Source organism: Oncorhynchus mykiss, chromosome 20 (genome assembly GCF_013265735.2).
Source record: "Oncorhynchus mykiss isolate Arlee chromosome 20, USDA_OmykA_1.1, whole genome shotgun sequence".
NCBI lineage: Eukaryota > Metazoa > Chordata > Actinopteri > Salmoniformes > Salmonidae > Oncorhynchus > Oncorhynchus mykiss.
In genome coordinates this window covers 16,612,201-16,871,198 of record NC_048584.1, presented here as the reverse complement: position 1 = coordinate 16,871,198, position 258,998 = coordinate 16,612,201, and the positions used below count along the sequence as shown (strand labels likewise).

At 43.3% G+C, this 258,998-nt stretch overlaps 10 protein-coding genes and 1 long non-coding RNA gene across 19 annotated transcripts; 5 read left to right on the top strand and 6 right to left on the bottom strand.

Moving 5' to 3' along the window:
• Positions 1-21,302: 21,302 nt before the first annotated feature.
• LOC110499071 (ADP-ribosylation factor-like protein 4D) lies at positions 21,303-23,749 on the bottom strand. Its single transcript, XM_021575947.2, has 2 exons — positions 23,600-23,749; positions 21,303-22,585 (listed from the first exon to the last, which is right to left on the bottom strand). The coding sequence occupies exon 2, from the start codon at positions 22,466-22,468 to the stop codon at positions 21,863-21,865; it is 606 nt and encodes a 201-aa protein (XP_021431622.1). The 5' UTR covers positions 22,469-22,585; positions 23,600-23,749; the 3' UTR covers positions 21,303-21,862.
• Positions 23,750-30,863: 7,114 nt separating this feature from the next.
• On the bottom strand, positions 30,864-46,713 carry LOC110499069 (transmembrane protein 106B). The gene is made up of 8 exons (XM_021575946.2): positions 46,548-46,713; positions 40,895-41,100; positions 39,847-39,907; positions 34,838-34,991; positions 32,974-33,114; positions 32,790-32,833; positions 32,512-32,565; positions 30,864-31,899 (listed from the first exon to the last, which is right to left on the bottom strand). Exons 2-8 carry the CDS (start codon positions 41,079-41,081, stop codon positions 31,773-31,775), a joined length of 768 nt encoding a protein of 255 aa, XP_021431621.1. The 5' UTR covers positions 41,082-41,100; positions 46,548-46,713; the 3' UTR covers positions 30,864-31,772.
• A 1,815-nt stretch (positions 46,714-48,528) lies between these two features.
• LOC110499066 (next to BRCA1 gene 1 protein) lies at positions 48,529-58,085 on the bottom strand. Of its 6 annotated transcripts, none has more exons than XM_036955903.1 (21): positions 57,849-58,085; positions 57,586-57,648; positions 56,941-56,959; positions 56,801-56,823; positions 56,489-56,671; positions 56,179-56,256; positions 55,814-56,058; positions 55,498-55,617; positions 55,108-55,365; positions 54,643-54,802; positions 54,138-54,386; positions 53,751-53,882; positions 53,541-53,616; positions 53,283-53,393; positions 52,894-53,052; positions 52,409-52,573; positions 51,652-52,234; positions 51,342-51,427; positions 50,930-51,011; positions 49,974-50,073; positions 48,529-49,667 (listed from the first exon to the last, which is right to left on the bottom strand). In XM_036955903.1, the coding sequence occupies exons 1-21, from the start codon at positions 57,948-57,950 to the stop codon at positions 49,452-49,454; spliced, it is 3,210 nt and encodes a 1,069-aa protein (XP_036811798.1). In that variant the 5' UTR covers positions 57,951-58,085; the 3' UTR covers positions 48,529-49,451. The 6 variants fall into 6 exon arrangements, 4 of the variants coding, with proteins under 4 accessions (XP_036811798.1, XP_036811799.1, XP_036811800.1 ...); XM_036955904.1 differs by having other exon boundaries at positions 56,510-56,671; XR_005037937.1 differs by lacking the exon at positions 48,529-49,667 and adding an exon at positions 50,299-50,835.
• A 30-nt stretch (positions 58,086-58,115) lies between these two features.
• psme3 (proteasome activator subunit 3) lies at positions 58,116-65,311 on the top strand. The gene is made up of 11 exons (XM_021575945.2): positions 58,116-58,286; positions 58,734-58,766; positions 58,878-58,940; positions 59,038-59,142; positions 59,238-59,286; positions 63,924-64,042; positions 64,153-64,221; positions 64,344-64,411; positions 64,508-64,562; positions 64,737-64,823; positions 64,929-65,311. The coding sequence occupies exons 1-11, from the start codon at positions 58,245-58,247 to the stop codon at positions 65,007-65,009; spliced, it is 771 nt and encodes a 256-aa protein (XP_021431620.1). The 5' UTR covers positions 58,116-58,244; the 3' UTR covers positions 65,010-65,311.
• A 10,833-nt stretch (positions 65,312-76,144) lies between these two features.
• On the bottom strand, positions 76,145-81,386 carry LOC100135885 (glucose-6-phosphatase). Its single transcript, XM_021575943.2, has 5 exons — positions 81,019-81,386; positions 80,727-80,836; positions 79,258-79,363; positions 78,818-78,933; positions 76,145-78,302 (listed from the first exon to the last, which is right to left on the bottom strand). The coding sequence occupies exons 1-5, from the start codon at positions 81,234-81,236 to the stop codon at positions 77,794-77,796; spliced, it is 1,059 nt and encodes a 352-aa protein (XP_021431618.1). The 5' UTR covers positions 81,237-81,386; the 3' UTR covers positions 76,145-77,793.
• A 592-nt stretch (positions 81,387-81,978) lies between these two features.
• Positions 81,979-86,374, top strand: LOC110499065 (glucose-6-phosphatase). Its single transcript, XM_021575942.2, has 5 exons — positions 81,979-83,189; positions 83,450-83,559; positions 84,550-84,661; positions 85,087-85,202; positions 85,317-86,374. The coding sequence occupies exons 1-5, from the start codon at positions 82,960-82,962 to the stop codon at positions 85,823-85,825; spliced, it is 1,077 nt and encodes a 358-aa protein (XP_021431617.1). The 5' UTR covers positions 81,979-82,959; the 3' UTR covers positions 85,826-86,374.
• A 6,551-nt stretch (positions 86,375-92,925) lies between these two features.
• On the top strand, positions 92,926-95,048 carry LOC110499587 (putative protein PTGES3L). 2 transcript variants are annotated; one of them, XM_021576718.2, is made up of 7 exons: positions 92,926-93,075; positions 93,180-93,293; positions 93,639-93,705; positions 93,910-94,011; positions 94,337-94,426; positions 94,519-94,581; positions 94,712-95,048. In XM_021576718.2, the coding sequence occupies exons 1-7, from the start codon at positions 93,035-93,037 to the stop codon at positions 94,718-94,720; spliced, it is 486 nt and encodes a 161-aa protein (XP_021432393.1). In that variant the 5' UTR covers positions 92,926-93,034; the 3' UTR covers positions 94,721-95,048. The 2 variants fall into 2 exon arrangements, with proteins under 2 accessions (XP_021432393.1, XP_021432394.1); XM_021576719.2 differs by lacking the exon at positions 94,337-94,426.
• Positions 95,049-97,509: 2,461 nt separating this feature from the next.
• LOC110498757 (formin-like protein 1) lies at positions 97,510-166,426 on the top strand. 2 transcript variants are annotated; one of them, XM_036955901.1, is made up of 25 exons: positions 97,510-98,333; positions 124,819-124,902; positions 125,948-126,031; positions 126,243-126,316; positions 131,502-131,585; positions 135,214-135,339; positions 137,619-137,727; positions 138,048-138,124; positions 138,566-138,659; positions 140,338-140,412; positions 140,621-140,731; positions 142,356-142,505; positions 142,674-142,775; positions 142,898-143,150; positions 157,248-157,490; positions 157,640-157,764; positions 158,084-158,286; positions 158,694-158,928; positions 159,054-159,122; positions 159,243-159,323; positions 160,509-160,802; positions 161,317-161,418; positions 161,643-161,747; positions 161,888-161,996; positions 163,563-166,426. In XM_036955901.1, the coding sequence occupies exons 1-25, from the start codon at positions 98,175-98,177 to the stop codon at positions 163,661-163,663; spliced, it is 3,249 nt and encodes a 1,082-aa protein (XP_036811796.1). In that variant the 5' UTR covers positions 97,510-98,174; the 3' UTR covers positions 163,664-166,426. The 2 variants fall into 2 exon arrangements, with proteins under 2 accessions (XP_036811796.1, XP_036811797.1); XM_036955902.1 differs by having other exon boundaries at positions 163,254-163,694.
• On the top strand, positions 102,345-116,966 carry LOC118942039. The gene is made up of 3 exons (XR_005037936.1): positions 102,345-102,377; positions 115,217-115,360; positions 115,716-116,966. It is a non-coding gene; the product is annotated as an uncharacterized LOC118942039 (long non-coding RNA).
• On the bottom strand, positions 164,958-213,708 carry LOC110498756 (SRC kinase signaling inhibitor 1). Of its 2 annotated transcripts, XM_036955900.1 has the most exons (20): positions 213,499-213,708; positions 201,761-201,787; positions 192,111-192,312; positions 188,982-189,111; positions 188,569-188,740; positions 184,362-185,320; positions 184,150-184,239; positions 183,517-183,557; positions 182,410-182,433; positions 181,055-181,215; positions 180,522-180,697; positions 180,215-180,345; positions 177,913-178,060; positions 177,309-177,606; positions 175,127-175,454; positions 174,902-175,038; positions 174,582-174,737; positions 174,241-174,357; positions 173,252-173,395; positions 164,958-166,695 (listed from the first exon to the last, which is right to left on the bottom strand). In XM_036955900.1, the coding sequence occupies exons 1-20, from the start codon at positions 213,583-213,585 to the stop codon at positions 166,651-166,653; spliced, it is 3,573 nt and encodes a 1,190-aa protein (XP_036811795.1). In that variant the 5' UTR covers positions 213,586-213,708; the 3' UTR covers positions 164,958-166,650. The 2 variants fall into 2 exon arrangements, with proteins under 2 accessions (XP_036811795.1, XP_036811794.1); XM_036955899.1 differs by lacking the exon at positions 182,410-182,433 and having other exon boundaries at positions 177,309-177,633.
• Positions 213,709-234,028: 20,320 nt separating this feature from the next.
• On the bottom strand, positions 234,029-249,428 carry grb7 (growth factor receptor bound protein 7). Its single transcript, XM_021575941.2, has 14 exons — positions 249,228-249,428; positions 243,199-243,381; positions 242,749-242,869; positions 239,988-240,144; positions 239,573-239,694; positions 238,930-239,004; positions 238,448-238,585; positions 237,838-237,948; positions 237,647-237,745; positions 237,252-237,443; positions 237,039-237,096; positions 236,822-236,909; positions 236,581-236,674; positions 234,029-235,950 (listed from the first exon to the last, which is right to left on the bottom strand). The coding sequence occupies exons 2-14, from the start codon at positions 243,369-243,371 to the stop codon at positions 235,804-235,806; spliced, it is 1,575 nt and encodes a 524-aa protein (XP_021431616.2). The 5' UTR covers positions 243,372-243,381; positions 249,228-249,428; the 3' UTR covers positions 234,029-235,803.
• Positions 249,429-258,998: the final 9,570 nt, after the last annotated feature.

The window sequence follows — 258,998 nt, the reverse complement described above, 5'->3', positions numbered from 1 at the left end:
CATCAATTCACTTATTCAGCACCCTCTTACACAATGGTCTCAAATTTGGACTCATCAGACCAAAGAACAGAATTCCACCAAATGAATGTCCATTGCTTGTGCTTCTTGGCCCAATCAAGTCTCTTCTTATTATTGGTGTCCTTTAGTAGTGGTTTCTTTTGAGATCTGTCTGTTACTTGAACTCTGTGAAGCATTTATTTGGGCTGTAATCTGAGGTTCAGTTGACTCTAATGAATTTATCCTCAACCGTCCATTGATTGAGAGGGGTTGGGTTAAATGTGAAAGACACATTTCAATTGAAGGCATTCAGTTGTACAACTGACTAGGTATCCCCTTTTTCCTTTCCCTTTCCATTAACATTTTTCTTTGCTTTTCTAAGAGCCTAATGCTTGTTGTCTACTTGTGCAACAGAGTGGTGTAAAAGGCATTGCATGGTGTCCTCCTAGCTTTTCTAACTCCCATAGCAAAGTGATTGTCACATCCAAAATAATTCATAGGATGTAATGACGTTTTCACTCTTTCCATGTAAGTTTCATTGTGATTGTCAGTCATTCTGAAAATAAGACGGCCATGTTGCAAAGTTCTATGATCCACTGGAATAACATTTGAACACTGGACCGACTAGGAACAAAGCTGCAATACGTTGTTTTGTTTCCCTTTTTCATTCGTGATCTCCATCTGTGACCTCTCTAGGCATTCATTTCACAGTACCTCTGGTCTATGCAGTAGGATTGGGTGTGTTAAATATAGTCCATCACACCATCGCTGTGACTAAGAATAAGACTAGAGTGGGTCAAAGGGAAAGAGAGAGACAGCTAGACAGCTAGCTCAGACAAGGGTTCTGAGTGCGTGTGGCTTAATGGTTTTAAAGAAAGATTAGGCTACCTGGCCAAAACACCACACCACCACACACCTCAGAAGCACCCACATCATCAACAGCAGCCCCAGGGCCAGGCAGGCGTCTCAGACCGACTCAAGGAGGTTTACTAACATAGCCCTATTTTGGAATGGTTCAGTGCCAGTTCTATCTATAGCTCAGCAAGTTAATCACAAGCAGGATTGGCAAGATGTATCAAAACGGGAGCCTGAACAGAAAGTGGATCACTGAGCCTGGTGTGATTTTCTGCTAATTCCGTCCATAACACTGTTCGATGGGATCTGATGTGCCAAGTCTGACCATAACTATCAGTAGGTCTATCTGAAGCAGGGCTCTGGTGTGGTGACACATATTCAATGCTAACAGCCGCTCTTGGGCCAGAAGCGACATGAATGGGTCACACTTTTGGCGGATTGGCGAAAATATTCATATAAACCCTGTCATCCTAGGCAATTGGAAGAAAATACGCAAAAAAAAAATTGTGAGGATTTGGTGTCTTGAGATTACGGCTCAGTTCAGATTCAATTCTGTTTACCAGGGAAAGATCAGGAGACGAAGTCTCAGGGCCTGTCATTTCCTGGAGGGTTGTAGCCACTGCAAAGTAGTACAAAGTAAATTACTACAAGACGTGCAATGTAGTCTATTCTTAGTTGAGAGAAAATAACCAATTAACCAAAGAAGCTGTCCTTCACTGCATAGAACAAATGATGAATGCATACTTCTATACTCGATTATGTAATATTCCTCATAGCCAATATCAGTCAACCATGTACATTCATTATGTGAAGCCTACTCTCAGCCCAGCAGTGGTTCTACACCAGCCATTCAATGAGGGGCCTTGTTCTGTAGAAACCCTGTTCTGTTTGCTCAGGTACCTGCTCCTCTCCCTCTGTGCCTTTGTGCCTCTGTGCCTGTGTGTACGTGTGTGTGTGTGTGTGCATGTGTGTGCGTGCATGTATGTGTGTGTGTGCGTGTGCATGTGTGTGTGCATGTGTGTGCGTGCATGTGTGTGCATGTGTGTGCGTGTGTGCATACTGTAACCTTGAGAGAACACATGCTCGGAGTGTCCGGGAGCGCATGTGCTATCTTTAGCTTTTGTAGATGGTTTTCTACTGGCCTCTTCCTCCTTTACTCCTCCTGCTCCATCTCTTCTCCCTTTAGCCCACATCACTCACTCACTGCAAACAAGATTGAACTGTTACCGGGCAGATTAGCAGAAAAAAAAACACTTATGTGGGAAAACACGTGCCACATGTTTGTTTTTGATGCAGAGTGAAATAAACGTCAATCGCGCTTGCTGGCCTTGATTCCTGCCAGCCGGCATCTGTCAGGCCTGGGCAGAGGATATACTGTACACTGAAGTATCCACTGGCTCTGCACATGCTGAATAAATTAGTTTCACACGAGCAGTGGTGAGGGTGTGGAATGCAGAATGCTGGGACCTCTATATCTTCTGGCTGATAGTATGCTGTGTGATGCCAAAGGGATTGCCTGCAAGAGCTTTATCCTACAGCCTGAATATATTTGCTGTAACTATACATAGACTAGAATAATGCCTGTGATTTAGCTTACTGGCTCACTGTGGGCGACATGGTTACTTTGCCCTTTTGTGACTATTCCATTGGTTCTTGTATGCAAGACAAGTTGAATCAAGGTCTTTGAAGAACAATTTTGACCCTTGTCTAGTTCATGAATAGCTTGCTCACTCATATTGATCTGTGTAATACGTCTGTGCGGGTGTACCAACGGGGGATTGAGGGTATAACCGGGTCAGGCACTCCAGCCACGTTTTAGAGAGAGGTGTAACAGAGCCAGGGTTACACTGTTAGGTCAGATGCCATGAAGCCTTATCATTGGTAGGCTGCACCTAAGTGGCTTCCTTTCAGGCATCTATTGAGGTCTCTGGGGCACGTGATGCAAGAAGAATCTGAGGTGCAGATGTACAATCTTAATTTGATCACTCCTGCACGGCATGAAATCCAAACATGTAGTGTGTTCAACGTTTTTTTTAAAGCTTCTAAAGTTGGTCATTTTAACTTTAAAATGTCCGTCTTGATTTGCCCTAACTAAAACAAAATGTTCATGAATTATAATCCACATAACAATTCATATTTCCTGTTGCTGCAGGATTATGTTCCTGCTGTAGCAAACTGGTTCAAATTACGATGCAGCATCTGTATATGGGTAAGCTGATTCATTTCCCATGTCCCCCTTTCTCGTTTCAGACCTGATTTTATGATATACAGTAAGTACAGTATTTCAGATGGTTATCAGAATGTGTGTTACGAGAGTTACAAGAGTTTACGAGAGTTTACCCAAGGGGCACACTCTATTTTTTATTTACATTCTGTTGAATTGTCAACTAATGTAAATTCAACATGAAATCAACTAAAACTTTCACCATGTCATTGGATTTAGGTTATAAATTCCCCTACGTTGATGACATTTTGCAAATTCAATCAGTTTCCCACGTTGATTCAACATAGATAGATAGATACATAGATTTTTTTTTTTGTTGAAATTATGTGGAAGCAATGTTGATTCAACCATTTTTTCCCCCGCGGGTAGCATGACATTCCCCTGAGCTACATAACTTTTTTTTCATGTAATATATAGACTTTTGACATCCATTTGGATATACAGTGCCTTGCGAAAGTATTCGGCCCCCTTGAACTTTGCGACCTTTTGCCACATTTCAGGCTTCAAACATAAAGATATAAAACTGTATTTTTTTGTGAAGAATCAACAACAAGTGGGACACAATCATGAAGTGGAACGACATTTATTGGATATTTCAAACTTTTTTAACAAATCAAAAACTGAAAAATTGGGCGTGCAAAATTATTCAGCCCCTTTACTTTCAGTGCAGCAAACTCTCTCCAGAAGTTCAGTGAGGATCTCTGAATGATCCAATGTTGACCTAAATGACTAATGATGATAAATACAATCCACCTGTGTGTAATCAAGTCTCCGTATAAATGCACCTGCACTGTGATAGTCTCAGAGGTCCGTTAAAAGCGCAGAGAGCATCATGAAGAACAAGGAACACACCAGGCAGGTCCGAGATACTGTTGTGAAGAAGTTTAAAGCCGGATTTGGATACAAAAATATTTCCCAAGCTTTAAACATCCCAAGGAGCACTGTGCAAGCGATAATATTGAAATGGAAGGAGTATCAGACCACTGCAAATCTACCAAGACCTGGCCGTCCCTCTAAACTTTCAGCTCATACAAGGAGAAGACTGATCAGAGATGCAGCCAAGAGGCCCATGATCACTCTGGATGAACTGCAGAGATCTACAGCTGAGGTGGGAGACTCTGTCCATAGGACAACAATCAGTCGTATATTGCACAAATCTGGCCTTTATGGAAGAGTGGCAAGAAGAAAGCCATTTCTTAAAGATATCCATAAAAAGTGTTGTTTAAAGTTTGCCACAAGCCACCTGGGAGACACACCAAACATGTGGAAGAAGGTGCTCTGGTCAGATGAAACCAAAATTGAACTTTTTGGCAACAATGCAAAACGTTATGTTTGGCGTAAAAGCAACACAGCTGAACACACCATCCCCACTGTCAAACATGGTGGTGGTATCATCATGGTTTGGGCATGCTTTTCTTCAGCAGGGACAGGGAAGATGGTTAAAATTGATGGGAAGATGGATGGAGCCAAATACAGGACCATTCTGGAAGAAAACCTGATGGAGTCTGCAAAAGACCTGAGACTGGGACGGAGATTTGTCTTCCAACAAGACAATGATCCAAAACATAAAGCAAAATCTACAATGGAATGGTTCAAAAATAAACATATCCAGGTGTTAGAATGGCCAAGTCAAAGTCCAGACCTGAATCCAATCGAGAATCTGTGGAAAGATCTGAAAAATGCTGTTCACAAATGCTCTCCATCCAACCTCACTGAGCTCGAGCTGTTTTGCAAGGAGGAATGGGAAAAAATGTCAGTCTCTCGATGTGCAAAACTGATAGACATACCCCAAGCGACTTACAGCTGTAATCGCAGCAAAAGGTGGCGCTACAAAGTATTAACTTAAGGGGGCTGAATAATTTTGCACGCCCAATTTTTCAGTTTTTGATTTGTTAAAAAAGTTTGAAATATCCAATAAATGTCGTTCCACTTCATGATTGTGTCCCACTTGTTGTTGATTCTTCACAAAAAAATACAGTTTTATATCTTTATGTTTGAAGCCTGAAATGTGGCAAAAGGTCGCAAAGTTCAAGGGGGCCGAATACTTTCGCAAGGCACTGTAACTAGTCACAAAGAGCACAATATCCTTTCCTGATGTGAGAATGACCCAATAACTATTTAGTCCCTTGTTTAAAGGACCTGCACAGTCACCCTATTTCCCAAGTAAAAATAGCCACTGAATGACCAAAACATCCCTTGTGGTATTTTTACGCTATTAAAATGCTTAGACTTGAAGAAATGTTCCCTTTTCTCTAATCTCTAACTATCAGGAAGCCTAAAAGAACAGGCTAAGTGGGCGGGGAGCTTATATTCATGAGCTCGCCTTGACTGACAGCTCTTTGAAACGCCCTTGTGGTCATTGCCAGGTAACAAGGTAAACAATGGGCCATGTCATTCCAATCCTAAATAGTATGCCTCAACCCATTTTGTCAGCAAAATGCTCTCATGGTCAACAGAGCTGATCATGGACTGTTGGAACAGCAGCAATACACAATTGAATATCTATTGTTTTGTAACTAATTACAGAATACAGTTCACTGACACACTTCTTCACACTAATTAGTAGCCTGAGTTACCTTGGAAGCTTAGACATTTATTTTATTGAACCTTTATTTAACTAGGCAAGTCAGTTAAGAACAAATTCCTATTTACAATGAAGGCCTAACCCGGCCAAACCCTAACCCGGACGTCACTGGGCCAATTGTATGCCGCCCTATGGGACTCCCAATCACAGCCGGTTGTAATACAGCCTGGAATTGAACCAGGGTCTGTAGTGACACCTCTAGCACTGAGATGCAGTGCCTTAGACCCGCTGTGCCACTCGGGAGCCCACAAAATATATATAGCTTCCCCACATAAGGGAATGTACATGAAAACAGCATGCAATAAGTGTACTGGACAATGTATTGGTGCCTCTGCATTAGCATTGTAAATGACAGTATGATCTGAATTTGATGTATCGATCAACATGAACATTCATGTTAAATAGAATAAATAATGGGGAGAAATAATGGGGAGACATCATTTGACATAATAATTAGATCCATAAGCCTAATCTAGGCCGGACCCACTGATTCGTACAATTTGTAGCACTCATCTCCCATCCGAATGCTTGAATAAAACGATACAAAGTAACAACATGTGATATCATATCACGTAAAAGTGAATTGCTTAGGCTTTAGGAAATGCAACCAACTACAAAGATTGATGTGGAGGGGAGCGAGAGAGGAGCGGGACCCGTGTAACCCGGTTCAATCAAGTAGGCTTCAGTCACCCACTTGGCTTCAGTCATCTCCAAGATTGAAGTGGGAGACAAATCCAGCTATGGCCTCCTCCTTGTCAGGCCTCTCACACCGGGCAGACAGGGGTCCTGGGAAGGACCGTGCACACAGCTTCCCCACATACAGCCGTGGCTCAAGGGGGACCTCGTTGAAGAGGAGATCCAGGACCCTGTCTACGTAGCATGTAATGTTTTTGAAAAGGGAAATGTTTGTTAAAGGGGTGGAACATTTTATTTCATTTTATTTACTGTTCTGAGTTATGATGCTATCAATTCGTAGTGATCTACAATGTGTTTTTCTGGTGTTTCATAAGTACTCAATTTGAAATATGCAATATTTGGTTATGTACTTGTTTGTATGTGAAACTCCTCAATGTTTGTACTTGACATTTTTGTGTACTTGAAATGCTCACTTGATGCATATTTGAAATGAATAACTATGACTTCCATTATGTTGGTTCTGGCTTCACAACCTTGGGTAAGCTAATTTTGTATCGCCGCATTCCTGCTGTGGTGGTTGCTTGCCTGCGGATGGTGTTCTCATTGAAACGCATAGATGCTAGGTGTAGCCTAAAATTATAAGAGTTTGTTTAAGGAAAATTATACTACTGTAGTCACTGCGCATTACAGATCATGAAAAACACGTTTTTGCGACGTAATATACCTGCACAGCATTCCAACGCTGGGCGTAAACCTAAGAATAAGGCTGTGGAAGCTTTCCAGGGCAGAAGTCTGGTGTACAGGGCTCAGTTTGGCAACATCCTTCAGTAAATGCTTGTTGAGCAGCTGCTTCTCCAGCTTGTACACTGGTTTGGTTGCTAGAATAGAAGTGAGTAGTATTAAATATCTGAAAAAGTCACGCAGAGTTGATGATCATTTCTTGTATTACGGTACATACTGTATCAGCCATTTGTTGGTGCTTTTGGAGCATGGAGGCACTCCGGGAAGAGAGGATTGTCACGTGTGTGGACATTCTGCAGGTGACTGAAAAGCGATGTCCACCTGGCCAACCTCTCTTCCTCACTTGCTCCAGGACTCGCCGACCAGTAGAGGTGGTTGGTGATGCTCTGCACCCATTTTTTCCACCTTCAGACATTCCTTGTCCTTGGCTACGACCTCCACTTTCCCTGAGTTACCTGATAATGTAGAATTCACAATAAAAATACAAAAGGAAGCATTGGTTTGATCAAACATAAAATCATGTTTCTTTTATGTTTTTGGGGTAGGCTTGCTTGAGTTCGATGGGTGAGCAGACTTGGCACTTTTGGAATGATTGCCATTGTACCAGTCTAGCTAAATCAATATTTTATATGACTTCTTACCTTTTGTTGCATACAAGGGATCATACAAGTGGATGATCCCAGGGTACACCTCTCTGAGGAATTTCTGGATCTGGGGATACCGATCCGTGATCATAGATGAGATCCTCCCATTGGACAATCTTATTGCTCTTTTTAAAAGGGAAATTCAAGTGAGTGTTTGTGATAAAGAACACCTGGTCAGATAACAAATACCTGTGACAGGGGTGGGCAACTTCACTATATTAGGATGGGTGTTGTCAACGCAAGGCATTTGTTCCAGACCATCAGCCACCAGACAAATTATCAAACCGATCATCAACACATGATACTATGGAATAAAGATTAACTTGTACAAGCTGGACATCCACAATCTTGGAAGTTTCAACAGAGTTATACAGAGTATAACCCAAACTTTGGTCATGTTTTCACATCCACCAGACACACCTACTTGTTGAAACATTGCGAGCCACAGTAAATCACCATAAGACGAAGAGCAATCTTGGGGTTATGCATACCCTACCCAAGCGGACTGGGGATTCCGCCCTCATGTCTACTTCAGTGGCAACTCCTCCCTCCCTCTGTGGCATGGACCGAATCAGCTATGCCTGCTCTGTGTGATAAATACAAATGATGGTAGCTGCAAATCATCCTCACGCCCACAGCTGTCAGCATCTGTAAAGACATTATGGTTGAGTACATGGTTTTGAACCGGAATGGCAATTGAACAGCAGAATATATCCCAGTATGTGCCTTTAACTTGCCTTCTTTGTCTGGATAAAAGATGACCCAGTGAGGTATATGGCAGCAGAGAGGTGGAAGTTTCCTGCTGGGATGCTACCAATGAGAGGCTGGCTCTTCCACTCTTCCACAGAATGTCGTCCTCATGAATCATGTGACACTGTACACCCTTCTGCAGATGGGGCAGTCCTGGAAAAGTTCCAACCGGCAATCCTCATACACAATGTATTTTGGAATGTCCTCCATGGAATATCCACACACACACACACACACACACACACACACACACACACACACACACACACACACACACACACACACACACACACACACGACTCAATAAATCTCATTTGTTGGTACTGACTGGTAAGCAGCATCATTTGTTGGTAATACTGACTGGTAAGCAACATCATTTGTTGGTAATGGGAGCTTACATTGACACCCAATCTACCTTGTTGGTGTGCTGCCACCCAATGTAGGGGGCTTGGATGGAAAATCAAAAACCATATAGTGACTATCAGGTGTGTTACAGAAAATAAACTGTTCACAAGTCAAAGCAGCCACAGGTGCATTATCTAACATTAGCCCCCCCCGATCCTTACATTAAGGTCATCGCTTGCAAGAGCCATTGTCAATGTTGGTACAGCATCCATATTCAGGATTAGCATCCTGACAAGACCCATCGCATGCTCTCCTCAGTTGATAGAGCTACTTTGCTCGAAATGTGATACTGATCATTATTTTCGGTGCAGCCTGTCCACACAAAATGAAAAGCAGCCACTGCTGTCAAGCTTTTCATTCTACGTAAAATAGTGTACCGTTAAATTTACTTGATGGCATCTCGTCACAACACAATGTGCTTTAGCCGGCATGCTGCTAAGTCGCTTGTTAGCCAACAGTCACACCACTGATGAAAGGTTACCAGTATCTTTGGTCGTATGTTCTGCTTGAGCTAGCTAGTTTACGGTTTATAAACATGTGATGATAGTTTTAGGCGGTACATATTTAAATTAGTTCAGCTGATAAGACAACACTAAAGGCAGAAGTAAATCCTTGGTAATGCCTGCTCCCTGAATCCAAGTGTTTTACACAGGGGGAGAGGACCAGTAACTTTGTGATCAAACTTTATCAATGTACCAGCTACAGTTATTTGTCATAATTGGATCACTCTACATTGAAATGGTTTCATGCAAATATCATCCAATTTGAAGGAAAACATGATTTTCACTGTTGGGACCTTTTAAGTTTCAGTCATGTAAGTGTAGAATTGTCTATCAGAGCTCACAGGAAAGAGTGCGATACAGATGTAGGATCTTCATTTATTGTTGAGAATTCTTCCTGCACCTCGAAATGCTGCTGAGCATGGTGACTGACATAAATTCACTGAAAACCCACACTGACACATGGTTATATAACAGTGTTGCACTTTTCATGTAGCCTACATTTGGCCAGCTAATAGCTTAACCACCGATCAAGCGATATGGACAACATTTTCAAATGCTGTCGCTGCAGGGTTATTTTTGTTTTGACGATGAGCTCCAAAAGTATTGGGACAGGGACACATTCTTGTTGTTTTGGCTCTGTAATCCAGCACTTTGGATTTTGAAATGACGCAATGACTATGAGTTTTTAAAGTGCAGACTGTCAGCTTTAATATGAGGGTATTTCTATCAATAGCACTTTTTGTACATAACCCCCCCCCCATTTTAAGGGGACCAAAGGTATGGGGACAAATGGTACTTTACAGTGGTGTAAAGTACTTTAGTAAAAATACTTTAAAGTACTACTTAAGTAATTTTTTGAGGTATCTCGTTTTTGAGGTATCTCTGTCTCACGACGGACGTAACACAAGATCCCACCAAAAACGGACCAAGTAGCGTGGCCAGGAGGAGTGGGCATGGGAGGACATCCTGGATGGAGAAGGACCCTGGACGCAAGCCGGAGAGTATCACCGTTCAAGGGAGCAGATGGAGACAACGAGAGAGGAACTGCGACTATACGAGGAGTTAAGTCAACAACGCAAGCACGAGAGGCAGCCCCAAAAAACATTTTTTGGGGGTGGGCACACGGAGTGGGCGGCAGAGCCGAGGGGTGAACCAGAGCCAGTGAGGAGCTCTACGCAAGATTCCGGAGAGAGGCGTGCTGAGGAGCGTGACACCAGTCTGGCCTCCCCAGTCCAGTGTCTCCTCCACGCACTCATGGGGTATGTGTCACCGTTCAGGCACCATATTATGCGGTTCTACGCACAGTGTATCCAGTGAGCCTTCACATCCCAGTGCGTCCTGTGCCAGCGCCCCACACTTGCCGGGCTAAAGTGAGCATCCTGCAAGGACGGGTTGTGCCAGCTCTACGCTCCAGGCCTCCAGTGCGCCTCCACAGTCCAGTACGTCCTGTTCCTCCTCCCCGCACTCGCCCTGAGGTGCATGTCATCAGCCAGGTGCCACCTGTACAAGGTCTCACGCATCAGGCCTCCAGTGCGCCTCCACAGTCCAGAGCTTCCAGCAACAGTACCCAGTCCGGAGTTGCTCGTCTGCAGTCCGGTCCAATTCAAGCACTTGTCAATAGGACATCACTTGTTATCTCTACTGTCTCTGATCTGGAGGACTCACTAAACACACATGCTTCGTATGTAATGACGTCTGAGTGTTGGAGTGTGCCCCTGGCTATCCAGAAATAAATCAAATATATATATATAAGAAAATGGTGCTACCTGGTTTGTTTAATATAAGGAATTTGAAATGATGTATACTTTTAATTTCACTTTTGATACTTAAGTATATTTAAAACCAAATACTCAAGTAGTATTTTACTGGGTGACTTTCACTTTTACTTGAGTCATTTTCTATTAAGGTATCTTTACTTTTACTCAAGTATGAAAATGTAGTACTTTTTCTACCACTGATTAAAGTTTAATATTTGGTCCCATATTCCTAGCACACAATTATTACATCAAGCTTGTGACTCTGCAAACGTGTTGGATGCATTTGCTGTTTGTTTTAGTTGTGTTTCAGATTATGTTGTGCTCAATAGAAATGAATGGTAAATAATGTATTGTGTCATTTTGGATTCACTTATTCTAAAAAGGTTTGAATGTGTTTCTAAACACTTCTACGTTAATGTGGATGCTACCATGATTACGGATAGTCCTGAATGAATCGTGGAATAATGATGAGTGAGACAGAGGCATACATCTCATACCCCACCCCCACCCCCCCAAAAAAACTCCCCTGTTATTGTAATGGTAAGAGGTTAGAATGTCCTGGGGGTGTAATATTTGTGCTTCGGAGTACAGAGCCAAAACAACAAATGTGTCACTGTCCCAATTCTTTCGGAGCTCACTGTAGGCTACATTAAGATGCTCCAACAGTAGGGATTCTGTATCAATTCGTTACCTGTGATAGCGTGGTCCACTTCCTCTGCGTTGCAGTGTGGAGTATGGAGCTGTCAAGAGTGCGTAAGTGCCACCGGTATCTGTGGCCTCTGCCTGTCAGCTCTGCCCTAGCCACAGACAGCACATCAGTAATATCATACACTCTTTCCTTTGTCCTTTGACTTCACATTTTGAGCAGTGCTCCCCTGGCACGTACTGAACTGAATTGTGAGCAGTACTGGCCACAGTCGAGAAGAGAAAAGAGAGTCTTGCTTTGTGTTTTGTTGTTCAGCCATCCAGCTGCTGCGTATGATTGTAGTATAGGCAATTTTCGGGTGATTTCAATGTTTTTTCAAGTCATGTTTTTCCTCTGTTATCATGGTGAAAGGTACAGTGTAGACCCGATTTAAGCTATTGCCACAGTGCTATTATTCCTGCTACGTTGAATGTAGCAAAAATGTGTTCTTGTCATGGCAAAGCAGGCCATGTATTTCAGAACACTCCACACCAGTGATTTACACAGCTGCGGTCTGCCCTTGACAGTGTGTCTGGGTACTAACTGACTTTCAATGGTTGCGATTGGGGACTATTTGATTTATTTGATATATTCCACCCAGGTCTGTAATGAGCTCCTAATGAGAAAGAGAAAGGAAAAGTTCAGACTGACCTTGTCATTAACGGTGACAGATCATTGGGCCTTTACACGTGAGGTAATTTAGAAGTGTGCAGAAGGACATGTTCGGATCATTTACTCAGAATGTCCAGATGGTTTCTGGTCATTTTTCTTTCCTATCCTGTAATAGGGAAATGGCTGCAGTAGACAATATGATGGTGCATTTCTTCTCAGGAAATTGCATAATTGTAGTGATCTTAACCCGACACCTAGCAACACTGTTGACAATTGCTGGATTGGGCTTCAAGTCCCAGTTGGGTCTACCATTTGAATTTACTACAATATGATTAATGTCTACAAATGGCTGTTCCTGCATCATTCAATACCAACAACAAATACACCCATGAAATTGGATCCCATTTGTCTTGTACTACAGTGTCTTTCTGATCTTGGCCAGAGCTTTGGACTGCCTGGCACAGTCTTAGAGAGGTCACAATCCATTGGCGCCCATGTCTGATTCATGATAATTTTTGACCCCTGACTCTCTGCTCTTACATCAGTGATGCCTGGCAACACTCCTCTGTGTAGTATAACAGGGATAAAGGCGGATGAGAGTGCTTTGGACATGTCACACATGGACACAGAGGTCAAATGCCAATCATACTCAGAATGCTTAATGTGTAGTGTAACCATGTAACCACAAGACAAAGGAGACCATAGTAATAGCCTAATGGGAGATTTTTATAATACATTTGGCCCATCATACATTTACCGAGTCCATGTCTCCTTTGGGCTATCTTTATACTGTATGTATGATACCTTTGGCCCATGTTTATGTGTTTGTATAATACCTTTGGCCTGTGTTCTTATGGGCTTACATTATATTAGAATTTTAGCCTGTATACTTATGTTCTTACATGTAGATGTACACAGTCTACGTGTTCATTATCAAGTGTCCCAGCCAGACGATTAGGTCGTGGGATCTGCCTCCACTATTTTATTTGTGCCTGAGTTTGGTTGATCATCGTTTGTGTTATATCCATACTGATGGTTTGGTTTGTTCTGTAGTTCGTGTTCACCGAAGCGGCAGTGTCTAGGAATACCTGTGCTAAGCTAACTCCGTGGTCCAACCATTGAACTCCATTGGCATGGGTCACAGGCAACAGGAGCCTGAAAAACAGAAGAGTTTGGTCCTTCTCCGGTCTAGGGGTAAAATGTGATGTCCAGTCTCTGAACCGAACCAGCTCGCCTGACAGACCTGGCAGTCTGATCCAAAAGCCAACTATTGATTGAACAATCAAAAAGAGGGACAAAACAGAGTGTAAAGACTTTAACTTAAGTGTGATGAACCAAATAAGCACCGTAGATGTCTCTTCAAGGGCCTAGATAGCAGATCTTCTCCATGTGGATTCCCCTTTACAGTCTGGGCCAGGAACCCTGGCTCTTTCTCCCAAAGTCAAATCCAGTCCTGACACGCTACACTCCCACGATGTAGATCTACTGTACCTGAACGGTTGGTTCGTCACCTGACTCAAACACTCAAGAGTTACTCGAGGAAGTTGATGAGCAGTGTTGGTGTCAAATTATGAAAAGCTCATTTCAAAGAGGATAAAAAAAAGGATGTTTAAAAAAAGTGTTAATAATTCTAACATGCTTCTACCAAAAGTTCTGCACCATGTCCTGTTTGGACTTGGATCTACTTGAGTAAATGGCAACATATGCGTAAGGCTAGTATCCCCCATGTCACTGCCCAATGATTTCCCATAGTGCATGTAACAGCTACTAGTTTCAGTAAGTGTAAAAACAAAAAAGCACTACGTACCATAAAACTTTTTGACAAATTTAAAATGTATCTCGATATGTAATACCCCTCCCTGTCTGTTAGGTTTATGTACTCTTGTTTGCATATTTCTGTTTTTGTATTTGATTTGTTCATAACAAGAGCAAAAAAAACAACACGCCCCCAAGCTCTACAAGCTAGTACTGCATTTAGCACAGCTGGAGGAGAGTGAAGGTCAGAAATATATCTTGCCCTGGGCAGTAAGAGATTTGAGTATGTCTTTACTCTACCCAGGGAAAAGTTGCTGACAGCCAGAGTTGCCCCGCAAGCTCCTCGGCTCACGTGGTCGCTCCTTCACATGTGCGCTCCCTATCTCAACGAGGTCTCGCACACCTACCGGTTTTCACAGCTGGTGGAGCATGCAGAGGCGGCGTGTGCGCTAGTACTACAGTCTGCATAGCTAGCAAGGCTATAGCACTACTTGGAGTGACAGGCTCCCAGGGGAGAGGAACGGTCACATATTCCTTTAGTCTGGAACGGTAGACACAATACAGTCGGAGGAAGGGAGGGATCTAACACGTGATGCTGTGGTGAGCCTGAACTCTCGTACAGAGAGCAGTGAAATCAAACACCACATGGACAGACACTGGGCAGTCCAAGGCAGGTGCAGTCTGCAGTGGATTACAGTACATTAATTTGTCTCGGTGCAATGTCATCATGTGACTGACTTAATTCAGCAGTTTAATGCTCATACAGTACACTGAAACATAATATTACATGAGTATAATATAGTATATGTACAGTATGTATACTACATGTGAACTACATTCTACATTAATCTATGATGTGATTTACCACATTTATAATTTATATCATATTGTAGGTGTATATCATGCAACTACATACATTATGTAAGATATGACATGGGCTGCATTAAATGCATTAAATAATCTGTTTCTCTCATATTCAGCACACTTCCAAACCTTTCCATGCCAACAACACAGCAACAACAACAAGCTAAAAATAGCAACAGATCACATGCATTCCAGAGCAATCAGCTTGTGGATCAGAACATACAGCTCTTCGAGGCAGGGCAGACGGGCACGCTCCAGATGGGTTTGTGGGTAATACAGCCGTGGGGAGATAAGGAGACCTCTGGTGGGTCTCAGCTGGATATGGATGAATTGCAATCAAAGCTGAAAAACATCATAAGCCCCCAAAACCTCCCAAAAACCTTAATCTGGGCAGCCTCACCCAGACAAAAATAAGACCCACGTTAACATTGTCTGAGTAAGAAAGCTAAATGAGAAGGGCTCATTATTACAGTGAAGCGGAACGTTCCACTATGATTCAAATCATATACTGTATTTCTAGAATGTAGGCTATATATATTTTTACTCCTAAATGGTCTTGTTAGTGATCTAATGCATTTGCATTGATCACAAAGTCTACCCTGCTTGTTTTAGAGAAGTGAAGTGGAGCCTCGTCTCAGCGGCATGCTGATTGAATCCTTCCACTGGACTCCATTGGCAGGGTTCTGCATGTAAACATTATTAATTAAATAATGTTAAGTCCCTCTGTAGCTGAAATATGAAATATGGGAAAACTTTGGGCATGAATGTTTAAATGTCTGTAAATATGCCAGCAATTATCCCTCAAACCTCCCCTGAGCGATGCATCACACCCAGCCAACAGTCTGCAGAGAAGCACGTTGTATTTATGAATATGAATATCTGTGCTTTGACTCCCAGTAATAATATCAGTTATTCATCTGAAAATAATTAGTGTCTGTAGCCTGTGGCCAAGGACATGGAGAAAGAGACAATTTAATCCATATGTTGTGGCTCTGGGTCACCTATTTTCTTCTGCCGCAGGCAAAGGCAATGGTTCGATGCAAACACATCAAATCTCTCGTGGAACATTGAAATTCCAGTCCCGTGTTAAAGCTCCCTTTTCAAGACCAAGAAATATGGGCTTGGTTGCTTTCTCTTGCCTTCCTCTATAGACACTGAGGCAAAACAAGCCACACAGAACGTATAGTGAATACACTCAAAGTGAATTTATGACCCAAGATCCTATTCGCCTTTGTGACTTTATTTTGTTTTATTATCACTCCTTCCAAACTCACAATAGTCTACTGGCTTTAGTCTCTACTTTCATTGAGCCCATGGTGGCACTTTTATAGGTCTTTGGGGGGGGGGGGGGGGGGGGGGGGTAGATGGACTAATTCAGCTTTCTAACGTCAGCCATAAGTGAGAGCGTCCCCCTCTCAACCCTGAAAATACCTTCACTACACACAAGCAAGACCCCCGTCTTACCACCAGTTCTCGATAGCTTGACCCTGGACACATTGCAAAGTCAGCATGCTTTCTCCAAATCACAACATCAGTGAAATCTGAGGTATTTAGGCCAATGTTATCCCAAGCTGGAGGAGTATGGGTCTAAAGTATTGATTGGAGCTTCTTTGAAATCCTGTTGGCCCCTTGGTAACCACAACCGAAATTGACAATTTGGACTTCCAACCACAAAAGCAATTTAAACCCCCGCCTCTGCCCTCTCAGGTCACCGATCAATTGGTAAGTACCTCACGGTTGCCGTGGTGATAAATACTTATGTCTGGGCCAGTTGGAGTTTCTTGCCATTCCAAAGAGGGGCTCCTCTGCACTTCAGCAGTCTTTGTCTGATACAACACCCTGGATAATATATTGCATACCATTGAGGTGCTCAAGCTTACGTGATATTGTCTCCAAACACATACTGCTGTCTGGAAACTGCTGTCTGCACTTAGAAGCAGGACTTGTTGCGCTGAGTAACTCTGCATATCCTTACAGAGCTTTTGTGCCTGAAAATATGTTTGTTTATTCGTTATTTACCCAGGGGAGTCCCATTGAGATACTGATACTTCTACAACCCTGTCCATATGCAGTATCAAAATACAATACAATGACGAGGGAACCCGAGGGGAGACTACAGTAAGGCCGAGGTGGGCGATAAAAGGGGAATACCACGGGGAACCCTCTGGTTATTGGATAAGCCGGTCTTCGAAGCGCGTGACATGATTTCAGGGATGCACCTGTCAGTTTAGGATGCCCCTGCTTAATCTCCCATAATCCCGCAAGCTCCCGCTCTTGTGTTTCTCCTGTCAACGAACCAGCATTGGCGAACGAAGGTAGAAGGATAGAAAACATATTTATATCCAGCGCAGGATCCCTTTCTCATTATAGGCACCATGACTGTCGTTAACTAAGCCAACCAAGCGTATAATATTGAAATTATACTACTTTATGAATACAGTACCAGTCAACTAAAAAAGTGTTAAACAAATCAAAATATATTTGAGATTCTTCAAAGTAGCCACCCTTTGCATTGATGACAGCTTTGTACACTCTTGGCATTCTCTCAACCGGCTTCATGAGGTAGTCACCTAGAAAGCATTTCAATTAACAGGTGTGCCTTGTTAATTTGTGGAACTTCTTTCCTTTTTAATGTGTTTGAGTTAATCAGTTGTGTTGTGACAAGAAAGGGGTAGAATACAGAAGATAGCCCTATTTTGGTAAAAGAACAGCTCAAATAAGCAAAGAGAAATGACATTAAGACATGATGGTCAGTTAATCTGGAAAATTTCAAAAAGTTTCTTCAAGAGTGCAGTCACAAAAACTATTAAGTGCTATGAGGAAACTGGCTCTCATGAGGACCGCCACAGGAAAGGAAGGCCCAGAGTTACCTCTGTTGCAGAGGATAAGTTCATTAGAGTTTCCAGCCCAAATAAATGCTTCACAGTGTTCAAGTAACAGACACATCTCAACATCAACTGCGTGAATCAGGCCTTCATAGTTGAATTGCTGCAAAGAAACCACTACCAAAGGACATCAGTAAGAAGAAGAGACTTGCTTGGGCCAAGAAACATGCGCAATGGACATTAGACCAGTGGAAATCTGTCCTTTGGTCTGATGAGTCCAAATGTGAGATCTTTGGTTCCAACCATTATGTCTTTGTGAGACGCAGAGTAGAAGAATGGATCATCTCTGCATGTGTGGTTCCCACCTTGAAGCATGGAGGAGGATGTGTGATGGTGTGGAGGTACTTTGCTGGTGACACTGTCTGTGATTTATTTGGAAATCAAGGCACACTTAACCAGCATGGCTACCACAGCATTCTGCAGCGATATGCCAGCCCATCTGGTTTGCACTTAGTGGTACTATCATTTTTTTTTTCAACAGGACAATGACACAACACACCTCCAGGCTGTGTAAGGGCTATTTGATCAAGAAGGAGAGTGATGGAGTGCTGCATCAGATGATCTGGCCTCCACAATCACCCGACCTCAACCCAATTGAGTTGGACCGCAGAGTGAAGGTAAAATCAGCCAACAAGTGTTCAGCATATGTGGGAACACCTTCAAGACTGTTGGAAAAGCATTCCAGGTGAAGCTGGTTGAAAGAATGCCAAGAGTGTGCAAAGCTGTCACCAAGGCAAAGGGTGGCTACTTTGAAGAATCTAACATCTAAATTACATTTTGACTTGTTTAACACTTTTTTGGTTACTACATGATTCCATATGTGTTATTTCATAGTCTTGATATCTTCACTATTATCTACAAATAGTAAAAATAAATAAAAACCCTTGAATGAGTTGATGTGTCCAAACTTTTGACTGGTACTATATATATATATGTGTATATATAGAAAAAATATCCTAATTTTTTACAGTTCTAAATCAAATTTATACATACAAACAACAACTTACAGACACATGCAAACAATGACGACATCATCTCCAGATGCTACCTTTTTGAAGAGGCATGCATTTCTCCTATTTCTCTATTTCTCCTGTTCATGTCTATGCATTCAACGTTAAAATATTTGCCATTTGAAGTCATCGAAGTTCCCATAGACAAGGAATATACTGTTATGTCAGTTTAGCAACTTCCTTTCCGAGGATAGGCTAATGAATTCCAGTTACCAGCTGCTGTGTCAGGAATCCACAAATACCTCTCAGAATGTTTCATGAACAGATTGTAGGGAATAACTTGGTGTGTAAGATCATGCCGGTTACAGTTATGGTTTGTGTCAACGTGAAGAGGACCGGACTGTTTGGCAGACAAATGGTGTGTCCCTCTGCGTCGCAAAACATGATCAGCTAAGGTTGTTACAAGGTTGTTGTATCCTACTGTATATCATGGTTCATAATGGAACACCTTATCAGTCATCTCATTAGAGATTAATGTACAGTGTTCTATAGAAGCTGGAACACATAACTGGCGCAATGGGACGCTCTAGTCACTGCATCACTTAGTATCTGAATTTTAAAAACACACACAAATGGATAAAAAAAAAAAAAAAGTAAGTGTAAATTTAGGAGAGGACGGTGATAGAAAAGTCCCAAAATAGCAGAAGTTTTCAAATGGGAGTATCGTTGAGTTTGCTGGATTTCCCTCTATTGATCTCTATCTTGAGAATACCGGTACCTTCTGTGAAATCAACAGCTTCAACCAAAGTCCCATCTGACATAAACATTTCTCTGTAGTCGACCGCACTCAAACAAAACAACTTCACAACAGCGAGGACTGAATAATATGAAACGTTGTAGTTGTTTTTTTATCAAGGACTAATTCCAAAATTGTAGTTGGATTAAAAATAAAGCATATTTATTTGGCAGTCAGTATGTATGAAACTGAATAGTAGGGGAAAGAGTGTTTATGTTTGTTTGCTCTAGGTCTTAGGGACAGTAGTTTAGTAATAATTCAGTTTCACTATTCTGTTTATAATTGAGAAAACACTAAATCCAAATGTTTCACAATAGTGTACACTTTAGCACTAGTAATATCATTTATATTCCTGGTGCTAAAGTGAACACCTTATGTCTGATCAAATCCTTGAATATTCGGTACTTGAAGTATGCAATCTTTCCTACTATGCATATTGGTGAGCCAGATCTATAGAATGACCAATCACATTCATTACTGACTCAAGAGGTGTCCTAAAGTAGCTCTGCCATTGTCACCAAAGCCCACGGCTATCCCATCTTTATTATTCCCTGAAGCTGTTTGTTTCTGCCCACAACCACACTACTAATTGATTGACTTACCATTGCAAGCAAGCTGGCAGCCTAGCTGAGGTGGAAATCAAAGTACATGGATTTGGTGGCTGGGGGTCGAGGCTGCTCTCCATAGCCAATGTGCTGACTCAGCCATGAATAGAGTGGAAGAGGTACTATGAATATAACGCAAAATGTGACGAACGTACTGGAGAGCGCTGCCATTCCACATGAATGTATCACATCCAGACCTGCTCTGTACAGCTAGCACATGTAGGTTGTTTCATCACTCAAACACTGGGCTAATATTCAGTACTATCTGTACGTGTTGTTTGTAATTGTCTTCTTTGAAAGCATAGGTCAACTTAAACAACGGTAACTCTTGTTCTCTTATGTAATACTAGGTCATCTTTCTATGGGATTATGGTGAACGTTGCTCTTTCAGTGGTGGCTGATTTGCAGTAGGACATTATTTTTGCCCAGGCACTGGCAGTGAGACTCTCATTAGCAGAAGCTGTATTGTGTCTATCTATAGTACAGAAGGGAAAGCTAGTCAAGTTCAGTACATCACCTCAGGGCAGGATTTGCGTTTTGAATAACCTATCCATCATACACTGTAGCTCTCTGCCTTGTGCATAAATCAAATTAGATTCATGGCTGAAAGGGTATCTTTGCCGCAGCGTACGACACTCATTCAAATGTCTAGGGCCTACAGATCTGCTGTCTTCATTTGACCAGTTTGACCACAACAGGAAAATAATCCTGGAGTAACAGGACATGTGAATTAGTATGTGGATTTTAATTCATGGACATTTTGTGTGGGTTGGTCAATTTTTTTGTTAGGATAAATGAAGTCTTACATTTTAAAGTGGAAAGTGCAAACTTTAGAAGCCTTTTAAAACCTTGAATACACTACAATTTTCATTTCCTGCTGAGGGATCAAATGAGGATACTTTATGCTGTTAAAGGATGGCAAAAGAAAGCCAAATAATAAAAATAAAAAAACATCTTCTTTAAACTCTTTCTATGTCTAAGACCCCTTTAAAATGCACAATGTGTTACCTTTACACTTTGATATTGTCTCAAAAGAAAGCAACATATTTAATACAGTGGGTTGATTTATTCATTCTTCAGTGTTACAAAAATTGTACAACTTGTAAAAACAGTCTGCGAATCCAGCTGAAACTCTGTGGCATAAGGGGAATGCACTTGGAATTGTTCTTTCAAAAGTGACCAAAATAATACTGTAATCGCCATGGTATTCCATTTGATATCAATACGATTTAGCTTCATATCATATCAAATGTGTGTCTCTGTTCATATCCAACAGGAGTTCAGAGTTCAAAGTTTGGTATCACATTTCTACTGTGTTGTAGGGTAAAACAAGTGAGTCCAACTTTGTGGGACAAAATATGTCATAGGCAGCTACAGCCTCTCGTGGCTATCACATATTCATTGCATACAAAGGGCAGCTGTGTGGCTAATACAAGGTATAAAAGACGGTGTATCAATACTGCATGTCACATAAAGGCCAAATCCATTTCTCCTGACCCCTGTGCCATCTGGAATTGGTCCTTTGTTGGCAAAAAACCTTCCCTTTTATTTAAAGGGACAGGACCGCCGCTCAAAGAGTCACAAATGGCCCTTTAAATCAGGACAATCCCAGGCTCATCTCTTTCTATGTTTGTTGTGTTTCACCATCTTCTTCCTCTTCAGGATCATCTCGTAGAGTTTCTCTAGGCCTGGTTGTAGGCCTTGTCCATCCACGGCGCTGCAGCTCTGTACGTGGTGCAAGGTGGAGGCATTCAGTTCATGGACGGCCAGGACCTTCTCCACCTCGCTCACAGACAGAGCTGAGGCCAGGTCCTGCTTGTTGGCCAGCACCAGGACGGGCACCCCCTGGTTCTCCGAGGTACGGGTGATCTTGTGAAGCTCCACCTTGGCCTCCTCCATACGTTCGATTTCGGTGGAGTCCACCACGAACACCATGCCATCGGTCCGCCTCGTGTACGACTTCCACAGGGGCCGCAGCTTCTCCTGGCCCCCTACATCCCACACCTGGAAAGTGATGGCCCGCGAACTGCCCACCGCTACCTTGATCTTCTCCGTGTTAAAGCCCTTGGTCGGGATGGTCTTGACAAACTCCTTGAGCTTCAATCTGTAGAGCAGAGAGGTTTTGCCAGCCGCGTCCAGGCCAATCACTACCACGTGCAAGGACTGGAAGTTTTGCAGGAACGGGGTGTTGGGGGCTATCTCGGTCAGCTGGTTCCCCATGGTGATGGGATGTTCTCACCTCCTTGGGTGAGGTGGCAGATGCTCAGTAATCCTTTCTAATAGGTGTGCATTGGCACCCTCTTCAAAGGAGGACTGGACGGTTGCAGGACTGGGGACCTTATCAAAAAGCAAACACAATGAGGTACTATTTAAAGACTAGACAATGAGATTGTGAGGTATCACTACAACTTGAGCTGCTTTTACACAATAATAAACAAATGACAAAGATAAGAAATGTGATCAGACACTTTGATACAACACATTAATGATTGCTACTACGGTTAGTACACTGACACGATTGCTTTACTAATCAGACTGATCAATAAATTACTGCAATTTCTAATGAACTTGCATTGCAAATAGTAAAGCCACAATTGAGACCAATTGGTTGTTCCTTGTTGGAATAAATCCACAACCATAACAGTCATAGCCTAAGGCGAGGCAATTTAATTGTCAGTCATAGAAAATGTCCAGACAGCACAATTCAATTTTGAATTTAATAAGATCAGTTATGGTTTGGGTTTAAATCTTTATGAAGCGGTATGCCTGACAACATGTAATTAATTGGTGGTTGGTTGTTCTCGTTGTCTTATGCCAAGTCTTTTCTAATCCTCTTAGGACAGTTATACCCCAATGGCTGTCTTGGGGCACATTGATCCAAGTTTAATATAAATGACAGAATATCTATTCATTTGCGCATTGAATGCAGTTTAAACCCGGGATAGGATTGCGATTAATTATAATCCAATTGTTTTAGTGAGGCTTTTGTAAAAAAAAAAAAAAGAAAATGTTAAAGACAACTATAAACACAACCCATATTTTCCCCATGGGCTGTTAAAAAACGATGAGTGTCACCCCAACTATGTAATTATGAGAACACCCGATATAACAATATAGCCTATGTAGTGTAGTTCTGGCATCCATCTGAGGAATTAAATATGTGATCAAACTGCAGATTTGCACAAAAATAAAATGCATAACCATCTATGAGTGAGACATCTTACTGGAATGACACTGCTATAATAACCAGCCTTGTGCATAGCATTACAACGCAGATTTCATTGCAGTAAAATACCATATTTCTATCTGTGCAAAATCTTAAACCTGAAAAAGCTATTGTGATATATTTACCTTCTAGACCACTTGAATGAACATAAATGGCATCATCCTAGCGCAGCAAATACATCCATATATCCATACATCCAAATATTGCTTCTCTGCGTGCTAATATCTGTCTGTCTGCTCCGTGCACCGATGGAGCAATGAGCAGCAGTGTGGAATGGAATAGCATGCACAAGACCTCCTCTCTATGAGACAACCCGAGGTGACGTCACTCAATAATATACTCCCCCTGCTGGTCTAGTTGGTCAATGGTTCCGTGTGCAGAAAGTGAGATGCTGGCATGCATGCAGCTTCAATGTAGCAGGAGTCAGGATACGCAGCCTTATTGTCGCAGGATAGATCAAATGTGAACTACAGTATTTCTAAAATCGTGCTCTCCCTCCCATAGTAGTACAGTACACAACTGCTTGGAAAGACAAATAGTGATCCCTAAACCGTGTTGAATTGTATGCCTGCATATTAGATTGCATGAGAAAGTTCAAGTATGTTCTTTAGACATTCCCACTGAGAGGGGCTCCAACAATTCGTGACTGAGGTATAGACAGTTTTCGGTTGGATGTTCGAAGGATATTCAGCTTTCAAACCACTTGAGCCACAGACTCCAAATAAGTGTTATGATGTTGGAAACATTGCACACAACATTTGCACAATCATTTGCTTTGCAAAGCTAATAAACGTGGAGATGTGAGCAGCATTTTGTATTCCTAGTTGAATTAGTTAGGGAGAATAAACAAAGTACAAACTTGTTTTACATTCGAATTTCAATAGCTCCTTGGTCATGTGACCTACTGCCTTCAAACAAGGTTCAGAATGTACACTCAGTGGGCCTACACATCGCACATCGCACATAGTTTGTCCATTTTCATCTCATACACCTCTCACTCACACACCTACATGTATTCACTTGGGCCTTATCCCTGGGGCATTCCTGACCTCCAGGCAGGCCCCCATTGACCTGGTGACCTCTGACTCCTGGCATCTAGGCCTACACTCCCTGCCCACCCTCTCCCTGGGCCTGAGAGTTTATAGCTTACTCCCTGGAACTACAGACCTCCAGGCCTCCACACCTACTCTCCCTACCCAGTCAACACCCCTCTCCCTTGGCCTTAGAGTATAGCTTACTCCCTGGAATTACTAAGACTATCAAGGCACAAGGCGAGACACAGACGCAGACACAGGAGGCAGATGGTTGCAGTCTTACAATGTTGAATAATCCAAAGGGGTAGACAAGAGAATGGTTGTGGACAGGCAAAAAGGTCAAAACCAGATCAGTCCAGGAGCTACAGAGTGGCAGACAGGCTCGTGGTCAAGGCAGGCAGGTACAAAGTCCAGAAACAGGCAAGGGTCAAAACCGGGAGGACTAGAAAAAGGAGAATAGCAAAACGGAGTACAGGAAAAACACGCTGGTTGACTTGACTAAACATACAAGACGAACTGGCACAGAGAGACAGGAAACACAGGGATAAATACACTGGGAATATAAGCGACACTTGGAGGGGGTGGAGACAATCACAGAAATAGGTAAAACAGATCAGAGCGTGACAAAGATGCCTATAGTCCCGCTGTCAGGAACCACATGCACCTGGTAACCCGAAACAAGCTCTGTGCCCCAAGTAATTCGAAACCGACTCTGTGCACCTGGTAACCCGAAACAGGCTCTGTGCTCCTGGTGGCCCACCTGTTTTTTTTCTGCTCACAGACTGAATCCCCACTCCAACCTCCATGGCCTGAGTGCTGGCCCCAGCCCTCGAGTCCGGCCGCCCCTGCTCAAACTCTGAGTGCCCCCCGCCTTGGGGGAGGCCTCCTCGTGCACCTGGTGACCTTTTTACTTCCACAGCAAGTCCCAACCTGGCTCACAGTCCCACCAGAGTACGGCCCGGGCGGATGGGCGACTGAGTGCCCCCCACCTAGCCCCCTACCTATCCAGAGCCCAATGTCAATGTCTTATATCTTCTACCCGCCTGCCTGGGCTCTCTCACACTCCGTGTCTGGCCTCTGGCCCTTCTGCGTGCACCTGGTAACCCGTAAGTAAAGAAGGAGGATGGTGGAGGAAGACGCCTTATGTCCCCAACAAAAGCTTGGATCGAGGGTTGACTTTCAATAGACCGCAGTGAGTAAGCTGCTCTGCTACGTACGAAACCCTGACCCAGAATCAGGTCGTCTACGAGGGATATAGCACCTGGTTCCCCACCAACATGCAGTGCGCATCAGGAGAGGGGCGGCAACTCATCTGGCCACACCCCAACCCAGTCACGAAACGGCTCTACTCAGCTGCCAGAAGAGGCAGGCTATCCCAGGTCAACCTGAAGATCCTCAGCGCTACAGTATCCTTACGTTTAGGGGAGATTCTGACTTAGAGGCATTCAGTCATAATACCACAGATGGTGGCTCCTCAGCCAATCAAATACACCAAATGTTTGAACCTGCGGTTCCTTTCGTTCTGAGCAGGATTACTATTGCAACAACACATCATCAGTAGGGTAAAACTAACCTGTCTCACGATGGTCTAAACCCAGCTCACTATTAGTGTGTGAACAATCCAACGCTTGGTGAATTCTGCTTCGCAATGATAGGAAGAGCCGACGTCGCTAGGAACGCGTGGCAGCCACAAGCCAGTTATCCCTGTGGTAACTTTTGACACCTCCTGCTTAAAAGCCCAAAATTCAGAAGGATCATGAGGCCCTGCTTTCACGGGTCTGTATTCATACGGAAAATCAAGATCAAGCGAGCCTTTGCCCTTCTGCTCCACGGGAGGTTTCTGTCCTTCCTAAGCATGCCTTAGGACACCTGCGTTACCGTTTGACAGATGAACTGCCCCAGTCAAACTCCCCACCTGCCACGGTCCCCTGAGCACCTCCCCGACCTCACTGGGTAAGTAAAAAAACAATAAGATGAGTATTATTTCACCGTTGGCCGAGGTCTCCCACTTATTCTACACCTCTCATGTCTCTTCACAGTGCCAGACTAGAGTCAAGCTCAAGAGGGTCTTCTTTCCCCGCTGATTCCGTCAAGCCCGTTCCCTTGGCTGTGGTTTCGCTAGATAATAGGTAGGGATAGTGGGAATCTCGTTCATCCATTCATGCGTGTCACTAATTAGATGATGAGGCATTGGGCTACCTGAAGAGACTCTTAATTATGTCCCGCCGTTTACCCCCGCTTCATCGAATTTCCTCACTTTGACATGAATGGGTTCACAGCCACCCCGAAGGTGGTTTGAGTGCGACCGTGAAGGGTAGCATGCGACGGTCAGATATCAAATTGGCATCCATTAGAGTATCATCAGAGGCTTTTCTGTCTTACAAACTGGACATCAGTTTCCGCTACAAAACTTCAGCGGGCTTTAACTGGGTTTTTACACCCAATCGACATCAAGCGCCAGCGCAATACGTATATGCTTGAGAACCAAATACCTATTGCAGTATCTAGCAGCAACATCGACCGGGTGTCGGGAAGAAGTAACAGAACATAATCATTCCATTTCAATAATTTCTCCAGACAGGCTGGAGATGCCTCTCCCCACTTTGTAGGGCATGAGCCAGATCCATGCCATGCCCAATCACTGCGGGGCCAATGGGTTTAGTCTCCACCTGAAGTCTAGCGAGAATAGAGGAGACCTCCCCACCTACAACGTGTGGGGCCAGCGAGAGCCGTAGCTGGGGAGTTCTGCGAGAAGGTCACATGACCAAGGAGCTATTGAAATTACAATGTTTGAAAAATTAATGTAAAATCGTGTGAGATGAAAATGGACAAACTAAAGGGTGTGCAATATAGAAGGGTAGTCAGTGGAAATTCTGAACCTTGTTTGAGTCCAGTAGGTCACATGACAAAGCAGCTATTGAAATGAGAATTTTTGAAAAATTAATGTAAATACATGTGAGATGAAAATGGACAAACTAAAGGGTGTACAATGTGTAGGCCCACTGAGTGTACAGTCTGAACCTTGTTTGAGGTCAGTAGATCACATGACCAAGGAGCTGTTGAAATTAGAAACCTTGAAATAAATAATTGAAAATAGTGTGAGATGTAAATCGACAAAAAAAAATGTGTGCAATACGTGTCTATGCCATCAGCTTAGCTAGAACCAGTTTTGAAAGTTTTAGGAGTAATGGTTAATAAGCTATTGAAATTAGATTATTTTTTTTGTCACTATGTTGACGGTCCCTAACTGCTGTTGGTGGACGTAAGGAAAACTACAGGAGAAAATCTGCCGAATTTCCAACCTGAATCTGTCTTTACCTCGGTCAATTACGAGACATGTACTTATAAAAATGAAATAAATCGCACTTTTTGTGCTAGAGTAACATGACAGCCAGTGAAAGGAAACCTCTAGGTATACACGGCGTGTGGACAGACTTTGGCGCCACCCTGTGTCAAAACCAACCACGACCGACACGCTGCAATGGAATGGAATTCTTTGAACAAGATAGTTTTGTTTCATCATTGCGTTGTCATTATCATCATATGATGTCACAATCAAAGTTGCCAAGCAACATATCATCTGCCCAGATGTGGTTGTGGTTGCAGTCAGAGCTGTATTCAGTAAGGGCTGTTGCTGCTGTCCTGTTGTTGCTGTCTGCAGAGCTCATTGGCAAGTGCATAATCTTTTACTTAGGAAAGTCAATATTACAGTTGTGTCTCTGTTTTGAAAGGTTAAAAATGTTACTACAAACATCAGTGCAGATGACTTTATGTGTTATTACACAAAAAGTTAATCGATTCAACTCGTTCTTATTTTTGGATGAGATGCAGATGTGTTTTTTTGCCTCTGCAAGGGATTGCATTATAGGGTAATGAGTAGTCATACAGTAGGTCAGGGTAATGGGCCTACCCAGATCAGACCGACTCCTTCCCCACAGGGTAGTGTACTGTAACATGGCAGCTATGCACTGGGAAGCGCGGCGCAGGCAGAACGTGGCTGATCACCGCTTGACTATCACTCATAAGGTAGGGCCATGGTTCTTTTAATCATTAGCCATGACAGCATAGTAGGACATTCATGTTGATACAGTGGCTATTTCTGTCAAGGTCACAATGTTACTGCAGTGGTAGACTAAATCCCAGAGCCCTGACTTGCTTGACATGGGGATGATTTCTGGCCAAACAAGCAAACAAATTAAACATGACAGAGCGATGCGATGCGTATGAAGAGATGCTAATTTCTCTCTTGGACATACAGAATGTGAAGGGACCAGCTCCTACGGTAGAGAGCCAACCTGAGGCGCCAACCATGCCAGTCCTTCCCCCTGAGCCCAAGGTGCTGGACGTGCCACTGGGTAGGGTATCTCATCCCTTGGTAGAGGTTATGAATGTCCATGCAATTAGCTGAATCTAACTTCTTTATAACCCTCTGCATTATGTTATCTTCACAGCAGGTACAAGTGTGCACTGCAAGTGTGTGCGCACAAACAAAGACAACTACAGTGGCAAGATTGACAACAGATACTCAGTGAGTTCAGTTCTTGCATTGCACACTGTTGAGCTATGCGGACAACCTTAGCCTAACATGTCCATTGTACTGCTATAGGACCTCATGACCTCAGCTTTCAATCTAAGAAACTGAGAGTAGAGCACGGCTCATTTATTTGACTTATCCTGTTATGATGGCTGACAGTGAAATTGGACAACATCACGTAACCTCCAGTGAAAATGGATTTATTCCAAAAGGACAAAGCCAAAACTTTACGTCAATGACTTCGGATTAATGAAGATGGCTGTTTGATGTGTTTCAGTCCGTACAGTACTCCCAGCAGTGGTAGCTGCAACCACTCCTAGATTACATCTAGATTAGTAGCTGTAACCATCATGCACTGGAGCAGAGAGAACAGCCCTCACATTGGAACGCAATTAACAGCAACAAGGGCAATAAACCCCTAACAAAACAAACATCACACGTCAGTGTCTTCAAAGATACTTTTTTTAAAAAGCTGGTAATGATCTAGGTATTTCAGCCATGTCGCTATTAACTCTAAAGTTCTAAGTGTGCAAATAGTCATCAGTCCACACCCAGTCCAGGAAAGATGTCACTTCACTGCAAAATTACTCACAGTCAAATCATGGCAACTCTTAGGAAATGTTATTTACCCTCTTATATAAGGTTAATGGAGGTTAATGGATTTACAAGGCAATTGCATATTTAACATCAATGGAGGAAACCTTCAAATACACATAACATACATGGCATACATAGTACATGGCCAAAGGTATGTGGACACGTTCGACGAGCAGATTCCAAATCATGGACATTAATATGGAGTTGTTACATTCAGCCACAAGAGCTTTGGTGAGGTCGGGCACTGATGTTGGGCGATTAGGCCTGGCTCGCAGTCTGCATTCCAATTCATCCCAAAGGTGTTCGATGTGGTTGAGGTCAGGGCTCTGTGCAGGCCAGTCAAGTTATTCCACACCGATCTCAACAAACCATTTCTGTATGGACCTCACTTTTCATGCTGAATCAGGAATGGGCCTTCCACAAAATGTTACCACAAAGTTGGAAGCACAGAATAGTCTAGAATGTCATTATATGCTGTAGCGTTAAGATTTCCCTTCGCTAGAACTAAGGGGCCTAGTCCGAACCATGAAAAACAGCCTCAGAACATTATTCCTCCTCCACCAAACTTTACAGTTGGCATTATGCATTCGGGCAGGTGTGCTGAAATCCGCCAAACCCAGATTTGTCCGTCGGACTGGCAGGTGGTGAAATGTGATTCATCACTCCAGAGAACACATTTCCACTGCTCTAGAGTCCAATGGCAGCTAGCTTTACACCACTGGTGATCTTAGGCTTGTGTTCGGCTGCTCGGCCATGGATATCCACTTTATGAAGTTCCCAACAAACAGTTATTTTGTTGACGTTGCTTCCAGAGTCAGTTTTGAACCCGGTAGTGAGTATTGCAACTGAGGACAGACGATTCTTACGTACCACGCGCTTCAGCACTTGCCGGTCCCGTTCTGTGAGCTTGTGCGGCCTACCACTTCGCAGCTGAGCCGTTGTTGCATCGAGACATTTCCACTTCACAATAACAACACTTACAGTTGACCGGGGCAACTCTAGCAGGGCAGAAATTTGACAAACTGGCTTGTTGGAAAGGTGGCATCCTATGACAGTGCCACGTTGAAAGTTACTGAGCCATATGGGCCATTCTACTGCCAATGTTTGTCTATGAAGATTGCATGGCTGTGTGTTCAATTTTATACACCTGTCAGCAACGGTGTGGCTGAAATATCATAATCCACTCATTTGTAGGGTTGTCCACATACTTATGGCAATGTAACGTAGCTTAATTAACGGATTTAATTTGTATTATAAATCATGATCATATATCTCATATACACTGATTGACTTTTAATGATGAAATCTACACTGAGTGTAAAAAACATTAGTAACACCCGCTCTTTTCTTGACATATTCTGACCAGGTGAATCCAGGTGAAAGCTCTGATCTGTTATTGATGTCACTTGTTCAACCCACTTCAATCAGTGTAGATGAAGGGGAGGAGACCGGTTAAAGAAGGATTATTAAGCTTTGAGACAATTGAGACATGGATTGAGTATGTATGCCTTTCAGAGTGTGAATGGGAAAGACACATTTCAGTGCCTTTGAATGGGGTATGGTAGTAGGGGCCAGGAGCATCAGTTTGAGTGTGTCAAGAACTGTAACGCTGCTGTGTTTTTCACACGCAACAATTTCCCGTGTGTATCAAGAATGGTCCACCACCCAAAGCACATCCAGCCAACTTGACACAACTGTGGGAAGCACTGGAGTCAACATGGGCCGACACCTTGTAGAGTCTATGCCCCGACAAGTTGAGGCTGTTCTGAGGGAAAAGGGGGGTGCAAGTCAATATTAGGAAGGGGTTCCTAATGGCTTGTACACTCAGTGTATGTTTTAAATCCCTACAATTATGTTACAATTACACCAACATGTACTTTCACAGTTCATAAATCATTAAAAAAACGACCTCAGAAGAATATTGCAAAGAAAATAACGTGAACAGAGCATAGGACAATACTATAGTCTACTACAATACTATATGTATACATTTCCCTTTGACAACGAAACATTTAGCAATATATTTTTTATGACCGCTGGACATAAGATAGAATGGAAGAGGCCCCTATTCCTTAGAGTCTATCTTGTTCATAATAAACCTTTTCACTTTGGGGATTCCTCATTGACAGGCTTTCATCTTTCAAAAATAATTTGCCCGATAGGGTGGGGAGTGGTGGTGTTGGCTCCACAGTCAATGTACTCAAAGGTGTCTTCGGACAGCTGCTCCGAGTGAGCCAAGTAGGAAATGTTCATTGTCATTCTGTGGAAGACAAAAAGGGATATTAAGGCAGACATTTTGAAATCTTCCTCCGGAAGTGCACAGTCTTGTTTCAAAATGTCACTATTACGGAATGGCTAAGTTCAAACGTTTGTTTTTCTGTTCGTTCCTGACTACCTTTTTCCCATGATAAAAAAAAGTGTCAACTTGAAATTGGGTTGGTTTATGAACTAAAAGCAAATACTATAGTTACACTGTTACTAGTGTTAAGGCATGATTCATCTCAAATGGACATGAAACAAAATATGTGAGATTTTTGAACATGTGGCTTGAAAGGGGCAATTCGGCCACGTTTTGAAAAGGCTAAAAACGTTCCTATTTTGGCTTCAGTAATCATAGTGCTTGGTCTTGAAAAGCAAAATTCAGATTTGGTCTAGATTTTGTCTTGGCAAAACTACCATGTACATCATTCTTAGAAGCATAAGATCTGTGCGTTTGAGTGGTTCCAAACAAGAGATGTTACAATGGGAAGTCAATGGGCATACTACAGCCTGGCGGTCAGAGAGGCTTAAGTGCCTTGAAGTGTTTGTGGTGCGACAGATGTGTTTGTGGTTGGACTCTTTAACATATCTTGGAATAGAGTGCGAAACTCACTGCAAATGCAAGAACAAGGTGTGAATCCTTATGGTGTTTGACTTGCAGTAATTACTGAAACAGAGGAGTTATAAAGACATTTATCAGCCTACACATTTATCACATAAGGAAAATAATATATTTTGAAAGCAAAACTAAGAGCGTACTGTAACTTTAATTCATTCTCTAGGTCCTACCCAAGAGTTCATACTGTAATGTACACATATGCAGATAACACTGTATTTCCTTACTATTTTAGAAGCAGTGATGATGGTAATGATAATAAATGTCATGCTTACTTCAGGCCTGGGTCCTCAATTGTTATGGGTATGACAACAGTATACTGTAGGAGATTGGAAAACTTCATTTGACTGGGAATTAAGGTCCAATTGTTTCATACGGAACCATAAACAAAGTCTCTTTGCATTACACAGTATTACAATTGTGTAATTGATTTAGATGAAACAACAAAATCAAACCCACCGCTTTCTCTGAACGTGATTTGACCGCCGTCATATTAGATATCTTGATCCTGCCAACCACTGTTTCAGCAATCAGCACTTGTATATCAAATTCCAAGAATTGAATGTCCGCAAAGTTCTCATTGGTGACGTTAAAGACATTCTGGAAGAGGAAAAACAAAGTTTGGTCACACTGACCTCATACAATAAACCAAACAATAAGTGATCACATATTGTCTTTGAAATATATATATATATATATATACACACACACACACACACAGTATATAGTCGGAAGTTTACATACACCTTAGCCAAATACATTTAAACTCAGTTTTTCACAATTCCTGACATTTAATCATAGTAAATCCCCGTCTTAGGTCAGTTAGGATCGCCACTTTATTTTAAGAATGTGAAATGTTAGAATAATAGTAGAGAGAAGGTCAAGGCTTTGTGATGGACACTCCAATACCTTGACTTTGTTGTCCTTAAGCCATTTTGCCACAACTTTGGAAGTATGCTTGGGGTCATTGTCCATTTGGAAGATCCATTTGCGATCAAGCTTTAATCTTCCTGGCTGATGTCTTGAGATGTTGCTTCAATATATCCACATAATTTTCCTTCCTCATGAAGCCATCTATTTTGTGAAGTGCACCAGTCCCTCCTGCAGCAAAGCACTCCCACAAAATGATGCTGCCACCCCCGTACTTCAAGATTGGAATGGTGTTCATCAGGCTTGCAAGCATCCCCCTTTTTCCTCCAAACATAATGGTCGTTATGGCCAAACAGTTCTGTTTTTGTTTCATCAGACCAGAGGATATTTCGCCAAAAAGTCAGATCTTTGTCCCCATGTGCAGTTGCAAACCGTAGTCTGGCATTTTTATGGCAGTTTTGGAGCAGTGGCTTCTTCCTTGCTGAGCAGCCTTTCAGGTTATGTCGATATAGGACTCGTTTCACTGTGGATATAGATACTTTTGTACCCGTTTCCTCCAACATCTTCACAAGGTCCTTTGCTGTTGTTCCGGGATTTATTTGCACTTTTCGCACCAAAGTACGTTCATCTCGAGGAGACAGAACCAGTCTCCTTCCAGAGCGGTATGACGGCTGCATGGTCCCATGGTGTTTATACTTGCGTACTATTGTTTGTACAGATGAACGTGGTACCTTCAGGCGTTTGGAAATTGCTTCCAAGGATGAACCAGACTTGTGGTGGTTTACAATTTGTTTTCTGAGGTCTTGGCTGATTTCTCGCATCATGAGGAAGGAAAATTATGTGGGTATATTGAATCTCAAGACATCAGTCTAAGTTAAAGCTTGGTCGCAAATGGTTCTTCCAAATGGACAATGACCCCAAGCATACTTCCATAGTTGTGGCAAAATGGCTTATGGACAACAAAGTCAAGGTATTGGAGTGGCCATGACAAAGCCCTGACCTCAATCCTATAGAAAATCTGTTGGCAGAACTGAAAAAGTGTGTGCTAGCAAGGAGGCTACAAACCTGACTCAGTTACACCAGCTCTGTCAGTAGTAATGGGCCAAAATTCACCCAACTTATTGTGGGAAGCTCGATGAAGGCTACCCGAAACATTTGACCCAAGTTAAACAATTTAAAAGCAATGCTCCCAAATACTAGTTGAATGTATGTAAACTTCTGACCCACTGGGAATGTGATGAAAGAAGTAAAAGCTGAAATAAATAATTCTCTCCTATTATTCTGACATTTCACATTCTTAAAATAAAGTGGTGATCCTAACAGACCGAAGACAGGGAATTTTTACTATGATTAATTGTGAAAAACTGAGTTTAAATGTATTTGGATAAAGTGTATGTAAACTTCTGACTTCATCTGTATATGGGAGTGCGGCACGCATATATCTCGTATTTACCATGATTTGCATTTCAACTGTTTGTGGGGTGAAGAAGACCATCACTGATTTGACGGTGACAAGGGACAGTGAGATACTCCGTGGGAAGAGGAAGAAGAGGATCAGACAGCAGATCAGGAGACACACCACCACTGAAATACACACATAGAGTTTTCTGGAAAAGAAGAATGCAGTTAAAGGTTAAAGGTCCCAAAAAATCTTTATGATTCCCATGTAAAATAGCCTTTTGAATGACTAAAATATAACGTTAATATTTGTTTTGGATAGAAATGCTAAACATTTTACAAAAAGTAATTGTTCTCTAATGGCTAACTACCAGGAAGTTTGAAAAGGCAGGGTAAGTGGGCGGGAAGCTTATATTCATGAACTCGCCTTGACTGACAGCTCTTTGAAACATCTATGTTGAGCAACTTGGATGCAGTGAGCAGTGTGCAGTCAAATTATCTCAAGAAAATATGGTGATACACAAAGCAACTCGAGCAAAATTGCACCAATGATGTAAAAAAAATGTTTGCTACATCTCCCGTTTGGCGTGTCTCTTATGATGCTTTCTGAATCAAAGTGTTTGACACAGGGGGAGAGGACCAGTAACTTTATGATCAAACTTTATCAATGTAAAGCAACAGTCATTTTTCATACTTTTGTAATCATACTGTACTTTGATCTGGTTTCATCCAAATATCATCCAATTTCATGAGAAACGTGATTGACTGTTTGTGACTAGGGTTGCACATTTTGGGGAATATTCAGAGGTGGAAACTTTCCATGTGAATTAACAGGAATATATGGGAATTAACAAATATATGCAAATTAATATTAATATCGTTTAAATATAGATGTTTTTTTGTATTGGATATATCTACCATATCATATGGAGACAGAAACATAAACCTTTTACCTTATCATAGGTAGACATAATTGCAAATTATTAAATCACTCCAATAGAAATCGTTTAAATATAGATGTTTTTTTGTATTGGATATATCTACCATATCATATGGAGACAGAAACATAAACCTTTTACCTTATCATAGGTAGACATAATTGCAAATAATTAAATCACTCCAATAGAAATTTTAAAAAACGATTTAATTACGAATTGAACTTTAATTAAATGAATTGACTCTTCACATGGGATGATTTCACTGAACAACAAAAGAGAATATTGAATGATCCCCAATGATCCATCGCATCACCCAAAAATGTTTTCAACATACATCTGTAAAATGATAGTCTAGAAACTAAAGCTTGGTTGTCTTCCTCTCAGGCTTCCATGTCTTCTCCACCTCTTGAACATCAGACTCTGAGGCCTCATCTTCACTGTCACTTTCCAATCTTGAGGATAGCTCGTTGTCAGGCTCAAAAAGCCTAACATTTGCCCAGATGGCCACCAATTTTCCAACCCTTGTATTGGTCAGCCTGTTGCGTGCTTTGGTGTGTGTGTGTTCCCAAACAAGGACCAGTTGTGCTCTGAGGTGGCTGATGTTGGTGGGATTTGGAGGATGATGGAGGCAACAGGGGAAAGAACCTCAGATCCACAAAGTCCCTTCCACCAGGTGGCTGATGAGATATGTTGGCACGAGTGCCATATTGCATCTCCATCCCAAAGCCCTTGCTTTGAAGTGTACTTCGCCAGACTGCCAATAACCTTGCCCTCATCCAAGTCAAGGTGGCGTGACACGGTAGTGATGACACCATAGGCCTTGTTGATCTCTACACCAGACAGGATGCTCTTGCAGCATACTTGGGGTCCAACATGTACGCTGTGGCGTGTAAGGGCTTCAGGCAGAAGTCTTTACACTTTTTGATGTATTTCAGAACTGCAGTTCCCTCTGCTTGGAGCAACAGTGAAGTGGGCAGGGCAGTACGGATTTCTTCTCTTACATCTGCAAGCAGAGTCTGAACATCAGACAGGATGGCATTGTCTCCCTCAATCCGTGCAAAGGCTACTGCTATAGGTTTCAGGAGTTTCAGGATGCTTACCACTCTCTCCCAAAATATGTCATCCATGAGGATCCTCTTGATGGGGTTGTCCATATTGGAAGACTGTGATATGGCCATTTCTTGGAGAGAGTCCTTCCCCTCCAGGAGACTGTCAAACATGATGACATCACCACCCCAACCGGTGTTGCTGGGCAGCTTCAATGTGGTGCTCTTATTCTTCTCACTTTGCTTGGTGAGGTAGATTGCTGCTATAACTTGATGACCCTTCACATACCTAACCATTTCCTTTGCTCTCTTGTAGAGTGCATCCATTGTTTTCAGTGCCATGATGTCCTTGATGAGCAGATTCAATGCATGAGCAGCACAGCCAATGGGTGTGATGTGAGGGTAGGACTCCTCCACTTTAGACCAAGCAGCCTTCATGTTCGCAGCATTGTCTGTCACCAGTACAAATACCTTCAGATCATCTGCAATGTAGAGACTGGTGTGTCCATTTTCCCTTGTGTCTGTGCTCTTGTAGAATACTGGTTGAGGGGTGGAGATGATGTAGTTAATTATTCCTTGCCCACGAACATTCAACCACCCATCAGAGATGATTGCAATACAGTCTTCTTTCTCTATTATTTGCTTGACCTTCACTTGAATTCTGTTGAACTCTGCATCCAGCAAATGAGTAGATAAAGCATGTCTGGTTGGAGGGGTGTATGCTGGGCTAAGAACACTCAGAAATATCTTCCAATACACATTGCCTGTGAGGGACTTTTGTCAGAGGTTGCTTGTTGTGAGCGCTGAGGGAACGTGATGCATTTGGCCAGATAATTCTGCATCTTTGTTGTATTCTTCACATATGATTTTGGCACAGTATCTGCAAAATGTACACAGCTTTTCCTTCTACATTAGCTGCAGTGAAATGTCTCCACACATCAGATAGTGCCGGTGGCATTTTCCTGTAAAGATTAGAAAAAAATGAGTTTTTTTTTAATACAATTCCATGTCCAGATAAATAGTTAAGCATTTAGATATAACAACTCCTTTGTAAGATAAATGTTTTAAAATGTGAAACATGTGTGGGAACTGGTGAATTAACACTCCTCAGTTAGCAGGCTCAAGCAAGCTAAAACCCACATGGTAGCAAAAACTAACTAACAGAAATTGTTAACAAGTTAGAAATGACTTAAACACTTTGCTGTAGGCTACTATTACTAGTTAACAAAAGATCATGTATGTCATATAAAATATATTCACCCCCACCCAGTATTGTAATCAAAACTTACCATAAAGCATGTAGTCCTGGGCTCAGACAGTGAAGTAGTGTAGGCTCAATATCATCTCATTAGTGTGCAAGATCTTGAGAATCCGCTGTACATGTGATGGAAGAATGCACTGTGCATGTAGAGGGTTGCAATTCCATTGGAATTGGGGATAGTTTAACCAAAATATGCCACAAGACCTAGAATTGCCTTTTGTGTATCCCACAAAAAAAGGTTCACTGTTCACAAAATTCCCCAATTTCCAGGGCTTAACTTCCCATGGACAATTTCCGGAAACATTCCTGAAATTTACCGGAAAGTTTCCAACCCTTTGCAACCCTATTTGTGACCTTTAATAACCATGAAGCGTAACACAATATGTCGATTAAACACACCAAGAATCTTACTGTATACTGTTTCGTATGGGTAAAGCTCAAAAATCATATCAAATCAAATTTTATTCAGAATAAAATGCTTACTTACGAGCCCGTTAGTAACAATGCAGAGTTAAGCGATTATAAAAAGAATAACATGAGGAAAAATGGTTTATATACAGGGAGTAACACTACCATATCAATTTGCAGGGGTGCGAGGTAATTGAGATAGATATGTACATAAAGGCAGAAGATCTAATAATAAGATTAAAAAGGAACAGAGTAGCAGTGGCGTATGATGATTGTGAAAGTATGGGTGTCTCAGAGGAGGCTAGTGGGAAGAGCTACAGATGGTCGGGCTCATTGTAATGGCTGGAATGGAATATAATGGAATGGTATCAAACACATCAAACATATGGAAAACAACATGTTTGACTCCGTTCCATTGGTGTGTATGTGTGTGTGGCGTCAGTATGCGTTGTGTGTGTGTGTGTGTGTGTGTGTATGTGTGTGTGCTTTTTGTTGTTGTTGTGAGAGTGTCAAGTGTAGTGTGAGGGTAGAGACTTGTGAGTGTACATAGGGTCAGTGGAAAATAAGGTCAAACTCAATACAGATAGTCTAGGTAACCATTTGATTAACTATTTAGCAGTCTTATGGCTTGGGGATAGAAGCTGTCTTCGGAGCCTGATGCTCCAGTACCATTTGCCGGACGCTACATCACTGGGGCCGAGCTCCCTGCCATCCAGGACCTCTATATCAAGCCGTGTCAGAGGAAGGCCCAAAATATTGCCAGGCTTCAGCCACCCAAGTCATCGACTGTTCTTTCTCTGACACTTTTTTGGGCCTTCCTCTGAGCTACCTGCCATCCAGGACCTATACATCAGGCAGTGTCAGAGGAAGGCCTGAAAAATCTATATCAGGCAGTGTCAGAGGAAGGACCGTCATGCATTCTTCACGACTGTGCGGTTGTGTGTGGACATTGTTAAGTCCTTAATCATGTCGACCCACTCCACTACAGCCCTGTCGATGTGGATGTGGGAGTGCTCACCCCCCTGTTTACTGTAGTTCACGATCAGCTCTATGGTCTTACTGAGAAGTTGTTGTCCTGGCACCACACTGCCAGGTCTCTGACCTCATCCCTGTAGGCTTTCTCATCGCCGTCGGTGATCAGGCCTACCAACGTTGCGTCTTCAGCAAACTTGATGATGGTGTCGTGCATGGCCACGCAGTCGTGGTTTAACAGAGAGTACAGAAGGGGACTAAGCACTCACCCATGAGGGGCCCCCGTGTTGAGGGTCAGCGTGGTGTGTTGCCTACCCTCACCACCTAGGGGAGGCCCGTCAGGAACTCCAGGATCCAGTTGCAGAGGGAGGTGTTCAACACAGTTATGCACGCACACACAAACACAATTAGACACTCAAAAACAGACACACACACTTACGTCCGGCTGGGCCTCAGTCTAATGTCTGAACATGGGATGACTGCCACTAGCTGATCATGTCCTATACAGAGAAGAACACGTTATTATTTCACAGTTAGAGATACTGCTGTATCGGCATGTCAGCCTTGCTGCACAGAACACAACAGCAATTGATTTCATTTCACAGAGAACTGAAAGGGACTCTCCCTTCTTCTGAAACAAATGTGGGTTATGACTGCCACAAGCTGATCACGTCCTATACAGAGAACACTAAGGTGAGTTATTACTTCACAGTTAGACATACTGCTGCATTCAAATCCAATCCAAATTTATTGGTCGCGTACACAGTTTAGCAGATGTTATAGCGGGTGCTGCGAAATGCCTAAGTTACTAGCTCCTAACAATGCAGTAAAATATCAAACGTGCACAAATAACACAACATTTAAATAAAGAACTGTCAACATCCCAAATAGCACTGTAACAGTAATCCAAATGCAATCTGTGTATATACAGTACACCAGATTCATTGACACAAGATATACTAATAATTATATGTACAGCAGTAGATACTGTATATTAGAGTGAGCTATGTCAAGAATCCAGTATATAAATAAATATGTGGTGTGTATAAACAGTGTAACTAAAATGCAATGTACAGTAGTAGAAATATTAGAATGAGCTACTGTATGTCGAAAATACAGTATTTAAATACACAGTACAAAGCCCCATGGCAAAATTGAAAGAACTGCAGGAAATGAGCTAACAGACCAGTCCGCAATATAAATATATAGTATATGTATGTGAATTAAGTGCAAAGACAGTTGGAAAGTATGTGAATAGAAAAGTATGTTTACAGAAGTAGCTGGGAGTGGCATGTCAGCCTTGCTACACAGAACACAACAGTATTTTGAGAACTGAAAGTGACTCACTTCTCTTAAAACAAATGTAGGCTATTAAATACAAATCTTAACAAGCCTTGAATAACAACATGGAAATAATCACAACATCAACATGTAAGTACATCACAGGCACAACTAAGTAGTTAGTCTGGCTGAAGTGGACCACCTACCTCTTGGAATACGCCCTACTCCCCAACAAGTCGGGCAGGTATCTCCTAGGTTGCCTGTACTGTTCCCGGTGATGGCTCCATATAGTTGGGAGTGGGACTGAAGTCTTCTCTTCTCCGGTTCTTGTTCCTGAGGCAGGATGGCCTCTGTATCATCCTTGGAGCCACTGGAGTGTTCTAAAGTAACCATAGTCGAAACACCATCCGATCTAATGGGAGAAATGCAAACACAACCCCCACCCCACTCTGCTCTTACAAGGTGGAATTTCCCTCTTGAAGATCAGCCATGCATTCCCTCACTTTTCTCACACAAACAAGTACGATTGATATTGTCTAGTTCGGTATTACTCCATCTATAAGCACCTTGGTGACTCCGTTGGTCCTCTTTGTGAAACCTGATATAATGTTGAGTTGCACTTTACGGTGTGAGGGCACCATAAACCTTCAACCTGCCTCTATAAAATAATTGTCTTGAATTAAATCTAGAGACATAGGAGGAGACAAAGACATAGGATGCCCAAGTCCTCAACATTGCTGTGAAGAAAAGACGGTTAGCATCACTGTATAGTATCTCTGACTGATTGCAGATCTATAATCGACTGCTACTGGGTTAGAGAAGTTTTGTCAAGGTGAGATGTTGAAAATAATCTTTTTTGGGGGCCACAATATTGCTACGATGTAGGCCCCGGCTATTCAACTGGTGGCCCTTGGGTCAGATTTGTCCAATTTATGAATTTAGAATGGCCCTTTGATAGTGGCGTGTATTCATGGATGCCAAGGGATGCCAGGCTTCCCCCAAAAAATGTATCTTTCGTCTTTCGGTGTGTCATAATTTTCCTTTATTTCGCAAGAAGCTGAATGTACAGTGCCTTGCGAAAATATTCGGCCCCCTTGAACTTTGCGACCTTTTGCCACATTTCAGGCCTCAAACATAAAGATATAAAACTGTATTTTTTTGTGAAGAATCAACAACAAGTGGGACACAATCATGAAGTGGAACGACATTTATTGTATATTTCAAACTTTTTTAACAAATCAAAAACTGAAAAATTGGGCGTGCAAAATTATTCAGCCCCTTTACTTTCAGTGCAGCAAACTCTCTCCAGAAGTTCAGTGAGGATCTCTGAATGATCCAATGTTGACCTAAATGACTAATGATGAAAAATACAATCCACCTGTGTGTAATCAAGTCTCCGTATAAATGCACCTGCACTGTGATAGTCTCAGAGGTCCGTTAAAAGCGCAGAGAGCATCATGAAGAACAAGGAACACACCAAGCAGGTCCGAGATACTGTTGTGAAGAAGTTTAAAGCCGGATTTGGATACAAAAAGATTTCCCAAGCTTTAAACATCCCAAGGAGCACTGTGCAAGCGATAATATTGAAATGGAAGGAGTATCAGACCACTGCAAATCTACCAAGACCTGGCCGTCCCTCTAAACTTTCAGCTCATACAAGGAGAAGACTGATCAGAGATGCAGCCAAGAGGCCCATGATCACTCTGGATGAACTGCAGAGATCTACAGCTGAGGTGGGAGACTCTGTCCATAGGACAACAATCAGTTGTATATTGCACAAATCTGGCCTTTATGGAAGAGTGGCAAGAAGAAAGCCATTTCTTAAAGATATCCATAAAAAGTGTCGGTTAAAGTTTGCCACAAGCCACCTGGGAGACACACCAAACATGTGGAAGAAGGTGCTCTGGTCAGATGAAACCAAAATTGAACTTTTTGGCAACAATGCAAAACATTATGTTTGGTGTAAAAGCAACACAGCTGAACACACCATCCCCACTGTCAAACATGGTGGTGGCAGCATCATGGTTTGGGCCTGCTTTTCTTCAGCAGGGACAGTGAAGATGGTTAAAATTGATGGGAAGATGGATGGAGCCAAATACAGGACCATTCTGGAAGAAAACCTGATGGAGTCTGCAAAAGACCTGAGACTGGGACGGAGATTTGTCTTCCAACAAGACAATGATCCAAAACATAAAGCAAAATCTACAATGGAATGGTTCAAAAATAAACATATCCAGGTGTTAGAATGGCCAAGTCAAAGTCCAGACCTGAATCCAATCGAGAATCTGTGGAAAGAACTGAAAAATGCTGTTCACAAATGCTCTCCATCCAACCTCACTGAGCTCGAGCTGTTTTGCAAGGAGGAATGGGAAAAAATGTCAGTCTCTCGTTGTGCAAAACTGATAGAGACATACCCCAAGCGACTTACAGCTGTAATCGCAGCAAAAGGTGGCGCTACAAAGTATTAACTTAAGGGGGCTGAATAATTTTGCACGCCCAATTTTTCAGTTTTTGATTTGTTAAAAAAGTTTGAAATATCCAATAAATGTCGTTCCACTTCATGATTGTGTCCCATTTGTTGTTGATTCTTCACAAAAAAATACAGTTTTATATCTTTATGTTTGAAGCCTGAAATGTGGCAAAAGGTCGCAAAGTTCAAGGGGGCCGAATACTTTCGCAAGGCACTGTATATCACAAGAGAAAGCATCTGACCGAGTAAAACAGCGCCCCTCTGTTTCTCCTCATGTAGACAATCTATCTGATGCTGTCTGGTCCAAACAAGTATGACATTGTTGCAGCCCGTAGCATTGAGTGCAAGGGAAGCCAGCAAGCATCTGGCCTCCCTTGATAAAAAAAGTATACAAAATTAGCCAACCAGCTTTAAGCTAAACTGAGCGAGCTCAACTGTGAATGGTCCTGGTGCACAAAAAAGTGCCAAAGGAAGCCAGCTTGGATTTGGCATCACTTGTATCAAATCCCATTGAGAGCATACGTCATTGACAGAAAAACTTGAATTGTTGCATCTCGTGGCATTGTTTCCCTCCGGTGGCTAGCTAGCCAGCTAGCTAAAATTGGCCCTTTCCTAAATCAGCCTTGGTTGGATTTAGGAATTTGGACTTGTGGTTTTACTTAATTCTCCATACTGGCCAATGATTATAAAGGTGATTCTTATCCAACCATTACCATTAATTCGTACATTGTTGTGCCCCTGGTCTGAGAGGATGGAAGTTCAATATGTAGAAGGCTAATGTTAACTAGCTAATGTTGCCCATGAATGGGTTAGGCTAGAGAGCAAGCATTTTAGCCAGGTAGCCTAGGACAACAAAAAATACAAGTGTGTACTGTATGACAGGGGGATAGACTGTTTCGTCAACGTGAAAGAGAGGAGGATGACATTGGCGCTTCTCGACAAGTAGTGAGTCAACATGTTTTTCTACTTGCACGAACACACACACGCACACATAAATCAGAACCTTGGACAGCCATCATATTTAGTTTATGGTGATTGGACTAAATTGTTTGGTATCTTTTAGTTGTCACTGTATTAGACTAAGCAGAGGTGATTTGATGGTGTTCAAATGTTGAAGTTGAAATGGTGCTGGAATAGTAGAGGCAGCTACTGTTTTCTTTGCGACCTGCGGTCACCCTCTGTGGTTCTAAATCCATAGTTGTTTAGTGGTCCGAAAATGTCTGAAACTGGAACTTGCTTGACCATGCTGTAGGTCATGTAACTTTCTGTTACTATAAATGGAATATGCTTTGTGGACTTCACTGGATAGAGGTTGCTATCCTTGCCTTCCCCAGGGATTTGACCCATGCACCACTACTGCCCTTTGATCAATTCTGAAAATAACTTCTTTTTTTTAAAGCAAAAAAGGTGCCCTCTTCAACATTTTCCAATGGGAGAACCTGCTTTCCTGTAGTCTCGCCCATTAGCTGCTGTCACTCAATATCACTAAACATACCAGTTACAGTATCACCATCTACTTTTATATAATGTTGTTCGTTTGCTAAGCAAGGGTAATAATTCTCTCAAGAGAGCAACCTATGTGAGCTTAGTTGTTTTTCTCAAGAGAGCCAACAGATATCTAGCGAAAATGCTTGATAAGAAGTTCGTATTAGATGCAGTTTTTTTTTGTGACATCTTCAATCAATTGAATTTACTATATTGATATGATTTGAAAAACACTGCTTTTCAAAAAAAAAAAAAAAAAATTATCCTCTGATATGAGCCCAAACAAAACGCTATGCTGTGCAACGAGATTTGATTAGTTTTGCGCCTGGATCACATCGACAGGGCCATTGCATTTTGGTACACCAGAATTAGAGAGAAAAACTTATCTGCGAAAGCTAGTCAACTGAAACATGCCATTCACACAGTGGCAGTCGGTGCCGAGGGAGGACGATGTTTATTTTATTTATTTTTTTGACCAATGCCTTATTTCTATTACAGGGTATTGGATGACTGTCATTCATATTCCATTCACCCAGCTCAATGTAACATCGATAGGTTTAGGCTACTACATGATACTCTAAAGTTTTCCTATACCCAGCATGAGGTTGCTACAACCCAGCCTATGAATGAAAGTTTCCAACATAGGTTGAGAGACATTTGAGTAATCAAGGTGACAGACATTGACACGTTCAATAGCACCTTGCGTACTCTTGCCCGCATCTAGCTGATCTAGTGTGTAATTATTAGTCTAACAGCTACAAACGAGAGTTTCAGTTGAACAAATTCAAGTGGCACAGTGTTCTAAGACACTGCATCTCTGTGCTGGAGGCGTCACTACAGACAACCTGGTTCGAATTGGGAGTCCCATAGGGCAGATCACAATTGGCCCAGCGTTGGCTGTCATTGTAAATAAGAATTTGTTCTTAACGGACTTGCCTAGTTAAATGTTTATCCCTGTTCTGTTTGCTTCCATTTAAGAAAAAAAAAATCAACAGAATCGGCAGAATTAATACACCCCTGATCACTCGCAAACACAGTTCACTTTCATGGCAGCCACAAACAAACAGCATGATCACTTTGATCCTTGTATAATTACTTTTAGCATCTAGGTGCTCTCCTTTCTCTCACCTTTTCCCTTTGCTTGTGGACTTCAGCCCACAAAACATCAACTGTCTGTGATCTGGCAAAAAATATCTTACCAAGCCAAACATTCATATCATAACCGCTACACACAGCCTACATCATTGTTACCATATTAATGTCATAAAAACTGATTTTATATCAGAGCTGTGCATGTTGTTCACAAGCGTACCTGCCCTCATTGGCTAGAATGGTTCCACCTGATCTCACCTCTACTTTAGGCTGAATGGTAGAACAGCTATTGCCATGTTAAAATGTTATGGAATGCATTTTTGCAATTTTTTTATGGTAGGCCACTCTGGTAGACCTAAATTATGATCAAATAGCCACAGTAGCCTACTTGACCACTCTAGAAACTGTAACTTGAATCTGGTACAGCTGCAGTGTTCACAGTAAACTTGGGGCTCCTGAGTGGCGCAGAGGTGGAAGGCACTGCATCTCAGCACAAGATACCCTGGTTCAAATCCAGGTTTTTAACGGACTTGCCTAGTTAAATAAAGATAAAATATATATATATAACTCTCGTATATATATATATATTTTAATGCGCTGGAAGTTCACCAGAATTTTTACAAGATTCAAGCAATGCGCCGCAGACCTGAAATGTGCTCAGAGAACATTGCTGGTGGTATGTCTGCCCTATACATTATTTACGCTTTAAAAACATTGATTTTAGTTTTCAATTTGAATCTAGGGAAAATTACAATGCATTAGTTCAGCTGACAGTGTAGAAAGTTGATATGGTTTTGCCTCTAAGCACTTACCGTATAAAATTATGTCCTGCAGGTTTGCAGTGCTGCTAATTGTTGATTAGGTAAATACTCTCAGCCTAGCATGTTTTATATCAGTCAAGGAGTAACGAATGTTGGACACATCTCCTACATCGTTTATATAAACTTGCGAAGTGAAGTAATCACTTCCTACTTGAGGCATTTGGCAGGAGGGATGTCGTTTCTGAATGTTGTATGTTGCCACTTGGTGGTAAATTACAAGCATTAACCACGACAATGTTTATCATATGCGCCTACAATTTGATTAAGACTTGGCCGAAGAAATATATGGAAAGCAATGTATGGAAGTCGGTAGGCCAATGTCCAATTTAAAAAAAAAACACTGAGTATAACTTATTTTAAGTTGCAAACAAGTTTGTAATACCTTAATGGCAATGTAATGCCCAGCAATTCAATGCACATCCCGTTCTTAGAAGGTAGAACATACGTTGTAAAAGCCATTTTCAATATCATCTTTATGTATTACACTAACCACAGCTACAGACACCTATAGAAAGGAACTTTAAAAGAAAAGGCCTTGGCCAATTGCAACCGAGGGATAGTTAACCCATAAAAAAAACGCCATATTGCTTTCCTTGCCCTGCAAGCAGTCTATGGACAAGGTATGGCAGCAATCCATGCTTTGGTTTTGTTAACCTGGACACTTTCAAATGCTAACTTTATTTGCATTTGTGGCAGAAATCCATTGCAGTCAATGGTACCCATATTTGCATTTTCATACTTCATGGCCAAGTCTTTTTGTATCTAAAATTGATTATTTAGCTCAACGAAGTCATATAAATGATGTGGACATGAAAGCGCACAAATGCTAATATAGGTACCATTGGAGTGTTTGTAATCATGTAGACAAGTTATTCATGGATTACATAAAATTGTAAGTAGCCAACACGAGTAAATTGCCACAGTGGATTTGCTGTGGTAAACAAGGGAATACTTAATTTCAGTTGTAGGGAATACTTAATTTCAGTTGTAGGGAATTGTCATATTTCAATCTGTGCATAGTCTTCTCAATGAGTAGGTTTAATTATTACAAATATAATAGCCCGTAGTGAACAGGAAAAACATGTCTTGAAAAACTTTGAGAAAGCAGAACTAAAAGTTAACACCGACAGCTTAATGCTTCTTGATGGTTTAGCTGAAAAATTGTGCTTACATAATAAAATACCATCAAGCATGACAATTACCCTCTGATCTTTACATTTCAACTATTTTGTGCCGTGCACATTACTTAAAGTTAACCTATAAGTTCAACAAGTTATCAGACACAAAATGTACAGAAACCCATACAATAAATCAGTGCCATTCAAGCAGTGCCATTCAACAGGTGTAAAGTTCTTAAGTAAAAATCATTTAAAGTAGTATTTAAGTCATTTTTTTGGTATCTACTTTACTATTTATATTTTTGACAACTTTTACTTCACTACATTTCTAAAGAAAATAATGTACTTTTTACTCCATACAGTTTGCCTGTCACCCTAAAGTACTCATTACATTTAGAATGCTTAGCAGGACAGGAACATTGTCAAATTCACACACTTATCAAGAGAACATCCCTAGTGAATCTGGCAGATTCACTAAACACAAATGCTTTGTTTGAAAAGTGTCTGAGTGTTGGCGTGTGCCCCTGGCTATCTGTAAATAAATGTTTAAAAAAATAAACAAGAAAATAGTGCTGGCTGGTTTGCTTAATATAAGGAATTTGAAATGATTTATATTTTTTACTTTTGATACTTAAGTACATTTTAGCAATTCAATTTACTTTTGGTACTTAAGTATATTTAAAAACAAGTACTTTAAACTTTTACTCAAGTAGTATTTTACTGGGTGACTTTCACTTTTACTTGAGTCATTTTCTAAAAGGTATCTTTACTTTGACTCAAGTATGACAATTGGGTACTTTTGCCATCACTGCCATTCAAACAACCATGTTGAAAATACATTTCAGCCCCTAAAATAGAATTGTGCAATTTGTTTATTGGCTGATTGACAATTGCAGTGTACTTACTTACGTGCTGATTGAAAGGAGACCCCTTTAGCAAGCACAGTTAATATTTTCAGCATTTCTTTCGAAAACATGATCTTTAAACTGTTAGTATTTGAACATATCACAACCACAAACATGTGTCCAGTTACAAACCTATTTTTTTCTGAAAGGAAAGGTACACACAGAGATAGGCCGAACTGTCAAACACAGTATAGGCCTACAACGTTTGAAACCTATGCACTCAAATCACCATGACTCGGTCACTGATTACCATTCATAAAAACAACCTATGAGAAACTTGGTTCCATGAACAAACTTAGGAATGTTATGGTTGGATATACGTAGTGTTGTATGATAGAAATATAAGAAAGGGGATGATTCTTACAATGTGAAAGAGGAAAATTAGTACAAGTGTGATGCAGACAACATTTATAGATGCGAGTCCTATAGTACCACAAGTATGACTCGTGTGCTTAAAACTGACATGCAGGTGTCTCCTAAAAAGAAACAGCTTATTTCCTTAGTCTGCAGTGTCTGTTCCTTATACAATCCACAGGTCAAATGTTGCTTGTAGCCAGACATCTAGGATAACAGTACTTTTGATACATACATACAATATTGCATTGTTTAGGCCAATTCACTACTATATCTAAAATAAATCTGACATCTCAGTTCTTTAGCATTCCTATGTAATTGAATCCCCCTGTGACTCAACCATGTAAGTCCTTCAAAACAACAAGAATAGTCTCAATACCCAACACAATGGAGAAGATTGGAATTCTGATTACATTCACAACCTCCATTCTCTTTGGGACAGAGAACCTACCCTGGCCCTGTCAATAGGTAAAGCACATGACCTGACATCAGTGGCAAAATGACCCCCCCCCCCCCTCTCATTGGGTGTCAGGGGTCGTGTAGCGGCCTGGCTGATTGGCCGACCGGCCCGTCAGTAGCGTGTTGTCGGCCATGGCGACCAGCTCGTTGACAGTGTGCAGAAGGTTGTGCCTGTGCTTCATCAGCAGCCACTGGTTGAGCCGCTGGTCCCTGAAGCCCATCTCCAGCAGCACGGCCATCATGGAGGCGTCCTGGCTGGCCGGGTCCACACCACGCTGCAGTGAAGGGGTGGGGGAGCCAGGTCAAAAGGTTAGTTCTCGTTTGTCATGTTAAAGTGCACCGGGGTTATACAATAATACTGTACATTCAACACTGTAAAAAAAAGACATGCATCACCTTGGTCTTTTGAGCCAAAAACACTTTAAAATAGATAAGCAACTTTTTTCACAGTTGTATGAAATAATCACTCATCTTTATGACGTTATAACCATTCATCATAGAGCATATTAAAAAGTTACGTCAAGTTTTATCTCATGGCAGTGTGTGACGAGGTGACGTAGTGTGCTGTACGTGGGACCTACCTGTGTGGAGCAGCTCTGTCCATTGAAGAGAGCCTTATAGGCGGACGCTGCCACTGACAGAACCCCCTTTACTAGTCCCTCCGTGATACCGCCTTGGCCCCTACAGAACAGGAAGGATGTTGTCAGCCACTATGGGGAACAATTTGTTCCAGGGCCAGTGGTTTGGAGCTAGCAATGCTTTCACAATACCCAAAATGCCACAAAGCGTGTAAAAAAAAAAGCTGTGTCACAGTTATATCACCAATGACATCACACCATGAAGGTCTTTAAATATCTTCTCTTTATTGCAGTTTTATCATTTACAGTTGTATCTTCTGATATCTACCTGTAGGCGGGTAGTGTAGTGGTTAAGGGCATTGGGCCAGTAACGGAAAGGTTGCTGGTTCGAATCCCAAGCCGATGAGGTGAAATGGGTTGACGTGCCCTTGAGCAAGGCACTTAACCCTAATCTGGATGAGATCTTCTGCTAAATGACTAAGATGTAAATGTAATGTATTGTCATGTGTCAAAAATACTGTGCCTATCAACAATGAATGATTAGTAGACATTGAAACGTTTCATATTCAAATATTAATTTGTTGGCAGAAACCAAGTGTTTCAACCAAGACAAATGAGGACAAACATTTTTGGGGGAACTTTTACCATTGAAAGGCGATATTACAAGTATAAATACAGTAAAGTACAAACACTAAAATGTTTGAAGCAAAAATAACATTGTTTTTTTAATGACAATTGCTAAATTCAAGGAGTTGGTCTGATGGGTGCAGTCTCATGACCCCCTTGCTTGCGGGAACAATGGAGAAGCAATAGTGGACCAAAGAGGAAAGGCCCACCTGCCATATCATGAGGAGACCCGGACCACCTATTGAGATGCGACTTTTGTTAAGTAAATCAGGTGATAAATGACGTACTAGGGAGGCTGGAGTCGGTCTTTTAATATTGTGTAGGTGTTTCACCTTGGGCGCAGGGAGCTGCAGGGGCTGGAGTTGTACGTCTCCAAGGCACTGGCTAAGCCCGATGGTCTGGTTGTACTAGATACTGAAATATAGATGGGGGGGGGGGGGCGCGACACATGCTGGATGAGAGAGCTATTACAGAACAGTTGAGACGTTTTCCTGTTCCCGTCTCTTCGAAAGACACATATGTTTCCTTTCTAGTCAGTGGCTGCAGATGGCGAAGTGAACACATCCTCAAAAAGACATGACGGGACAAACACAAGACAAGCTAGTCACATTAGTTAAATTACATATTTTTTTGGACTGTGTGATCAGAGCTTCCAAAAAAAACACGTTGCGTCTGCTTCATGCAGTGAAAAGGCTGTATTTTGTAGACACTTTCCCGACCGGCTGTGTGTGTCTTAACACTCACCATTTAAATGGACCACTGGTTGGCATGGTTCTACTGGTCCAGACGCTCGTTGACTTGTTGGCTCTGCAACGTGGACTGCTTCAGACCTGGAAAACACACCAAAAATAATGATATACTGATTGGAGAGAGAACGGACAGTGGGGCAAGAGTATAATATCAGTCTGATAGTCCTCCCGCAGAAGATACTGAACAATTTGCACACTTTACTTCAATAAAACACACTGTGATTGAACAGTAACATATTGTGATATCATTGTCCCCTGTAATAGCTGAGCTGATAGCCTACTATTGCCTCAGAGAGCCCTCTCACCTGTGTGTGTACAGGGCCTGTGGGGGCAGGAGAGAGACCGGCGGCGGCACCACCTCAGGGGCAAGGGGGACAGCATCCAGCGTCTGGGAGGCACACAGCATCTGGTTGACACTGCTGTGGATGGTGGTCTCCGTGACTGTGGCTGCAGCCTCGCCCCTCTCTTGCCTCTCCCCCTCTGGGGTGGCTCTGTCCAGCTCTTCAGGCTCAGAGTCTGGCGCCACCTCCTGCTCCACGGCTGCGGTAGTGACAGGCTCCGAGAGGGTGGAGCTGTACGTGGACTCGTCCAGCGGCCGACTGGTGTCGAAGCAGTCCGGCAGGACTATGACGTAGTCCTCGCAGGAGGACGAGGACAAGGTGGAGATTTGGCTGCTCACCTCGTCCCCGTCCGCTCGTTCTTCTTCTTCTTCCTCCTCATGTTCTTTCTCCTCTTCAATCTCCACGTAGTTGTCATCCTTTTCATCTTCTTTATCCTCGGCTTTCTGGTCCTTCACATCCTTTCTGCCTTTGTTGTCTTCCTCGTCCTCCTCCTTCATTGCATACAGCTCCATGTACACATTCTCAACCTCTGGGGCCAGAAGCACCTCTGAGGACAATGCATTGAGAACAAACCAACCGTTTTATGATTATGTCTCGTAATCATGTCTTCTGCTAATTTACAATTGCCAATGTGTAAAAAGGTGAGAGCATTACTTGGTGCATTTTGACTTAAGTTACTAGAGTCTGTAAACAGAAGCAGACAGTGAGAGCGGTTCCTTACCTGTGACAGTCTCCTCTGAAAGTGTGATCTGGGGAAGGCCTGGAGGTGAACCTTGATCTCTCATAACACCCATCATCAGCAAATCTGGACCTGTCACTCTTAATGCGGTGTCCAATACGTTCCTCTCATAGCCGAAGACAGGGCCCGAGGCTACAGCTCCAAAAACTGAAACAACTTTAGTTTTTAACTTCAATTTAGACTATTTTGTTATTTAGCAGACGCGCTTATACAGAGCGACTTACAGTAATGAGTGCATACATTTTCATACTGGTCCACCGTGGGAATCGAACCCACAACCCTGGCATTACAGGGTTGTGGGTTCAATACTGTCATACAGTATTGCATGACAGTCATAACAAATACCACAGATAGTGAGTGGACAGAACAACCATACTCAGTTGAATGATAAAGTCTCATATCATTTTCACTTAGTGATGTTTACATGTTTTCACATTTTGTTGGGAAATTCAACCAAACAAGATCACCTTTGGGCTTGCAGTAGCTGGGCTGATGTCTGTGAGGGGGATTGTGGTCGGGAGCCTCCTCGAGGGTGAGGGAGCGGATCACCGTCTCACACACAAACTGAGTCCCGCTGATGTCTTCCTCCTCGTGGCCAGGTGGGTCAGAGTTCTCCCCGTTCACTCCTGACCACAACACCCAATACAAAGATTAGGGTCGTGCCCGATTCAGGGTCCTCACTGGGATCAAAACTTCTTTCACTCAAGCCGACACGTCCCCCTAGTTAACATAACGCCTCAATTCTAGCCTACATTCATAAGCAACACAACATCTCACAATTTGATATGTATTGTTTTCACTTATTTACTGTACAACTCAGTATGGTGAAAGTCCACGACATTCACCTCTGCCTTACCTAGCAGGTTGTTGACCCGGTTCATCTCCGTGTTGTTTTCGACCTGGTCGGTGCCTGGGCGCTCCAGTAGAGGGCCATTGTGGGGCAGAGGGGACACACAGGGGGTCAGATCTACCAATGGAACAAAAACAAACTCATCTCAGTCATCACAAGTCTGACAAGCATTAGGTCTTGAAACTCTCTGAATATCAGGGAAGAAAATGCCCCACCCCAAAAAAAACTGGACATGCATTGTGGTGGCGTCGTATTATTTCTTACCGACTGGGGTGTTGTTTGGAACTTTCTCCAACTCTTGCACAACGTTAATATCCAGCAATTCAAAGGACAAAAGAGCCTACATTTTTTTTACAAAAAATACAAAGCACAAATATTGCTGAGTCATTGAATAAAGCATGACGTTGCCCCGTGGTGTACTCTACCTTTATGGCAAAGCCAACGCCCTCTGCCTTGACCTAAGCCTTTCCTCACCTGTGCAGTGAGCAGGTCTACAGAGGGGAAGTGGTAGTCTCTGTGGCAGTAGTCTACAGACACGGCCAGACCACTGTCCCTGGAGCTGTTACTCGACATCCCCTCCACCTTCACAGGCCCGGGCTCCACCTCCTGAAGCAGTGTGGGAGAATGTCTGAACATGAGCAAGGCTTGGAATGATATAACGATACTAATAGTGGTGGAAATAGGCTGGATTTTGAGGTTTTATTACTGAATCTAAGTCCAGCCCTATAGAAGTGTCTGCATTAGCTAAGTAAATATTATTTCTTTGTACCTGGTGTCAAATTTGCTTAGTAAATCCGTCCCTGCACTAGTGTATGTACTAGGTAAAGAAATGTGAATGGGACACAGAGGTGGTTGACTTGCCAGGCATTTGTTCTGTGGACAGTTGGCGTGTGGGCTGGTGCTGGGGGCCACCACAATGCTGCACCACACGCGAGGGCCAAACTGCTCTCCGCAGTGTGCAAGGCGCCAGTGGGAGGTGTAGGTGCCCTCCATCACCGGGGCGATGAAGGCCACACTGACCACGCCCACCTGGCCCGGCTGCAGGAGGGGCACGGCCACCTCACGCTTCTCCTCCAATGCCAGTGCCAGGTTACCCCACATGCACATCAGCTAAAGACACAGGCATGCAAAGAAGACACAGACATTTACACAAACCCAAGGAACCAGACACAAACACTTAAACAGAGAGCTTACACTGAATCCACAAAAGGCTGTAGCACTGGTCTGGTTAATCAGACAGAGTAAGTACTAATTACAAATAATCAATAGTTACAATTAGGTGGGGTTAGTTCTAGTAGTCGGGTTAGAGATTGAGATCGTTTTAGTATGCAGGTTAGAGACTTAGATCGTTCCTCTTGGGTGGTACCTTGGTCTCGGAGGTCCAGTTGATGATGCCTGAGTTCTTCATCTTCCAATACTTGATGAACTTGGTGCCGGGCTCTCGGCGGGTCCCGTCAGGCAGATTTTCATCCAGAAACAAGGCAGCCATAGTGGGCACCAAGGTGGTGTAGGAGACCTCGGGACCCCTAGTATTTCAAGTGTACAGAGCATTGTTGAAAACAGCCCCGGCTTCAGACCCATCCCTGTTTTTTTTATGAATCATCGAAAAAAGCAGGATCCTTTTTTGCAGCTCAAAGCAATTTTTTTGTTTAGAAATACATGAAGCAGCAGCAGCAGATTCACACGTGAGGTAGTTCCATCATCCACCAGCGATAAACTCTATTACAACTATTACAAAGATGGCCTATTTCTTGGGAAAATATTTGATTTTTGCTCCATGCTGGGCCTAGAGACAACCAGCACTCTGACGCCCTCCCGGGGTGGCGCTTACTCTGGACTGGAAGCCTGGGGGTCTGGGGCAGGGCCTGGTGCTGGGGCAGGGCCTGGTGCTGGGGCAGCAGCAGGGGCCTGGGTGGTGGCCACGTTGGATCTGGCGGAGGTAGAAGCAGGGCTGCTCCATTGCAGGCCCCTCTTCTCCAGCCTCAGCTTCTTCTTAATCTCCTTCACCTCGGCCTTCAGCTGCCTCCGCTCGGCTTTGAGGCGCTGACGCTCAGCCTTGCGCACGGTCCGGTCTCCTCGCCTTGGAAACCTGGGCACAAACAAAATGTAGAGAGAGGTGTGAAGGCTAAGCATCTTCTGACAATGCAAGAAAGTAAGATAGGTAAAGTAATGCATAGACAACATCACAGTAAAGGCAGGCTTCTACATCCAGCGAACTAACCTTAATTCTCCTGACATCCCATGCTCAGGGATGGAGAGGGGAGTCTTGGTTCTCACTAGGTTGTGACTGGGGTCGTGGCTGTGTCGACACAGCTCACATAAGATACAGGACGGACACACTCTGTCGAAAAACAGGACACCAAAAAGAATGCACGGGCAAGGTTATATACTTATATTACTCAATGGAAGTAATATAAGTAAGTAATACATATTTCATGAGGAATAAGTCAAATAAAAATGTTATACTATTTCAACTACTGAGTTAATCATTAACAACATAATAGCACTTGATCTGTTATTGTTGCGATGCGGTTTACCTGCACTGATAAGCTCCATCGGTGGCTGGTCTCTTGCATTTGCTGCATTCCGGAGTGTAGCCCAATGAGGAGTAGGCGGGGGGGCCGGTGGAGGAGTTCACCTTTGGGCCTTTGATATTGACTCCGCCCACTGCTCCAAGGGCCTCGAGAGGCCCATCACAGTTGGGGGTCTTGTGGGTGCAACACTGGCCAGAGAAGTCACTGCACATCCTCTCCACTACCTCCTTCACCACCTCATCCTTGAACTGACAGGAGAGGGATCCCGTTAAAAGAGGTTCCCACATTTTTTTTTAAAGTTGATTTTTAGGGACGTTTTCCTTTATTTTTCTGAAATAGTAAAGAATATAATTTCCATATGGACCTACTTTTTCCATGTAAGATCTAAACCAAGCTGGGGGAAGTTTATCCTCTGGCTTAGTTACTTTGTTGTCCTTCACAACCACCTAAAAAAAATCAAATGATCGACATTAAACTCATTATGATTGGTCAAATTCATACTATGACACCAAAGTGTGTGTTCATCAAATCTTAGCTCTACTTTTATTATTACATTGGCCCAACATTACATGAAGACGATTATATCGCTCATGCCAAAATATACCACACTGACACGACACTTTTCTTACATTCAGACAACATTACATCAACATTGAAAGCCGTGAGTGGTGCTCTTACAGCATCTCTCTCGGGAGTGACCTGTGTGCCTTTGTCCACAGTTTTGACCCTGGAGGGGTACGGCGGGGCTGGCCGGAGTTCCCCCTTCAGCTCCTTCACTTCTTGGGTCTTGCCCGGCCCAGCCTGCCCCTGCTTCGCCTTGTAAACGTTCATGTGCAACTGGTTCCCCTGCTTCTCTGCACTCTGGAGGAAATACATACAACACATGCCACGTTCAGTAATTACATACAGCATTCTACACACTGGAAGAAAAAGTTAACATATTTTTTTTTAGCTATTGAAAGCCATGAAAGAACATGTAAGTTTGAATACCTTCACACCCTCCTCATATTCCTCTGCAACACAATAAAAAGAGATCAGAGAATACATTTGTATTGGTGAAGATTATGAACGGTAAAGCTTTAATAACAGCCACAAAAAAAAAGCCTATTAAATTAAAACTATTTAAATACCTTGACTGTTGATGGAAACCTGGATCAAAGAAAAAGGAGATGCAGAAACAGAAAGTGTTACACAATATCTTCAGTTTACTGTATTCAGTATACTGAATAATCAACCATTATTAATATTGGGGCGGCAGGTTGTCTGGTTCGAATACCGGAGCCGAGTTAATAGTGGACAAAACCTCAATTGCCTCGACTAACATTGACTCTGTACCGGTACCCCCCTTTATATAGTCTCGCTATTGTTAACTTACTGCTGCTCTTTAATTATTTGTTACTTTTATTTCTTAATCTTTTTTTGAACTGCATTGTTGGTTAGGGTCCTGTAAGTAAGCATTTCACTGTAAGGTCTACCTGTTGTATTCGGCGCATGTGACTAATAAAATGCGATTTGATTTGACAAGGTGAAAAAAAATCCGTTCGCTGTGCACTTGGCAAGGCTCTTAACCCTAATTGCTCCATCGGCGCTGTACAACGTCGTGACCTTACTCTCTGGGGGAGTTACACGTGTGTGTAAGAGGATGAATATAAGAACACCCCCCCTGCTAATGTATCTCTTGTGTTTTATTATTACTACTGTTGTAGTACATCAGAAATGTTGGCACTGCATTCGTTGAAATAATACACAGTAGCACAAAATACATTTGAACTCACCTCCTCGTTGTCCTCATCAAAATATTTCACTTGAAAATGGCTTATTCCAAATGATGCTTTTATCTGCAGATTCAATTTAAAAAGCATGATGATTTGAGGATCAGCTTAACAAGATAACATCCCATATAATCATCATTTGTGTTGTTAGAAAAATAATTTGCAGACAATATAATTCGTGTGGTGTAATGTTGTGCTAGCTAGGCCTGCTTAGGCAAGGGGCCTCGAAGAATCCAGGCTAGCTAAACTGCGCCAGCGCTACTTACCCAGGCTTCCACCGACTCCCATTCCGATTTGTCCAAATCTGGAGCAACAAATCTCTTTACATTTCCCCTGAAATTCACTTTAATAGTAACAGGGAGACCCATTGCTGATTTGTGCGATTAAATAAGGACAATCATGAAAGGTAATAGTGGACAAAACGAGCTTTCGCACTCGCCAATCCTCTTGTTTACATCTTCAGCTGCGTTCAGGAAAACACGATGACGCGTTCAGCACATACCTAATACGCATGCGTATTCGTTTGTAGTGTTGTCGCATGTTGAATACGTCATTTTTAAGCTCACAAGTGTGGCTGACGGGAGTGGGAAAACCACACGTTTAGCCCCGAATTGAATGAATTGAGGACAATCGTACTTTTACCCGGTTTGTGGTTAAAGAAGATGAATTCTCTCCTCAAGGTGGACAATGAACTCAAAACTAAGGTAAAACGTGATTTATCAACGCCACATGTCACGAGACATCATGGGGGAAAGTTGCTAGCTAGCTAATGTAATGCTAACGTGACTTAGCTTGCAATTATATGAATCAGAATGAGGCCAAGTGTTTAAGGTAATTTGCTTTATCTTCTGCGCCCGTCATAACGGACAAGGTAAACTGTCTAACAGGGTGCACCTCCCTGAACAAAAGGGTTGCTGTGCCGCATATTTCGGTGCGAGCTAACGGTGTCGAGGTACCGTTAACTCAATTCGGCACAATTTTTTTTAGGCCTAGTCAGTAGAGTAAGCATGTTGAAATGACGTTGATGAACTGATGACTGGTATCATATTGCATACAGTAGTCTAGTCTACTCACTTGTTGTATTTAAACAGACTTGCTGATTTATTGAATTGTTTGCCTGTGATATGACAGTTGTTTGGTTATTTGTTCAGGTCGATGCTTTCAGAGAACGAATTACTGGGGAGGTGAGTTTCCTTTCAGTGGTTTATTCATTGAGGGACAAAAGCAAATATTTTAGCCTGCTACCTGTATCTAGATATGGATGTAATTTTCCAACTCAACTCTTTGTTTCACAGGCGGAGGAGTTAGTTGCAAGTTTTTTCCCTAATAAGTTATTGGAACTCGACCATTTCCTCAAGGTAAACATATTTATGTCATCAAAATGAAATGATTAGTCAAATGTCCTCTTGACTTCCCTTTAAAGTGTGTGTATGTGTTGTTGGTCATCCTTTGCAGGATCCTGGCTTAAACATCTGTGAACTGAAGGAAATACACTCAGAAATCAACTTGACTGTGCCAGACCCCATTATACTCTCGAACCTCCACGATGGACTTGAAGCGGTGAGACTTGGAATGGAATTTAACACCCTGTAATTTCCAAATGCCATCTGTGATTGCATGTGTTCATTGTAAACAACTTGATATCCTCTTCAAAGCAAAATGCCAAAAAGAGGAAGATGGAAGATGGCTCTGGGGAGGACAAGGGTGAGTAATTCACACACATTTTTACCTCTTGAGTTTTCTGGTGTTTAGTTTTTTTTTACCACGGGCCTAGTATGGGTGCCTGGCTTTGTCTGAAAGTGGGGGGTGGAAAGCTTTGGTATAATGGCTGCTCCTGAGTGGCCCATCAGTCTAAAACACTATCTCTGTGCTAGAGGTGGCACTACAGACCCTGGTTCAATCCTGGGCTGTGTCACAACCGGCTGTGATCGGGGGTCCTATAGGGCGGCGCACAATTGGCCCAGTGTTGTCCGGGTTAGGGGAGTGTTTGGCCGGGGGAGGGCCGTCATTGTAAAATAAGAATTTGTTCTCAACTGACTTGTCTAGTCAATTAAAATACTTATCAAGTAATGCAAACAGACCCTGCGCAAGGATAAAGTGACTAAGGGGGCAATTGAAATCGGTGGGGGGGGGGTTCTTGGAATTTATATTGAATTCTGCTTATATCACGCTATACCACAAACATAAAGTTCAAATGCAGAGACTCAGACTATTGAGTGCTTTTGGTTGGCAGGAAATATGTAGTCCTCACATTTTATTGGTCACATACATGTTTAGCAGATGTTATTGCGGGTTTAGCGAAATGCTTGTGTTTCAAGTTCCAACAGTGCAGTAATATCTAACAAGGAGTATCGAACAATTTCACAACAATACACACACACACATCTAAAGGAATGGAATTAAGAATAGATAACTATTTGGACAAGCAATGTCGGAGCGGCATAGACAAATACAGTAGAATAGAATACAGTATACATGAGTTGAGTAATGCAAATTATGTCAACATTATTAACATGACTAGTGTTCCATTATTAAAGTGGCCAGGGATTTCAAGTCTATGTATATAGGGCAGCAGCCTCTAATGTGCTAGTGATGGCTATTTAACAGTATGATGGCCTTGAGATTGAAAAAACAGCTTCTATCTCTCTGTCCCAGCTTTGATGCACCTGTACTGACCTCGCTTTCTGGATGATAGCGGGGTGAACAGGCAGTGGCTCGGCTGGTTGTTGTCCTTGATGATATTTTTGGCCTTCCTGTGACATCGGGTGCTGTAGGTGTCCTGGAGGGCAGGTAGTTTGCCCCTGGTGATGCGTTGAGTAGACTGCACCACCCCCTGAAGAGCCCTGCGGTTGTGTGCGGTGCAGTTGCTGTACCAGGTGGTGATATAGCCCAACAGGATGCATCTGTAGAAGCTGTTGCGCCGCCTTCACCACACTGTCTGTGGGTGGACCATTTCAGTTTGCCAGTGATGTGTACGCCGAGGAACTTGAAGCTTTCCACCTTCTCCACTCTGATCCTGTCGATGTGGACAGGTGGGTGCTGCCTCTGCTGTATCCTGACGTCCACGATCAGCTTCTGTGTTTTGTTGACGTTGAGTGAGAGGTTGTTTTCCAGGCACCACACTCCCAGGGCCTTCACCTCCTCCCTGTAGGCTCATCATTGTTGGTAATCAGGCATACTGTTGTGTCGTCTGCAAACTTGATGATTGAGTTGGAGGTGTGTGTAGCCACGCAGTCGTGGGCACAGGAGGTGGCTGAGCACGTACCATTGTGGGGCCCCTGTGTTGAGGATCAGCGAAGTGGAGGTGTTTCCTACCTTCCCCATCTGGGGGCGGACGGTCAGGAAGTCCAGGACTCAGTTGCACAGGGCGGGGTTCAGACCCAGGGTCCCAAACTTAATGATGAGAATGGAGGGTACTATGTGGTTGAACGCTGAGCTGTAGTCAATGAACAGCGTTCTTGCATAGGTATTCTTCTTGTTCAGGTGGGATAGGGCAGTGTGATGGCGACTGCATCGTCTGTGGATCTATTGGGGAAGTAAGCAAATTTGAAGTGGGTCTCGGGTGTCAGCTAAGGTAGAGGTGATATGATCCTTGACTAGTCTCAAAGCACTTCATAATGACAGAAGTGAGTGCTATGGGGTGATAGGCTGTTTAACTGAACAAAATGACTATGTGAATGCAACCATACAACCATGTCTTAACAAAATAATGCGAACTAAATGCCGAAAGTAGTACCCTAGTTATTCATGCAAACTAAGATACTAAATAGCAGTTTGTCTTAGATTACCGACACAACTGCGAATATGAACGAACACAATGCCGGCATACATTAAAAACAGTTTCAATACTTGCAGTTCCATTTAAACGCATTAAAAGCAATAGGCTACCAATATAACCATAGCAATAATATGTAGGCTATCCATTTCTATGATGAAACATACCAATATGTAGCTATACCCAGGAGAGTAATTTGGTTTCTTGCATCGGAATGATATTGATTTCTGCTTATATCACACCAAAACACAAACCTAAAACTTAAAATGCAGAGACCATTGAGTGTTTTTGACCAAAAAGTGACAGGTTGGCGTGAAATCTGTTTCGCTCTATCGGCACCATGGACAGCACCCTACACACTTAGCAAGGCTGTTTTGGCAATGGAAATATAGGCTAGCTAAAGAAGTCATTTTGCCATTGCATAGCCTAGGTGTTTGCTGAAAATGAAGCCATTGGCTATACTACCAAGATTTTGATGTAAAACCAACCAATTAAACTGAACAACATTATAAACGCATCATGCAACAATTAACGATTTTACTGAGTTACAGTTCATATAAGGAAATCAGTCAATTGAAGTAAATTTATTAATCTCTAATCTATGGATTTCACAACTGGACAGGGGCACCATGGTTAGCCCCCCCCCCCCCCCAGGCAGAAATACTCCTCAGTTTCATTAGCTGTCAGGATGGCTGGTCTCAGACAATCCCCCAGGTGAAGAAGCCGGATGTGGAGGTCCTGGGCTGGTGTAGTTACACGGGGTCATGCTCCTTCAACTTTAGACATCTGTGGCATTGTGTTGTGACAAAACGGTACATTTAAGAGTGGTCTTTTATTGTCCCCTGCACAAGATGCACTTGTGTAATGATCATGCTGTTTAATCATTCTTGATACACCATACCTGTCAGGTGGATGGGTTATCTTGGCAAATGAGAAATTCTCACCAACAGATGTAAAGACATTTGTGCACAACATTTGAGAGAAATAAGCTTTTTGTGCATTTGAAACATTTCAGGGATTTTTTTATTTTTACTTCAGCTAATGAAACATGGGACCAACATTTTACATGTATGCTCAACTAAAATATAAAACGCAACGTTTGTTTCTTACCTTTCCAGAAGAGTTGCAGTCTTCTTGATGCTCTGTTGAACTTCCTGAGTAATTGATTATTTCATTCTTCCCAAAATCATCTTGTAAGATCCCCCTCAAGTGCCAGTTGGATTAGTTGAGCTTTCGTTGGATGTAGCATGCTTCATCTGTGCTGACTTAACACATTTGTCAGTGGAAAATAAGTTATTGCCAGCTGCCTATCATTTAACAAGTGTTGACACCTCAGTTCCCATTGCACACCAAACTTGTTTTTCTTTCTGCAGTGCATTTCAAATGCTCCCTGTTTGATGCGTGCCTAGTGAATCCTTTGGTTCTATCAATAGCATGCTTCCAGTTAGATTACCCGCCTTGGACGAAAGCCATGGACCCAATACAGAACTTTGTGTCGCTTTGGTTCCCCTGTCAATCTGCAGAAACTCAGTATTCCAGCCACTATTTTCCTATGAACCGGTTGCTATTAAATGGACGTTTTTCAACAGAAACCCTGCGGCTAGGTTAAGATTCTAACCTGGTCCGCCTCTGTTCCAAGATTTGTCAGGAACAGTCGGAACTGTGGAGCCATTATCCCGGCGGCAGTTGTTGAAGGGTGCGTCTGCTCTTCACACGGAACTAGTTGAAGCTCGGCAGCAGCATCTTCTGCAGGGCTTGCCGGGGGTCTCAGTGGTTTGACTTCTGGTATCCATTATGGCTGGTTAGAGCTAAATAAGCTAATAACACTAATGACTTTTTACAGCTAGCATGGAAGCTAACTGAACTCTAGTGGTGGAGCGGGAAGCAGCTTAAACTGTAAACTTGACCCTGTCCTTAAATCGTGCAGTTCTCTACTAAGGTGTAACCTTTTGTAGGCTGATGGAAGGCTACTCAGTCCTACTGCGCTCCAGCGAAATCGGGACATGCCTGTGCTCGTCATGGTTCTAACAGGCAAAGTGAAACCCTACAATCAATTTGTTTGTGGTGAATGGAGCTCAAATGATATGTGACAATACCATTGGACCAACGGCATCGGAAATGAAACAACAAAACAGATGTAAGAGCACAACAAAATGGATAAAGTATAGTATTATTGCAGGTGCCTTTTCATTGTAAGCATCAGTGGTACAACTAGTGCTTTCTAACTGCACTGAACCAACAGTGTGCGTGGGAGCGACGCAAAACTTTAGAGTGGTCAAAACCATTCATCTTGAGGCGATGGGGGGTGGGTGCAAAATGCAATCTGTTTTATTATATCATATATACAATGGCCATATCTATTTTAATACCTAGCTTTAATTATTATGAATAATTATTGAAAATGATAGATTACCCAATGTATCATGATATTGTTCTAGTAAAGTGGGGATGCAAAAACATGTTTGCACCCCTATTTTGAAAGTGGGGTTGCAGCTGCTCCGTTTGCTCCTATGGTCAAGTCCAGTTGTAAAACCTCTCTTGTTCATCTTCTCTTCCCCTTCTACAGTGGCTGGCACCAAGGTTTTTGTCATGCCCGGTGGGATGATGAAGAGCAATGCCAAACTGGTGGACCTGATCGAGAAGGTCAAGCCAGAGATCAGGACACTGATAGAGAAATGTAACACGGTACGTAGCTTTATCCCACACAGTTTCTTCCTTAATCTATTTGGACGGGTGCTCATATCACTCATTACTTATCAACCATGATCTAATATTCAGTCTTTCTTGTTCTTCAGGTCAAAATGTGGGTTCAGTTGCTTATCCCAAGAATAGAAGATGGCAACAACTTTGGAGTTTCAATTCAGGTGCCATGTTTACTTTAAATGTATTAAAAGGGCAAATGTTATTGCAGTCTGTACCTACGGTCTCATTTAAGTGTATTGAACCACATTGAACCATTACTCAATTACTGATTGGGCATCTGCAGGAGGAGACAGTTGCTGAACTCCGAACAGTGGAGGGAGAGGCAGCATCTTACCTCGACCAGATATCCAGGTACTAACTAAAGTCAACCCAGTCTTTACTTTGTTTACGCTGAGCACTCTTACTGCAGTAGACTATGTAATCATCTTATTTCCCATCTGCCCATAGATACTACATCACAAGAGCAAAGCTGGTGTCCAAAATAGCAAAATACCCACATGTGGTAAGTGTGATTTGCTAACTGCAGGTCTGGTTGGCAAGCTTCTTCCTATCTAGTGTGTGCATTTACTGAGGGCAAAACGATGGTATGGACATTTGGATATCGTTCCAACCCTAATATGCATATTTTACCTGCATCTACATTACTATTTACTATTGTCGCTCTGTCGCTAAATAGGAGGACTACCGGCGCACAGTGACGGAGATTGATGAGAAAGAATACATCAGCCTCAAGATCATAGTTTCAGAGCTGAGAAATCAATACGTGAGTCAAATGTCCTGTTATACACAGGAATAGTTTTCCTCACCATCCATTTCTACCCGCAAGTTAACATGTTACGTTCTAATCCTGAACTCTGCTCTGCTACAGGTAACGTTACACGACATGATCTTGAAGAACATTGACAAGATAAAGAAGCCTAGGAGCAGTAATGCCGAGGCGTTGTACTAAGACTGACCCAACCACCCTTCCCCTGCCATGTTGTCAAGTTTTACAGTACCCCCAAGCCTGGGTTTGGGTCGTCTGACCGTCTAGAGCTAGACCATCACACCCAGATCAGTACAATCCAGAAACCATAGCCCCAGTAGAGACAACCACACGCGTATTTTCGTTTTTGATTTGTAAAATATCGTCATTGTTTTAAAACCCTTTCAAGAATACGTTATGAGATTGCTCGACGAACAGAGAGAGGTCTAGAAAAAGTGCTATGTATTTTTAAAAATGTAATTAAAAAACATTTTGTCCATGCATCTCCCACTGTCTTTTGTTGAACTTATTTACACCCAGCTCTGTTTTGGATTGGTCCAAGATAGCGTTGACCATTTTGATATCTGTCTACTGCTTTACTGAATGTGTTCTATGGCTGCGATAGGAGACCCATGTAAGGTCACTGAAGAAGTGCTTTTAGAAGCTGTGTGTTCAATTACCCTGGTGGTATTGGCTGACTGCCTCTATGCTGGATATTATGGACTCAAAGCAGAACAATTATTTCAGAATGTAAGATTGTTTTGATTTTTTTTTTTGTTGTATTTCTTAATGTATTTAAAGACATGTTCCGGAACTTTGGCGACTACGAAGCGGGCGTTTTCCCCACATGGGCCAGCCACCTAGCAATATGAGTTCAAGCCAATGAGCTTTAGCTCCTCGCCATTTGAGTGACGGCTAGCAAGAGGCGCAAACACAGCAGAGTAAGTGAGAGCAATGACGTGGTGGATATGTGATGTAGAATGCAATTTTCTGGGACTAATTTCGGTTCATGAGTGTTCCGTTCAGAACTACTGGTTAAGTATACAGAAGTATATCTTTAAACAGGGAAATCCCATTGAGACCAACGCCTCTTTATTATTTTTACAAGGGTATCCCGCACACAATCATACAAATTTACAATTCCAACACAATAAAAAAATACTATTTACAAGCAATTGAAGATAAGTAACTTACAAAACATGATCATAAAACAACAAACCTGTTCCTAAGTGAAAGTCAGACATTGGAAGGGCCCTTGTTAGATGAACTACAATGCTTTTAACTCCAGAAAGGTGTTTAACTAATTTTACTGAATAGAATATTGTAAGAAGGCATTTGGAATAGTTTCATTTTTAAACAGTATGTTTCATCATGCTTGATGTTCTTCAGGGGTGAAAAGGATCATGCAATATTAGACATCGTTACACTCACTTCTGCTCACATATACCATTGACGTAAACCATGTTTTAGCAATGCACCTGTCACCCAGTAGATGGCGCTAAATAGTACATGTAAGGCTGGTGTTAAATGAACATCCCCAGCAGTGCAAAAGTCAATCATGATTTACATTTATAATAACACACATCTGATTCGACCGAACTGCATCTTGATCACTTACGTAACGGACTTTATGTTTTGATTATTTTATTGGGAAAAGGTCCCTTTACCGTACATCACATCAAAGAACAAATGTGCCTGGCATTAGTTCACATGGGTTTTACAGACAATGTTTTCTTCAGGTATTCAGAGGAAATTAAATCCACCTTTCAAACAATGTATATTAATGAGGCCATCTGCGCTCTTTTAAGGTCCTTACTACTGAATAGTGTCTGTTCCAGGTGCATAGGAGTCAAAATAAGAATACTGGAAAAGATCGAGACTGCACACTGTCGGAAAAAGGAATACATTCAAAACGGAAGCTTAAATACAAAATATAAATGTTTATAAAAAAAAAACTGGTGCAAAAATCGAAGTTGAAAACAAAGTTTCAGCCTCATGCCATCATCATTGTAAATTCGCACACACACCTGGCTTCTATTTCAAGAATAATATGTCACATGATCAGGTGTCCTTAATGTTTTGAATACTCAGTGTTTATGTTTTACATACTTTTTATTTATTTTTGCATGTCAAAATGTCAATGTTTTCGCGCCACATTGGTGGCAGTTGTGAAAAAAGTAAATAATTGGAAGTGTTGCAAAGTTAATTGAAGTTAATGCCACTGTTGATTTATATAATTATTTCGTTGGAACCCATAGCGGCCATCAACGGCCTTTCTTTAAATTGCTATTGCGGCCGCGAACGGCCACGTTTTTCTAAAATGATCAGTGTCGCAAAATGTACTTTCTAACAAACTGTTGTCGTATTCGCGTGGCTGTTGTCATCAACCAGAAAGGTATGCTGTCATTTTACTTTTTAAAATTAATAAAAATCACTTAGTCAGGTCCATAAGTATTTGGACAGGGACACAGTTTGCATCATTTTGGCTCTGTACGCCACCACAATGGAAACAATCCAGATGTGCTTTACTTTTAGACTTTCATCTTTACTTTAAGGGTTTTGTGAAAATAAAATTATTGTATGAACCGTATAGGAATTACAACAATTTTTATACATAGCTCCCCAATTTTAGGGGCTAAAAGTAAATTGGACAAATGGATTAAATAGATGTTTTCCTATTCAATGTACGTACACACAATACCCCATAATGACAAAGCAGAGACAGGTTTTTAGACATTTTTGCAAATGTATAAAAATAAATAAACTGATATGTAAATGTTATAAGTAAGACCCTTTACTGAAGCACCTTTGGCAGTGATTACAGCCTCGAGTCTTAGGTAAGACAGTATAAGCTTGGCACACCTGCATTTGGGGAGTTTCTCCCATTCTCCACAGATCCTCTCAAGCTCTATCAGGTTAGCTGCGCAGCTATTTTTAGGTCTCTTAAGAGTTGTTAGATCGGGTTCAAGTCCGGGCTCTGGCTAGGCCACTCAAAGACATTCAGAGACTTGTTCCCAAAGACACTCCTACGTTGTCTTCTCTGCGGGCTTAGGGCCGTTGTGAACCTTCGCCCCCAGTCTGAGGTCCTGAGTGCTCTGGAGCAGGTTTTCATCAAGGACCTCTCTGTACTTTGCTACGTTCATCTTTCCCTCCACCCTGACTAATCTCCCAGTCCCTGACGCTGAAAAACACCCCCACAGCATGGTGCTGCCACCATATTTCACCATAGGGATGGTGCCAGGTTTCCTCCAGATGTGACACTTGGCATTCAGGCCAAGAGTTCAATCTTGGTTTCATCAGACCAAAGAATCTTGTTTCTCATGGTCTGAGAGTCCTTTAGGTGCCTTTTGGCAAACTCCAAACGGGCTGTCATGTGCCTTTTACTGAGGAGTGGCTTTCCGTCTGGCCACTACCATAAAGGCCTGATTGGTGGAGTGCTGCAGAGATAGTTGTCCTTCTGGAATGTTCTCCCATCTCCATAGAGGAACTCTGGAGCTCTGTCAGAGTGACCATCAGGTTCTTGGTCACATATCTGATCAAGGCCCTTCTCCCCCGATTTCTCAGTTTGGCCGGGCTCTAGGAAAAGTCTTGGTGGTTCCAAACATCTTCCATTTAATAATGATGGAGGCCACTGTGTTCTTGGAACTTCAATGCTCCAGAAGTATTTTGGTACCCTTCCCCAGATCTGTGCCTCGACACAATCCTGTCTCGGAGCTCTACGGACAATTCCACAAAAGTATGTGGACACCCTTCAAATTAGTGGATTTGGCTATTTCATGCCACACCCGTTGGGGACAGGTGTATAAAATTGAGCACACAAAACCGAGCACACAGGCAAACATTTGCAGTAGAATGACCTTACTGAAGAGCTCAGTGACTTTCAACGTGCCACCTTTGCAACAAGTCAGTTCATCAAATTTCTGCCCTGCTAGAGCTGCCCCGGTCAACTGTAAGTACTGGTATTGTTAAGTGGAAACGTCTAGGAGCAACAACGGCTTAGCCGCGAAGTGGTAGGCCACACAAGCTTCCAGAACGGGACCTCTGAGTGCTGAAGAGCATAGCAAGTAAAAATCATATTTAACACTTACTACCAAGGTCCAAACTGCCTTTAGATGCAACGTACAAGAACTGTTCGTCGAAAGCTTCATTAAATTGTTTTCCATGGCTGAGCAGTCGCACGCAAGACTAAGATCACCATGTGCAATGCCTATAATCGTCTGGAGTGGTGTAAAACTCGCAGCCATTGGACTGGAGCAGTAGAAACACGTTCTCTGGAGTGATGAATCACACTTCACCATCTGGATGTCTGACAGATGAATCTGGGCTTGGCGGATGCCAGCAGAACGCTACCTGGCCCAATGCACTGTGCCAACTGTAAAGTTTGGCGGAGGAGGAATAATGGTCTGGGTCAGTTTTTCATGGTTCGGGCTAGGCACCTTAGGTCCAGTGAAGGTAAATCTTAATGCTACAGCATACAATGACATTCTAGATGATGTGACAACAGTTATTGGAAGGCCCTTACCTGTTTCAGCATGCCAATGCCACTTGCACAAAGTGAGAAATGGTTTGTCAAGATCGGTGTGGAAGAACTTGTCTGGCCTGCACAGAGCCCTGACCTAAACCCCATTGAATACCTTTGGGATGAATTGGAATGCTGACTGCAAGCCACACCTAATCACCCAACATCGGTGCTCTAATGCTTTTGTGGCTGAATGGAAGCAAGTTCCCGCAGCAATGTTCCAACATCTAGTTGAAAGCCTTCCCATAAGAGTGGAGGCTGTTATAGAGGGGGGACCAACTCTGTATTAATGCCCATGAATTTACACCACATTACTTTTGATAATGAAGTGTATTTTGGTTTATGATACGGATTCAGACACGTTTTCCTTGCACTTTTTAAACAGCGTTGTTGAAGTTTGATGATGTGAAGTTCTGGGAATAGCTCCCAGATTAGAAAATCCTGTCATAATCACTTGGTTGCTCACAGGCGAGCTCATCAGCAGTGGAGCAGGATTGCTCTCTGTCTCTTGGAAATAGTTGCAGTGTTTAGCTGTATATCGTCAGCTAACTCATTGGTTATGTTGTCTTGTTTCTACTTATGTCATTCATATGGTAATGGATGCTTGCTATAGCTAGCTAGCTCTGCCAAACAGGAAAAGTGTGTGTCGGTATATTTGGGCTGCGTTTGCGAAGCGTAGACCTCAAATGTCACGTTCACAAGCTAGGCTCACAGAAAATCAGCTAACTAGCCACCGGAATGGAGATTAGAGTAATTTATCTGTTGTGTTTAGGTCATAGTTTGTAATGTTTGCTAGGGAAAGATATTCATAGGCTATACATTGCTTTGTTTTCTATTATTTGACAGTTTAGCTGTAGTGTTAGGGTAGATGCCTGTGCAGTGGAGCTCATATGATATTGAGTTGTAGTGATATTTATTTACATAACCAGCGACAAGCTGCTTGTTTTGTCCTGTTTCTACCGATGGAAACTGCCCCAGCTTCGTGACTAATTAGCTAACATTGGCAGACTGTAACGTAAACTCACCCCATTCCGTACAAATGTGCGCAACCGCAACATTCAAACGAGGCTGCAAAGAAAACTAATGGGACTGTAGCGACCAGTGTTACCAATACATTTTCAGGGTATGTTGCTGGAGGCAGGTTGATTTGTTGCTAAATTACGTTGTGATGTCATTGCGTGATAGCGTAAAACTGCGTCATTACGTAGAATACACAACAACGTTACTCAAATTGACTGGCCATCTCAGCGAAAAATATGATTTGACATTTGTTCAGGTACAGACGCCCACTCTTTTCTGTTCTTCTGGCTGTATAATTTTTATTGAAACATGTTGATTGTGTTATATAAATAATCAAATATCAAGCATTACTAGCAGGCCAACGCTCTGGTTAAACCGGATGTCCTCAGATAACTCTGGGCCCAGTGTCCTCAGTCAAGTTTAGAGCCTACATGCAATAACATGATTATCCGAAGGACACGTAGCTGCCATCACTCAAATACACTCCCCTGTAAACTACAAAGAACATCCTGCAACACTAACGAGCTTAGAGTGCCAAACTATTTCACTGACATTGACCCTTGCATGCACTCCTGCAAAGACAGGAAACACCTGAGCCTAAAGCAGACACTGCCAGTCCCCCTATCTCACGCTTCCTTGACACACAAACATTTCATGAGCACTGCACACTCACACTACACCCCCCTCTACTGGTCGGGTGCCAAGAGCAGAGGACTCTGCTGTGCACCAATGGGGCTCCTGCTCTGGCTAGAGCAGGCCCGCCTCCAACTCTTCAGGACCAGTCAGAAGACCAACACGACGAGACTACACCTACATTATTCTGTGTATACATTCTGCTGTAAACTCTGGCTAAGCAGCCTTTTCAGCTAACTCCTTCTGAGCTATATGAATAGGTCCGTGCACGCTTAACTGCAAGGACAAGATATCTTTGACTTTAAGAAACTGCCTTTTTGCTATACTTGATTCCACTCTGTCCAGCGTCTTGATTTGGTCTCTTTCTCTCGTAGTTAAACATCAACAATTGATGTTGTAAGTTTTGTTCAAGATCAAACATTCGCGACCAACTGTATTCATTGGGTTTGGCTTGTCAAACCCCTACTACTGCAGCTGCAGTCAACCAACAATGATTTGCAATTTGTTGCTGCTGCACTTTTGCAGCCAGGCAGGTGTGTTGTGACTGAGTGTGTGACAGAGAAAAACGTTTTTGTGTAATTTAGAGGGGAAATGCGTGCATTTTAGCATTTGAGTCACTTTTCAAAAGTTGCTAAAAGTAATTTAAAAAAAAAATTAAGTAACTAATTGTGTTGCTAGGAGCTGTTTGAAAAATAAGTTGCCAGAGTAGTCTGAAAAGTTGCTAAATCTAGCAACAAAATTGCTAAATTGGCATCACTGGTAGCGACTGTGTTGACTTCAAAATCTGGGGTGTGAACTACATTTCTATTCAAGCGTTGATCGACATGGTAATGGCTCTATAGTATTGGAGAAAAAACGGACCCTCGGTTACATTGTGACGTGTCATGCCGTAATGTACACCACGCATAAAGCAACTATTTCTGTTTTACAATCTCTCTCCACCAGATGTAGCACTTATCTCATTGTTTAAAAACAAGAAATGGACAGTGACGGGGTTAAGGGGGGATGCCTAGTCATTTTTTTCATCATCACAGCCAGCGATCATCATTCTCAAAGCCAATGTTTACTTCTGAAGATCACTTTAGCACCGCCCTAAAAACCCGATTCAAATTCGACACAAACCTTCAAATAGGTATGTATTGACACATTATATAAACTCTTTATAGTGTTTTATTTTCATTTTAGAGGCGATAAGTTGGACAGATCGAGTGAAAAAAAAAGCAATTTTCCCCCACAACATCTCTCCTTCTCACTATCACGCATTAGTTTCGCTTCCCCACCCACCATTTTTAAAAAGACTGGACGGGGCTCATTGCCTTCTTGAATTATGCACGGGAAGCGTTTAGGTCATGTAATTGATTCTGTGGGAAAGGGTAGAAATTGTGCTTTACAATTTTATTGACATTACAGTTGATCTGGAAGTATTATGTTTTTGGGGCGCTAAAATAAGGTCAATTGTACGGACCAAGGCGATGTACAAAAGTGAGTGAGTTTACGTTAGTAGTCTGTCAGGCAACAAAACGAGAGTTGGAAGCAACATTGTACTGTCGTGACGTTTGTACCAAAATAACTCAAATATCGATCAGAATATCTAAATATCATAGCCGTCATCCATCAATCATTTGCTAATTGTTACCTTATAAATCTCATTCTGAATGTCGCAAAATTCATGAATAGCCGTCATCGCATTAAGGATAGTTACGACATGACAGTGCTTCGTTCGCGATGCTGTCACTTGATCGTCTCCCTCCCTACAAAGACAATCAGCTAACTATGCCCATCGAAGTAGATGAAGATTTATTCTAAACATGTTTGGCTAAATTGCACAGTGTCATCTTTTACTTTCAACATCCTAAATAAATAAACAATGGTTGATGTGTTGAATCTGTAAACCGTTGTGCCACATATTTTGACTTCTTACAATCTATGAAAAGTAATCTGACCATGGGGTTTGAAGTGTGTACCCTGTATAGCCTTTATGGTTATAATCTGACCTGTCTATGAACATATTCATGAGCGTATTTTTGTGTACTCTATCATGTGGGATTATCCATCAATCTGACATACATATGCACACCTTGATCTGAGAAATAATCTGTCCACTAAGTACTTCATAAAATTATTTTGATTGATTGAAAGTGCTGTGTAGCATCATGATGATACTGTTTAAGGTTTACTCTGTGTGTGTGTGTGTGGATTAGGAGACATGTTACTGTATACCACAATTTATTATAGAAACCCCTAATAGGTGATTATTAGGAAGAGAGTATGTGTATGGTTGAGAAAAAGAGATGAAGGAAGAGAGAGAGAGATTATGTTCCTATCCACAATTGTATCCTATTTGTTACTCTGCCCCCACTCCCCTCCCTTTCTCTCCTTCTACCTCTGTCAGTGATAGTGAGGGAAGTGATGTGGAGAGTCAGGGGTCAGCAGCAGAAGGCAAGGAGGAAGAGATGATAGGAAGGATAGAGACGAGGAGTGGAGGGAGAGCGGAAAAGTAGGGGGAGAGGAACATGTACAGGAGGAAGCAGAGGGGGAGGCGGAGGAAGAGCACACCTGAGAGAGGACCCTACGTTTCCATGGACTGCGTCTGCCCGAAGTCCCATCGGTCACCTTTGTACTACACAGACTGGGCCTAAAGTGACAGTAGCAGGTGTTTTGGAGTTGTTTTTAAACGTGGTAGGAGTCATTTTTCTTCTGGTGTTTAATACCAACCTGTCTGCCACCACATCCAATTCACTGAGTTGTTGTCAAAGTAGGCTGTTATTTCTACATTTTGTGTCAGGCTGTAATAAATCTTATTGAGGGAGGCTATCAACATTTTGAAATAGTCTCTGAATAGTTGTTTGCATTTTTTATTTGTTACAGAAGTAATAATCTTTATCAATCAAATAGCCTACTTTGTGGTAATACAATATATATAATATTTAGAAGTATAATATATTATACTTGGTACATTTTGAGTAATTTATTCAAATGTACTAACATGTAAAAGATGGTGCCGAAGAACACGTTTTACATTCTCCCAACCAATTGTGCAATTTTGTTATTTTTTTGGCATTTTGTGTAACTTATTTTTTAAACTTATTAACTTATTATCCTACCAAGGGGACATTAAAAACTGTAACATCTTATGTTTCACCGAGACGTGGCTGAACGAAGATACGGACAACATAGAGCTAGAGGGATTTTCCATGCACCAGCAAAACAGAGACGCTACCTCTGGTAATAACAGCTGGTGCGCAATGTCTAATATTAAAGAAGTCTCGAGGTATTGCTCGCCTGAGCTAGAGTACCTTATGATAAGATACAGACCACATTATCTACCAAGAGATTTCTCATCTGTATTACTCGTAGCCGTCTATTTACCACCACAAAATGAAGCTGGCACGAAGACCGCTTCTGACCAAATTTTTACCAGCATATCACATGTGCAACCAGGGGGGGAAAAAATCATAGACCACCTTTACTCCACACAGAGAGATGCATACACCGCTCTCCCCCGTCTTCCATTTGGCAAATCTGACCATAACTATATCCTCCTGATTCCTGCTTACAAGCAAAAACTAAAGCAGGAAGTACCAGTGACTCGCTCAAAACGGAAGTGGTCAGATGACGCGGATGCTACACTACAGGACTGTTTTGCTAGCAAAGACTGGAATATGTTCCGGGATTCATCCAATGGCACCGAGAAATACACGTCGATGACATCATCCCCACAGTGACTGTACATGCATATCCCAACCAGAAGCCATGGATTACAGGCAACATCCGCATCAAGCTAAAGGCTAGAGCTGCCACTTTCAAGGAACGGGAAACTAATCCGGACGCTTATAAGAAATCCCGCTATGCCCTCAGACGAATCATCAAACAACCAAAGCGTCAATACAGAATTAAGATTGAATCCTACTACACCGGCTCTGATGCTCGTCATATGTGGCAGGGCTTGAAAACTATTACGGACTACAAAGGGAAACCCAGACGTGAGCCTACCAGATGAGCTAAATGCCTTTTATGCTCGCTTCGAGACAAGCAACACTGAAGCATGCACGAGAGCATGGTAAGCGGTACCGGAGCGCCAAGTCTAGGACCAAAAGGCTCCTCAACAGCTTCTGCTTCTCGCTGTTTATTTGTTACCTATGTATAGTGACTTCGCCCCCACCTACGTGTATAGATTACCTCAACTAGCCTGTATATAGCCTTGTTATTCTTATTGTGTTACTTTTTACTATTACTTTTTATTTTAGCCTACTTGGTAAATATTTTCTTCTTGAACTGCACTGTTGGTTAAGGGCTTGTAAGTAAGCATTTCACGGTCTATACCGTGTATTCGGAGCATGTGGCAAATAAAGTTTGATTTGATTTACATACTTTAGAGTTGTGTGTTAATAGTTTTTTGAAAGTGAGTGTCTACACAAATGAAGACAACATGTGTGTTATTCCTATTGACATGAATGTGGTGTCATGTCAAAGAAGATGTTGTGCAATTTAAAACTAACTTAACTTGTAATTGTCATTTGTTCTTTGTTTTTGAGCTATATCTGTCTGTTTGAAATGTGTAAGAAAATGAGCTTTAAAATTCTAATTAATCTACTTCAGCATTCTAGAATTCTGTTCGGGTCTAAAGGGTTAATTAGGCAATTTTCTCTTGAACCATATGGTGTATCCACTATAACTCATGGATACTATGGACACAGATATAAACAATAAGGTATGAATAATAAAATAAAAAAAGTTATTAATGTATAAATGACCAGTTACCATAGATGACCTATTAATTACCGAATATTCCAGTAACTTTGGTAGCTTTGCAACCCTAGGATGGATGGATGTACAGTATTATGTCACCATAGGAAATATGCATGTCCGTCACAATACTAGTCTCTGATAGGCTGGATTGTCACCGACTTGATACTGGGGTCAAGTTAAGGTGATTTTGTACGATAGTGTTGACATGTGACAATGCATATTAAAGTCCTGTCTTTATTGATTATTGCTGGTATGTTTGTTTGAAACAGTATAATGGGTATGTATCACTAATATACAGATGCACACAAAAAAGTACTGCTCTTTGAACCGCCATGCCCAAAACACAAAACATCAGTGGCCATGAGGTACAGAGAACGAGTGTTGCTTTGCATTGAGCTGAGGAATGATGGCCTAGTAGTTAATGTTTAATGCCTGGCTCTGGTGAAAATTTAATCAGCATTGGCATTTTGGAAAAACAAGACACAGAGAAGAAAAGCTGGACCGAAGCTTTCTCGGAAGAACAATCAAACTCAAAAGTATAAACACCTCTGTCTGATTTTACTCACTAATTCATCTCTGCAAACTTGTTCACAATATCTAGTAAATACAAAACACAAAAATTGTCAAACACTTTAACTTCTTCAAATCAACCAGGTTACCTGCCATATTACAAACTTTTTAGATGCTTGATCATATTCACCACCTGTGCATAACCATATCCATCTATAAGTCTTGAATGTATAGGATTCCATCAGAAGCTACACTGCAGCATCTACAGGGATAGGCAACTGGTGGCCCGCGGGATGCATACGGCCCGTGGACCAATTTAAAATCAGGGTGGGGGGGGGGGACTCGGTCAGGGTCTCAACTAAGAGTTAGAATAATACAATACAAGGTTCAATTTTGGAATTTAGTTGTGCATCAGCAGTCTCTTAATTAGCTCATGTCATTGGTAAATTAGTCTAGCTAAATTAGTCTAGCTATCTGAACTTGTAGTAAGCAATTACCGACCAGGGTGAGGCCCATTGATCATAAGTCATCAAATTAAAAACTGCAAACATTTGCCTCCACCCTATGGCAAAATGTTTAGAATTGCTTGAAATGCGCTCTACAACTGCAAAATCTTCTCTCCGCCACAGTGTGGATGTGTGGGTACGCAGACCCACGAGCCACTGCAGCCCCTCATAATGACTCCAGACCCCCATCATAGTTGCACATCCCTGACATGCAGTGCCTTCGGGAAGTACTCACACCCCTTGACATTTTTCCCAAAACATTTTGTCAAAGACTGAATTTAAAATTGATTAAATTGAGATTTTTGGTCACTAGCCTACACAATACCACATGGTCTTGAGTTCAACCCCTTTGTTATGGCAAGCCTAAATATACATTGGCAAACATTTACAAAAAATATGTTTTCACTTTGTCATTATGAGGTATTGTGTGAGATAAAAATAAATACATGTAATCCATTTTCAATTTAAGCTGTAACACAACAATATGTGGAAGAAATCAAGGTGTATGAATACTGTCTGAAAGCACTGTACCTCTGTACTATCTACCTCTGTACTAAATGTGGTGCTGTTATCTCAAAACAGTCCTTCTGCATTGTAAAACAATTTTACAATATGTTGTGATTTTTGTAAAATGACTGACATGGCCCCGTAGAGGCCCCCAGGGGCCAAATCTGTGGTGTTTCCATTTCTTAATCCTTTCGGGGGACATCAATGTACCTATGTAGCATATTTGGTGCTGTTATCACAAAACAGTCATTCCGAATTGTTAAACAGTATTACAATATGTTGGCATTTTGTAAAATGTCTGCTGTGGCCCCAGGGGCCAAATCTGTGGGGGCTCCATATATACTGTAAATATTTTCAGGGTACATACCTCTGTAACACATTTGGTGCAGTTATATCAAAACACTACTTCTGAATTGTAAAATGTTGTGTTACTTTCAGTGGCCATTTTGTAAGATGGCTGCCATGGCCTGATATGTAAATAATTTCAGGGTACATAAATCTACCTCTGCAAAATTTGGTGCTTTTATCATAAAGTGAACTGTTGTTATGAAAATTTCAGCTTAGCCGCCCCACTACCTGGGAAGATCCAGGAGAGTCCTCCGGGAACCAGAGCTGTGGGAATGAAGAGAGCAGCAGCACTCTTACTAAATGACAACACATAGAACATTGCCTGGTCTCTCGAGGAGAACGTCAAGCCATCCAAAATCTGTAGCAACAATAAAGAGACAGTGATACACCCCACCCTGAAGGGGATGCTGCTGTTCTTGTTCTCGGTGTAGAGGGGTGAGTGCAGGCCCAGGCCCAGGCCAAACAGGGTGCCCATGTTGCGCAGGAGGCTGGCGAAAGGAGTGGAGTCCATGTAGACCCACTCGGCTCTCACACACCACTTCTGGGCTTTCTCCAGGGACCACAGCAGGTCCACGCCTATAGCTTTCAGTAGCTCGTAGAAGCCCACAGCAAAGGAGAGCAGAAAGAGGGTGGTGTAGAAGTACTTCTTCAGACTGGCTCCATAGATCCACTGCACTCTGGAGAAGGCCTCAGCCACCATGATACCTGCCATGGATATAGACAAGAACATTTTAGAACAAAATCAAAACCCGATACCCCTCTTACACTGTAAAGAACAATCTAGTTGTTTTACAGTAACTTACTGGCAGCCAGTAACTGTAAAATGCAAGTTTTAGTATTTTACCATGAATTCGAAAGAAGATTTGGTTTAATAGCACATTGCTGTAAAGGTTTTGTAAAATATTTACTGTAAAAGGTACAGTATGTTACTGTAAATTCCAAAGAAACTTGGGTTTAACAGTACATTACTGTAAAGTTTAATGTCTGTCAGTATGTTACTGTAAAAACAACAGGATTATTTTACAGTGTACTTGCTGATCCAAACCAAGCCCATCCGAGCTGTACTGTGCCGGCCTGGCTGCGCATTCACCACAGTTCCTGGAAAGGACGACAACTTGAAAGGAAAATAACCAAGCCTGCACAGTATGATTCAGGTTAGCACAACCTGCTAGGGGTACAAGCTGCATCTTGAAATCTCAGTCAAGCCCTGGTTCTCTGACCTGTGATGACCCCACTGATGACCTGGTGTGGGAAGTGGGCAGCCATGTAGACTCTGGACATGCACACCAACAGCTCTACTGTACACAGCAGCATCCAGAGCCCCACCTGCAAGAACCTGGGGAAGAACAAGACACTAAGGCCCTGCTCCAAAACAACAATATATCTTACCCCCTAACCAAGTTTTTGTTTACAGATTTGTCCTCCAAAAAATATATTTGAGGTCCAGAAAAAGGGCAGTTAATTGAAAATATATAAGTCCAACATTTCTACATACTTTCTATCTACAGTAGTTTCAGATGTTCGACGCATAACATCGGCTGGCAGGCCATAGTTTTCCCACCCCCTGTCCTAACCTCTAGGCACTTTGTGTGGATCTGAAAGCACTGAATTGGGTATAAGCAGTAACAACACTATTGACTCCACTTCTCTTTTGACCCACCTGTACAGGAGAGGGGGGAACCGCCTTTCTGTCGCCACTGAGAAGACAGCTGTTATCATCACGTACCACACCCCAGACGAGCCCATGGCATGACCCGAAGGGCTTCCTATTAAAAACAGCACACTTTGGCTTCATGAACCATTTTGGATATAAGCGTTGGCTAATGCACACACATATCTGGCTACCAGGGATATGATGAACATCTGGGCAAAGTCCCTTTGTTCAGCAGCTATTGTCTGCATTATTTTCCCATCATCACATTACACCTCTTTCCCATCCCTGTTTGGTTGTCTTATTTAGACAGTGGACACACACCCTGAAGATGCAATTAGCTAAACAACAATTACACACTACACTACCCACTGAATTCCTTTCCAGATAAGATTATTCTCTTATGTATTTACCCTGCGGAATGGGAATCGATAAGTGCAAAGGTGTTATGGCCCTATAGTACTGGTATCAGTCATTTATGACATACAGGCCAAGCAAATAATGCCTTGTAAGAATTCACAGATGAGTAGGTAAACCACCACTTTCCTCCGAATTATTGGCCAACGTGAAATCATTGATAAACAAACTGGACGATCTACGATTGAGACCATCCTACCAATGGGACATTAAAAACTGTAATATCTAATGTTTCACAGAGACGTAGCTGAACAACAATACGGGTAATATAGAGCTGGCTGGCTTCTCTGTGCATTGGCAGGACAGAGCAGCTACGTTTGGTAAGACGAGGGGCAGGGGTGTGACTCTATTTGTCAATAACTGCTGGTGCGCGATGTCTAATATTGAAGAAGTCTCGAGGTATTGATCGCCGAAGGTAGAAACCTCATGATAAGCACTAGACCACCCACAACTATGTGGACAAACACAACTCCAAAACCATCATTAAGTTTGCTGACGACACAACAGTGTTAGGCTTGATCAACAACAATGATGAGACAGCCTAAAGGGAGGAGGTTAGAGACCTGTAAGTGTGATGCCAGGACAACAACCTCTCTCTCCCTCAATGTGAGCAAGACAATGGAGCTGATTGTGGACTATAGGAAAAGCAGGGCCGAACAGGCCCTCATTAACATCGACGAGGCTGAAGTGGAGAGGGTCGAGAGTTTCAAGTTCCTTGGTGTCCACATCAATAACGAACTCTCACGGTCCAAACACACCAAGACTGTTGTGAAGAGGGCACAAAAACACCTTTTCCCCCTCAGGAGACTGAAAAGATTCGACATTGGTCCCCAGATCCTCAAAAAGTTCTACATCTGCACCATCGAGAGCATCCTGACCGGTTGCATCACCGCCTGGTATGGCAACTGCTCGGAGTCTGACCATAAGGGTAGTACGTAAGCCCCCCCCCCCCCCCCCCCCCATTTGAATTGAATAATGCTTCCACTTGCCAAGACTGCTAATATCTTGAGGTGTATTGAGTGATAATCATGCTAGACTCTGGCACACATGGCATTGCCTACCTGGTCCAGTTTCACAGGTGATAGGGAATTGTTTTAAGGCAGGGGCTGGATCTGTCCCATAGAAGCGGGTATCATGGACCCACCAATAGGGTCTCTCTCCAAATAGAACCCTGCCATGGAGAGGGAACATCACTCAACTCTTTGAAAGTCCCGACTTTAATATATAATGACAATTTCAGTTTTAAATTATGTTCAAGTCACCGTACGTTTTTGTTAATGTGTACTAAATCGCAATGTGTACCAAAATCCATGAAAAACAAATGACAGAAAACCAATTTAATCCGTTCCTTACCACTTCATGACCAGGTTGAGCCAGTCCCCGATGACAGCCACCCAGATGAGCTTTACACCCACGTCCCTGCGCAGATGAAACCAGACTGGGAAGAAACAAAAGAAGGTGGTATGCAGGTCAGCCACTGTAGAGGCTAGGCTAAACCAGCCCTCATAATGCCCATACTGGGTCTGCAGATGGATGGCCACTTCCACCCCCCAGCTGTGGAAAAGATCCATGACTGTGGTGTGGATCCAGATCAGTCCCCAGGGAAGATACACCAAAGCTGGGCGAGGATTGGAGAATGGTCAGAAGCGGTCCTCTTGAGCTCCAGGACTGTCATGCAGTCTGTTGTTCCCACTGGACTTTATTCAAGGTTAGGGCATTTGTTTGCTTCCAGGAGGTTGTTGCAGACACACTCTGTAACCTTTAGCCTGCACATGGGCAGACTTGGTGATTTGGAGGCCAGTCTGAGGCCCCTGGCCTAAGTGATATTTGGTTAACCCTACCCCACCTTGTGGGCAAAACATTTGACTGGCGGTGGAGATTAAAAATATATATATATAATTTTAAAGTACTTTTCCAGCAATTCTACACATTTTGCTATGAGTAGAGAAAATGTTGCAGTTTTAAAGCTAATTTCCCAGAAATTCTACATATTTTGCCTTGACTTATGCCATGTTCATACTATATATGGTTGCCTAATGGTAAGTCCGCCACTGAGCCTACACCCCTCCTCCTGCTCCCAAAAGTAGTAAACAGAGGTGGTCTGCTCTGGAGTGATACGCTAGCCCCTGAAACAGGATGACTGTGCAATGGTGAGTGAATGTTTTTCCACTTCAGGACTATACGTCTCTTGGTGAAGATTGTAGCAAGGACACTTCAAGTAGTCCAATGAAAATTGATTGACCTATCTATGTCTCACTACTTCAACCACATCCATCATTGGCATGTGAAACGAATGGAACTCAATCCATTGAAAATTCACTATTGACTTTGTGACCTGCTATAATGATGTCAGTTCATTTGCTATTTCCTTCCCAGATAAAACCCTGGCTTGGGGGTTGCCTTATCTGACTTATTTACAGTACAGTGAGTACCATATCTAGGACCTAGTGTTATTGGTAAGTTATCTTCTCAGCATCTCCTGAGTAAGTCCAAAACCATTTAATGATTGATTCCTTTATGTAACCGACCAGGTGGGCTAGCTGCAGGATTCTGGCCAGACTCAATTTTTACAAAGTTGTCAGAAATGTATTATATAACTGACAGATTATGGTCTGCAAGTTGTCGAAGGATGGACGTATTTAGCGTATTGTATATATATTTGCCTTTTTGTAATTCAAATGTTTTTTTATTTCTTATTTTTTTAAATGTGTTGTTTAAAACTGGCCAAAAAGTGGGCTTAGGGAAGTCTGTGCATTTGTGTGACTCTTTTAGTCCCTATCTTATCCATTACATGGTCTTACAAGGACATCTTACTGTATTACACATAAAGCAGACTGTAGTGTAGTAAAACATTGGGTTTTCATTTCAATAGAGAAAAGCGAATGCAATGCATGTTTTCCACGCATCCCCTTGCTTGGCTTGTTTTGCCACAAATTGTATTGTGGAGGCTATTTGTTGGGTTTTTAATTTGAATTCCACCAGTCAATCATAAATTAAGTATTTTTGGCTCCATTTCAGGGTGAGAGACACAGAGACACTGATTGACAATTGTTTTTACCTGTCCTTTGTACTTATTTGTATGGCCTCTATCCTTAGTACAACCCTCCCAAACACCCCTGCCCCGCTGTGTTTTATTACACGTGCAAGGTCCAAAGATCAGGCTGTACATGCCTGTGGGTGGTGGGACCCTCGGGTATAAAAACAACAGGCAGACTCATGCATACAGTGCTCTCATACCCCATCACATCTCACATTGGCTTTCTAGACTGACAATTCCCTAGGGACAGTTCGAAAATGGAGGCAGTCATGGATGCCATGCAGGGCTATGGGGTGAGCACCACTAATTACCTTCAGACCAACTATAAGGACGCCCAGGGTTTGTTCCTGTGGGTGTCCTGGGCTGCTGACCTCAGGAACACCTTCTTCATCTTCTTCCCTCTCTGGTTCCACCTGCGGGAGTCAGTGGGCATCAAGCTCATCTGGGTGGCAGTGATCGGCGACTGGCTCAACCTGGTCTTCAAGTGGTGAGTCGTACTGCCTATGAATGTGTTCTGTGGGGTTTATGCATGTGTTATGAAGTCATTTATATTGGTACCCTTCAAATAAACGGTTACTGGGATACCAATTCAGAACTTGATCAAATGTGTCCCTTCGGCTACATCTGGCACATTGACATGTCGATAAATGTGCACAGTCCCTGTCAATTTAATTGAAATAAAATGCAACCGACTGAAATTCCCCACATTCATCTTAATTCTAAGTGGCTTGTGCTTTCCTTCTTAAGGATTCTGTTTGGCGAGAGGCCGTATTGGTGGGTCCATGAAACACCTTACTACAGCAATACCACTGCACCTCACATTGAACAGTACCCAATGACCTGTGAAACTGGCCCAGGTAAGAAGCATCACTTTACTTCCATATACTTCTACCGTAGTGCTTTTATGACATGAAATATACACTCCCCTATGCATTTATTTGGAAAGTGAAGCAACTTTTCATTTGGCTTTATACTCCAGCATTTTGGATTTGAGATCAGATTTTTCATATGAGGTGACAGTACAGAATGTCACCTTTTATTTGAGGGTATTTTCATACATATCTGTTTTACCATTTAGAAATGAAAGCACTTTATGTATCTAACCCCCCCCCCCCCAATTTGAAAGTGTCATAAGTATTTGGACAAATTCACTGTGAGAGTATGTTCATACATAGCTGTTTTAGCATTTGGAAATGAAACCACTTTATTGAAAGCACTTCACAAACATTTTTACGCAAAATGACACAATACATTATTTACCATTCATTTCTATTGGGCACAACATAATCCGAAATGCAACCAAAACAAACTGCAAATCCTTCCAACAAGTATCTAATCAAAAGTTTTGTATTTGGTCCCGTATTACATCAAGCTTGTGACTGCAATTTCTTTGGATGCATTTGCAGTTTTTGGTTGTGTTTTAGATTATGTTGTGCCCAATAGAAATGAATGGTAATTAATGTATTGCGTCATTTAGGAGTCACTCAACAAAACACTTTCATTTCTAAACGGTAAAACAAATATGTATGAAAATACCCTCATATTAAAGTTCACATTCTGTGCTGTTGCCTCATATGACGCCTCATTTTCCTCAAAACATTTGATCTAAAATCCAAAATGCTGGAGTATAGAGCCAAATTAAAAGTTTTCGCTTCACTGTCGAAAGAAAAGTTTATGGGAGTGATATGCTATGATTCAGTGAAAACAGCCAACGTTTTATAAGTAATGATGTTGAGAATATTCATGGTTTACGATATTGTACAGTATTGTGTTGGATTTTCATTTTACCTGAATAAAGTGCTATGGCCATTGACTGAAGTATGCCTTTCTGTCTGCATGCCTGGTAGGCAGTCCCTCTGGCCACGCTATGGGAGCTGCAGGCGTCTACTACACACTGGTTACTTCCATTCTAGCCATCATGCTGACCAAGAATAAGACGGGATCTTCCTCCAAGGGCCTGTAAGTTCCAGAACATTCAACCCCTCTTGTCCTCAATGATCTTGTTCTTGTTTGCCATTTTTCGTTCAGTGCTTGTCAGTTTTATGCTACTTGTCTGTGCAGCACTGTAGTTGATGATTTACCCTGAAAACTAACTGAAGTTAGTTAGTCGAAGGGAAGGGGATGTGCAAAAGATTCCATTCGAGTGGTTTTGTTGTAAAATCAAAGGAAGCAACAGTCGATTAAAATGATTACATGTATCAGTAGAAGCCTATTCACCTCTAGTGACACAGGAAAAACAAATTCCCCTGCTGTGAATAATATTTATTTGCACATTTACTGGTATTCACGATTTCTTATACAGTCTCTTAACAGCCAGACAGATTTCAAAATGCCTAAAGATGCATTTGCTGATGGTTCCTCTCCCTCTCCCCTTGTCTGGGCAGGTATCTACGGGGCACTCTGTGGGCGTTCTTCTGGGCGGTCCAGGTCTGTGTGTGTCTCTCCAGAGTCTTCATTGCTGCCCACTTCCCCCACCAAGTCATCTGTGGAGTAATCACAGGTCAGTATGAAGCCCTTATACCAGCCCTTATAACAACCCTCACAAATATGGCACAAAATGTGCAGATTGTTCAACTACATGATGTTAATATTACGTTTTCTATGTGATTTCCAGGTATGGTTGTGGCCGAGGCGTTCAACAGAACCCAGTGGATCTACGGAGCCAGTCTGAAGAAGTACTTCTACACCACCCTCTTTCTGCTCTCCATCGCTGTGGGCTTCTACGTGCTGCTGAAGGCTCTAGGCGTGGACCTGCTATGGACCCTGGAGAAAGCCCAGAAGTGGTGTGTGAGAGCCGAGTGGGTCCACATGGACTCCACTCCCTTCGCCAGCCTCCTGCGTAACATGGGCACCCTGTTTGGCCTGGGCCTGGGCCTGCACTCGCCCCTCTACACCGAGAGCAAGAACATCAGCGGCACGACCCTCTTTAGGACGGGATGTATCGTCACCTCGCTGCTCCTGCTGCACCTCTTTGACTCCTTCAAGCCCCCCACGCACACTGCCGCTGTCTTCTACCTGCTGTCTTTTTGTAAGAGCGCCACTGTCCCCCTGGCAACCGTCAGCATCATCCCCTACTGCGTGTCTGGAGCTCTGAGCAGCGTACAGAGCAAGAAGTATTTGTGAGGTCGTTGGCGGCCGACATGCACATAGTCTCGTGTATTCGGATATGACTCCAGAATTGAACCGTGCTGTAATCCTTAATCATTCCATGCATTGACTTTCTTCCCAAACTGCCCAAGCGATCAACAAGCCATTGTGGTCTTTGTCTACCCTACTTTCATCCAGTCACCCACCGTAAAGGTCTTATTTTCTTATCTACACACAGTGTGAACACTATGATGAAAGGATTATCCAGTGAATTACTCAGTGGCACTTTAGACACTGTGGTTTGATTGTATCAAAACTGATAATTTATAAGTAGTTCAGTGCAAACTCAGGAGTCCAGAAAGTTAATGTTCCTGTTTTGAAACGAGATAAAGCCAAATTAAATCCAGGAGAAAATGAGCCCAAAAGCTCTCTCAGGGACTTTAGTGGCCTGCTTTACAGTGCGTTCTAAGAATATGTTATACATTAATAACTTTGTTAATATTTGTTTTGTAACTGTATTTTTCCTGTTTTAATATATTTTTAGAAATTCTGTCAGATATTTATAATAAAAATCTTTCAAATATATCACTGACTATGTGCTAACACTAGTATGCATGGTTCTACATTCAGTTTTTAAATGTTTCCTATCATTAATGACACGTTACTGATAAACTATCAGCAAGTCCACAACACTTTGAAACTGCAGCAGTGGTAAAACTAAAATCATCACACTATCAGTGACATGCGTCTACAAAACAAGTACACATTGTAAAAAAATATACTATTTGTACAGTACATATAAACAGAGCCAAACCAGTGGTCATCAACCCTATATGGAGCCCTGGACTTTAGCCTCATGCTCACTGATAATCACTGATGACATAGGTCCACACGTCACACAGCCGTCACTCCCTGCAAGTACTTAGAACTGACAGCCATGGCTGAACCATCAATATTTGACTGCCGGGTTTTTAATCGATAGAGTCTGGCCTGCTTTTTGTTATGCATTTGGTTATGTATTTGCTAGCCTCAAAGCAGACACAATAAAAACGAATGTCCAAACGTATTTCATTAAATACACTGGCTCGCAGTTGGCATTTAATTTCTGTAAGGACCTCGCTTTGTGCACGGGGGACTTGTCATGCTGAATTAAGAAAGGGCCTTTCCCAAACTGTTGCCACAAAGTTGGAAGCACAGAATCACATAGAATGTTACTGTATGCTGTGGCATTAAGATTTCCCTTCACTGTAACTAAAGGGACTAAACCAAACCATCATCATCCACCAAACTTTACAGTTGGCAAAAAACTGGGGGGGACAAAAACACAATTTCAAAATGTGGTGGAACATGTCCCCCCGTCCCCAGGGAAAGTTGCGCCCCTGCCAACATGCAATGGTTTCTGAGAAGCTGAATTATATGGTTTTGCACTACACATAAGGTAAGCCTGTCCCTGCTCATACCTAAGTGTTGCTGCATGTGGTCAAACCTCCGCTCCCAGTCCATCTTCAGTTGCACCTCCTGGCCCACCTATAGGACTGAACCCACAAAGCGCAAAGCCTCAGCCCCCTGCCATGTCACCTGCAGCACCGGCACATCCCCAATCAGCCCGCGGTCATCTGGCTGGAGATGGAAGATACTAGGTGTTAGCCTGTGTCCGACCACTTCCAGCCCACCTCAACAATGGTCCCATCCTTATCTCACCAGAAAGAGAGGGGTAGTTCAGTGACTTCAAAGATGATAGAGTTGATGCATTCTGGCCTTCCTGTATTTACCTGACCACCTCCCTCTGGAAACAATATGGTGTGTTGGAGCTCGACATTGAAGCCTTGAACTGTTTCTTTCTTCCTACTGATTTCTTCTTTCAGTTCACCAGGTGAGCAGGGGGACAAACTGATGTGACAAACTGCAGAGAGAAAGACAATTTGCCAACATCAAAATTATGATGACGGTCAGTTGAAAACACCTCATTTATGCCAAGGACTCTCGCCTTTGTAAACATTTAGCAGTGGTAGCCACAGAACCGACAATACGTTCAGATTCTTCAGCTACCAGTAGTAGCTACAGATGTAGGATATTAATTTGACCACTCTGTGGCAGGATAACTTTACTGCAATGAAGGAAATGTCAAACTTGTAGTGTATTTGAGGTCTAAAAAGGTTTCTGAAGCTTGTAATTTCCACTTAGAAATTTCTGACTTGATTTTCCTTATGAAAAATATGTCAACACTTACAAAAATGTCCATTAATTATAATTCACATATTAATGAACATTTCTTGTTGCTGCAGGATTACTTTCCTGCTGTAGCAAACTGTCTCAAATTAAGATCCTACATCTGTTTCATACATCAAAAAGACGGATATGAATTAACCAGCGCCCACTTGTGGCTGTTCGGCTACAAAACAATACCAGGACTAGGCTACATTACATTTCTTGACGCAGAAAAACATAGCAAATGCACACATCTAACTGCGATTAGGCTACTGCATGTATAAAGTTGTCAATGAAAAATCAGACATATTCTTAATTTCAATGTGCAGTCACTACTCACAAAAAGTCATTGGAATGAGCATGTGCGTTGGGACGTTAAACACAACTTAGACCCATGTCTGTTAGGTCTGGCTGGCTGGCTTGATTTATTGTGTGGCTAACATGCTTTTTGATTGACGTTTCTTCATGGCATTGGAAGACTAGACATTGTGTAAGAAATGTCTCTCTGCCTCTCAACAACTAGCTAGCTAACTAAAGTAGGCCACACACAAAAAGAGGACTGTAAGTTACTGTAAGTTACTGTAAGAATGTTAGCTAGCTAGCTAGCTCATGCTAACTGTAGTCTAATGTTGGCTTGTTACTTTTCAGCTAGCACCTTTTCAGCTAAAAAGCTCCTGACTGTGCCAATTCTTAAAAAAAGCACAAGGCAAACAAATATTATGTTACTCTCTCTCAAACCTCGTACATGTAAAAGTCCTTTTGACACTGAAATGCCATATTTAAAGCTGCAATATGTAACTTTTTGGGCGACCCGAATAAATTGGCATAGAAGTGTCAGTTATAGATCTGCCATCCTCATTGAAAGCAAGTCTAAGAAGTGGTAGATCTGTGCTATGTGCACTATTTCTATTCTTCCTGCGCTTAAGTAGATTTTCAGCATTTTTACTTTCGGTTTGGTACACAAGCTTCAAACAGCTGAAAATACAATATTTTTTGTTATGGAAAATATATTTCACCGCAGTTTAGACGGTAAAATGATTCTCTACACTATACTTGATTGTTTTGTCACAAACTGAAATTAGGCGAACTATTAGAAATTTAGCAACATGGAAATGGCAGAGCGATTTTAAAGAAACATAATGTCATAAATCCAAGGTACACTCAGTAGCTCTATTTTAGATCCCTGTAATATGGATGTGTTTATTAAATTAAATGGTCTATGCAGTAGCTCAATAGCCAGAACTGTCTGCGTTCTTTCGGCAGCAAAGAAACAAAAGCAACAGTAGCTAGTATTTCCGATTTCAGGTTCTGCCTTCTAAATAAAAGCCTTTGAAAATACTTTTCAAACAAGAATGGGTTATAGCAGGAATATGAGATCTTACTTTTGAAGATAGCCGACACCTACAGGTTAAACTCAAATAAAGCATACTACCTATACGATCTAATGTTTTCTGCAAGCGGTTCAATTGCCATTGCAAACAGGAGGGGGGAGAGAGGACATCCCTGTCTTGTGTCCCGTACTAAAGTAATTTAATTCAATAGTGTATTATATGTGTATATTTTTGCTTTAAGATATTTTATAATATTTTTATTAGATGTATTATTTCAGCTGGAAAGTTTTGAATAGAAAAGGCCATTTATGACAACGTATTTTCAGCAACAACAGCCATTCAATCTATATCTTGTTTTTTAGAATTCAACTGAATCATGTTCTTGTATTCGTTTGTAAGTTTATATTTGTAATACACCCTGTTTGATTGATATGTATCAAGTCTGGTAAAACTTTTGCCATTTTGTTGCTTAGGAGCTTTGTTATTTTATTGTCACAATTTATTAAACGTATGGGTCTGTAATACGTAGGGGACTCTACAGCTTTTACTTGTTTTATTATAACTGAAATAGCTGTCTGATACATGGACCTAGGAACCACTGAATTGAGTGTGTGTTGTCATTTGTCATTTGTGTAAATAGGTGTGCTACTTTTTCCCAAAATATGAAATAGAATTCTATAAGAAAGCTGTCCAGTCCTGGTGCCTTTCTAATATTTAGTATTAGTGCCTGATATTTATTTTGGGGCAGTCTCTGTTTTTAGTGATACTTTTCTGTCTGCTGATAATTGCTGCATGGTTGTTGAGTCTAAGAAGACTATAGGATCAGTCCCACTGTTTAATTCTGATTGATATACAGTGCCTTGCGAAAGTATTCGGCCCCCTTGAACTTTGCGACCTTTTGCCACATTTCAGGCTTCAAACATAAAGATATAAAACTGTATTTTTTTTGTGAAGAATCAACAACAAGTGGGACACAATCATGAAGTGGAACGACATTTATTGGATATTTCAAACTTTTTTAACAAATCATAAACTGAAAAATTGGGCGTACAAAATTATTCAGCCCCCTTAAGTTAATACTTTGTAGCGCCACCTTTTGCTGCGATTACAGCTGTAAGTCGCTTGGGGTATGTCTCTATCAGTTTTGCACATCGAGAGACTGACATTTTTTCCCATTCCTCCTTGCAAAACAGCTCGAGCTCAGTGAGGTTGGATGGAGAGCATTTGTGAACAGCAGTTTTCAGTTCTTTCCACAGATTCTCGATTGGATTCAGGTCTGGACTTTGACTTGGCCATTCTAACACCTGGATATGTTTATTTTTGAACCATTCCATTGTAGATTTTGCTTTATGTTTTGGATCATTGTCTTGTTGGAAGACAAATCTCCGTCCCAGTCTCAGGTCTTTTGCAGACTCCATCAGGTTTTCTTCCAGAATGGTCCTGTATTTGGCTCCATCCATCTTCCCTTCAATTTTAACCATCTTCCCTGTCCCTGCTGAAGAAAAGCAGGCCCAAACCATGATGCTGCCACCACCATGTTTGACAGTGCGGATGGTGTGTTCAGGGTGATGAGCTGTGTTGCTTTTACGCCAAACATAACGTTTTGCATCGTTGCCAAAAAGTTCAATTTTGGTTTCATCTGACCAGAGCACCTTCTTCCACATGTTTGGTGTGTCTCCCAGGTGGCTTGTGGCAAACTTTAAACGACACTTTTTATGGATATCTTTAAGAAATGGCTTTCTTCTTGCCACTCTTCCATAAAAGGCCAGATTTGTGCAATATACGACTGATTGTTGTCCTATGGACAGAGTCTCCCACCTCAGCTGTAGATCTCTGCAGTTCATCCAGAGTGATCATGGGCCTCTTGGCTGCATCTCTGATCAGTCTTCTCCTTGTATGAGCTGAAAGTTTACAGGGACGGCCAGGTCTTGGTAGATTTGCAGTGGTCTGATACTCCTTCCATTTCAATATTATCGCTTGCACAGTGCTCCTTGGGATGTTTAAAGCTTGGGAAATCTTTTTGTATCCAAATCCGGCTTTAAACTTCTTCACAACAGTATCTCGGACCTGCCTGGTGTGTTCCTTGTTCTTCATGATGCTCTCTGCGCTTTTAACGGACCTCTGAGACTATCACAATGCAGGTGCATTTATACGGAGACTTGATTACACACAGGTGGATTGTATTTATCATCATTAGTCATTTAGGTCAACATTGTATCATTCAGAGATCCTCACTGAACTTCTGGAGAGAGTTTGCTGCACTGAAAGTAAAGGGGCTGAATAATTTTGCACGCCCAATTTTTCAGTTTTTGATTTGTTAAAAAAGTTTGAAATATCCAATAAATGTCGTTCCACTTCATGATTGTGTCCCACTTGTTGTTGATTCTTCACAAAAAAATACAGTTTTATATCTTTATGTTTGAAGCCTGAAATGTGGCAAAAGGTCGCAAAGGTCACAATACTTTCGCAAGGCACTGTAGATTTTCAAAGAAGCTTTAAACATTTCCATGAATCACATTGTTCCTAATGAACACATCTGTACCCTTATCTTTTAAGATTCTAACTGGTTTGGCATGTTTTGTGAGCGCTGTGAGATGTTTACCAGGTTTATTTGCCATTAGAATGTAACAGGTATTGGTATACATGAATACAAAACTAAACTTATTTGCAGATGATCTCCTGATACACCTGACCAATTTTGAAAACTCAATGCCCCCGCTCGCTAAAGTATAGTTTCAGAATACTCTACAATCTCAGGATGTAAAATTAACGTTGAAAAAGAACAACTCATGATCTACAGCAATCCTTTAAGTGGACCACAAAAAAATACCAAATACTTAGGATGCTTGATAAGTGACAACAAACAAATATATAAAGATAACTTTAGCCCATTACTCAACATTATGAAAGCAGACCTAATTAAATGGAACAATCGTACCATACATTTGACAGGTAGAGTAGACCTCTTCAGAATGGCATGGCTCCGAAGGTTGTTATGCTTATTCTCAGTCATACCAACTACTCCACCAAATAAATCATTTAAAAAAGTAGACTCACTCATAAGACTTTATATTGGCAAATGAAACTCACAGGAAGGTTTTACATCTTCCTAAGTCTGAGGGTGGTTTTAACCTTCCAGACTTGGAGTTGTATCAACTCTCCACCCAGGGCTTTTACTTTCTACATGTAGTTAAATACACTGAAGAGGAACAACGGGTACATATTGAAGATGCATGTGCATGTTCATCCCCAATCTTTTCACGTGTCTATTTTCAAAGGATAAAACTACGAACAGCTTTCAGTTTCTGTCTTTTTTAATAGCAAGCTTTTCATCTCCCTCCCCCATCAATCAATCACATGTATTTATAAAGCCCTTTTTTTTTACATCAGCAGATGTCACAAAGTGCTATACAGAAACCCAGTCTAAAACCCCAAACAGCAAGCAATGCAGATGAGTTCACAGAAGGTGGGATGGTCCTGGAGTGAAAACTGAAAATGCCCCTTCTTTCCAGAGAGTTCCATTACAGCCTATAGGGAAAGGGGGGAGAGATATGTAGCCCGAGCAGCTGATAACAACTGATCTAAAAATAGTGCAGGGCCTAACAGATGGGCTGCTAACTATTCTGAGTAGGCTACTTGTTCTGTCAGTCAACCACAAAAGAACTATAAATGTCCAAGAGCATATTATCTCCCTAGAATCAACAAGATGGCTATGCTACCGAAAAACCTTCCCAGGCCAGAGGACTGGTATGTACTGTATTGCTGTGAAGCTTTTTTCTCATTTGACAGATTACATCTACAAATGCAATATAACAAAATGTTCATTATGTTTTCTCTGCTTCTAACAATAGTCAAGGAGCACAGGCTCTATGGTATGACCGGAAAAAATATGTCATCATTAATTTCATGGTGCAAAACCCCAAGGATGTTGAGGTTGATATTCAGGATACCTTTATAGTTTTAAGGTGAGTTTGATTCATTTGTAACCCTGAAGTGTGCATGATCTAGAAAATTCTTAGTCTAAATAAATAGTGTACAAATAGTGTGTGTGCGAGAGAGAGAGAGAGAGAGAGAGAGAGAGAGAGAGAGAGAGAGAGAGAGAGAGAGAGAGAGTGCATTTGTGTATGTGAGGTTGGGGGGGAGGGGGAGGGTTGGGCAACTATTCTAATGTGCATTGATTTATTAAGCAGACCTGTATTACGACTCTATAATGACTGCTCTGACGCATAGGATATGTTGTTATTGCCAAATGTTTCATTATAACCTACGTTTTATAACGTTGTTTGTCTCTGGATTTGTGTCCATGACAGTTGTAAAGATGTCGATGACAACAGCGTCTACAATCACATTTATTTCTATGACAAAGTCATCAAATTTGCAAGTATTCACATTTCTCCGTCATATCAAAGTTAATTTGATTCTCACAATTAACATAGATAACAGCTGTAAAGATGTATAAATATGCAGCATGCTTGAATGTTCAGCACGGTAATGTATTAAAAAAATGGATCCACGTTACAGAGCATTATGGATACTGCAGTACATCCTGCTAAAAGTAAGCTTTGTATATTTATCTAACAGGACTCCCAAGTGAAGGTCCATGACCGCAGCATCCACATCTTGATTAGGAAGGCTAAAGAAAATGTAGCATGGCCTCGTCTTCAGAAAGATGCCGATCTCAAGGTACTGGAGCATTTGATCTTCCACTTAGAAGAAGTGAAGAGCAGTGTAAGGGTAGACTAATGCTTCATGTGTTAAAGGTAGACTCAGCAATATGACGTCATCAAGAACAGTGGGGCGACGAAGGCAATTTGTGCCCTCCCCTAGGGCCATGCTCACACTGGAAAGAGCCAATAGACTTGGTTGATTCGAAGGTTGTTATTGTTGACTACTGAAAGCAGAAAGTCACCATGCTACACTGTGGTAGTCATATAGCAGGGTCTACCTTCTAACTGACAATATGCGCATCAACATGCTCTCTCTCCCAACATTATTCTGTCCCTTGTAGCCAAATTGGATGGCTGTAGACTTTGATAACTGGAGAGACTGGGAGAATGAAGAGGATGAGGGAATGGCGGAGTATGAGCAATATTTTGACGTACGTGTAACTGCGAAATGGGCTTATCCAATGTCTATGTTTGAAGGTTGGCACATCAGTGTGGCATTTAATGAATGGTTTTCCATTTTTAGATGATTCAGGATATGGGGAACAAGAAAGAAGGGCCACCTGCGATGGATGATCTGGATGATCTGGTTAGTACAGCAAGAATCCACCTCCAATTCGCATTTCACAACAATCATTAGAGACATATTACCCCTGACTTGTCAGCATGTAAAGCAAGTGGAGGAAGTTTATCGAATGAGTTGTTTTCTCTCTCCACAGAGTGATTGAATACTTTTCTGAAGAGAGCTTTCCTCTGCATTGGAAAGCTTGATGTGCATTGAAAATCGCTGATGAAGACTCATCAAAGATCATGCCATGTTGATGGATTTGTGTATTTGTTGATGATTGCTGTGAATGCGATGTGGTACTGGTACTGTTGTCTGTGTAATTTGTATTACTATCTATTGAATGTTATTTATTAAATCAACTGAAATCTTGTTTCTACTTTTCTGATACGTAACCTCTTAAATATACTGAATAAAAATATAAACTCAACATGTAAAATGTTGGGACCATGTTTCATGAGCTGAAATAAAAGATCCCAGAAATGTTCCATAAACACAAAAAGCGAATTTCTCTCAAATGTGCAAAAATTTGTTTAAATCCCTGTTAGTGAGCATTTCTCCTTTACCAAGATAATCCAGCCACCTCACAGGTATGGCATATCAAGAAGCTGATTAAACAGCATGATCACTACACAGGTGCACCTTGTGCCGGGGACAATAAAAGGCAACTCTAAAATGTGCAGTTGTGTCACACAACACAATACCATAGATTTCTCAAGTTTTGAGGGAGCTTGCAATTGACATGCTGACTACAGGAATATCCACCAGAGCTGTTTCCAGAGAATTTCATGTTAATTTCTCAACCATAAGCCAATGTCGTTTTAGAGAATTTGGCAGTACATTCAACCGGCCTCACAACTGCAGACCATGTGTAACCACGCCATCCCACACATGCAAGATGGTCTGTGACAACCCATCCGGACAGCTGATGAAACTGTGGGTCAGCACAACAGAAGAATTTCGGCACCAACTGTCAGAAACCGTCTCAGGGAAGCTCATCTGCGTGCTCGTTGTCCTCACCAGGGTCGTAATCGACTTCAGTGTGCAAATGTTCACCATTTGATGGCCACTGGCACGCTAAAGAAGTGTGCTCTTCACAGATGAATCCTGGTTTCAACTGCGTCGTGTGGTTGAGCGGTTTGCTGATGTCAACGTTGTGAACAGAGTGCCCCATGGTGGCGGTGGGGTTATGGTATGAACACAATTGCATTTTATCGATGGCAATTTGAATGCACAGATATACTGTGATGAGATCCTGAGGCCCATTGTCGTGCCATTCTTCTACGGCCATCACCTCATGTTTCAGCATGATAATGCATGGCCCCATGTTGCAAGGAACTGTACACAATTCCTGGAAGCTCAAAATGACCCAATTCTTCCATGGCCTACATACTCACCAGACCTGTCACCCATTGAGCATGTTTGGGATACTCTTTTTTTCTGTTTGCATCCTCGTATTGAGGTTCAAATCATACAGATATCTACACATTTACAGTAAAAACAGAAACTCAGTCACATTTTCAGACCCAGATGTCAGTGTAATTGCAAGAAAATATAGGACCGTTAAGTAGCAGCGTGATGTAAACGGTTTAAATGATCTACTTGAAAATGTTTAGAAAGTACGAGTGCAAATTAGAACACTTGTCTTTGACATCACCATTCTATGGTTGGTTTGATCATGTGACGATGTATCCCATTACAATGTAGTGTCTTGCCAATACCAGTAGGTGGCACCCTTACGGTGTGAATGCTAAAGTGTTTTTGTTTTTTTTATGGCCCTTTTCATATACAAGCACAACCCATCAACGGCTTATAACACCACCATGGCTTATTGGTATTAGCCAGACATGGTTGTATTGTTCATAAGTAAGTAACAATACATGGGCAACCAGCGGTTTTGCACTTTAAAGCAGTCTGAAAACTCTTAACAAGGAATTATTTTTTATAATTCATCCTGTTGCCCAAAATTATTCTATAACTTACTATTCATAATATAATTGTTTCCTTATGTACTAGGGTGCAATACTACATTATATGGCCTTGGTTTTATGTAGATCTCCTGTGCTGATCCGGTGTGGTAAGGCCTACAGGTATCAACATTACCCTCATTACTTATTAAAGCCTTGCTTCCAGGTAATGCACCTTTCAGGAAAACACCATTCGCTATATTGGTAAGTCAGGTCCAAATGCCTGGATGATTAACTGCCCTATGCCCTACTCTGAGCAGTGCCTAGTACAGTTATGTCACTGCTATAGAACTTTTGAGTCTGATTAAATCCCTGATCCTGTTTTGCAGCCCGCTTTAGTTCACCTCTCAACGTGGGGTTGTTTTTGTAGACTTTGGGCATTATGAGATTTCCAATGATGTAATGAGCTAGTTTGAATAAGACTTTGATCCACGTTAGATGTGGTTCAACAAGCTGTAGAAGTTATGCCGTACCTCCACTCTACCTCTGGCAAGGGAAGGCTTCAATTTATTACTGCGACAGAACATTCCCATATTGCCATGTTATTCAGCTCGCACGTAAACAAACATTTCATGTGCAATTTAATAGAAGTTTATACAGGACTGTAACCGTTTGGTAATGTTAAACAATCAATGATGGACTTGTGGCACCCACTGTTAGACATCTGCATTGAAGACAACTGTTTGTCATCCAATTGAACAATGGTTTTTCTCCATCTCTTCCTCATTCTGGCCTCCTTCCCTCTGTCTTTGTCATAAAACACACTACCCACTGGGCACAGATGTCCATTCAATGTTGATTCAACATAATTTCATTGAAATGACGTGGAAACAACATTGATTCAACCAGTGTGTGCCCAGTGGGTAGTCTGGTTTTGAGAAGTTGACTGTACCTGAACAGAAAGGCACTAGGACCCAGGAAACCCCATCACTTCTCCACTCCTTCCCTCTCTCTGGAGAGCTGCATATGCTGATGTTGCCTCCCCTCTCTGTCTGTCCCTGTTTCAGATTATAGAGAAGTTGGCTGTGGACCTATGCCTCCTCTCTCCTCGTCCGATATGGCTGCCAGGAGACCGGTTAGCCCCAGCATTGTGTGTGGACACCAGTCAGAAGAGAGTGGCCCCCACCTCCTATCTTTAAGTCCCCCATCTCTCTTGGCCAGCTACTGCTGTCACTAAGGAACTAGGCTACTCTCTGCATAGTAGGAGTTTTTGCACCTCTCCTTCACAGGACGACACAGGAGCTCTACCTTTTGAATTTGAGTCTTCTCTGTCTCACGCTCATACTCTCCTGTCGCCTCCCTATTTCTCTCTCCATCTCTCGGGGGTTGTTCATGTCGCACAGGGACCTTGCTTACAGGTCTGACACTTTTTCGTTGTTGCTTTAGAGTCATTTTGTATCATCACTTCCCCTGTCTGAGAGGATGAAGGAGCAGGAACATTGGAGAAGATGATTCTTTGGGCTGGCCTGCTCCCCTGGGGTTAAGGAAATTGTCAATGGTCGCCACTCAATGCCACATAGAGCCTCAACTCAACGGGAGAAGTAGTGGAAGAATACGTTTGGTTCACCACAACATTTGAGTTCCAGTGCTGTCTTAGCCCGTGGAAGTAGCTGTGGAGTACCTGGGTCTGTGCATCTGGGACAGATAATCATGGGCAATGCCGCTGGGAGCATGGATGTGCCACCGGGGAAGGAGGTGAAGACGGTGTCGGCCCCCCCAGGCTCAGGGCCCCCCCAGAAAAAGGCGGCAAGCCCCAAACTCCCCATGCCTGCCGAGGAGGAGTTAGAGGAGCACTTCAATGCAGTGCTGGTGAGTCTGATTGCTGATGACACACACAGGGCCCAGAATAAGGAGCCTGTGATGGCACACGTACACTCCCATACAGAAGCAAGCAAAACAATACAAAGAAACAAAGAACACTAAACATTTTGAAAAAGTGCACATCCCCAGGACAGGCGTATCAAAGAGCAGGGTACATAATGTGACTGTGGAAGGACAATAAGTCCTTAATACTACTGTAAACCAGATAATAGAGTTCAGGTTATGGTCATTTGGGGATGGAAAAGGGGAAGTGCTGATCCATATTTGCAGTGGGTAAGGCATAATAAAAGTTAAACATGAAACAAATATAACCCCACCTGGACTGTGAGCCTGTGACACACGGTTCATTTTTTTTTTGTTCAAGTTTGTAGATCAAAGATATTCATGATTCCCCTAATCCCAATGACTTGTACAATTTCACTTTTATAACTTCAGTTGTTTGATCTACAGTAGTGTTAAAACATTAGGCACATTTTAACAGACGGCATTCACTGTAGTAACATTAACAGAAAACCCATCCATTCACTTCCTAAACACAAATATTTCCTTGTACTCGATGACAAATCCTCAACAGAACCGATCGCAAGTTGGGAATTCCTCGACTCCATAACTTAATGTTCCTGTGACTCCCTTTACTGGGCCCATTTGTCCTCGGTCTGCGAAAACCTATTATAGGCTAAACAACTCGTGGTCATGTTGACAGCCAAAAACCAATTGAGAAACAGTGGCTCAGCTACATTTGATGTTGCTCAGGGGTATCAGTGCCATGGTATACCATTAAATGCATTCTTGTTTTTAGTCTCACACATCTCTCTTTATCTCCTTGGTCCATACCTATTTGTTTTGCCCTGTAGAGTTGCATCATAGATATAGAAACAAATAGATGGTGAAAGAGAAGAGAGCTACCTGACTATGTGTCCTTCGAGAAGCTTTCTATGTCACTTTAAAACACTTATAGGCTAACTTGACTTTTTCCATAGAAATTACATTAGTGAGATGTGCACAAACAAACTACTCTGCTGTGTTAATGTGCAATTGCAGCTGCCAGATGACACTTATATGCATACTATGATGTTAATTAATGTCAGTCTCATGGCTCATTTTACTCAGTCAAAATCAATGTGTACTCCTGTAACTGAAAGGAATGTAGAATGTGGACTTGAACAAAAATGATATCTGAAAATGGTGTTATTGTGAGGAAGGTGTTACATACACACAGGAAGTCAGGAATCAGGTGCAGATTAATAAAGAACAGATACAGATGAACAAACATGAGCGTACAGAACCTGAGAGAAAAACAGTAACACCTAGTGACTGAAAACTGAGGGCTAAATAAAGGGGGAGTAATCAAAGAGGGAATGACAACCAGGTATGCGTAATGATGGGGAACAGGTGTGCGTAATAATGAAGCCAGGACCACTGTTTAGTAGATTGGTGACTAAGAGCACCGGAAGGAGGGAGCAGGAGTTTGAGACGATAGGTTACCTCATTGACCCTGTGGAGGACCTTGAAGGGCCCCACAAACCGGGGGCTCAGCTTCCGGCAGGACAGGCGGAGCGGGAGGTTCCTGGTGGGGAGCCATACGCGATCACCAGGATGGAACACTGGGGCCTCACTGCGGTGGCAGTCCGCCAGATCCTTCTGACGGTGGACGACACACTGGAGCCTCACGTGGACGGTGTGCCACACCGCCACTGCGCACTGGAACCACTCATCCACTGCAGGGGCCTCGGTCTGGCTCGGAGTCCATGGAGCCAGGGCCGGTTGATATCCCAGGACGCACTGGGAGTCAGCCTGGTGGAGTGTCGAAGTGAGTTCTGGTCATATTCCACCCAGGGAAGAACAAGGCCCACTCACCTTTCCGGTCCTGGCAGTGACTTCTTAGGAACCTCCCCAGCTCCTGGTTGGTCCGAGGCTGGTACCCGAAGGTGAGGCTGACCGTGACCCCTAGCTTTTCCATAAAGGCTTTCCAGATCCTCGGAAGGCCATAGTCCCGGAAGACCTGCTGGTATAGTGCCTCAGCGACCTGGAGAGCTGTGGGGAGACCAGAGAGGAATAAACCAGCATGATTTAGAAAATCTGTCCACAACCAATAGTGGTGAAACTGTCAGAGGGGAGATCGGTAGGGATGCTGAGGCACGGGAAGGGGAAGGAGCTTCCCTGCTGGAGCGTGAAGGGGGACTTAGTTTAAGCACACACAGAACAGTTGATGTAACGAATAACATCCTGCGCCAAGGTGGGCCACCAATAATTCTCAGAGGGATTGAATGGTACGGGTGATCCCAGGATGTCCAGTGACAACAGCTGTGTGTGCACAGGTCAACAGCCGCTCCCTTATCCCTGTGGGAACGTAGATCCGTTCAGGAGGAGAGGTAGTGGGTAACGGTCTGGTCATCCTGCTGTAATTGGAATAAATCAAATTAAAGTTTGTCACGTGAGCCAAATACAACAGGTGTAGTAAAGTGAAATGCTTACCTACAGGCTCTAACCTATATTGCAAAAAATGATGTTAGGTGAACAATAGGCAAGTAAAGAAATAAAACCGTAAAAAGACAGGCGATATACAGTAGCGAGGCCACATACAGGCACTGGTTAGTCCAGCTGATTGAGGTAGTATGTACATATGGTTAAAGTAGCGCAAAAGAGGGGTTGGCGGGACACAATGCAGATAGCCCGGTCAGCCAATGTGCAAGAGAACTGGTTGGTCGTATGTACATGAATGTATAGTTAAAGTGACTATGCATATATGATAAACAGAGTAGCAGCAGCATAAGAGGGTTTTGGGGGGGAGGCACAGAATGCAAATAGTCCGGGAAGCCATTTGATTACCTGTTCAGGAGTCTTATGGCTTGGGAATAAAAACTGTTGAGAACCCTTTTTGTCCTAGACTTGGCACTCCGGTACCACTTGCCATGCGGTAGTAGAGAGAACAGTCTATGACTGGGGTGGCTGGGGTCTTTGTCAACTTTTAGGGCCTTCCGACACTGCCTGGTGTAGAGGTCCTGGATGGAAGGCAGCTTAACCCCAGTGATGTACTGGGCCGTACGCACTACCCTCTGTAGTGCCTTGCAGTCAGAGGCCGAGCAATTGCCATATCAGGCAGTGACGCAACCAGTGCTCTGGTTGCAGCTTTAGAACTTTTGAGGATTTCAGGACCCATGCCAAATCTTTTTAGTTTCCTGAGGGGGAAATAGGCTTTGTCGTGCCCTCAATATGCGCTATAACCTCCCCCTCTGCCCTCCAGTGGATGATCGAAAATGGCTCTGATCAGAGCCATGAACCCCTCATTCACATACAGCTCCTCCTCTTTCCCAGATGGCCGTAGCCCACTCCAATCCTGCCCAGTCAGCAGAGAAATAAGCGTGGCAACCTTGGACCTCTCAGTGGTGGGAGCACCGATCTGGTGCACAAAAGAGGGACCACTGGATTAGGAAACCACAGAATTTAGATGGGGTTGCATCATATTTATCCAGGAGGGACAGGCAACACTGACCTGGATGGACTGCTGAGTAGACTGGTGGCAGGGTATCCTCCGCTAGATCAAGGCAACGCCTCTTGGGCATGTTCAAGACGTTGAAGACTGCGAAGAACCTCTTCCATTGCCTTTCCCAGTTGCGCCAGCTGGTCATGGTATTGACAAAGTAGCTATCCCTGGTCATCACCCATCTGGGGCCCGATTACCTGCTGCTTCCATTTGTTGAGGCTGAATTCTGTAACGTACACACTGGGAGTCAGAAAGCAAGTGGTGAGTTTAATAAGAAACAGACCAAAGCCCACTATACCAACCACACGTAGCACATATACATGAAACACATAGTCAATTCTGCCTGGGGAATGGAACTAAGGGAGTGACATAAATAGGGGAGGTAATCAGTGAAGTGATGGAGTCCAGGTGTGCCTAATGATGAAGCTCAGGTGCGCGTGATGATGAATGCCAGGTGCGCGTAATGATGAATGCCAGGACCGGTGGTTAGTAAACCAGCATGTTGAACGCAGGAGGGGAGGAGCTGGAGTAGATGTGACAATAGCTCGGTATGTTTCATCATTACATTTACATTTAGACTGACTGTAGATACATTCTATTATGGTTCTGTTGGAAGCCTATTGGTTTTCGTGGTTGTAAATGGAACTCTATGTATTGGAAATCTGTTAATGCTAGGCTGGCATTGCTTAAATGATTACGTGGGTCGACTTTTATTCCCAGAAGTAGATTGTGCCATATAACAACGTGTTGTGGAACTCATGATTTGGCAAGACAGCTGTATCTAACTGTAGTAGGCTGTAGGCTATGCTGTGGTTGTTTGGATATCCATTCCCCTTTTCTTCACTGCGTTGGTTTACTGTTAATGGAACTAGCTTACATGTAAGTAACCTAGTGGTTAGAGTGTTGGACTTGTAACCGAACGGTTGCAAGATCGAATCCCCGAGCTGACAAGGTAAAAATCTGTAGTTCTGCCCCTGAACAAGGCAGTTAACCCACTGTTCCCAGGCCGTCATTGAAAATAAGAATTTGTTCTTAACTGACTTTCCTAGTTAAATAAAGGTGTATATATACAAATATTTAGATTATGTCTTTATTGATCTGATATTTTGTTTACTAGGCCGTCTACTTGATACCTCTATTTTGTTCTGTTTGCATTCACTTGTTCGCATTTGAGGTTTTGTCGGTATTCTAAGACAAATTGCTATTCAGTATTTTTGTCTGCATGCATGAATAACTAGGCTAATATTTTCAGCATTTAGTTTGCATTATTTTGGTGTTGACATCTGTGTGTACGGCTGCATTCACATAGGGTAATTCATCAATTAAACAGCCTATCATTCTTGTAGCCTATATTCATTACCAAAACTTGCTTTAGTGTAAGGCGCTGTCCATTGTGCTGATGCAGTGGAGATGGGCTACAGACTTTTCACCAACCGGACTGTCACTTCAAATGTACTCAGTGATCTCGGAGTCTCAGAATTTGAACTATAAGGGGGTATAGTGTGATATAAGCAGAATTCAATATAATTCCAAAACAAGAAACCGCCAAAATTGGGCCCCCTCCCCGATTTCAACTGCCCCCGTAGTCACTTTATCCTTGTGTCAGGTCTGATTAGTTGGGAATAGCAGCCAGTATGCTCGCTATCTTATTTGTGCTTATTAGACACAAGTGTCAAGGCCAACAGTTTCCACATGACCTATACTATAGCTATACTATAGGGTCGTCAGACACTACGCCGTCATGGATTAAAATCCTGCAGCGCACGCAAGGTCCCACTGCTCAAGCCAGCACATGTCCAGGCCCGTCTGAAGTTTGCCAATGACCATCTGGATGATCCAGAGGAGGAATGGGAGAAGGTCATGTGGTCTGATGAGACAAACATAGAGCTTTTTGGTCTAAACTCCACTGGCCGTGTTTGGAGGAAGAAGAAGGATGAGTACAATCCCAAGAACACCATCCCAACCGTGAAGCACGGAGGTGGAAACATCACTCTTTGGGGATACTTTTCTGCAAAGGGGACAGGACGACTGCACCGTATTGAGGGGAGGATGGATGGGGCCATGTATCGCAAGATCTTGGCCAACAACCTCCTTCCCTCAGTAAGAGCATTGAAGATGGGTCGTGGCTGGGTCTTCCAGCATGACAACGACCCAAAACACACAGCCAGGGCAACTAAGGAGTGGCTCTGTAAGAAGCATCTCAAGGTCCTGGAGTGGCCTAGCCAGTCTCCAGACCTGAACCCAATAGAAAATCTTTGGAGGGAGCTGAAAGTCCGTATTGCCCAGCGACAGCCCCAAAACCTGAAGGATCTGGAGAAGGTCTGTATGGAGGAGTGAGCTAAAATCCCTGCTGCAGTGTGTGTAAACCTGGTCAAGAACTACAGGAAACGTATGATCTCTGTAATTGCAAACAAAGGTTTCTGTACCAAATATTAAGTTCTGCTTTTCTGATATATCAAATACTTATGTCATGCAATAAAATGCTAATTAATTACTTACAAATCATACAATGTGATTTTCTGGATTTTTGTTTTTGTTTTTAGATTCCGTCTCTCACAGTTGAAGTGTACATATGATAAACATTACAGACCTCTACATGCTTTGTAAGTAGGAAAACCTGCAAAATCGGCAGTGTATCAAATACTTGTTCACCCCACTGTAGACACCTTGACAGAAGATCAGAACTATGTAGGTGGAACTAGACTATACTCTTAACTACAGATGTAGAATCTTACTTTGAGCCAGTTTGCTACAGCATGAAATAATCCTGCAGCAACAGGAAATGTGAATTATGTGGATTATAATTAATGAACATTTTTGTAAGGATTTATACATTTTTACAAAGAGAAAATCAAGTCAAATTTCACAGTGGAAATTAAATTTCAGAAGCCTTTTTAACCTCAAATACACATGTTTCCATTGCAGGAAAGTTCTCCTTAAAACAGGGTGATCAAATGAAAATCAAATGCAGTGGTGTAAAGTGTCATGTACTGTCATGTTGTGTCTTGTCTCTGTCCTTTCCCTTCACCCTGTCTCCCTCTGCTGGTCGTTGTTAGGTTACCTTTTCTCCCCCGCTTTCCCCCAGCTGTTCCTTGTCTCCTCTGACTACCCATTCACCCCGTTTCCCACCTGTTCCCTTTTTCCCTCTGATTAGGTCCCTATATCTCTCTCTGTTTCTGTTCCTGTCCTTGTCGGATTCTTGTTTGTTGTGTTTCATGCCTGAGCCAGACTATCGTCATGTTTGCTGTAACCTTGTCCTGTCCTGTCGGAATCTGCCGGTCTATCTGAGCCTACCTATGTTTGGTTATTAAAGAAGCTCTGTTTAAGTTAGTTCGCTTTTGGGTCCTCATTCACTCACCATAACAGAAGAATCCGACCAAGAATGGACCCAGCGACTTCGGATCCTCTCCACTCAGCCGTCGGGATCCAGGGAGCGATGCTAGGCAGACACGAGCAGGAAGTGTCTGCTGCTCGACATGCCGTTGAGACCCTGGCCACCCAAGTCTCCAACCTCACAGAACAGGTTCACCATCTCCGCCTCGATCCACCGGCCACTTCCAGGGCTTTCGAATCTCCGGAGCCCAGAATCAATAACCCGCCGTGTTACTCTGGGGAGCCCACTGAATGCCGCTCGTTCCTCACCCAGTGTGATATTGTGTTTTCTCTCCAGCCCAACACTTACTCCAGGAGCACTGCTCGTGTCGCCTACGTCATATCTCTCCTTATTGGACGGGCTCGTGAGTGGGGCACGGCAATCTGGGAGGCAAGGGCTGAGTGTACTAACCAGTATCAGGACTTTAAGGAGGAGATGATACGGGTTTTTGATCGATCTGTTTTTGGGGAGGAGGCTTCCAGGGCCCTGTCTTCCCTATGTCAAGGCAATCGATCCATAACAGACTACTCTATTGAGTTTCGCACTCTTGCTGTCTCCAGTGGCTGGAACGAGCCGGCCTTGCTCGCTCGTCTTCTGGAGGGGTTCCGCGCAGAGGTAAAGGATGAGATTCTCTCCCGGGAGGTTCCTTCCAGCGTGGATTCCTTGATTGAACTCGCTATTCGCATTGAGCGACGGGTTGATCTTCGTCACCGAGCTCGTGGAAAGGAGCTCGCGCTCTCCGTCGCCTCCCTCTCCGCATCACTACCATCTTCCTCTGCCGGCTCGGGTGCTGAGCCCATGCAGCTGGGAGGTATCCGCATCTCGACTAAGGAGAGGGAACGGAGAATCACCAACCGCCTCTGTCTCTATTGCGGTTCCGCTGGTCATTTTGTCACTTCATGTCCAGTAAAAGGCCAGAGCTCGTCAGTAAGCGGAGGGCTACTGGTGAGCGCTACTACTCCTGTCTCTCCTTCAAGATCCTGCACTACCTTGTCGGTCCATCTACGCTGGACCGGTTCGTCAGCTTCCTGCAGTGCCTTAATAGACTCTGGGGCGGAGGGCTGTTTTATGGACGAGACCTGGGCTCGGGAACATGACATTCCTCTCAGACAGTTAAAAGAGCCCACGGCCTTGTTCGCCCTGGATGGTAGTCCTCTCCCCAGGATTCAGCGTGAGACGCTACCTTTAACCCTCACTGTTTCTGGTAATCATAGTGAAACCATTTCTTTTTTAATTTTTCGTTCACCTTTTACACCTGTTGTTTTGGGCCATCCCTGGCTAGTTTGTCATAATCCTTCCATTAATTGGTCTAGTAATTCTATCCTCTCCTGGAACGTCTCTTGTCATGTGAAATGTTTAATGTCTGCTATCCCTCCTGTTTCCTCTGTCTCTTCTTCACAGGAGGAGCCTGGTGATTTGACAGGGGTGCCGGAGGAATATCACGATCTGCGCACGGTGTTCAGTCGGTCCAGGGCCACCTCTCTTCCTCCACACCGGTCGTATGATTGTAGTATTGATCTCCTTCCGGGAACCACCCCCCCCCGGGGTAGACTATACTCTCTGTCGGCTCCCGAACGTAAGGCTCTCGAAGATTATTTGTCTGTAGCTCTTGACGCCGGTACCATAGTCCCCTCCTCCTCTCCCGCCGGAGCGGGGTTTTTTTTTGTCAAGAAGAAGGACGGGTCTCTGCGCCCCTGCATAGATTATCGAGGGCTGAATGACATAACAGTGAAGAATCATTATCCGCTTCCTCTTATGTCTTCAGCCTTCGAGATCCTGCAGGGAGCCAGGTTTTTCACTAAGTTGGACCTTCGTAACGCTTACCATCTCGTGCGCATCAGGGAGGGGGACGAGTGGAAGACGGCGTTTAACACTCCGTTAGGGCACTTTGAATACCGGGTTCTTCCTTTCGGCCTCGCTAACGCTCCAGCTGTCTTTCAGGCATTAGTCAATGATGTCCTGAGAGACATGCTGAACATCTTTGTTTTCGTTTACCTTGACGATATCCTGATTTTTTTCACCGTCACTCCAGATTCATGTTCAGCACGTTCGACGTGTCCTCCAGCGCCTTTTAGAGAATTGTCTTTTTGTGAAGGCTGAGAAGTGCACTTTTCATGCCTCCTCCGTCACATTTCTCGGTTCTGTTATTTCCGCTGAAGGCATTAAGATGGATCCCGCTAAGGTCCAAGCTGTCATTGATTGGCCCGTCCCTAAGTCACGCGTCGGTCAGGTGGCAGCTCCTCTCACAGCCCTTACTTCTGTCAAGACGTGCTTTAAGTGGCCCGTTTCCGCCCAGGGAGCTTTTGATCTCCTCAAGAATCGTTTTACATCCGCTCCTATCCTTGTTACACCTGACGTCTCTAGACAGTTCGTTGTCGAGGTTGACGCGTCAGAGGTGGGCGTGGGAGCCATCCTTTCTCAGCGCTCCCTCTCTGACGACAAGGTCCACCCATGCGCGTATTTTTCTCATCGCCTGTCGCCGTCGGAACGTAACTATGATGTGGGTAACCGCGAACTGCTCGCCATCCGGTTAGCCCTAGGCGAATGGCGACAGTGGTTGGAGGGGGCGACCGTTCCTTTTGTCGTTTGGACTGACCATAGGAACCTTGAGTACATCCGTTCTGCCAAACGACTTAATGCGCGTCAGGCGCGTTGGGCGCTGTTTTTCGCTCGTTTCGAGTTCGTGATTTCTTATCGTCCGGGCTCTAAGAACACCAAGCCTGATGCTTTGTCTCGTCTCTTCAGTTCTTCAGTAGCCTCCACTGACCCCGAGGGGATTCTCCCTGAGGGGCGTGTTGTCGGGTTGACTGTCTGGGGAATTGAGAGGCAGGTAAAACAAGCGCTCACTCACACTCCGTCGCCGCGCGCTTGTCCTAGGAACCTTCTTTTCGTTCCCGTTCCTACTCGTCTGGCCGTTCTTCAGTGGGCTCACTCTGCCAAGTTAGCCGGCCACCCTGGCGTTCGGGGTACGCTTGCTTCCATTCGCCAGCGTTTTTGGTGGCCCACCCGGGAGCATGACACGCGTCGTTTCGTGGCTGCTTGTTCGGTCTGCGCGCAGACTAAGTCCGGTAACTCTCCTCCTGCCGGCCGTCTCAGGCCGCTTCCTATTCCCTCTCGACCGTGGTCTCACATCGCCTTAGATTTTGTCACCGGACTGCCTTCGTCAGCGGGGAAGACTGTTATTCTTACGGTTGTCGATAGGTTCTCTAAGGCGGCTCATTTCATTCCCCTTGCTAAGTTTCCTTCTGCTAAAGAGACGGCACAAATCATCATCGAGAATGTTTTCAGAATTCATGGCCTTCCGTCAGACGTCGTTTCGGACAGAGGTCCGCAATTCACGTCTCAATTTTGGAGGGAGTTTTGCCGTTTGATTGGGGCTTCCGTCAGTCTCTCTTCCGGCTTTCACCCCCAGTCTAACGGTCAAGCAGAACGGGCCAATCAGACTATTGGTCGCATCTTACGCAGTCTTTCTTTTCGTAACCCTGCGTCTTGGTCAGAACAGCTCCCCTGGGCAGAATACGCCCACAACTCACTTCCTTCGTCTGCGACCGGGCTATCTCCTTTTCAGAGTAGCCTCGGGTACCAGCCTCCGCTGTTCTCATCTCAGTTCGCCGAGTCCAGCATCCCCTCCGCTCAGGCTTTTGTCCAACGTTGCGAGCGCACCTGGAAGAGGGTCAGGTCTGCACTTTGCCGTTATAGGACGCAGACTGTGAGGGCTGCTAATAAGCGTAGAACTAAGAGTCCTAGATATTGTCGCGGTCAGAGAGTTTGGCTCTCCACTCAGAACCTTCCCCTTAAGACGGCTTCTCGCAAGTTGACCCCGCGGTTCATTGGTCCGTTCCGTATTTCTCGGGTCATTAATCCTGTCGCAGTTCGACTTCTTCTTCCGCGATACCTTCGTCGCGTCCACCCGGTCTTCCATGTCTCCTGCATCAAGCCCGTCCTTCGCGCCCCCGCTCGTCTTTCCCCCCCCCCCCCATCCTTGTCGAGGGCGCACCCATCTACAGGGTCCGTAGAATTTTGGACATGCGTCCTCGGGGCCGTGGTCACCAGTACCTCGTAGATTGGGAGGGGTACGGTCCTGAGGAGAGGAGTTGGGTTCCCTCTCGGGACGTGCTGGACCGTGCGCTGATCGAGGATTTCCTCCGTTGCCGCCAGGTTTCCTCCTCGAGTGCGCCAGGAGGCGCTCGGTGAGTGGGGGGGTACTGTCATGTACTGTCATGTTGTGTCTTGTCTCTGTCCTTTCCCTTCACCCTGTCTCCCTCTGCTGGTCGTTGTTAGGTTACCTTTTCTCCCCCGCTTTCCCCCAGCTGTTCCTTGTCTCCTCTGACTACCCATTCACCCCGTTTCCCACCTGTTCCCTTTTTCCCTCTGATTAGGTCCCTATATCTCTCTCTGTTTCTGTTCCTGTCCTTGTCGGATTCTTGTTTGTTGTGTTTCATGCCTGAGCCAGACTATCGTCATGTTTGCTGTAACCTTGTCCTGTCCTGTCGGAATCTGCCGGTCTATCTGAGCCTACCTATGTTTGGTTATTAAAGAAGCTCTGTTTAAGTTAGTTCGCTTTTGGGTCCTCATTCACTCACCATAACAGTAAAGTACTTAAAATAAGGAATTAAAAATTATTTATACTTTAACTTTTGATACCTAAGTATATTTTAGCAATTACATTTACTTTTGATACTTAAGTATATTTAAAACCAAATACTTTTAGACTTTTACTCAGTAGTATTTTACTAGGTGACTTTTATTTTTACTTGAGTAACTTTCTATTAAGGTATCTACTGTATACATTTACTCAAGTATGACAATTTGGTACTTTTTCCACCACTGATCGTATGTGGTTCTTGCCCATTGGTCTCTGTCAACCTTGTTTGATTTGCTAGGGTAAAGCTATTTGAGCGCTCATTTGGATTCATTTACATGCATGCCTAACACTAATCTTCTATACTCAGTTCCAATGAAGACTATTTGTAGGCTACACTGAGAACTCATCCATAAACCTAGCTCGTGCACAGACAACTCCCAACCCCACTTTGCTCTGTAATTGAATATGACTCCAATCAAATGAAAGAGTCAAGGTTATAGAACACCGTTGTCTGGTCATTAATAAAAGTCCATCATTTACATAAGTTGCTACATAGGCAGTTGAATAAATGCATTGTATTGCTCCATAACTCATACCTTAGATATAAACAGATTTCTACTAAAGTTTGAATCATGTGGTGAGTATAGTCAATGTTATCGCTCCATACATGATTGAATTGCTACTGTATATGATTTTTGGACAGTGTACTCTATCCCTACACTTCATGTCTAATGAATGTGTTTCCATGGTTCAGGAACAGGGAGGAATAGGGGGGCCAGCTACTGTAGGGCAATAGCAGGACGCGTGCGTGTTCTTGAGAAATCAAACACGGGTCTGGAGTGAGATCTGGAGATCAGACTTGTTGTTGTAATGAATCAATTTGGCAGTGGTCAAGGCTTAAGGGCTTGGGCATACATCCGGTGCCAGCTGTGGTGCTGTCAAATCACGCTGGACCTCCCTGTGTCTCTGTCTTTGTATGTGTCTGTGTTTGTGTGTGTACAGAAAATGTGAGTACTAAGTATACGGTATGTTTTGCATCTAACATACAGTGCCTTGCGAAAGTATTCGGCCCCCTTGAACTTTGCGACCTTTTGCCACATTTCAGGCTTCAAACATAAAGATATAAAACTGTATTTTTTTGTAAAGAATCAACAACAAGTGGGACACAATCATGAAGTGGAACGACATTTATTGAGTATTTCAAACTTTTTTAACAAATCAAAAACTGAAAAATTGGGCGTGCAAAATTATTCAGCCCACTTAAGTTAATACTTTGTAGCGCCACCTTTTGCTGCGATTACAGCTGTAAGTCGCTTGGGGTATGTCTCTCAGTTTTGCACATCGAGAGACTGACATTTTTTCTCATTCCTCCTTGCAAAACAGCTCGAGCTCAGTGAGGTTGGATGGAGAGCATTTGTGAACAGCAGTTTTCAGTTCTTTCCACAGATTCTCGATTGGATTCAGGTCTGGACTTTGACTTGGCCATTCTAACACCTGGATATGTTTATTTTTGAACCATTTCATTGTAGATTTTGCTTTATGTTTTGGATCATTGTCTTGTTGGAAGACAAATCTCCGTCCCAGTCTCAGGTCTTTTGCAGACTTCATCAGGTTTTCTTCCAGAATGGTCATGTATTTGGCTCCATCCATCTTCCCATCAATTTTAACCATCTTCCCTGTCCCTGCTGAAGAAAAGCAGGCCCAAACCATGATACTGCCACCACCATGTTTGACAGTGGGGATGGTGTGTTCAGCTGTGTTGCTTTTATGCCAAACATAACGTTTTGCATTGTTGCCAAAAAGTTCAATTTTGGTTTCATCTGACCAGAGCACCTTCTTCCACATGTTTGGTGTGTCTCCCAGGTGGCTTGTGGCAAACTTTAAACGACACTTTTTATGGATATCTTTAAGAAATGGCTTTCTTCTAGCCACTCTTCCATAAAGGCCAGATTTGTGCAATATACGACTGATTGTTGTCCTATGGACAGAGTCTCCCACCTCAGCTGTAGATCTCTGCAGTTCATCCAGAGTGATCATGGGCCTCTTGGCTGCATCTCTGATCAGTCTTCTCCTTGTATGAGCTGAAAGTTTAGAGGGACGGCCAGGTCTTGGTAGATTTGCAGTGGTCTGATACTCCTTCCATTTCAATATTATCGCTTGCACAGTGCTCCTTGGGATGTTTAAAGCTTGGGAAATCTTTTTGTATCCAAATCCGGCTTTAAACTTCTTCACAACAGTATCTCGGACCTGCCTGGTGTGTTCCTTGTTCTTCATGATGCTCTCTGCGCTTTTAACGGACCTCTGAGACTATCACAGTGCAGGTGCATTTATACGGAGACTTGATTACACACAGGTGGATTGTATTTATCATCATTAGTCATTTAGGTCAACATTGGATCATTCAGAGATCCTCACTGAACTTCTGGAGAGAGTTTGCTGCACTGAAAGTAAAGGGGCTGAATAATTTTGCACGCCCAATTTTTCAGTTTTTGATTTGTTAAAAAAGTTTGAAATATCCAATAAATGTCGTTCCACTTCATGATTGTGTCCCACTTGTTGTTGATTCTTTACAAACAAATACAGTTTTATATCTTTATGTTTGAAGCCTGAAATGTGGCAAAAGGTCGCAAAGTTCAAGGGGGCCGAATACTTTCGCAAGGCACTGTACATGTATCAACATGCCTGCTTGTGTTTGTAAATTCATGTTTGTACATAAGGTGCACATGAGCACATTCTGCTGTGGTATGGGACTGTTCCTTTTTTTGCTACATCACTCTATCGTAGGGAGCAGTAAAGATAGATCATCCCTGCCACACACACCCTTACCAAACGCCCCCGGACCCACCCCCATCTTCAATCTAATGCTCAGTGTGCATAGCAAATCTCAGATGGGCCAGACGTCCTACTCCGACTGTCTAGCGAGCAGGCTGGTTGGTGTGCAGGGATCCCTCTACAGTGGGCGATCTCTGCTACAGAGAAAAACATTAAAGGGAAATGCCACCGCCGCTCGATTTCACTGCATATGCCCATTAATATGTTATTAATTTATCATACACTACTGTTCAAAAGTTTGGGGTCACTTAGAAATGTCCTTGTTTTTGAAAGAAAAACACTTTTTGTCCATTAAAATAACATCAAATTGATCAGAAATATAGTGTAGACATTTTTTATGTTGTAAATGACCATTGTAGCTGGAAATGGCTGATTCTTAATGGAATATCTACAGAGGCCCATTATCAGCAACCATCACTCCTGTGTTCTAATGGCACGTTAGCTAATCCAAGTTTATAATTTTAAAAGGCTAATTGATCATTAGAAAACCCTTTTGCAATTATCTTAGCACAGCTGGAAACTGTTTTTCTGATTAAAGAAGCAATTAAACTGGCCTTAAGACTAGTTGTGTATCTGGAGCATCAGCAGTTGTGGGTTCGATTACAGGCTCAAAATGTCCAGAAACAAATACTTTCTTTTGACACTCGTCAGTCTATTATTGTTCTGAGAAATAAAGGCTATTCCATGTGAGAAATTGCCAAGAAACTAAAGATCTCGTACAAAGCTGTGTACTACTTCCTTCACAGAACAGCGCAAACTGGCTCTAACCAGCCTTCTAAGCAGAGTTCCTCTGCCCAGTGTCTGTGTTCTTTTGCCCATCTTAATATTTTATTTGTATTGGCCAGTTTGAGATATGGCTTTTTCTTTGCAACTCTGCCTAGAAGGCCAACATCCTGGAGTCGCCTCTTCACTGTTGACGTTGAGACTGGTGTTTCGCGGGTACTATTTAATGAAGTTGCCAGTTGAGGACTTGTGATGTGTCTGTTTCTCAAACTAGACACTCTAACGTACTTGTTCTCTTGCTCAGTTGTGCACCTGGGCCTCCCACTCCTCTTTCTATTCTGGTTAGAGCCAGTTTGTGCTGTGCTGTGAAGGGAGTAGTACACAGCTTTGTACCAGATCTTCAGTTTCTTGGCAGTTGCTCTCATGGAATAGCCTTCATTTCTCAGAACAAGAATAGACTGATGAGTTTCAGAAGAAAGGTCTTTGTGATGCTCCAGATACTCAACTAGTCTAAAGAAGGCCAGTTTTATTGCTTCTTTAATCAGAAAAAGGTTTCAGCTCTACTAACATAATTGCAAAAGGGTTTTCTAATGATCAATTAGCCAATTAAAATGATAAACTTGGATTAGCTAACACATCGTGCCATTGGAACACGGGTGTGATGGTTGCTGATAATGGGCCTCTTTACGCCTATGTAGATATTCCATTAAAAATCTGCTGTTTCCAGCTACAATAGTAATTTACAACATTAATGTCTACACTGTATTTTATGTTATTTTAATGGACAATAAAAAAAAAAAAAGAAGTTCTTTCAAAAACAAGGACATTTCAAAGTGACCCCAAACTTTTGAACAGTAGTAGTGTATGTGTCATAAAAATACAGAATTTTCTCACCACATGCAAATACAAGTGTTTCTGCATCTCGCCTTTAGAAACGGGCCATCTACATTTCCACGGGACATCTACATTTACCACGATATCCAGAATTCATAACGATTTCAGGACGTAGTACCGCATCAGTTGATGTGGGGAAATATCAAAATGTCTGTGTTTGTAGCCAGCACTTCCAGCCAGAGGATTTTGAAACTGGTTGCCAGGTCAACGAATGTTAAAGTGATGCTATTCCATACATTTTCCACTTCACTTCCAAGAGGAAGGCATCCAATCAGCCAATCAAGCTGAGGTAACGTGGCTAAGGTTACCTAGCTAACTAGGTAGAGAACTACATTTGTTTATCTAAATCAAAATCTAGCTAGCTAGCTTTCATAATACGCTGTCTAGACATTCGAAAGCAAATCAATGCAATTAGCCAGCTGCTATGTGATTTGATTTGCAACTTTGCAAGCTAATGTTAGCTTCATTAGGTTTTGTTATCTACAGCCTACAGCCTGTATCTAAACGCTAGCTAGCTAACCAACTACCACAGAGGCTAACGTGCTCTATTTAGAGTCCAATCCCATCAACATCTGCAGCGGCATCGGCATCAGGCTCAGCACCAGGAACTCACCTTTGCTAAATATTTCCATAACTCCATGATGCGCAAATAAATATACTGGAGCTAGGCATACATATGGTCTGTGTCTTGTTGTCATAGTTGGTGTGTTTACAAGTAACGTTATGCTTCAACTTGTACTGTAGTTTTCGCTGTATTGTGGAGGCTTAGTTGAAGTGTAAATTGGAGAAAAGGGGCTGTTAGGTATGGGTGGCTGACTGGTGTCTGTTAGGGATGGGTATTGTGTGTGTGTGTATGAAGATTAGTATGCATGATCTATTGACATGAGGAGGCTGGGTGGATGTCGTACCTCGTTGAGTGTGTATTAATGGTGACAAAGCAGTCAAATTTGGCCAATCATGGACTACCGTGTGTCCTACAGACTAATCTTGCTGCTGATAACAAGGACACCATGACACCAGCTTTGGTAGTACAGAGCCTGCACTATTTGGATGAAAGCTTTCAGCCGGGAACAAGCTCAAGCTCAACGTCATCTGACTCTGAAACAAGCCAGGACAGCCAAAAGGTATTTCTAAAAGCACAATACCCTCTTGATAAAACAGAATCACAAACACACTAAACTGTCTACAAGTCAAGTGATCCTTGCAGACAGTTCTTTAGCATGGGGAATAAGGGCTGTTTGTATACTTTTCTAGCCTATTCACTCTATTGTTGGCAGTGCTTGTCTACTCAACAGCACAACTGTAGGTGCTCATACACAACAATACATGACTAGAAGTCTACAAGTCAAGCCCTCTCGAACTTTTCACATCTTTGTTAACTGTCCATCTCAATGACCCAAATTGACTCTGAGTGTAGTAACAAAACACATACCAGTACACAGGACCTTTTTTTTGTTTAACGTCTTTATGTCTTTCCAGGAGACTTGCAGTACAAACAAATATTCTGCAAGAGGTCAAAACAGTGGGTGGTGAAGAAGGTGTACAAGCCTAGAACCCACCTCTTCATTCAGGGAGAGGCTTGTCCACCTGGCTGTGGCGTGCAGAAAGGACCAGACAGTTGTCTTACAAGGAGCCAGAGTCACAGCGCCCTAAACCTAACATTTCTGCCAACATCACCACAGCACCAAAGCCTGCTAAACCAGCTGCCATTATCCAACACAAGAAGAGGTGCACCAGCTGAAGAGCATTCTGGAACCTGCCTGGAATATTCAGTCTGAGTTGTTGTAGAATAATATAGAATACCTAGTATGCTCACAACTGCATTGTGGTATAGATATGGCTAGTTCCAATGGTGTTTTATATAATATGTTTTACAAGTGACCAAATGATTCCAGCTGCATCAGAAACCAATACAGTGTCGACTTCAACCTCTGGATCATTTCATTGTGATATTCATGCCTTTGCATGTTGATAAACTAGCTACAATCCTACTGCCAAAACAATACAGGGAGTTGGGTGTATCATTTAAACTTGAATTTGTTGGCAAGTAGACATGTTTCAATAAAAACAGTAGATTAGTCTGTCACTATAGCAACTAAGTAGACATGGCTTGTGTTCAAAACAACTTTTATTTGCTCTGGAGACCAAGGTGAGTTTACACAGCAGTATGCAGGAACAGTCATGGCAATGTATGACATATATACATACTACTACCGCCGATGATAAATACTACAGTTTTTTTTTTAAGGAAATACTTGCATGTGGTGTGTTTGGGTGGTGCAGTGACGTGTTCGCAGTCACGTTAATATAAGTGGAGGTTGTTGTTATGGGACCCTTCATATCTATTTTTTTTGTTTGTATCCAAGTAGTTTTGTCTGTGAGAGAAAGATACAAAATGCTATTAGACATTCATGGACAATCGTGATGATGTATAATATGAGACATTAACAGTCACATGTTAGCTAGCTACAACACATGGGTATAGTTACTCCAAGACTAATATGAGTCATAAAGCCAAAGTCCTTCCTTTACTCTTTATCATCATCTAAACATTTCAACAGTTTTGCTCCTGATGACATGGACTGAGGTTAGCTAGGCTAGTTAGCTAAAATGTTAAGACTACAGTACATTTTAGGTATTGCAAACACAGCTAGGTTAACAAAATTGTACTGTACTAAACAGCACCGCCTTGTGTTAAAAGATAGCTTATTTTACTCGTTTGTCATTTGCCTTCCCGAGTCCTGGTCTTCCTGGTCTAGGATGCCACCACAGCTTGCTGGTCCCGCAATTATTTTCCTCTAGGCATGCGTCCTCCGAAACATGACCCTCCAGACCACACTTCTTAACACCTGCCTGCCCGCTTAACCCGGAAGCCAGCCGTACCAATGGGTCAGAGGAAACACTGTTCAACTGATGACCGAGGTCAGCCTGCAGGTGCCCGGCTTGCAACAAGAAGTCGCTAGAGCACAATAAGCCAAGTAAAGCCCCCCTCTGCCAAACCCTCCCCTAACCATGACGATGTTGGGCCAATTGTGCGCCGCCCTATGGGACTCCCAGTCACTGCCAGTTGTGACACAGCCCGGGATCGAACTCGGGTCTGTAGAATTGTATCTAGCACTGCGATGCAGTACCTTAGACTGCTGCGACACTCGGGAGGCCCACGCTGCAGCTATTCTACAATTACTGCATCCAAAATACCACAGTCCACTGTAGTCACTGCACTTTTACAGTAGTTTTAAAACTGAAATATTTTTTTGTAAGGGTACAGAGGGAGACTGGAAAAACACCCCAAATAGTGTCTAGCGCTGAAGTTTCCCTTTAAGTACAGCTGTAAAAACCCTGCACCAGGGGCCAGACTGCCCCAATGTTAATAGACTAGAGACTCATACTACTAAATTATACCAGAGTGTCAGATGTCAATCCCCCACAAGGGTGGCACTGTGGATATGTGTGTGTGTGTGTGTGTGTGTGTATGCACGCCGTGTCTGACCCGCTATGCTTCTTCTGGGTTCATATTCCATGAACAATCCGTTTGTCACATAATGACGGGCTGATGGTGTTAAGTGCTGAATCAGATTAGCATCTATACCGCAGACATGATGTAGGTGGTGATAATAACAAGGTGCTCAAAGAGAGGCCTTGGCTCAACCCTCCTCCCTCTCCCTATTCACATTTACATTGAGCGTCTTTCCTCTGTACTTTGCATACCACTATGCATATTTCCCACTGTGCAATGCGGTTGGCTGTGTAAATGTGCATCTGGGGATTTATTATTATTATTATTATTATTGACTTCCGGCGCCGACAGAGATGGCCGCCTCGCTTCGCGTTCCTAGGATTTGCGTACTGTTGATACGCGTGTCTACGTGTGCTCCTGTATATGCATGCCAGTCTTTGTATGAGAGCATAAAAACATTAGGATGCAGCTTACATGTGGGTTTGGATTTGATCAAAAGGGTGTGAGTTTACTTTGAACATGTTTGTGTACACATGCTTGCATGAAATTATAGAGTACCTCTGTGAAACTGACGGCCATGTTGTTTTCTGCTCCACTGAGGCCGGAGAGCCAAGGTGGCTCCACAGACCCCACATTGGTGGGAGCCAACCCAGGTATCAATTACAGAACCTCATACAAAGGACCTTTGTCACTAAAGCCCTTAAAGGTTGTTTGGTAGCCAGGTACAGCACAACAAGACTGAGTAGAGACCGTAATGATGACAATGTCTCAACTCCACCCGAATTAACCCTCTGAAATATTTTGACAGCTTATTCATTTCCATGCCCTAAAGACTGTACATACTGTATGTCAAAATAATTTTCTATTAGTTTAGCAAATAGCACGCAATGCAGGTATTCTCACTGTCACCTTTTCCACCCTCTTTGTGGTACTGTTTACCCATTTGGCGGAATTTAGCCTCTCACATACTGACTGTTAGCCTTTCCCCAACTCACAAAATGAATTTCCCCAACTCCCAAAGTTAATCAGAGACGGATAGGAGCTAACTGCCCTACCTCCTGAGTGGGCCTCTGTTAAACATGGCAGCTTAATTAAAACAGAAGGAAGCGACATGCTCCCAGGCTACTTGACATGGCAGCCTCAACCACACTTCTTGAGGCCTCCTGGTAGCCGAGACAGACATTGTCCCTGGAGAGTTACGGATCTAGAGCTGAGAAGCCTTTTTAAAGTGAATGACGGGATTGGAAGTGAAGCCTAATGTCGGAGTGCCACATTTACTTTGTTATGACAATGAGAGCAGTTTGATACTATGCTGTATGCTGTCCCACAAGTCTGCATGAATGCAGGCTGCGCTTGTTCCCCTGTAACATTCAATCTGCTTTATCACACAGCAAAGAGGGTGTGTCACTGGCGGTGGTACCTTATGAGGCATGGCTGTGTATGTTTCTGTGTATCCTTGTGTAGGAGTATGTGTCCTGTATATGTGAGGGAAGAGAGCAAGGGGGAGGTCTAATCAATAGACCTCAAGGGGGAGGGCTAATCTGAAATGGGATGTGCAGTTTGTCTCGTCGCCACTGTCTTTGAAAATAGAGCTCCTAAAGAGACAGGTGGCCCAATTTAACGGTAACAAATGGACCTTCAGTATTAAGTACCGGTATGCACCATTTAAAACTTTGTAATTTTTTTTTACAGAGAATTAACAGGGTATTTTCCAGATTTTGAAATGCACATCTCTCATATGTAACTCTAGCTTCATGATATCAATGAGAAGAAAACAGGTGACTTTGACGCCATATTTCCCCTACTGTGCGAATACATGACCGTACAACTCCAGTAGGTTTCTCCTCTGTGAATGTACACTACTGCAAAACTCCAGTAGGTTTCTCCTCTGTGCATATACACTACCGTAAAACTCCAGTAGGTTTCTCCTCTGTGCATGTACACTACCGTACAACTCCAATAGGTTTCTCCTCTATTCATGTACACTGCTGTAAAACTGCAGTAGGTTTCTCCTCTGTGCATGTACACTACCGTACAACTCCAATAGGTTTCTCCTCTATTCATGTACACTAGCATAAAACTCCAATAGGTTTCTCCTCTATTCATGTACACTAGCATAAAACTCAAGTAGGTTTCTCCTCTGTGCATGTACACTACCGTACAACTCCAATAGGTTTCTCCTCTATTCATGTACACTAGCATAAAACTCCAGTAGGTTTCTCCTCTATTCATGTACACTAGCATAAAACTCCAGTAGGTTTCTCCTCTGTGCATGTACACTAGCATAAAACTCCAGTAGGTTTCTCCTCTATTCATGTACACTAGCATAAAACTCCAGTAGGTTTCTCCTCTATTCATGTACACTAGCATAAAACTCAAGTAGGTTTCTCCTCTGTGCATGTACACTACCGTACAACTCCAATAGGTTTCTCCTCTATTCATGTACACTAGCATAAAACTCCAGTAGGTTTCTTCTCTGTGCATGTACACTACCGTACAACTCCAATAGGTTTCTCCTCTATTCATGTACACTAGCATAAAACTCCAGTAGGTTTCTTCTCTGTGCATGTACACTACCGTACAACTCCAATAGGTTTCTCCTCTATTCATGTACACTAGCATAAAACTCCAGTAGGTTTCTTCTCTGTGCATGTACACTAGCATAAAACTCCAGTAGGGTTTCTCCTCTGTGCATGTACACTACCATTAAACTCCAGTAGGTTTCTTCTCTGTGCATGTACACTAGCATAAAACTCCAGTAGGGTTTCTCCTCTGTGCATGTACACTACCATTAAACTCCAGTAGGTTTCTTCTCTGTGCATGTACACTAGCATAAAACTCCAGTAGGGTTTCTCCTCTGTGCATGTACACTACCATTAAACTCCAGTAGATTTCTTCTCTGTGCATGTACACTACCATTAAACTCCAGGAGGTTTCTCCTCTGTGCATGTACACTACCATTAAACTCCAGTAGGTTTCTCCTCTGTGCATGTACACTACCATTAAACTCCAGGAGGTTTCTCCTCTGTGCATGTACACTACCATTAAACTCCAGTAGGTTTCTTCTCTGTGCATGTACACTACCGTAAAACTTCAACAGGTTTCTCCTCTGTGCATGTACACTACCATTAAACTCCAGTAGGTTTCTCCTCTGTGCATGTACACTACCATCAAACTCTAATAGGTTTCTCCTACCATTAAACTCCAGTAGATTTCTCCTCTGTGCATGTACACTACCATTAAACTCCAGCAGGTTTCTCCTCTGTGCATGTACACTACCATTAAACTCCAATAGGTTTCTCCTCTGTGCATGTACACTACCATCAAACTCCAATAGGTTTCTCCTCTGTGCATGTACACTAGCCTAAAACTCCAGGAGGTTTCTCATCTGCGTGTATCTGTACAGGACTAGCCACCAACCAACTCTAATCCCAGTTTATTGATCCAACATAATTTATCAAGTCTGATATATCAGAGCACTGGCTGTACCATTGATTTAGGATGCTGTTCGCTATTAGTTGTGCATCAGTTTTCACACCCCTGTGTGTGACACAAGTAACTTTTAACTGACTGACCTGACGTGGTTACAAAAAATATTTGTTGGGATGCATCAAAACCAAAAGGCCATTAGCCTCCTTCAGCATTAACTTATGTCTGACTGGTCATGTGAGTTTTTCCACTAAGATTGCATTTACAAAGTATCCACAGATCATAGACTATCCTGAGAAGCCCTTGTCTGGGCGTATCTAGCAATTCGCTGTATCTAAACAAAACAAGTAGCAATTCTGAGAGAGAAAAATGTGTTGCTTTGGAGGCTTACCCAAAAAGTTAACTGTGAGTGACCTTGTGAAGAACAATACCTCTCTACTGGTGGGCCAACGTTTGTACAGAGTTACAGAAACGTACAGAGACAACAGGAGGAGGAGAAGAGGGGGAGGAAGAAGAGGGGAAGGAGGAGGAGTGGGGGAGGAAGAGGAGGGGAAGGAGGAGGAGTGGTGGAGGAAGAAGAGGGGAAGGAGGAGAAGAGGGGGAGGAAGAGGAGGGGAAGGAGGAGGAGTGGGTTGGCGAGGTAAAAAGATAAATATGTTTTGTCCTTGAGTGGGAGTCTCCTGTTGTCTAGCCCAGTTTCACCGGGTGGCAGGGCTGTGTTGGGCTATAATTAGTACAGAAGGATGTCCTGCATGTGTACAGAAGGATGTCCTGCACCAAATTTCTATCAAGATGTTAAATGTGCAACCAGAGGGAAAAGAAACTCAAGACCACCTTTAATCCACACACAGAGACGCGTACAAAGCTCTCCCTCGCCCTCCATTTGATAAATCTGACCATAACCTGATTCCTGCTTACAAGCAAAAACTAAAGCAGGAAGCACCAGTGACTTGGTCTATAAAAAAGTGGTCAGATGAAGCAGATGCTAAACTACAGGCCCATTTTGCTAGCACAGACTGGAATATGTTCCGCGATTCTTCCGATGGCATTGAAGAGTACAGTACACCACATCAGTCACTGGCTATATCAATAACTGCATCGAGGACGTCGTCACCACAGTGACTGTACGTACATACCCCAACCAGAAGCCACGGATTACAGGCAACATTCACACTGAGCTAAAGGGTAGAGCTGCCGCTTTCAAGGAGCGGGACTCTAACCCGGAAGCTTTTAAGAAATCCCGCTATGCCCCCCGACGAACCATCAAACAGGCAAAGCTTCAATACAGACTAAGATCGAATTGTACTACACCGGCTCCGACGCTCGTCAGATGTGGCAGGGCTTGCAAACTATTACAGACTACAAAGGGAAGCACAGCCGAGAGCTGCCCAGAGTGACACGAGCCTACCAGACGACATAAATAACTTCTATGCTCGCTTCAAGGCAAGTAACACTGAAACATGCATGAGAGCACCAACTGTTCTGGATGACTGTGTGATCACGCTCTCCGCAGCCGATGTGAGTAAGACCTTTCAACAGGTCAACATTCACAAGGCCGCAGGGCCAGACGGATTACCAGGACGTGTACTCCGAGCATGCGTTGACCAACTGGCAAGTGTCTTCACTGACATTTTCAATTTCTCCCTGTCTGAGTCTGTCATACCAACATGTTTCAAGCAGACCACCATAGTCCCTGTGCCCAAGAACACTAAGGTAACCTACCTAAATGACTACCGACCCATAGCACTTAGTACGTCTGTAGCCATGAAATGCATTGAAAGGCTGGTCATGACTCACATCAACACCATTATCCCAGAAACCCTGGATACACTCCAATTTGCATACTGCAAATGATCCACAGATGATGCAACCTCTATTGCACTCCACACTGCCCTTTCCTACCTGGACAAAAGGGACACTCAAAACTGCATCGTTGGTTAAGTTAGCATTTCACTGTTGTATTCGGCACATGTGACAAATACAATTGGATTTGATTTGATTTGTAGCCCTCTACCAATCTTTCCAGCAACTTTTTTGAGAGTGTGTGAGTGAAAGAATTTACGAGATTATGTCAGAATGATGTAAACTATTGTATCAGGGTAAAACTGTGGAACTGTCTCGAACGCACCTGTTAGTTTCCAGGTGTGCCTTATTGTAATTAAGGGCGTGGCACAATGTATTTCCTTTTCATTCATTTAGGGGATCCTCTTACTCAGTGCCAATACCAAACGTACAATGTGCAGGGATACTGGAGTATTTGAGGTAGATATGTACATATAGGTGGGGATTAGGAGTGGAATATTACATGAAGATGAACACTTTAAATCTGTATTGAAATAACCATATTTTTCTGAGAGCGCTTGATGTTGCTGAAACAAAGACGTGTCCAAGGACGAGTTGCTGAGTAAATACCAAAACAAATCACATCATTTCTGGCCCGATCATTCCATTGATCCACTCCTTGATGCAAAGAACCAGAGTATTTCAGATTAGTCCCCCTACGTTACACTATACTCTGTCTCTCTCTTCCTGTTCTCTCTTTCTTTCCCCTTCCACTGTCTCTCCATTACCTTCCTCTTGAAACATGGAGTCAGACCAATAACAAAGTCTCTTTAGCAATACACTCTCTGGTGTTGTGGCAACAGCCCAAGGCGCCCAGCTGTTACAGGAATACTGTCTGTCAGCCTGTCGGTAGTGAAATTGACCTCTGAGTCATGGGGGCCATGAAGAAGGCGACTGTATAGGGACAGGATTGCTGTCGCTGAGTGACGCTTAATGAAATCATTGAGGTACTGATGCATTATTGACGAGTTTGTCATAGCAACTGGCTGCACTGTGCATTCAAGGGACATTGTGTGCCTGTCTGTTCACATGGCCTATTCACGTGGTCTATTCACGTGGCCTATTCATATAGTTAGGAGTTTCACTGAGTGTACAAAACATTAGGAACACCTGCTCTTTTCATGACATAGACTGACCAGGTGAATCCCAGTGAAAGCTCTGATCCCTTGTTGATGTTCAATCCACTTCAATCAGTGTAGAGGAAGGGGAGGAGACAGGTTAAAGAAGGATTTTTAAGTCTTGAGACAATTGAGACATGGAATGTGTGTGTGTGTGTGCGATTCAAAGGTTGACAAAAGATTGAAGTGCCTTTGAACCGGCTATGGTAGTAGGTGCCAGTAGGTCCACTACCCAAAGGACATCCAGCAAACTTGGCAAAACTGTGGGAAGCATTGGAGTCAACATGGGCCAGCATGCTTGTGGAATGCTTTCGACACCTTATAGAGTCAATGCTCGGACAAATTGAGGCTGTTCTGAGGGAAAAAGGGGGTGCAACTCAATATTAGGAAGGTAATGTTTTGTACACACAGTGTACAGTATATCTGCAGGCTAAATGTCACCCAGCAATTTGTGTTTATAGTTTTCAGTTGCAGTAAGAAAAGGTTTTAAGATAAACTCATACATTATGTTTTGAAGTGGATCTAAAGTTTGCACATCAAGTCAACTCATTGCAACATAACATAATTTGCCAACATAGCTTATCAAACTCCAGTCAAAATCATGACGGCCTAATGTTCTCATCAGCACCACATGGAATCGAACTGTTTTCAGACATATTGATAATGTTTCTCTATTTGTACATCTCTTCCATCTCGCTCTCGCTCTCTCTCTCTCTCTCTCTCTCTCTGTGATTAGAACTCCATGAATCTGCCTCCAGACAAGGTGAAGATCCTGTGTCAGTATGACAACGAGAAGAAGTGGGAACTGGTCTGTGATCAGGTGGGACTCCAACTCCTCTGCACAAAACAACAGTCTACTGTACCGTTAACGTTTCAATAACACCTAGTGGATAACGTTACAGTAACAGGATGTAATCATAGTTCTTAGGGGAACTTCAGGCAACATGATAACCATGTGAAACTTCTTTAGAGAATTCTACGTTGTGATGAATCAAGCCCTGGTGATATGCACTGCATCCTTTAAGCTTGGCGGAACTTCGTATAGAGGCGTTGAGGTGTCAATTTTGTTGTTGTTGTGGTGTCCTGGTTTCTAGGAAAGCACCCCATTGACACACCATTGCAGTGAGAGTGGTTGTTCATACACACACTTGCGCACGCAAGAAACAACCACCCGCCACCACACATGTGCACACACGCACACACTTTGCATCCTGCTGGGAACCTCATCAAAATTGTACGTTGCTGTGGCAACATTGACGAGGCAGATAACTTCCTGTGGCTCAGGGGGGAGTGACACACAGGACACCTGTCACTGTCACTGTCGCACAGACCTGCAGTGATTCAATGTTGTCCCTTCCATTATCTAGCACAGCTAAAGCCATTGTTAACAAAGGCTGTCTATCTCTACTCTGACCTGGCATTGAATGATAGATTGATATTCTGACATGCAAAGCTCTGCCTCACCAACAGATATATAATTGGTTATACTTGTATAAATAAGCAGCGTAATCACCCCAATTGACTCATACACCTTCCCCCCCTCCCTCCTCCTCTCCCCTGTATCTCCTCTCCCCTGTAGCTATCGTTGCTGTAAATGAGAATGTGTTCTCAGTCAACTTACCTGGTAAAATAAGGGTTAAAATAAAAATCATCAAGGCCGTGAAGTCCCTGCTGTGTTCTGCCCTCTGGTCCCCTTCTCCCACAGTGCACCCATGTAATCAACATACTTAGATACGCTCTAACATCTCTCTCTGTCTCTCTGTCTCTCTGTTTCTCTGTCTCTCTGTCTCTCTGTCTGTCTGTCTGTCTGTCTGTCTGTCTGTCTGTCTGTCTGTCTGTCTGTCTGTCCGTCCTCCTTCCTACAGGAACGATTCCAAGTGAAGAATCCTCCCTCTGCTTACTTGCTGAAGCTCAAAAGTTATCTTGACCAGGGAGGGGTCAGTCGCAAGGTACTGTACCAATACAGTCCTGTAAGATATTTTCAGATACTTTCAAAAACATAATTTCTTGAAGTAATCACTTATATAACAGAATTTGCAAAAGCTATGTTTAAAAAAACACTGGTTTGGTCCATAGCTAAGTTACCACTTGTTTTGTTTGCTATACACCATCAAACATTTCTCCACAACGATAATGACCTTGTTATGCGTGTTATGACAGTTCAAGAGGCGTGTCCAGGAGTCCACACAGGTCTTAAGAGAGCTGGAGATTTCCCTGAGGACCAATCATATCGGGTGAGACCCGCCCCTTACCCAACTTTTCTGCTTTCATCAGCACTCCATCTATTGATCCTTACACAAGCTACATTTATTTGATTTATTTATACAGGTAGGTCAATTAAATGGCACTTCCGCCACTTTTCAACCTCATATTCATTATCTCTAGCACCATACCATTGTCTACATTCTATGATCTGTGTTTGAAAAGATAACACGAAAGGTCCTAAAAAAAAATGCATAATTTAGAATTAAAAGCAAGAAAAAACATTTTTCAAAACCTGCAACAAAATTCTTGCCAAAGGGAGGATATTTTCTTGTTCCCCACATGTCATCGGGTAGAACTTTTTAACATAATTTTTTTTCTTCTACAAAACATAGAAATGCACAGTTTTCACACTGGTATTGTGCTGTAGATAATGAAAATGAGGTTGAAAAGGGATGGAATTGCCCTTTAAGAACAAATTCTTATTTACAATAACTTGACAGGGTGCAGCAAGTATAACACAGGTTAAAAAATATAATACAAAAAACAATAAAAAATACACAGGCAGTAAAACCGTCACTAAAGCGTTCAGTAATAGACAGCATAAATAACTTATGATGATAAAACAGCTATGAACTCGACCAACAAAATACTAATACTGTAAAATGGCTTTTAAAAAAAAAATATATATATATATATATATATATATACATATATATATTTAACATTTATTTTGACAGGGTCTCTTTTACAGATAAATCCAATCAAACACTATACAGAATTACTAAACATTAAGAAAAAATTACTTTAATCATCATAGAGGTCTCTGATCATTACACTGAACTGACATAGGGGGACCAGAACATATATTTTCAGAAAGCTCTGTAAGTTGTTCCGCAAAAAATAACCAAAAAACATCTTTCCCCAACTCTGTGGAGACCCTAGGGTCCCTCCAGTGTTATCCAAGCCTAATACCGGGTTTGGTCATTTGTAAGACTAAATTGAATTAATGATGATAGGAAGTTTGCATGAGTGCTTTGTTAGATAAACACAAGAAAATGCTGCTCTCTCTTTACATACAAAGAGGCCCAACCCACTTTTTGATTCACAATGATGAATGTCATGACAATGGGCCTCAGGATCTCGTCACGGTATCTCTGTGCATTCAAATTGCCATTGATAAAATGCAATTGTGGTCATTAGCTTATGCCTGCCCATACCATAACCCCACCATCACCATGGGGCTCTCTGTTCACAACATTGACATCAGCAAACTGCTTGCTCACACGACGCCATACATGGTCTGCGGTTGTGAGGCCAGTTGGATGCACTGACAAATTCTCTAAAACGACGTTGGAGATGGCTTATGGTAGAGAAATTAACATTCAATTCTCTGGCAACAGCTCTGGTGGACATTCCTGCATTCACCATGCCAATTGCACGCTCCCTCCAAACTTGAGCCATCTATGACAAAACTGCACATTTTAGAGTGGCCTTTTATTGTCCCCAGTACAAGGTGCACCCATGTAATGATCATGTTGTTTCATCAGCTTTTTGATATGCCACACCTGTCAGGTAGATAGATTATTTTGGCAAAGAGGAAATGCTCACTAACAGGGACGTAAACAAATTTGTGCATAACATTTGAGCTAAAAAATGTTTTGTGAAAATCTCATCGCATGAAACCAACACTTTACACGTTGCTTTTATATTTTTGTTGAGTGTATGTACAACATACAACATTACAAAACATATTAAGAAAAACAGACACATTTATCAACATATTGGTCTCTGATCATTTCACTGAACTGACATAGGGGGACCAGAACATCTAATTTCAGAGATCTCGGTGAGTTGTTCCACATGAAGGGCTCAAAAAAACTCAAATCAGCTTCACCCAACCCACTTTTTGATACAAAACACAATGATGAGTTCTATAACCATCACCAGTAATAAACCTAAGTGCACAATGGAAAACAGCATCTAGGTGTTTAATTGTAGATTCTGCTGCATGCACATAGATAATATCCCCATAATCTAAAATCGACATAAGTGGCCTGGACAATTTCCTTCCTATTAACAAAAGTCAGACATGCTTTGTTTCTGTAAAATAAGCAAACTTTGAACTTGAACTTGTTTTTTAAATAACAGTTTGTCATCAAGACAGATACCAACATATTTGTAGGAAGGAACTCACGCAATTTCTGTACCGTTCAAACTAGTCATTACAAATTCATGCAAATCTAGGTTTATGGGACCTAGAAAAAAAACATGCCTTTTGTTTTGTTTGCATTTAGCACTACTTTTAGATCCAACAGTGACCTCTGCAATGCTTGAAAATCAGGCTGTATGTGGAAAGAACAATCAACTGACAGGCCAGGACCAGTATGACCACCAAGCTGAGATAAAATGCTCATTAAAGCATCATTAAAGCAAATCTGAACCTTTTCAGTAATGATGCAGCGGTCTAAAACTGCTTGCTTAGGCAGGGAAATAGAGGAAAGGGAATTGCCCTGCTTCAGCGAATTATTGTTTTTCCAGAATTTAGAGGGATCGCTAACAGAGTCTGTCATATTGCTAAAGGAAGTAGTTTGATGTGGCCTGTTTATCGGAGGCAGTGCACTCATTTCTTAATTCCCTAAATAGCTGCTAATCAGCTAACAAGCCAGTGTGTCTAGCCTTGGCCCAGGCTTGATTTCATATCAAGAGGAGGATTGAGAGTACGGTCGTGGCCAAAAGTTTTGAGAATGACACAATTGTGAATTTTCAAAGTCTGCTGCCTCAGAATGTATGATGGCAATTTGCATATACTCCAGAATGTTATGAAGAGTGATCAGATGAATTGCAATTAATTGCAAAGTCCCTCTTTGCCATGCACATGAACTGAATCCCCCAAAAACATTTCCACTGCATTTCAGCCCTGCCACAAAAGGACCAGCTGACATCATGTCAGTAATTCTCTCGTTAACACAGGTGTGAGTGTTGATGAGGACATGGCTGGAGATCACTCTGTCATGCTGATTGAGTTCGAATAACAGACTGGAAGATTCAAAAGGAAGGTTGTGCTTGGAATCACTGTTCTTCCTCTGTCATCTATGGTTATCTGCAAGGAAACACGTCATTGCTTTGCCCAAAAAGGGCTTCACAGGCAAGGATATTGTTGCCAGTAATAAAATCAAATCAAATCAAATTTATTTATATAGCCCTTCGTACATCAGCTGATATCTCAAAGTGCTGTACAGAAACCCATTCTAAAACACCAAACAGCAAGCAATGCAGGTGTAGAAGCACGGTGGCTAGGAAAAACTCCCTAGAAAGGCTAAAACCTAGGAAGAAACCTAGAGAGGAACCAGGCTATGTGGGGTGGCCAGTCCTCTTCTGGCTGTGCCGGGTGGAGATTATAACAGAACATGGCCAAGATGTTCAAATGTTCATAAATGACCAGCATGGTCAAATAATAATAATCACAGGCAGAACAGTTGAAACTGGAGCAGCAGCACGGCCAGGTGGACTGGGGACAGCAAGGAGTCATCATGTCAGGTAGTCCTGAGGCATGGTCCTTGGGCTCAGGTCCTCCGAGAGAGAGAAAGAAAGAGAGAAAGAAAGAGAGAATTAGAGAGAGCATACTTAAATGCACACAGGACACCGGATAGGACAGGAGAAGTACTCCAGATATAACAAACTGACGCAGCCCCCCGACACATAAACTACTGCAGCATAAATACTGGAGGCTGAGACAGGAGGGGTAAGATTGCGCCTAAATCAACCATTTATCGGATCATCAAGAACTTCAAGGTGAGCGGTTCAGTTGTTGTGAAGAAGGCTTCAGGGCGCCCAAGAAAGTCCAGCAAGCGCCAGGACCGTCTCCTAAAGTTGATTCAGCTGCGGGATCAGGAAACCACCAGTACAGAGCTTGCTCAGGAATGGCAGCAGGCAGGTGTGAGTGCATCTGCATGCATAGTGAGGTGAAGACTTTTGGAGGATGACCTGGTGTCAAGAAGGGCAGCAAAGAAGCCACTTCTCTCCAGGAAAAACATCAGGGACAGACTGATATTCTGCAAAGGGTACAGGGATTGGACTGCTGAGGACTGGGGTAAAGTCATTTTCTCTGATGAATCCCCTTTCCGATTGTTTGGGGCATCCGGAAAAACCTTGTCTGGAGAAGACAAGGTGAGTGCTACCATCAGTCCTGTGTCACACAAACAGTAAAGCATCCTGAGACCTTTTATATGTGGGGTTGCTTCTCAGCCAAGGGAGTGGGTTCACTCACAATTTTGTCAAAGAACACAGCCATGAATAAATAATGGTACCAACACATCCTCCGAGAGCAACATCTCCCAACCATCCAGGAACAGTTTGGTGATGAACAATGCCTTTTCCAACATGATGGAGCACCTTGTCATGAGTAAAAAGTGATAACTCATTGGCTCGGGGAACAAAAAAAATCTATATTTTGGGTCTATGGCCAGGAAACTCCCCAGACCTTAATCCCATTGAGAACTTGTAACTCCCCAGACCTTAATCCCATTGAGAACTTGTGGTCAATCCTCAAAAGGCAGGTGAACAAACAAAACCCCAGAAAATCTGACAAACTCGAAGCATTGATTATGCAATAATGGGCTGCCATCAGTCAGGATGTGGCCCAGAAGTTAATTGACAGCATGCCAGGGCGGATTGCAGAGGTCTTGAAAAAGAAGGGTCACCACTGCAAATATTGACTCTTTGCATCAACTTCATGTAATTGTCAATAAAAGCCTTTGACACTTATGCAATGCTTGTAATTATACTTCAGTATTCCATAGTAACATCTGACAAAAATATCTAAAGACACTGAAGCATTGTGTAGCTACAGTCAGATGTAAGTATTTTTGTTGTTGTCGCGCTTGTGAGCGTCGTGCTTGTGAGATTCTTTCACCGTTCGGTTGAGTGAGATTGTTATTTTACTTGCGGTTACAAAATCTTAGACCAACAATCCAGTTGTAACCTTATTAATACTGTTATGTTTGATTGTTGTAAATGTATGTTGCTTTAAAGTGTCACCGTATGTGCAGCTATTGTAACGTCTAGTCGTTGTCCAATCTGAGTATTATTATGTCTGGATGTCTGTAATGTGTGTCTGATTGGGGTTGTAGTTACGTCTGACCGTTGAAAAATCCGATTCTTGTAGGGTGTGCCCGTTGTGTCTTATTATAATATCCTGTTTCCCCTCCTCTCCAGCTGGGCTCAGGAGTTTCTCGGTGAGGAGAACAGAGGTCTGGACGTCCTGGTTGACTACCTGTCCTTCGCCCAATGTGCCGTCACGTAAGTACCAGTCCTTCACATCTACAGTGCCTTCAGAAAGTATTCCTACCCCTTGACTTATTCCACATTTTGTTGTGTTACAGCCTGAATTCAACATGGATTAATCATTGTTTTTTTTTCACTCACCTGCACACAATACCCCATAGTGACAAAGTTAAATCATGTTTTTAGATTTTTTGTTGTTGTATTAATTGAAAATAAAATACAGAAATCTCTAACTTACATAGGTATTCACACCCCTGAGTCAATACTTTGTAGAATCAAATTACATTTTCTTTGTCACATGTGCGGAATACAACATGTGTAGACCTTATCGTGAAATGCTTACTTACAAGCCCTTAACCAACAATGCAGATTTGTTTTTAAAGTAAGTAACAAAATATTTTAAAAAAAAATATATATACTATCAAAATGTCAAATGAAAAAAAGTGACACAAAATAACAATAACGAGGCTATATGCATGGGGTACCGGTACCTAGTTAATGTTCGGGGTTCAGGTTAGTCGAGGTAGTTGAGGTAAAATGTACATGTAGGGATAAAGTGACTGTGCATAGATAATAAACCGAGAGTAAAAGCAGAGTAAAAAAGAGATTCAATGAAAATAGTCCGGTTAGCCATTTGATTAAATGTTTAGCAGTCTTATGGCTTGGGGGTAGAACTTGTTAAGGAGCCTTTTTTAGGACCTTCCTCTAAAACCGCCTGGAGACTGTTGTCCTTCATGCAGGTTCTCCCATTTCAGCCAAGGAACTAGTTCTGTCAGAGTGGTCATTGGGTGCTTTGTCACCCTCAGCAAGGTCCTTATTCTCCGGTTGTTCAGTTTCAATATACAGTGCCTTGCGAAAGTATTCGGCCCCCTTGAACTTTGCGACCTTTTGCCACATTTCAGGCTTCAAACATAAAGATATAAAACTGTATTTTTTTGTGAAGAATCAACAACAAGTGGGACACAATCATGAAGTGGAACGATATTTCAAACTTTTTTAACAAATCAAAAACTGAAAAATTGGGCGTGCAAAATTATTCAGCCCCCTTAAGTTAATACTTTGTAGCGCCACCTTTTGCTGCGATTACAGCTGTAAGTCGCTTGGGGTATGTCTCTATCAGTTTTGCACATCGAGAGACTGACATTTTTTCCCATTCCTCCTTGCAAAACAGCTCGAGCTCAGTGAGGTTGGATGGAGAGCATTTGTGAACAGCAGTTTTCAGTTCTTTCCACAGATTCTTGATTGGATTCAGGTCTGGACTTTGACTTGGCCATTCTAACACCTGGATATGTTTATTTTTGAACCATTCCATTGTAGATTTTGCTTTATGTTTTGGATCATTGTCTTGTTGGAAGACAAATCTCCGTCCCAGTCTCAGGTCTTTTGCAGACTCCATCAGGTTTTCTTCCAGAATGGTCCTGTATTTGGCTCCATCCATCTTCCCATCAATTTTAACCATCTTCCCTGTCCCTGCTGAAGAAAAGCAGGGCCAAACCATGATGCTGCCACCACCATGTTTGACAGTGGGGATGGTGTGTTCAGCTGTGTTGCTTTTACGCCAAACATAACGTTTTGCATTGTTACCAAAAAGTTCAATTTTGGTTTCATCTGACCAGAGCACCTTCTTCCACATGTTTGGTGTGTCTCCCAGGTGGCTTGTGGCAAACTTTAAACGACACTTTTTATGGATATCTTTAAGAAATGGCTTTCTTCTTGCCACTCTTCCATAAAGGCCAGATTTGTGCAATATACGACTGATTGTTGTCCTATGGACAGAGTCTCCCACCTCAGCTGTAGATCTCTGCAGTTCATCCAGAGTGATCATGGGCCTCTTGGCTGCATCTCTGATCAGTCTTCTCCTTGTATGAGCTGAAAGTTTAGAGGGACGGCCCCCTTGGTAGATTTGCAGTGGTCCGATACTCCTTCCATTTCAATATTATCGCTTACACAGTGCTCCTTGGGATGTTTAAAGCTTGGGAAATCTTTTTGTATCCAAATCCGGCTTTAAACTTCTTCACAACAGTATCTCGGACCTGCCTGGTGTGTTCCTTGTTCTTCATGATGCTCTCTGCGCTTTTAACGGACCTCTGAGACTATCACAATGCAGGTGCATTTATACGGAGACTTGATTACACACAGGTGGATTGTATTTATCATCATTAGTCATTTAGGTCAACATTGGATCATTCAGAGATCCTCACTGAACTTCTGGAGAGAGTTTGCTGCACTGAAAGTAAAGGGGCTGAATAATTTTGCACGCCCAATTTTTCAGTTTTTGATTTGTTAAAAAAGTTTGAAATATCCAATAAATGTCGTTCCACTTCATGATTGTGTCCCACTTGTTGTTGATTCTTCACAAAAAATACAGTTTTATATCTTTATGTTTGAAGCCTGAAATGTGGCAAAAGGTCGCAAAGTTCAAGGGGGCCGAATACTTTCGCAAGGCACTGTACGTACCAACGATGGAGACCACGTTGCGCTTGGAAACTTTCAACACTCTAGAAAATGATTCATTATAAGGGCACAAGGCGAGACCCAGATGCAGACACGGGAGGCAGATGGTTTGAGTCTCTGACATTTATTATATTCCTAAAGGGTAGGCAAGAGAATGGTCGTGGACAGGCAAAAGATCAAAACCAGGTCAGAGTCCAGGAGGTACAAAGTTGCAGGCAGGCTCAAGGTCAAGGCAGGCAGAATGGTCAGGTAGGCGGGTTCAGAGTCCAGACAGGCAAGGGTCACAACCGGCAGGACTAGCAAAAACAGAGTGATGGAAACAGCAGGAGAACGGGAAAAACAAGCTAGTTGACTTGACAAAAAAAAAAGACAAACTGGCAACAGACAAGCAGGGAACACAGGAATAAGTATCCAGGGACTAATGAGGAAAACAGGTGACACCTGGAGGTGGGTGGAGACAATCACAAAGACAGGTGAAACAGATCAGGGCGTGACATTCATACCCTTCCCCAGATATATGCCTCATCATAATCTCTGAGATTTACAGACAGTTCTTTGGACTTCAGGTTATAGTTTCTGCTCTGACATGCACTGTCAACTGTGGGACCTTATACAGACAAGTGTGTTTCTTTCTAAAAACATGTCCAAACAATTGAATTAGCCACAGATGGACTCCAATGAAATTGTAATGACATGTCAAGGAGGATCAAAGGAAATTGGATGCACCTGAGCTCAATTTGGAGTGCCATAGCAAAGGGGTTTGAATACTTATGTAAATGAGATATTGCTGTATTTTATTTCCAATAAATGTGCAAACATGTCCAAAAAATAAATAACCTTGTCATTATGGGGTATTGTGTGTAGATTGGAGAGACAAAAACATATATTTAATCAATTTTGAATTGAGGCTGTAACACAACAAAATGTGGAATAAGTCAAGGGCTATAAATACTTTCTGAAGGCACTTGTACGTGAATGGGACAATCTGAGAGGAAAATGTTTAGATTTTTAGGCTTCAACATGACATAGGTATTTATGGTAGTTCTGGGTCTTTCCTTCTTTTTGGGACACTTTAGTAATGAAACATATCTGAGGGCTTTAGATTTAACATAACTTTAATATTCCAAATTGATAATATTGGGTCGACTCTCCCATTCATGTCCAAATTCCTGCTACTTTGGACTCTCAGCTATGACATGGAAAGTTTGGACAATGGGACTTCCACACCAGAAAAATCGGTGGAGGACTTGACGAGGAGTGCCAGTAACTCTCCAACCCATGGCGGTTCTAAAGCTGCTCGTGCCCTTACTGTGAGGTGAGTGTTACCAGGAATTGGTGAGAAGAATGGACATGAGCTTCTGTCTGTTAGATGGGACAGAGGTTGGACTACACTTGTAGTTCTTGCATCCTAGATTAATGGCCATTAATTGTGAGGAAAGAACAATGACTCCCACTCATCCCACACACATTGTGACATACACACACACCATTTCCCCTGCCATCAAACTAGAGTTGAAAAACAAATGGCCTAACAAATGTCAAAATTCTAATAAGGCCTACCAAATGTTGGAAATTATAAGCAGAAACTTAATTTAAATTATAGTATATTAATTAAAGTAAGCTAAATTATTCTGGAATTATTATGGTGGGTTGAATTTTGCAAGTAGCCTACTTTTTGAAGTGATTCTTTTGACAATCGGATAACATCACACAAGACCCATGGTATGCGAAACTGACCCTGCGCAGACCGCAAAAACAATGCTAAACGGGATAAGATGTTTACATGCCACAGTATACCATCTTAGCTCAGCATATCCCAGGCATCTTATCCAGGTTTCTCCTAACCGGCATACAAGCTTTTTCGGGTTATTGTAAACGGGATGTGATGTTTATATGTGTCAGCTCAAAAACAGAATACTTGAGTATCCGAATAATAACGCGATATTGGTGTGCAAGTAAACGTGGTCAGTGTAACATTTCTTGCCATGGAACAAAGCTTATTCCATAAGCAAACCTTCCACAATGTTTCTTCTTATGTAACATAAATCCTTTGCACTGTGTTTCGAATTCCTGGAACAGTGTGATCTCAGTTTTTTCAAAATGTCTTAGAACGTTTTTGATTGGTCATAACATTATGAGAACCTTGGGTGCAACTGGTACAGCTGAGACACAGTGAGCACATACTGTAGAGTAACCTGTGGCGTCAAGCCATCCCAATCTGTCCCAAGCTGTCTCCACACACACACACACACACACACCTCTATAATCCTTTTCATCTGGAGGAACCACATTGCTGTCACACTAACTGTTTTGTAGGGTAAATGTTGGATGCAGCATGCCTCCCTCTCAACAATGTAGTCTGTCTAAATGTAAATGTGAGCAATATCTGACTTGCAATATCTGACTAGGGGCAAACCATCAGACATTCCACCCATCAACAGACATCTTGAAGTCAATTTTGGGGCACTGTCTGTCATTGATACTTCCAAGAGGAGTGTGCGTGAGCGTCGCAAAATAAATTTAGAAATCCATGTTATTCAATTATTGCACCCACACTGCACGCGCCCGCCAACGAGCGTCTGCGACGCCAAGGGCTAAAACAGAACTCATTCCTATTTCTGACGCAGATCGCGCTGCAAGTCCTGCCTCTCCCATCTCCTGATTGGTTTATAGAAGCAGGTACCCACGCGCCATCTCCTCATTGGTTATACCCACGTGGGTGAATGAAAAACTGTTTTGCCTGTAGTCGTGGTAATACAATGAAAGTTGCGATCACCATATAAATTAAATGATGAAAAAGCCTGGAAGGAGGAGAGATCACTAGAAACGATTCGGTTGGCCGTTTTATGTGTGGATTAATTGTCGGAGGTCCTTGTGCATTTCAGGTTAAATAACAACTCAATGTTTATATCCCTGGACAAATTAGCTCGCAACAGCAAGCTAGCTAAATAGGACAAATTAACATTAGCTATCAGGTGCAAGCTAACTAGCTACATTGCCTTACACGTTTAATGCTTTTCGACCTGTCCCCAAATTAATGTCATTGGTTCAGAGTTTGTTTTCATATTTTAACCTGCAAGTCGTGATCGCGTTTGGTGTGGGGGGGCAAAATACATTTATGCACGATGGCGCATGCGCGCAGCCGGTTTGGGTTCTGTGTAAGAACCATCGCTTCCTCTCTCTCATTTTGGATTGTCTTTGTTTCTCTAATATTTCTCTGTCCCTCTCTCACTTTTGACTAACTCAGATGTCATTTTGAAGGGTCTATTAACATGCACACCACCATTCTGCCTCTCGTTGTGGTGTTGAGAATGTGAATAAAGGCACATTTCTTAGTTCATCCTTAACAAGAATGACTAGCACTGAACATGTAGGCTAGGTTAGTAATTCTTAATCTATGAACAATTTTGAAGTATGTAATCATTCTAAACACAGAGAGTTTACATTGTGTAGCAATTTAAACATACCAAGGGCTTTGAATGAAAATGTGTTACTGCGGCTTTGGTGTTATGTAATAACCCCACATTTGCGCAATGCATAGCGCTATGCATGAGTAATAACATGTTAATAACAGCTACGTTTCTCACCTGGCAGATTCAACTCTCTCCACAACAGGAAAGCACTGAGGAAGTCCCGCCTTGTCAGTCAGAAAGACGACGTTCACCTCTGCATCATGTGTCTACGTGCCATCATGAACTACCAGGTACATACCTCCCCATGGAAACCTTATTTAACCTTTATTCAACCTATAATATTTTGCCAAGTAGGCCTATTAACCTCTATGTCTACTGTTAGAACAGAGTGACTCAATAGAGTTAGCTAGGAATAACATTTATTTTAGCCTCACGGTTTGTGGTTTTTCACACCGTAACTTGATGCCTCCCTCCTGTGCTGGGAGACGATTTCCATTGAAAAAAAGACAGTTGACGAGGCTTTGTGTCAGTAGGAATCAAGTCTACCCTGCATTATATGTCATATGACTGACAATGGTGATGACGGACAACTGTGTGTATGTGTGTTTAGTCTGGGTTTAACCTGGTGATGACCCACCCATGCTGTGTGAACGAGATCACGCTCAGCCTCAACAACAGGAACCCCAGGTGAAGACCTGTATTATTAGTGTGTGTGTGTGGAGTTTGTATTTCTGTCTGTTGTGTAAAATAACATTGTTGTTGAGTGTGTGTGTGTGTGGGTGTGGGTGTGGGTGTGGGTGTGTGCGTGCGTGCGTGTGTTTTTAGTTTTACTATCTTTGTGGGGACCAGAAGTGGGGACATTTCGCCAGTCCACAGAAGGAAAAAGGCTATGTTAGGCTTAGCGGTTAGGTTTAGTGTCAGGGTTACAATAGGGTTCGGGTTTAGAGTAAGGAGTTAGGCTTATGGGTTTGGGGTTAAGGTTAGGTTAAGGTTAAGGGCTATGTAAAATAGGATTTTGAATGGGAACCAATTGTTTGGCCCCCACAAGGATAGTAAAACAAACGTGTGTGCGTGCGTATGTGTTTGTGTGTGTATGAGGGTATTATAATGTACACTTCTACCCATCAGGACCAAGGCCCTGGTGCTGGAGCTGCTGGCTGCCGTGTGTCTAGTGAGGGGGGGTCATGACATCATCCTCTCCGCCTTCGACAACTTCAAAGAGGTTCGAGGGTTATCCAAGACGACAGTCTCTTCGCCAACAAGCCCTACACCCCTCTCTCAATATCATATTACATGTCATAGAGGCTCCCAGTTTCCCAAATCTCCCATTGACGTCAGTGCACAATTTTACGCAACGCTTACATTAGTTACATGCAGAGATCTCTCCAAAAATTAGGACGTGGCCATCAGTCGCCTGCGTGCTTTCCTTGACTCACACTAGCAGTGTGAACACGGCTCACTCCAAGTCAAACTCTCAACCCCCATCCAAAGTTTGAAACCCCACCACCCCCTTCACACATCGAACCCCATGGCAGCTGTCGGGGCAGTTGTCCCCTATAAGCAGACACAAAGTAAAGAAAGGGCGGGAGGGGGTGGGAGCACAAACATTCGTAACATTTGTTGGCAACATGACAGTTGAACTTTTCTGTGGACCTTTCATCAGTGTCTGTCAAGGGAGCAACTGTTGCCAACAGAAAAAGACCTCCATGAATAGGGTTACCCAGACATTGTGATGTAGACCTGGGTATTATTAGCAGTGGGCAGATCTTCGTACTTGAGGCCCCACTGCAACCTAGGGATAGTTGCCCCTAAGCACTGATCTGTGGTCAGTTTTGTATTTTAAGTCCTGATTGGCATAAGTAGGAATGGGGTGAGTGAAGCTGATCCTAGACCAATAGTTATGTGAAACCTCTCCCTAGTGCGGATAATTACATGGACATTGACCAGAGCAGACAACTCTCTATCAAAAGGTCTCACATTCGCTCGTTTCCTATGACGTATGTCTGGTGGCTTGAGGAAGTATCAGAACACATGATATATCAGTGTTGGTTACTTACAGTCCGCATTTTTAAAGACCTATAATATGACACTCAGAGATAGGCATCGGTTAAACAACACACACAAAGTTGTGAAATATTTAAAGAGGGATTGAGTTTTTCTACCCTCTTTCAAATCAGCTCGATAAAAGTCATCAATAATTGCGGTATCCAGAGCTCTCGCCTTCTTATATCCAATCGCACACGTTGTTTAAGCAATACCTTAGAGTAGTATCCTAGCATCTGTTACAGCGCAGAGAGACTGTGTGGGTGAGAGACTAATGGAGGGAGAGAGCGAGAGATGACAGATAGCACATTGTAGAGGAGTGAAGTAGCGGAGGCGGAAGTGCTTGCGGGCCAGGCTGGCTCCTGTTGCCCACAATGGCAGAGCGTGGGCATTGTTGGGGTACAGGCTGGCAGGTTGAAGTGCAGGCCTGCATTATTTAGTGGACATGAGCGGGTAGAGGGGAAGGCGGCGTTAGTCCTTAAAGACATATCACACATGTGATAATGGATATCACACAATAAGAGTTGTCCAACCGATATATTTCAGTTTCAAACACACTACTTACTCCTAGAGTGCAGAGTGTTCTGAACCCACTTCTGTATGTAGGAGTAATGCTGATGTTTTATCTTCCATTATTACAGTCAGTTTACTTCTATTATTGAAGTAATTTGTGATGGCCTAGGGGTGGAGAGAGAGTGGGAGAGAGGAGAGGCATAACAAGTGAAAGATAGACCGCGTGGGGTACAGCTGGCTGTATTTAAGGATACCCCTCCCCCCGTGCATATTTGTAGTGTTGCAGTGCAGAATTATGTGCCCAATCGAAAAACTTTTCGCCTTCCATCTATGTCGTTCGTAAGGTATGTGGAGAGAAGAGCCGCTTTGAGAAGCTCATGGAGTATTTCTGCAATGAAGAAAGCAACATTGACTTTATGGTGAGTCTGGCTCCAAAGTGCGCAATTCGTGTTCATTAGGTGTTCCTTATGTCCATCTCCATCTGTACACAGAAGAGATATTGCTCAGACTTGAGAATCAAGTTTTCGTAGATGTCAACTTGTCTCCATTGATGTAAACCATTGAAATTACGCGAGCATAGTCTTCCCACAGTGTACCATGCCATCTCCTACTGTTTATGTCCACCAGGTGGCGTGCATGCAGTTCATCAACATTGTGGTCCACTCAGTGGAGAACATGAACTGTAGGGTCCATCTGCAGTATGAGTTTACCCACCATGGCCTGGATGACTATCTAGAGGTGAGTGATACAGAATCACAGAGAGGAGTTGCCCCTTAACCACTGACACGTGGTCTGATATTTTCAGAAAATATCCAAATATACCCCCAGTTTCTTTTTTTAATAATATGACTTATAATACCTTATGAGATTACATTAGTACAGCTGTCTTTCCTTAACATTACCAAAAAACCCAAGGACGCATAATTCCAATGAGTATGTTTTTGTTGTCATAGGAGACTTAATTTGAAGGTAAACCAATTATGCATTTGTGGGCACATCATTAAATATAACAATAGTAATGTATCTCTATGTTTGTCTATATATACAGTGCATTCGGAAAGTATTCAGACCCCTTCACTTCTTCCACATTTTGTTACGTTACAGCCTTATTCTAAAATGGATTAAACAAATAACAATCCTCATCAATCTACACACAATACCCCATAACGACAAAGCGGTAACAGGTTTTAAGAAATGTTTGCATATGTATAAAAACATTTTTTTAAATGAAATACCTTATTTACATAAATATTCAGACCATTCAGACCCTATGAGACTCGAAATTGAGCTCAGGTGCATCCTGTTTCCACCTGTGGTAAATTCAATTGATTGGAAATTATTTGGAAAAGCACACACCTGTCTATATAAGGTCCCACAGTTGACAGTGCATGTCAGATCAAAAACCAAGCCATGAGGTTGAAGGAATTGTCCGTAGAGCTCCAAGACAGGATTGTGTCGAGGCACAGGTCTAGGGAAGTGTACCCCAAAATGTCTGCAGCACTGAAGGTCCCCAAGTACACAGTGATCTCCACCATTCTTAAATGGAAGACGTTTGGAACCACCAAGGCTCTTCCTAGAGCTGGCCGCCAGGCTAAACTGAGCATTCGGGGGAGAAGGGCATTGGTCAGGGAGGTAACCAATAACCCAATGGTCACTCTGACAGAGCTCCAGATTTCTTCTGTGAAGATGGGAGAACTTTCCAGAAGGACAACCCTCTCTGCTACACCACCAATCAGGCATTTATGGTAGAGTGGCCAAATGGAAGCCACTCCTCAGTAAGGCACATGACAGCCCACTTGGAGTTTGCCAAAAGGCACCTTATGGACTCAGACCATGAGAAACACGATTATCTGGTATTATTAGCAAAGTACAGAGCGATCCTTAATGAAAACCTGCTCCAGAGTGCTCAGGACCTCAGACTGGGGAAAAGATTCACCTTCCAACAGGACAACAACCCTAAGCACACAGCCAAGACAATGCAGGAGTGGCTTCGGGACAAGTCTCTGAATGTTCTTGAGTGGCCCAGGCAGAGCCTTGATTTCAACCCGATCGTACATCTTTGGAGAGAACTGAAAATAGCTGTGCAGTAACGCTCCCCAAATGGGAGAAACTCCCCAAATACAGGTGTGCCAAGCTTGTAGCGTCATATCCAAGAAGACTCGAGGCTGTAATCGCTGCCAAAGGTGCTTCAACAAAGTGCCAGGTAAAGGGTCTGAATACTTATGCAAATGTGATATTTCCTTTTTTTATTTAATCAAATTGAGAACAAGGCTGTAACGTGACAACGTTTTGAAAAAGTGAAGGAGTCTCAATACTTTCCGAATGCACTGTATGTGTGTATGTGTCCCTCTGTCATGCACAGAGGTTAAAGTTCACGGAGAGTGACCGGCTGCTGGTGCAGATCCAGGCCTACCTGGACAACGTGTTTGATGTGGGGGCTCTGCTGGAGGATGCAGAGACCAAGAACGCCCTGTTGGAACACATGGAGGAGCTGCAGGAGCACAATGCACAGGTGACCATACCATAAAAGGACACACATCCTTATTCTGATGTGTTGCACCCGGGTGAACTTGACGCTTTGCTTGTACACACGTTGAAGGTTTAGAGTAAGCAGATGTGCTGTGCGTTTCTACATGTGTCTGTGCGGCTATATAAGTGTATGTACATGTGTGTGTTTTAGATAAGCAGCAGACTGGAAGAGAGCGAGAGGGAGGCGTTGGAGAAAGTGTCTGAGCTGGAGAAGCAACTCATCCAGACCACCAAAGAGGTGGAGCTCCTAAAGGTAGACCTATCATCTAACCACAGTCCATTACATTCACGAAGAAGACTTGCGTTAGATCCCGAGCTAATGCCTAGGCTATAGCTCAGAGGGCTAACACACTGACATTTTTGTCTGTGTAACAGGAGAGTCTGCGTGAGTCCTGTGCCCAGGGGACCATTCTACAACAGCGGGAGATAGAGCGAGAGATAGAACGAGAGAGGGAAAAAGAGCGGGCGAGGGATAGAGATCGTTCGGCCCAGGCCTTAGCGGAGCTGGAGGAGAAAGTTCAGGGGCTTGTGTGCCAGGGGCTAATTCGAATGGAGCGCACGTCCTCGGGACACCTGGACCTCCATGTGGTCCCTGTCATCCCTCCTGTTTCCATCCCTGCAAAAACAGGTGAGCTACAAGCCACACACATGGGCTCAGAAACCATGTCAGAAATCAAGAGTTTCATTGCAAAACGCTAGATATCCATTTTCTGAAATGTTGGAAAAATGTGCTTTTATTGTTTAAAGTAATGATGAAAGAGATTGGTGTGTTTTTTTTTTCACTATCTAGTCATGGCATGGGATTGTTTAATGAAAGACAGCTATTACTGGTTTATTTTCAGAGAGACAAATTATCATATTATCAATGCTATGTACCAGACTCACAATCAGAAAAATAAATAGTATTGCTAGGTTTTTCACAATAAAATGTAGCATATAAGTACATTTATATATATATCTGATCCAAGGCGACTTAAAGGTCCAATGCAGCCGTTTTTATCTCAATGTCAAATCATTTCTTGGTAACAATTAAGTACCTCACTGTGATTGATTTAAATTAAAATGGTCAAAAAATAAAGAAAAAGAGCAATTTCTCAAGCCATAATTTAGCTAGGACTGTCTGGGAGTAGAGTGGGGAGGGGAAAACAGAAAACTATAGCTATTATTGACAGAGAGGTTTGGGAAGAAAAAAAAAATGAAATCTACACACACAACCTCATAATGACAAAGTGAAAATGTTTGCACATTTATTGAAACTGAAATACATAAATATCTCATTTACATAAGTATTCACACACCTGAGTCAATACTTTGTAGATGCACAGCTGTGAGTCTTTCTGGGTCTCTAAGTCTCAAATAGCTTTCCTCACCTGGATTGTGCAACATTTGCCCATTTATTCTTTAAAAAATGATTCAAGCTCTGTCAAATTGGTTGTTGATCATTGCTAGACAACAATTTTCAGGTCTTGCCATAGATTAAATTCAAATTCAAATAAATTTCAAGTAAATTTAAGTCAAAACTGTAACTCAACCACTCAGGAACATTCACTATCTTCTTGGTAAGCAACTTCAGTGTAGCTATGGCCTTGTGTTTAATGTTATTTTCCTTCTGAAAGGTTAATTAATTTCCCAGTGTCTGGTGGAAAGCAGAATGAACCAAGTTTTCCTCTAGGATTTTGCCTGTGCTTAGCTCCATTCCATTTCTTTTTTTATCCTGAAAAACTCCCCAGTCCTTAACAATTACAAACATACACATAATACATAATGCAGCCACCACTATGCTTGAAAATCTGGAGAGTGGTACTCGGTAATGTGTTGTTTTGGATTTGCCCCAAACATACTGTAACACATACTGTATTCAGGACAACAAGTTAGTTTCTTAGCCACATTTTTTGCAGTACTACTTTAGTGCCTTGTTGCAAACAGGATGCATGTTTTGGAATATTTGTATTCTGTGCAGGCTTCCTTCATTTCACTCTGCCAATTAGGTTAGTATTGTGGAGTCACTACAATGTTGTTGCTCCATCCTCAGTTTTTCACTATCACAGCCATTAAACACTGTAACTGTTTTAAAGTCACACACCATTGGCCTCATGGTGAAATCGCTGAGAGATTTCCTTCGTCTCCGGCAACTGAGTTAATTTCAGTGGTCTTTTCAAACAACTCTTACATTATTATAATTTTCACAATTTCACAGTATTATTCCGACCTCATAGTATGGAATATACAGGTAACTGACAAAATAAAGGAAACACCAACATAAAGTTTCTTAATAGGGTGTTGGCCAGAACAGCATCAATGCACCTTGGCATAGTCTACAAGTGTCTGGAACTCTATTGGAGGGATGTGACACCATTCTTCCATGAGACATTCTGTCATTTGGCGTTTTGTTGATGGTGGTGGAAAATGCCATCTCAGGCGTTGGTCCAGAATACCCATATGTGTTCTCTTTGGTTGAGATCTGGTGACTGTGTAATATATGGAGCTATACACCTTTAATGATGAGTTACTCCACCTCAAGAATTCAATTTGGAGAAAAGCTCAGCACACGCATACTCAGGCTGACTGGCTCTCATTCTCATGAGAAATAACTGCACTCAGGCTATCCGGAGGGCCAAAGTTAGTTATTTTAAGGAGCAGTTCTCTCTAAGTGGGTCTAACTCCAAGAAGTTCTGGAAAATGATTAAAGACCTGGAGAATAAGCCCTTCTCCTCACAGCTGCCCATGTCCCTTAATGTTGATGATGTGGCTGTTAATGACTAGGAGCACACATCTAAGCTCTTTAATCACCACTTCATTAAGTCAGGATTCCTATTCGACTCAGCCATGCCTCATTGCCCGTCCAACATTTCCTCATCCCCCACCCCTTCTAATACCACTAGCCCCGATGCTCCTCCCTCTTTTCCCCCTGCCCCTTCTAATAAGTTTCTCCCTATAGGCAGTCACTGATTCTGAGGTGCTGAAGGAGCTCCTTACACTTTACCCCCCCCCCCAAAAAAAAACATCTGGGTCAGATGGTTTAGATCCTTTCTGCTTTAAAGTTGCAGCCCCTATCATCGCCAAGCCTATCTCTGACCTTTTTAACCTGTGTCTTCTCTCTGGGGAACTTCCCATTGCTTGGAAGGCAGCCACTGTGCGTCCTTCATTTAAACAGGGAGATCAAGCTGATCCTAACTGTTATAGGCCTATTTCGATTTTGCCTCGTTTATCAAAAGTGTTGGAAAAACTTCTCAATAATCAACTGACTGGCTTTCTTGATGTCAATAGTATTCTCTCTGGTATGCATTCTGGTTTCTGCTCAAGTTATGAATGTGTCACTGTAACCTTAAAGGTCCTAAATGATGTCACAATTGCCCTTGATTCTAAGCAATTTTGTGCTGCTATTTTTATTGACTTGGCCAAAGCTTTTGATAGGGTAGACCATACCATTCTTGTGGGTCGGCTAAGGAGCATTGGTGTCTCTGAAGGGTATTTGGCCTGGTTTGCTAACTACCTCTCTCAAAGAGTACAGTGTATGAAGTGCAGTGTGCCTGTCACAAGGGAGTACCCCAAGGCTCGATCCTAGGCCCCACGCTCTTCTCAATTTACATCAACAACATAGCTCAGGCAGTAGGAAGCTCTTTTATCCATGTACATGCAGCTGATACAGTTTTATACTCAGCTGGCCCCTCCCTGGATTTTGTGTTAAACGCTCTACAATAAAGCTTTCTTGGTGTCCAACCAGCTTTCTCTGCCCTTAACCTTGTTCGGAACACCTCCAAAACAAAGGTAAAGTGGTTTGGTAAGAAGAATGGTTTAGAGCTAGAGCTACTACTGCATTACTCCTCTGTAAACTGGTCATCTCTGTATACCTGTCTCAAGACCCACAGGTTGATGCCTATTTATAAAACCCTCTTAGGCCTCACTCCCCCTATCTGAGATACCTACTGCAGCCCTTATCCTCCGCATACAACACCCGTTCTGCCAGTCACATTCTGTTAAAGGTCCCCAAAGCACACAGTCGCTCCTCTTTTCAGTTCGCTGAAGCTAGAGACTGGAACGAGCTGCAACAAACACTCAAACTGGACAGTTTTATCTCCATCTCTTCATTCAAAGACTCCATCATGGACATTCCTACTGACAGTTGTGGCTGCTTTGCATGATGTATTGTTGTCTCTACCTTCTTGCCCTTTGTGCTGTTGTCTGTGCCCAATAATGTTTGTTACATGTTTTGTGCTGCTACCATGTTGTGCTGCTGCCATGTTGTTGCTATCATGTTGTTGTCATGTTGTGTTGCTGCCATGCTATGTTGTTGTCTTAGGTCTCTCTTTATGTAGTGTTGTGGTGTGTCTCTGGCCGTGATGTGTGTTTTGTCCTATATTTCTGTATTTTTAATCCCAGCCCCTGTCCCCGCAGGAGGCCTTTTGCGTTTTGGTAGACAGTCATTGTAAATAAGAATTTGTTCTTAACTAGTTAGTTAAGAACAAATTCTTATTTACAATGACTGTCTACCAAAACGCAAAAGGCCTCCTGCGGGGACAGGGGCCTAGTTAAATAAAGGTTAAATACATTTTTTTTCAATGATAGGCCATAACTAACTTGTGTTTAACAGCCAATCAGTATCACTCATGAGGTTGAAGGTCAAAGGGGATATGTAAATGGTCTGTCTTGCAGTTTGATGTGTGCCTGCATGCACAGAGTTAGTTCTTACCATGCTTCAGATATAAAGGTAAAGGTTATAGGACTTCAGTCGCCATTGTCAATGTAATTATATCGTGCCATCTAGAGAACGATGTGGTGTCAGAAGTGGCAGAAGATTGAACTGCATGAGTGAGAATGATGACTTCACCAGCAGACTACTAGAATGAGTGGCTAGTTAGCAGGCTAATGCTAACTTGAGTGAAACAACATACTTTGCTATTGTTAGCTATCAAGTTTGAGATTAGCAGCAATGCAGTCAATTACACCACCATATCCGCTGTTGCTGACTGGAAACCTTGCAGAAAACTGGCAGAAATGGGAACAAATACTGAACTTGTACTACTTAGCCAGTGGTCTAAATGACAAGCCAGAGGCTAGGACAAGTGTATAACCGAGCGTATATCTCCAGCGCGTCTTCGCCGATGCAGTGCAGCAAAATTGCCATAGCAATTCAAAGTGAAAGAGGCTGAGACTGTACTCATAGCCTATGGAGGCACCCGCATTAAACCAAAGGGCATAATGACATAGCAAGTGCACAAACAAGCCCATCTACAGTTCTGTGTTACAGATGCATCTGACACACCACTGCAAGGCAGAGAGGCCTGCGTACAGCTGACACACCACTACTAGACAGAGAGGCCTGTGTGCATCTGACACACCACTTTGAGGCAGAGAGGCCTGTGTGTATCTGACACACCACTTTGAGGCAGAGAGGCCTGAGTGCATCTGACACACCACTACTAGACAGAGAGGCCTGAGTACATCTGACACACCACTACTAGACAGAGAGGCCTGAGTGCATCTGACACACCACTACTAGACAGAGAGGCCTGTGTGCATCTGACACACCACTACTAGACAGAGAGGCCTGTGTGCATCTGACACACCACTACTAGACAGAGAGGCCTGTGTGCATCTGACACACCACTACTAGACAGAGAGGCCTGTGTGCATCTGACACACCACTACTAGGCAGAGAGGCATTAGTGCATCTGACACACCACTACTAGGCAGAGAGGCATTAGTGCATCTGACACACCACTACTAGGCAGAGAGGCCTGTGTGCATCTGACACACCACTACTAGACAGAGAGGCCTGTGTGCATCTGACACACCACTACTAGACAGAGAGGCCTGTGTGCATCTGACACACCACTACTAGACAGAGAGGCCTGTGTGCATCTGACACACCACTACTAGACAGAGAGGCCTGTGTGCATCTGACACACCACTACTAGGCAAAGAGGCCTGTGTGTATTTGACACACCACTACGAGGCAAAGTAGCCTGTGTGCATCTGACACACCCCTACTAGGCAAAGAGGCCTGTGTGTATCTGACACACCACTACGAGGCAGAGAGGCCTGTGTGCATCTTACATACCACTACTAGTCAAAGAGGCCTGTGTGTATCTGACACACCACTACGAGGCAGAGAGGCCTGTGTGTATCTGACACACCACTACGAGGCAGAGAGGCCTGTGTGCATCTGACACACCCCTACTAGGCAAAGAGGCCTGTGTGTATCTGACACACCACTACGAGGCAGAGAGGCCTGTGTGCACCTGACACACTACTACTAGGCAAAGTAACCTGTGTGTATCTGACACACCACTACGAGGCAGAAAGGCCTGTATGCATTTGACACACCACTACTAGGCAGAAAGGCCTGTGTGCATCTGACACACCACTACTAGGCAGAAAGGCCTGTGTGCATCTGACACACCACTACTAGACAGAGAGGCATTAGTGCATCTGACACACCACCACTAGACAGAGAGGCATTAGTGCATCTGACACACCACTACTAGGCAGAGAGGCATTAGTGCATCTGACACACCACTACTAGGCAGAGAGGCCTGTGTGCATCTGACACACCACTACTAGGCAGAGAGGCATTAGTGCATCTGACGCACCACTACTAGGCAGAGAGGCCTGAGTGCATCTGACACACCACTACTAGGCAGAAAGGCCTGTGTGCATCTGACACACCACTACTAGACAGAGAGCCATTAGTGCATCTGACACACCACCACTAGACAGAGAGGCATTAGTGCATCTGACACACCACTACTAGGCAGAGAGGCATTAGTGCATCTGACACACCACTACTAGGCAGAGAGGCCTGTGTGCATCTGACACACCACTACTAGACAGAGAGGCCTGTGTGCATCTGACACACCACTACTAGACAGAGAGGCCTGTGTGCATCTGACACACCACTACTAGACAGAGAGGCCTGTGTGCATCTGACACACCACTACTAGACAGAGAGGCCTGTGTGCATCTGACACACCACTACTAGGCAAAGAGGCCTGTGTGTATTTGACACACCACTACGAGGCAAAGTAGCCTGTGTGCATCTGACACACCCCTACTAGGCAAAGAGGCCTGTGTGTATCTGACACACCACTACGAGGCAGAGAGGCCTGTGTGCATCTGACATACCACTACTAGGCAAAGAGGCCTGTGTGTATCTGACACACCACTACGAGGCAGAGAGGCCTGTGTGTATCTGACACACCACTACGAGGCAGAGAGGCCTGTGTGCATCTGACACACCCCTACTAGGCAAAGAGGCCTGTGTGTATCTGACACACCACTACGAGGCAGAGAGGCCTGTGTGCATCTGACACACTACTACTAGGCAAAGTAGCCTGTGTGTATCTGACACACCACTACGAGGCAGAAAGGCCTGTGTGCATTTGACACACCACTACTAGGCAGAAAGGCCTGTGTGCATCTGACACACCACTACTAGGCAGAGAGGCATTAGTGCATCTGACACACCACTACTAGGCAGAAAGGCCTGTGTGCATCTGACACACCACTACTAGGCAGAAAGGCCTGTTTGCATCTGACACACCACTACTAGACAGAGAGGCATTAGTGCATCTGACACACCACCACTAGACAGAGAGGCATTAGTGCATCTGACACACCACTACTAGGCAGAGAGGCATTAGTGCATCTGACACACCACTACTAGGCAGAGAGGCCTGTGTGCATCTGACACACCACTACTAGACAGAGAGGCATTAGTGCATCTGACACACCACCACTAGACAGAGAGGCATTAGTGCATCTGACACACCACTACTAGGCAGAGAGGCATTAGTGCATCTGACACACCACTACTAGGCAGAGAGGCCTGTGTGCATCTGACACACCACTACTAGGCAGAGAGGCCTGTGTGCATCTGACACACCACTACTAGGCAGAGAGGCATTAGTGCATCTGACGCACCACTACTAGGCAGAGAGGCCTGAGTGCATCTGACACACCACTACTAGGCAGAAAGGCCTGTGTGCATCTGACACACCACTACTAGACAGAGAGCCATTAGTGCATCTGACACACCACCACTAGACAGAGAGGCATTAGTGCATCTGACACACCACTACTAGGCAGAGAGGCATTAGTGCATCTGACACACCACTACTAGGCAGAGAGGCCTGTGTGCATCTGACACACCACTACTAGACAGAGAGGCCTGTGTGCATCTGACACACCACTACTAGACAGAGAGGCCTGTGTGCATCTGACACACCACTACTAGACAGAGAGGCCTGTGTGCATCTGACACACCACTACTAGACAGAGAGGCCTGTGTGCATCTGACACACCACTACTAGACAGAGAGGCCTGTGTGCATCTGACACACCACTACTAGGCAAAGAGGCCTGTGTGTATTTGACACACCACTACGAGGCAAAGTAGCCTGTGTGCATCTGACACACCCCTACTAGGCAAAGAGGCCTGTGTGTATCTGACACACCACTACGAGGCAGAGAGGCCTGTGTGCATCTGACATACCACTACTAGGCAAAGAGGCCTGTGTGTATCTGACACACCACTACGAGGCAGAGAGGCCTGTGTGTATCTGACACACCACTACGAGGCAGAGAGGCCTGTGTGCATCTGACACTCCCCTACTAGGCAAAGAGGCCTTTGTGTATCTGACACACCACTACGAGGCAGAGAGGCCTGTGTGCATCTGACACACTACTGCTAGGCAAAGTAGCCTGTGTGTATCTGACACACCACTACGAGGCAGAAAGGCCTGTGTGCATTTGACACACCACTACTAGGCAGAAAGGCCTGTGTGCATCTGACACACCACTACTAGGCAGAGAGGCATTAGTGCATCTGACACACCACTACTAGGCAGAAAGGCCTGTGTGCATCTGACACACCACTACTAGGCAGAAAGGCCTGTTTGCATCTGACACACCACTACTAGACAGAGAGGCATTAGTGCATCTGACACACCACCACTAGACAGAGAGGCATTAGTGCATCTGACACACCACTACTAGGCAGAGAGGCATTAGTGCATCTGACACACCACTACTAGGCAGAGAGGCCTGTGTGCATCTGACACACCACTACTAGACAGAGAGGCATTAGTGCATCTGACACACCACCACTAGACAGAGAGGCATTAGTGCATCTGACACACCACTACTAGGCAGAGAGGCATTAGTGCATCTGACACACCACTACTAGGCAGAGAGGCCTGTGTGCATCTGACACACCACTACTAGGCAGAGAGGCCTGTGTGCATCTGACACACCACTACTAGGCAGAGAGGCATTAGTGCATCTGACACACCACTACTAGGCAGAGAGGCCTGAGTGCATCTGACACACCACTACTAGGCAGAAAGGCCTGTGTGCATCTGACACACCACTACTAGACAGAGAGCCATTAGTGCATCTGACACACCACCACTAGACAGAGAGGCATTAGTGCATCTGACACACCACTACTAGGCAGAGAGGCATTAGTGCATCTGACACACCACTACTAGGCAGAGAGGCCTGTGTGCATCTGACACACCACTACTAGACAGAGAGGCCTGTGTGCATCTGACACACCACTACTAGACAGAGAGGCCTGTGTGCATCTGACACACCACTACTAGACAGAGAGGCCTGTGTGCATCTGACACACCACTACTAGACAGAGAGGCCTGTGTGCATCTGACACACCACTACTAGACAGAGAGGCCTGTGTGCATCTGACACACCACTACTAGGCAAAGAGGCCTGTGTGTATTTGACACACCACTACGAGGCAAAGTAGCCTGTGTGCATCTGACACACCCCTACTAGGCAAAGAGGCCTGTGTGTATCTGACACACCACTACGAGGCAGAGAGGCCTGTGTGCATCTGACATACCACTACTAGGCAAAGAGGCCTGTGTGTATCTGACACACCACTACGAGGCAGAGAGGCCCGTGTGTATCTGACACACCACTACGAGGCAGAGAGGCCTGTGTGCATCTGACACTCCCCTACTAGGCAAAGAGGCCTGTGTGTATCTGACACACCACTACGAGGCAGAGAGGCCTGTGTGCATCTGACACACTACTACTAGGCAAAGTAGCCTGTGTGTATCTGACACACCACTACGAGGCAGAAAGGCCTGTGTGCATTTGACACACCACTACTAGGCAGAAAGGCCTGTGTGCATCTGACACACCACTACTAGGCAGAGAGGCATTAGTGCATCTGACACACCACTACTAGGCAGAAAGGCCTGTGTGCATCTGACACACCACTACTAGGCAGAAAGGCCTGTGTGCATCTGACACACCACTACTAGACAGAGAGGCATTAGTGCATCTGACACACCACCACTAGACAGAGAGGCATTAGTGCATCTGACACACCACTACTAGGCAGAGAGGCATTAGTGCATCTGACACACCACTACTAGGCAGAGAGGCCTGTGTGCATCTGACACACCACTACTAGGCAGAGAGGCCTGTGTGCATCTGACACACCACTACTAGGCAGAGAGGCATTAGTGCATCTGACGCACCACTACTAGGCAGAGAGGCATTAGTGCATCTGACACACCACTATGAGGCAGAGAGGCCTGTGTGCATCTGACACACCACTACTAGGCAGAGAGGCATTAGTGCATCTGACACACCACTACTAGGCAGAGAGGCATTAGTGCATCTGACACACCACTACTAGGCAGAGAGGCATTAGTGCATCTGACACACCACTACCGCCATGCTCCAAGGAAGAGCTACTCAAGCGCTATGCATCTGGGTTTGAAGAACTCGGTGAGTTTCCAGGCCAGCACCACATCTACATTGATCCAAAAGTCCCTCCTGTTCAGTCCCATATGCTGTGCTCGACTGGCTGAAAGAGACATTGGACATTCAAGAACAGAGGGGTGTGGTCAGCAAAGTAACAAAACCATCAGCGTGGGCGAACAGCCAGGTCATAACACAAAATAAAAATGTCTCTCTGTGTGTGTTTTGGATCCTAAGGACCTGAACAAGGCCATACAGCGCCAACACTTCTCCTTTCCTACCTCATAGGATGTGCAATGCCAACTAGCGGGCAAGAAGAGATTCACTATCCTAGATGAGAAGGAGGTGTATTGGCAAGAATCAGCTGATCTTTGGACATTCAATACGCCATGGAGGAGGTGCCGGTTTAATCGCTTACCTTTTGGTGTAAAAAGTGCCAGCGAAGGTATTTCAGCAGATCCACTCGGAGAGTTTTGGTGACACTGATGGTGTCTGTGTAATTGGAGATGACCTGACAATTGCAGCAGCCACCAAAGAAGAGCATGACCGCATTCTACAGCAGGTGATGGACAGAGCCATCCGTCTGAATGTGAGGTTCAATGCTGACAAGATACATGACATGGTGAGTGAAGGGAAGTACATGGGGCCCGCCATCAAGGTGACAGCAGTCACACAGACGCCCCAACCAGAAGACAGAAAAGGTCGACAGTACATCCAAGATGAAGCCACGCTCACTGCACCACTCAGAATGTTTCTCGGGAAGGACATGGCATGGCAGTGGCACCCAGAACAACAAGCAGCACTGGAGAGACTGAAGAAAGCCCTTACGCCGCTGCTGAAACTCTTCAATCCACAGGAAGAGATTGAAATACAAGCTGATGCATCCAAAGAGGGACTTGGAGCTGTTCTGATGCCAGGTGAACAGCCTATAGCCTTTGCATCCAGAGCTCTGTCTGGGGCAGAACAAAATTATGCCCAGATAGGAAAAGAACTCCCGGTAATCTTGTTTGCACTGACGACGTTTCACCAGTATGTCTATGGTGTCCCGGTCAGAGTTCAATCTGACCACAAACCACTTGAGGCTATAACCACCAAGTCCATTGGAAAGGCGCCTGCCAATCCGTTCTCTGAAGGATGCTCCGAAATATGACATTCACATCGTCTACACCCCAGGTAAAGACATGTTAAAAGCAGACACCCTATCCAGGGCTGTACCCCAGACTGCCACACATGAAGATTGTGACCTCAGTGACGAGAAAGTCATTTAAGCGGTCTCCACACATCAGCCACTGGAGGGTGCTGTTATGCAGCAGCTGAGAGCAGTCACAGAGGCACACAGTGAGATGTAGCTGCTGAGGAACCTGCACAGAGATGGGTGAAGAAAAGTGCACCACTGAAAGCGCAAACCTACTGGCACATCAGAGACTCTCTTTACATTGAAGATGGACTACTCCCGGTAAACAAACGTATTATCATTCCCAAAGACTTTTAGACCTGAGGTACTTAAGAGGCTCCCCATTGCGAATCAGGGCATTCAACGCTCCTTAGCGCATGCCAGAGCTCGCATGTATTGGCCAGGCTTCGCTGATGAATGACGGTCGAATCGTGCACTTCCTGTCAAGAAAAACCGCCCAGCAACCAAAGGGAACCACTCCTACCACACACAGTGCCTGACACTCCATGGCAAAACAACGCCGTTGATATGTTTAAGTTCCAAGGACGCTCATTGCTTCTGATAGTGGACTACTACTCCAAATATCCAGAGGTGCTGAGGCTGTCGGACAAGACATCAGGTACTGTCGTAGCAAAGTTCAAAGCTGTGTTTGCTAGACATGGTGTTGCAGCTGAACTGATTGCAGATCATGTACCCTTTTCAAGTGCTGAGATGGCTCAGTTGGTGCAAAAGAGTGGGGTTTCAAAATCACTCATTCCAGTCCAGGGTTTTCCCCAGTCAAACGGAATGGCTGAGAGGGCCATTCAGTCAGTGAAAAACGTGCTGAAGTCGGCATCATAGACAGGTGTTGACCCTCACGCAGCTCTCCCGAACCTGAGAAACACACCTGCCCCGGGGTCTGCAGTACTCCCCTGCTCAGCTACTCATGGGACGTGTCCTATGCTCCAACCTACCTGGAAGTAAAGCCGCCCTTCAGCCAGTATCTCCCAAAAATGGCCAGCATGGCTTGAAATGCAGACAGCTGCAGCAGAAGACGAGCTATGACAAAATGGCGTCACCGCTTCCTTCGTTTCGGGACGGAGAGAGAGAGTGCATGGAGACGGCAAAAGGATGGCAGCCAGCAACAGTGGTGAGAATCAGAGATGAACCGAGATCATGTGATATCGTCACACCCGGAGGAGGTCGCTACCGCAGAAACAGAAAGCATCTCAGACCTGACAGAACAGCCAGGTACAGAGATGGCAGCTCTGATTCAGACCAGGAGGTCGTAGAGGCGACACAAAGAGACACAAATGAACACAGACTGAACATGACAAATGACAGAGAACCAAAACCCTCTGTCATAGAGATTCACACCAGTCAGTGCACCGGAACCCTCTGTCATAGAGACTCACACCAGTCAGTGCACCGGAACTCTCTGTCATAGAGACTCACACCAGTTAGTGCACCGGAACCCTCTGTCATAGAGACTCACACCAGTTAGTGCACCGGAACCCTCTGTCATAGAGACTCACACCAGTCAGTGCACCGGAACCCTCTGTCATAGAGACTCACACCAGTCAGTGCACTGGAACCCTCTGTCATAGAGACTCACACCAGTCAGTGCACTGGAACCCTCTGTCATAGAGACTCACACCAGTCAGTGCACTGGAACCCTCTGTCATAGAGACTCACACCAGTCAGTGCATCGGAACCCTCTGTCATAGAGACTCACACCAGTCAATGCACCGGAACCCTCTGTCATAGAGACTCACACCAGTTAGTGCACCAGAGCAGCCAGGTGTACTAAACTACCAGCGAGGCTACAGGACTATGTGCTTGAGTGAGTCAGATGGAAAACCTGGTAATGCAAGTGGAACTAGACCACCATCTACCATTGACTCTACAGCAGTATTAACATTACTATATTCTTGTTTAAAAAAAGTTTTGTTAAAAGGTTACCACCTCTAACTACGAGGGGGGGGGGGGGGGGATGTAATATATGGAGTTATACACCTTTTAATGATAGTCCATAACTCTCTTGTGCGTAACAGCCAATCAGTATCACTCTTGAGGTTGAAGGTCAAGGGAATATGTAAATGAGCTGTCTTGCAGTTTGACGAGTGCCTGCATGCACAGAGTTAGTTCTTACCATGCTTCAGATATAAAGGTAAAAGTTATAGTGTACTTCAGTCCCCATTGCCAATTGAATTATACCGTGCCATCTAGAGCACGACAGACTGAGACGGCCATGGCATATGGTTTACATCGTTTTCATGCTTATCAAACCATTCAGTGACCACTCTTGCCCTGTGTATGGGGGCATTGTTGTCCTATGGGGGCAGAGCCATGGTAGCCAAAATAATAGCCTGCCCAGTATTTTTTATACATGACCCTAAGTATGATGGGATGTCAATTGCTTAATTAAATCATGAACCGCACCGTGGTGGAAGCACCTACTTTCAATATACTTTATCTCTTTTACTCAAGTGTTTCCATTATTTTGTATATAAAACACAGGAAATCATGTTTTTGACTGCACTCGGCCTATAAGATGGATAGGTTAGACAACCACATATTGGATACGAACATTCCATTCCAGCTAAACAATGAATATATAGCGTTCTCAAATCTATGAATAAAAAATCTGAGAACAGTCATATTTACACACAAATGAAAGATACCCATCAGCAATCATTTCTGATGAAAAACACAAATGTGAAAAATTGGTAGATATTGTGCTTTGGAAATAAATTCTTCAAATATTAATTTAGTTTGGTTTATGGAATCAAATTCATCATAACAAAATGACATTGTTTCATTTTCCCTGCATCCACAGATGTCGAGGGCCCTCCCACATCAGTAGTCCCTCCCCCTCCTCCACAATTACCTGGTACAACAGAGGCCACAGCACAAGCCCCTCCTCCTCCCCCCCCTCCTCCTCCTCCTCCTCCTCCTCCCCCTACATGCTCGACTGCACCACCTCCTCCGCCCCCACCTCCTCCAGGGGGTGGTATGCCCCCACCACCTCCGGGCGGTGGAATGCCCCCACCATTTGGGGGTATGCCTGATGGACACACTGGTAAGCTAACACGCGATAGGTCAAGATAGTTCTGTTAGTCGTGTTTCTAATGACAAAACGTTCAGTTAAGTGGATCCCACTAAACAAGGACTGGCCGTTTTAGAAATGGTTTTACACAATGAAACACAACGTGTTCCTCTTCTGGACAGGTAACAGAAACAAGAAGCCCATTCAGACTAAGTACCGTATGCCTTCACTCAACTGGCAGGCCCTTAAACCCAACCAGGTGTCTGGAACCGTCTTCAATGAGCTGGATGATGAGCTCGTGCTGGGGGTGAGACCACAGTAGTCTACTAGCTATCTGCTTACAATCTGAATTCTTGTCCATCTCAATCTGTCCTCGTCTGTATGTGATTCTCTTTCTTCTCCTTCCAGTCTTTCCATCCCTCTTTCTCTGTCTCAGCCGCTCTCTCATTTCTCTTTCTTCTGTCATCCTGAAATCCTTTTGTATTTCTCCCTCTATCTGATCTGTCTCCCGTCATATGACAACATTTCCTGCCGAATCAACGACTTGTTTAAACTGTAAATCGCACAGTTTGGACATTACCAACAGCTCCTGCATTAGTCATCCACCTCTCCACTCCATGTCCTAGGTGCTAAACATGGACGCCTTTGAGGAGCAGTTTAAGACCAAGGCCCAGACTGCCCCGGCTGACGTGGGGCCCCTGAGAGCGAAGGTGGCCCAGAAGACCCCCAGCAAAGTGTCCCTACTGGAGCCCAACAGAGCCAAGAACCTCGCCATCACCCTGCGCAAGGGAGGCATGGCCGCCTCAGACATCTGTACTTCCATAGAGACGTATGTGTCTGTTATCAAGTAATAAGAAAATGATACTACATGTAAATTGTGTGTAAGACTAGAAGTAGTACTACTATATATAGTTGAATGCATTGACTGTAAGTCGCTCTGGATAAGAGCGGTTGGATGACCGAAATGTTAAATGTATACCTTTTTGTAGTGTGTCTATGCACAGCCAGAGAGAGGAATATATAGTTAGCTATGGTTTTACTAAGCATGTGATAGTAACTGATTAAGCTTGTAACCGATGTGAAGTGTGTGAAGGATCACGACACTCATAACCCACTTCTATTGTCAGTTTACAATAATCGGAGTGTATGAACAGCGTAGTAGTTGTACAAGTAGTATGAAGTAGTAGTTGTACATAACCCTGGCTCTCTCCACTTTCTCTTTCCCCTCCCCTAAAGGTATAACCAGGAAGCTCTGAGCCTGGACTTCCTGGAGCTGCTGGAGCGTTTCATCCCCTCAGAGTACGAAGTCAAGCTCATCCAGAACTACGAGCGAGACGGGAGGCCCCTGGACGAGCTCCCCGAGGAGGACCGCTTTATGGTACGCTTTGGCAAGATCCCCCGCCTGCCCCAGCGAATCAGTACACTCACCTTCATGGGCAACTTCCCAGAGAGCATCCAGCTCATCCAGCCGGTCAGTAGAAATACTGAAAACAATGTTATTTCGAGATTGTTTCAATGCTTTATCATCTAGTCGGATGCGCAAAGCTTCCCCAAAATACCAGAAATCACCATAATATGTTCCCATCTCTCCAACAGCAACTCAATGCAATCATCGCTGCCTCAATGTCAATCAAGTCCTCTAGCAAGCTGAAGAAGATCCTTGAGGTACCGTTAGGAGACTGCTCTTTTGATACGCTGCATGGATGGTACGCGGCTAAATTGTTTCGGTTTGTATGATGGCACAACGTTGGTGTCTAACTTTGGTATGCCTCTTCTGTTCCTAAGATCATCCTAGCCTTTGGAAACTACATGAACAGCAGCAAGAGAGGAGCAGCCTATGGGTTCCGCCTGCAGAGTCTCGACTTGGTGGGAAATACTTCGAACATAAAGCGTACTCTACTTATCAGCCAAATGTTAGAGGCTCATTTTGTGTTCCTTTTCCTACCATGAGGCACGTCGGTTTTGTACTCCAACCTTAGTCCGGAAGATTCACTTGGGTTAGCAGAATGTCATTTTAGCACAGCATCTAATTGATTATCTACGGTAATAGACTCAAATGGGGCTCCACCTCAGTGAGAGATCCAGAGATAACCGATTGTGACAGGCCTGCTCTGAATTAGCCACAGTGACTGAATGAATAGGACACTAAGTTGGAGCTGTGGAGGATGTCTCAACTAACAATGATTGCTGATGATAATCAATGACAGGCAGAGTTACACAAACCATCAATTAACGTCAAAATGGATTTAATTGGAGACGAGTAACAACTTGATCATCAGGATTGGACACATTTGCTCTTGATCACACTGTATTTCTCATTTTGATGGGGTGCTGTATCCCTTGATTATCTGATCTCAGTTTTGTATGTGCTATCACTGACCCCTCTGACTACCACTGTCCTAAAGCGAATACAGATCTGGGATCAGGCTAACCTTTTGACTTTGTATCCTTTTTTTAACCTTTATTTAACTAGGCAAGAACAAATTATTTTCAATTGACGGCCTAGGAACAGTGGGTTAACTGCCTTGTTCAGGGGCAGAAAACAGTGGCTCAAAAACGTGATTTTCCTGTGTTTTATATATATTTCTACTAAGAGGTTGGAATAATACTGTGAAGTTGTGGAAATGATTATAATACCCTTTAAGTTTAAGAGCTGTTTGAAAAGAGCACCTGAAATTTCAGCCTGTTTTGGTGGGATGGAGATTTGGCCTGCCTGGTGATGTCACTCTCTGCCAATAACAGCTAGTTTTCAGTTTTCCCCCTCCCCACTCAGACCACTCCCAGGCAGTCCTAACTAAATTCTTGCTTGAGAAATTGCTCTTTGCTAAGAAGCCATTTTTGTTTCTTTTTGACCATTTTAATTGAAGACAAGCACAGTAAGGTACTTAAGTGTTACCCAGAAATGATTTGATATTCATATAAAAACAGCTGCATTTGACCTTCAAAGTTTTGGCAATGTGGTACCTTCTTGGTTATTAGGTTTATCCATGAAATAGTTTGGAGCATATACTGTATAGCGTGTGCAACTTTCTTTCTTTTTATTCAATCTAGCTATTAGACACCAAGTCCACAGACCGGAGACAGACTCTGCTTCACTTCATAGTGAACATCATCCAGGAGAAATACCCCGAGCTCCAAACCTTCCACAGTGAGCTGTACTTCTTGGACAAGGCTGCTCTGGTGTCCCTGGACAGCATTCTGCAGGACGTGCGTGCCTTGGAGAGGGGCATGGAGGTGACCCGGAAGGAGTTTGCCATACACGAAGACAACTCTGTGTTGCAGGAGTTCCTCACCAGCAACAATGACATGCTGGACTCTGTAGTAGGAGATGGCAAGACAGCCCAGGTCAAATCTCCCTACTAAATGTATATATATATATATATATAAAATTGACAATCAGTGTGGCAAAATGTGCAGCCTAATATATCAATCAAATGTATTTATAAAGTCCTTTTTTACATCAGCCGATGTCACAAAGTGCTATACAGAAACCCAGTCTAAAATCCCAGACAGCAAGCCATGCAGATGTAGAAGCACAGTGGCTAGGAAAAACTCTTGAGAGAGGCAGGAACTTAGGAAGAAACCTATGGGGGGAACCAGGCTCTGAGGGATGGCCAGTCCTCTTCTGGCTGTGCTGGGTGGAGATTATAACAGAACATGGCCAAGATGTTCAAACGTTCATAGATGACCAGCAGGGTCAAATAATAATAATCACAGTGGCTAACCTAGTAACAGTTTTATTGCACTATACTAAATCAATTTAGGAGAGGCTAATAATATTTGTAAAACAGTACTGCTACAGAAAGCAATGAGGTACAGTGTAATGGAGGTATGATCATTTTTCCCCCTCTCATTTTAGGATGTGTATGAATCAGCGGTGGAGTACTTTGGAGAGAACCCTAAAACCACACCTCCCTCCATGTTCTTCCCCGTCTTTGTTAGGTTCATCAAGGCCTATAAGGTTAGTCACCACGTTGACTGATTACGTTGTTCATTGATTCATTCGATCATTCATACAGTACTTATACCCGCCGACTATTAAAACGTAAGTACGTTAATGTATCAACAGAGACGAGCTGAGCTCTTTGCCACACATCAAACAGTAACTGTTGCATTAATGTGACAGTGTTCCATACATAAATGATTACAAATGTCTTTATAACACCCCCCCCCTCCCCCCGGCAGCAAGCAGAGCAGGAGAATGAGCAGAGGAAAAAGCAGGATGTGTTGTCCAGTGAATGGAAAACTGGGCCACTGTCAACCTCGCCTAAGCCTGAAACATCCCAGAAGGTAGTCCGTGACACATTACCAACCACATAGGAGTGATAAGACACAGGGAGAGTTGACTCACTCCACTTACCTTCAACACGTGTATAATTTAGACCCCAACATTTTTTGCCTGCCCATTGACCCCCCCGACCACCCCACAGCAGGTACCCATGATGCCCCAGATGGATCTGATAGCGGAGCTGAAGAGGCGGCAGGTGACCCCCCTGGTTCGGGAGGGCAAGGATGGAGCCATCGAGGACATCATCACAGGTGGGCCTGGTGGAGTCAGGGATATTGGGTCGAGGTCTCCAGTACACTCATTTGTGTGTGTGTGTGTGTGTGTGTGTGTGTGTGTGTGTGTGTGTGTGTGTGTGTATATGTATACACACACACTACCGTTCAAAAGTTTGGGCTCACTTGGAAATGTCCTTGTTTTTGAAAGAAAAGTGCAAATTGATCAGAAAAACAGTGTAGACATTGTTAATGTTGTAAATGACTATTGTAGGAAACTGCAGATTTTTTATGGAATATCTACATAGGCATATAGAGGCACATTGTCAGCAACCATCACTCCTGTGTTCCAATGGCACATTGTGTTAGCTAATCCAAGTTTATAATTTTAAAAGGCTAATTGATCATTAGAAAACCCTTTTGCAATTATGTTAGCACAGCTGAAAACTGTTGTTCTGATTAAAGAAGCAATAAAACTGGCCTTCTTTAGACAAGTTGAGTATCTGGAGCATCAGCATTTGTGGGTTCGATTGGCTCAAAATGGCCAGAAACAAAGAACTTTCTTCTGAAACTCGTCAGTCTATTCTTGTTCTGAGAAATGAAGGCTATTCCATGCTAGAAATTGCCAAGAAACTGAAGATCTCGTACAACACTGTGTACTACTCCCTTCACAGAACAGCACAAACTGGCTCTAACCAGAATAGAAAGAGTAGTGGGAGGATGCACAACTGAGCACAACTGAGATTCACAATTGAGCAAGAGGACAAGTACATCAGAGTGTTTAGTTTGAGAAACAGACACCTCACAAGTCCTCAACTGGCAGCTTCATTAAATAGTACCCGCGAAACACCAGTCTCAACGTCAACAGTGAGTTTTCCAGTTTCCGTTCCAGTTTCCGTCCAGTTTTCAGCTGTGCTAACATAATTGCAAAAGGGTTTTCTAATGATCAATTAGCCTTTTAAAATGATAAACTTGGATTAGCTAACACAACGTGCCATTGGAACATAGGAGGGATGGTTCCTGATAACGCTTGCTTTTCTGTAGCCTTTTCCCATTTCCACAAATACATCATAACTAACTGTCGCCATGCAATATCCACCGCCACCTACATTATCCTGTTGCATCTGTCACATCCACATTCCTCTTCTCCCTTCAATCCTTTTTTCATGTCATTCCCACTCATTCCCCTGTGCATATCTCTCCTCCCCCTTGGTTATGTCTTTACCGTCGCCCTCTTCTCCCTTTATCTCTCTCTCTCTCTCTCTCTCTCTCTCTCTCTCTCTCTGGGGTTTTCAGCTCTGAAGGCTGTGCCCTTCACGGCTCGCTCTGGCAAGCGCACCTCTCGCATCTTCTGCGACTCTGGCTTCAGTGATGACAGCCCTACATAGTCCCCTCAGAACTGTATAGGTCTGTCTTTCGCTTTCTCTCCGGAGATGCCTGTGTCTCCTATGCACACCACGAGAGTGTAGCACCATGTGCCTCTGCCCTCTTGATGCAGCTGTCTTTGTTAGCGTGGCGGTGTCACTACAAAAGCCTGTTTAGGACCAGACTTGTTCCGTGTTGTGGTCTCACAGTGCTGTTGTTACCCATCACTATCCCTGCTAGACCTGAGGAACCAGCCATACAGACGGACAGACGGGTCCCGAGTCAGCGCCAAGTGGAAGCCCAGACAGAAGCTCCAAGTCTCCTCCGACATCTTCCTGTGAAACACTACACACACACGCTTGCTTACACACACACGCTTGCTTACACACACACACACACACACACACACACACACACACACACACACACACACACACACACACACACACACACACACACACACACACACACACACACACACACACACACACACACACACACACACACACACACACACACACACACACACACACACACACACACACACTCCATTCAAAGCATCACCCTCATTTAAATTCATTGACATAGAGCGCACACAAACTTGAAATAAGTCCCCTAGGCTTAGCCCAGCCTGGCAGGTGATTGGTTCTACCTGTGGTTCTACCCACAGCAAACCTCCACCCTCTAAGTAGAGCTTTAGGAATATTAGACTGTGAGGTGCTGTCTCCTAATACCTCTCTGATCCACAACAAACACCTACAGTAAATACACTATATTCCTCATCATAAACTGGGTGATTCGAGCCCTGACTGCTGGCTGGCTGAAAGGCGTGGTATATCAGACCGTATACGATGGGAATGGCAAAACATTTATTTGCACTGCTCTGATTACGTTGGTAACCAGTTTCTAATATCAATAAGGCACCTTGGGGGTTTGTGATATATGGCCAATATACCACGGGCTAAGGGCTGTGTTCTAGCACTTTGTGTTGCGTCGTGCCAATGAACAGCCCTTGGCCTTGGTATATTGGCCATATACCATAACTCCGCAGGCTTTTACTGAAGTAAACACTTCCTATTTCTACATAATGTTAGTGGAGTAAGGGCTTGGCCATGGATGGACTTTATAGTTCAACGGAATGATTTAAACCCTCATTCTCTACAATCCTAATTTGAGCTTTAAGGACCCGTGTATGGGAGGTTCAGCACTGGGACAGTGTACATTAAGTAACAATCAGTGAAAGCTAGCAAGACTCTACATTTGTCTTTCATAGTGAATAGTTTGTTCTATTTGTGGTACTCAGATGGCTGCAGATTGTCAAATCCCAATAACTGCTGTATCTGGTGTAAAGGCATATTGACCTGTCTGTCTGTCTGTCTGTCTGTCTGTCTGTCTGTCTGTCTGTCTGTCTTAGGACAAGTAGGATTACGACAGCTCAGAACGAAGCTTAGAACATGATTTGTATTATATTCAAAATATTTGAATGGATAACCCTCTCTTTGTTTCACTATTTTGGGTTTGAACTAATAAATATTTTATACTGTGATTGTCTGCTACTTTATAACACCAGAAGTCATGAAACATGAAATTGGTTTGGAGTTCATCTCAGACCCTGAATGAATTTGAATCAAATCCTTTCTTGTATAAGAGGTTCACTTTTATTGTCACAAAAACACAACAGAGAGGTACAAAAGCAGCAGTCTTTGTTAAGTACCATAGTTGATCATCTTCTCACAAAAAGCAGCAACAGTTCTTTCAGTATGTAGAATTGGCGTAGCATTTGCACTGTTAGTTGGTCTTTAGCATACCGTATTGCTGTGTCATTCTTCTTCAGCACTCATAAACAACACTTATCTCACACGCACAGCGAGAATCACTCTCAGAATAACGGAAGAGTAGTTGCTCTACGATGTTTTCAGATCTTTTTCTTAACATCAACGTTGACAGTGACATTTGTTTTGACTGACCCTGTTGCACATGATACAAAATCTATTATCCTGTACAATGTTTCATCTAATATACACTTACAGTTATACACAGAGGAGAGGTATTGACAGAAGTAGCAGAACCTTTTGTTGACCCAGCGTGCAAATTCCGGGAATGTACAGTATGTGCATGCTGTTTGGATTACGTTTCTCTCAACAACAACAACAACAACAACAAAAAGAAATTCACATAAATCCATATAAGTAACATCTTCTCGGTCTATTTACATGATTTTTAACACCCACAGACTACTTTAAACGACCACACATTCATCGAGAAACCATATTGTACGTACGATATAGTTTACTTTTGATTAGGATAGAGGAAGACAGTTGTGGGTAGTCACCAGTGAGTACTTGTAAAGAGGGATGAGGAAATGTGCTCTGGGTCTCTCTATTTCTTTCGTTCCCTCTATCCGTGCAAGCTGAGTGTAGTGCTACTTTAAGTAGTTCACAACCCTTCATCATTGATTTCTATTGTTTCCCAAACAAGCCTCCCAAAGGTTTCAGATTTTTCACAATTGTCACTGCATGTGTTCTTTGCATCCTGCCATGAACCATATTAGTCTATGACAAGAAATGATACAAACTATTTGCTCAATGGCCTAAGTAAGTACTAAGGAACCAAAATGATGGCAATAGAAAACAAAACACACACAAATTCATTTACAGAATACATTTCTAAAATGTGGTTATGAATCCTCTTTTCAAGTATAAAAATACAGTCTTGATAATATAAAACATAGATGAAGATTGAATTATGTACATGATATAATCACTGCAAACAATAACTATTGGGTAGTATACTATTTTCTCACAATACAGTATATCTCTGATATGATTTAGATTATTCTGAGGTTAATTGCGTGGTCTTTATTTTCATATTAGCTCTTATTTCTATATTTAAAATGAATAATATTAATGTCTAGGATTTACCAAGGGTGATGTTTTATCTCCAGTTATGTATATTTTTTGTGCCAGTGGTATATATTTGTGCACAGAGAGCTTCCATGGCAATATTTTTACACTTTCCTCCAGCAGTTTCAGACAGCACATAACCCTTCTGTGGGATTATCTGACTTGCATTTAGTGGCATGGTAAAATAAAAAAATAAAAAAATTGTAACGCATAAAATCTTGGGATGGAAATCTTCATATTGCTGTGGCAATGATGACAATGGTGGCTAATGTACAAAACGGTGCTAATGAGTCCAGAACCTTTCACATTATGGATAGAGTACTCGTGTTTACTGTGGGATTTTAGGATCAATATGTGTTCAATTTGCAACATTTGGTGTCAGAAGTGGGATCTTGTGCTGAATCTTGCTGTCCACCATTTTCCCTTCAGTGTTTATCCCAGTACTCATACTGACCATGATAGCAGAGGACCTGGAAGAAGAGAGAACATTGCTCACATGATCTCTATCTAACTCCTAACCTAACCTACTGCAATAGGGTGTCTGGGAAAAGTCTGCAGTCTGCAGTTTTTTCTGTTGCATTCTCATTTTTTTAAAGGGTTTTAATAGTGTTTTAAGATCACATTTGTTTTCCTTGTTCTTTGGTGACGCCTTCCAGATAGAGACAGACCAGGGTCAAGCTACGGTCTTGGTCATTGGCTATCTTACATCTATGTGGTCACATGGGGTGCTACTGTATGCTTCAGCCAGTGCAGCACATTTCCCTTGACTGGCCACAGGGGTATGCTGTGTTTGGTGTATCAGCCCGACAGTCGTCCCGCTCCTGTCAAGATCTGAGCCATGTGGCTGTCGCTAAGCAGAGCATAGGCAAAACTGAGGAAGTGATGCTGTGATCAGTACTGCACTGCTGTCAGGACTTGAGGACGGGCTACCTGTCCCGATGCAGCTTCTCCACAGTGGATAGGAAAAGAAGGGGAGTTGGGAGAGGAGAGGAAAGGGAGGGGTGAAGCAATACAGATTGAGATTTCAGAAGGAGAGAGGAAGAGAAGGATAGGAAAAGGAGTAGGTAATGGAGGAGCTATACTCTACAGTACTGGATAATAGGTGTCCTCAAGTTATATGATCTTTATAAGTGAAGGCTGAACTCTGCTTTTACCCTGGTTAACCCTAGGCATACTTTCTTGCTCTGTGATTGCTCAATTATGTTTTTTGTTTGTACTTTTGCCCTCGGCTGCTGGCTCGTTTGGACACATTCAGGGCTAAAAACCCAAAGCTACTATTGGCTGTTAGGATCAACCCAAACAATCCTCACCCCTGAAACAACACACATTTTCAATGAATTGGTCATGTCTGAAACAGTTAAGATGCTTTCTTTGACCAAACAGTGGGCTGCCTCCCAGACTAAATGAATGGAAATGAATTATCCTCCCATCACTTTACACCTACAGGGGCTTCTCCATAAGAGCATTGGAGACCCAAACAAACAAACTCAAGGAGGGAAAAGCCAGCACTGAGCCTCTCTCGCTGACACATTTGGACACAACATCAAGCTCAATTTGATGCCACTGCTAATGAATTGCCTTGGCCTTTAGCGAACAAGAGATTTCCTCCTCCGATTAGATGTCTAAGGGCCCCCACACCACTGCCACATTGGTTTACACATCCAACCGTTCAACGGGGCAAAAGGGTTAAGGGGAGAAACAAGACAAAAGCCTAAGATTAACGACGCAGACTTCCTATTAAGCCAAGAGCATAGACAGGGAGGTAGGAGAGGAGAAGAGAGGAGAGGCGTGCCTTTAAGGATGCCAAGAGAGCTGGTTGCACTGATGTAGATTTAGATCAATGTCATCTATATTCTGGCTCTATTCTCCTCATGATAGATGGGGCTGGGATGTGTCCTTGGGAGGCCCACTGCTCAAAGTGAGATAAACTGGGTGGGATGAAGAGCAGTAGAAGTCTACACTAGCTTTGGTCTACATGGGGCATGGAGGTTATAGATATGTACATTCAGTTCATTCAATGTGGGGAGAGGAAGGAGCCATTTGTAATTATGGAAGGAGCACTAGGGGCAAGCAGTGCAGCCTGGCCTCAGAGCCGCAGAGCCACCCACAATAACATCTGCTAAATATGTGTATGCGACCAATAACATTTGATTTGATCTGAATATGCTATACACATTTCCGAGCCCCTCTCAAGACATACGATCTGTACTAATGGTCTAGTTACGTTAGACAGAAACGGAAGTAGGGAGGTTGGTCGAGTAGGATGGGTGGGCGTATTCCGTGGCAGACTAGCAATCCAAAGGCTGCATGTTCGAGTCGCCACGGGGACAACTGTAGCATTTGCGCTAACCCTTCCTCAAACCCTAATTCGAACCTTAACCCTTTTCACCTAACCCGGTCGTACAATTCGTATGGTATTGTATGACCGTGTAAGATGTACTACATGTCCTCTAATTTTGACTTGAGGGACACCGGTATATCCTTTACACGGACATGAACAGACAGGTGCACCCCCCCCCCCCCCCCCCCGCAGAAGATTGAGGGATCCTCCCACTTTCTGCCATCCACGAGATCCTCCATTCCCCAGATAAATCACATTCATATTGGATCATTAAAAAAGGATTCACGCCAAAATCATCCATTCGGGGGCCAAACAAAAAGTCCACCTATTCAGGACAGGTATTGGAACAGTGAATGTAGCTATAGCACCGTGTTGAGACAATGTCCACACAATGTCCTCAGGCACTGGGCTAAGATATCAAATAGCAGAATACCAACTAAGCCTTTTTAAAATCAGATAACCCCAAGGCATTCACATGTTGTGCACACACAAACTTCACTTTTGTTGACGTTAACAATTTTTCAGCTCGTGCATATTTTCCCCTCAGGATAAAATGGTACGGTCTTGGTTAAATCCTATTGGTTCAAAAATGACCTCATTGGTTCATGTCTGAAGCAGTCCTGTATTGTTGAAAGAGTTAACCTAACATGATGCATCACAGTACACAAAATAGCCTACCCATGGGGTTTTATTTTACCCACACTGTACATACAGGTCACACAGATGCATGTATGTCCAATATATTCAACTGACTCCAACATACAGTATATTAATTCATATTATTTGCATATGTTAAACATATAGTTTAAATTGAACAGGTCCTTTGTTTGGTTGATCACAGACAGTTTACCACATTTTACTGACCCAATTGCCTAGATATATATTACTGTATTTACTGTATGCTACAAACATCAGGTCAGACATTTAATAAAATACATCATCTGCATCATAAGAGGACTCACTCTTGCCATGAGCATAATCTGCACACACAAAAAAATCTGCACAGTGTAATGACCCTAATAAATAGCATCCGCAGACTCCGAGGGCATATTTGACATCATGACAAAATGGAGATAGGGAAGGAAGGTACACTTGGAGGCATACGCAATCTCACACAATTGAGTGGTTTCCAGCAAACAGCATAAATAGCAGCCTGGTCTCATAGGTTAGATTTAACATAGTAAATATAAATTCGGAACCATTCAATTAGTATGATATGTTACATTTAGGATGGTTACATAAGACAGAAGGTGACATTTAAGGCAAAAACGAAAAGAGGGTGGTTGGTCGGGGTGGAAGGGTGAGCGTTTAACGCAAATGTCTAGCAACCCAAAGGCTGTGTGTTTGAATCTCGTCACGGACAACTTTAGCATTTTAACTAATTAGCAGCTTTGCAACAACTTACCATGTTAGCTAACCCTTCCCCTAACCCTTTAACCTAACCTTAACCACAACTTTAACTCTTAACCCTAGCTAACGTTAGCCAGCTAACTAACGTTAATGTTAGCCACCTAGCTAACATTAGCAGCAACAAATTGGAATTCGTAACATAACCTACATTTTGCAAATTCGTAACATATTGTACATTTAGCAATTTTGTTAAATATCATACGAAATGGTTGAAGGACATCCACAAATAAATACATGCCAACTTTTTACTTTTTAGATTTGCATGTATTGTTAGATATTACTGCACTGTTGGAGCTAGGAAAATAAGCATTTCGCTACACCCACAACAACATCTGCTAAAAATGTGTAGCCAACCAATTTGATTTGATTTGATTTCCTGTACGAAATCGCAACATATCATAATAAATGGAGTTCTCGGATTTATGTACGGAGTAATACGAAATGCTCTGAGACCAGGTTGGAAATAGAGATGAATACTAATGCTTGGTGTGTATTCCTCCACTGTCAAATAAAGGTTAACATGTTAGCCATGTGCTAACTACTGTATTCACTAATGGGCATTGTTGTGAAGCGCACTGACCTCTCTGGGAGGTCATCTTCTGCACTTTTATGATACTTTTATGTTTTTTTTTTACACAGATCCCAAGTGGTTTCTGACTCCTTTCACTTTCACCCCAAAGAGTGAAGTATGTTTTTTTGTTCTGGTGCAAACCTTGTGCTTCACCAAAATGGATGTGGTTACAGCTTTGGTGGTGGATGAGATTAATTTGCCCCACACAAGGTAAAAACCTTTCAGATCTGATCAAGATGAATGTAGAAGTGCATCAATCCAGCCATCCGAAGCGAGTTGAACCATGGCAACATTTTGGGGCTCTTTTTCAGTCCAACGGGTAGTCTTTTCAACTCGAATAGCCTGTGAATAGACCCCCTAAGCCTAAAGAGCACCACATGGGGCCTGTTTCTTAGAGTTCAAATGAGGTGGCCTCTATCTTAGTTAGCTAATGGAGTGTGGATTATCCCCGTTAGGGTAATGAGAGGATTGGGTTGACTGGCTCAGGACAGGTGCTAGCTGGAACGGAGTGGCTTTCTGTGTTATCTCTACCTGACTTTGAGAGCTGCCAGAAGGTCCTTTGAGAGGGACAGTTTGGGCTGAACTGGGATAGGGCCATTCAGATCAGCCTACTGGGTTGGAGTGCCTGCTGAACCACGTAAGACTGCTGCTTCAGAGAGGAGGGAGGAGGGCTTCAGTCAGAGTCAAACGTTTGGACACACCTACTCATTCAAGGGTTTTTCTTTATTTTTTACTATTTTCTACACGGTAGAATAAAAGTGAAGACATCAAAACTGTGAAATAACACATATGTAATCATGTAGTAACCCAAAAAGTGGTCAACAAATTCTTCAAAGTAGCCACCCTTTGCCTTGGTGACTGCTTTGCACACTCTTGGCATTCTCTCAACCAGCTTCACCTGGTGGAATGCTTTTCAAACAGTCTTGAAGGAGTTCCCACATATGCTGAGCACTTGTTGGCTGCTTTACCTTCACTCTGCAGTCCAACTCATCCCAAACCATCTCAACTGGGTTGAGGTTGGGTGATTGTGGAGGCCAGGTCATCTGATGCAACACTCCATCACTCTCCTTCTTGGTCAAATAACTCTTACACAGCCTGGAGGTGTGTTGGGTCATTGTCCTGTTGAAAAACCAATGATAGTCCCGCTAAGCGCAAATCAGATGGGATGGCGTATCGCTGCAGAATGCTGTGGTAGCCATGCTGGTTAAGTGTGCCTTGAATCCTAAATAAATCACAGATAGTGTCACCATCACACCTCCTCCTTCATGCTTCACGGTGGGAACCACACATGTGGAGATCATCCGTTCACCTACTCTGTGTCTCACAAAGACAGTTGGAACCAAAAATCTCAAATTTGGACTCAGACCAAAGGACATATTTCCACCGATCAAATGTCCATTGCTCGTGTTTCTTGGCCCAAGCAAGTCTCTTCTTATTATTGGTGTCCTTTAGTAGTGGTTTCTTTGCAGCAATTCGACCACGAAGACCTGATTCACGCAGTCTCCTCTACACAATTGATGTTGAGATGTGTCTGTTACTTGAACTCTGTGAAGCATTTATTTGGGCTGCAATTTCTGAGGCTGATAACTCTAATGAACTGTATCCTCTCCAGCAGAGGTAACTCTGGGTCTTCCTTTCCTGTGGCGGTCCTCGTGAGAGCTAGTCTCATCATAGCTCTTGATGGTTTTTGCGACTGCACTTGAAGAAACTTTCAAAGTTCTTGAGATGTTCCGCATTGACTGACCTTCATGTCTTAAAGTAATGATGGACTGTCGTTTCTCTTTGCTTATTTGAGCTGTTCTTACCATAATATGGACTTGGTCTTTAACCAAATAGTGCTATCTTCTGTATACCCCCCCCCCCCCCCCCCCCCTACCTTGTCACAACACAACTGATTGCTTTAAATGCATAAAGAAAGAAATTCCACAAGTGAACTTTTAACAAGGCACACCTGTTAAGTGAAATGCATTCCAGGTGACTACCTCATTAAGCTGGTTGGAGGAATGCCAAGAGTGTGCAAAGCTGTCATCAATGCAAAGGGTGGCCATTTAGAAGAATCTCAAATCTCAAATATTTATTTGTTTAATACTTTTTCGGTTACCACATGATTCCATGTGTTATGTCATGTAGAAAATAGTACAAATAAAGAAAATCCCTGGAATGAGTATGACTTTTCCATCGCCTGACCCTCTCACTTTTGGACTGTGGTTTCAATGACTCAGCTGGAGACAGAATGATGCAGCGGTTCAAATAAAGGAAGCCGAGTCAGACAGCCGTGGTACTGTAGGATCATCATCTGCTCGGCATTGAGATGTTCAACTATTCCATGGCATAATCGAGAAGTGCAGTTTAGGTGCCACTTAGCTTGTTAAGTGCACAATACCTCCATGATCTTACCCTCCTCAGAAACATCAATGCCAGCCAATGGGATAATAGAGCCCGCTCAGTACACAATCCATTTTGGATCCAACCACAGCTCAAAGTCAAATAATATAACAACCAACATTGGTGATTTCCGATGAGCCCAATCCTTTTCGCGTCACCTTACATTCCCACTGATAACATATTGTATCCCAGTATAGTCCCGAAAGAACCCAGTAGTTGCCCAGACAGCTGTGAGACGGGGAAGTTGTCAAGGTCAAAGGCCACCAGAGCTGTTCTGAAGAGGGCTACTCCCCTGAGGGGCATTCTAGAAGTGGAATACCTGCTGCTGGCCCTGGATCTTGGGGAAGTCCTCTCTCTGCTTCCTGGTCTTGGGCCTCTCCAGGCTGCCTTGCTGGAGGTTCTTCAGTCTAGCCGCTACAGTTGACTGGGGTCCCTTGGATCCCCCTGGTGAGTTGCTTGCATTCTACGGAAGGACAATGAGCATGAGGAAGGTTATGGTCATATCTGAGATGACATTTTGGCTAGAGCCCTGAGCAGTGCACAATATAGGACATAGGATTCCATTCTGGGTGTAGACAGTCTCACTGGTGCTGATCCGTTTTGGCCAGTTTTGTGTTTTGAAAGCTGGTCCAAATCCAGCAGATCAATTCTGTTAACCTGAAAGCGGCACCTCTGTTTTTGACAGCTTCCCTCCTAGTGCGATGTGTCTTGTTTTGATCTGGGAGCGATAAAACGAGACCTTTTACAGAGATAAATGTATCATTCGAGCAGTAAGAGAGTTCTGACATTTGCCTTAGTCTGTCAGCAAACCTTGAATTGAAATATGTTATTCCACCTTAACACACTCCATGCAGTCTACATGTAATTCCAATATGCATGCCAGAAGTGTAGGACTGTCAGTCCTCGTACTAGTTAGTTTGTTAGAGAATTAGAGCACAGCTTAGTTAGAATACTGAATGCAGATCAGAATGTAGAATGCAGTCAGGGGAACTAGCAGGGGGGGGGGGGGGATAGTCGTTAGCAAAGTGAGACAGGGGAGTTAGATTGAATGGAATTAGTCAGTATATGTTTGGTAGTCGAATCCGTCAAAGATAAGCACTATGTCGTGTTTTCAGCCCAGAGAACTTCTGCATCAGGCAGAATTAGAGGTGACGGAAGGATCAACAGGCAGGTTAGTGGCCCTCTAAGAAACAAGTGCAGTGGAACAGCAGTGACTGAAGCAAGGGGAAGAGGACAGGAGACAGTAGGGCCGCAGGCACTGCAAAAAAAAGTGGGCATTTTGGGGGTGGGGGGGGGCTTAAGGTTTACCTTTCTTCCCAGGAAGCCTGAGGCGCAAGGAAGAGTACGGGCTGCAGGGGTAGGCCTCGGTAGCGTGCTGGGCAGTGAGTGGGGAGGGGACACTTTGACAGTGGTTCGCTGAAATATCTGTCAAGTGGTGTTTGGCGGATGGTGAGTGGTGTCGTGTGGGGAAAGGGTCGCAGAGACAACGTTATCACATTGCTAAGGCACACCGAACATCGACTGCAACGGACAAAATACACACCGCATGTCACATTCTTATACATTTTGTATGCAGCTACTCGAGGTATACAATTTAGCACCAGTGTAACACGCTGTAAATTACATCAGGGAACAAAAAGGACGCCTACCTCTAGTTCAGCAATGATCCTCTCTTCGTCGTCCTCATCTTTAATCGCTGAGGCGGCGATGACGGGGGGAGTGGAGGTGGGGCGGGGGGTGTCAGACGGTGTCCTTCTCAGCTTGACCAGAGTCTTCGGAGCCTCTCCGTCTTCTGGCTCCAGCTTCTTACAAAAGCAAAACAGGGTTGGCAACATGTCTACAGTGTGTGACAGGTCTTTAGAACATCCATGCATCCAAATAGCCTATCTCAAAGTATCTTCAAAAACATTCATGTATACTTTTGTGCTTTGCAGTTATTTCTTGCTCAGCCATCTCTCTCTTACTGTACCTTCTTGGTGGTGACGATCACTTCTCCAGTGCTGTTGGTGGTGAGCCCATGGGCTGATGGGAAGCTGCGGCGAGGAGGGGGTGGAGGCGGAGACTTAGAGGGTTTCTCAGTGCGATACCTGGTAACAGTCAGCTCTGCTAAACACACAATAATATATATTTATTGGGCAGCTCAGTCATAACTAAAACACAAATAATATAATGTGCATGTCGTATTCAGTCTCACCAGATCCGCAACGTGAGCCCCCCTCCAGCTTCTGGGCAGTGATCTGCACCATGTTGGGCTGGTGCTCAGTACTGGTAGTGGTGTTTGTGCTAGTGGTGGTGGAGGTGGTGGTGGAGGTGGTGGTGGAGGTAGTGATGGGGGTGGTAAACTGAGGTTTGGGGTGGGGTTTGGGGGGCACAGCAGGCTTGTTGATCTGCCTAGCAGCAAAGTCTAGGTCTGGGATGGCCTTCATCAGCTCAGCCTGGGTCTCCTCCAGCAGACGGTTGATGTCCTGGGCACTAAACTGGGTCAGACTAGCTCGCTTCTCCTCCCAGTCCCGCTCCGCAGCCTATACAAACACATATAGAGTGGGGCAAAAAAGTATTTAGTCAGCCACCAATTGTGCAAGTTCTCCCACTTAAAAAGATGAGAGAGGTCTGTAATTTTCATCATAGGTACACTTCAACTATGACAGACAAAATGAGAAAAAAATGAAGATTTTTAATGAATTTATTTGCAAATTATGGTGGAAAATAAGTATTTGGTCAATAACAAAAGTTTATCTCAATACTTTGTTATATACCCTTTGTTGGCAATGACAGAGGTCAAACATTTTCTGTAAGTCTTCACAAGATTTTCACACACTGTTGCTGGTATTTTGGCCCATTCCTCTATGCAGATCTCCTCTAGAGCAGTGATGTTTTGGGGCTGTTGCTGGGCAACACGGACTTTCAACTCCCTCCAAAGATTTTTTATGGGGTTGAGATCTGGACACTGGCTAGGCCACTCCAGGACCTTGAAATGCTTCTTACGAAGCCACTCCTTCGTTGCCCGGGCGGTGTGTTTGGGATCATTGTCATACTGAAAGACCCAGCCACGTTTCATCTACAATGCCCTTGCTGATGGAAGGAGGTTTTCACTCAAAATCTCACGATACATGGCCCCATTCATTCTTTCCTCTACACGGATCAGTCGTCCTGGTCCCTTTGCAGAAAAACAGCTCCAAAGCATGATATTTCCACCCCCATGCTTCACAGTAGGTATGGTGTTCTTTGGATGCAACTCAGCATTCTTTGTCCTCCAAACACGATGAGTTGAGTTTTTACCAAAAAGTTATATTTTGGTTTCATCTGACCATATGACATTCTCCCAATCTTCTTCTTGATCATCCAAATGCTCTCTAGCAAACTTCAGACGGGTCTGGACATGTACTGGCTTAAGCAGGGGGACACGTCTGGCACTGCAGGATTTGAGTCCCTGCAGGCGTAGTGTGTTACTGATGGTAGGCTTTGTTACTTTGGTCCCAGCTCTCTGCAGGTCATTCACTAGGTCCCCCCGTGTGGTTCTGGCATTTTTGCTCATCGTTCTTGTGATCATTTTGACCCCACGGGGTGAGATCTTGCGTGGAGCCCCAGATCGAGGGAGATTATCAATGGTCTTGTATGTCTTCCATTTCCTAATAATTGCTCCCACAGTTGATTTCTTCAAACCAAGCTGCTTACCTATTGCAGATTCAGTCTTCCCAGCCTGGTGCAGGTCTCAGTCTTCCCAGCCTGGTGCAGGTCTACAATTTTGTTTCTGGTGTCCTTTGATAGCTCTTTGGTCTTGGCCATAGTGGAGTTTGGAGTGTGACTGTTTGAGGTTGTGGACAGGTATCTTTTATACTGATAACAAGTTCAAACAGGTGCCATTAATACAGGTAACGAGTGGAGGACAGAGGAGCCTCTTAAAGAAGAAGTTACAGGTCTGTGAGAGCCAGAAATCTTACTTGTTTGTAGGTGACCAAATACTTATTTTCCACCATAATTTGCAAGTAAATTCATTAAAAATCCTACAATGTGATTTTCTGGATTTTTTTTTCTTCTCATTTTGTCTGTCATAGTTGAAGTGTACCTATGATGAAAATTACAGGCCTCTCTCATCTTTTTAAGTGGGAGAACTTGCACAATTGGTGGCTGACTAAATACTTTTTTGCCCCACTGTATTTGTCAACCCAAATACTGTATATTGGAAATATATTGCAGAAATGTACACGGATATACTGTACATGATAGGGAAAATTTGTCAAATCAGAACATCTATACATTTCCAGGGAAATTGTCACACTGGTAAATGTACCGATTGATTCCCCAGTAAAAATGTACATTTAGCATTGTGAGGGGGATTGTATAGAATGTAAAAATCCAGGAGCGGTTTTCCGTACCAGTCTGACCTCCGCAGACACTGATTTGCCAGCACCGCGGCGGCTCGGCAGCTCGTCCAGGACCCGGCTTCTGTAGCTGGCCGTAGGGTGGGGGTCCTGCTCAGTTACCGAAGCATCTGGGTCACTGCCTGATACGGGCATCCAGTTGGCAAGGCTGGCACTGCCACCCAGGTCATTGAGGCTGAGCGGTGGACTGGTCAGTATGTCGAGGTCCAAACTCTTTCCTGTGTGCTCCGTTCGCTTGACTGACTGGCTGGAGATGTCATTCTGGCCTTGCCACAGGCCCTCTGTCACTTTTCTGTACATACAGGTGGCATACAATACACTAACAACACACAGCAGTATCAGGGCCCTATTGCATCTATTCTGGTGACCAGGTTTCCGGGATCAGTCAAAAAAAAAAAAATTTTTTAATCTGCTCCAAAAAGATTTTTATATGAACATGCTTTCTCGTTGTTTTGAAAGAGTATAATGTTTTACTTATCTTGAAAAACAAGTCACCAGCTGAATGGGTCCCTCGTAACAACCGGTTATAACAATTGAACAACAACGTAACAACAAGGTGTATATGGCGTATATTGGGTTGTGTTGTGTTAAATCATACCTGCGTAGGGTGGTCAGTGTGTCGGTCATGGTGTTACAGCGTTTCAGCAGTGCGTCCAGTCTGTGTGGCTCCTCCTTCAGGAACTTCACAGCCTCCACTTCCACCCTCAACACCACGCGCATCTTACTCTGCAGACTGGGGAACTGGTCTGGAGGGAGGGAGGGGAGGGAGGGAGGGAGAAATAAGCGTAATTAAATCAACGAGAGAGGGAAGGAGCGAGGGAAGGAGAGAGGGAAGGAGGATATATCCAAGCTTGTTTGTAAAACAGTCATGCAGCGTCTTTGTGTCTCCTGTCATGCTCTCTGCCGGGACTCGCTGTACTCTCTGTCCCCTGTGGTTCAGCTACCACGTGGGGGAAATGATTTCGGGGTCATTTAGGGTGCACAACAAAAATCAGTTGTCAAGCATCTCGTTCTAACTGTTTGGTTTTTAGCCATGATGCTACATGTGAACATCTGCATGTGCGAGCACATCTTTCTTAATCAGACACTCCTATTATGGACGTTCACCTGCCTAATCCCTGACACCATTGACACGATGTGACAGATTGCAATTATCTAGAAAGGTAATTACACGAGGGGTCAATTTTATTCCATCCAAACGTAGCAGGCTTTCACACAGCTAATTGCCTCAATGTTGCATCTTCCTGTATCGTTATCCCACATATACTACAGTACATATACTACAGTACATATACTACAGTACCCATATACTACAGTACATATACTACAGTACCAGACAAAAGTTTTGACACACCTACTCATTCAAGGGTTTTTCTTTATTATTGTAGAATAATAGTGAAGACATCAAACCTATGAAATAACACATGGGAATCATGTAGTAACCAAAAAAGTGCTAAACAAATCAAAACATAATTCATATTTGAGGTTCTTCAAAGTAGCCACCCTTTGCCTTGATGACAGCTTTGCACAATCTTGGCATTCTATCAACCAGCTTCGTGAGGAATGCTTTTCCAACCGTCTTGAAGGAGTTCCCACATATGCTGAGTATGCACTTGTTGTCTGCTTTTCCTTCACTCTGCATTCCAACTCCTCCTGAACCATCTCAATTGGGTTGAGGTCGGGTGATTGTGGAGGCCAGGTCATCTGATGCAGCACTCCATCACTATCCTTTTTGGTCAAATAGCCCTTACACAGCCTGGACGTGTGTTGGGTCATTGTCCTGTTGAAAAACCAATGATAGTCCCGCTAAGTGCAAACCAGATGGGATGGCGTATCGCTGCAGAATGCTGTGATAGCCATGCTGGTTAAGTGTGCCTTGAATTCTAAATAAATCACAGATAGTGTCACCATCACACCTCCTCCTTCATGCTTCACGGTGGGAACCACACGTGGCGATCATCCGTTCACCTACTCTGCGTCTCATAAAGACACGGCGGTTGGAACCAAAAATCTCAAATTTGGACTATTTCCACCGATCAAATGTCCATTGTTCGTGTTTCTTGGCCCAAGCAAGTCTCTTCTTATTGGTGTCCTTTTGTAGTGGTTTCTTTGCAGCAATTTAACCATGAAGGCCTGATTCATGCATTCTCCTCTGAACAGTTCATGTTGAGATGTGTCTGTTACTTGAACTCTGCGAAGCATTTATTTGGGCTGCAATTTCTGAGGCTAGTAACTCTAATTAACTCTGGGTCTACCTTTTTTGTGGCGGTCCTCGTGAGAGCTAGTCTCATCATAGCTCTTGATGGTTTTTGCGACTGCACTTGAAGAAACTTTCAAAGTTCTTGACATGTTCCAGATTGACTGACCTTCATGTGCTGAAGTAATGATGGACTGTCGTTTCTCTTTGCTTATTTGAGCTGTCCTTGCCATAATATGGACTTGGTCTTTAACCAAATAGTGCTATCTTCTGTATACCCCCCCCCCCCTACCTTGTCACAACACAACTGATTGCTTTAAATGCATAAAGAAAGAAATTTCACAAATTAACTTTTAAGAAGCCACTCCTTTTAATTGAAATGCATTCCAGGTGACTACCTCATAAACCTGGTTGAGAGAATGCCAAGAGTGTGCAAAGCTGTCATCAATGCAAAGGGTGGCCACTTTGAAGAATCTCAAATACAAAATATGTTTTTATTTGTTTAACACTTTTGTGGTTACTACATGATTCCATATGTTTTATTTCATAGTTTTGATGTCTTCACTATTATTCTACAGTGTAGAAAATAGTACAAATTAAGAAAAACCCTGGAATGAGAATGTGTCCAAACTGGTACTGTATATGAATATATAGCATTGGAATGAGTATGTATCAAATTTTTTGACTGGTACTGTATGCTTACGCTTGAGCTCTGTGAGGGTCTCTCCCAAAGACCTTAGCTCCATACTCTTCTGCTCCACTTCCTGCTCAGTCACCAGGCCGTGGTTGACTGACGAGTTCCTCTGCAGTTCCTCTACTGACTTCTCCAGATCACTGTGGGCACCAAAAAAATGACATCAGTATAGCAAGGCCAACAAGTATGCAGGCACTGCACAGTTCCAGCTCAAACACACCTTCATCTTTTTTTTGATCTGAGCAGTTTGCACTCTTTCTTCATTCACACTGACCCTATCTTGAGTTAGAGACCCTGAATTAAAGGCTAAACTCACTGCAGTTGCTGGATGAGCAGCTCTTCCTGGTTGAGGTACTTGAGTCTCTCCTCCTCCACTAGGAGGCGCTGCCTCTGCAAAGGGTCCTCCTGGGTCCGCATGGCTTCCAGCATCATAAGGCTCAGCTCCGACTCGGTCTGCCTCAGCAGGGACTGTACTGAGTCCTGGTTCTCCAACTGGGAGGGGAGACGTCGACAGACCCAAATACATGTCGTTGGGACATACACGCACTTAGACAATACATCAAACAAGCCTAAGTCAAAACAAGCACAAAGTCCAGTCTGCACACACAAAGCTCTGACGAAGGCCTTGAGGCCGATACGTAAAGAGCAGTGATACGAGCAAGAGAAGTGATTGATACATAAACACATGTAAAAACAAACATTGCCTTGAGAAATGTGTGTGTGTGTGTGTGTGTGTGTGTGTGTGTGTGTGTGTGTGTGTGTGTGTGTGTGTGTGTGTGTGTGTGTGTGTGTGTGTGTGTGTGTGTGTGTGTGTGTGTGTACACGGCCACACTGTTCTCTGGTGCTCACCTGGATGTTGCGCAGCTGGGACAGTTGTTTGCGCAGCTCGCTGGTGTTCTGCTGCAGGCCATGCAGGTGGATCTGCATCTGCAGCCGCGACACCGTCAGTGGCTGGGAGGACCCTATTAGTGGTGGCGGCATCAGGGCCAATGGAGCCGACGGTGTCAGGGCTGGCCAATCAGAAAGTGGGATTAGGGTCTCATGACGGTGCATTCTACTGTCACTGTTGCCAATTATATCATCCATCATAAAGTGGGGAGGGACTACAGGATTATTCACAGGTGTAATGGTGATTGACAGAATGGGGAAAGTTTTTAGGACACACAGAGCCATATCCGAAGCTGTATTTCTTTACATACACTTAAATTCCAGGGGCAACAACAGAGCATCGACAACAAGCCCGAGCGAGCAAGTCTTTGATGCTTGGGGTTGAAAATGACACAATGGTCCATTGAAATGACAATGAACAAATAGCTTTGCTATATGGCAATTTCTCATGCACATTTTCTCATGCATAACAAAATAAAGGGACTGGTTTGGTAAGACTAAGTCACTCACAAACTTAGAGTTCAGCCGAACTAAAAAAAATCACTTTGTTGCTTGACACGGAAAATAATTGAATTGCTTTGAAAATAGTCCATTAGCATTGATAACTTTCCGGGCAGAGAAACGTAAAATGGGTTTTTGTAATTTAGGTGAAGTATTCTTTCAGAGCACGTTACAATTTGAACGGAGGAGCAGACGTGCTTGCAGTGTACTGTTCAACTGACTTCCTGGAAGATTTCTAACCTCTACTGGGAGACAGAGAAATTGGAGCTTGGCACAACTCCTTGTAGAAGAACACCTTGTTTTAGGGGGAGGGCATGTGACAGTTACTGTGTATTTCTAGGTTCATTGTCTAACTAATAGCTGACCTTCTAACACCTGTCTGGAATGGGCGTAGATAGAGAGGTGAATGGCCTATTTTCATCTGACAGCACAAAATCCCCTTTCACACAGACGACTTCCTGCAATTAACCATTGTTTTTGTAGGTCTGTGTGAATGGTAATCAGGAGTAGAAATACATCTTGATCTACCCAAAGAACCAAATATGCACACAAAGTAACCTAACCATACCATTACCGATGATAACAAGACAAGCGAAATAACATTCCAGCATGAACAGTAGGGATTGGGAAACATTATTCTGAGCCCAGTCCTGAATCCAGACACTGAACGCAGACAAAAAGAACAAGAGAATCAAAAACAGAATCCTCACAAAAACTCAAAAGTGCATCAAACGAGAGATACCAACTATAAGGGAAGCAGTCTGTCATTGAGACACACAGGGGAAAGAGGATGACGACTTCGGACAAGATGATACCTTTCTTGTTTTTTAACCGTCCAGCTAAAATAAGGCACAAGAAGCATGGCACCCATTACTAGCATAAGCAAACACACACTTGATGGTTCTTCGTGCACATTGGTCACACGTGAGCAATACACATACGGTAAGCAGCTCAGCAACAGAACATTTACAATTCTACGCAATGGATCATGTTATTTATATTGCAATGCTCTGCAACCCTAACCCTTACTCTTTATACTGCAATGCTCTGCAACCCTAACCCTTACTCTTTATATTGCAATGCTCTGCAACCCCAACCCTTACTCTTTATGTTGCAATGCTCTGCAACCCCAACCCTTACTCTTTATACTGCAATGCTCTGCAACCCTAACCCTTACTCTTTATATTGCAATGCTCTGCAACCCTAACTCTTACTCTTTATACTGCAATGCTCTGCAACCCTAACCCTTACTATTTATATTGCAATGCTCTGGAACCCCAACCCTTACTCTTTATATTGCAATGCTCTGCAACCCCAACCCTTACTCTTTATGTTGCAATGCTCTGCAACCCTAACCCTTACTCTTTATACTGCAATGCTCTGCAACCCTAACCCTTACTCTTTATATTGCAATGCTCTGCAACCCTAACCCTTACTCTTTATATTGCAATGCTCTGCAACCCTAACTCTTACTCTTTATACTGCAATGCTCTGCAACCCCAACCCTTACTCTTTATGTTGCAATGCTCTGCAACCCTAACTCTTACTCTTTATACTGCAATGCTCTGTAACCCTAACCCTTACTCTTTATACTGCAATGCTCTGTAACCCTAACCCTTACTCTTTATACTGCAATGCTCTGTAACCCTAACTCTTACTCTTTATACTGCAATGCTCTGTAACCCTAACTCTTACTCTTTATACTGCAATGCTCTGCAACCCTAACCCTTACTCTTTATACTGCAATGCTCTGCAACCCTAACCTTTACTCTTTATACTGCAATGCTCTGCAACCCTAACTCTTACTCTTTATACTGCAATGCTCTGAAACCCTAACCCTTACTCTTTATATTGCCAAGTTAATGGGACACAGTGAAAAGTCAATGTATATTTGTTTTCAGGTATCCCTGATTGATACTTACTGTCTGTCTCAGAGCAGTCATTGGCCGTCTCAATCTTGTCCCTGGGAAAGACAAAATAACTTCAGGTCCCCACTCCGTGTGTACTGTATGTACTGAGTGTGTGTGTTTGTGTGTGTGTGTGTGTGTGTGTGTGTGTGTGTGTGTGTGTGTGTGTGTGTGTGTGTGTGTGTGCGTGCGTGCGTGCGTGTGTGTGTGTGTGTGTGTGTGTGTGAGCTCGCAATGGACGTCAGTGTGATGCTAACAGTATATCTTCCTCCACTGTCTGTGTCCCCATACCGGGCTTTAAACATTGATCCTCTGCTTCGCAACGCACGACAGTCCTCCTTGCCAACGTACCAACCGTTTGAGCGGTTGAAAACGATCTAATTTGATTCCTCCATCGGGGACATTCCATCTAGCTGTGGAGTGAGCTTACGGGAACGTTCTTAACTGCGTTACACTCACCCCTTCTAAACTCGCTAGGCAGCAAGCGAGACCCGGCCTGTTGAGCTGAGCCCAACTGCCAATCCAGGTCACGGCACCCGTGAAACAGACGTCAGTGTGCTGCTAACAGTTTAGCTTCCTCCACTGTCCCCCACCGTTACATGTGTGCCTGTGTGTGTTCATGTGTGCATGCTTGCGTGTGTGTCTCACGGGCTCTCGGCCTCTGGTCCCCTGGTCAGAACAGTCTGCAGTAGACCAGTCAGACTGGCTATCTGTTTCTCCATGGCCTCCATGCGCCCCCTTTGCGATGACAAACATAGGGTATGAGTCAGTTTAGATACACACAAAATACCCATCACAGACACATAAAACGTACATGCACACACCACACACACCAGACACACACACACTGGCACTCTTACCTGGTCTCTGTCTCATTGCCTGGTAGAGGTGAACTGAAACCTGCTGCTGAACTGAAACCACCGCTCTCCCCTCCAGGTCCAGCCATTAAGCACAGTTGATCAGACCCCAACCCTGACCCCTGACCCCTAGCTTTGGGACTCTCCCCGAACACGGAGGAGGATACTGAGTCCCTCCGCAGGGTCTGCCTCGCAGGTGAGCCCCGGCCGGGCATGGTGCCTGAATACGAGTCCTTCATGTCGGGGATTTTCTGCGGAGATGAAGGGGGTGGCACCCGGAAGCCCATGGCCAACATGGACGCGGCGTAGGCTGCATCATTATACAGTGGGCCTCCAGGCCTGTAGAGGACACCGCTGTCCATCAGCTCTCCTTGCAGAGCCGCCGCCGAGTAGGAAGTGAGGGAGCGCACGGAGCCGGGTCCCAGCCCTCCTCCGGCCCCTCCGCCTCCTCCGCGCCGGTAGAGAGAGCCGTAGGCGTCCCCTCTCGGGGGTAGAGATGAGTGGGGGCCCGCCAGGCTGAGGCGGCCTCCTTCCTGCCCCAGGGAATAGGGGTCGGCATAGATCCCCCCTGCATCGCCCCGCAGGAGCACTATGCTCCTGGAGCCAGTGCCGTGGACCTCCTCATCGGGCTTAACATCCCTACGCTCCAGTATGGCACTGGGGGAGAAACCTGCCTGGGCGTGGTGCTGTAGCTGGGGCTGGTGGTGGAGCTGCTGGGGGTGATGCTGGTGGTGGGCCGCACTCTGGCCACCTGGCGAGGAGTGGTGGGGGTGGGGGAGGGAGTGGGTTTGGGGATGATGCTGGGGGTGAGGTTGCCCAGCGTAAGAGGATGGGCGGCCCCCACTGTAGAGGAGACGGATGCGGGACGGCGAGCCGGAGGGGGCAGAGGCGGAGGAGGCAGGGGCGTTGCTGAGGCGACGGTTGGGCGGGGAATCCTGCTGGGGCGTGTACACCATATCCCTCTGTCACCAGAGGAAGAAAGGAATGATAGAAATAAACAGCAACATTCACGACAGAATAGAGTGTAAAATAAGAGGTTAGAGCAGAAGCAGAACAGAGTGATGTAGAATAGAATAGAACAGGTTAAGGTACAAGAGAATGGAGTACAATAGAGCAGATACTACACAATATTACAGGTGATTTAAAGATTGCACATCAAAGACCGGCCTCCTGGGCTTTTCATGCATGGCATTGTCTAGGGTTTATCGAGAATGACGTGACAAACGAAAAACATCCAGTCAGCGGCTGTCCTGTGGGCGAAAACGGCTCATTGAGGGCTCGAAGGAGAACGGCAAGAATCGTGCAAGCTAGCAGGCGGGCCACAAACAGGCAAATAACGATGCAGTACAACAATGGTGTGCAGAAATGCATCTCAGAATGCCAAACTCGTCGGTCCTTGTCATGGATGGGCTATTGCAGCAGACAACCACGCCAGGTTCCACTACTATCAGCTAAAAACAAGAAGAAGCGGCTCCAGTGGGCACGCAATCACCAACACTGGACAATTGAGGAGTAGAAAAACATTGCCTGATCCGATGAATCCCGGTTCCTGTGGCGTCACGCTGACGGCAGAGTCAGGATTTGGCGTAAGCAGTATGAGTCCATGGCCCCATTATGCCTGATGTCAATGGTACAGGCTGTTGTGTATTGGTGTGGGAAATGTTTTCATGGCACACATTAGGTAACTTGATACCATTTGAGAAACGGTTCCATTCCCGAAGAATTATGGCTGTTCTGGAGGCAAAGGGGTGTCTGACTTGGTACTAGATGGGTATACCTAATAAACTGGTGACTGAGTGTATATACATGCTGTATAATAACCTCCCTGACAATACAACCCTAATGGATTCTACACACACACTGGAGTAATGACTGGAGCGCCTTCATCTCCACCATCTCCGTCCTGTATCTTAGCAACTGCCTCTATATCTACAGGAAAATAATCCCACTAGACGTGAACGACTAGGCAGGGGCTGACCACCACCACATCTCACACTAGATCCCCAAGCCCCACTGTCATACAGAATATCCGTCATAGATCGCTGTATCTCCTCCCACTACTCTAGCCTGTCACCTCATAACCAACATGCCAGTCAATCTCCACTAAGCCATGTCGTCCATCCATTTGTCTGTCCTTCCATCCTCCCTGTCTCAGTGCAGTGCTACTCGGTGGTCCCAGTCATGGTTTACGGTCTGGAATCAGATAGTAATCTCTGCTCGGCTGTCTAATGTCCCCTTTACTCACCTCTGTACCTCAGCTCCTATCTCTCAGATTCCTCCTATCCTCCAGCACATAAAACCCAAGGTAAACCAAGTCGCTTAATAAAGCCATGAAACGCAAGGGAGAATTCAGAGCTGAGTGGAGGGAAAATTCAGAGCTGAGTTGTGGTGAGCTGTATTGTGTGTTAGGGTGGTTGCAATGTAAAGCTCGGGGGAGATGGGATAGTTGACCTCCAAAACACACAGGGCAGCTGAAATTCACACACACACACACAGACAGACACACAGACACACAAACAGACACACAAACACACAAACAGACACACAAACAGACACACACACACACAGACAGACACACAGACACACAAACAGACACACAAACAGACACACAAACACAGACACACAGACACAAACACACAGACACAAACACACACACTACACAGATGCACATGCACACGGGCCCCCTAGGGTGGTTGATTGACATGAGTGGAAGTGGCAGAAGTGGGAAAATCGCTCTCTTTCTCTCCCCTCTCTTCCCCCCTCTCATATTCTCACTTTCTATCGTCTTATTTTCTCCTTCTTTTCCTCTCTGTCCAGAGTGACACAATGCCAGTTCTATACTGTGTATGCCAACGTTTCCCAATGTACTGTATTTGGGTTGTCGTCCACCAAAACCTAAAGCAAATCCAATGTTGTTGGTCACGTGCACCGAATACAACAGGTGTAAACTTTACACTGAAATGCTTACTAATAATCCCATTCCCAACAGTGCAGTTAAAAAGTAAGACAAATAATAGTACTTTTGCTGAGTAAAAAAGGAAATAGTGACACAATATAAACAATAACGAGGCAATTTACAAGGAGCACCAGTACCTAGTCAATGTGCAGTGGTTCGAGCTGGTTGTGTGGGTAGAGTCTAGTGAGTGTGCATAGAGCCAGTGCAAGGGAGTCAGCACAAAACAATTAAGATAAAGAAACAGTAAAGGGGGTCAAAGTAAATTGTCCGGGTATCCATTTAATTAAATGTTCAGCAGTCTTAGTAGAAGCTGTTCAGGTGCCTTTTGGTCACAGACTTGGTGCTCCGGTATCGCTTGCCATCCAGTAGCAGAGAGAACTGTCTATGACTTGGGCGGCTGGAGTCTTTGAACATTTTTATGGCCTTCCTCTGACACCGCCTGGTATTGAGGTCCTGGATGACGGGGAGTTCAGCCCCAGTGATGTACTGGGCCGTACTCACCACCCTGTCTAGCGACTTGAGATCGGATGCCGAGCAGTTGCCATACCAAGCGGTGATGCAGCCAGTCAAGATGCTCTCAACGGTGCAGCTGTAGAACTTTCTCAGGATCTGATGGCACATGACAAATCTTTTTAACCTCCTGAGATTGAAGAGGCGTTGTCGTACCCTCTTCCCGACTGTGTTGGTGTGTTTGGATCATGATAGGTTCTTAGTGATGTGGACACTGAGGAACTTGCAGTTCTCAAATCACACTTTGTAGTGTCCCATTAAATACACAGAGCCGTGTCTCTAGCCGACCCACCATTTGAGAACAGCTGTGTATGTACAACATTACAAAACATTATCAGTCAGCAAACAGACTTTTTTTTGCCTTGGAGGGAAACAGGTTGGCATGGATTCAAAAACAGCAACAGTGGTGCTACTATTGTACTAGCATATTGCTTGTTCATGCGGACTCATTTAATAGTGACTGGCTGAGTTTAATTTGTGCTCCAGTAGGTTACATAATGACGATCCTTTTTTTCCATTTGTAAACAACATCCTATCAATGTCAGAGCAGCATGAGTAACTACAAATATAATGGTATTTAGGGCGAAGGAGTACTTGGCTCAGTATTTGTACTCAATTCTGTAGAGAGCTTTTAGTGACCACCGCTCCTGACGGTGAGCAACGCCCACACATACAGATGGATAGGACAGAGAGACAGAGAGACTGACTGACAGACAGACACAAATACCCCCATTCTACTCTCACCCGGAGGTCTCCGTTGGCCAGGTGTGGGTTGTGGTGACTGGGGTAGCTGCCGTAGACAGGCTCCTTGCAGTAGATCTTGATGACACAGCGGTCCTGGACGTCTCGTGGGTCCTCCAGCTCATAGAAGACGTTACGGGCCTCATCCTTGATGAGCAGGGCCGTGCTGGGGCACCTGAACATGGGCATGGACACCTGAGCATTTGACCTCCGCATTACCTTTCGTTTACAATTTTAATTGCATCATTTAAAAAAAAAAAAGTTTTGTTTCAATTCACATGGATCATCTGCATCTTATCAGCTAATGAATCTGATATTAGCTTGGAAATATTGATATTTTTTTGTAAAGTAAATTGTTATGACAGTGTTATGTGGCCTTTATAGCTAGACATTCTAGTAGAGTGTGATAAAGCCACCTGAGCATTGCCATGGTGAGCCTCTGGGGGAACATGTGGACGATGAGGGCCCTCAGGGTCTCCAGGCTGGTCAGCTCGTGGGTCAGGTGCACCCTCCTCATCTCCTCCCCCAGCTGGAGGAAGAGAATGCCTAAGGGGGAGGATGAAGGGAGGCAGGAGGAGAGGAGAGGGGAGGGGAGTGTCATTTGACTGTAGTGACTCAACAAACACACATGCACATGCTGTACAGTCAGGTCCAACATTTTTGGCTAAGATGTCCTTGGTAAAGTTCATGATGCCGTTGACCGTAACAAGGGCCCCAGGACCAGTGGCAGCAAAATAACCCAATAACATCAAAGATCCACCACCATATTTTACAGTAGGAATTTGTCACAGCTGGTTCTTTTCTGCATATGCATCTTTCTTTCGAAGCAAAACCCGTGGCACGTGCACGGCCAAAGAGCTACTGTGTATTTTCCAGTCATCTGACCATAGCACCCTTTTCAATCCAAGTGCCAATGCCGTTTACCAAACTCCAGGCGTTTACATTTGTTGGATGACATGAAAATAGAACTCTTTGGACGTGCTTATCTGTAGAAAAAAAACATACATATGCAGAAAATAATCACAAACAGTGCGTTGGGAAAGTATTCAGACACCTTCACTTTTTCCACATTTTGTTACATTACAGCTCATTCTAAAATGGATTAAATTAATATTTTTCGTCATCGATCCACACACAATACTCCATAATGACAAAGCAAAAACAGGTTTTTAGAAATGTTAGTAAGGAACAGATATACCCTATTTACATACAGGTAAGTATTCAGACCCTTTGCTATGAGACAAAAAATGGAGCTCAGGTACATCCTGTTTCCATTGATCGTCCTTAAGATGTTTCTACAATTTGATTGGAGTCCACTTGTGGTAAATTCAATTGATTGGACATGATTTGGAAAGGCACACGCCGGTTCATATAAGGTCCGACAGTTGACAGCGCGTGTCAGAGCAAAAACCAAGCCATGAGGTCAAAGGTATTGTCCGTAGAGCTCCGAGACAGAATTGTGTCAAGGAACAGAAAAATGTCTGCAGTATTGAAGGTCCCCAAGAACACAGTGGCCTCCATTATTCTTACATGGAAGAAGTTTGGAACCACCAAGACTCTTCCTAGAGCTGGCCAAACTGAGCAATCGGAGAAGAAGGGCCTTGGTCAGGGAGTTAACCAAGAACCCGATGGTCACTCTGACAAAGGTCCACAGTTCCTCTGTGAAGATGGGAGAACCTTCCAGAAAGACATCCATCTCTGCAGCACTCCACCAATCAGGCCTTTATGGTAGAGTGGCAGACAGAAGCCAGTCATCAAAAAAAGGCAAATGACAGCCCGCTTGAAGTTTGCCAAAGGATTATCTGGTCTGATATAACCAAGATTGAACTCCTTGGCCTGAATGCCAAGCGTCACGTCTGGAGGAAACCAGGCACCGTTCATCACCTGGTCAATACAATCCCTATTGTGAAGCATTTTGGTTGCAGCATCATGCTGTGGAAATGTTTTTCAGCAGGAGAGACTAGTCAGGATCGAGGGAAAGATGAATGGAGCAAAGTACAGAGAGATCCTTGATGAAAACCTGCTCCAGAGCGTGCAGTACCTCAGACTGGGGCAAAAGTTCACCTTCAAACAAGACAACAAACCTAAGCACACAGCCAAGACAACGCTGGAGTGGCTTCGGGGCAAATCTCAATGTCCTTGAGTGGCTCAGCCAGAGCCCGGACTTGAATCTGATCGAACATCTCTGGAGAGACCTGGAAATAGCTGTGCAGCGACACTCCTCATCCAACTTGACAAGAGTTTGAAAGGATCTCTAGAGAATAATGGGAGAAACTCCCCAAATAGAGGTGTGCCAAGGTTATAGCGTCATACCCAAGAAGACTTGAGGCTGTAATCACTGTCAAAGGTGCGCGAACAAAGTACTGAGTAAAGAGTACTTATGTAAATGTGATATTTATTTTTTATACCTTTTTATAAATCTGCAAACATTTCAAAAAAACAGTTTTTGCTTTGTTATTATTGGGTATTGTTTGTAGATTGATTTAATCTATTTAGAATAAGGCATTAACGTAACGAAATGTGGAAAAGGTGAAGGGGTCTTAATACTTTTCGAATGCACTGTACCTACATTTACTGTAAAATATGGTGGTGGTTCTTTGATGTTATGGGGCTATTTTGCTTCCACTGGTCCTGGTGCCCTTCTTAAGGCCAATGGCATTACAAGGACATTTTAGACAAAAACCTGGTTGCCTCTGCCAGGCTGAAACTTTGCCGCAAGTGGATCTTCCAGCAAGACAATAACCCCAAGCACATATCAAAATCCACAAATAAATGGCTAATTGACCGCAAAATCAACATTTTGCCAGACTTTGGAATTGAATCACATTGAAAACCTGTGGTTTGAATTGAAGAGGGTAGTCCATAAGCGCAGGCGAAGGATAACAAGGATCTGAAAAGATTCTGTATGGATGAATGTTCTAATATCCCTCCCAATGTGTTCTCCAATCAAGTCATAAAGTCTCAGGGCCATTATCCTCGCTAAGTGAGGTATTGAAAGGTAGTGAAAAGAGGGGTGACAATAACTTTTACCCGTATCTTTTAGAGAAAAAAACAATATTACTTGTTCAACAAAATATCTCTCTCTGAGCAATTATCAGTATCAAATAATATCATTCCCCAATTTTTCTGAGCATACAATACATACAATATATTTATACAAAATATACAGCCGACTTTTATTTTATGCAGTACATTTTGCTCATCTTTGTCAAGGGTGACAATAATTTGGGACCCGATTGTTCACGCCAACACTCACACACGACGGATCTTCTACACACAGGACAGAGGACAGAGATACTAATCTCACCTGTACGCCGGGGCTTTTTCAAAATGAATCTGTGACTCATTCGAAATAGAATCACGTACACATTTAGATCTGTAATTAGCCAAATATTGAGAATGTGATCCCGATGCCTCTCGTGAATATGAATAGAACTCCCTTGAGAGCTAGCGAATCTGCAACCACAAAGATGGCACAGATGGTTGCTACGACTGTGGTTGATATGACCGTGAAATGACCCTGATATGACCATGGTTGTTCGGACCTGGCGCGCGGAGCTTGGCCTGGCTGGATGAGCGCGCCAGGGGCAGGCTCTGGCGGAGGCGGTTCATGCGGTTGAACCCGAGGGGAACTTCGGCCTCAGACATGGTTTCCAGACTCTCAGCCGAGGCAAAGGATACTCTGCTGGCCTGGTCGGCTAGAGCCGGCTGGTTGGGGTTGGGCCGGATCACACGGGGGGTGCGGGCCTATGGGATAGAGGGAGAGACAGATTAATACGATCAAAACGGCAAAACAACGAAAACACAACAGCAAAGCCACACAGCAGCTGTTAAATCACCACACACAAAACAACACAACCACTGCAAAAAAAAGACAACCACAAAAACACAGACAAGACAACAGAAGCACTGCAAGAAAGACAAACAATAACACGAGATAAAACCACCTGACACAACACAAGAATCCCAGACAGAGAGACAAAACAGCATAGCAGTTTCCTCAGGATGAGACAACTGCATAAAACACAACAACGCAGCAGCCACCAAAACAGTTGCAAGAAACATATCTTACAAAGCTTCCAGAAAATCTATTGAGGTGTATATAAATATCTATTATTAATGCTATGTAAATCATGTGGTCTTGAGTGTTTAATGCCAGATTCACCAGTATCAACTCCACAGAGAGTTAGAGGAACCAAAAGAACACTAACGAACAAAGCTAATGCTTCAGAATTCAGAACTTGTTCTCAACTAGCTTACCTGGTTAAATAAAGGTGAAATAAACTAAAAACTAAAAAAAGACTTCACCTGCCCAATTTTAACCACGGAGGGAAGATGAAGCTGTGAGGAAATACGAGGAAATGGACCTCTCGTTACAGCAGCGCATTGCAGGAGTCGCTAGAGCAGGTTGTTTATAATGAATCCCTACGGACAGACATTTTCCAGCCCAAAGACTACACTAATGAGCTCTGACAGTTCTCTGTGAACACTGCTCACATTCACTTATGCATTTGTTGTCTTCCCAACCACCACAGTTGGGCTCACTTTGATTTGTTGTGCCAGCAATAGGCACACCCAAGCTGTACATGGGGGTATACTCACACATACACACGCAAATACATACAAACACACACATGCAAATGCACGCACACACACACAAATACATGCACATACAGAAACACACACAGTAGGTGAAGATGGACACACACACACGCTTGCACATACAAACACACACTTCTGTCATGAATTGAGTAGGATGACAGGTTGCAAGTTGGTGCCCCTCATTTGTGTTGAGATGTATGGCATGTGTGTGAGCCAGAAGCAGTGCACCTTCTGCTTCTAACATCCCACAAGCATCAAGCTGTTGAGCAAAGAAGTTGGTGGCACGAGGGAATTACAAAGTTTGTGGTTAGTCAGCTGTAGAGAGGAAGTAGGGAGCAGGGGAGAAAGTGAGATGAGAGCGAGAGAGCGAGAGAGCGAGAGAGAGAGAGAGAGAGAGAGAGAGAGAGAGAGAGAGAGAGAGAGAGAGATAAGGGCAGAGGGAGGAAGCCTGAGACTGGGACTGGAAACATACAGCAAGGGAGAAGTGTGAGGAGCGAAGGCGAGAGACGGAGAGAGAGTTTGAATGTGTAGCAAATAAGCATGTGCAAGTGTTTATGCAGGTGTTTGTGTGCGAGCCCGTAAGAGCGCAATAGCCACTTGATGTTGAGCCCAAGTGAGGGAGACAAACAAACGAGAGGAAAGGGCGTAAAGCACAATATGGTGGTTGACTTCCGCTCCACGCTTTCCTAATTAGTTCTCATTTCAGTGTGAAAGCAGCAGCTGTGGAGAGGCTCAGAGGGCAGGCCTTCTCTCCAGGTGTTCCTGGGAACCAGAGGACAAGCTTGGCTGCACTCTGTATGCCCACGTTTTATTCCCGCCGCGTCTGTCTACATTACGAGCTGACATTTTCACTGGGATAATGGCCAGTAAACCTCTACACAACCCTCCTCTTCCACAACACAATCCGAGGGAGGAATCGGGGAGGAATCGGGGAGGAACACCTGGGAATGTGGTTTCAAAAGTGAAAATCTCAGGGGAAATACAAAAAATGTTTTGGGGGGGGGTGCCTGGAGATTTCACAGTAGTGAATTCCTCGAGAGCTTTTTTTCTCCCAATTTCACCCTTGCCCTCGACAATCATAAACAAGTTTCTACCTATGCAATCAAACTTTGATAGATACTGTAATAAAGGTCTCCTCCAATGAATAAATAACAACTGAGCCTGTCAGACCGTTATAAGTCAATTTGGTTGTCGGAAACTGTTATGATCTGTTGTGACAGTGTTACGTCATTATGTCAACAGCCTTACGAAGCCATTATGACTGCTGGAGAAGAACTAGTGTGTCCTGTTACCCCATGACCTCGTCTATGTCTTATAAGGCCATTCTGTCTAATGGATGGGCCTTGGTTTATGACAGTGCTTCTCTCTCCTGAATCCTGCTAAGGCTCTGTAATCTTCACTGGAGATGTCATGGGCTTTTATAAAGCCATTTCTTTTATTACTGAAAATACAAAGACTATTGTCACGACTTCTGCCGAAGTCGTTGCCTCTCCTTGTTCGGGCGGTGCTCGGCGTTCGACGTCACTGGTCTTCTAGCCATCATTGATCCATTTTCATTTTCCATTGGTTTTGTCTTGTCTTCCCACACACCTGTTTTCAATCCCATTCATTACCTGTTGTGTATTTAACCCTCTGTTTCCCCTCATGTCTTTGTCAGAGATTGTTTATTGTCAGTGTAGTGTTGTTTGTATAGGTGCGCGACGGGTCTTTGTACCCATATTTGTTTATATTCATTTTTCTATTTAATGTTATGGAGCATGTTACTTGGACATTTATTAAAAGACTCCATTTTACACTCTGTTTGACTCTCCTGCGCCTGACATCCCTGCCACCTATACACATATATCTGACAACTATATTGCATCAAATATCGTGCGGTCAGTGTTATCTGTGTCAATAAGAAGAACTGTGCAGATGGATAACTCTTCCATTGTGTGGAGAAAATACCAAAACAATACAATCTATGACACTGGACAACCATATAAGCAGTATAACTGGAAATCAATAATTTGTCAAGTAACAGGCAACATGTTTACTGATAAGTTTAGCAGCGAGAAAGTGTCACTCATTTGCACAATAATTTCTTACCTCTATGTTCAGCATCTTGGTCCTTTATTGTGGGTCTCTGAATGACTATACTGTATGTCTCCAACTGTCAACTGTCTAAAACAATTTATTAACAATCCTCCTGTCTCTATCATTCACTTTACTGTGTCTCTACTGCCTCACGTCTCTACCAGAATGTCATCACGTTGGTAATATCTGTGCAGATGCTGTGTGTGTGGGACTTCACGTGCCTTCTCTCTCTCTCTCTCTCTCTCTCTCTCTCTCTCTCTCTCTCTCTCTCTCTCTCTCTCTCTCTCTCTCTCTCTCTCTCTCTCTCTCTCTCTCTCTCTCTCTCTCTCTCTCTCTCTCTCTCTCTCTCTCTCTCTCTCTCTCTCTCTCTCTCTCTCTCTCTCTCTCTCTCTCTCTCTCTCTCTCTCTCTCTCTCTCTCTCTCTCTCTCTCTCTCTCTCTCCTTTCATGTACTGCTGTATAGTTACATTGCCCTTGGTCTGTTTGACCATCCTTAAATTCACTATATTACTGTTCCCCTAAGTCCTGTCTGTCTAAATGCCACTACCTCATCACAGATTTCTCACCACCGATTGGCTGACTTTGTCAAAGTGGATTTTCTCAGATCAATAAGCAATGTATGTGATGATTGACAAAGCAGCTGTGCACAGCTGTGCCACCCACGCCCCCTGAACCCCTTCCCCACCCCTGGTCCCCCCCCTGTGGAACTCGGGCAACCCCCTCCTATTTGATGGGCATTAGCACCATGCAGTCCTGGCATACCGTTCCAGTGAGCTCTGTAATTGGGGGATGAGTCCCATCTATACAACTACCTAAAAACGAATACCAAGGAGTCACTCAATGGACATCCTGATGCGGCAAATCCTAACGACAACTGAAGTCACATTTTCACTTAGCCGTGCATTGATGTCAGTGGGAGACTAATTTAAAATTTGACTGAAGTGGGGATTCACCCCTAAGTTGCTTAACTGAACTGAATACAAAGAGCCTTGAAGAAGATGTTCATTGAAAAGCCATAGAAATAGTGTTGTAATGGACAATAAAGCAAAGTAGTGTAGGCTTTGGAGTTAGGCTAGTCTTTGACCTCAGTGTCCTTGGGCTATGAGCACAGGTTTGACCTGCACAATTGAATCATATGATGTACAATGCAGTGGTGTAAAGTACTTAAGTAAAAATAGGTTAAAGTACGACTGATGTCCTTTCGTTCATGATTTTACTATTTTGATTTTTGACAACTTTTACGAAACTACATTCTTAAAGAATACATACATTTTCCCTGATAACCACTCCTTGTGCAAAAATTGTATACATAAAGACGATCTCTTCTCATATAACATTTATCTAATTACAGTTACATAACAAGATTTTTATTTTGCATCTCCAGTGTAAAAGAAGTCCTTAATAAGTTTTCATTCAATTATAAATTTAAGCACCAAACATTGTCTTTGTCTTGGCGGATCATAGTCAAGCACTTTGATAAGTGATTCTGACCACGTGCCACAGCATAAGGCAGTCACTAGGGGAAACATGGCAGCCGCTGGCATCCTAAGCCTTTTAGGGCTGTAAAAAACACCATTCAGGCCATTCTCTGAGATATCAGGGAAAAGTCATTTTCCACCCAATGTCATATCAAACATACAAACAGCCAAAGACAACAATAGTAGCTGTCCAAATGGTTTAGCTACTGAGCTAGCCATAGGACCACGAGTGTCATGGATGGTCCAGGGATTTCGTCTATGTGAAACAGCGTTTTTGTTGTTGCTATTGCTATTGGTTTGTTTGTTTGTGTGTGTGTGTGTGTGTGTGTGTGTGTGTGTGTGTGTGTGTGTGTGTGTGTGTGTGTGTGTGTGTGTGTGTGTGTGTGTGTGTGTGTGTGTGTGTGTGTGTGTGTGTGTGTGTGTGTGTGTGTGTGTGTGTGTGTGTGTGTGTGTGTGTGTGTGTGTGTGTGTGTGAGAGAGAGAGAGAGAGAATGTGTGTGTGTTCAACTGTGCTTCTTTGCTAACCCAGCTATTACATAACGTCCTGAGAACGTTTCTTTGTTAGTGCTTGGTGAGAGCATGGTTGTCCTATGTTTATTTTGCATACATCCTCTCACAACTTTCTGTGAATAGTGCAGGATAGTTGCTTGGCATTGGAACATTCTCAGCACATTTACAGAACTTGTCAAAAAATCTTAAATGTTTTGGTATGTCTTTACTTTAACAGAACATTTCCTAAAAGTTCAAACATGGTTACATTTAATTTAAATGTTGGTAATCTTCTAGCAACATTCTCCAATTGTTTTGACATTTGGAATGTTCTCAAATTGTTCCAAGAACGTTACGAAACAATGTTCTTCTGTGGGAATTCCAGGACTTCGGCAAAATGTTACCTACAGGTTTCCTCATGGTTCTATTAAAAGTAATGTTCTCAAATTGTTCTGAAAACGTTACGAAAACGTTCCATAAAAACCTCAAGAAATCTTTAGTAACGTTCAGAGAATGTTATAAGAATGTTCTTTAAAAACATCAATTCTGTTCTCAGCATCAAAAAAACTATCTCTATCCTCTATCTTGTTAAGTGTGTTCAGGTGTGTTGGCCCACTAATCGGCCACACCTGATCTTAATGAGTGCTTGTTTCCTTTGAAATGGAGTCTGTTAGACTAAAATGAACAGCTTTGTATGTGTAAAAAAAACATGGCATGCTGACTCCATCCTGGTGGCGCAGTGGACGAAGTTCATGGATTGAGAACAGAAGATTATAGGTTTGAATCTCACTGATGCCGTTTCACAATAAAAAATAAATGCCTAAGGGAATTCATTTTCATGTGTCCTATTTGTGCTTGGATTTTTTTTTTTTATGTGTCCAAAATAAGCTAGCAATGTTATTAACAGTCCAGTCTTATTGAAACATAGAGTGAAAGTTTAAGGAAGTTATTAAAAAAACTCAAAATATCCTATTATTTCCATTCTCAGAGCTTTAATAAAAACCTATCAAGAAAACTTTAAAGGGACCAGAGTAAAATGTTCTCAGAACCTCCCTGCAACCTAAAAATACACTTTCCCAGAACAGTCAACACTTTCATGTGTTCTCAGAACATTTAAAAATGTTCAGTTTTACCGATCAGGGAATGTATGACTTTGTTCCCACAACCAATGTGAAACCAAAAACATATGTTCCCACAACTTCCAAGGAACCAAATGTGCTAGCTTGGAAAGCCACTTACAGAATACCTAACAATAGCTCCTGCATTGAATCCATTTTCTTTGGTGAACAGCTCTGGATGAAAGGAGTCGAGCTCAAGGAATCCATGTACTTTAGGACACATGATTACTTCCCCTGGATCTGATGAATGACTCATTGTACATGTGAATACAGATAGTGTCACTGAATAGGAGCCTTTATGTGGTTCTAAGCTTATGTTATTCCCTTTGTAGTGCACTACTTTTGACCAGGGCCCATAGGACTCTGGTCAAAAGGAATGCACTACCTAGGGAATAGGGTGCCATTTGGAATGCACATCAACTATAGTATATAGACTTCCTAGCCTGATTCAGCAGTAAGGTTGAGGAGAGGAGACAATGGACTCAGATTATTTCCCCGCTCCAGACAGACAGAGGCCTATGAGGTGCAGACGACGGTACTAACGTTTCTATTAGCGAGGCTTAGATTTGCAAAGAGGGAGGGAATTATACAGTCCTCCATTCCTCTGTTGCTGCCTAGCAGTCTTCGCAGTCAAGAGGTGGAGAGAGGGCACTGCAAGCATTTGAATGCACGGCAGGGCCTTCCCTATGGAGAGTAGTTTAAACAGACGGACAGACAATCCCACCGTCTTGTTGGAGTATGTGGGAGAATTTGAGAAGGAGATTTATTTTCCAGGTGTTGATGTGTGTGTGTATTTACAGTATGGGTCCATCCACGCCCTTCCATGTGAATGTAGGCATGTTTGTATGATAATCCGCAGGGTGTGTGTGTTTGCGTGTGCACATGCTCATGTGGAGTGTAAGCAAGCCAATGAAACATCAAAAGAGACCAGCATGGGAATGTTACAAACACACACATCAACACACATTGAGACACAAACACACACACAGACACACACAGCGAGCGAAGAGCACCGCTGCAGAATAGTGAAAGCAGAGCAGAGCAGAGTAGAGCAGCAGACTACCCGACTCCCTGAGAGGAAGGGAAGACGAGTGATAACCAATCCCGTTAGAGCTGGGAGCCAACAGCAAACATGGGATTCAATAAAGCTAGTGTGTGTGACATTGAACGAGATAAGAGGGAAATGGACTGCTGGCATATGAGGAAACCACCAGCTATGTAATTGTGAGGGATGTATTGTATGACATGCAAGTTGATAAAGCAGGGATTGTAAATGCAAATAGGAAATGCGCATTTGTGACTAAATTATGAAATATTCTGTACATTTACAATGGAAATACAGTGGAGAGATTGTTACGCTAATGGAATGTGTGTAGAAGGCTTCTGTGTAGATGCTACACAGATACCTGACAGTACCATCCTACACTGTAAACTTTTGTTGGTCATCCATTCATTCTGAAACCATCAACTCGGCCCTTCTGGCAAATGTAGAAACTTGTAGTAGGAAAAACATGGGCTTCAAACATCCTGCCATCCCTTGTTCTTTCCTCTCTTCTCCTCTCCTGCTTTGTTCTTTTGTCAGCAACACACAGCAGTCAGATCTCTGTCATAGGGAATTATTCATATGTGACCTGTTTCAAGAAGCTAGGCATATGTCACACGTCACTACTTCACAGGATAGGCATTTGAACGTAATGTGTTTTCATTTTTTTTATTTTTATCAAAATGCGTTGTTGGGCAGAAATGCCTACTGGAACACGTGAACTTTCATGTGCCTTAACACATTTTGTCAGAAAGTTGTTTTCATTGCAAGTTAAGCTAGCTAGCAAACGTTAGCTTGCTGGCTCGCTAGCTAATGTTACGTGTATGATCTGTGTAGTAATATTATAAGTATCTCGGAAAGCCATTTGCATTGCTAGATAGCTAACATTGAACCTAGTTGGTTAGCTTTAGCTACATGCAGATTCATACTACAGCTATGGGTTGGAATTATAGTTCATTGTTTAGCTAGCTAGCTAGCTAGTTACTTGTCTAAACAAAAGACTCCACTTCACCAGATGATTACATGACCCGTCAAGTTAGCCAGGTGTGTCTGGGGGTGATTACGGCCATCTGTTGTATTTCAATAACGACCCATCTATAGCATTTCTTTCACATGACCCATCAATTTAGACAGGTGTGTCTGGGTAAGCATCTAATAATTATAAAATATTTTATCTGAACACTTTCTATTTTTGATATTGCTATACTATGCAACTTTGCAAGTAACTATTTCACTGTACAGTTTACACCTTCTGTATCTTGTGCCACTTAGATTTCCTTTAAAAGAGTGTGTGTCTACCAGCGATGGTAATGTGAAGAACAAGATAAAGTGTATTTTTACCTGGAGTTTTTCCTTATTGTAGGCTACTACTTCCACCACTTTTAGTCTTGACATTTTTGGTTGTTTACTACACTACTTCACTCACTCTGTTTAGCACATGGCCTCACATGTGAGGGTGTGAACAATGCTGAATAGGTGTAGACAAAGAATAGTTATCCAGTAGGTGTACCAAAACATTCAAGGGCCATTTTCTCAAAAGTGGGGCTGCAAGTTGATCAACTTTCAAAGCAGAATTACTTTCCCATTGTTCATCAACTGCAGTGTATGATATACCATTTTGTAGCTCTTCGTCTATACTTTTATCCAATGTAAAAAAAACTCAATTTAAAATGTTGCTACATAAGACCGAATTGAGGCGGTTGGTCACATATGTACTGTAGCGTCACTTGCCCCCTCCATATGATAGGGCCTTATCTGATGAGGCAACAGAATCAGTAGCCCTTCCAATCCGCATGATCTGTATCAGCTTTACATAGTGACATTCCAGAATATGGGGGAAGCAATACAAAGTGCCCACCTGGGTGATGCACGGCAGCCATATTGGGCCAGAATGCGATTTGTGTCCACTAAGAGTACCTAAACCTTGTAGACAGAACTGTTCTACAGCCATGGTGATTTATATGCAATGGAATGTAACCCCAAAATTTGGCAAATCAGGCAAATGATTTACATATATTTTTATATAAAATATTACATATTGATTAGGGTTATTCAAGGATGTCTGCTTTTATAATTCTCTTTGGCCCAAATCCTAACTTGAGTTCCAGGCACAAGTTACTTTTCGCACAAATCTCCCATCGACATCAATGCATGATTTGCGAGATGAGCAATTTCAGCAAATGAATATCAAGTTAGGATTTGGCCTTTTATGAGGGACCCAAAACACAGCAGCAGATGTACTCCAACACCAGTCATACGTCTCAGTAGTGTGCCAACACTACAACACTCACATTGAGGTAAGAGAAGCACAAAGATCCACACACAGATTATCCCATTCTAGACCAATCCACAGAGACAGAGACATAGATTCACACTAAAACACGAACTGACCTTGAAACTCCAGTAGTTTGGCTGTTGCTAGGGGGAGAGAGAGAGAGAGAGAGAGAGAGAGAGAGAGAGAGAGAGAGAGAGAGAGAGAGAGAGAGAGAGAGAGAGAGAGAGAGAGAGAGAGAGAGAGAAAGAAAGAAAGAAAGAAAGAAAGAAAGAAAGAAAGAAAGAAAGAAAGAAAGAAGAGAGTTAGATATGTTTCCATCCATTAAGCTGGACAACAGTTTGTCAGAGAGAGAGTTGGATGGGGAGAAATGTGTGAGATGGAGGAAAGGGCGGAGTGAGTGAGAAAGATCCATCTATCCGCTGCCAGTCAGACGTTTCAGAGATAACGCAGCTGTGACAAATAAAGTTGGGAAGGTTTGAAAGTATACTTTATCGGTGTAGAGAGAGGGAGAAGTTTAAGTCTTTCTGAAGACTAAAAAAGGAGAGGTATAAAATATCTTCATATTTTTCTCTCCATCAGATCCAGTCCGAAAGTGAGGGGCTAATTATTGTGATGATAGCGCAGATTCATTTCCAATGTCCTTCAGTGCCATCATAATAGCCTTTTAATTGCTTGTAATTGCTTCCGAACAATTAATCAAATGTTTACCAGACACTACACCAGACACCCATACCAATAATACACCCACACCAGCTAGCTAGCAATTCACTGCCTACCATTCACACAATTAGCTGGCTCAAATTCAGGAGCGGATTAAAGTAATACACAGACACTGGATTGAAGAAGCTTGGCTTTTTAAGGGAATTTGGGCAGCCTCCAACACAGAGGGCAAAGTTCATTGAATCTATTAGTATGTATTTGGCTATTGTAACTGTGTGTAGAGTACTTGAGTCACAGTGTCAATGGTAGGCTATAACCATGAAACTCTCACAACATTATGTAGGCCTTGTGCCAGGGTGTCAAGTACACTATACTTTTTTGGTTAGTCTAAATTGGGGATGATAGCTGGCTAGTTTATCACTAATCTAAACAACTGGGTCATTCTTGAATTGCAGTGGCATTTGGGCATGGCATTTGAGGAAAAAGTTCACTTTTGGGGGGGGGGGGGGGGGGGGGGGGGGTATGTCTTTTCATCAACTAATATGGCAGCTTAATGACTTTAAATAATTTTTACCATTATGATAACACCGTACCACCAGTAGGATTAGTAACACCAATTACGCTAACACCAAAGACAAATTTGAGGTCATTTAGGATTTTCTAAAGTGGCAATCATGGCCAAATACCAACCAAATCTCGCTTAGGGCCCCCAAAAGGCTAGATCCGGCCCTGAATTGGCTAATACTTTTCTTAGTCGGGATCTGAGTTTAAGTGAGGTTCGAAGGGAAGTCTTAAGAAAGTTGAAGCTCATTTACTGCATTTCTATACAATGTTAAAACACTAGAATGCAATTTGGAGAACAGCAAAAACGAGCAAAAATTATCCCAGCCATTATCTGAGCAGCTAACCGATCGCTGCAGCTGTACATAGTCTATTGGTAAATAGCCCACCCATTTTCACCTACCTCATCCCCATACTGTTTTTATTTATTTATTTTTCTGCTCTTTTGCACACCAATATCTCTACCTGTACATAACCTTCTGATCATTTATCACTCCAGTGTTAATCTGCATAATTGTAATTATTTGCCTACCTTCTCATGCCTTTTGCACACAATGTATATATAGACTCCCCTTTTTTCTACTGTGTTATTGACTTGTTAATTGTTTACTCCATGTGTAACTCTGTGTTGTCTGTTCACACTGCTATGCCTTATCTTGGCCAGGTCGCAGTTGCAAATGAGAACTTGTTCTCAACTAGCCTACCTGGTTAAATAAAGGTGAAATAAAAAATAAAAAAAATATCACATTGGTTGTTGTAGCTTCATTCGCCTCAGTCAATCTACAAACACATAGCCTATTAGCTATACAATTAGCCACTACACATTAACTCACATTAACGCAGCGGTGGGATTAAAAAGTATTTTATTAACAAAAAATAAACAAATACGTGTGCGTTACATTAAACATATTTTTGTGCAGTTTCAAAAGCTAATTTCCTGCAATTCTACACATGACTTATGCCATGTTAATATGATATCTGAGTGAGAGTGACTAACAAAATCAAATGGGGCCCCCTAGAAGTCAGGGCCCCTGGGAACGTTCCCTGCGTGCCCGGGTGTAATTCGGCCATGGTTACTACGTTTAGATACTGTAGCTGGCTAGACTAACTAACTACAGTAATTTACCAAGTGACATACTGTATAATAACAGGAAAACTGCTGATGTAAAACCAACAAATATTACATTCTATTTCAATAGCATTTTTTGTTTTCATTGATATATACAATATACAGTATGAAATACTATGTTTTCATTCTAGCTTTCAAAATAATAGATAAATATCCCTAAATGCCAAAAACATGTCACTACAACTGTACTCATCATTACTCGGTCAAGCCAATATGCTTGCCTTAAACAATGCATATACTTAAAGTTTTGCAGTATAAAGGACTTGCATTATGATTTGTGATTAAATAAACAGTTCAATATGAAAGGGAGAAAGTTAAAAACTGGGTGGTTCGAGCCCTGAATGCTGGTTGGTTAACAGCCATGGTATATCAGACCGTATACCATGGATATGACAAATCATTTATTATTACTGCTCTAATTACGTTGGTAACCAGTTTATAATAGCAATAAGGCACCTCGATGCTTTGTGCCTAAGAAGAGCCCTTAGCCATATTATATTGGCCATATATCACCCCCCCCCCCCATGCCATATTGCTTAAATATACCAAGGCTTTCAGCCAATCAGCATTGAGGGCCCAATTTATAAAGGTGAATAATGCAAGCTCTAGAATGCTGTTCAACCCCAATCAGAAACGAGTATTCAACAATGCCTTGTATATGTAACTATTTGTCAAGTGTTTTTCATGGCGACGGAAGCAAACACCACCGCAATTCAAGAATGACCCTGCTACATTCACATATATCATACTCAGGGTTGGGGAGTAACGGATTACATGTGGACCCGTTACATGTAATGGATAACCAAAACACTGTAACCGTAACCCGTTACGTTACCAGCTAAAATATTATAATCGGTTTAAAGATACTTTTTAAAAAACTAGATGATTACTTGTAGGATTACTTTTAAATTCAGAAAATTGGACACCTTTCTGTTTTCTCAACGACATTGAAATCATCATTGCAAGTTTAAGTTTGCTCCTCCTGAGCGAGTCTGACCACAAGTCAGAGACCACTATGACACCAAATGCGTTTGATGGATCGCGGGAAAAGGGCAGGAATAGGCTTTTGTATGCTACATTCCAAGCTACACTGAGTGTACAAAACATGTTTCCATGACATAGACTGACCAGGTGAAAGCTATGGTCCCTTATTGATTTTACTTGTTAAATCCACTTCAACCCGTGTAGATGTAGGAGGAAACAGGTTAAAGAAGGATTTTAAAGCCTTGGGACAATTGAGACATGGATTATGTATGTGTGCCATTCAGAGTGTGAGTGGGCCAGACAAAATATTCAAGTGCCTTTGAACGGGGTATGGTAGTATGTGCCACACGCACCGGTTTGTGTCTTTCTTCATAATGCATTTGTATACATTACACAAACTACAATTTGTTGGGGCTAATGTTAGCTAAGCTAGGGTTTAACATTAGGGTTAGGGGTTAAGGTTAGGGTATGGTTAGGGTTTAAGGTTAGGGCTAGTTTACATGCTAGCTGTACTTAAAAGGTTAGGTTTAGGAGTTAGGTTAAAGGGTTAAGGTCAGGGTTAGCTAACATGCTAAGTAGTTGCAAAGTAACTAATCAGCAAAAATGCTAAAGTTATCCATGATGAGATTCAAACACACAACCTTTGGGTTGATAGACGTTCCCGTTATACGCCCACCCATCCTCCCCGACAAACCTCCCTTCTAAACTATTTTTGACATTATGGACCACAACACCACAGGTGTCACGTTCATCGTAAGGATTGGACCAAGGCGCAGCGTGAGTAGAGTTCCACATAATTTTAATAGATCAAAACTCACTGAACAAAACAACAAACAACCAAACGAAACGTGAAGCTACTGATGTGCACTAAGGCAACTATACATAGACATACAAAAACCCTAGATGACACAAACCCTAGACATACAACAACTAGAGTACCCACCCTAGTCACACCCTGACCTAACCAAAATAGAAAAACAGAGATATCTAAGGTCAGGGCCCTGACCGGAAATATCTCTGTTTTCTTTATATTTTGGTTAGGTCAGGGTGTGACTAGGGTGGATATGCTAGTTTTTGTATTGTCTAGGGGTTTTGTATTGTCTATGGTTTTTGTATGTCTAGCTTTTGTAGGTCTAGGTATTTGTATGTGGCCTGATATGGTTCCCAATCAGAGGCAGCTGTTTATCGTTGTCTCTGATTGGGGATCATATTTAGGTAGCCATTTCCCTTTTGGTGTTATGGTGGGAAGTTATCTTTGTTAGTGGCACTATAGCCCTTCTAAGCTTCACGGTCGTTTCTTTGTTTCTTGTTTTGTTGGCGAGAAAATGTACGCTCACAATGCTGTGCTTTGGTCCACTTCTTCCCATGAAGATCCCACCATAAAAGGACCAAGCAGCGTGTTCAGGAGGAATGAACCTGGGAGGAGATTTTGGATGGAGCAGGACCCTGGACGCAGGCGGGGGAGTATCGCCGTCCGAGGGAAGAAATCGAGGCAGCGAAAGCGGAACGGAGATGTTACGAGGAGTTATACCAAAGAGGTAGGCCACAGAAACCCCAATCATTTTCTGGGGGGTGGCACACGGAGTGGTTGGCGAAGTTCAGGGGTGAGTCAGAGACTGTCGAGGAGTTATTGGAGGAAAGTGAACGGAGGGGAGAGCTAGAAACCTTCGAGGGGAGGAGAGTGAAGAGAGAGAGCTGTTGGTTTGGCGTAGTATGCATGGCATTCGCCCTGAGGAGCGTGTTAGCCGTCCGATGCCACCTGAGTCAGTTCCCCGCACTCGTCCTGAGGTGTGTCTCTTCAGCCCGGTACCACCAGTGCTGGCAACACGCACCAGGCCGGCACAGTCCAGTGAGTCCAGTCCAGTGAGTCCTGTGCCTCCTCTCTGCACTCGCCCTGAGGTGTGTGTCATCAGCTCGGTGCCACCTGTACCGGTCCCACGCATCAGGTCTCCAGTGGGCCTCCACAGTCCAGTACGTCCTGTGTCTCTTCTCTGCACTCGCCCTGAGGTGCGTGTCATCAGCCCGGTACTACCTGTACCGGTCCCACGCATCAGACCTCCAGTGCGCCTCCACAGTCCAGTACTCCCTGTTTCTGCTCCTCTCAGTCGCCCTGAGGTGCATGTCCCCAGCCTGGTACCACCAGTGCCGGCACCACGCATCAGACCTCCAGTGCGCCTCCACAGTCCAGTACGTCCTGTGTCTCCTCCCCGCACTCGCCCTGAGGTGCGTGTCTTTAGCCCGGCACCACCAGCGCCGGCACCACGCACCAGGTATCCAGTGCGCCTCCACAGTCCAGAGCCTCCGGCGACGATCCCCAGTCCGGAGCCTCCAGCGACGATCCCCAGTCCGGAGCCTCCAGCGACGATCCCCAGTCCGGAGCCTCCAGCGACGATCTCCATTTCGAAGCCTCCAGCGACGATCCCCAGTCCGGAGCCTCCAGTCCAGTACGTTCTGTGCCTCCTCCCCGCACTCGCCCTGAGGTGCGTGTCTTTAGCCCGGCACCACCAGCGGTTAGTCCGGAGCCTCCAGCGAAGATCCTTAGTCCGGAGTCTCCAGCGACGGTCCCCAGTCCGGGGCCTCCAGCGACGGTCCCCAGTCCGGGGACTCCGGCGATGATCCACAGTCTAAAGCCTCCGGCGATGATCCACGGTCCAGTTCTACAAAGGCGGAGGGATCAGCGTAAAGAGGGGGGGGCCGGCGTCCAGAACCAGAGCCGCCACCGAGGGTAGATGCCAACCCAGACCCTCCCCTATAGGTTCAGGTTTATGCCTGAGAGTCCGCACCTTTGGGGGGGGGGTACTGCCACGCCCTGACCGGAGATATCTCTGTTTTCTTTATATTTTGGTTAGGTCAGGGTGTGATACGTTAGTTTTTGTATTGTCTAGGGGCTTTGTATTGTCTAGGGTTTTTGTATGTCTAGGGTTTTGTAGGTCTCGGTATTTGTATGTTTATGGTGGCCTGATATGGTTCCCAATCAGAGGCAGCTGTTTATCGTTGTCTCTGATTGGGGATCATATTTAAGTAGCCATTTCCCTTTTGTTGTTTGTGGGATCTTATTCTATGTTTAGTTGCCTGTCTGCACTCTCCATATAGCTTCACGGTTCATTTTGTTATTTTGTTATTTTGTTTGTTCAGTGTTCATTCATTAAATAAATAAGAATGTACGCATACCACGCTGCACCTTGGTCTCCTTCGTACGACGGACGTGACAGTGGCAACAGGGGAGTTTATTCCAAAGCTGGGGATCCTCACTGCAGCTTGTTGCAAGAGCACATTTTTCACTAGCTAGCTGTCCTCCAATCGCAAAAACATTTGTTTAAATTTTTTTTATTTCACCTTTATTTAACCAGGTAGGCTAGTTGAGAACAACTTATCATTTACAGCTGTGACCTGGCCAAGATGAAGCAAAGCAGTGAGACACAAACAACAACACAGAGTTACACATGGCATAAACAAACACAGTCAATAATACAATAGAAAAAGTGTATAAACAGTGTGTGCAAATGAGGTAGGATAAGGGGGGTGAGGCAATAAATAGGCCATAGTGGCAAAATTATTACAGTATGGCAAATTAAATACTGGGGTCATAGATGTGCAGAAGATGAGTGTGCAAGTAGTGGTACTGGGGTGAAAAGGAGCTAAATAAATTAAATAACAATATGGTGATGAGGTAGTTGGATGGGCTATTTACAGATTGGCTACGCACAGGTGCAGTGATCTGTGAGCTGCTCTGACAGCTAGTGCTTAAAGCTCGTGAGGGAGACATGAGTCTCCAGCTTCAGTGATTTTTGCAGTTCGTTCCAGTCATTGGCAGCAGAGAACTGGAAGGAAAGGCGGCCGAAGGAGGAATTAGCTTTGGGGGTGACCAGTGAAATTTACCTGCTGGAGCGCGTGCTGCGGGTGGGTGCTGCTATGGTGACCAGTGAGCTGAGATAAGGTGGGGCTTTACCTAGATGACCTGAAGCCAGTGGGTTTGGCGACGGATATGAAGCGAGGGCCAGCCAACGAGAGCATACAGGTCGCAGTGGTGGGTAGTATATGGGGCTTTGGTGACAAAACGGATGGCACTGCATCCAATTTGCTGAGTAGAGTGTTGGAGGCTATTTTGTAAATGACATCGTCGAAGTCAAGGATTGGTAGGATAGTCAGTTTTACTAGGGTATGTTTGGCAGCATGAGTGAAGGATGCTTTGTTGTGAAATAGGAAGCCGATTCTAGATTTAATTTTGGATTGGAGATGCTTAATGTGAGTCTGGAAGGAGAATTTACAGTCTAACCAGACATCTAGGTATTTGTAGTTGTCCACATATTCTAAGTCAGAACCGTCCAGAGTAGTGATGCTGGATGGGTGGGTAGGTGTGGGCAGCGATCGGTTGAAGAGCATGCATTTAGTTTTAATAGCATTTAAGAGCAATTGGAGGCCACGGAGGGAGAGTTGTATGGCATTGAAGCTCGTCTGGAGGTTAGTTAACACAGTGCCCAAAGAAGGGCCAGCAATATACAGAATGATTGATAGGCAGCTTAAACTCCTTCAATTCAATTTAAGTAACCTACTGTTTTTATCTGGGATTCAAATGCACTGTATACCATTTTTGTTTCTTTTTTTTTTGTGCGCATATCACAAATTTCCAATAAGCAATTTGTGTCTATTTCACAATAATCTGTGATACTGGGTTGGATATACATAATAAATTGAGGTGAATCACACTGCTGCTCTGTCATTTAGCTATCTGCACCTTTCAGATTGTGGTTGTTGTGGATGGCAGTTCCCAATTGTACATGCATATTTGAACCCAATAATGGTTGAATTGAAGACGTTTAAGCTGCCTATCAATCATTATATTTGCGACTAGAGGACACCTAGCTAGTGAAAAATGTGCTCTTGCAACAGCTGCAGTGCAGATCCCAGCCTGTGGAATAAAATGTTTAAGGGAGTTCATCCTGTCTAAACCCCACGTGGTGTTGTGCTCCATACTGTCAAAAGTAGTTTGACCACAAGTAGAGCTTTTATTTCTCAATCTTATTTGTGCTGATTCCCTCCAAAAATGCCCTTATGCTTAACAGACACATGCTCAAACTTGTGTACTATTGATAGACTTAAACAGCTGCAAATGATCAAGATATCAAAGTGTCACCAACAAAAAACGTAAACAATAGGCCTACAGTATAGCAAATGCAGAATAATGCGCTCATTTTTCACATGCAAATAGCACTTTTCCCAAAAGCAGCATTTATTTTTCAACTCGAAGGAATGAGCCCAATCAGTCCTCCATGACAACAAAATCATAAACAACAGAGTAGGGCTGGCTAATAAGTCCTTCGTTTTTGGCTTACGCTCAGGTAAAACAATTTGGCTAATCTATGTTTCCATATTTCCAAGTCCTATTCTTGAAGATCAAGGGGTATAACATTAATTGCAATGACTGGAAATCTGACAAACTCAGTTTTTTGTTTTATATGAAGGTATAGTCTAATCACATTACTATCTGTAGTAGAAGCCTACAGAACCAACCCATAAAGTGAATTGTAACATCCATTTATGGCCAGCTATGTAAAATCTAACATTGATTTATCCTGCAATAGATAGCTCTTGAGCAGGTTGACGTTTATTGGGATGAGTCATGTCCTTGAGGCAGAACTGACTCCACTAGATGGGCAAGCTGCAAAGTCAAAATTGTCCTACACTGGTTTGAGAGGAAATATTCAATGAGTTCCTACCCTCTGTTGAGAGAGGATGTGGAGGAGAAAAGCTGGATGAGGATAGACAGAGCAGAGCATAGGCAGGAGGGGAGGAAGATACGAATTGGGGATAAAAACCAACAGAACAGAGGCCTGCGGGCTCCTGTGACCCAGATACATAGAGCATTGTGTGTCCTGCAGGCTTCTGTCCGAGTCGGAGCTAGCAATCATGTGTCTACCTGAACATTTGTCAGCCTGCACAGCCATACTACCACCAATCAGACCCCATTCTATTGGCCATGCCTCGACACAAGGCTCTTATTGACAAATGTCACTAGGACCCCTATTTTAGGGATTCTATTTCCTCACCTCTCTTGTGTTTTTCTGTTTAAATGGTGTTTTATTGATTTGCATTACCCTATAACTATATTGCATATCAGTGTCTACTTTGTACATGTTTTACTTAAACTTGAAATTGAAGTATGATGTGGAGAATAGTTGCTCACATGGTTTGTTTTGGATGTCATGTATGTGTCCTACTGTGTATATCTACTTGGAGGACTGGGACGCTGCTCGCATCTTGAAGAAGATCTCTCTTGAACACTCTACTCCTAACCATATGCTGAATTCCAATCAATTCCAATTCCATCAATCCCTACCCCCTAGGGAGTAGATGCTATCTGACCACATCTGACCGATGTGGAACTCAGCATACACGTCTACCTGAACTCAACACATACTCACTACCACCTACCGCTAGACGCACAAACTCTTCTCAACTCCACCCGCTAACAGACCAGTAGACTTATGCATATGCACCTCTTGAAAACATTCTCCCACATCCCACTCTTTTTCTATTCATGTCTTCATCCACCTTTCTGTCTTCACCCCTCTTACCTCAGCCTCCCCTGCCCACCTCTCCTCCAATATGCACTAACAAGAGGGTGTTTCAGAACATTACATTTGCCCCACACACAATAAACCCGAGCCCCTATGCACCGTGACACAATGCCCATATGGGCTGCCATATTTCTCAATCACACAAGCTGAATCCCACGATGGACATGTACTGAGAGAGAGAGAGAGAGAGAGAGAGAGACGCATGCCTGACCTGCATGCCAAGCAGCTAATTTCTCTCTCTCTCTCTCTCTCTCTCTCTCTCTCTCTCTTTCTCTCTCTCTCTCTCTCTCTCTCTCTCTCTCTCTCTCTCTCTCTCTCACTCTGTCTGTCTCTGTCTCTCTCTCTCTCACACACACACACACACACACACACACACACACACACACACACACACACACACACACACACACACACACACACACACACACACACACACACACACACACACGCACACACACAGTCCCCCTCCTAGTCTTTCAGACACTGCGGCACCACATCCACACCTGGCCAACACCTGCATGCCAGTACCACCCCGGAATGAGCCAGCCAAAACACACCACACACATATCATACACACACTCACACACCCGTCCTCTGATCCCTGCAGAAAGCAGGGAGTAGAGGAGAGGCATACCAATTACATCATGTCTTACCTGCACTGGTCTCCCTTATAAACTCACAGAATTACACAGACTCTTGCTGATCATGGTCACATGCACACACGCACGCAGTCAGGTACAGATACAGCTCTCTTGCACGCGCTCTCTTTCTCCCTCACCCCTTTCTGTCTATCCTTTTCTCCCTCTCTCTGCATCACATGAGGCAGCAGAAAGTCATCTATCCCACAGTAACACCAGAACAGACAGGATTCTGCACGTCTCCATTAAATAATGAAAGGGAGAACTGGTACCGTTGTTGCTACTTATCGAGCCTGCTACTGCTGGTGACTGGTGGTGGTTCGTCGGTTCGCATGCTGCTCCACATGCCTCCCTCTCCTTCCTCCTCCCCCCTCTCCATTTTCTGACGGCATTCGCTCTGTTCTCCCACGAGCCCCCGAGGAATCAATAAATCCCAGGCAGTGTTGGTCTGGTTATATACAAAGTAGAGCCAAGCAGAGTAGAGTGTCCTCTCTCTCTCTGTCTCTATACCACTACAGCCCAATCCCAGTTTCAGTCTTTCTCTCACAACTCATTCCTCTCTGTTTCTCTCCCTCTCTCTGCTGCTGCCATCCGTACTCTCTTCCACTCTCTCTTCTTGCCTAGGCATTACCAGCCATATGATATCATTGACTTCCTTATATGGGAATGGGGGTTGCCATGGAAACCACGGACTCCACCTGTTTCTCTCTTTATTTGTCCTTCCATCTCTCCCTCTTTTTCTCCCTCTTTCTCTCTCTCTCTCTCTCTCTCTCTCTCGCTTGTGTGCAGAGATAAATGGCTGTGCCAGGGTAAATACACAGAGCAAATGAAAAGCTGGGGAGGAAAGAGAGAAGTGGATGGAGGGATATTTGGCCCGATGGAGGAGAGTGTGGAGAGACGGCAGAATTCTCAGGGAGGGGATTGAGGTAGAGGGACGGAGGGACGGAGGGATCAGGGTAGAGGGATGGCAAGGGATAAGGGTATATACAGTATCTCTATTTGTCCTTCCTATCTCAAATCTCTGTTTCCATCTCCCTCTCCCTCTGACACCTTCTGATAACTCTACTAGCCAACGATGTCATGATGAACTGATGAATTGACACCTGGATACTCCTGTGGTTCTCAACTGCTTTTGTACCTGGGATGGGCAACGGCTATGGCCAAGGTAGATCTTAAAGAAATTGATAAGTCATATAATTTGTCACCATATTCTTTACACCAATTCTTTCACAAAGTGAAAATAGATCAGGGTAGATGCTGGGGGGTTGATTCTGGCCATGGTTTTGAGAGTATTGAGATGTTACCTGCTGTTGGCGGCCACAGTTAGGTGAGCCCTGGCCCTGAGACATACAGGGGCTGGCCGGGTACTTCTGATTCTTCTGGAGGTCCATGAAGGCTCCGCGCTGGCGCTCTATGTCAGCCTTGTGAAGGTTCGTAAGGGCCTCCAGGCTCTTGGCAGCGATGTCGTTGTGGCGTTGGCGGTCCCCCGAGGTGGGCGCCTGCCCCCCGTTGTTGTTGTCAGGGAAACGACGCGTGCCACCGTGGCCCAGGGTGTGGTACTCCCGCGGGAACTCGGCATCCCCAGCGGAGATCTTGTGACCCTTTCTTCTATCCCGGCCTGAAGGGGTCAAAAGTGAGGAAACATGGGCCAGGGGTTGGATTGGAGAGAGGAAGTGAAAGGTGAGAAAATGTGCTCTGGTTGATTTAATAACAAATGCAAAATGTTTGATATCATCATTACTTTTCCATAAAGGTAAATACAGGATAGATATTGCTGTATGTATGTTGGGTGTTAGAGGAGGAGATCACTGTAGGCTGCTGAGGGGAGAACGGCTCATTACAATGGCTGGAACGAAGCGAATGGTATGGCATCGAACACCTGGAAACCGTGTTTAATGTATTTGATCCCATTCCACTGATTCCGCTCCAGTCATTACCATGAGCGCGTCCTCCCCAATTAAGGTGCCACCAACCTCCTGTGGAGGAGCTGCTTGGAGAGATAGGACTCTCTCAGAGCCATCTGACATGTACGTATGATCCAGTCATTGGCTACCAATAATCCCAGAGCCAAAGGAAATCTCATTCAGATAAACACATACATACACACATACATACACACAAAAACAATGTATATCTATAGCCCCAACAGCTGTAGCATCTGCCAAAGCCCACAACAGTCAAGCCTATCTTGTTGGGGCCTCAAGGGGACACTACTGTCACAGGGTGAGGTCACAAATCTTGGCGATGACAGCAAGTTTGTCACCCATGCGTGTCAGGACCATTCGGTGTTAGAAGCCGTGATTGGTTGTGAGCTGTTCCTTCAGAGCGCCACCTTCTGGCCATAGAGATATTGAATAAATTGACGAAGGATGGTCACTAAAGGAGCTAAATGAGCTGCCTAGGGAAACCCAGTGAATGTCCCTTTTCAGAAGATCCATAGTAACTAGATCTGCTGGCTAGGCAGTACCAGACCGTAGAAAATAGCTTTTCCACTGTCTCCCGTGAATTGAATGGGCAGAGCATGAGAGAGAGAGAGAGAGAGAGAGAGAGAGAGAGAGAGAGAGAGAGAGAGAGAGAGAGAGAGAGAGAGAGAGAGAGAGAGAGAGAGAGAGAGAGAGAGAGAGAGAGAGAGAGAGAGAGAGAGAGAGAGAGAGAGAGAGAGAGAGAGAGAGAGAGAGAGAGAGAGAGAGAGAGAGAGAGAGAGAGAGAGAGAGAGAAGGCACGTGAAGTCCCACACACACGCGCACACACAGGCTCTTCCCACACAAACTCTCCGTCTGCAACCGCAGCTGTGCATCCAGAATTGGACGCAATACAGTCCACCAATCAACTCATAAATAAAGGAGAAAACGATCCGTGTCAGATAACATGATCAACCATAGCAGTGCATGCGTCAATGCATTATTTCAAAATGTTACGTAAGTCGTTGAGCCGTTAACCATTCAGTGTTGCACTCCCCTCTGTTTTGGCACGTCGGCCTACAGTATCTAAACAGCTGAAAGCACTGAATCCATACAGTAAATCAAATGTCTTCTGAACACGCTGATAGAGGGATCCATATTGATCTTCTGCAGTTTAGCCCCATTACTTAGTCTGTGGAGGGGCAACTCTACATGTGATTATCTCAGGGTTAGAGAGCCACTGCCACACAGCTGTTAAAGTTCTCCGAACGCCACACATGTTCTTTAAGGTAAATACAGTCAAGGGCTGGTGCCCTGCACCCAGTTTAAAGGGATAGTTCACTCAAAAACACTCTTCAGCATTTCGTTCATTAGTCCACAATTCCCCAAAATCGTGCATGTCAGCAGTCTATTTTTTACATAGCAATAACTGTGATGATGCTTTTTGCAGGGTTTGGTATGATTGATTTGGTTTCAGATGTAAATCTTGTGGTGGAGTAGGGCAGGGATCCAGGGATTCCATGATGCAGCCATGACAGCAAAATATCTGTTAGAGGAGACAGGGGAAATCTATCGTAGGCTGAAGGTTTTCTAATGGAACATGTGTGAAGCCCAAAGGCATATTTTCACATCGATTGGACAAAATAGTATTGACAGTTCTATTCTATTCTTAAAGTGATGTGAATAGACGGCATATTCACTTTTCTTTCTTTTCTTTTTTTGATATTCAAATTATATTAATATAACAAATGACATTTGCAATGAAACCAGTTCCATCCATCTATATACAAGGAGCCTTGTACCTCCCCAGTGCTTTTCCACCCCCTGACATGGCAGTATAACTCACAGCAGTGGGATTCTTAATGACCCGTCACCTCCAACACAGGTCCCTTCCTCACCTGTTATTAGAAATGTTACGGGAACGTTAATTACACCATTAATACTGGTGACGAACATCCTTTTAATTTCTCCTACTCACACCGTTGAATCTTTTATGTCAACTTTGTCACTGTAGGGGGAGGCCATCGCTCTCCTTCACCCCTCCTACTCTCCCTCTCTCCTCGACCTATCTCGTCCATAAAGTGTCGTCATCCCGGTACAGTTTGTGAGGCGGCCGAAGATTCATCATCGGAGCCAGTGTTCATTAGAGTTAAAGCGGAACTTAAGACGCGGTGAGTGATAGTCATTGCCCGGGCGCCGTCATATTTCAGCCAACCTGGAGTCTGGACAAATTCCAAATGGCTTGGCTCAAGGCTGTGGCCAAACATTTCTCATTATGGGGCAAACACAACAACCTTGGTCGCTGCTGACATGGGAGGTGTGACAGAGGCCATTTTTTTAAAAATGATTTCCTCACACTGACTCCTGATTATTTCTGCTCAGCTCTGGGAGTGGTAAGTTTGTGTTCTGGCCAAGTTCTATCAAAATGATTTCATAGCTCCTTCCCTCCTTAAAGTAATCACTTCTTTCCTTCCTTCCTTCCTTTCCACCTTCCTCCTTATCCCTCCAAATCAAATCAAATTTTATTTGTCACATACAAATGGTTAGCAGATGTTAATGCGAGTGTAGCGAAATGCTTGTGCTTCTAGTTCCGACAATTCAGTGATAACCAACGAGTAATCTTACCTAACAATTCCATAACTACTACCTTATACACACAAGTGTAAAGGGATAAAGAATATGTACATAAATATATGAATGAGTGATGGTACAGAACGGCATAGGCAAGATGCAGTAGATGGTATCGAGTACAGTATATATATATGAGATGAGTAATGTAGGGTATGTAAACATTATATTAAGTGGCATTGTATAAAGTGGCTAGTGATACATTTTTTACATCAATTTCCATTATTAAAGTGGTTGGAGTTGGGTCAGTATGTTGGCAGCAGCCACTCAATGTTAGTGATGGCCTTGAGATAGAAGCTGTTTTTCAGTCTCTTGGTAACTGCTTTGATGCACCTGTACTGACCTCGCCTTATGGATGATAGTGGGGTGAACAGGCAGTGGCTCGGGTGGTTGTTGTCCTTGATGATCTTTATGGCCTTCCTGTGACATCGGGTGGTGAAGGTGTCCTGGAGGGCAGGTAGTTTGCCCCCGGTGATGCGTTGTGCAGACCTCACTACCCTCTGGAGAGCCTTACGGTTGTGGGCGGAGCAGTTGCTGTACCAGTCGGTGATACAGCCCGACAGGATGCTCTCGATTGTGCATCTGTAGAAGTTTATGAGTGCTTTTGGTGACAAGCCAAATTTCTTCAGCCTCCTGAGGTTGAAGAGGCTCTGCTGCGCCTTCTTCACAACGCTGTCTGTATGGGTGGACCAATTCAGTTTGTCCGTGATGTGTAAGCCGAGGAACTTAAAACTTACTACCCTCTCCACTACTGTCCCGTCGATGTGGGTAGGGGGGTGCTCCCTCTGCTGTTTCCTGAAGTCCACAATCACCTCTTTTGTTTTGTTGACGTTGAGTGTGAGGTTATTTTCCTGACACCACACTCCGAGGGCCCTCACCTCCTCCCTGTAGGCCGTCTCGTCGTTGTTGGTAATCAAGCCTACCACTGTAGTGTCGTCCGCACACTTGATGACTGAGTTGGAGGCGTGCATGGCCACACAGTCGTGGGTGAACAAGGAGTACAGGAGAGGGCTCAGAACGCACCCTTGTGGGGCCACAGTGTTGAGGATCAGTGGGGTGGAGATGTTGTTACCTACCCTCACCAACCTTCCTTCCTTCATTTACTCCCTCCCTAAGTTGGTCGACGGTCACTGATGTCAGCCATATTACTTTCACAACTTGATATCACACAGCTATCTCCGCTTTCTGACAGCCTCCGGCTCAAACATTTTCTTGCTGAACCATGGACATACTAGCCTGGTCCCAGATCTGTCTGTGCTGTCTTGTCAAATGTTTGCAAGGCAGCACAAACAGATCTGGGACCAGGCTTCGACACACTGCTTCCTTCCACCCAACAGCTGGACTGCAGACAGTTAGAATTCAGTTAGCTCTTCCTGTTTTTGAAGAGCTTGGTTACTGGAAGAGCATGACTGACCCCTCAGAATAGCACTGGAAACATAGGGGATTGAACCCTACCGACTCCACTGTTTAATTCTAGTCAATGTGAATGGAGGGTTTGACATGTTAACCATTAGTAATGCAAATAGGAAAATAATAGATTATCAATGTTTTGGGTGCTGGGTCCAGAGTATATGATATTGAAACAAATCTGTCATCAAGTACAGACAGTCGTGTTTGTCTGCATGTATTATTCAGAATTATGAAGAGCACGAAAATTGTGTGCATCCATTCAGGGACAAAATATTGAAATATATTGGTGCTCTATGAAAAATATATTATTTGAGTGTGTCCCTGTGCTCCCAGCAGGGGGAATTGGTTCTGCCAGAGATAAACATCTCACCATGAAAACTCAATGTCCTCAACACATATATATGCGCACGTACGCACGCACGCACGCGCGCGCACGCACGCACGCACGCACACACACACACACACACACACACACACACACACACACACACACACACACACACACACACACACACACACACACACACACACACACACACACACACACAAACACACACACACAAACAAACAAACACTACTGCAGATTCTCATTACTGTGCTCTCTCCTCCTCTCATTCTATTCCTTCTCTCTCCACCACAATTCATTCATATTCCAATGGCCTCTGGCCCAAACCGTACATTCATAGCATATACCGCTTTCTCTACTAAAGATCCCACCCACATCTTACAGTACGGTACCACAGTTTACCACGGTCCATCAGCCGACAGCCTGTCACAGAGCTAAGCACATGACACCCTGTCATTACAATCAAGAACAGATTGTTCAGTGAAGTGTCACTGGGAGGACCTGAGACAAATTTGTGACCGTTTGTCAGCGGAAACTGTACATCAGTGATCATCATCTAGATTCAGCCGCAGGCCAATTTTTTCTTGAGCGGATGGTCGAGGGGGCTGGAACATAATTCCAGATCAATTGTAGACTGCGAATTGACCCCAATTCAAAGAGTTTCATAATATTTGACTAAAACATAATTGTTTTAAACCTTGCTTACACGATCACATCTCTTATTATGCATGGGAATACATGGGAACCGATTTTCCTAATTAAAATCAGTTTAGGCAGATTTTTGGGTGTTTGTGTTTTTGCCAAGAAAACATGGGGGGCCAAATAACAACCCCACCTCCCACTTCAGATAGAAAGGTTGAAATGGTAATCACATAATGATGACGATATTCCATTGCATATCGTATGGACCTCAATTCACTTTATGATTGATCATACCTTGGATTATGTTTTGGAATATGTTTTATACAGTACCTGTGCATAACTACTATGACAGCTGGTGCGTGTCATTTTTAGGTTTTGACAATGCAGACTGTGTTAACCATGGCCACAGTCATTTGCTATTGCGAACATTGTCCCAGGCTAGGATCTATGCTTGGAAGTGAGGAGGCTTTCTCTCCCTCTGGGTTCAGACACAGGTTCTTGCTGAGTGATGAGTGTCATTGTCTGAAAGCCCGGGCTGGATGAGTCATAGTCTGTGAGCTATTAACGCAGACTAATTATTAATGCAGACTAATTAAGACTGGGATTCAGCCAGGCAGCTAGCTCTGTGAATGAGGGGCAACCAAGCAGCATTAGGGTGGAGCGTGTACACAATGTCATGAAAAAGGGTTTACTATAGGTTCAATAACACAAATACGAGTAGTAGGCGTGATGAGAGAGGCCTACTTAGGGCATACAATACCTTATGGTACACAAATAACGTAATATTATTGCATCCTTGGAGTGAGGAACGTGCATTATTTTGGAGCAGATGGGCTATTTAATTACCAGCCCTGTAGGACTGAAGTATTGCTGGCTTCTTCACTGCTTGCCAGTTAATTGATAAATGGATGTCATTCGTTAGCTACAAAGTTCATTCACGGTCCCTGATTGGATCGCGACCAGGAGAGTTTCAGTCCTGCAAGACCCTAATCGAATAGCCCTGTTTTTGGAGTCATAACACAAGCATACTACATCAGTATACTACACTATGCCAACCAAGGGAAACATTTTCTATGGATAGCATATGTACCCTAAAGATCACTGCATGACGGCACTTCTTTGGTTAATCTTTAGCAATTTGCTGAATACACTCATTTTGCTTAAGTATAATTGCTTTGACTGCAAATGGGATGCACTCTGAGGCAATTCACACGCCAGCAGTTCATAACTGGCAACATTTTACATAAATATTCAACAATGGTCATAAGTCAACTGCTTCATGGAAAGTGAAGTAGGCTAAGCAATTAAAAAGACTGATGCGCAGTGGAAAAGGAAGGCTAATGTGAAATTGATTCAGTCTAGCAGACAATTAAACAGAAAGAAATGTGTGTGTGTGTGTGTGTGGTCCGCTGGGTCAGCTCTGGGTGTCAGAGTTTCCATCACAACCAACCTGCTGTAGCCTCACGGTCAGACCGCCGAAAGACCACAACCAGACCATAGCCCTACCACGACCAGACCATAAATACAGACCACAGTCTGACCATAAATACTGACCACAGTCTGACCACAGCAAGACCACTGAGCCAGACCACAACCAGACCACACGGTTAGACCATACAGCCAGACCACAGCTAGAACATAGTGAGACCGCAGCCAGACCACAGCCACTGACCACAACCATATCATAACCAGTCCAGAGACCACAACCAGACCAAAGACAGACCCCAGTCAGACCACAGCCAGACGACAACCAGACCACAGACAGACCGCAGTCAGACCACAGCCAGACCAGACAGACAACAATCAGACCAGCCCTACCCCTCTCTCATCAGCTTTGAAAAAATACAGAATCTTGTAATAGGGAAATTACAGCTTTGAGAGTGTATCAAAAGGGTGGTCTATGTCTGTCAAGTTGACCTTAACTGCAGTGTTTATGAGTATTCTGATGGGAACCTGGCTATAAACATACTAGATGATGAACACATGTACTGAGAAATTAAGCCATCATAGCGAAAACATAATTAAGTGCTCTGCGAGATGGGTGACATTATATAAAAGATACACAATTCTTTAAAAAAAATTTAAAGCTGGATCAAAGGAATGACAACGAAACGCAAATTCCCCCTCAATTTGGAGCTGACATTCTCTGCTGCAATAGTACACCGCCACTTCATTGAAAGTTGTTTTCAAGAAAAGAAAGCTCTAGATATCTGGGGATTTACAAACTGATATCAAAAGGATTCGGAAGTCTCAGATTCTGTAAGTCGGGGAATTTGGAAAATACATCAACTTCAAAAGCATCAAATTGATTTGGAGTCAGCAATACTCTCTCTGGGCTGTATAGACAACCCCTTATATATCACCAAAGCTGCAGCTCTTTCCGATATACGAAGCAAAACCTCGAAGTATGCTAAAAATAAAGTAAGATATTATCAGAAGCCATCAGCGTAAAAAGCCAGAGGGCATCATCCAACATGCTCATCAGAACCCCCCCCCCCCCCCCCCCCCTTCAAAAATTGTCTACACGGCTATTTCACAACAACATACAAGATTAATAGATCATGCAAATGACATGACCATTTGCATCTTGCTCTGACATGTCTATTAGTTTACAACCTCATTCATATTCGTGGCTGCCCCAGCCACTTGAGAAATGGACTGGCAATAGGCTAACTGTTCCGTTTAAGAAGGCAAGACTTTGTCTAGTGCTCCACATGGTGTCTAATAGTCCATTAACTTATCAAGGTCAATCCGGGTTAAGGCTGATGTGCCTTGCCTGGCTGCCGCATACTTCTCTCCCTGGGCAGCAGAGCGGAGCACTGAAGGATTTGGGCTCCACCACACTTCGAGCATCCAGCCCCTCTCCCTCTGCTTCTCTTCCTGGGTTATGCAAAAGCCAGATAATCTTGGTGCATGCAGCTTGCAAGAAGAAGGTCTGCTACTGTACGCAGCTGAGCTGACTGCCCTGCATGGCTCATTTCAGCACCACTCATCCAGTCCACTGATGCGGAATTTGTCAATTATAGAGCAGCAGGAATGGATGGATCGTACCTGACTGGTCCTGTGCCGGTGTATTCTTTGCAGAGACTCTACATGGCAGTGGAGTGTGTGTGTGGTGTGTGTGTGTGTGTATTGAGCGCCAATGAAGAGCTAAGGAGGAGTGCAAAGTGCAGTGCTGGAGATTGGAGGTAGGCAGGGTTTGTGACTGTGCTGCTGAGATGTGTGTGTGTGTGTGTGTGTGTGTGTGTGTGTGTGTGTGTGTGTGTGTGTGTGTGTGTGTGTGTGTGTGTGTCTCTCTCTCTCTCTCTCTCTCTCTCTCTCTCTGTGAGTATAATCCTTTCCCCGTCTTCAGGGACAAGCTGCAAATCAGCCTCTTTTTTTCTCCCCTCTCCCTCTCTTCTCTCACTGTATCTCAGACTCGCACATGAGCCTCCAGTACAATGATCCTCCCATGCCTCCACCTTTCGCCAGATAACACAGGATGCAGAGAGCTGTCTCTCTCTCTCTCTCTCTATTAATGACTATAACTGTATCGTTCTTTCTCTGCCACTTTTCTTTTTGGTTTTCAATGCGTCTCGGTGTCCCCCTCGCTGTCGGTGCCGCAAATGCCTCGTGTACCCTCGTGTAACCTCGTGTACTCGATTAGACATCCACTCTTTTGTCGGATTTATGCATGCATGTTGTTTACACATCCAGTCCAAGGTGAAACACACATGCCCGTTCAATTAGGGATGTTTATGTAGTCAGAGATTGTTTGTAAGTCCACATTTACGAAAGGGATGTTTACTTCGTACATACACATCCAGTCACTGTTGATGAGAGCATATTTTTGGGGATGTTGGTTTACTGTCAATATTGCGTTTGTTTGTCTTGGTCGTCGACTCAAATATAATGCTAATAGATTTAAGAATGGTATTTGCCCACCCACTATTGTAGTGCGGTTACACAGCTAAGTAGTGGGACATTTTTTTATTTTTACATAGTTTGTATTTATTCTGGATCCCCATTAGTTCCTTCCAAGGCAGCAGCTACTCTTCCTGAGGTCCAATCACAATTACATACAATAAAACAATACATAACACAACACATTATGACACACTAATAATGTCTTGTGATGTTGATAGACAACCACATCTAATTTGTAGTTGATCATGATTATGGGGGAGCGATAGAGCCTCAAGGTTGTAACAGAATCAAACTGGCAGAAGGTATTAGCACTGTGTCAATCAAAGGTTACATTTTTACCTATGTAGATATTGGCAATAGATAACGGTGCTGTATTTGGACTCACGTTGTGCTTGTTAAACAAAAAGGAGAAAGTGTGGGTAGTAATGATATCCCCTATTCTATATTAAAACCAAATTCCCACTGATGTAAGGTGCAGTAAGGAACAACGCAACTGGGCTGATTAGTGCAGACTGGTTTGGGATTCAGGCTGAAGTCTGTGTGGCAGAAATGTAGAGGGACAGACTCACTTGTAAAGAGTATGGGCAGGGTAAGGAACAAGCTTTTGCAGTGTGTGTGTGTGTGTGTGCACATAAGCATGCGCGCATGTGTGTGTGCGCAGGCGCACTTGCATATTCGTTTGCGTATTTGTGAGCAAAAACCCAAGTTAAGCGCGATCTAATCAGCAAGCACTTTCTTGCTCTTCCTCTCCACGCCCTCTCTGCCTCTCTCTTTCTCTTCCATACTCTTTCTTACCTACCTTTCAGGTTGTTGTTTTTTTCATCTCGTCAAAGGATTGCTGATAGGAGATTGACATTGTCAATCAGTTTTTGATCCATGCCACCCAATAATGAACCAATGCCTAAAGACCAGAACAGATAAGGAACAGAAATAAGAAGTGCTACGTCTGCTTGTGATGCAGGACTAAACATGACATTTCACTGTCAGATATCAGGTTTTTCAGATGGGCCGAGTGTATAATCAACAAACGGGTAGTTACACATCCACACTGCAATTTAGTAATCAGACGTCAGTCTCGGGTTTGTTTGCTCTCAGTCAACACAAGTCAAATCATCAAACCTGCTTAGGAGTAAAGAAAGGTGGGGAAATGCCACATCTGTCACATACAAAATGCCGGAGAGGGAACCCTGAAGACGGATGTCTATTTCTGAACTCGGACAGCAATCATGGCTCAATTTCCTCCATGACAATCCACTGTCAGTAAGACCAGTGTGGAAATAACCCCTTGCCCCCTATGTCTTGGCAGTCAAGGCTCAACCTAGCCTTCCACTGGACGTAAATTATGGGAGCTTCGGCCATAAAGCTTTCAACCCTATAGTTTACGCCCTGGAAATGGATTTGGGCCAAATCGGTATGGAAATTCAATACTGTTGTATCCAAAGGCATTCAGCTAAGAACCCTTTTCACAAGTCAAAATGTATCAATTTTCCCTGAGAGTTTCACTTTGGGAACTCTCACTCTCTCCAGCGGTATTGGTTGTTGTGGGTTATATGTTTAAAGGTGATATATGTGATATATGTGCATACTGTATGTAGGTATACAGTACCAGTCAAAAGTTTGGTTTTAAATATATTTTTACTATTTTCTACATTGTAGAATAATAGTGAAGACATCAAAACTATGAAATAACACATATGGAATCATGTAGTAACCAAAAAAAAGTGTTAAACAAATCAAAATATATTTTATATTTGGGGCCTCCCGGGTGGCGCAGTGGTCTACCAAACTTTTACATATGCACATATATCACATACAGTACATCACCTTTAAACATATAACCCACAACAACCAATACCGCTGGAGGGAGGGACAGTTCCCAAAGTGAAACTCTCAGGGAAAATTGCTACATTTTGACTTGTGAAAAGGGTTCTTAGCTGAATGCCTTTTGATACACTGCATCACAGTGCCCTGTGCCACCAGAGACTCTGGGTTCGAGCCCAGGCTCTGTCGCAGCCGTCCACGACGGTGTTTCCTCTGACACATTGTTGCGGCTGGCTGCCGGGGTGGATGCGCGCTGTGTTAAGAAGCGGTGCGGCTTGGTTGAGTTGTGTTTCGGAGGATGCATGGATTTCGACCTTCGTCTCTCCCGAGCCTGTAAGGGAGTTGTAGCGATGAGACAAGATAGTAACTACTAACAATTGGATACCACGAAATTGGGGAGAAAAGGGAGTAAATTTCAACAACAATAACAAATATATAAATACAGTATTTTTTATATTTGAGATTCTTCAAAGTAGCCACCCTTTCCCTTGATGCACACTCTGGGCATTCTCTCAACCAGCTTCAGCTGGAATGCTTTTCCAAAAGTCTTGACGGAGTTCCCACATGAGCTGAGCACCTGCTGGCTGCTTTTCCTTCACTTTGCAGTCCAACTCATCCCAAACCATTCCAATTGGGTTGAGGTCAGGTGATTGTGGAAGCCAGCACTCCATCACTCTCCTTGAGAGATTGTGGAGCCCTTACACAGCCTGGAGGTGTGTTTTTTGGTTACTACATGATTCCATACGTTATTTCATAGTTTTGATGTCTTCACTATTGTTCTACAATGTAGAAAATAGTAAAAATAAAGAAAAACCCTGGAATTAGTAGGTGTGTCCAAACTGGTACTGTATATGAATATAAAGAACCCTATATCTCACTTCAGGGCTACATATATGTTACTTTAACCCTGGACACAGGGAGTAACAGGCTTTCTCTCCTATATTATTCAATCTCATCTCTCCTACAGTTGACTGGCCTGAGTAATCATCAGGACTCAAAGTCATCTCACCTGCTGTGTGTGCTTGGAGTGAACAAGCTCTTTCAGGTCTATGCTTCAATGCCCTTCCTAGTGCTCTCTGTATCTCTCTGTGTCTCCTTGCCTCTGTCATCTCTCCCACTGTCATCAAGCTAGATCAAATGACGCACAAACAGTGGTTTAAAGTACTTATTTTACTTCACGACATTCCAAAAGAAAATAATGTACGTTTTACTCTTTACATTTCCATGACACCCAAAATGATTTGTTACATTTTGAATGCTTAGCAGGACAGGAAAATGGTTCAATTCACACACTTATCAAGAGGATATCCCTGGTCATTTCTACAACGTCTGATCTGGCAGACTCACTAAACACCCAAGCTTCATTTGTAAATGATGTCTGAGTGTTGGAGTGTACCTCTGGCTCCTTAAGTACCCCTGGCTCCTTAAATAAAATAAAAACAAGAAAATGCTGTTTGGTTCGCTTATTGTAAGGAATTCGAAAAGATTTATACTTTTACTTTTGATACTTAAGCATATTTTAGCAATTACATTTACTTTTGATACTTAAGCATATTTTAGCAATTACATTTACTTTTGATACTTAAGTATATTTAAAACCAGGACTTTGACTTGAGTCATTTTCTATTATGGTATCTTACTTTTACTCAAGTATGACAATTGGGTACTTCTTCCACCACTGCACAGGAAAACCTTATTTTCTCCATTTCCGCGAGACAGACCCTTTCCTGTATCCCTTTTCTTCCTCAGTCAGTCACTTGCACTTTCCATGTATCTGATATCATGTTTGTTTGTTCCGCGAGGCTTTTGGAAGCATGAGCTTGACTCATTCCGAGAAGAACTTGACTCATTGTCACTACACATGAAGAGGCCAATTTCAGGCATTCAAGTCTGAGAAAACGCAACAGTACCTAGAAAACCTCTGTACAGGGTCAAAGAAATATTCTAAATACAAACACATAACGTATTACAGACATTTATGGAACAACACAGGGCAATCTCTTCATTCAGTAAAAAATCTCAACTCATGTATAAGGCAAACCTTCTTCCCAGACAGGGAATAATTGTTTGCCCACAGTGCGTCACGATGACATTTTTATGCACAGAAAACGTTAAACCTAATACACAACCCATATATTTCATCTTAAATTTACTCTGACGTCCTTTCCACTCAGGCCAGCATGAGACAGCTTCCTGTTTAAAAGTCAATATCAATTGTATATAAACTTCCTGTATATTAATCAATATCAATTGTAGATAAAGTGAGGGCTACCTTGATGTACAGCCCAAGGCAACATATCCACGTGGAGTTCAGTAATACCAATTTAATGTCACAGTGGGGATAATATCAACATCTTAACCAGAGAGCACAGCATGTGCATCCCATACCTCTATCCTCTTATTTCATCCTCTCTCTCTCTCTCTCTCTCTCTCTCTCTCTCTATACTAAATCAATATCATCAACACCTAATTTTATTCCCATTTTGCCTGTAAAATATCCTTTCAAACCGCTGTAAGACTTTATACATAAACTGTCCCATTCTTAAAAAAACACAATTCAACCAACTGATAGTCCAAGTCACTGACATCCCACCTGCAACCGTATTTGAAATACAGCATGTCAATACAATACTGTACATTTGAAAACATTTATCAATAACCATCATCTCGAAGCGATGAAACACGTGCACAAATAAGACTTCAAACCAGGAAATTAAACGTTAGCATATCAATGAGAACATGAAAATGCTCCAAAGAAATAGCCAAATCAGCTTCCATCCCCCAGGTAAACAGATCAAAGAGAACTTCCAGCCCCCAGCGTTTGAGAGAAAGCCACTCAAGTTTAAAACAAAAAAAATACCTGCAGTAACTACAGTATGCACGGAGATAGAGTTGACATGCCTGGGGATGAAGAATTGCCCATTCTGCACCACGACAGTCGCACTTCTATACTGTCCTGTGCCGTGTTAGTACAGGATCCCTCTCTTCACAGCTCTGCTTTTTATAATTTCCCTCTGGTTTCTGCTCTCGTCATAGTATTTCTTCTTCTTCTACTATTATGTCTTTCTTTCAACCCTCTTCTGCGCTTATCTTCATTCTTCTGTTTTCTCTGCATCCACACTGCACGGGAGAGTGTGTTAGGTATGGTTGTGAGTGTGTCTGTTTTCGGTGGGTTGGCAAGGGTGGGTGGGTGGGTGTGTATGTGAAAGCCAGCATGCTACAGAGCAGGAGAGCCTCTCCCCAATGTCTTTGCATGTCCACTGAATAAACTCATGTTTTATAAATGTAGACCCCTCCCCCCTACACATTCTGCTTAAAGGCACAGTGGTCTTAAAATCAGGGACTGGTATCTGGTCCAAATGACCAGGGACGCTAGATTTAATCTAGGCATGTTATTTAATTGGATACTCTTCAGGAAGTGCGACTTGTAAGGGAATTATGTTCTTATGAGAAATGATTTTCAACCAATGATAACATGTATTTATCACGACCACTATGTTTACCATTGGTTGAAGGTGTGACATTTTGGACAGTGTGCGGAGTCATCTCATACTTTTCTTTTTAGAGATGTGGCCGACGCTTCAACCAAACTTACTGACGGTTGCAATAAATAATGAACAAAGATGATGTGTCTCGACAAGAGACCTAAAAAGTGTCCCATGTGTGGGTTAGCGTCTAGTATTTTGTATGGGTGTACATGATACGAAGTGGACACAGATGATCTATAAGCAGTGTGTGTTTTGTGTGTATCTGTGTGTGCATGCGCTAGTGTGCGATAATGGACACAGGACAGACACAGTCAGAGTAAATCCTGTGTCACCTTAGGCTGTAATTCAATCCAGTATTAAAGGCCATGAATTAATGAGAAGGTAGCTGTGTGTTTTCAGGGTGAGGAGTCCAGGACTGGTATACATCAAATGCTGTTTGACACAAGATAACACACACAACATGAAGGCTACCGTCCATTCACCACAAAGTCCCATTTAGTTTGTTTGTTGCACAGAAATTGATGCATATTACTTTTTTAAGAAATGCATGCTTGTGTGTGTGTGAGTGTGAGTGTGTGTGTAGGTTTATGTCTGGGTGTGTGTCATGCAAGAGCCTCACACTCTTCTCAATTTACATCAACAAGATAGCCCAGGCAGTAGGAAGTTCTCTCATTCATTTATATGCAGATGATACAATCTTATACTCAGCTGGCTCCTCCCCGAATGTTGTGTTAAATGCTCTACAACAAAGCTTTCTTAGTGTCCAACAAGCTTTCTCTACCCTTAACCTTGTTCTGAACACCTCCAAAACAAAGGTCATGTGGTTTGGTAAGAAGAATGCCCCTCTCCCAGCAGGTGTGATTACTACTTTAGAGCTAGAGGTAGTCACCTCATACAAGTACTTGGGAGTATGGCTTGAAGGTACACTGTCCTTCTCTCAGCACATATCAAAGCTGCAGGCTAAAGTTAAATCTAGACTTAGTTACCTCTATCGTAATCACTCCTTTTTCACCCCAGCTGCCAAACTAACCCTGATTCAAATGACCATCCTACCCATGCTAGATTATGGAGGCATAATTTCTAGATCAGCAGGTAAGGGTGCTCTCGAGCAGTTAGATCAGATTTGCCACCAATGCTCCTTACAGGACACATCACTGCACTCTATACTCCTCGGTAAACTGATCATCATCTCTGTATACCCGTCTCAAGACCAACTGGTTGATGTTTATTTATAAAAACCCTCTTAGGCCTCACTCCCCTCTATCTGAGATACCTACTGTAGCCCTCATCCTCCACATACAACACCGTTCTGCCAGTCACATTCTGTTAAAGGTCCCCAAAGCACACACATCCCTGGGTCGCTCGTCTTTTCAGTTCACTGCAGCTAGGGACTGGAACGAGCTGCAAAAACCACTCAAATTGGACAGTTTTTTCTCAATCTCTTCATTCAAAGACTCAATCATGGACACTCTTACTGACAGTGGTGGCTGCTTTGCATGATGTATTGTTGTCTCTACCTTCTTGCCCTTTGTGCTGTTGTCTGTGCCCAATAATGTTTGTACCATGTTTTGTGATGCTACCAAGTTTTGCTACCGTGTTGTGTTGTCATGTGTTGCTGCCTTGCTGTGTTGTCTTAGGTCTCTCTTTATGTAGTGTTGTGTTGTCTCTTTTGTCGTGATGTGTGTTTTGTCCTATATTCATATGTTATTTCTTTTTCATTTCTTTTTAATTTTGAATCCCAGCCCCCGTCCCCGCAGGAGATCTTTTGACTGTTGGTAGGCCGTCATTGTAAATAAGAATTTGTTCTTTACTGACTTGCCTAGTTAAATAAAGGTTAAATAAAATAAATGAAAAAGAGAGAACATGTTTGTGTACTGTATATTCTGTGTGTAGTCATGATGTGCCACAACGCCCGTCTAGTGGTCTGATTTGTTTGTTGGCTGGTTAATAAAACATAGCGATAAATTAAAGATGGACGGGCCTGGCCTTGAGTCCTGTGAGTGGGCGATGCTCTCACTGGGCCAAGTTGGAGTGAGGCCTTCACTTTGCCCTTGAGCGAGCTACTGTATTCGCGAGGAGCGCTTCTCTCTAACGGCACGTCACTTTCAGGACAGGTCGAGATCGAGAAGAGAGGACGAGATGGGAAGATACTGCAAGATTCATGTTAGTTTCCACTGAATTCCTTGCGGTTCAAAACACTTGAATTATGTCAGAGTATAATTAAGAAATGGAGACATGGAGAGTTAATCACACCTACAAAAGAGTGAGAGGTTAATGAGATCTGCAGAGAAGAGGGGAAGAGCAGGCAAAGAGTGACCAGAAGGGAAAAAGGGAATGTAGAGGTGGAAGAAAAGGGAGAGGAGGGAGTTAAAGGAAAAAGACAGAGTGGAGGGAGAGAGAGAGGACAGGGAGGGTGACTGTGAGAGGAGAAGGGAGAGAGAGACAGAGAGAGCGAGAGAGAGAGAGAGACTATAGTGACAGATTCATTGCTGCCCTTTGACAGCAAGTGCAGTTCCTCTTGCACTGTCTAGGCACAGCAGCTGAATAATGAATCTGGTTCCAGGCAACGCTGCAGAATGATTCAGTAATGCTACATTCATTAGGCTGACCCAGCAACAATCCCCACACAGAGAGAGGGAGGGAGGGAGGGAAATAGATGGGAGATGAGAAATCAAACATGAACAGATGTATTTATGCAGGATATCAACACATTGTCTTTTACGGTGACAATCTGTCAAATATATGTATAGGATATTTAACCCTCTTATACTGCTACAGTCTTGGTCCACTTCTCTCCATATCCGCCATTCATTAGAACCTAGCCTTTCACGATCATCTGACACTTCCTCTTCTTCAAGCAATTAATTTACCTGCCCATCTAAAGGCCTATGGGAAAAAAAACTGTTGCTGTGGCAACCCCTTGGTGTAGGGCTGGTGAAGCTTGCCCGAGTGGATCTGAAGGGTTAGCGAAGCTATTTATTTAACCACACACAGTTCTAGACCACCAGCGAAATCAAGTTTTAAGCTTTATAACCTACACGAAGCTATACAGCATGGTCTGTCTGTGCACTCTGCTGTCAAACGGCACATGCAGTGCCTTCAGAAAGTATTCCCACCCCTCAACTTTTACCACATTTTGTGTTACAGCCTGAATTTAAAATACACTGCTCAAAAAAATAAAGGGAACACTAAAATAACACATCCTAGATCTGAATGAATGAAATATTCTTATTAAAAACTTTTTTCTTTACATAGTTGAATGTGCTGACAACAAAATAACACAAAAATTATCAATGGAAATCAAATTTATCAACCAATGGAGGTCTGGATTTGGAGCCACACTCAAAATTAAAGTGGAAAACCACACGACAGGCTGATCCAACTTTGATGTAATGTCCTTAAAACAAGTAAAAATGAGGCTCAGTAGTGTGTGTGGCCTCCACGTGCCTGTATGACCTCCCTACAACGCCTGGGCATGCTCCTGATGAGGTGGCGGATGGTCTCCTGAGGGATCTCCTCCCAGACCTGGACTAAAGCATCCGCCAACTCCTGGACAGTCTGTGGTGCAACGTGGCATTGGTGGATGGAGCGAGACATGATGTCCCAGATGTGCTCAATTGGATTCAGGTCTGGGGAACGGGCGGGCCAGTCCATAGCATCAATGCATCAATTACTCTTGCAGGAACTGCTGACACACTCCAGCCACATGAGGTCTAGCATTGTCTTGCATTAGGAGGAACCCAGGGCCAACCGCACAAGCATATGGTCTCACAAGGGGTCTGAGGATCTCATCTCGGTACCTAATGGCAGTCAGGCTACCTCTGGCGAGCACATGGAGGGCTGTGCGGCCCCCCAAAGAAATGCCACCCCACACCATGACTGACCCACCACCAAACCGGTCATGCTGGAAGATGTTGCAGGCAGCAGAACGTTCTCCACGGCGTCTCCAGACTGTCACATGTGCTCAGTGTGAACCAGCTTTCATCTGTGAAGAGCACAGGGCGCCAGTGGCGAATTTGCCAATCTTGGTGTTCTCTGGCAAATGCCAAACGTCCTGCACGGTGTTGGGCTGTAAGCACAACCCCCACCTGTGGACGTCGGACCCTCATACCACCCTCATGGAGTCTGTTTCTGACCGTTTGAGCAGACACATGCACATTTGTGGCCTGCTGGAGGTCATTCTGGCAGTGCTCCTCCTGCTCCTCCTTGCACAAAGGTGGAGGTAGGGGTCCTGCTGCTGGGTTGTTGCCCTCCTACGGCCTCCTCCACGTCTCCTGATGTACTGGCCTGTCTCCTAGTAGCGCCTCCATGCTCTGGACACTACGCTGACAGACACAGCAAACTTTCTTGCCACAGCTCGCATTGATGTGCCATCCTGGATGAGCTGCACTACCTGAGCCACTTGTGTGGGTTGTAGACTCCATCTTATGCTACCACTAGAGTGAAAGCACCTCCAGCATTCAAAAGTGACCAAAACATCAGCCAGGAAGCATAGGAACTGGGAAGTGGTCTGTTGTCACCACCTGCTGAACCACTCCTTTATTGGGGGTGTCTTGCTAATTGCCTATAATTTCCACCTGTTGTCTATTCCATTTGCACAACAGCATGTGAAATTTGTCAGTGTTTCTTCCTAAGTGGACAGTTTGATTTCACAGAAGTGTGATTGACTTGGAGTCACATTGTGTTGTTTAAGTGTTCCCTTTATTTTTTTGAGCAGTGTAGATTGAATTGGGATTTTGTGTCACTGATCTACTGTGCAGCGACACTCCCCATCCAACCTGACAGAGCTTGAGGGTATCTGCAGAGAAACTCCCCAAATACAGGTGTGCCAAGCTTGTAGCGTCATACCAAAAGAAGACTCAAGGCTGTAATCGCTGCCAAAAGTGCATCAACAAAGTACTGAATAAAGGGTCTGAATATTTATGTAAATGTGATCAGCTTTTCTAATAAATTTGCACAAATTTCTAAAAACTGTTTTTGCTTTCTCATTATGGGGGTATTGTTTGTCGATTGATGGAAAAAATAGAATTTAATCCATTTTAGAATAAAGCTGTTACGTAACAAAATGTGGAAAAAGTCAAGGGGTCTGAATACGTTACTAATGCACTGGAGTTACTTACCAAGTCAGCATTGAAGTGACCTAGTTACAGTTTACTTAAAATGGCATGAAAATCATAGTCAGCACTTGAAAATGGCTGTTTTTAGCAATGATCAACAGCCAACTTGATAGAGCTTGAAGAATTGTGGGTTGAATATTTGTCAATTATTCTTAAATCTAGGTGTGCAAAGCTCAAAGTCTTACCCAGAAACACTCACAGCTGTAACCAATGCCAAAGGGTGATTCTAACATGTATTGACTTAGGGTGTTGAATACTTATCGAAATCAACAGTGTTTAATTTCCCATTAATCAAAGTTATTCCGCTGACTTGTGTTAGACAACTAAATACATTTTTTTAAATCACACTTTGTAACAAAATGTGAAAAAAAGGAGTGTAAATATTTTCTGAAGGCACGGTACACGTTGGTATTAAGGTCCATTCTTGTTATTTTTGTCGTTGTAAAAGTGCTTCGATGGGAAGATATTTACAGTAAATGCAGATACTGTAACCATAGCGATGAGACCAAATCCATCTGATCCCGACCATGATTACAGTGCAAAAATTTAAAAATCAGATCCAATTCAACAAACCATATAAGAAAATCTATTATTTATTAAACAGTTATGAAAGAGATATAGATATTTGCCATGTTGCATATCACACAATACAACTGAATTCAATGGAGAAAAAAACATAAAACGTGGAACAAAAGTAAACTGGCCCTGGGCATTGAATAACTTGAGATGTATACGTTGCACACCACTTAATTCATATAAACGCTATGGAGCAATTGCAAGAGTTCAAATAAGTCTGAGATGTCATTGATTGAAAGCCCATACAAGTATACACTATGAACATGCAGGGTAGGAATGAACAGCCCGCATCTCTTTTTACAGCTAACTACAAAAACAAGACATCAGAATAGTTCTTCCTCAACCAACATTGTGCAAAAAATATGCATTTAAGAGTGCTTAGTGTTATATGAATTTACAAGGCACTTACTAGTAGTGTGTCCTAGTATGAAAACCATACACAGTGAACTATAAAATAATAATTAAAAACATACATATGCACATTCAGAAGGCATGCCGAGTAGCTACAGTATTTCACCAATCCTGGGGCTTATTCAAGATTGTGCAATTTTACAGAACATTCAGATAGAAATGTATTGTGCTGAAAAGGCTTGATAATTCCTGATGTGAAGAATATTGATTTTCAATAGCTCTATGGAGTTTATTTCTAACTGAGTCTAAACATTGCACCTCGCTGGGTAAGCCCCTGATGAATTCCTCAATGACAAATCAGCTCTCACGTCTTTGGCTCTTCTGTCCGGTGTACGAAGAGTGCTCTCTAGTGGTACACTCAGGAACTTGCACACTGTACATTCCACACATTGAAAGGGGCTCTATTCCACAGGTAAATCACCAAGCCCCTAAAGGATGTGCGAAAACAATGTTTTTTTTCTCAAATTGAAGAACCTACTCAGTGATATCAGTTATAGCCACCCAGCCAACTATCCACAGACGTATTGCTTCACAAGGGAGTGAACAAGCCCTTTAGCAAGTCAAATTCTTTAGGTTTCAGCACAAAATCCTACCACGAACGATGGCGCGCTAAGATCCTAAAGCTGTGCAAAATGCGTAATTAAACTTACCCTCACAGGGATTGCAAGTAATTAATTAAAACATAAAAAAAATGGGAGGGATGTCTGAAACTACAAATGAGTTAGGTTCAATTAAAAATACATGATTTAAAAGCTACTGCTAGGGGAGTATAGCTGTGACCACCCATGTCTAGACCCCTACACACTAGTTACTGCATGTGACTTCAAGCTGCAATTTGTAACTTTTCAAAGTGTGCAACTGCAGCTCACAATTAAGGGTGTTCCCACCTCGAGCATCCCATTGGTTCTTTCATGAATGCCACACCAATAGTTCCTGCATGAATGCCCGACAGGCGGGGGCGAAGGACACTGTCTACCGGTCGCCCCCCACCTCCTGCCAGCACAGCAGACGGGCTGCTAGAGCAATACCGTGTACTAGCTAACTCGATAGTTAACGACACAGTGTATTAGCTAGCTTGTTAGTTAGCTAGCAAACAGTGTTGCTCCCGCCTCCCGTGTACCGGAGTAGTCCTCAGGATGAGCTGGCTAAGCTAGCACACAGTGTCGCTCGCTCTCGCCTGCCAAACACCTGCCCTCGCCATCTGGAAAACAGTGCCCGAAACACAGGGGCGAAAGACACAGTCTACCGGTGTACGGCTAGCTACAGTGAAACTGACAGCGTTTGAACTACTTTGCATATATACCTAGCCCAGTGGTCATATGAGGTGTCCCTAGGGTCATATGAGGTGTCCCTAACCAAGTGGTCAGAGGGCGACACAGACACAGGGGTGTTTGAGGCAGACAGGGAGGATGCCTCTGTTGATCTGGTGAAACTCCACCAGCTGCAGTAGGTCAATGAAGAGGGTGAGGCCATCGTCCATGGTGTAGTACTTCCTACCGCCCTCCTCACACTGCACAGAGAAACAAGGGTTTCACAATAAAATAATCTACATGCTCATCTGTCAGGATCAAACAATTCACGCAAAAACATACGAGCTAGATAACTAGCTGTAATCTGCATACCTGTCTGTACTAAAAAAAACTAGGCAAATTATGTTTTACAAATGGACAGCCTACCAAAAGGCCTCCTGCGGGGACGGGGACTGGGATTAAAAATACAGGACAAAAACACACATCACGACAAGGTGACTTGTGACTTTTGGGTGACTTTCACTTAAGTAAAGTTCTACTCAAGTATGACAATTGGGTACTTTTTTCACCACTGGTTATAATAGGATAGGAGGCCAAGAGTCTGTGTAACCAATAGAGAGTCAGAGTCCCGAGTGTGGGAACAAACAGTCTGTCCCACGATCGGGTAAACATGTGAGTTCATAGTCAACAAAGCACGCAGGAGTTATGAGGCAAATAGCATAAAGCACAATAAAAAAAAATGTACGACATGGGGCTAGCCATTGTAAGTTCAGAGTCACTTGTTTTTCATATCTACCTAGTATAATTATGACTAGACTGTCTTTATAGCCTTGCTATCTCATAATGAAAGGGCAAGGTTCACATGATGGGGGAGAGGAAAGTCCACTCACAGGGATGACGAGGTAGTGTTTGGTCTTCAGCTTGTAACACAACGAGAGGACAAAACACTGGGCATGCTGCTGGCTCTCACGAATCAGGAACATCCTACACACAGACACACAATGCGGTAGATGTCACCCAAGGTGAGCATGTTGTTTACAAACTAAAGCTACTAAACTACATGCAAAGGAGCTACATTCAAAGGAGCTGCATGCAAAGATGTGCCCACAACAAGCACACATGCATACATACCCATCCACCAATCCCTGTTCCTCGATCAGCCTCTGGGCCTGCTTTCGCGACACACCACCGTGGAACCAGAGCTGGGTCCGATGTATGGCTGTGTAATACACACAAACACACACACTCATTTACCATTTAGATCAATGTACTGAACAAATACATTCTGTTTGGGGGAAAACTGTGAATGTGAAACACTTTGACACGGTACTTGTTTGACTGGACTCACAAGAGGGCTGAGATCCCGGGTTAAGGTTGGGTAGGCTGCACCTCAAGGCTTCTCTCCTCTGAGAGACAAGAGAGAGGTCATAGTCACTAGTAACTCCAGACTGTTTGGCTTGTTGTTATTCCTGACCCTCTTAGCCCATTGCCTATTTTTCACCCATCTGTATCCTTGTCCAGTCGCATTCTCCACCCCACCATCCGACCCAGTTATCCTCACCCTCCATGCCTGTCCCTCCTCCCTCTCTGCGCTCTGGGCCTCCCAGGCATTCTGGATGACCCGGCCCCCCGCCTTCCCTGAAAAGTCCATGGCGACCAGGCTGGCCTCCGACTCACACCGTTGAGACACAACCTCCTGTAGACGAGGTGCCGACTGGGACAGCTGGTAGTTACAATGCAGCTGCCTCCCATACTGCTCCGGCAGACACAGGAGGAAAAAGTAAAAGGGTAAGCACGCGTATTGATCACATTTTGATTATTTATCCACCATCTTATCCAGTATGGGTTTGCCACATTTTGGATGTTTTTATTTGTGTTTGTTTTGGGCATGAATCTGCTTCCATAATAAAGTTCAGGTGACGATGTAATGATATCCGAGTATTGGGTTCTCCTCACCTTGAATAGTCGAAATGCAGAGGTCCAGCATGTGCGCGTTTGTTCGTTCTCCGCACACAGCAGCTTCAAGTCCTGCGCACGAATACGGTCTTTGCTGGGCTACACACACAGAAACGTGTAAGCATCTTATTTCAGAACAATTTCGAAACATTGCTCTCTTAAATGAAGCCCTGGACGGTTGTGGTGGTTACCTTGACGCAGAAGGTGAAGTCCACAGGGGCACCGTAGAGCTTGCGGCTGTTGGTGATACTGTAGACGTTCAGGTCTTCCAGGTCAGCCACGTACTGGAGGTGACGGGGCTCCTAGGACACACAGACCATCAGACCGTCACACTGACCAGGCTATCCGTCGATGGGGCATATCGAAACAATATACTACAAATATCTTCATACCTGTATTTAACCATTGATTTGAAATGGAAAGCGTAAAACTAAATTAAATGGCCGTTAAATAGTGGAGGTTAATAAAAATGGTGGATCCAATTCGCTTACCACAAAGGCCTCGTGTGCTAAGTTTAACGTATTGTACATTACTCTCCATCACCCTTTTTTTGGTGTCGTCATTAGCACAGTATACATGATCCCAATTTTAGCTCCAAGACGTCACCAATTTGAAAAAAGTAGATTGTGACATGGTTCGATAAATAAGCACACACACCGTAGTTTAGGAACTGGGCGTAGTGCTAAAACAATTAAGTAATTTCTGAAATCCACCATCTTCATGTACCTTTGCCATTTCCTGTAAATTACTTTCAGTTCTGGATGTTCTATTTCTATCAAAATCTGGTGCCCCATGGCTGACCTTTGATGAGCCTTTGGTGGAGCAGTAGAGGCCTGAACGTCGGAGGAAGAAGTACACCTTCTTCCAGGCTTTGCGGCTGGGCTCTCTGACGTGGAGGAAGCCCTGGATCTCAGGACATGTCCCCGACTGCAGCAGATTCTGGATAGAGGCAAAGAAACAACATCTGGGTCAAATCCAATGGATCTTTGTCTAAACCGAAGAGAAGCATAGAAAAATCGACAAGGTTCAAAATGTAATCAATTCAACTACTGAACTAAAAACCATTCCAAAAGACTGTTTCTGTACGTCCTCTGACATGATTGAAATGTCATTCTCAATATCTGCCAATTCAATTTGTTTCCTGATACACTTTCCTGGCAACCTGATATAGTTTATATTTATAGTTTCTCCTCAGCTAGAGTGAAACCTAACATAACACCACAAAGGAGAAGCTATAGCAGAGCAGATGGCCTTGCGCCATTTCCCTCCAATTGGCTGCTTACCTGGATGAGTTCTGCCGAGGTCATTCCCTTGGTGACATCAGCACTGTCTGAGATCATGTGCTTGGGGAAGAACAGCTGTAACAGGAAGCTACAGTTGTAAACCAAAGGGCTATTTCAATAACATAACGTCTCTCTTGTGCCTGTATGGAGGGTTATGAGCAATGGCTTGAGTCTGATAGCAGTGTTTCAAGGGGGTTAAGGCAAGACGTCACGCAAATCGAAGCAAATGTTTAAAACCTGACAAAAAAAGGTTTATTTTGTGTGAATCAACCTGCATTACCATCCTTATAAGTAAAGTTTTTTTAACAAAAAAAAAAAAAAAATTTATATATATATATATATATTTACACACTGTGTGTGTGTGCATGAAGTCAGACGTTTTAATGAACAGGATGCGCAACATAAATGTGATAGGAACACAATGTTAACACTGATTCCACCAGGACATCCAGATGACGGTGATTATTAACATACTAACCCGTTGGGGACACGTCTGACAAATCTGGCATAACATAAGATCCTATCAGAATCCTTGGACAGAATACATGTTAGAGCATCTTGTATGTTATACTATTCATCACCATTTCCTTCCAGCCATCTAAGCTGCTCTGGTGGAGGATGCAGAAGAGCTCAGCAGGCCTACCACAGGTGTCCTGAAGAACTCATATTTGGCGTAGTTCTTGCGGAACAGAAGCTTGGTGTCGCTCACGGAGGGCCAGGCAGCCTGCACCTCCACCACCACCTCGTGGTCCTCCAGAACTCGCTCTGTGGGGGGGCAGGGAGAAATACTTCACACAGTGTAGGACAGGGGGTGACCAACCCTCCTGGAGAGCTACTTGGTATGCAGGCTCTCTCAAGCCAGAGTGAGTCTGAAACCAAACCAACTCTGAGGCTGTCCTAATATGGACACCGTACTCCAGTTGTCTCATCTCGTCGAAACTTTTTGATGTAGACTTGCCTTTAGACAACCCACAAACATTCCAAAAACAATTGCAAATAATTGGAATGCCAATGGCATTTGCTGGGCAATGTTTGGACAGTGTGCAGTTCAGTCTTACCCAGGCCCAAGGCTGAATGCAGCTCGATCAGAGCCCAGTTCTCCTGGTCGCTACAGTGGGCTGTCTGCACCAACAAATGGCACACGTCCCTGGCTGTGGCCCTGGGTATCACCCACAGGGACCGACTGTGACTGTCCTCGCCGAACACCTTGATCAGCTAGACCAGAGAAGCAGACAGAGACACTACATTGAGAAAACAGAGTACATTGCGTAATATTCAACCAACATAACACATGCATACCAAGACAAATCCAAAAGAAAATCCAAATACATAAAGACAAATCCAAAAGAAAACAAATCCAAAATAAAGGCAAAAAAATTACATAATGAAAATATATTAAAAGGATTAAAAGGAGATCATAGATGAACTATATGAATGAACAGCAATAGGCCAATTCTGGAACTGTCACATTATAAAGCTTAACCAGGGTGAGAGACTGGGTTTCTGATGACCAGAATCAGTCAACAGCTTTTATAGTGACAGCCAAAAAGACTCCTTTATTTAACTTCCTTGACACCTCACCCTCCCCTTGAACTTGTCTTATTCAATCTCTCCCGCTCCCTCTCTGTTATTTACAAGAACTCACACCTCCTCCCATCTTGTTCCAGAACCGGTCTGATGGGATTGGCACACGGCCTAGCCCGAGCCCCCAAGGCCTGAGAGGAGAGCCAGGTACAAGTTAAATTGAGGACTTGTGACACCTCCGACGCAACCTCTAGCGCAGTCTCTCTCCTCAGCCAACTCCAAAACCAGTACAACCAGATTTAAACTTCACCTGTTATTTAGCGAAAGCAGACTCGTTCCCGCAAGAGACAACAGGCCAAATAATGAACAAATGCTTGGAGTCTCGTGGGCAGTGTTAAGTAACGCTAATGCGTACTCAGATTACTTTTTGGTGGTAACAAGTAACCTAAAGCGCAATTTTTTTAATTTAAGTAATCAGTTACTTTTACAATATTTCCTTTTTTCTTTGTTGGCGCAAATAAAATAAAAAATGAAATCCCTCTACCTAGGCTATGTTCATCACAATCTTCCTGTTTCTGCACAAACGTTGAGGTGGGTTGCTGGCATGGTAGCCGGCAGATAGCTAGCGAGATGGCAGAGACAATAGCCGTTATCGCAGCAGTATTCACATTACTTTGAATTGGTAGAAGGACAGAGGTGACCCCTCAAATCTTGACTGACACTACTTGCAGGATTCACACGCAAACACAGGATCATCGGGTTCGGGAGACTGCCCCATTTATTGCCTGGTAATAAAGCAAACAATGTAGCTAGAGAATCAAGTTAGGCTCAGTTGATAAGAAGTTAAATTTCTCCTGCTCCGTTGGTCGCCATAAACAGAAAGGAAACAACAATTACATTGTTCACAGCCAGTTCATATTGGTGGGTAAAAACAGAGTGGTAGCCAGTTGTTCTTGTATTTGAACTCTCATTTTACTTCGCCCAGTTGGTTTTATACAATATATGTATTTACTTATGTATAAATAATTAAACAAAATCATTTATTTAAAGTATAGTAAAGGAGATATTGCGTCTGCCATTATTAGTCGAGTTGGTATAGTCCAGAGCTATAGATTAGGCTGTGGATGGTTTAGGCCAGGGGGGCAACTTTGGTTTTAGAAGTGGGGGGGGACATAATTATTATTTATAATTTTTTTCTGTTAGATAAACACTCCAAACAGCCTACCCAACCACTTGAAGGCGGCCGCATGGTCTTAAAGCACACCGTTGCCTCGTTAGTATTATCATTGGAATGTGATACAATGGGGGACAAAAAAACAATTTCAGAATGTGGGGAACATGTCCCCGTCCCCAGTGAAAGTTGCACCCCTGGTTTAGACTACGCAAGCCATTCAAAAGGTAGTGTGCACCTTTTACTGGGGATAGGAATAAATGACTAAACGCGTAAGGCATCTTCAGAGGGTTTTCTGTTTTTGGTAACGCAAAAGTAAAGTAGCATTTTACTTTTCATAGTCGGTAACGTTGTAGCATAAGTTCTTTTTTTAAATGATGTTCTCCAACACTGCTCGTGGGGGATGTTTGCACATTCTTTCCGGGCAAGGTATCAATATCCGCTGAATTCATCCTTTCAGCAAAATAGCTTAGTTAAAATGTTGAACATTTTTGCTCTGATGTTTCCAATAGCCATGGGGCAAAACAAAACCAATCTGTACCTAGTAGCTAGGTACATACAGAACATTAAAGACATATGTATGGCATTTTAAACAAACTAATACATCTATGTTAATCCAGACAATGATGGATGGTGTCACAACATGATGGAATTTGTCTGTGCAACTATACCACAAGTAAAGATACCGTGGCAGTAACTGGAGGAAAAAGGTGTGTTTTTGTTTGTCTTTATGTGTGTGTGTGTATTAGAATGTGCTTGTGGCACGCTTGTATGTGGTGAGTGTCATGCCCAGGAGTATCTATGGCATAGTGACAGTCTGTCGCCGGGCGTTAAATACGCACAAGCATACCCAGGGGCCTCTGCCAATCAAATTAACCCCTGCGAACCACTCAGTCAACAACATGAATCCATACAATTCCCTCTGGAGGCTCCTCTGCCAGACCAGTCAAATTAACTTGTACTGTATTCTGTATTCCAAAGAGGCAATGTTATCAATGTGACAATTCTACCTACCCAATGCCAATCAAATTAATTCAGAACAATGTCCCTGAAGATTGCATAGCCAATTACATCATAATAATCATAATAATGTAGGCTTGGCTGAATTGAGCCCTTGATCTTACATGCGTGTCACTTCTCGGCGGTGAGAGAGAGCCAATCAGGACTGGGGATTGAGATGGGCTGCACAGCTCTGGAAAGGGATTGGGTATAGAAGGAACTGAGGACAGTTCCACGCTATTCATTCTGGAAAAATGTGAAAAAAAATACAATTTTTTTTTTTTTTAAACGGAATAAGTGAATAGCAAATACAATACAACTGGATACAACAATGAAGGAAAATAAAATGTCACACAATATAACCAATACATTTCAATTAAAAAGAGTCTGTCTATTTTTAGGAGTCTTTTGTAACCGTCATGAACAACAGGATGTGACATATGACTCAATATCCGAACATGACTCATTGACTTCTGTGCAGGTAGCAAGTATAAGACGTGTCAAATGCTATTGAGTCATTCACTGTCAACCAATGGAGTCATGGCCATTGTGTAAGTCAAGTCAGGTAGGCCTACCTGCTTCTGCGGATGACGAGGGGCTGGGAGCGGCGAACGGGAGGGGGAGGAGTGTTGACCACCAGAGGAGCCAAGGTGATTGTGGAGCTACCCAGCAGCTCACTCTCCCCACCAGAGTCCTCTTGTCTGTCAGAGCCCTCGAAGACCTCCGCCCATTGCCCTTGGACCTCCATTAAAAATGACCTGGCTCAGTATGTGAGTGAGAAAGTGTTTTAGTTATCACATGCAGTATTTTCAAGAGTTTTGTGACAAAAAAATGTATACATTTACAGCCAATGTGCCTAAAATAAACAAGGAAACCAGTATTTCCATAGTGACAGATTTCACAACATGTACTAATGTCTAACACCTTCTTGCTCGGTTTCAGTGTTATGACAACGTATTAGTCACAGAAGCAACAGTTGAGAATGAAAACGTCACACCTGCTCCCAACTCCGTGGCATCCTCAACCACAATGCCGGCCCAACAAGACATCAAAGCCCTCTCTCTCGTTCAAATTGACAAGCTATATCCTTTGCTTAGTGTTGCTAGGCAGAACATAGCACTTATAATGAGCAGAGGAATGCTGGCAGACAACAGTTTTGAAAGAAAAAAATTGTCTGAATCAGGCAGGCAGACTAGACTGGGTGAGGTGCAGTACTTGTTTCAGTGGATGGCAGAGTTATGGGTCTCCCGCTGAGTGTACAAAGGGGCCATTGTATGTTAGGATATTTAAACAATCAGAATATCCACAAGCAAGGTTCTGGGTAGACAACTTGTTTCATGAAACTGTTCCCTTAAATTTTGACCATTTTTATTTTGTAACTTGATACTCGGCACTGTAAAGTAAGCCAGGATGTTTTGCATAGCCAATTACATCATAATAATCATAATAATGTAGGCTTGGCTGAATTGAGCCCTTGATCTTACATGCGTCTCTTCTCGGCTAAAACTAATAAACAAAAATAGAAAGGCTTCAGAAATAAATTATTTGCCATTGCAGGTTTAAATTGTTTGTTTTTTTACAGTACAGTAATCAATACAATAAGTTACTGTAAACTCACATAAACAAAAGTAATTACTACTATTACTTCCTACTCACTCACCTCAGACGACTGCTCGAGCCTGGAAGACCACTTAACATCTTGTCTGTTTTTAAGATTCTTAATCTTAATACAAGACGTACAATGTGTATCAGGTGAAGCCTGCTGCTTCTCTTTATTTGAGCAGCAATTATCAAATCAAATTTTATTGGTCACATACACGTTTTAGCAGATGTTATTGCGGGTGTAGCGAAATGCTTGTGTTTCTAACTCCAACATTGTATTAGTATCTAACAATTTCACAACAATACACACAAATCTAAGCAAAGGAATGGAATTAAAAATATATAAATATATGGACAAGCAATGTCAGAGCGGCATAGACTAAGATACAGTAGAATAGAATACCGTAAAAACAAATGAGATGAGTAATGCAAAATATGTAAACATTAAAGTGACTAGTGTTCCATTTATTAAAATGGCCAGTGATTTCAAGTCTATGTTCATAGGCAGCCTCTAATAAGCTACTGATGGCTGTTTAACAGTCTGATGGCCTTGAGAAGTTGTTTTTCAGTCTCAGTCCCAGCTTTGATGCATCTGTACTGACCTCGCCTTCTGGATAATAGCCGGGTGAACAGGCCGTGGCTCGGGTGGTTTTTGTCCTTAATGATCTTTTCGGCCTTCCTGTGACATCGGGTACCATAAGTGTCCTGGAGGGCAGGTAGTTTGCCCCCGGTGATGAGTTGAGCAGACCGCACCACCCTCTGGAGAGCCCTGCGGTTGCGGGTGGTGCAGTTGCCGTACCAGGCGGTGATACAGCCCGACAGGATGCTCTCAATTGTGCATCTGTAAAAGTTAGTGAGGGTTTTACTTGACAAGCCAAATTTCTTCAGCCTCCTGAGGTTGAAGAGGCGCTGTTACGCCTTCTTCACCACATTGTCTGTGTGGATGGACCATTTCAGTTTGTCAGTGATGTGTACACAGAGGAACTTGAAGCTTTCCACCGCCTCTCCACTACGGTCCCGTTGATGTGCATAGGGGGGTGCTCCCTCTGCTGTTTCCTGAAGTCCACAATCATCTCCTTGGCATCTCCTGGCACCACACTCCCAGAGCCCTGTAGGCTGTCTCGTCATTGTTGGTAAACAAGCCTACTACTGTTGTGTCATCGGCAAACTTGATGATTGAGTTGGAGGCGTGCGTGGCCACGCAGTCATGGGTGAACAGGGAGTACAGGAGGGGGCTAAGCACGCACCCTTGTGGGGCCCCAGTGTTGAGGATCAGCGGAGGGGAGGTGTTGTTTCCTACCTTCACCACCTGGGGACAACCCGTCAGGAAGTACAGGACCCAGTTGCACAGGGTGTGCTTCAGACCCAGGGCCTCGAGCTTAATGATGAGAATGGAGGGTACTATGAGGTTGAATGCTTAACTATAGTCAATGAACAGTATTCTAACATTGGTATTCCTCTTGTCCAGATGGGATAGGGCAGTGTGACGGTGTGTTTGTTTGTGAGTGTGTGTGTATGTTCTTAAATACATCAGCAAATAGTATTACATAATTAGGTCACAAGACTTAAACCTTCAAAAAACATACTGTTACTCCTGATACTGACTCAAGGGTGGACAAATATTTGGAAACTGATTAGTTGGCCATCAATCAACAAAAGAGATAAGCAAACAGTGATGAGGTCACCCACGCAAGAGAGCAATAGAGTGAGCTGCCACTTCACCCGTGCACCCTGCCAGAAAGGTACATAGTGTCCAGACAGACAGAAACTCCAGACAATTATCTGTGGCACTGGCATGTCCTGACTGTGTGTCAACAACACATACTGATACTCAGACACCTGTCCTCATCCAGTCTAAAAAATGTAAAAGACCGAGAGAGAAAGAAAGAGAAATTGTTCTAGGCAAAATTTGGATGTAAAATCAGTAGGCAGGTAGGCTAGCCCAGCGATTCCTTTTGAGATAGCGAATTCAGAGACAGCGTCAAAATCAGAACACAACTATGACTTTAGAGTGCAATAAAAATAGCATACAACTTATTTTACTACGACTGCTGCAGCGCATGGCTGGACAGAGAGAACATTTTGCAGTTTAAATCTTAAATGACAGTGTAAAACATATTTTTGTTTAGGGAATACACGTATCGAGTTGAATACTGGATCATTGATGGAGTAATGTGGATCCGTAAGCCGCCCAGGCCCTGGCGTGCATCGAGCATCGAAGGGTAGCCTATTGTACTATTACGTTGCATATTATTGTACCCTCTAAATTTGTTTGACTACCCCAAAAACAGACTTAAGTAGTACTTTAAAGTATTTTTACACCACTGCCAAGAGGTATCTGTACTCTACCATTTATATTTTTGCCAACTTTTACTTCATTATATTCCTAAAGAAAATGTACTTTTTACTCCATATATTATCCCTGACAAAAGTACTCCTACATTTGGACAGGAAAATGGTCCAATTCACACACTTATCAAGAGAACATCCCTGGTCATCCCTACAACGTCTGATCTGGCAGACTCACTAAACACAAATAATTCATTTGTAAATTATGTCTGAGTGTTGGTGTGCCATTTGGCTATTCTTCAATAAAAAAAACATTTAAAACAGGAGAATTGTGCCGTCTGGTTTGCGTAATATAAGGAATTTGAAATGGTTTATAGTTTTACATTTGATACTTTTTCACAAATCCATTTACTTTTGATACTTAAGTATATTTAAAACCAAATACTTTTAGACTTTTACTCAAGTAGTATTTTACTGGGTGACTTTCACTTTTACTTGATTCATTTTCTATCAAGGTATCTTCACTTTAACTCAAGTATGACAATTGAGTACTTTTTCCCACCACTACCCCTAGGCCAAATGAATATCCCACTGGGAACACCACGCCATTTCAACATAGAAATGTGGGTATCGCAGCGCTAGCTGTGCCACCAGAGACTCTGGGTTCACGCCCAGGCTCTGTCGCAGCCGGCTGCGACCGGGAGGTCTGTGGGGCGATGCACAATTGGCCTAGCGTCGTCCGGGTTAGGGAGGGTTTGGCCGGTCTTATCGCGCACCAGCGACTCCTGTGGCAGGCCGGGCGCAGTGCACGTGTTTCCTCCGACACATTGATGCGGCTGGCTTCCGCGTTGAATGCGTGCTGTGTTAAGAAGCAGTGCGGCTTAGTTGGGTTGTGTTTCGGAGGACGCATGACTTTCAACCTTCGTCTCTCCCGAGCCTGTACGGGAGTTGTAGCGATGAGACAAGATAGTAACTACTAATAATTAGATACTACGAAATTGGGGAGAAAACGGGGGTAAAATAAAAAAATAAAAAAGGTGGGTAATATTTGGTTGACGTGGAAATCTCATTGATCAACCTTTATTCACTCACTCAAAATGTGTCAGAAGTTTGTTGAATTCCCAATGTAATATCACTATGCTTACAACCCTCTACACTGAACAAAAATATAAAACACAACATATAAGTGTTGGTCCCATGTTTCATGAGCTGAATTAAAATCTGCCAGAAATGTTCCATACTTATTTCTTATTAAAGCTTATTTCTCTCAAATTTTGTGCTGTTACTGAGCATTTATCATTTGCCAAGATAACCCATCCAACTGACAGGTGTGGCATATCAAGAATCTGATTAAACAGCATGCTCATTACACAGGTGCACCTTGTGCTGGGGACAATAAAATGCCACTAAAATGTGCAGTTGTGTCACACAACGCCACAGATGTCTAAAGTTGAAGGAGCATGCAATTGGCATGCTGACTGCTGGAATGTCCAACAGAGCTGTTTTCAGATAATGTAATGTTAATTTCTCTACTATAAGCTGCCTCCAATGTTGTTTTAGAGAATTTGGAGGTTTGTCCAACCGGCCTCACAAACGCAGACCACGTGTAAGCACGCTAGCCCAGGATTTCCACATCTGGCTTCTTCACCTGCGGGATTGTCTGAGGGGTAGTGGGGGGTGCTGAGGAGTATTTGTCTGTAATACTGCCCTTTTGTGGGAATAGCTCATTCTGATTGTTTGGGCCTGGCTGCCCAGTTGGTCAGCCTATGCACTCCCAGGCCCATCCATGGCTGCAGTCATGTTAAATCCATAGATTAGGACCCAATGAATTTATTTCAATTGCCTGACTTCCTTATATGAACCGTAACTCAGTAAAATCTTAGAAATTGTTGCGTTTATATTTTTGTTAAGTATAAAAGCACAACCAAATTCTAATGGAAAAACAATGTCAGAGTTTTGGTTTAGTTGTCATCTAAGTGTGTGATCACTGCGCGTTCAACCATTTAAAAATGAGAACGTTAGATGTTTTGTATATATGCAATAACTTCATGCGTAATCACTGTGCCTCATCTAATAGCACAACCAAATGTCCTGGATTGCAGTTGAGTTCACTTCTAAAATTACATATCGCAAGTGATCAATGCTGTTCGAGATTCTGGCAGATTTTTATAGTAATTGTTAAGACCTGTGACTTTTGCATGCTATCTTGAACATACCCGCTTTTTATGATTACATAAGACATGTATAGTTGCATTAGGCTAACCTCAAAATGTAGACACAGATGTGTTACTCATTTTAAGGTTGACTAAATACTGTTACATTCGTTTGCAAGATAACTTTAGGCTAAGGCTATTTACTGTATGACAAAAGTCATGTAATTGTGTTTGGTTGACAACGCAACTAAATACCAACATTTAAAGCATATGTAAAATAGTTTATGCTCAACCTCAAATAAAGCTGTACTGGGATACATTTTCCTATCCTACTAAGAATTTCATTGCACGGTGGAGAAAAACAGGTTGTTGTCTTTCATTTTGAGAACACTACTGTCAAACTATATATCATTTGCACCTCAGCCGTTAAGAACAGGGCTATGTGTTACCAGTGCAACTTTAGATCACGCATCGCTCGCAAATTCTGTATATTCTAATATGAAGCGCTTCCTCGCTATATCAGGTCCAGATACTGCGCCATTTCAATCCAATACATTTACCTTATAATTTGGTTTGGCGAGATGTCAGCTGCCGGGTCATATTGAACAACCACCACCAGAGAATTTCAGCTACCTCTTCCTTCGGACGTAGTAATGTTTTCAGCTTCCCCTCAACCGTAACTTCACTTGTGCGTTTACCACACACACACTTGGGAGGAGCGTGCAGTGCAAGGTGGTAGGTAAACTACACACACCCCTTTCTTCTAAGGTAAAGTAGGCTAAATGTCCTTCCTCACCTATTGGGAACAGTTCCAGAAAGTAGGACATATTGTTCAAATAATGACCGATTCACAGATAGGATTGGTCACATTGAATATTGATATTTTTTTCAAGGTGTGTAAATGTAACCTTGTGTGTAACCCTTCACAATTATTTCAAACCAAATCAAATTTGATTGGTCACATACACGTGATTAGCAGATGTTATCGAGGTGTAGCGAAAGGCTTGTGCTTCTAGCTCCAGCAGTGCAGTAATATCTAACAAGTAATATCTAACAAATTACACAACATATACCTAATACACACACATCTAGGAAGGAATTAATTAAAACTATATACACATGGATGAGCGATGTCAAAGCAGAACGGACTAGGATACAGTAGAATAGTATAGAATGCAATATATGCATATGAGATGAGTAATGCCAGATATGTAAACATTAAGTGACTAAGATACCGTAGAATAGTATAGAAAATAGTATATACATATGAGATGAGTAATGCAAGATATGTAAACATTATTGACTAAGATACCGTAGAATAGTATAGAATACAGTATATACATATGAGATGAGTAATGCCAGATATGTAAACATTATTAAAGTGACTAGTGTTCCATTCCTTAAAGTGGCCAGTGATGTCTAGTCTATGCCTATAGGCAGCTGCCTCTAATGTGCTAGTGATGGCTGTTTAATAGTCTAATGGCCTTGAGGTAGAAGCTGTTTTTCAGTCTCTCGGTCCCAGCTTTGATGCACCTGTACTGACCTCGCCTTCTGGATGACATCTGGGTGAACAGGCAGTGCCTCAGGCGGTGTCCTTGAAGATCTTTTTGGCCTTCCTGTGATATCGGGTGCTGTAGGTGTCCTGGAGGGCGGTAGTTTGCCCCCGATAATGCCTTGTGGTTGCGGGCATTGCAGTTGCCGTACCAGGCGGTGATACAGCCCGGCAGGATGCTTTCAGTGTATATATAAAGGTTTGTGAGGGTTTTAGGTGACAAGACAAATTGCTTTAGCCTCCTGAGGTTGAAAAGGCTCTGTTGCACCTTCTTCACCACACTGTCTGTGTAGGTGGTCCATTTCAGTTTGTCAGTGATGTGTACGCCAAGGAACTTGAAGCTTTCCATCTTCTGTACTGCGGTCCCATCTATGTAGATAGGGGGTGATCCCTCTGCTGTTTCCTGAAGTCCACAATCTCCTTTGTTTTGTTGACCTTGAGTGAGAGGTTGTTTTTAGGCACCACAGTCCCAGAGCCCTCTCTTCCTTCCTGTAGGCTGTCTCGTCATCGTTGGTAATCAAGCCTACTACTGTTGTGTCGTCAGCAAACTTGATGATTGAGTTGGAGGCGTGCGTGGCCATGCCGTCATGGGTGAACAGGGAGTACAGGAGGGGGCTGAGCATGCACCCATGTTGGGTCCCAGTGTTGAGGATCAGCGGAGTGGAAGTGATGTTTCCTACCTTCACCACCTGGTGGCGGCCCGTCAGGAAGTCCAGGATCCAGTTTCACAGGACAGGGTTCAGACCCAGGGCCTTGAGCTTAATGGTGAGCTTGGAGGGTACTATAGTGTTGAATGTTGAGCTGTAGTCAATCAACAGCATTCTCACATAGGTATTCCTCTTGTCCAGATGGGATAGGACTGTGTGCAGAGTGATGGCAGTTGCATTGTCTGTGGATCTATTGAGGTGTTAAGCAAATTGAAGTGGGTCTAGGATGGCAGGTAAGGTAGAGGTGATATGATCCTTAACTTGCCTGGCACACTGTTAGCCACCCTGCCATAGCATAGTCAGTGTATTCAGCTCAGCTATCCCCATTGGGACCGTGTCTGTGCCTCGATCTAGGTTGGGCAAATCTAAACATGGCGGTGTTTGCCTTAGCAATCTCACTGGAATAAAGACCTCCTCCATTCCTGTCATTATTGAAAGAGACAGTGATATCTCACATCTCAAAATAGTGCTACTTAATGTTAGATCCCTCACTTCCAAGGCAATTATAGTCAATGAACTAATCACTGATCATAATCTTGACATATGATGTGATTGGCCTGACTGAAACATGACTTTAGCCTGATTAATTTACTGTGTTAAATGAGGCCTCTCCTCCTGGTTACACTAGTGACCATATCCCCTGCGCATCCCGCAAAGGCGGAGGTGTTGCTAACATTTACGATAGCAAATATAAATTTACACCAAAAAATGACTGCGTTTTCATCTTTTGAGCTTCTAGTCATGAAATCTATGCAGCCTACTCAATCACTTTTCATAGCTACTGTTTACAGGCCTCCTGGGCCATATACAGCGTTCTACACTGAGTTCCCTGAATTCCTATCGGACCTTGTAGTCATGGCAGATAATATTCACATTTTTGGTGACTTTAATATTCACATGGAAAAGTCCACAGACCCACTCCAAAAGGCTTTTGGAGCCATCATTGACTCAGTGGGTTTTGTCCAACACGTCTCCGGACCTACTCACTGCCAGTCATACTCTGGACCTAGTTTTGTCCTGTGGAATAAATATTGTATGTTTTTCCTCATAATCTTGGACTATCGGACCACCATTTTATTATGTTTGCAACAAATAATCTGCTCAGACCCCAACCGAGGATCATCAAAAGCCGTGCTATGAATTCTCGTACAACCCAAAGATTCCTAGATGCCTTCCAGACTCCCTCCACCTACCCAAGGATGTCAGAGTACAAAAATCGGTTAACCACCTGAGGAACTAAATTGAACCTTGCAGAATACCCTAGATGCTGTAGCACCCCTAAAAACAAAAAAACATTTGTCATACGAAACTAGATCGCTGGTATAAAGATAATACCAGAGGCCTGAAGCAAGCTTACAGAAAATTGGAACGGAAATGGCGCTATACCAAACTGGAAATCTTCCAACTAGCTTGGAAAGACACTACTGTGCAGTATCGAAGAGCCTTCACAGCTGCTCTGTAAATTACATTTTAATGGCGTCAGACCAAGGCACTGCATTTGTCCTCCTGCTCCTAGACCTTAGTGCTGCTTTTGATACCATCGATCACCACATTCTTTTGGAGTTGATGGAAACCCAAATTGGTATACACGGACAGTTCTGGCCTGGTTTAGATCTTATCTGTCGGAAAGATATCCGTTTGTCTCTGTGGATGGTTTGTCTTCTGACAAATCAACTGTAAATTTCGGTGTTCCTCAAGGTTCCATTTTAGGACCAATATTGTTTTCACTATATATTTTACCTCTTGGTGATGTCATTCGGAAACATAATGTTAACTTTCACTTTTATGCGGACGATACACAGCTGTACATTTCGATGAAACATGATGAAGCCCCAAAATTGCCCTCCCTTGGAAGCCTGTGTTTCAGACATAAGGAAGTGGATGGCGGCAAATGTTTGACTTTTAAACTCGGACTGGTTTTCCTTTTGTAGTCCGTGATTGTCTATAGTCCCTGCCACAAATGTCTCGTGTCTGAGCCATTGAATTGTGACTCCACTTTATCTCTATACTGACGTTTAGCTTGTTACATTGCCTCGCGGAGTGAATAACTACACTGTTTATATTCTGCCATATTACCTTCCATGGTTTAATGTGGTGGTTCACGCTTTCAGTTTGCGTGAATGCTACCATCTATCCAGTTTCTGGTTAGGGTAGGTTTTAATAGTCACAGTGTGTACTACATCTCCTATACACTTCCTTATAAACTCAGTCACCGTATCTGTGTATGCGTCTAGATTATTTTTTCGCAAGCTAACCAGAACATATTCCAGTCCACGTGATCAAAACAATCCTGAAACGTGGATTCCGATTGGTCAGACCAGCATTGAATAGTACGAAGCATGGGCACTTCCTGTTTGAGTTTCTGCCTATAGGACGGGAGGAGCAAGATGGAGTCGTGGTCAGATTTGCCGAACGGAGGGCGGGGGAGGGCCTTGTAAGCATTCCGGAAGTATAAATAGCATTGGTCGAGAGTCTTAGCAGCACGAGTAGTACAGTCGATATGTTGATATAACTTTGGCAGCTTAATCCTCAAATTTGCTTTGTTAAAATCCCCAGCTACAATAAATGCAGCCTCAGGATATGTTGTTTTCAGTTTGCATAAAGTCCAGTGAAGTTCTTTGAGGGCCGTTAAGATTTTGGCTTGAAGTGGGATGTAAATGGCCGTGGCGATGACGGAGGAGAATTCTCTTGGGAGATAACATCGTCAGTATTTAATTGTGAGGTATTCTAGGTCGGGTGAACAAAATTACTTGAGTTCCTGAATGTTCCTAGAATTTCACAATGAGTCGTTAATCATGAAACACACCCCAGTAGCAGCCAACTTGTAAAGCAGTGAAATGTTTCAAATCAAATTGTATTTGTCACATGCGCCGAATACAACAGGTGTAATGCTTACTTACATGCCCTTAACCAACAATACAGTTTTAAGAAAAATAAGTGTTAAGAAAAAAATAGATACAGAGAAAGTGTAAATAACAAATAATTAAAGAGCAGCAGTAAAATAACAGTAGCGAGGCTATATACAGGGGGTACCGGTACAGAGTCAATGTGCGGTGGCACAGGTTAGTCGAGGTAATTTAGGTAATATGTACATTTAGGTAGAGTTAAAGTGACTATGCATAGATAATAACCAGAAAGTATCAGAGCTTAAAATATGGTGGAGGAGGACAATGTAAATAGTCTGGGTTGCCATTTGATTAGCTGTTCAGGAGTCAATTTTTAGGGCCTTCCTCTGACACAGCCTGGTATAGTGGTCCTGGATGGCAGGAAGCTTGGCCCCACACTAACCTCTGTAGTGCCTTGTGGCTGGAGGACGAGCAGTTGCCATACCAGGCATTGATGCAACCTGTCAGGATATTCTCAAAGGTGCAGCTGTAGAACTTTTTGAGGATCTGAGGACCCATGCCAAATCTTTTCAGTCTCCAGAGAGGGAATAGGCTTTGTTGTGTCCTCCTCACGACTGTCTTGGTGTGTTTGGACCATGATAGTTTGTTGGTGATGTGGACTTGAAGCTCTCAACATGCTCCACTAGAGCCCCATCGATGAGAATGGGGGCGTGCTCGGTCCTCCTTTTCCTGTAGTCTTAAATCATCTCCTTTGTGTTGATCACATTGAGGGAGAGGTTGTTATCCTGGCACCACACGGTCAGGTCTCTGACCTCCTCCCTATAGGCTGTCTCATTGTTGTCGGTGATCAGGCCCACAACCGTTGTGTCATCAGCAAACTTAATGATGGTGTTGGAGTTGTGCCTGGCCATGTGTCATGTGTGAACAGGGAGTACAGGAGGGGACTGAGCACGCACCCCTGAGGGAACTCTGTGTTGAGGATCAGTGTGGCAGATGTGTTATTACCTACCCTTACCACCTGGGGGCGGCCCATCAGGAAGTCCAGGATCCAGTTGCAGAGGGAGGTGTTTAGTCCCAGGGTCCTTAGCTTAGTGATGAGCTTTGAGGGCACTATGGTGTTAAAAGCTGAGCTGTAATCAATGAATAGCATTCTCACATAGGAGTTCCTTTTGTCCAGGTGGGAAAGGGCAGTGTGGAGTGCAATAGAGATTGCATCATCTGTGGATCTTTTGGGGCGTTATTTAAATTGGAGTGGGTCTAGGGTGTCTGGGATAATGTTGTTGATGTGAGCCATGACCAGCCTTTCAAAGCATTTCATGGCTACAGACGTGAGTGCTACGGGTCGGTAGTCATTTAGGCAGGTTACCTTAGTGTTCTTGGGCACAGGAACTATGGTGGTATTACAGACTCAGCCAGGGACAGGTTGAAAATGTCAGTGAAGACACTTGCAAGTTGGTCAGCACATGCTCGGAGTACACGTCCTGGTAATCCGTCTGGCCCTGCGACCTTGTGAATGTTGACCTGTTTAAAGGTCTTACACACATCGGCAATGGAGAGTGTGATCACAAAGTCATCCGGGACAGCTGATTCAGTGTTGCTTGCCTCGAAGCGAGCATAAAGGTAATTTAGCTCATCTGGTAGGCTTGTGTCTCTGGGCAGCCCTTGGCTGTGATTACCTTTGTTGTCTGTAATTGTTTGCAAGCCCTGCCACTTCCGGGGAGTGTCAGAGCCGGTGTAGTACGATTCAGTCTTAGTCCTGTATTGACACTTTGCCTGTTTGATGGTTCGTCTGAGGGCATAACAGGATTTCTTATAAGCATCCGGAATAAGGTGAAGAAGAGTCTGCTCTACCCTTTACCCTTTAGCACAGTGCGGATGTTGCCCGTAATCCATGGCTTCTGGTTGGGGTATGTACATACGGTCCCTGTGGGGACGACGTCATCGATGCACTTATTGATGAAGCCAGTGACTGATGTGGTGTACTTCATTGCCATTGGAAGAATCCCAGAACATATTTCAGTCTGTGCAAGCAAAACAGTCCTGTAGCATAGCAACTGCGTCATCTGACCACTTAAAAATATATATATATATTTATTTTAAATTATTTTCTTTTGCAATTTAGTACAAAACAAAAGCACAAAAAAAAGAAAAGAACACAGCTGCCAGACATATGAAATGAAGTAGAGCAACAATGACAGCTACAACAACAGTAAGTGTTCCTAGTCCGTTTTCACAGTCAGTCTCTGTCCAGACGGTCCAGAAACAGACCCCAAACCTTGAGAAATCTACTGGAGGAGTTGGTCCTAAAAAAACAAATATTTTCCAAGATAATGGTGTTAATAATTTCTGCTAGCCATCTACTGCACAGGGAGGGGGTGGGTGACTTCCGTTCTGAGGCAATTTGTTTTTTGCAGCCACCATTCCAAACATCAGAGCCTGTTGTTCCTCATAGGTCTATCTTAGAACAGCCTCTGAGCAGCCAAAGAGAGCAGCCAAAGAGAGCGAGTTCTGTATCAGGATCAATGGCCCTCTCATATACAGTTGAAGTCGGAAGTTTACATACACCTTAGCCAAATACGTTTAAACTCAGTTTTTCACAATTCCTGACATTTAATCCAAGTAAAAATTCCCTGTTTTAGGTCAGTTAGGATCACCACTTTATTTTAAGAATGTGAAATGTCAGAATAATACTACTATACAGAATAATAATACTAGAGAGAATGATATATTACAATTACTATTTGGTCGCATTGCCTTTAAATTGTTTAACTTGTGTCAAACGTTTCGGGAAGCATTCCACAGGCTTCCCACAAGTTGGGTGAATTTTGGTCCATTCCTCCTGGCAGAGCTGGTGTAACGGAATCAGGTTTGTAGGCCTCCTTGCTCGCACACGCTTTTTCAGTTCTGCCCACAAATTATCTATGGGATTGAGGTCAGGCTTTGTGATGGCCACTCCAATATCTTGACTTTGTTGTCCTTAAGACATTTTTCCACAACTTTGGTATTATGCTTGGGGTTATTGTCCATTTGGAAGGCCCATTTGCGACCAAGCTTTAACTTCCTGACAGATGTCTTGAGATGTTGCTTCAATTTATCCACGTAATTTCCCTACCTCATGATGCCATCTATTTTGTGAGGTGCACCAGTCCCTCCTGCAGCAAAGCACCCTCACAACATGATGCTGCCACCCCCGTGCTTCATGATTGGGATGGTGTTATTCGGCTTGCAAGCCTCCCCCTTTTTCCTCCAAACATAACGATGGTCATTATGGCCAAACAGTTCTATTTATATTTCATCCGACCAGAGGACATTTCTCCAAAAAGTACAATCTTTGTCCCCATGTGCAGTTGCAAACCGTAGTCTGGCTTTTGGAGCAGTGGCTTCTTCCTTGCTGAGCGGCCTTTCAGGTCATGTTGATATAGGACTCGTTTCACTGTGGCTATAAATACTTTTGTACCTGTTTCCTACAGCATCTTCACAAGGTCCTTTGCTGTTGTTCTGGGATTGATTTGCACTTTTCGAACCTAAGTACATTCATCTCTAGGAGACAGAACGTGTCTTCTTCCTGAGCGGTATGACAGCTCATGGTGTTTATACTTGCGTACTATTTTGTACAGATGAATGTGGTACCTTCAGGCGTTTGGAAATTGCTCCCAAGGATGAACCAGTCTTATGGAGGTCTACAATTTGTTTCTGAGGTCTTGGCTGATTTCTTTTGATTATCCCATGATGTCAAGCAAAGAGGCACTGAGTTTGAAGGTAGGCCTTGAAATACATCCACAAGTACACCTCCAATTGACTCAAATGATGTCAGAAGCTTCTAAAGCCATGAACATTTTCTGGAATTCTCCAAGCTGTGTAAAGGCACAGTTAACTTAGTGTATGTAAACTTCTGACCCACTGGAATTGTGATACAGTGTATTATAAGTGAAATAATCTGTCTGTAAACAATTGTTGGAAAAATGACTTGTGTCATGCACAAAGTAGATGTCCTAAACGACTTGACAAAAGTATAGTTTGTTAACAAGAAATTTGTGGAGTGGTTGAAAACAAGTTTTAATGACTCCAACCTAAGTGTATGTAAACTTTTGATTTCAACTGTATCATTGGTCCCATCTGTGACACGCACTTATGTCAAAAGCTTTAAAACGGGGAGCGAAGATGGTCAAAGTATTCCAACTGACAGAATAAAACAACAATTCGCTTCAACTACAATAACATTCTCAGTAACGATTACATATATTTTTCTTCTTGCTATGACTATGATAAGGGGTTGTTTATCGATCTTTATATGGATGCACCGACTAAGTCGCTCTAGATAAGAGCATTTGCTGAGTGACCAACATGTCAATGAAAAAGAAACACTTGAGCTCCGGCCCTGAACACGTACAAATTTGGTCGGTACGGATCAGATCCAAATCTGAACTAATCATAGACATCTCGGCTGTTTCACTAGTTGAACATCACATTATAAACGGGGTGGTTCAAGGCCTGAATGGTGATTGGCATGACAAATAATTTATTTGTACTGCTTAAATTACGTTGGTAACCAGTTTATAATAGCAATAAAGCACCTCTGGGGTTTGTGATATACACTGCTCAAAAAAATAAAGGGAACACTAAAATAACACATCCTAGATCTGAATGAATTAAATATTCTTATTAAATACTTTTTTCTTTACGTGCTGACAACAAAATCACACAAAAATTATCAATGGAAATCAAATTTATCAACCCATGGAGGTCTGGATTTGGAGTCACACTCAAAATTAAAGTGGAAAACCGCACTACAGGCTGATCCAAGTTTGATGTAATGTCCTTAAAACAAGTCAAAATGAGGCTCAGTAGTGTGTGTGGCCTCCGTGTGCCTGTATGACCTCCCTACAACGCCTGGGCATGCTCCTGATGAGGTGGCGGATGGTCTCCTGAGGGATCTCCTCCCAGACCTGGACTAAAGCATCCGCCAACTCCTGGACAGTCTGTGGTGCAATGTGGCATTGGTGGATGGAGCGAGACATGATGTCCCAGATGTGCTCAATTGGATTCAGGTCTGGGGAACGGGCGGGCCAGTCCATAGCATCAATGCCTTCCTCTTGCAGGAACTGCTGACACACTCCAGCCACATGAGGTCTAGCATTGTCTTGCATTAGGAGGAACCCAGGGCCAACCGCACCAGCATATGGTCTCACAAGGGGTCTGAGGATCTCATCTCGGTACCTAATGGCA

What these genes read in the sequence shown, in the direction of transcription:
- LOC110499071 (XM_021575947.2), bottom strand. Translation starts at nt 22,468, where the DNA reads ATGGGGAACCAGCTGACCGAGATAGCCCCCAACACCCCGTTCCTGCAA.
- LOC110499069 (XM_021575946.2), bottom strand. Translation starts at nt 41,081, where the DNA reads ATGGTTACTTTAGAACACTCCAGTGGCTCCAAGGATGATACAGAGGCC. An exon ending in CAGTTGAAATGCAAATCATG is followed by an intron (nt 33,115 to 34,837) that starts GTAAATACGAGA and finishes TTCCTCTTCCAG; the next exon opens with AATGTCTTTAACGTCACCAA. An exon ending in AATCACGTTCAGAGAAAGCG is followed by an intron (nt 32,834 to 32,973) that starts GTGGGTTTGATT and finishes AATCTCCTACAG; the next exon opens with TATACTGTTGTCATACCCAT.
- LOC110499066 (XM_036955903.1), bottom strand. Translation starts at nt 57,950, where the DNA reads ATGGGTCTCCCTGTTACTATTAAAGTGAATTTCAGGGGAAATGTAAAG. An exon ending in CCGGGTCAACAACCTGCTAG is followed by an intron (nt 53,053 to 53,282) that starts GTAAGGCAGAGG and finishes TGTTGTGGTCAG; the next exon opens with GAGTGAACGGGGAGAACTCT. An exon ending in CAGGCCCTGTACACACACAG is followed by an intron (nt 51,428 to 51,651) that starts GTGAGAGGGCTC and finishes TGTGTTTTCCAG; the next exon opens with GTCTGAAGCAGTCCACGTTG.
- psme3 (XM_021575945.2), top strand. Translation starts at nt 58,245, where the DNA reads ATGAATTCTCTCCTCAAGGTGGACAATGAACTCAAAACTAAG. An exon ending in ACAATGAACTCAAAACTAAG is followed by an intron (nt 58,287 to 58,733) that starts GTAAAACGTGAT and finishes TTATTTGTTCAG; the next exon opens with GTCGATGCTTTCAGAGAACG. An exon ending in GAGAACGAATTACTGGGGAG is followed by an intron (nt 58,767 to 58,877) that starts GTGAGTTTCCTT and finishes TTTGTTTCACAG; the next exon opens with GCGGAGGAGTTAGTTGCAAG.
- LOC100135885 (XM_021575943.2), bottom strand. Translation starts at nt 81,236, where the DNA reads ATGGATCTTTTCCACAGCTGGGGGGTGGAAGTGGCCATCCATCTGCAG. An exon ending in CTCAACCTGGTCATGAAGTG is followed by an intron (nt 80,837 to 81,018) that starts GTAAGGAACGGA and finishes TCTCCATGGCAG; the next exon opens with GGTTCTATTTGGAGAGAGAC. An exon ending in CATCAGTGGGGTCATCACAG is followed by an intron (nt 78,303 to 78,817) that starts GTCAGAGAACCA and finishes TATCCATGGCAG; the next exon opens with GTATCATGGTGGCTGAGGCC.
- LOC110499065 (XM_021575942.2), top strand. Translation starts at nt 82,960, where the DNA reads ATGGAGGCAGTCATGGATGCCATGCAGGGCTATGGGGTGAGCACCACT. An exon ending in CTCAACCTGGTCTTCAAGTG is followed by an intron (nt 83,190 to 83,449) that starts GTGAGTCGTACT and finishes TTCCTTCTTAAG; the next exon opens with GATTCTGTTTGGCGAGAGGC. An exon ending in GACCTGTGAAACTGGCCCAG is followed by an intron (nt 83,560 to 84,549) that starts GTAAGAAGCATC and finishes CATGCCTGGTAG; the next exon opens with GCAGTCCCTCTGGCCACGCT.
- LOC110499587 (XM_021576718.2), top strand. Translation starts at nt 93,035, where the DNA reads ATGGCTATGCTACCGAAAAACCTTCCCAGGCCAGAGGACTG. An exon ending in CTTCCCAGGCCAGAGGACTG is followed by an intron (nt 93,076 to 93,179) that starts GTATGTACTGTA and finishes TTCTAACAATAG; the next exon opens with TCAAGGAGCACAGGCTCTAT. An exon ending in AGTATGAGCAATATTTTGAC is followed by an intron (nt 94,427 to 94,518) that starts GTACGTGTAACT and finishes TTCCATTTTTAG; the next exon opens with ATGATTCAGGATATGGGGAA.
- LOC110498757 (XM_036955901.1), top strand. Translation starts at nt 98,175, where the DNA reads ATGGGCAATGCCGCTGGGAGCATGGATGTGCCACCGGGGAAGGAGGTG. An exon ending in AGGGAGGGGTCAGTCGCAAG is followed by an intron (nt 126,032 to 126,242) that starts GTACTGTACCAA and finishes GTGTTATGACAG; the next exon opens with TTCAAGAGGCGTGTCCAGGA. An exon ending in TTCGCCCAATGTGCCGTCAC is followed by an intron (nt 131,586 to 135,213) that starts GTAAGTACCAGT and finishes TTGGACTCTCAG; the next exon opens with CTATGACATGGAAAGTTTGG.
- LOC110498756 (XM_036955899.1), bottom strand. Translation starts at nt 213,585, where the DNA reads ATGGACCTCCAGAAGAATCAGAAGTACCCGGCCAGCCCCTGTATGTCT. An exon ending in CTGCTCATCCAGCAACTGCA is followed by an intron (nt 180,346 to 180,521) that starts GTGAGTTTAGCC and finishes TGGTGCCCACAG; the next exon opens with TGATCTGGAGAAGTCAGTAG. An exon ending in CAGGCTTCCTGGGAAGAAAG is followed by an intron (nt 173,396 to 174,240) that starts GTAAACCTTAAG and finishes GTCCTTCCGTAG; the next exon opens with AATGCAAGCAACTCACCAGG.
- grb7 (XM_021575941.2), bottom strand. Translation starts at nt 243,371, where the DNA reads ATGGAGGTCCAAGGGCAATGGGCGGAGGTCTTCGAGGGCTCTGACAGA. An exon ending in AGTTCTTCAGGACACCTGTG is followed by an intron (nt 239,005 to 239,572) that starts GTAGGCCTGCTG and finishes TTCCTGTTACAG; the next exon opens with CTGTTCTTCCCCAAGCACAT. An exon ending in CTGCATTTCGACTATTCAAG is followed by an intron (nt 237,444 to 237,646) that starts GTGAGGAGAACC and finishes CTGCCGGAGCAG; the next exon opens with TATGGGAGGCAGCTGCATTG.